General features: G+C 40.6%; 1 protein-coding gene across 1 annotated transcript; it reads right to left on the bottom strand.

The window, feature by feature from the left end:
• Nucleotides 1-111,735: 111,735 nt before the first annotated feature.
• GUCY1A2 (guanylate cyclase 1 soluble subunit alpha 2) lies at nt 111,736-279,790 on the bottom strand. Its single transcript, XM_075723722.1, is given in 9 exon segments — nt 111,736-111,943; nt 123,834-123,988; nt 163,484-163,627; nt 185,109-185,594; nt 246,462-247,180; nt 260,492-260,613; nt 263,487-263,555; nt 279,539-279,600; nt 279,602-279,790. Coding segments are annotated over 9 exon segments (2,154 nt in total).
• Between the last annotated feature and the right edge of the window lie 8,568 nt (nt 279,791-288,358).

Genomic DNA, 288,358 nt, shown 5'->3' with positions numbered 1-288,358 from the left:
TGAAGATTTTAGCAACCAACTCTAAGTAGCATCAACCGAGCAGATAAATATTGCAGGTTTTGAAAGCTGCAAAGTGTGGCCAAATGAGGGTAGACATTGGCAACACAAAGAGCATCACTTAGCTGAATAAGGCACCCCTATTTCAAAGCACAAGGTTGAGAGATAATTTCAAAGTGAACTTTGTCAGCATTGTTTTAGCATAAGCTGAAACCATGTTTCCCCCCTCAACTCCTCCTCAAAAAAAACATATTTTTTTGGGATTTCAGACAAACTTCAATGCCAGGTAGAATCTTCTTTCAAAATCTCAGTTCCAGTAACTGTTGAGCTGCAGAACTCAATGCACTGGAAAAAGTAGTGAGAATGCGATGCAAAGAGTTACAGGCATTGAAGTAGCACCCCTGAACAGCAACTGCTATTCCAGGCTGCTTAATCTTACAGGACAGGAAAAAGTGAATGCCCCTTTTGCCCTGTTGATATTTGTAGGTTTTTACACTAAGTTGTGTAACATCACACAAACCATCATGCAAGCTACTTCCACTCCAACCAGTTCAGTGAATCTGTTTAGTGTGTTTGTTCCTAAAATCTGGGCTGTGACACTGTGAGGCCAGGGGCTGGTCCATGGAACTGTAGAGTCTCTATTACGTTAAAAAAAAGCAACAAAAATGCCGTGATGATAAATAGAACTTTATAAGAGATCAGGAAGGTTGATATTTCTTCATGATCTGAAAAATGTTTACTGGTCTGCTGGTTTACTGCCCAGCTTCCGTTCTTGCATTTTGGTAAATGCATTTTGTTTTGCAGTGTGTTTTTCTGATATTTTTCTGTATTTAACCTGTCACTTGCACTTGCCGCTAATTATAAACACTAGGTGCAATTTCATGTTGAATGTAGTTTTGATTGATCCCAGATGATCAATCATTTGTGGGCTGGTTAGTATTCTTTCTCTTTTATTTTATTTAGGGATGAGTTTATCATTCTAACACAGACAAAACAGTTCAGGACAGGTAGGTAAAGAGTAAGTTTAAAATCTGAACTGCTTTAAAGGTCACCATTCCCCATACTCCTTTTCTCCCAGGGAGGGTGGGCAGAAAGCAGCTCGAGGAATCAGCACATGCCCATGGAGGCAGCTGAAGAGGGTGAAGCTCCTTTGGCACTAGGCATCTTCTCAAAGCTCACCCCTCAGCCACCTAGGCTCAGTAGGGCCCCATCTTCTGTTTCCAGATCAGTGATTTTGCCTGATCTCACTCCTCCTCTGCTTCCCCAGTCACACATGAACTTGCCAGCTCCCTGCAGCTACAGTAGTCAATTATCATTTTCAATGGGTATTACACCAAAACCCATGTCCTAAGATTTAATAACCATTATTTTTTAAAACTGTGGATCAGATCTTTCAGCCCATCTGCTAACCTTCCAAACTATGAGATAAATTTGAAGCATTTCTTCAGCTTTGAAGGACTCCACTGCAACCATCCACTGCCAGAGCTGAACACTGTTGGCCCCTGAGTACTTGGTCTCCCTGTGCAGAGGATGGGAAGGATCAGGAATCAAAGAACGGTGCTCTCAGAAGCTGCCAAGCAGGAAGGCTCTGTAAGGTATTGCGCACAAATGCCAAAGGCAGCAGATCTGCAGTTATTATCTTAATGACAGGCTCTGTTATCCAATTATTCTTCAGCTCAAAAGGGAATTAATTCATCAAATTTCTAAGGTTTCTCTCACAGGCAGAACAAGACATGAATTATATTTGTCTGGACTCCCACACAATAAGCCACATTGCCCCAGACTCATGACAAAACACCATTAAGTTGCCAATTAGATGAAACAAATGAAAATATTTTTTGTGGTTACTCTGACACTCCTCAGACAGGACATCAGATGCAGCTGGCTAACTTCACAATAACCATGAATGCCAAAGAGCAAATTCAAGGCAGACGTCCCACATCAGCCTGACCCTGCCTCAGTAGGGGTTTAACAAGACCCAAGCCCTGGCCAGCTGCTGTCCCCAGCCTGGCTTTGCTCACAGGTTCAGACACAGAGTTCTGCTTGCACTCCTGACTGCCTCTGCTAACCTGGATCCCCCTTTTGGCTTTTTTGTCAACCTGATGCTTAATGCAGGGTCCAACAAGGCAAAGCTGAGTGAATCCAACTCTTTCTAACTCTCTTCCAGCCGTATTATGTGTGAATTACCAGACTCTTCTGCTGTTGTCTTTACATGTCAACACTGAGAAGACATTTCAACTAGGTACTCTGCATCCCCTACTGTACTTCAGCAAATTGAGTCCCAGAAAAAGGGCAGTGAGGGTGGGAAAAGGGAAATGTGTGGGTTTCGCTCATGGAATGAAGCTTCTGCAGAAGGACTAGACTGAGCATGTTGAGGAAAAAAAGAGGAAATGTCCCTAAAGCCCACTTCACAGCCAAACCTTCCTTTTCTAAAAACAAGTTTGGTCTCTCCTGAGGGATGCTTTTTCTACATTAGATATTCAGCCAAGCTTTTGTGCTAGCAATGGCTTCCAAACACACGTTTTGAGGCATCAAAATAAACTCTTTTCATGGCTGTAACAGAATGGTTGTTTAATCGAGTTTCTGTAGAGACTCAGCAGAGCAGGCAGCTGCTGCACGCTAAAAGCAGCTTATGGATGTTGGGGATGAACAGAGAAGTACAAGTCCCAGAGAAGAGACTCAAAGAGAAACCTGTCACAGACTCAGGGGTATTGTTGTCACTGTGTCTTACCATTTTCAGGTGGAAAATATTTCCTCCCTTGACAATGGAAGGCCCAGAAACAGAAGTGGTCATACTGGTGATGCTCTGCTACATCTGGTGATGTATCTAGATACTATTTACAGTTTCTATGTCAAATGAATCTGCAGTGGCAAGTAAGAATTCCAGATTCTGGCAGGCAAACTCTGTAAATGTCTTGTCTAATAATTCACAGCAGAAATGCTGCTCTCCAGAGGGGCATCCATGGCCACATTAAGGGATCTTGCTTCATGCAAACCTTTGAAGACACCTTTTTCTTTCTGGAAATTTTTCTCATTACGAACTCAATTCTGAGTCAAAGGAAAGTTTTCTTGATTCTCCTCAGAGGATCAGGAAATGTTTGCTGTCTCTCACCAGCATGGTATAAGTAGTTTTATCCCTATTCATTCCCTGCTATTCTCTGTTGCATGGGGGAGGTAGAGAAGTGCACTGATTTCTTTGGAGTTCTTTAAACACTTCACAAAACTCCACAAAAACTACTGAACAGGAATGTCAGCCTATTATTGCTCTGTATATTGAAACATCACACAGTTTAATGATGTATGAAGACATATATATATGTATGTGTGTATATATATATACATTTCAATTTCTGCTCCAAAATCCATCATTTTTACTCTCCCTACTTAATGATAATGAGTTTCTATTTGGGATAGCTGGAGCAGGAAGCTTGGAAAATTCTAGTTGCATTGTGCATTCAATGCTGTGTGGAAACAAAACCAAAACAAAACCCCCCAAAAACTTAAGATTAAGCATGTTTTATAGTTTTTCATCCCTTTTTTCCTCAAAAAAACATTCTGTAACTATAAAACTGAGCTGATGTCTCCAGCTGCCTTTCTAGTTATCTGCCCAGCCATGAAGTTACTCTACCATTGCTCTGCCCGGATGAAAATATTCTCTGCAGCTAGAACTCAATCTGGCCACTGTTGTAAAAGATAATAAAAAATGTTTTTATAAGTACATCAACAATAAAAGCAGAGCCAAGGGGAATCTCCATCCTTTGCTGGATGTGGGGGGGAACATTGTCACCAAGGATGAGGAAAAGGCTGAGGTACTTAATGCCGCCTTTGCCTCTGTCTTTAATAGCCACACCAGTCATCTCCAGGGTACTCAGCCCCCTGAGCTGGAAGACAGGGATGGGTAGCAGAATGGAACCCTCATAGTACAGGAGGAAGCAATTAATGACCTGCTACACCACCTGGACGCTCACAAATCTATGGGCCTGAATGGGATCCACCCGAGAGTATTGAGGGAGCTGGTGGAGGAGCTCACCAAGCCACTTTCCATCATGTATCAGCAGTCCTGGTTAACAGGGGAGGTCCCTGATGACTGGAGGCTTGCCAATGTGATGCACATCTACAAGAAGGGCCGGAAGGAGCATCTGGGTAACTACAGGCCTGTCAGCCTGACCTCGGTGCCAGGGAAGGTTATGGAGCGGTTCATATTGAGTGATCTCAACAGGCATGTGCAGATAAACTAGGGGATCAGGCCCAGTCAGCATGGGTTTATGAAAGGCAGGTCCTGCTTGACCAACCTGATCTCCTTCTATGACCTGGTGACCCACCTGGTGGATGAAGGAAAGGCTGTGGATGTCATCTACCTGGACTTCAGCAAAACCTTTCACACAGTGTCCCATAGAATTCTCCTGGACAAACTGTCTGCTCATGGCTTGGATGGGCGTAGTCTTTGCTGGGTAAAAAACTGGTTGGGTGGTTGAGCCCAGAGAATTGTCGTAAATGGAGTCATGTCCAGTTGGTGGCCAGTCACAAGCAGTGTTCCCCAGGGCTCTGTTTTGGATGAGGGGATTGAGTTGTGCCCTCAGTAACTTTGCAGATGGCACCAAGCTGGGTGGGAGTGCTGATCTGCTCGTGGGTAGGAAGGCCCTGCAGAGGCATCTGGACAGGCTGAGGCCAATTGTATGAGGTTCAACAAGGCCAAGTGCCGGGTCCTGCACTTGGGTCACAACAATCCCATGCCATGCTACAGGCTTGGGGAAGCGTGGCTGGAAAGCGCCCGGCGGAAAAGGACCTGTGGGTGTTGGTCAACAGCCGGCTGAACATGAGCCAGCAGTGTGCCCAGGTGGCCAAGAAGGCCAACAGCATCCTGGCTTGTATCAGAAATCATGTGCCCAGCAGGAGCAGGGAAGTGATCATCCCCCTGTACTCGGCACTGGTGAGGCTCCACCTGGAATACTGTGTCCAGTTTTGGGCCCCTCAATACAAGAAGGACATTGAGGTGCTGGAGCGTGTCCAGAGAAGGGCAACGAAGCTGGTGAAGGGTCTGGAGCACAGGTCTTATGAGGAGCGGCTGAGGGAACTGGGGTTGTTTAGTCTGGAGAAGAGGAGGCTGAGGGGAGACCTTACTGCTCTCTACAACTACCTGAAAGGAGGTTGTAGGGAGGTGGGTGTTGGTCTCTTCTCTCATGTAGTTAGCAATAGGACAAGAGGAAATGGGCTCAAGCTGCGCCAGGGGAGGTTTAGATTGGATATTAGGAAAAATTTCTTCACAGAAAGGGTAGTCAAGCCTTGGAACAGGCTGCCCAGAGAGGTGGTGGAGTCACCATCGCTGGAAGTGTTCAAGAAACGGGTAGACGTGGCACTTTGGGACATGGTTTAGTGGGCATGGTGTTGTTGGGCTGATGATTGGAGTGATGATCTTAGAGGTCCTTTCCAATCTTAATGATTCCTAGTTTTTACTTTCATTATAAATGATCCAGCCACCAAGCCAGGAAGCGTGGCGTTGCTACTCTACTCTTAATTGGTTTAGTGGTGGACTTGGTAATGTTAGGTTAATGGTTGGACTGGATGATCTTAAAGGTCTTCTCCAACCTAAAAGATTCTATGATTCTATTCTATGATTCTAATATCAACTTTCTTCCTGTCACGTATATTTTCATAAGCTGCTTATGATGAATTTAGACAAAATTTCTTCCTGTCAAAAATCTTGCTTTGTCTAAATCAGCAGCTGAAACATCATGATAATAGAGTAACTTCTACAACTTCACCCCTAGACTGTCATGTTATCCAGTTCCCACAAGGCTAAATAAGAAGACGTCTGTACAGACTTAGGGGCATTGGCATGAATAAATGGACGTAGGCGTTCATATATTGCTTTTCCTGGCTGGTCACTAAACATGGACATATTTGATTCCATCTCTGACTTGCAAAGTCTTCTTTTACTGAGCAAAACCCAGAGTCTTCCCTTAGATCTCAGTCATATTTTCATAATAAATTCTTGAACTGGGATAATCAATGCCCAAGGGATTGCTGCAGGAAACAATTTTTCTTCCAAGATGCTTTGGGAAAGAGGGGAGCATGTCTTTTGCTACTCCTCTTTGCACAATATGGCACACAGTAATCTCTTGGTGACACTCCAGCTCTTCAGGCTGGTGTAGGGGAGAACTGAAGTTAAGTCTTTTTCTCCAGCAAAGCGTGGGAAGAGCTTGAGTCTGTGAGCTCCTTAATCATCAGACTGGTCCCCATAAATTACATATATGTCTATGTATATGATCTTCTTTCCTTTTGTACATGTTTTCTGTCTTTTCCACCTTTTGACCATCCACACCATACGTGTCAACATAATGCTAGATTTCAGCTACATTATAATGTGTAATGCTGAGCCCATGGAAGACTTCATTAATGGAAAACAAAATCCAGTCTAGGGCAACAGCTGCAGCATATTTTCTCTTCCCTGTTTCCTACAGCTGGGAGCAAACTAACATGATGATCTTAGGATAAGAGGAGAAAATGCATAGCAGAGTTGCCCTAAAGTGCTTGGCTAATTTTGCTCTGTCCTCCTCTCCAGTAGCAAGTGTTGGTTACTACCTCTTCCCTGCCCTTACACACAGAAGCCCACAGCAGGCAGAGTTGGGAGCCAGAGCTGTGCCTACCTCCTGGGTAGCCTTGATTCAGCATCCCAAGCAAGCATAAACATGGGAGAATTAACCAAAGTTTCATGATGGGACAGAAAAGCTAGTAAATTTGGAGCTCATGGAGGCTTTACAGATAAGGTCTGACAGGACACCAAAAATGACATGATTTGTCAAAGCTGGAAACACTCAAGGACTCCCTGAATACATGGACTGTATTTATGTCAGGCCTTATAAACACTGTCCAAGAAGATGACAATGCCTTTGGCCCTGCATTCTTATCTGAAAGCCAGCTATAAAATGACCTGTCAAGTTTTTTGCGTTTATTTTGGTTTCAAAACTGATTGCGTTTTCATGCAAGTACTAGCTGCTGGTATCCTCATGCTATGTGACAGTTTCAGCTTTCTCTTCCCTGGTAAAAAACAAGCCTTAGCCTTTCAAGGTAACAGACAAAAGTTTAAAATGAATGTAGCCAGAAGGTGAATAAAATGTTGGATTATTTATTTATGCTTTGGGCTTGTCAAACTGGAATTTTGCATTGTTGAGCTTCAGCTTTTCCCCAAGATTTTCATTCAGTCTCTGAACATTTCTCTGCCAGCTTCTCTGTGCTGAAGGTGTGAATACTGTATCAAAATTGACACTACCTTTGAAAATAATTTTATGGGAATATTTCATCCTTGTACAGGCTCTGTTCCAGGGTTTAGTAGAAATGCTGGCTTTGAAACAGAAAGAAGAAATAGGTACCTTTCTAGAAAAAGCTTTGTTTTACTCGAGAGGATAGTGCTAGGAGAAATGAGAAAATCGTAGGGACATTTAAGCTACCAAAGAGTCTTCTTATCCTTTCAAACTCTGCAGGCACAAGAGGGTTTTTTTTGTTGTTGTTATTCCTTTGGAGCAAAAAGGGCACACAGAAAATGAAGAGTAAACATCCAGCTTCTCTATACTGGAGATAAAAATGAACTCTTCAATCCTTTCATCAAAGGGCTCTGACTCCACATTTCAAGGAAATCAGCCTTGCTCCCTAGCAATTACCCTGAAAGCAACACAGTGACATTTTTCTTCTAGCATTTACAATCATCCGTTACCATGTAATACATATAATATGGGACTAGATTTGCACATTATCAAGCAGTATGACTGGAAGTGTGGCATCTGCCATACTGACACATTTGTCTGTGCTTTCAGACATTCCAATACTATCTTTTCTTATGAGGTCCTGATCATGAACTAAATATGGGAGTGTTCTTCCATGATTGCCGTCCAAATGTTGAAAGTCAAGCATGAATGTAAACAGCTTCTGGACCAAACATCAGTTCTTACACATCTTGTGCCCTACAAAAACCCATAGGAGCCATTCATGGGCTCTGCAGTGTAAGGTTAAAAAAGCTAAGATTAAGCTTAAAATAAACAACTAAAATGCATTCCACATTAAATTCTTTCTATGGGATATTAAAGTTCTGAGAAGTACTGCCAAACTCTGCAACCATTTAAAAACAGGAATGCAGCAAGCATTGCACCAGAAAATTACCTAAGATTTGTTGAAAAACCCAAATGACATCTAATTTTGAATGAAAGGATTCAGATGGTTTCCACCTCTGATTCTTTCAAGTAAAATTGTACCTAAAAATCTCATGAGATTTAACAATAATGGAAGCTGTGACAGTAACTGTTCTCACAGTTTGGTTTTGTAAGAACTGCTCACTAAATTGTGTTGCTGTCGACAAGCCCAAACTTCAGCAGTATTGTTCCAGAAGTTCCCTCATCTCTTCATGAAACAGTAATATCTGTAAGATGTCCAATCATTATCCAGTTCGTATATTGGTTTCTTTCCCTTCCCAGTCCCATTGTCTTTTTCTGTAGGAGGTCAGGGTGTGTTTTGTTGCTCAACCCTATAGGCTTTTCTTCAGCATTTCCTGGCAAGAAGGACCTCAATGGTTTTGTGTTTCCATATTAGCACCTTGGGATGCAGCGAGTGCTGCCCCTTGGCAGCCTCTGCTCACTGTGTGGAAGCCCTCAGTGACCTACATTTTCACGGCATTGTGTTGCAGGATGGTGCTGTGTGATCATCTCAGTGCAAGCTGTGCACTACAGCCCTCCATGCCCTACTGCATGCTGTCATCAATATTCAGGGCAGAATCTTGCCACTTCTAAGCCTCTGAAAAAATGTGTTAAACCACAGAAATTACTTTTTTTTTTTTTTAGCATGAACTAACTGTAGCAACAAATAATGCATATTTCATGCTCTTCTTTCTAAAACAGGCACTATGTCACCTATTTTTAAAGACACCTCTAACAAGTTGGGGAGATAACTACACTTGGTGTCATTGACCATGGCTGCCTACAACACTGCCTTCATGCCAGATGTTCCCAGGTGTTTCTGGTTATCATTATGCATGCCAGATCAGCTCTTTTCCCATACAGGTAGTGGGATCCCAGTTCTTCCTTTCAGCAGTCTTAGAAGTTGGGGGAAAAAAAAAAGAAGAATACATGAGAAAGAAAACAACTATTTGCAACAGTTCTCCTAGCCTGTTTTTCCTCTGAGACCTCAACAGGCAGAAGGGCAGCTCACCTCCTGGGAGTGAGTGGCCAGCTCAGTGTTAATAGTTTATTTAGGACTTTTCTTTATAGGGCATATTATAGAATCATAGAATTGTTTAGGTTGGAAAAGACATTTAAGATCATCCAGTCCAACCATTAACCTAACATTACCAAGTCCACCACTAAACCAATTAAGGGTAGAATAATAAATAAATTCATGTTTTCTGGCTTGGTGGCTGGATTATTTTTTTGACAAGTAAAACTAGGAATCATTAAGATTGGAAAGGGCCTCTAAGATCATCACTCCAATCATCAGCCCAACACCACCATGCCCACTAAACCATGTCCCAGAGTGCCACATCTACCCGTTTTTTGAACACTTCCAGCGATGGTGACTCCACCACCTCTCTGGGCAGCCTGTTCCAAGGCTTGACTACTCTTTCCGTGAAGAAATTTTTCCTAATATCCAATCTAAACCTCCCCTGGCACAGCTTGAGCCCATTTCCTCTCGTCCTATCGCTAACTATGTGGGAGAAGAGACCAACACCCACCTCACTACAACCTCCTTTCAGGTACTTGTAGAGAGCAATAAGGTCTCCCCTCAGCCTCCTCTTCTCCAGGCTAAACAACCCCAGTTCCCTCAGCCGCTCCTCATAAGGCCTGTGCTCCAGACCCTTCACCAGCTTCGTTGCCCTTCTCTGGACACACTCCAGCACCTCAATGTCCTTCTTGTATTGAGGGGCCCAAAACTGGACACAGTATTCCAGGTGGAGCCTCACCAGTGCCGAGTACAGGGGGATGATCACTTCCCTGCTCCTGCTGGGCACATGATTTCTGATACAAGCCAGGATGCTGTTGGCCTTCTTGGCCACCTGGGCACACTGCTGGCTCATGTTCAGCCGGCTGTTGACCAACACCCACAGGTCCTTTTCCGCCGGGCGCTTTCCAGCCACGCTTCCCCAAGCCTGTAGCATTGCATGGGATTGTTGTGACCCAAGTGCAGGACCCGGCACTTGGCCTTGTTGAACCTCATACAATTGGCCTCAGCCTGTCCAGATGCCTCTGCAGGGCCTTCCTACCCACGAGCAGATCAGCACTCCCACCCAGCTTGGTGCCATCTGCAAACTTACTGAGGGCGCACTCAATCCCCTCATCCAGATTGTTGATAAAGACATTAAACAAGACTGGCCCCAAAACAGAGCCCTTGGGAACACCACTTGTGACCTTCAGGATCTAGCATAATCTCATATTCTTCAAGATCTAGCATAATCTCAAAGGCTTGGACTCAACTCATCTAACTTCAGTCACCTAAAACATAGCTATCTGGCCCAACATGTTTTTTAGTGATTCACAAAATCACAGAGTGGCAGAAGTGGGAAGGGACCTCTGGAGATCATCTAGCCCCACCCTCTGAGCAAGCACAGTCACCTACTGAAGGTTGTTCAGTCCCATGCTCTGTCAGGTTTCAAGTATCTCCAGGGAGTGAGTCTATGGTTCCCTCCATAATTCATAGTAAGTGACAGGAATCTCTGCAGGGAGATTCGCCTAAGTGGGAAATGAATCCCACTATAAGAGGGGGTTCTGCATCTTGACAAGACATGTTCAGAAAGCTGAGGAACAAAAGTTTGGGCTCTTTCCCTTCTGACATAGGCTTTCACTTTTTGAAAGTTTTTCACTGTACTTGCTATGTAATAGGACAAAGTAAAACTAATTACACCCATAGTGACTGACTGTTTCTTGGCTGGTGAAAGGGTCTACTGGTTCTTGTGCCCATGAAGAGCTTGAGTTAGGCTATTGAACAAGAATGATGGATTTTGTTTGCTTCTGAAGGTGAAAAGCATATAGCTTCATATAGGGTAGAAAGGCAGGAAAAAAGAAGAAAATGAAAGAATAGTTATTGATGTTGTTTTGAGAGTAAGTAACAACAGCACTCTCAGAGTTAATCTCCAGTCATCCAGTGGGGGAGAAGCATCTTTCCAATTCTTTATCTCAACTTGCAAGAGCTGCTCATTCCTGCACCCCACTCTGCTATGCACTCTCTTTGAGATGACCTCTATCATATCTCCTCCCTCCCACTCTTCCAATCTCATTTAAAAGCTATTTAGCCATGCTTCTGCCTAGTCACTCCAGTCTGTTTCCATTATCTGTAACTACACACCTTTTGCTGCACTCTGAGCTGCTTGCCTGAAAGGCAGACTAAAGAAATGGGTAGCTTTGTTAGGGTCACCAAACACTTCTCAACATAATTAGCCAATTTATTAAATGAATGTTGATGAATCCATCTATATACTGAACAGACCATGGAAGGCTTTGTAGGGAAAGTACCTTCTCTCAATACAATGATAGTAAATGGCATTTATATCAGGCATGGTTTAGAATCACATCTGCCCAGGCTACAAGTGTCATAGTCAGTGAAAGTGGTATGTGTTCTTGGACTTTTCCATTGTTGTTTCTGTTTTCAAATGATTGTAAATAAATCCCCATCACATTCCCTATTTTTTTAATTGGTTGTATATTGATTGCTATTCTGCTTTTGACATTATTTACTATGCACTTATTGGCACTATGTGTCTGCTAGCATGGGCTGAAAGCAGCTTCCCCTTTTATGTTTCTTTGTGGGGTTGACAGACATCCCCACACTTATCTAAAATTTTACTCTTAATCTGGAGCAATGAAAATTCTTAAACCAAGGTACACTTTGCTCCTGAATTAGATCGCTGGTAGCCTTAGAATCATAGAATCATAGAATCATTTAGGTTGGAAAAGACCTTTGGAAAAGGTCTTTAAGATCAAGTCCAATTGTTAGCCTAGCACTGCCAAGTCCACCACTAAACCATGTCCCTAAGCACCACATCTACACATCTTTTATATACCCCAGGGGTGGTGACTCAACCACTTCCCTGGGCAGCCTGTTCCAATACTTGAAAGTTATTCAGCAATTTTTGCAGTCTGCTGTTTTTAGTGGTTTTTATCTTGACTTGGTGTACGAGTTAGGAGGTGAAATAATTTTGCCATGAAGACAGTTTCCTGATCTTAGCGTCTGTCCTAGTTGGTGTGCAGGGATAGCATATGTAAGACAAGCCCTGTTGGAAGTTTCTAACATAAAATGCATTCACCTATTTTTCCAGCCAGAAGGCTCCCACTCATCACAATGTCTTCCAGTCTGGAGAATGAATGAACTAAAGACCATGCAGAAATGAAAAAGACAATGTCCAGTAAAGAATGTCCTGAGGGCTGACTGCAGGTGTACTACTGACAGGCTTTAATTACAAGTGATGTGCTGCAGCATGCTTAGAAACAAAATTAACATATCCTGTGATAACTGGAAGAACTGAAGCTCACTGAAAATTATTTTCAAGAATGCCTTTTATATATTACATCCCTAATTTAAAACTATTTGTAATTAATTATCTATGGTATACCTCCCACTGCGTTTACTTGCCTAGTACCACTGGCAATTGTACTCAAATTGGGCAGCTGCGAAGTGAGACTGCTTTTCACCTGCTCCAACTTCAACATCTAAGTTAACCATTGTAGTCAAAAAAGGCTAGTCTAGGAAAAAGATAGGTAACTACAAGACAATGGTTAAGCAATATGAATATGATGAATTGCTCTCTTGGATTGCTTGTTTCTCTCCATGAACTGTGATGGTAGTGTTGGAGCTGCGTCAACACCAATAAACTGAATAGGGCTAGAACATGGGCTTGAGCGTGGACCTGCTACCATCCACATGGCATAATCATTGTTCCACTACCTGAAATGTCCTTTTTATGTTCATGGAAAGGAGAGAGAGTAATGACTGGTAGGAAGTGGAAAGGGATAGGGAGAGAAAACATGAGATATGACAATAAGGTAACAGATAATTTTATTAAATGTGTAAGGAGATAGCCACAAGGTTTTGTCTTCTCTAAAGGCCTCAAGCACTTCTATAGAATAAATAAAAATATAATAACATAATTAAAAAAGAGGCTTTAGAAACATTACCAATCTCCCAGTGTCTGCAGATATTTACACTGAATAGTCTGGAGATTTTATTTGCAGGTTTATTGATAGCTTTTCCTGCTTGATCGAAAAAATAATCTATGATTTCAGTGAATGTGGCTCAAAGATTAGGTGACATCTATAAGTTTGTTACATTTGAACACCCTTCCTAGCTCTTATTGCCCTGAAATGGTCATTAGCACTGTTCTAAAAGTCTTATCTTGATTAGACTGGAAGAAACTAAGACTTCTTCAGATACAACAAAAATGCATTGGAGTTTTGTTCTTAGAAGGTAATCTGAAAATAAAATCTGTATTTTTCATCCTTTGCCTTTTAAATAGCAGAAATCACTCTTGGCTTCCTGAGTTCTCCTTTGCAGTTTAGTGCCCTGCCTGCCACATCTCTGCCATTTTGCAAAAATAATTTCAAATGAAAGTTGGACCCAAGATCTCATTAGAGTTGCCTCCTTTAGAGGACATACCTCACTCTTTTCTCATAGGGCTGCCAATACATGTTACCCAGTTGCCAGTGTCACCTGCCAGAGAACCAGTGAGCATGGTCAGGGAAAGATAGAGCCTGATTTATCTCTTCTTTAAGGAGATATCTGAAAAGGTGCAAGAGATAGCCTATGTCCTAGAAGTGCAAGTTCCTCTCTATGAACTGTGCAAAAAGCTTACAGTGTTGTCACACATGCCAGCATCTCCATTGCAGGGACTGAAAGTTAAATGAGCTGAATCCCAGCAAGGGTGATTTGTATTTCTGCTATTGCTAGATGTGAACAGACCTCCAGATACTTTTCCTTGAAATGCTCTTATGCCAAGGTCAGGATATTTACTACATTCTGCTGATACTCTAAATTAATTTTACTTCTGGTAAAGTTATGCATACAAAGATAACACAGCAGCTCAGTATTTGTTGCCAGCTGTCTCCAAGCTATACTGATTTGGGTTTTTGGCTTTGTTTGGATGTGCCTGTGAAGTCTGGAGGTGCCTAGGTTTGACTCTAATTCTAGCACCTGAGACATTCCTGCCTGTGAAGCCAAATTAGGTGGTGTTTATAATTTGTTACTGTCTTCCTGAAGATGGAGTCACATAAACGTTTGCTGGTAGTCTTGGAAATCATCAGGTATATAAAGCTAGAATAAAAGGAGAAGAGAAACCAGGCTTGCATCACCTAGCATTACTATCTTAATCTAAAATAAAAGCAAACTGTAAAGAAGGGATGGACCAGATACCAAGTACTTCTGAGCAAGAACTGTGCTCTTTTACCATTACTATGAGATTGAATCATCATCATAAAAGATACAGCCCTTTTGTTGTGGTAGGCAGTGTGGTGGTGCATCCCCCTGCCCCCCGTTCCTCTTTCTCTTCAACAGCTTTACAACTCAGGAATTCCAGGCTGCCGCTTTTGTGTAGCGAGTTAGTCAGTTAAGCGCCCCTTAATTGTACTAGAAACTCCTACATGGCTGAAGCAGAGAGCGGCCCTGTCCTTATCAAAATCTTCATATTATGGCTAACGAGGGGAGCAAGAACAAACAGCTACCCCTGACAGCCTTGAAACAGAGTGGTATCATTGTTACTGGAATTCCAGCAACTACCGACCCAAATTGTGGCTTGGATGGAAATTCACTGGTGATTAAAGTAAATCATCTCACAATCCTATAAACAGCAGTCCTAAATGAGGCCCTTTGAGCTCTCCTGGACTGCCACGGGCTGCACCAGCATCTCCCTCTGAGCGAGACGCCCCTCAGAGCCAGCAAACTCTGAAAGTTTGCTGCAACCAGAAATCCATTGCCGAAGACTGACAGTGGAGCTTGGGCTGAAACCCTTCACTCCTCGAGGCTCAGCCCTCACCCGTTGAGAAATGCCAAGACATTAGACGTGAATATTTCACTGAACTCAAGGGGAATTTTTAACAGGTATACCATTTTCATATATGCATTCATATTTGTGAGTGTGCATGCGTGAATCAATTTAAGTAATCTGTAGATGTATGATTTAATTTCAAAGGGAGTCTTATACTGCTGTATTATTCTTATAGCATTACTCTCATAAACCGTTGACCAAGTCTGAGACTAAGAGTGGGCCCAGCCGCACCTAGACTGCTCTCTGAGAAGGAGTTTAGAAAGCAAGGGGGTCTATTCTGAACCTCGTGACTCAACGGGAGGGTTTCCATATCCCCATCATATGATTTCTCCCTCTCTCTCTCTCTCTCGTGTAACCCAATTTCCTTTATATACTTCTTCTGTGTACTAGATATACATATATACATATATATATTATCCTTATTCATATAAATCGTTGACCAAGTCTGAGACTAAGATTAGACCTAGCCGCACCTAGGCTCCTCTCTGAGAAGGAGTTTAGAAAGCAAGGGGGTCTATTCTAAACCTCGTGACTCAATGGGTGGGTCCGCCTTATCCCCTATATACGCAATCCCCTTACGAATCATTCCAACTCAGTGTGATTTAATTTTCCTTTATGCTCTTCCATGTAGTAATAGAGTGAACCTTGCCATCTTCAAATCTGTAACTGTCACTGTTTTGATCAATTTTGTCTAATCACTTTATTAATCATTGATGATTGAGTGCTATTAAAAATATAATCAAATTCTGCGATTTGCTACAAGTAAATTCTAACTGTTGCTAAATCAAACTGTGTAAAGTCACTTATTCATAGTAAATTGACATAATCAGCAGGATTCACAAACCTGCATTCGTGACAGGCAGACAGGATCAAATGGGGAATCAAGGACTGTCTGTGCTTGACACTGTACAAGTATGTACAAAAAATGACCCACAAAGACTAGGCTGTCTGTCACTTAATATACTTTAGACATGATTGTGTTGAAATATAAGAGAGCATCATAGCATTTTAAATATTATTAATTTAATAGGTTGCCTCATGACATTTGTAAGGTATGTTTGGGAAGGTATTATCCCCATTTGGTTAGCTGGCCAGCCAGTCTTGCTGCATCTGAATGCTACTTCCTACTGTGACCTTTAAAAAACTGCAATCAGTGCTGTAATTGGAGATGATCAGCTGGCCAAGAACAAGAGAAGCGCTGATGAAGTGCTAGAGCGTTAAGGTCAAAGAGGGTAACCAGTTTCTTCAAAAAGTGAAAAGATATGAACCACAAGAATATATAGGCCAATTAATGAAGAAATTAATTGATATATACAGAGAGAAAAGAGCCTGAATACTTGCCATTAGCCATTAAGCAGTAACATACAAAACTGCTATCATTTTTGTTCAGCTAACAACTCTACTTGGTGATGGGAACACAGTGGCAACTTCCATTACATGTGAAAGGTCAATAATAGGTACCAAGGGCCAAATTCCGCAGTGTTTTGTAACTATATTTGCCATTACCCTTTTTGTTCCTGCAGTACAGGTAAATTTCGTATAAATTTCTTTCATTATTCATTAGGGTGAAACACAGTTTTGGCAAGCATAGTAAAGTGGAACATTTAGAATTAGTTGTGACTTCTTAGAATTACTGCTTTGACAAACTGCAAGGTGTCCATTTGAAGCTGACAGAGAGTAAAGGCCATTTGGCTACTCAGTCCTGCAAGGCGGCTTATAAAGAAAGCCTTTGTATTGGGATTGGTAGACTGAGTTTCAGAGAAGCCTTGCAGGAGACAACTTTGCATTCATTTATATCTGCCTGAAACCACCAGCAAAAAAAAAAAAAAAAAAAAAAAAAAAGAGAAAAAAAAGAGTTCATTGATCATGATACTGAAAGAAATGGAAAATATTTTAAGAGAGGTTAAATTAGGGGATCAAATATGTTAGAAAACTGGGATCTGGTCTTACTTTCTCCAGGAATCTAACAGGCCAAGGGCAATACTGAAGATAAATGTACTGAAATTGTCTCTTTCCCAGTTGTCAAGTTGCTGTCATAAGACTGCAGCCAAAAGATCCAATTTAATGAGCTCATGGGAGAAAACTAGCCTTTATCTTAATTTTTGATTTAAACACTCTCCACCTCCCCCCATTCATTTCTGGATGGAATTCAAGTTTCTGTCTCACTTTGTTATCTGTGGCACAGTAACAATCATGAGAATGTCTGTTTGGGGCTTGATATCATCAGGAACATTGATGTGACATTTGTTTTTTTCCAGACCATCCTATCTAGTGTGATGAACAGCCTTGGAACCGCCTTTTATTTATTTAATTTTTTTTTTCAGCTTGCTTGTTGTTTCTTTTAAATAGGAAGTATTTCTCCAACTGATATAATAATAGCTTCAGACAAATCAGTGTGCCAGCCTGCCCTGGTGCCTGGGGTTATTCCTCCCCAGGTGTAGTTCTTGGCATTTCCCTTTGTTGAACTTCATGAGGACCCACGTCTTCAGGAACATGGCTGTCTAGATAACGGATGCAGCAGCTTGTACAGAACAGGGTGTAGAAGTGTCCCAAAAACTGCTTAGGAGAGCAAGTGGCTGCTGAACAACAGTGGACATGTCAGAGGGCGTGGTCCACATCACAAAGTGGAGAAGCTATTCCTGGAGCATCAGGGATATCAGCTGAGTGGGAGCTCCAGAGGGAGGATATGGCCACTCAAGACTCAGGCTACAGGGAGTGCCTGGTGCTCCTGGGGCTGGGAGTAATGGTGTCCTACCTACTGGAAGTGTGCTCTGGTTGAGGAGCTGACTTGCCGGCTGAAGAAGCTGACAGAAGAGGTGAGTGGGCTAATCCACATCCAGGAGGATTAATGGGATCTGCACAGAGACCCTTCAGAGGCAAGAGACTGAACCTGCATCCAAAGGAGGGAGAGCCAGAGGCTGTACTGGATTGAGGGATGGATGACAGAGATGGAGGAGACTAGAGACGTGAGACTTGGCAAGAGAAGAAGGCTCCTACTCCATCTACAGACTGGCAGATACAGGTTCAGTGCCCTGGGAGGTGATAGGGGGAACAAGCTCTACCATGAGAGGCTTCAGATTTGATCAAACTTGAACCAAGCATCTGCACTAAGAATAAGCAACAGGTGAGAGTGGTTGGAGATTCCTCTTTGTGGAGGACAGAAATGTTCACCTACAATCCTGAATTGCTATCACAGAATGCTTGTTTCTTGTTGGGTGTCTGCATCTGGGATGTTGTGAAGAGGTTGACAACTTATCCAACCCTCAGCCTATTACTCCTTGATAATCATCCATGTGGGCATCAATGGTGCTTCCAGGGGAGACCCTGAGCATATCAAGAGTGACTAGAGGTTGCTGCACCAAGGGTGCAGGTGAAAGACACAGGCGCCCAGGTGGTGTCCCCTTGATCCTGCTGGTGAAAGTGTAGGCTGGGTTAGGAGCCTGCACATCCAGCAAGATATGAACTGGTTCTTTGGCTGGTGTCATAGGAATCACTCCGGCTTTTACGACCACAAGACCTTCTCTGAAAAACACAAACTGCTGAGGAGAGGTGGGATCCACCTGAAGGAGTGAAGCAAAAACATCCTTGCTAACAGTCTGGCCAAACTGGTGAGGAGGGCTTTCAACTGTGTCTGCTGGTGGATGATGATAACAGCCTGCAGTTAAGTGCAGGGAGGTCAGAATTGGTGAATACATGGGGAAGGGTGACGGGAGCAGGAGAGTCCTGAGGAGTGTAAAGCACATCAAAAAGGGGCCTCCTCACATGCTCAGACATAATTGCACGTAGCCAGGGAAACAGAGAGAAGTAACTAGAGTCTGAGGAGTGGACGCAAAACTACCACAACACTGGAATAACTGAGCTGTGGTAGGGTAGGGTGCCATGCTGAGATAGTTAGATACTTCTAGCTATCTAGAAAGACACAGCATTGAAAATAGATATAATCACAGCACCGCTCCCTCCCAGTGGCATGGCATTACTACTTCATCAGTGAAGCCATGAGTTCCCTACTAGTTCTGCAGGCTCTGTAATTCTTAAATTTGTGGGTGAGTAAGGTCAGTGTTGTTGGTTAATCCGTGTGTTAAGTATGAAATCAGTGTGGTAAGTATGACTTGAGTGTAAAAGAACAGGATCCTCAGAAGACATGGGTGAGGGCTGCTTAGTTTGTGAATTCCAGACTAGCTAAGGAGAAAAATAAGGACCTATTTTTTCAGATCAACCCAATACAGCAAAGTCTCTGAGCAGGCAGGGGAACAGGAATTTGGGTGGAAGAATTTTAGAGAAAACAGGCAGCAGTGATGTCTTAGGCATCTAAGCAGGCTAGGGGCTGTGTTTATAGACTGCCATATTTCATTAAGGTGAGTTTTATGCACCTAATATCTATTTTAAGACCCAGTAGCACTGGTCACAGCTTGCTATCATTCAGATGTCTCTTTCCGATGTGTGGCCAAAGAAAGCTGGTCATGCTGGTCATGTTGGTTGTGCAAGACGTGCTTCCTGAAAGGAGCTGTGTATTTCTCAAACATACAAATAAAAAGATGTTCTCATAAGCAGAAGGCTATATGCTAAAGGTCGTGTCATGTCCTCTTCCTCAGCTCTCCAATGCAAGGCCAGATAAATCTCATGAAACAACACAATGTATTTATTGGGTTTTTAGAGTTGAGGAATGTGACTTTGCTATCAGTGCAGCCACAAGCAGAATGTACACAAGCCCTGGGAACATCTTGGAGAACAGAATTTATCAAGGGAACATAGGAGTCATAACAACTCCCACAGGGGCACCAGTCAATGTTAAAGTGTTCATGCTGAGACTGGCTAGTGCTAATGATAGAGTTTAAGCTTTTGCTTTTCTGTCCAAAGTGCATAGCCCTTTTAAACAAAATCAGTCTCCGTATAAGCCACAGGAAGATTATTTCTGTGGTAATACAGATGTGTGTTTCAGAGAACCTTGAATTACCACAAAATTAGATACGGTCTGAGATTCTTTGGTGCAGAAAACAATTTTCTTTCCTTTAATTTGCTTTTTTAACTTACCATTCTTTCCTGGAATGCCATCCACTGTAAACTCTGTAACCATGTAAGCTCTGTTTACTTGAAATTGATATGGAAAATGACTCAGATGATTTATCCCTTCCTGGCATATACCTTTCACAGAATGACGCTAAGTAGGAAAAAAGTGAGAGAGTACTCTTCTGTCTTATCTAGATCCTGTCCAACTTTCTGTAAAGTGACTGGAAAGCTTCCCATCACCTTTCAGGGTACCTGGACTGTTACTGTGAAGGAGGTGGTCTGCTCTCAGACTTGTTCTGCTGTTTACTTAGCAAATGCAAAGCCATATTTCTGTGAATGCTGCACATACTGTGCAGAGTCTGTGAGCCTCTTCTGAGTCCATTGCTGTTTATAATAGCTGATGATTATACTTCATTTTTCACTCTGATGGTCCCAAAGGACATTGCAAACATCTGGTTGAACAGCACTCCCTAGCTCAGTGACTGATGTAATCCAGCTGCTACCAAAGACATGACAACTGCTTAGTACTTGGAGGGCAGGGAAAACTATGGCATCTTTAATCCTCAGACCACTATTACTGCTGCTGTCTCCAGCACATTCTTCAGGATTTCCAGTACAATTGACCAGGATTTCAGGCATCAGACAGTTCAGCTGGAGGAGTAGTTCTGAAAATAAAAATATCCAGAAATCATAGAAAAATGGCTGCTGTGCATCAAGAAACTGAAAAATGGCATCTACCCATGGGCAGACATTTCATCATTGGTCATCTGTTCACCTGGGACATTCTAGAGAGAAAGAAGAGGTCCTGAAGTATGCACCCAGGTAGTCCAGCCCCTCCTTGTTGGGGTGGCCTTGTGTCCACCGTTGAATTCTCTGATCTTTTATGTGACCCAGAATTTTATCCAGTAATTCCTGAATTCAGCCCACAGTCCTTGGTTGAGATAATGCTTGCTTTTAGACAGCTGTCCTGTATCGCTCTGAAGTCTTCCAGTAACTAAAAACACCCCACAGTGGCTGATGAGTTGTCCCAATAGTTTATTATACTGCCTTTTGAAAGGCACAGCTCATTCTTGCATGAAGTTTGGTTAACGTCTTCTTTCAGCCATGAGCACACTGAATACACAGTTTTCAGACACCAAGTTTACGTGCATAAATCCGCTCCAGTAATAAACTTTTGGTATCATATTTGCTTTATCTAGGGAAGAGATTATAAATCTGGTAATCTTTTCTGTTCTTGGAGTCCTGGTGTTAAATGTATTTAACACTTTGAAAAAGAGGATTTTTCCTAGCTAATGATGATGTGATTTCCTGGATTAACTTGTGTTCATCCCTTTCTTGACATATCTGAACAGATTTATGGCATCTTTGGCCGTGTCTATATAAGTAAACTGAAGAGCGTCTGGCCTTGGGCTCAAGCACATTATATGACTGGTGTGCTGTTAAATCTTTAGCACTCTCCCTTGCATGGGTTTGGCCTGAGCAAACTGATTTCCCCCCACAACAGACTGGAGGATATTGATATTTCATAAACCCAAAGTGGGGGAGGGGGGATGTCCACAGTGCATATTTATTTTGAAAGTCACTGAGATGCACTCGGTGAGGCCACCCTAGCTGGATATACAGTGTTAGCTGCGTGGGTGCAAGCCATGCTTAAGGCAGAGGGCAGGCAATGCCTTGTTATTTTATTCACATAGTATAAACACAGCTTTTATGCAAGGCTGTAGTAGTTGTTATGGCACACTGCTACAGGCGTGTAGTAATAAAACACTATTAGACTTGTTCAGAAGGAAGTGAAGGCCCTTGACACCTTCCCCAGGGTGCACAAGTACCTGCAAGCCCATCCAGAACCACTGGAGAACACCTGGCTGGAGCTGTTGGTTGTCTGGTAGGTAGCTGTAGATGCATAGATTATTTTTCTGCTGAATGAGCAGTTGTTGTATGCCTCCAAGACAGATCAGGCTCCTTGCCTGTGCACTCAGAGTGCTTCACACTTCTATCTAGCTGGGAAATCCCAGCCGCGTATGTAGTAGCCATAGGGATGCATGCAATTGTTACTGTCTATAATGTGTGTTGACAGGATCAGTCAAAACATCCATTACATTTCAGTGCTATGTTTTATATATAACACCCTACTCAGCTGTGTGCAGGAGACATATCCACAGAGGTATGTAGGTGCTTCACCATTTTTAGAAGCCAAACTCCCCCAGTTTCACAGGGAATAGGTACATAAATGCCTTTGTAGTGTGAGTAAAGAGTCCTAGAGGAAGAGTGGCCATTTTTTAAAAAAAATTCTTCCTGCTGTCTCTTTGTTCTTTCTTTCCTTATTCCTATTGAATTCTTCTTACATACAGCAACATTTTTTTTTTCTTAATTTGAATGAGTATATATATTGTTACTGTTGTATAATATTATTGCTACAGAGACTAATTTGGCAAGTAAAATTGCCCCCTACATACCGTAATGAAAATATAGCACATTTTAGAATTCATCTGAGTCAGATTTAATTTCTTGACAAGTTGTACATTTCAAAAAAAGTTATTTCATAAAAACTAAACATAGTGCTTATTCAATCATCTGTTGCAACCATCTGCTGCTGATATATTATTTTGATTTATCATCCTTAGCCTGACAGGGCCTGATCCTGTCCCCAAGGAAGCCAAATGCAATTTTATTATTCCCTTACTCAAAGCAGGATAGAAACTTCATTCAACTTACTACTCAAGGTGAATTATTATGTAATCTTCCTCCACTACTTTGCAGTTAAGAGTTTGAAGTTTCTACACCAACAGTATTGTGATATTGTAGTTTTTTCCAACTTCTATTTAAGCATAACATCCCTGTTACAAACATTTTTGCAGTCTCCTGTAGGTTAATGATATTTTAAAATTCACAAAAATGATATTTTAAAATTCACAAAAATGATATTTTAAAATTCACCAGAAAAAGTAGCACTTAAGTACAGAAGTATTTTGAAGGGTACTGAGTTACAGGCAATAATCTCTTTCAGGTGTCACTTATTTGGTACATTAGCCTCCAGGTTTATTAATTTTTTCTTCTCAGTTGAATATTTTTCTCAAAGAGGTATAGTTGGTTTGCATTCATGCAGTTTCCCTCATGTATATTACCTTTTGTATTTTTATATTATATAAAGCAGCTACATATTACACAGTAATTGGAGTTTACAGTTCCTACCTTAAAAATGTATCTGTAATGTCTGTTTAAGCTGCAATAATTTCCTTAAATCTTGTTATTGCTGGCTGCACTCTATAATTAGAAATGAAAACCTTGTGTTTGCAAGTGCACCTGTCCAGATATTTCAGATGAGATGCTTCAAGATTAGCTGCTGATTTTTCCAATAAAACAGCAGCAGCATATTTTCCATTCAAATATTTAAAAAATACTTATTCATATGTACATACCTTCTTTCTATATAAAGAAGGATTCTTTTTAAAAAGAATGCAGTACTGCTTCAACTATCCATTTATATGTATGAAATTCAGATATATTACAGACATACACACACACCTGCCTGAGCAGATGTTATCATTAAATGCCTATATAAATATTTTTATTCTGACAGCAATACATCATATTTTTCCATGAAGTAGAAATATTAGATGCCTCATGCCTTCAGAGACAGCTTTTTGGGGATCTAACTTGAAACAGGGCATGTTTAATCACAAATAAAGTCTCAGCCATGAATACCAAACAGCTACAGGAGCTTGACCATTCCCAGAAATGGTTATGGAAGTGGCCAGGGTCAACAGTGAAGCAGCAATACTATTAACTCCCATGCAAATTTCAAAGCACTGGGTCTAGATGAAATCAAAGCTAAGTATAAAAAATGAACACATTCAAGCACTCATCCACCCTTATGATATTAAAAATGACTCAGTCTTCAGTATGTCACACCTTCCTATGGTGGCAAAAATGAAGTTGACAGCTGTGTATAAATTAATGATTACTCAAGTAGTTATTGTAATGTACACAGAGAAATTGGCTGTGGTGTATGCTCTGAAGCACAGTCTAAGGGTATGTGACTAAAGCTGCTGATGTCTCAAGTGAAATTCTGAATGTTAGCCCCAGTCCAGATTATACTAATAACTGTATATTAAGTGGTTATGACCAAATTATGGATCTCATATTGAATGGCAGGAGTTGAACACAACAGTTTGCATTTAGCATTTGTAAAATCCTTGGAAAGGAGGTCTCCTACAACAAATAAGATGCATCTGAGTTATCATAAGAAGAGACATTATCTAACAGTGTGATTCGGGGATCTCATGGAACCTGCTCAGTAATTGCATTTATTGTGCTTAGCCAGACACAGTCTGCACTTCCAACTCCCTGACCTCTCCCTGGGCAAACTGTATGTATAAGTGAAACAATTATAATGAAGTGTTTCTACTCTGAAGAAAAACTAAATGGAAATAGAAATGATTACGATTCCTGAGTACATTGATAAATCCAGACAAGGGTCACTGGGTGGGGGAAAGAGCTGCTTTTTCATTACAATCGTAGAATCATAGAATGCTTTGGGTTGGAAGGGACCTTGAGAGATCATCGAGGCCAACCCCCCCTGCAGTGAGCAGGGATTGAACCTGTGACCTTGGCATTATTAGCACCATGCTCTAACCAACTGAGCTAACCCCGCTGGTATTCTACAAGTCTTTGATCCCATGCTCTCTCCATCTCAAAAATTGAGATTTTTATTTACTTTTCCAAGCAAGAAGTTTAAAATAAATGTGTCTGTTGGAAAAAAAAAACCACCCTGCATGTTCCTTCTACTTAGGAACCTACTTCATTGAATATAAAGAGAAAACTGATGATCAGGAGAAGTCTGTCAACCTTAAAGACGAGGCATCCACATCTTCACAGAGTGTGAAATTAAAGTGTGACACTCATTGTCATAGGTTGTTGGAGATGCTACCTGTTCAATTAGGTTGGAAGAAGTTACTAGAGGCGTTACTGGGAGAAAATGAACATTAAAGTTCATTAATACAAAGATACAAATTTTGATTCAGGAAGTGTCTAACCTGAAGTGTGCTGGAAACTGGCAATGCATACAAGGGTAGGTATGACTTCTTGCATTCCCAGCTCTGCATTTTTCCCTGCACAAATTTCTGTCCTGTTGGAGCACATTTCTGAGAACAGAGGGGAGAGGAAGGTCACTGGGAACAGTCAGCATGGGTTTGCCAAGATAAACCATGTCTAACCAACCTGATTGTCTTCTACAATAACATGGCTGGATTTGTGAACAAGGAGAGAGCAGGGCATGCCATTTGCCTCAACTTTGGCAGGATTTTCAGTACTGTCTCCCACAATGTTCTAGCATCCATGTTTGAACACCACAGTCAGGCTGAGTGGGTAACCAGATGGGCAAGAAACTGGATAGGCAAGCTGACCAAAAGAAAAATGCACACTGCAACAAAAGCTAGAGAAAAAAAATAGTATTTCTTTCTTCAGGTCTTTCTTATTTTTATTTTCCTACTAGGACACCAAGATGATGGAGGCTGGAGCAGTTGCCCTGTGAGGAGAGGCTGGGGGAGCTGGACTTGCGTAGCTTGGAGCAGAGATGGATTTGGGAGGAACCTAACAGCAGCCACCAGCGCCTCTGTGGAGGTCATCAAGGATATGTAGCTGGGCTCATCACAGATGTGCAGGGTAGGAGGACAAGGGACAATATGCATTAACTGAAACAGGAGAGGTTCACCCTTGATATAAGAAGAAACTTTTTCCCCAAAAGGACAGTCAGGCAGAGGCACAGGTTTTGCGCTCTTTGTCCCTGGAGGTTTTCAAGCCCTGACTGGATGAAGCCCTGTGCATCCCGGTATGACCTCAGGGCTGACCCTGCTGTGAGCAGGAGATTGGACCGGAGGCCTCCTGAGGTCCATTCTAGCCTGAATTATCCTGTGATCCTGTGGTCCTGTCATTCTATGACTGTCCACTGTTTGAGATAAAGAGCAAGACCAAAAGGACCTTTTGTCTGACCCAACACCATCATCCCACTATTCGTCACTAATAGATGGTGAAGTAATGAACAGTTAAGCATGAAGATAGGTTTTTGAAAATAATTTCTACTCCTTGATGGTTCTCCAATCCATGTATTTTATTCCACAACATTATACCAAAATGCAGAAAAATATAATGAGGAAATGTATTTTGTGTCAATCACTTAGCTAGGAAGTCTCAAAACAAAAGTGAATTCTCATGGTGTGGTTTTATTACACATCCTGCGAGGTGCTTGCTATTTACCCCAAGAAACACTGTTAATAAGAATACTTACAGAAAATTAAGAATATTTCTAAATTCTCTCAAGAAACTAATTATATGCACCTCTTCCAAACTTTTTGAGTAGCAACAGGTACATAGAAAAGGTCTACCTGAATAAAATATATGATCATTATGGTATCAATAACAGGCTGAGATGTATATTTAAGCAACACACTGTTCTTCTGATATCTTTAATCAGAAGTTTTAAGCTTTTTTAAGATCTCTTTACTCCCACCTCAGAAAAACAAAAGGAAAAATCCTTCAGGCTTAATAGAGTCACTGGCCTGCTACTTGAGTAAAAAATGTAATTAGAATTTAGTGATTGTGAATGAAGAAGGACAGAAAGAATTGACACCTTAAATTGCTATTTCAAATGTCAGGAAAGGCTGAGTGAATCTGAACTTGGACACATGAGGTATGTGAGACCTGGGGATGTTTAATCTAGACAGTGGTAGCTATAATCAGTTCTAATGAAAGCGGATGCAACTTCATTTCCATAAGTAAAACCAGAGCTGTACTTAGCTCTGTATCCCATTCACCCTCTATATTATAGGCTATGTTAGATTAATGTGTTGCTTTTTATTTCCTGTTTTCTCTATGATCTCTGATGAGTACTTCACCTTTATAGGTGGCGTTCATTTCACCTCATTTTGGCTTTCAAAAGTTAGACATCTATCATAAACTGCACTTGTACAGACAACAGAGATTATAACCTGAGCAATTGCTTTTTTCCTCCTGCAGTAGCATGTAACTCACCCACTAGGATTGTTAACCCTTGGGGAGCAGCAAGGACTCAAGCAAGCAACCATGGACCCTCTCGTCTGACGTCCTGGCACCAAACACTCACACTAGAGGTTCCTGGGTGACCTGGCTTCACTGCCAGCCATTCTCTACACTGATGTTCTATTTGTCAGTTAAATTAAATCAGTTTCCAGCATCTTCCATCTCTCAGCCCACAGGAGATCTTTTAATACCTTTCCCAATGGATTGCCAGATGGATTCTCCTGCCCTTATTGCCCAGGCTCCAGCTTTTGCTTTCCAAAAGTGTTATGATACTCCAGACACTTTTAGGAATAGTTAGGTCAGACTGCTAAATACCATTACAGTCAGAACCTTTCTTTACTTTATCATAGAATCACAGAATCACAGAATCATGGAATCATAGAATAGTTTGGGTTGGAAGGGACATTTAAAGGTCATCTAGTCCAAACCCCCTGCAATGAGCAGGGACATCTTCAACTCGATCATGTTGCTCAGAGCCCTGTCCAACCTGACCTTGAATGTTTCCAGGGATGGGGCATCTATCACCTCTCTGGGCAACGTATTCTACTGTTTCAGCACCCTCAATGTATAAAATTTCTTCCTAATATCTAGTCTAAATCTACCCTCTTTTAGTTTAAAACCATTACCCCTTGTCCTATCACAACAGGCCCTACTAAAAAGTCTGTCTCCATCTTTCCTATAAGCCCCCTTTATATATATACTGTTCCTAATTTAATAGGAAAACACCTCTCAAACATATCAAAACTCTCACAGAATAAACATCTATCAGGCCAGACCACTGGTCTTTCAGGTTTATCTCCCTTTCTCTGTATCAGCTATCAACAAAGGAGACACAAATTCATGTCCTCCTTTCCCAGCTGACAGTCCGAGGGTCAAGAACGGAAGGCAAAGAAACACTGAGGACAATGTGTTGGGGGTCTGCTACAGAGTGCCTGATGTAAAGGATGAAGTGGATGAAGCTTTTCCACAAACCACTTGGAGAAGTTTCCCAATTGCAGGCTCTGGTCCTCAGCATGGATTTCAAGAATCCAGGCACCTACTGGGAGGGCAACACAGCATTGTGCAAGCAGCCCAGGATGTTACTATGCTTTTCATGATGCAAATGCTTGAGGGGGCAGTCAGGAGTAATGCCGTACTTGACCACTGCTCATAAGCAAGGGATAACTGTTGAGCAGAGTGGTCACAGACAGCAATTTGGGCTGCAGTGACCATGGTGTGACTGAATTCAGGATGTGGAGGAAAGCTGTGAAGATCAGCAGCAGAGGTAGGACTCTGACTTCCTTAAAACAGACCTTGGCTTGTTTAAGTCTTTGCTTGGGAAGCTGCCATCAGAGCAATGGTGCTCAGAAGAGCTGGCTGTTTTTAAACAAACAAATAAATAATACCTTACTGAGAGAGCTGGGGCAACCCAGAAAATTTGGCAGAAGACCTTCTTTGTGAAATAAAATAAAAATAAAATTAAAATAGTATGAGAATTAGAAAAAAGGACAGGCTACAAAAATGACTCAGTAAAGGATGATATGGAGATGGCTGAGCATTCTGACAGCTTTTTTGTGTAAGTCTTCACAGCTAAAACCTGTTCCCAGACCCCATGTGTGTCAGCATTTTTGGAGAACGAGGGGGACAGCCAACAGTAGGGCAGCAACAGGTTAGGGTTACTGCTAAGATATTAGTCCTCTCAATTTTGTGACTGTGAGACCACATCTGGGGTAATGTGCAGAAGAAAGACACAGACATACTGGAGTGAGTCCAGCAGAGGCCATCAAGGTGATCAAAGCACTGAAGATCATGATACATGAAGAGAGGCTGAAAGAAGTGGATTTGTTCAGTCTTAAGAAGAGAAGGCCCTAGAGAGATTTTATTGCTGTCTTCAACCACCTGATGGGAAGGTGCAGAGAAGGCTCCTCAGCGTGAAGGAGGAGAGACAACAGAAACAGGTTGTGACAAGAGAAATTCCAGTTAGGTACAAGGGAAAAAAATCTTTGCAATGGGGATGGTCAAACACTGTCTCAGGTTTTCCAGGGAGGCTGTGGAGTTTCTATCCTTGGAGATGTTAAGAAGTTGATATAATAAAATATGATACATAATAAAATACTTGGAGTATAATCTAGAAGCTAAATAAGTGTGCAGTGGACAAACAGACTCTTGGGTGGGTTGAAAACCATCTGGACTACTGAGTTGAATAGTAATAACATTGGTTGTAGTTAATGGCACAATATCCAGATGATAACTAATATCCTACAGAAATGTAGTAACACTGTTGAAATCTGGGTTGGAAGGGACACAGAGTTGGTTCTTATCAACCCCTTCAAAGTAGAAGTTACTTCACTAGGATTTGTCAGTGAGTGAGATACTCCAAGGCAGTTATTTCACTGAAGCTCACTGCATTTTTGCGTTAGCAAGGCATTTAACCAGGTTAAGAGGCATTGGCCTTTCTCTGAGGTAGTGTAGCATTTTTATCCTTGCAGTGTGATGCAGTCACACAGAGATGCAGTTATTAATGTCACAAACCTTTCTCTGAGTCAGACACTGCCTTTTTCTGCATGTTTGTGCAATAACTAGCAATGTCAGGTACTAGGTTGTTTGCATCTATGGGACATCATAGATGTGTGCTACATATAGGTACCATACCATGATTACAATGACAAACAGTTCTTCCTCCAAAGCTTTTTTTTATCTATGGTGCAAGCACTTTTTTTCTTTCATGTTGTTTTAGTGATCTATGGATTTAGAAGTATGAAAAATCAGATATATACAATGACTTTTTTTAATAAACATTTTCCAGTAAAATATATTTTAAAATACAAAAAATGCAGTGTACCATTAGGCTATTACCCTTTGTGCATTACAATTTGCTCTTTTTAAGTGTACTTTCACACTGATTGAAGTTAATGATTGAATCTTCTGCTTTAATTTCATGTGTCAGAAGTAATTTATCAACCGAGAAGTAATTAATCCATGCTTTAATAAGCAATAACTCATATGATCTGTAAAAGAATTTTTAATCTGCTTTTCTGGCCCTTGGAAATCCCAAGGATATTTTAAATGAGATTAAGTGAGAACCATATTTTCTTAAGTTATTCATTATGAGTTGTTTTTAGCTGTAGCTTATTAAAAGAAATGTGGTAGGAAATCAAGAAATTTTGATAAAACATAGATATGGATTTCATTCCTCAAAACACCAAAAAAAGTGTTTTAAACCTCTGAATACACAGCTATTCACAGAGTTTTCAGCAGAGCAATTTTACATGCAAAACCACAAACAGCACTGGTGCTATAGTCATCTTTGTTCATAGAATTGAAATAAGAAAGACATCTCTTAAAATTTGAGAAGACTATTCCAAGCTATAGGTTGGTCTGATTTGTTAATAAGGTTAATGATAACATTACATTGAATGTGTCACTCAGAAGGCATTCAATGAAAGCCAGTAAGATGACAAAGTTTAGCATGATTACAGCTTTGTTAACCAACAACAAATAGGGCTTTTATATTGTAAAAGACCAATAAATTAAGGGTTGCTATAACACACATATGCCTTTAAAATAGAATGGCATCCTGCTAGGAAATTCAATAGAGCTGGCTAATAACTAACTGCAATGAAAAAATCAGGGATAATGAGTAATACTCATTCTGCTGCAGAGCTCTGCAAACCAGAAAATGCATTTCTTAAAACAGAGACCTTGCTTAAATATTTCAGTGTTACCTTAAAATAAAACCTTAGATTTGACTGAAGCAGTATTTTGACAAAGCATTTCTAACACTGCGCAAAACTATAGAACATTGTTTTATACTATTTGCTTGCAAAAAGCACTTGCAAAACATGCTTTCCTTGCATTTTCTTGTCAAAATGTGACATTGAAGTTTAAAGGGCACCCATTGACTGGACATCTATGAAAATCATGACTCCATCATGATGATGGAAAACATAAGTTTGGAAATGCAGATTTCCATTTTCTGGTTTTGGAGCTAATGAGACAATGCAAACATGGTTGTTCTAATATTCTTTTAATTGAGCATACTGAGTTCTGTGCATAGTTTTTCATGGTGTGATAATTTTTTTTTTTTTCTAAGAGGTCAGATGACCACCAATTTACTTGTAAGTGCTTACATGACTACTAAACATTTCATGAATCTTAGCATGGACAATTATTTGCACTGAGAGAGGGCTGGAAGTAATTCACTACTTTCATGCACTAGTCTCATCTTTAAAAAATGTCAGTCACCAATCATAAGCAGAAATTCCACACAATTCAAAAAACAAATCACAATCAGCAGGTAGCAAGTAGTCACAATGAAACATTTAAAAAAATAAAAGAAAAAAGCCTTCTATAGGCTGGATTTTGTGAACAATATGCCATCACAAACCAACCAACCAACCAAACAAACAAAAAAGCAGCTTGAGTTGATTTGGGTTTTTTTAGTGAATTATTCTATCAGCAGTATCTAAAATACAATGAGTACTCTGCCCCTGACATTAAAATAAATCTAATCTCTATGACCCTTCCAGATTTCAAAAGGGTAATTCTACCTAAGCTGAACAAACTTGTCAGATACTTGTATAAATGGATGGATATGGATATTCTCCTTATCAGGAGTGTTGAAGATGGCCACAAAAATTCACTTAATGGCAAATACTTGGGAAGAAAGATAGCAAATCCTTAACAGTAGTTGGAAGGAAAAAGTTAACATTGCTGGTTTGCCAGACATAATTATATAGTAGTTGTTTTATTTAATCTTTTTCTAGCCATCCTGAATTCTTCGTACAGAGACTGCAGTTTCACTGGCATAGCACCACCCGGTTATAGCTTTCCTTTATGACCATGAAAGAGGGGGTCCCTCAGTTCTACACAAGCACGGAGCTCTCTCTCCCTGTTGTCTTTGCTCACATCCTCTGAAAAATCTCAATAGGAGAATTAATCCTTGAACAGTTCTCACACTCTATTTTACCTGCTCTGGTTTATGCATATTAAGTTTTCAGGCACCTGCTATATTATATTTGATTATTTACTGCCCTATACATGTCCAGTTCTCCCAATGCTATTTATATTTTCCCTTTAAATTTGTGTCTGTTATACATCAACGAATTCCTCTGGCATCATTCAGCACTATTACTATTATATCATTTAATTACATTGTTTAGTGCAGTTAGCTTTGTAACTGCTACCAATTTGTACTTCCTGTCCTCAGTACCAAAAACTACTACAACAAAATAAATCCCAAACCATCCTAGGAAACGTCTAACTTTTTTTTTTTCTTCTTGCTGTTAGCGCATTTTGAGCTGATGAGATATCACTAAGGTGAATAAATGTGGTACAGAAAATACCCAAGTATTTTCTAATTGCTGTACTTAATGTGTTTTAAGTTAATTTATGGAGGTTTTTTTTGTTTGCTAGAACTAACTTGTTTGGAAGCATAGTGCCTTGTTTTTAATGGTAGATGAGTGGGTGAACGTACAATCCCTGTAAGATCTGAAGTGTAGCCAGAAAGGATCAGCTTGAAGAAATAACCCTTTTACTATGGGCATAATTGAGTTTAATTAGATCCAAATTATCTGAAGACAGGAATTATAGAAGAGGAAAAAGCAAGAAATGAAAGGAAACAGGTATGTGAATAAAATAAAATGTAAAAGAATGACCTTCCTGAGAGAAAATGATGCCGGGTGAGAAGGGGGTAAAATCAGATGCCAGTGCATAAAGCGCTGGTGTGCAAACCCAGCCAGCCACAGCAGGGTAGTGAGCTCTGGTGGGAGATCAGGGCTGACTGCTGTAGGAATTGTCCCACACATTCTAGCATATCCCCATGTCATGGTACGTCATACCACATCAGATGGTGGCTAGGTCAGTTATATTTCTTTGCGTCTCTATGAAAATAACATCTGAGGTTTATAGCAGATGCTGCTGTGACAAGCTCTTGTCCGTAGTGTGTTGCCTAAACATCCTTTTGATTTCACATAGCCCTGCCATGTTTTGTGCATGCATGGACCAGGCTGTCTCCTCACCACAGAAACACGGGCTCTCTGGAGCCGTGGAAAGCTCATTCACAGCACATGGTGTTTTTCATGGGGATTCAGAGATCCACAGGATGCTCAGCACTGGTTTCTAGAGCAAGATGCTTCTTGGGCAAGGACAGAGGACGAACTGTCTCCCTCTGAGGAGTATGATACTGGGGCTCTTCCTCTCCTCTGCTTTTTGCAGGCAGACTGTGCCATGTGCAGGTTGCCAAACTTTGGATTAAACAAGTTGGTTCTCATTTACTATGTATCCCATGGTAAAGAAGTGAAACTGAGTTCTGTACAGACACAGCGATCATTCCTGTTCCCTAAACACTGAGTCTGAGCACCTTCAAGACAATGATATGGATGTCCAGAGTAAGCACAGTCTGTTAGGTACTTCAGTTGTTTGCTTCATCACCTAACAGAGTGTTTTGGTCCCCAGACTCATTTTCTAGCCTGTCCTAACTCTACGTCTGCACATGCCCTCACGCAGATAAGAAGGCAGCCTTTGACTCTGGATTTCTCCCGGTGTGTAGATGCTGAGGCTGTATCTCTCAGTTCCTACGCCTGCCCTCATTTACTCTAGGATGTTCCTTTACTTGCCACACAGCACCACTGAAATCAATGACAGTAACAGCTGTCCTTCTCTACTTGAAGCATTCAACAAATATCAACCCTGTCAAAACCCTGCTGAAAGCTCCAAGAGTTTCAATGTCCTTATGAAGTTGCCCTGAACAACCTTATCTAACTCTGAAGACAGTCCTGACCAGAGGGCTGGACCAGACAACAGCTAGAGGTCCCTTCCAAGCTAGATTTTCCAAGATTCTATCACAAACAATTTTTCTAGCAGCCCTCAACACCATTTTCATGCTTATTGCTCTGTTATTTCACTCTCTTTCCTCCAAGACCTTCCACTAGACTTCTCAAAAGCATACATAATATATTGGCCTTCATTACCTTTTATTGTGCTTTGATGAGGTAGAAGGGCAAAGTTCAGAAGTCACCTATCATTTAAAAACTCAAACCCAGAGATATGGCAGAAGAACATGGAAGGCACTGAAACTGAGAATGGTTTTTGTGCAAGTTTGCACTTTATAATATATAATGCTATTCTTCTTTAGTTTAGCTGGAAATATGTGCTTTCTGCCTGGAATGGGGAATTATTTAGATGCATGAAAAGTGCTGGTGTTCAGCATGGTGCCAGATGGCAAAAGTGCTGATCACATCCAAAACAAAAGTCATCGTTCTGGTTTTATATGTTCTCATGTAAGAGTAGCATTGCTTGGTGGCTCATCTCCCTATTGCATAGACAAAAAGGGTTTCTTCTCAAGGTGCTCGAGACCTGTATGCACAATAAATCAAGCAATGGAGCAGCTTGCTCAAGGAGGTTGTGCAATCTCCATGCTTGGAGGTTTTCAAGCTCTGGATGGATGAAGTTCTGAGCAGCCTGGTTCAACCTGAAGCTGACCCTGCTGTGAGCAGGAGGTTGGAAAAAATGCCTTCTGAGGTCCTTTCCTAATTATTCTGTGATCCTAACCCCACTCATTTGCTAATAAATCCTCTATGCAGAGCCACACATGCTTCTGCTTTTGATAGCTGCCCCTCACTGTTCAGAAAAATATCTTTTGTTCTGATAATGGAGATTCTGTGAGTCTGACAGAGATCTCCTATGGCCCAACCCTGCGGCATGTGTGAGTACCAGGTGATATGGAAAGAGAATTCAATGAAATTTGCTCCTCACTTTTTCAGCTTATCACTTCATCAAAATGTTGCCCCAGGACCAGATTCAAACCCCTTTGTAGTCAGTGAAGAAGTCAAGAAATTTGGGTTGGTATCTTGTTTCTTGTGCTCTGGAGTGTATCAGGAGACAGGCTACAGTCCTGGCAATGCTTCAGCACTGTGAGGAGGAATGGCTGAGTAGGGCTTGTCTGATTTGTGATCTGAAAGAGTGGTGTACACACATTTGGCACCCAAATAAAGTGCGGAGTTTTTAGAGGAAAGGGTGCTTTCTTAAGGCACCCAGGAGACCTTGGTGCACTATTTCTTCTTCGGCCTTCTACTTCTGCTCCACTGAAGCAGCACTGGCTGCTGGAGCTTCCTGCTGTTGCCACCACACTACCACTCTATGCTGCTCCAGCATTGTGCCATGAATTTGCTTCAGTTTTTCACACTTATGCTCTGAAAAGAAAATAACATGTACCATGAAGAACAATATATATCTTCATATATATTTAAGAAAAAGCAAACAGTCCTTAGGTAAACTCTCTTCTCCCATTTACTGCCTATAACTTTTGTACCACAAAACTGCAAATTGTTGCTTTAGGCGAAGATGACCATTCATCCTAGCCAGACTTAGACATGGTTAATTGGTGTCAGACTTTTCCACGTCCTGAAGTTATAAACTTTGCTCCATTTTATGACACATATCACCTTTCAACAGAAATATAATTCAAAATTGATTAAAAAATATATGTAAACTGAACATCTTTTCAACATGCTTGTTGGTTTGTTTCCTTTATCTCTTCTTCTCTCCACCAGATTTTAATGGACTACACACCTTCAGATTCCCCTTCTTACTGAAATTCTCTGGGAAGATTTCAAGGATGTCTCCTTTTTTAGGCCAGAGGCTAGCAGAAGGAACAAAATCTAGGCTGGGAGTAAGAAAGAGAGTAGACTGTCACATGGAGACTAGAAAGAACAAAAAGAGAAAAGAAGCAGAGGACAAGGGGGGCTGAGATCACGAACAGAAAGACAGATTAGGAGGAAATAGAGGTAAAAAATCACTTGGAAGATGGATTTTAATTATCAGCTTAGACCCAAAGATGCTGTGGGGCAAGGGCAGCTCAGGTGAATGAATGAGGTGGGAAAGGGTAAAAGTGAATTTTTCAGCTGTGGGAAGAAGGGAAGAAAAAGGACTAGGAGGAAAATTTAACATGTTGGAGTGGGGAGGCATTGAATGCCGGCTCAGCAATGGGATGGGACAAGAAGCCAGGACTTCAATAAAAACCCTAAGATGGTGGAGGGACAAGGAAACACCTGGGGCAGGGGGAAAGGGCAGGGGTTCATTGGTGGAGGAGCTGTGCAGCAAAAGTGATGAGCTGGGAAGAGGCACGGGGCTGAAAATAGCAGTATTCACATAGTGTGAGCCAGGAGAGGGGTGATCAAGACTAGTTGACAAGACAACAATAGATGCATATTTAATTAATGGAAATTGCAGTCCTCCCCTTCCACAGAGTGTATGTTTGGATATTCTGGATGCTGCATCTGGTTATGCCAACAGTCTCACTTATCTTCTTTTTTATGCTGGTTAAAATAAATTTAAAATTATACATAATTAATCAGAGAAAATAGCTCCACATTTTAGAAGATTAGTTGTTTTATAAAAATAGAAAGAATATAAATAAAGACTCTCTGTCTTACCTAGACAATGTTCTGCAATTCAGAGCTGGTTGCTCTGGTAACTTTAGAAGATAGGTTTTCTTCCTGAACTGAGAAACAAGCCAACTTGTAAAGCCACACAACCAAGTAGTTCAAACAGATGGTGAGTGACCTCAGCAAACAGGAAAAGAAAAGTGAATGGATTACTGAAATTGTCTCAATATTAGGGCTACAGTATCTGTCTTCCAAGGGGCACTTCTGAAGTACTTGTTTTATACCTTTCACTTAACACTTTTCCTCCTAAGTACGTTATTTATGTCAGAGAAAAAGCATCCTTTGACATTGTCATGGTTTTGGCTGGGGTAGAGTTAATTTTCTTCCTAGTAGCTGACCTAGTGCTGTGTTTCGGGTTTGGTTGGAGAAGAACATTGATAACACACTGATGTTTTAGCTGTTGTTAAGTACTGCTTACACTACTTTTTCAGCTTCCCATGCTCTGCCAGGTGCACAAGAAGCTGGGAGGGGGCACAGCCAAGGTAGTTGATCCAAACTGGCCAAAGGGCTATTCCATACCATATGGCGTCATGCTCAGTATATAAACTGGGGGGTGTTGGCCGGGGGGCAGTGATTGCTGCTTGGGAGCTGTCTGGGTATCGGTTGGCAGGTGGTGAGCAATTGCATTGTGCATCACTTATTTTGTATATTATTATTGTTATTATTATTATTTTCCCTTCCTTTTTTGTCCTATTAAACTGTCTTTATCTCAACCCATGTATTTTACTTTTTTTTTTTTTCCCCAATTCTCTCTCCCATCCCACTGGGGAGGGAGGAGTGAGGGAACAGCTGTGTGATGTTTAGCTGCCTACCGGGTTAAACCACAACAGACATCTTCTTGATATGGTCTTATCTCAATTATCTGACACAATCACATTGAGATTTCTCTGAACAGTACAAACTGTGGTTGTTTCCACATTTGTGAATACAATAGTTGTTTTGCACTGAGATTCATAGAATAGAATAGAATAGAATAGAATAGAATAGAATAGAATAGAATAGAATAGAATAGAAAGAATAGAATAGAAGCGTTGACATGTACTTCTAAGAAGATAGAAGAGTACAACATGATTCTTCATGTAGCTCCAGCATGCTCATGAGAGGTATGTCAAGGAAGACATATAATATCCAGTCTATTTTGTTTTCATGTTAACGGACATTAAAATCCTAAGAAGGACAAAGCCAAATTCAACAAAAGTTTTGTATTTACAGTTAATGGAAATTGAGAACTGTCAAAAAAATATTACACACTATTTCTATAATACTTATTTAATAAACCTGCAGAAAAGATAGACAAATACGTATGTTCAGCTTTGGATGACTTATTCCCTCATGCCTTGGCATTCAGTGTAGAAGTAATAATAGTTGGGTCTGAGACTTCTCCCTGCTAGAAGGATGAAGAACTTTATAGGAATGAGAAACAGAAACAAGACAATAACACCATTCAGAATTAAGACTGGCCTTCGGATAGGACAACAGCATCATGAAAACCACAGAGTACTGTGATGGATAGGAAGTTAAAACATAGAACTGTGTGTATGCATGTATATTTATATAACTATATACATATTTATAGCTACAACTAATCAGTTCATCCAGAACCTTGTGATGCGCATGAACTTTTCAGTTTACACAGTCCAATGATGTGTCCTTTGCCAAAGCTGAATTTTGTCTGCTGTCATGCTGTCAGTCACCAATCTTGGCAATTAGCCACCTATTTCTATTTTTGTCTGTCTCTGTAGACAGAGTCCAATTTGTGACTGCACTCTACTACCCCATGACTATTCAGTTTCCTTAACAGTCTCTTTCAGGGCATTTGATCTTTCTCTTTTCTGTGTTCAAATAAAGTGTGAGCTTTAACAAATTTTGGTGGTCTACTCCAGACTTCTGGCAGAATAAATTGGCAGAGTAGTCTCTTGGACTAGCTTATATTTCTGACTTGTCTCCATCCCAAAAAGATCTAAGAGTTTTCCACCCTTGTCTTTAATGTAATTTAAGACTTCCTATCAAAAAGGCTAAAGAATCTTTATTTAGACGTGAAAAAAGGTCTATGTGTGGGATATGATTTTGTATTCTTATTGTATTCTTAAAGAGAAAAACACAGACATTTTACTTTCTCTGTGGAAGGAGCCTATAGAGTATTTGGTGATGATATTGATATAAATTTATTATTTAGATACTAGATATGGCTCCCAGCACTTACAATGAGTAGGAACATTCCCTGCACTCACCCTGTGGAGGATGTTAATAGTAAAATGCAACACAGTGTAAGTAATGATGGTAGAATCAGGGCAGGAATGGTACATTTTTTCCATCTGGCAATTGATTTGATACATTATTGGAGGAAGTCAGAGACCTCACACCTTGTCAGGTCCCAGCCATCCAATGGACTGTTCCAGTCCTTCAAAAAAACATGCTTAAGACTCATCTTTCTGCTTCATAAAAGCATCTGTTCTGCTTTCTATTCGGTGACCTGGTGAAACGGCAATTTTGTATTAAAAAAAAGTCACCTGTCCCTGTCCAGTGAGATACAGAAAAATACATCTCTCAAACTGAAAGCCATGTGCTCTTCAGAAACATATGAAGACATCTCCATCCTTTTAGTGACTCTTAGATTGTCACGGACAAATTCCGATTTTCAACAGGAAGATTGTGATCCAAGTACAGAAGTTTTTCTATATTTTCTTACATCTTAGCAGTGAAGAAATTAATTTCCAAAGTGTGCCAGACATAATAAAATTTAATCATCAAGAGGCAAATCATATCTCAACCAGATAAATCTTTTTTTGACATCACTGTTCTCTGCTGTGCAATACTTGGTAAACTGATTTAAAAATAATTTAAAAATAATCAGGAATGTAATTTAAGCTTCTGAAGCAGTGTGCACCAAATTATGCTCCTTTACAGCAAAATTAAGAAATGGCTTGCCAGAACTAACAAGAGCATAATGTTATATCTGGAGCTAGCTTAATCACTGAAAAATTTATTTAAGAACTTTCAAAATAATTCTTAATAAGACAAAAGTTACTTCAGACCCTTTAAAAAGAATTCTTAGCAGTTTTACAGTTCTGCCAAATCTACAGATTCTTTTGTTCATTTCCCCACAAACAGAGCTGCAGGTAGTTTTTTGGTCTCTTGGAGAGAAGCTGCTCCTTCTGAGGATATCCTTTTTTTGTGTGTACTGGCATGTAATAGTTTCTTCAAGCATCAAAATGAGATGTAGGTTAAAATTTAAGTTACTAATTTTAGAAGAATTCAGGAAAATTATCCATAACCTATGTTGCCAGCGTATTCACGAATCTACAAAAGGTTGTAAAAGCCTTTGGCCTTTCTGTACCAGATTAATCCTGTATGAATGCTGTATAATGGGAGAGAGACCAGTATCTAAGATTGGGTATCAGAAATTGGGCAGTGGAAACACTCACCTGCTAATGAACAACTGCAAGGATCAATTCAAGAGCTACAGTCTATTTTTATGCTGTGCACAATTAGTGAAAAGAGTCACCTTGCTGGTGGTGTACCGATCACAAATATCCTGCCCTGATCTAGCAGATCGGTGAGATTTACTCAGCTCACCCCCATGCTCACAAAGTCTACTAGCTTAGCCCTCTCTGGTAAGACTGCTAATGTGGAGAGATCTCTCCTATCAGGAGAGTAGGGCTACTTCCTCTGCACCACAAGGGCTTGAATTCAGATCTTGGATGCACACAGCTATATCTTCTTGGCTGAGACTACATCAGCCTTGTATAATACACTGAATCAAGATTAACAGTTTCAGTATTCAGATGCAATGTGTGCATCTATAGCTTTATACCACTGATTTAACAATGGTTTAAAGTGTTCTTTATGATTAAGAAGTTGGTATTGTTCCATCTGAATTCATGTGTAATCAGGCTTATATAGACAACATGAAAGTATTAATATTGCCACTTGTGTTTACAAATATCAATGTAGGTACATATGTTTTCTCATAAGTGTTGTAACAGAGTTGTTACGAACCTCAGTGTAATTCAAAAACCATTAAAAAAATGAACAACTCTCCTCTTACTTCCCAAGGACTCCCCTGCGCTCCCATATCCTGGTGCAACGTGCAATCAACAGAGGAGTTCTTACACCACCTTCTCCATTCCTCAGCACACAGGTCATGACTGGAAAATGGAAAGGCAAGGAATGACTGTATCCCTTTACCGTCTCACACATCATCATGTGGCACTGAAGTTCCCCAAACTGTGTTTAGCCTGTCTCAACATCCAGGTATCCATTTGGCTTAAAAGGGGGGGGACCCCATTAAAAAGCTTTTAACCTTTGTTTTAAAGGTAAACTAGGAATGAGCTGATAGACTTCAGCTGAGTGACCTCCAGAAAACCCATCAAAAAGGCACAGCTACAACTTACCAGGAAAGCAGTATTTCTGTCCCCTCTGCCTGACCCAGAAAGGCTGTGAGTCTGTTAGAGACCTTAGCAGGGAGGGTGGTTCTTCAGTTTCTTTAATCTCTGGCATCATCCAAGAGTTTGCATGGAAATTGCAGGTAGGAGGAGAGACTATTGCATGTAAACATCATTTTACTGCTCTGGTAACATAACATAAACTTGGCAGGTTTGGCCTCTGGAGAACACTATGGAGTCAGACCTTGGGAAATTATGGAGTATCTCTACAGCATCTCTTTTTGCAAAACACTGCATCAGCAGGCAAGGCCAGATCTTGCTGTCTCTCAGCCTGTTCCTGACTGTGAAACACCTCCTTGGGTTAGTGGGGAGGAGGAAAGATGACAGAATTTGGCTGGGCTCCCTTATACTGACAGCTCGCCAGACAACAACGTCCAGACACTGAAGCCATCTGTGTGTTGTAAACCTATATATGACTAGTGTCCACGTACCGCTCTTGTTTTGGGGACATCTGGCATATCTTCTTTATCTAGGGTCCTTTGACGGAGCACAGAATAGCAAAGACCTGTAGTCACATACAGCTCATCACAGAGACATTATTAACATGCCCATCCTTCTGGGCATGAGTTACCCTCACACGCATTCTGGGTAGCCTTCTACAATATCCTTTAAAATATGAACACCCTAACTAGACACAGTATTTCCACTGCTACGTATACTATGCTGTGTAGAGACATATGCCATATGCAAACATAGCTGTGCATAGCCAATGTTGTCTATAAACATAGTCACACAGAATCACAGTATAGCTGAGTTTAGAAGGGAAATCTGAAGGTCATCTAGTCACAGTGACAGTATCCATCTGAGTCTTCTCTCCTTCAGGCTGAACAGTTGCAGCTCTCTCAGCTTTTCCTCATATGAGAGATGGTCCAAATCCCAAATCATCTCAGTAGCACATTACAGTAGCTCCACTATGTCCATGTCTCTCTTGTACTGGGGGGAGCCCAGCATTGGTTCCAACACTCCAGTTGTGTCTCACCAGAGCTGAGCAGAAGGGAAGGATCACCTCTCTCGACCTGCTGGCAATGCTCGGCCTAATGCGGCTCAGGAGACCGTTGGCCGCCTTTGTCACAAAGGCGCATTTCTAGCTCATGGTCAACTTGTCCACCAGGACCCCCAGGTCCTTCTCTACAAAGCTCCTTTCCAGCCAGTCACTCCCAGGTCATCCTGGTGCCTGGCATTATTCTTCCACAGAGGCAGAACTTGGCATTTTCCTTTGTTGAAATTCATGAGGTTTCTATTAGACCATTTCTCCAGCCTGTCCAAGTCCCTCTGAATGTGGCATAACCATCTGGTGTATGAGCCACCCCTCCCAGTTTTGTATGATCGGTGCTGAAGGTGTGCTCTGCCCCACCATCAGGTTATTAATAAAGATGTTGTATAGTATTGTCCACCATTTTGACCCCTGGGCATGCCCCTACTGATTGGCCTCCTGCTGGACTTTGTGATGCTGATCGCAACCCTTTGAGCCTGGCAGTTCATAGTTTTTCAGTCCACCTCACTGTTCACTAACCTAGCGTGTTTCCTATGAAGATGTTACATGAGTGTCAAAAGCCTCGCTAAAGTCAACATAAACAATATCTACTGCTCTCCCTTCATCAGTGAGCCAGCCATCTCATCACAGAAGGCTATCAGGTTGGTCAGGCATGATTTTACTTTTGTAAATCCATGCTGACTATTCCAAATAAAATTCTTATCCATATGTTTGGAAACAGCTTCCAGTTGCCATCAATTCATGCCAGAAACCTCCTGGATTGCTTGTGCACCGCTGTGTTTTCCTTCCAGCAGATCCACATACTAACAGAAAGTTCTCTCTCTAACTAGTTCTGCACACAGGGCTTCCCTCCACCCTTGCCATACTGTTGTACTAGGGACTTACTTCCAAATGATTTTCCATTATGATGTGTTGTGTTAGCCCTTTCAGATCCATTGCTTTCCATATTCCACTCCTGACTGGGCTTTTCTCATCACTTTTTGCCATCTGAGATTTTATGCATCATGCATATTTACTTCCTAAACACTGGTAAAAATGGTGAGTATCATGAACTTTATCTTCAGCCTTGCACACCCTCACTGGAAAAAAACCTCCATTCAATTAAAAAAACATTTCATTTTTCATAAACTTCTATCTTTTGGCACCTTCTCATTAACATTTCTGAACATTTAATACCTGGTTCTTGATACTAAGCTTTTCTTAAAAACTTGCATTATGTCAACTCAAACTCCAGTAAGTTTACCATATTTGCTCATTTCTTACTGACTAAATCTGAAACTGCACCAAAAATAGGTAAACAGTTTGCTCAATAAGACTTATTCTCTGTAACTCCATGCTTCCTGACATGCCTCGTATTCCCCATACATAAGATGTAGTTTACTGAAAACTTTATCAGATTTTTTCATTACTTCTATTACTTTGGCAGTAGCTCCAGCTAGCAGAAGAATCAGAGTGTATTTCAGTTGTGTGACTGTAGATGTGAAAGAAATAGCATTGCCTATGTCAGATGACTGCAATGGATTAAATATGATAGATTTAATTTTTCCCACAGCGGATGGCTCAGCTTCAAAAGCAGCAGTATCAGGAGCCCTTGTATGAAAACGGAATACACAGCAAGGATTGTGTCAAGTCAACCAAATCTACTAAATTCTTAGGTATAAATAAGACTGTAGGGAACAAGAGTCCATCTGAAATGGTAATTTTACATGAACAACAGGCAAAACCTGAGTGTGGATGAAAGGATGGGAAACAAAACCAAGGTATATCATAGATCTTAATCTCATAAAAGCTAGACACTGATCAGTCTTGCTGTACCAATATACAACAAAAAGATCAATAAAGTAGAATGGGGGAAATTCTTCTTCCTATGTTTTCCCTGCCTGTTCCTGGTTCCCTTTCTTCTTCGTCACCGAACCACCACCTCTTCTAGCCCAGGCATTCAAAAGCACAACAGATATATCCCCAGAAGGAACAGTAGTTACAGCACCTCAGCAACCATACGAATAAAAGGGACATTCCTCTTAAGGACTTCTGATGGTCCTTGGATGAGGAGCAGCCTACCAAACAGCTGAAATCTGCAATACTTTCTTTTACCTAGCAAATACTTCCCTGGAGGGACTGACCATTTTATTAATTCTTCCTTGCTACAGGCAGCTGCAGTTTTTTTCTTGTGTTTACTTTATGCTCAGGCAGCTTATTAACATTCAGCTTTCTTGCATCTGACACAGTTTTTGAGTTTGTTCTCAAGAATCCTTTATGTCTCAAGTTTGCATCAGCTTATAAAATTGAAAATACACTCTCTGTTGTCTCGAAGAGTATTACTGTGACTAGAAAGCTGCATGGATTGTTGCTGGTGAGCAATATTTCCCTGGAAAAGAAGACCAAAAGAGGAATAACTGTTTCTCACCTATATCTACATTTCTCTTAGCTTGCAGTCCTGGCTGTCATATGTGACTGATGATTTTAGATACAATCCACATTTAATTGTCTCTCCAGAAATGCTTTGAAGTGGTCTGACAGTTTCAGGATATTAGTTAATTCACCTGCTGAAAATTAATCTCCTCTAGGTTATCCCAAGTAGGAGACTTCAAGAGAGCTGCTCTGAAAATAGCATCTAACTTTGAATACACCTACAGTAGCATTGCAGTTTGGACAGGAGTGTGGTCTGGAGGCAAATAGCCTTTTGTTCCCATTTCGGTTCGTACCATGGAGTGATCTCACAGCACACAAATGGGTTCTTCCAGCTGAAGCTAAATAAGAAGAGGAGCCCACCTTGGTGCTCTGGCCTCTGATGGGCCCTGGACTCACAGGGTCAGACCAGAGCTAGTTAGTCCAGGTGAAACTCCCTTGGAAACACAGACAGTGCAGACTTTGGGTCCTCAAATCTGTTTGTTTCTCCAGATGGTTCCCATTATGCCACACTACTTTCTAGCCTTGGCTTGGCTTTTGACAGCTTCCAGAATCTTTAAGAGCTTGAAGGAGTACTCTTTTTGGAGGGGAGGGGAAGAAAAGTTTAAAACCAAGGGGGCAAGCTTGGTCCTGAAGACTTATCCTAGTTTTGCTTATTAGGTGCCTTCAGGCATGGTTCTCCAATGGCTAACTCTAATCTGAGAGGACCTGGAGCATGTCCCAGCTATGACTGCATGCTTTGATGACATCCAGGTGTTCATGTCACTGTGAGACTTAGATATGCCCTACCAGGCAGAAGAGTACCTTTGGTGCACTCAAACATGCCACCCTGTTTGCTTGACTGGGGGCAGTAACACTGCAGGACACACACAGCCTTTAGACACACTATCTAAAAAGACAGCCTTTGAGGATATGTGTATATTTCCCACTGACACCAGCATATTAACATTTCACCACAGTTAGCTTGATGGGGTATCCAAGTGTGAATGTGCTGTCGGTAGCGATTAACCATGTTTTGCGCGTAAGTGTTTGGCATATTGTTAAACACCAGCAGCAGCTCCACATCAATCTACTGAAGGGATTCAAACACTGCTAATGTTAGTGGTGCTGCTCTGAGGTCACTGAGAACAGGGAACTCCCCCTTAAATAAATAATACCTCCAAGTATTCCTTGAGGTTCTTCATAGCGCGACGCAATTTCTTAGCCCAATGCAATCTAACCAACACTGTGGGATGCGTGACTCTTCCACAGACAGGACTGACCTACTGCAGACCTAGCCTGAGGAATTACCCTTTCCTCTGCAGAGGTTTGTGCTCTTCTCTGGACATTCCTGTTTCAGTCTTTGATGGGAACAAAAATAATGGCTGTTAAATTGTCAACTGTAAGGTCAGCATTCAGAAGTGGTGTAAATTATACTGCTATAAATCAGTCCAAGTGAGTGTCAGATATGTTTTGATAGAAATTGCATGTTAAAGAAACAAAATGGCAGGACTAAAGAAAAGGAATCAAGCAAAGTAAGATAAGAGGGGTGTTATCCCAGAGAAGACCAGGGTATAAATCCTTGAATAAAGATTACAATATGTAGCCAGAGAATTATATGTCTTCTGTGCAATCACTTGATTAATAATAAAGAAATAAGTGGTCAATATCAAGTTGGGCCTTTTTCCCATCCAATTTTTCTTCATATTCTCTTTCAAGGGCAAACTTTTAACTACCTAGTAAAGTCCTTATTAATAATTTTCTTCTGTACCTCCACTGCCGACCCCTCTGTATTCAATAATAACTTTCTAATATTCTTAAAAAACTATCTGCTGACTTATATCTGCATTCTAATACAGTATTTTCCTATATAAAAGAGAATAATAAAATTAAGTTTTCTCCAAAACTTATCAAAACAGAAGTAGCTGGTATAGGTAGTTTTCCTCTGAAGAGTTTGTAACAGAGCTAATTTTTGTCCCACTTCCTTGGTAGCCTCAGGCTAACCAAGACTGTGACAGCTATTTGTACATATCTTTCTCACTGTGTAGAATAATCAAAATGTGTAGGTAAGTAAAACAGAGGGAGCTCTGGATGTCACATTAAACTGAATAGTCAAATTAAAACCTGCACTACAGCTTTGCCTTTTGTTCTCTGGGTCTTCCAAGTGAGAGTGTTCTCTGGAGCAGATTAATTAAAATTTCAGAGCCACATGTGTGCACATGTTTGGATATGTCACTTAGATACCCAGCTGTTGGCATACGGCACCCAGGGTTTCCAGTGATGGTTTTCTGTGCTTCAAAAGGGAAAAAAATAATCCTATCTTTAGTGCCTCACAACACATGTTTAGCTTAGCTCAGTACCCCAGCCCTGGCAGAACCGGATGTTTGTTTTCTCCAATGCAATTCTGTCAAACTCTGATTAACAGACAGAGTGAAATCCTGAGGAAAAGCACCAAAAATCTGAATGAATATTTTACAGAATTTGTAATATTTTACAGAATTTGTAATACCTTTTCAGCAGTGAGAGCTTGTTACAAGGTTACTTTATGCACAGGGCAGAGCTTTATCTATGGGCTTCATTTCTCATGCTAAATCATATGAACTATTTCTCTCTTGAATGTAAATAGGAGAGCTTGACACTACACAGGTTTACACTTTTTAATCAAGTAAAAATGGAAGGAATAAATCTTGTTTGAATATTATTATATTTGTTGCATAAATTATATTATACATACTTAATTCTTGTTAATTAAAAATTTTAACTAAAATGGATGTCCATGGTCATGTTTAGCTGTACACTTTCAAGAAGGAAAGTTGTTAGTGCTTTACAAGTGTCTTTCCTAAGAATTTCCTGGCTTCAGAAGTCATTTTATCAATATGAAATGCAATATTTTGCAGGAAATTTCAATAGGAATATTTCCTTGTTGATCTCATTTATATTGACAAGCATACCTCATGCTTTTTACGCATACAGCATTTATTGACCTTATCAAGTATAATGACAAGCATAATTTTCTGCTGTTGTACTAATTCATGTCTGAGAAGGCAGGTTTGCTAATATGCTTGCAGATACGTGAATATAAAACTCATGTAGTGGCTATGCTTCCAATTTTTTCCTACAAATAAACAAAAAAAGGCATAGTATATTTTATATCCAGGCTGTAGGAGCAATTTTGGAATCTCAGGCTTCATTAAAAGCTCCTTGAAGTCCAAATGATTCTTTCATTTCACCTGTAAACGTTGCAGATAAAGGTTTGATTGTCTCACTTGACCTCACATCTTTACTGAAATGCTGCTAGATAAGCTTACTTTAACGTTTTAGCCATCATATATGGGCAGAAGGTGATGAAGCTTTTGCTGCCTTTAAATTCCTTTTGACTTCAGGAAGTAGATGACCAAACACAATAGTCTGGTCAGAAATGTCTTCCACTGCAGACACGACCAAAGACATGACAAAAAGGTTTGTCATCCCTTCAGTCTGGAAACTGCTTCACTGGAGAACATCAGAGAACTGGAGATTAGGGGAGCTTCGAGGTTATGTCTGGGGTACCTCCATGCATGAGCCTGTTGACTGAAGAAGTCAGTTTGGGTCACCTTTATTTTCTCTTCTGATCATGCCCAGTCAGTTCAAGTGCCCACAAATAGAGAGTTTTCCAGCCAGCAGGTGCTGAACGTTATACTGAAATGTACCAGAGTGGGGAGAAATTGCTCTAAAATTTGCTTTGAAGTTGCTAAGGAAACCATCTGCCTGCTGTCATATAGGTTCAGTGTACCTTTATAATTCAGCTTTAGCTGCCAAATGTCTGTACAAGAGACTTTTCAGTGTCAAGGGAAGAACTGAAGAGAAAGAAGAAATGGTTTATCTACCACCAGCATATAAATGATAATTGTTTCTGGGTGAGTTCAAAGTCTGATTTGTGGTGTGAATCATGGGGCTCTACCCTGGGATTAGACACCTGTCATTTGACCCAGGCTTTGAGCTCCAGCTTACCAAAAAATAATTGTAAGCAGGAAGCCTGGAAGATCTTTTTTTCTTTTTCTTCTCTCTTGGCTGGCAAGGAGCTTTCTGTTTCAAAATACAGTAAGTGTTCATTGCTTTGGAATTCCACTTCTTGAAACTTCTGACTGAATTTTGGCAACTGGAGATGATTGATTAGCTTCCAGAGTCCCTTCAGTTTCTCTCCAAAACCAGTGAAAGGAAAAGGAAAAGGAGAATTTAAGAGTCATCTCAAGCTCTTTTAATAAGCTACAAGCTTATTCTGGCTGAAGAACTAGATCCTTTTGGAAGCACCTACATCAGGCAGAAGAAAGGAGGCTTTTAGGAATTCACCAGAAAAGCGGGAGACTGGAAAAGTCAGATTTGTTCTCAGATGGGACTAAAAGAACATGCAAAGCCAAGAGCTTGCAGGTTATTACAAAAAGACTTCTGGAAGTCTGACCTTGATACCAATGAATGTGTGAAATAGTATCATGATCCACAAATAGGAGGAAATTTGACCTGGAATGAGACATGCACAGTTTAGAGGCATGTCTCTGAGCAGAGCCCTAGGGCTGCACCCTCACAGAAACACACGTCCTGCAATACTCACTTCCTAGATATCACATACCATCTCCTCAGTATCACACACTGATCCCTCAGCTGTGGTCGTACTGATCAGCATAAGGAAATAGTAATTTATTTCTTACAGCAGACCTGCCTGGCACACTCATTACAGTGTGATCCAGGAGGGAAGAATGATTCATATAATGAATTTGTCCTGTGAAAAGCGTAACTCTATCTCTTAACTGGTGTTCAACAGCAGTGGAAAAAAAAAATGGCCTTAGAGTTTTTTGTTTATATACTGGTCTAACAGATGTTCACAGCCTCTGTACCTTTTTTTCTCCCACTTGAATCTCTGTACCACCACATTGTAACTTGTCAGGGCATAAAGTGTTTAGTTCAATGGCTGGCCAAAATCAAATCCTACTACTATTCAAGATTCCTAACTCCTGTTATAAATAATATGTAACTGTTTCTATTTTTAGTGGTAGCCAGGAATTTTAAACAAGGACTACTGTGCTAGACAAACAGGAGCTACTGTATTAGACACCTGGGGAAAGAACCACACTGACAGTCCTGCCATCTAGAGTGCTGGCAGGTGATAATGTCAGGCAGATGAATAAATAGATAAATGTTGGACAGAAGGTAGGAAGATTTGCATAAATCAATCACAACAGAGAGTACAGATGTTACGTTCTACAGTAGTTCATTCCCTCTAGGAAATCACGATTCTTCACATTGCTGAGTCCCATCTTTCAGTAGCACAGATTATGTCTGCAGACTTAAAGAAATGCTAGATGCAGCCTCTGTATTATTTCACAGGGGGTTTAGTTCTGATGGATCTTCATTCATTAGAAATATGTTGGCTTCATTCCTCCTTCTACCCCACTCTCACACACAAAATGGTTTTCATTTCTGCAACTTAAAAGTACAAAGTTGATTTCATCCAAGCGAAGATGCAAGCGTTTTCCCAAGGTCATTTTTGCTGCACAACTGACATAAGCAACAAAGAAATGGAAATGAGCAAGTGTATACACAAGTGTCCCCCAAGACTTCTGACCTTCTTTCCTGAAATCAAAGCAAAGAAGTTTTGCTGAAGGTGAAGGCTATTCCTGACAACCCACAGCAGATATCATGGCCTGAGCTGTTAGTGTCCGGCTACAGGAAAAATCAGTGAGTCAGGCACATGTATACTCTCAGTCACAGCCTACACCAAAGTCCAGAGAAGCTGTTCAGCTGTTCTGAGAACAGAAACTTTGCCCACGGAACCAAGATGTTTTCTGAGAAACACTACCCACTAATGCAGGCAGAAGCAAGCACTCTCCTGGAGTTTGTCTGGGACTACTGTGCTCAGTCCATCCACTGGATATCCTACCTACCTCCATCACATTATCACATGGCTGTCAGGCAAACAAAACAAGCCAGGGTCCTTGCTCACGTAGCCCTAAAGTTGCACGAATAAGGGTTACTTAGGATTTGTAGACAGCTTGACTTTAAGATGCCTTTACTCACTGTGGTAAGGGAGTGACTGGTGGTGGAGGTGCCAGGAAGGATTCATGGGTCTGTATTGAGCATGCTAAGATTTGGACTAAGTTCTGTCTGGACTGTGTTCCCAAAGGCAGGGCAGTGGTAGCACTGAAGTTAGTTCCTAATTCAAACTAGTTTATTTAGTTGTACACTTTTCCTGGAACTGTAATGGTTAAAACCAACATTAAAGCAATAATTAAACATTTGCAACTCAAACTGAGATATTAAGGCTGAGGGAGGCCACCTTTTCCATTTCCTGAAGTTTGCCTCAGAGCCCACAGTACCACCATACTGAGATTTTGTCAAATGAGTTTGACTAAAGCTCACTTTCTACACAAAAGACTTTGAGTGATATGAATCATCATCACCTAGAAGCTCCTTTCATAACATATTAAATTAAACAAAGGAGAACAACGAACAAGATTACACATTGGGGACCACTGAATCTAGTCTCCTGTTTTTGCAGATGAGTTTAGATGAGCTGTTCTGTCTTAATATAAACTAGTGAAGGATAGGTTGCAAGTTCCAACAACAACAAAAAAAATTAGAAATTAAAAAAGAAAAAGAAATATTATTATGCAAGAAAAAATCTCAGTAACAATAATAATGCAGCTGCAACTCTTATCCATATATTTCCATATGTGTATATAGCACCCCTGTTCCTGATGCTATGGTCATGCTACCACTGCCCCTCTGATTCATACGTTGATGTCTTCAGTCTGGTAGGGGTGGAGGCGGTTCAGCAAGTTGTCAGCATCCTGAGTCCTTCACCAGGAGGAGTGGTGATCATTTTTCTTTCTTCACTCTAGGATCCACTTGGGGCATTTTCTTATGATTGTTAGCTCACCTATACACTTTCTTTTTCTTCATTGGTCTACAATGACATGTTACATGTGAATTTACTGTATATGGTGCATTTTACATATGTTAGGTACTTGTTCTTTGTTAGCCCTAAACCCAGTTTTGTTCAGCTCTACATCTACATTTCTTTAAATAACCATTGGTGAGAGGCCCCATTGCACTAAAGCCATGGGGTCTCTAGTGCAAAGCCTGTACCCCATCTTTTATCATCTCATGCTTGCAATCCTCTCCACTGCATCCTGCAAACCCATTTTTTCCAGTTCTCTGCTATCTTACAGACAAGAATTTCTCCACACCACATTATAAGTCACAATCATAAATATTTCATTCTACGCAGAATGCCCACTTGCTACTAGCAACTATATATAAATTGTAGTTGTACCATATATAATAAGCAACAGTAAAACAAGTTACACATGACCAGTTGATCATTAGAAAAATTGCTGTTGTGATTAAATGAAAACAAAGCTCTAGTCAGGTCAAGAAAAGTTCAGACAAAGCCTTGCCAACTCAGTACAAACCCTGTGCCCTGTTACTAGTAATGTCAGTACTGTATTACTAGGCTACAGGGCTACAGATGAGACAACCATGATGTAACTTCATAGCGGCTCTCTGAGCTTCTATTTGTTTGGCATTTCAGATAATTGCACTGTTCTTTACATCAACTGTTAATTCTTTGGCTGTTTTTTTCCATAGATCTAATTTTCTTCTTTTTTAATTTTCACGGCATTTTAGATACGCATGTGTAGAGAAAAAGTTTTTTAAATTGGACCACATGAATCCATTGCCAATGAAAGAGTTACACTGGAAAAGAATTTTGCTTCAGAGGTTTTAATTTCAGAAGAATTCCTTTCGTATTAAGTCCCACTAGGAATAATATTAAAATGAAAATTGAGTAATGGATCTTGTAGAAAGATCTAGGGGGAAAATCAAATTGAATTAAGGACAAATTAGTCAGTCCAGTTTTGATGAACTCATGGACTTAATGTGATGAGCAAAGATCAGAGGCTTAATTCAGTGCTCGCTTTTGAGAATGAGAGAAAGGCTTCAAGCTACATTACATGCAAGTCAATCCAATCTGCTTATAGAAAAAAAAAAATGTTATCCCATTCTGTCTATTTCCCTGAAGGAATGGATCTTGAGTGTTTAGTGTATATGTGTATCTCAACCACAAGACTTAAATGGAGAATGGAAAATGCAGATAAGAAATTTATCTGTGTTTAGGTCATTAGGTATGCTTATTTATATGAGGAGGAAGAAGCAAAAGGATGAGCAGAGGAGTTTTGTCTCTGCTTCCAACCCTTTGACCTGGAGGGGTGAGAACCCACTCTTTGTGGGCATGTCAGGACAAGATAGGAAGTGAAGCAGATCTGCTGGGTTTAGATTATGGCAATTTGCTCCTCATCTGTTGTTCCTAGCACTGACTGATAATCACTTCAGGGTTCAGTGCTTTCTATTGCCTGCAATAAAAATGCTGGTATTCAAGCTGTATCAGCATACTTAGACTTAAGCACAAAAGAACTCAAACAGTTCCTATTCTCAAAAAACAAACAAACAAAAAACCCCAAAACCAAAACAACCCCCCAAAACCCCATAGTATATCTTTCACAGACTGCCTCAGGTCATAGTTATGTGAAGATATAGATTCCATAGTGAAATATGGATGTGCTCCAGAAAGTGTCTCCTAATAGATAACAAGCTGTTCAGCAGCCTCATTCTTATCTGAGTTGACATTTGTCCAAATAAATAATCAGAACCTCAATTTTATTACTGCTGGCAGAGCAGGCTGTAGTCTTGTGTTTTCATAGCAATCCAGTGATCATAGAATCATTTTATGGTAGAAGGCAATCAGATTGGTTAGGCATGATTTATCCTTGATAAATCCATGCTGACTGTTCTCAGTTATCTTCTTGTCCTCCATGTGCCTAGCAATGTCCTCCAGGAGGGCTCACTCTATGATTTTCCCACAGACTGAAATGAGGCAGACCAACCTCTAGTTCCTGAGGTTGCTCTGTTGGCCTATTCTGAATGAGTGCAATATCTGCCTTCCTCTGGTCATTGGGGAGCCTTCTCCAGTCTCCATGATCTTTCAGATACGATAGAGAGAAGCCTTGCAAGGACTTTATCAGTTCTCTTAGCTCCCTTGGGTGCAGACTATTGAGTCCAATGAACCCATGCATGTCAAGTTCTTGCAAGCATTCCCTGAACCAGTCTTCATCTGCTTCCGGTCATTCTCCTCCCTGAACCTCTTGACTGGAGGCCTTGGAGAACCTAAGGCAAAGAAAACATTGAGTACTTCAGCTTTAAAAAATTATTTAAAAGTCTACTGCAAAGTTGTTGTGTGCTCCACTATACATCCCTGTTAGTTGTGAGAACACGTAAAAAATCATCAGTAAACATCAACTTTTCAAGACAATCAACTTTGTATAATGTTAGTTCATGCATACAAATTGTATAGATTTTTCACTGCCTGAGCACTGAGTCTGGCAGGAGAATAGATAATGAGTTTGAACGAAGCATTGCAAGGTGCAAGTACATCAGTCAGTATCATCCATTTTCTTAGACAACACATTTTGTAGCAAAAGAAATCAGAATCATAGAATCACAGAATGGTTGAAATTGAAAGGCCCCTCTGGAGATGATCCAGTTCAACCACCCTGCTCAAAGTAGGGTCAGTTAGAGCAAGTTGCTCAGGGCTATGTCCAGTCACATTTCAAATGTGTCCAAGGATGGAGACTCCACAACCTCTCTGGAAAGCCTGTTCTGCTGTTTGATCACCCTTAGAGTAAAAAAGCTTTTTCTTATATTTAAATGAAAAAAACAGGTTGAACTATCTTTAGTCTTACTTGATGGGATTCTTGTTAGCTATTTCACTCTGTGAGAGTTGAACATCAACGTAGATTCATTTGACCTACCACAGAATAAAATGAATCTTCTTTCAAATATCTTTCTTTCCACTGATTATGGAGGGGCATAGACAGATGAGTTTAAACATCTAATTCAGATGACATGAATCTTACCAATGGTCATTTTTCTTCCATTGACACAAAGTCAAAAATGAAAAAAGAATAAAGACCTAAACAAAAAAAAATACTACTTTTTCTGTAGCCCTATGTGTTGAAAAGAACAATTTCCAGTGGCTAGTATTCAAAATATGAAGCTATTCTCCCTTTTTGTCTTTGTTATGCTTTGCTTATCTTCTCTACTCATGGAATCCATCTTTATGGGATCCCTTGTGCTACCGGAATACAACTTCTTATCCCACTCCACTTGTAACCTCTAAACCTGTTGGCTAATTTCAGCTAGAGCTGAACTGGGAGAAGCATCACATGAGAACCCAGCACCAACAAGTTTTGTGAAAATCAACAGATGGTTAGTAATGAGGAAAAGAAGAGCAGAATTCAGTGTTTATCCATTTTGAGAGGTTATAGACAACCAATCAACCTGCCATGACTACCAGATGGCCAGTCAGTGCCCTTGTAGTTCCAATCTAGCTACAGGACATGATTGTTTCTTGCCTTGAAAACGGAAAACAGTCAGGGAACACAGCAGTAAGGGAATTACAGGGGGCTAAGGAGACCAGGAGAGGTATTGGGCACGTGATAAAACAGATGGTATCATGGGAATTCAGGGAATGCAGAGAACCTGGGGACACCATAGAGGGAGCAGGTGGGGATGGATATAAGACATAATCTATGAGAAGTAAGTTTCTAGCTCCACATACTGATCCACGCAGTACCTCACACAGTCAGGAACTGAAATGTAATTGGCCAGGCTTCAGCTTGACAGCACATGCCCTAATAGTCAGCTTCTTCTCTCAGTTATAGTGCTATAAAAGTAGAACAACTCCCCCATTTGTTATTTTATTCCTAGTTATCACAAGGTGACCCATCTGTTTATATTTTCTCATGCAATGCATGGTTATGGCAAATTGTAATTCCTACCAAATCACAATACTTTGCATATACTTAGCAGCATCTAAGAAACCAAGAGTTTCACAATGTCATATTCCTACTTGTCAAATAGAAGACTACCATTTGATTAACATTTTAAGTGTCAGAGTTGTTTGGATGACACATTTAGCAAGACACAGAATAACTTCAGCCATATGCTTTAAAATACTATAAGAGAGAATGAAGAATTAAGCACGAGTAGAAGCCTAATCTGTGGCCAAGACTTTAAAAAGATGGGTGCCTACATTTAGGCTCTGAAATCTGTAACTAATCATTTTTTCAAACAAATCAGTTTTCAAAAGAGCTGGCAAATCCAGCCTAGTCCAGACCCTCACATCTGCAAATTTAATGCAAGGAAAGCAATCTGATTTGGGATCAGAATGCTTTCTTGAGTTAATTTGGCAGGTGCTGACACATGGAACCCTGGTGTAATCTCTTTGCTTTTCATCAGACGAGAGAGAGAAAAGTGTTACATCTTTTCCCAGCCTGAGAATCATTAAGCGGGAACACATCCAGTAAGAAGCACATAAACCAGACCCCCTTCACTAAAGGTCAAATCTGCCTATTCCATACATATCACAGAATCAGTTGGTCTGTGAAGATGTTATAGGAAATGTCTTGCTAGTGTCAAGACAAACAACATCCACTGCTTTCCCCTCATCCACCGAGCTAGTCATTTCACCGTAGGAGGTGACTGTGTTGCTAAGGCCTGATTTCTCTGTCTCCATGCTGACTACTCCAAATCACCTTCCTGTCTTTCATATGTTTGGAAACAGTTTCCAGGATTATTCCAGGATTGAGGTGAGGCTGGCGAGTCTGTAGTTCCCTGGATTCTCCTTTTTGCCTTTCTTGAATGTAGGAGTGACATTAGCTTTCTGCCTGTCCCCAAAAACCTCCCCTGATCACCATAACCTTTCAAAGATAATTGAAAGCAGCCTCATAGTGACATCAGCCAGCTCCGCAGCGCTTTTTGGTGTATTCCATCAGGTCCCAGTGACTTGCATATGTCCAGTTTTGTTTAAATGTTCCCCAATTTGAAGTCTTGCTTCAGACTTCCCCACTGGTTTCAGGGGTCTGGGATTCCTGAAGGCACATCTTACCAGTAAAACCAAAGCAAGCAAGGCATTGAGTGGCTTGACATTTTCCATGTCATTTGGCATCAGGTCTTCTGCCCTATTCAGCAGCAGGCCCATGTTTTCCCTCATTTTCCTTTTGCTCCTGAGGTACCTGTAGAAACTTTTCTTGGTGACCTTCATGTACTTTACAGTTTCAACTCCAGGTGGGCTTGGGCTTTCCTAACCTTGTCCGTGCACTCTTGGACAGTGTCTCTATATCCCTTCTGGGTCACCTCTTCCTGCTCCCACATCTTGTATTCTTTCTTTTTTGTGTTTGGGTTTTGTCAAGAGATCGCTGTTCATGCATGCAGACCTGCTGCTGACTTTGCTTGACCTTGTACACATTGGGATGGACCAAACTTGTGCCTGGAGAAAACAGTCTTTGCAAATCAACCAGCTGTTCACTACTGCCTTCTCCCCAGGGTCATATCCCATAGGATTCTTCCAAACAGATCCCCAAACAGGCCAAAGTCTGCTCTCCTGAAGTCCAGGGATGGGATCCTGCTATTTGCTTTGTTTCTTCCTCTCAGAATCCTGAACTCCACCACTTACGGTCACTGCAGCCAAGGCTGCCTCCAGCCTTCACATTCCCGACCAGTCCTGCCTTGTTTGTAAGCATGAGACCCATCTCCTCTTGTTGGGTCCTTGACCACCTGTGTCAGGAAGTTGTCATCAACACTGTCCAGCGACTTCCTGGATTGCTTGTGCCCTACTGTGTTCTCCCTCCAGCAGATCTTGGGGTGTTTAAAGTCCCCCATGAGGACCAGGCCCTGCAAATATGAGGCCCATCTACTTCTTGTTCAGGCAGTCTGTAGTGGATTTCCACCACACCATCACCCATGTTACTCTGCCCTCTAAAACTGTCCCATAAGTTAGTGCATCATCTGTCCCAGTCCATATCCATTCTTCTAGTGCTGATGCATGGGAAGTACCTATAACATAAATGTGTTATTCCAGCTAAAATTCAAGTTTGTTTTCTGCCACAGAATCAGACATAGATATTATGTGGATGAAAGAGGGAAAGAAAAGCCATATAGAAGGGCAACCTCCACCTCACAGCATGACTGATGTGCACATATTTAAATTGTTGTAAAAAGGGAGTTAAGTGGCAGGTTAGGGTGCTGCTTTAGCTTCATATTCACTTTGGAGGGGACAAACCTGACAGCTCCTTTATATCAAGTTCTTACTGTTATCTCAACTGATATCGAGGTACCATGTCCAAGGAGCTATATGGCCTCCCATATAGCTTGACCTCTAAAATATTAACTCACAGGTAACATCTTGCAGAATGAAACAAGCACCCTTCAGCCTCCTACACTTAGAGCAAGCAGACTACAAGTGCACTCCAGACTTGCAAATAGTTTAACAAAAGCTTCAAAAGACACCTTATAAAACATCGTCTATTGGTCACTTGTCTCATTTCCCTATGAAAAGGGCTATCAATTTTTCTATCATTTTTTCTGAAAGAGGTGTTTGTGATATAATCAGGAAAGGTTGGATCTGAAATATTTTGTGAGAAAGAACTTAGCTGAGTTAAAGCTGAACTGGTCACCAGGATAACTAAGGCTACATTAACTAAGGATGTGTTAGCTAAGGATGCGATAACATCCTTGCCCATAAGGACATAGTGAGGCATAAAACTTGTCTCAGCTGTGTGTGTGTAAATATTAAGTTCATCACACTCTGAAGACCACTGCCAGACTGAGACCACAATGAAGTTCCACCTTCCCTTTTCTTGACTGCCAGCTCTGCTTGCAGCTGTCAAATCTAAAACAAGCTTTGCTCACTGATGATAAAAGCTGCAATGATTCCAGTGGGAATACTCAAATGAAGAAGGTTGCCTGTATGAACAAAGGTTCAGAAAAACAGATTTTCCCTTTGAAACAGGGAGTATACTTCTGCTTTTAGAAAAGTATTCTGCACATTTATGATGTTTGACAAATTAGACAATTTTGCTACCTGAACTATGCTTCCCTCTTTGTTTCTTTTAATTTCTAATGTTTGTTTCATTTGGATCTACAGCTTGCTTTCACCTTGGAGACATTGCATCCAAGCTAGCTACAGAGGAGCTAGACTTGTCTAGCCTGATGGTCAGCATAATATCATTCCCCTCAGTCCCTGTTCCTCCTGCCAGAGAAAGACACAGGGCTGCAGCCATTCTTCCCAGTGCTTAGATGCAGCTAAGCAAAAAACTGAACTCAGGGAGTCATAATTTCCTAGTGACTTAGCAATCCAGTCATGTCTGATCAGGTTTACTGAGCTCTTTGGAAAATAAATACATAAATCTGATCATGTACTCATGTAATACCTAGGAAAATGTTCCAGTGTTTCAGTGTAACTCCAATAGCGTATTTGATAACGTTATTTCTGCAGATGTGTAATACAATGTGCTTTTTCAGGCATTTGAGCAAAATATCCATTACAGTGTTCTTCAGAGTTTTACAAGGTTGCATTTATTCTTTTTCTTTTTGTTGTCATGTATTTAAGTGTCCTTAACTCTAATAGATATGTTGCATCATATTACCAACATTTCACACTATTATTTAATAAACAGCCAGAAAAGAAATGTCAGCAGGATGATTATACATTCACATGTCATTGTATCAGTGAGGACCAATTACACTACAATCCAATAAAAAAGAACTGCTACAATAGGGAGTTGAAAACACAAGGTGACAGCCTAGAAAAGAATTGTATTGCTTTTCTGCAGGTAGTGCATACATTGTTTCTAAAAATAGTGGAAATTCCTTGTTTCCTTAAAAAAAAAAAAAAAGAAAAAAAAAAGAAAAAAAAAAAGATGCATCACAGATCTGGGAGAGGAACTCAAATCTGTAAGCAAAGTTCACCTTTAGGGAATAGCTGTTGGCATTGAAACTGATATGTTTCTGCTTTTGGGAGAAGCAAAGTGAGCTGAGCCTATGAGTAGCCCAGTGGTTAGATGGGGAAAAAAGAGACAAAGGAACACACCAGTAAGAATCAGGCTAAAAAGAAATGGGCAAGTAAGGACATCATCTATTCACCTGTGGAAGGAGAGCCCCAGGGGAAGAACAGAAACAGAGCAGGACAGTTCTAAAACCAGACATCTTAACGCCTTTCAAAAGTCACAAGACAGCAGGCTGCTTAGATAAATACAAGTGACATGAAGCAATAAAATTTGGCAAGTCTGAAAGAAACATTTAAGGTTTGTTCCTTTTTTTTTTTTTTTGACTCTTCGGTTTTGCATACATACAGATCTACTTACAGCGCTGGTTTATATAGGTGATAGCTGTCTGAAACTGGGACTCTTTTGTAATGTCTACAAACATTGCTGAGCTCAACAGCTTCCATTCTCTGCCTGGGACTCTCTGATGTTAGCAAAAAACCTCTTTACTTATGCTTACAAAAAAATGGTGTATACCACAGGGAAAACTGATTTTTAGACTATTTTATGTCAGCATGTCTACTGCATAAACAAATGTTGGACATGTTGCTGGTTACCAAATTCAGGGACTGGGAAGACAATTTATTTGCAGGTTTAGGCACTTAAATTAAGGTATCTGCACAGAAGCCAGAAATTTAACCTTTGATGATAACCAGTGGAGGTCTGGCCAGTACAGATATGGACTCTGGAGAGTTATTTGTCTCCTCTAAAAGCAAACACCTACATTTGGTCAGGTAAATAGCTCTCTATACTCCGTTAGCTGACTTGATTGGATCTCCCTTGATTATAATGGGAGCTTAGATGCCTGGCTCAGAGGTTAAAGTTGTTAATAGCAGTCTTTGCATTATAATTAAAGAGAAAGCAGCCCTCGTACATATTTAGAGTATTCCAAAGTTGCTTTAATGGCTTTTCTAAAATGGTCTCCAGCTGGACTGGCATTGTGTCATGTATCTGTAGAAGTCTGAACCTTTATCTGAATCCTACCCTTAAATCCAGAAGTGAATTAAAACTTTGTTTAATTCCTCATTAAAAAAAAAAAAAGAATTTTTATTATCTAAGAATTTCAAAATCAAATCAAAAAACACACCTCTAATTCATTACAGCTATGATTAACAGCAAGGACTTGTGGCAAAACGAGAAGCGGAAAGAGAAAACAGACTATGAAGAAGAAAGACCTTTCTAGATCCAAGGCTATTATCAGACTTGGTAAGGCAAAATCATCTTTCTGTGTGGGTTGTTTTTTTTAATTTAATTCTCCAGTTTTATCCATTTTTTATGTGTCTCCTAACCAGGACTTGATATGAAGCTGTTAATACCACAAAGTGCTAGCAACTGGCATAATTTTGCTGATTAGCCACAGGTTTGACTGACAGCATAGTTTGATTAGATCTCAGCAAAAGCATACATGTGAACCAGACACAAAAACCACACACAATGCCAGTCCAGGTGCAGCCCACTTCAAAAAAGCTACTAAAGCAATTCAGGACAGTTCATTTTTGCCATGCTGTAGAGTGTCTCCTTCCTTAATTGTAGTGCAAAGACTGCTGTGAATTTCTTTCAAGTTACTCTGAGTCAACTGGAAAACTTTTTTAAAGCAATCTCTACTTTAAAGCAACCTTCAATAAATTGCTATAATTATTTTTCTATGCTGAAACAATTATTAAATAATTTAAAATTCTTTTTTGATGCCTTTCATCATTTCAATTATAAATTCATAAGTGCATTGTTAGTTCTGGTAGCTCATGGTTTTTCTTTCTCCCTAAAAGGATTAGTGCTCCAGGAAGCACTGCATGTTAATCAGGTGTGAGCAATCAAGAGAATTAATTTGCAAAAAGTAGAATGTATGACTGTGGTGGGCTCAAAGTGTTTATGACTGGTGTGAAAACACAAGGCTCTAAGTGTCAGTCTTTTCCCTGGCCCATCACAAGCTGGCTGCTATTTGAGTCAGGCCCAGCTTCATCAAAAGACATGCTGGTCATCATTTTGTCACTGAGAGATACCTAACCAGGTATGTGAATAAAATCAGATGATGGGATACCCCATGGTAGTAAACACGGTACATCACTGCCGTGACATAACTGTAATCATGTCAAACTGAACACTAAAAGAGGAAGTGTTATTTGAGGGAAAGGACCTCCTGGCATATCATGCTGAATTTTGTCAAGTTGTTTTCACTACCCAGGATACTGTTTTATTTCTTGTTCAAACAGATAGCTTAAGAAGTTTCAGAAAATTATTTCTAGCATTTTTTTGAAATAGAGAAGAGGGAGGGAGGAAGGGAGGGACAGAGGGAGGAAGGTAGATGAGGCAGCCACTCATCTGGGAAGCAAGATTTCATTGACAGTAAAAAAAAAATGGTATGATACTTTGATACTTTGAATAAGCTTTTTAAACTCAGCCTTGCAACAACTCGTGAGTGAAGCAGTAAATGATTTACTTAGGGGTTTTGTTTTTGATAAGAGGACAGTGAGATCAAGGTCTAGCTTGCATACCAAAGGTTTGAAAGTCAGCATGATGGCAGAAGTCTGCTCAGAAATAAATCAGGCTATTGGAGTCTATGGCTTGCAACATGAGAGTCAAGAAATTACTCCCTGAAAACATATTCTTTCCTGGGTTCATGCACCAAATCAGAATCAAAAAGAATTGCAGAAATATTTGGACCTCCTGACTGATACTTCTGCATCTAAAGATACCATATTTCATAATTCAGAGGAAATATTTTCAGAAAAAGTCCCCATCAAGCACAACTACACTGAAAGCATAAATCATGAAAACTCAATGCAAAAGGTATTTTGCTGTGTCTTACTTTATATGTCTCTCTTCTCTGTTCCTCCCAATAATGGAAGAACTCATATACTTCAGGAAACTGTTTTCACACAATTTTCAAACAAGACAGAACCGGAAAATCCTATAAGTCAAAGGAAAAAAGTCCTCCCAGCTCAGCAGATCCATAAATTTCAAAACACCAGGATAAGCACTCAGAAAACATCAACATCCAAACCCCAGTGGATAAGGTGCCTGAGCTTCATATGAGCAAGCTATTGGCACACTTTCTTTATCTTATCTTCAGGAAGACAAACCTTTTTTGTTGTCATTTCCATTTTTTTTAATGAGTCCATAGCCTCCTTGTCCTAAAAACTGCATGCAGCCATAAAAAAATTTACTCTATTACCATACACATTTTAATATTTATTTCCCAACAGTTTTCCAGTCTAGGTAAGGTCAATGTCATCACCCAACTTAAGGTGAAGTAACCCTTTCAGAGCAAAAATTAAGTAAAGAAATCAATAATGCTTAATTACTAAAGAAAAGATGGTTGCTCAGCTAATGTAGCTGGACCTCTGTCTTCCAATGTCCTTTCCACAACATGGAGCTTGCCATTTTCCAAAAAAAAATCCATGTACTTTATTCTGGAGTAACCTACGGGTCCAGTCAGCTGGCTTTTCCCTCCCAGTAAACCCTCAGCCTGGCAGCCTCCCAAGTGTGCAAATCATGTCTCCTGTGTGTGAGGTACACAGGAGGCAGCTCTGTCACTGGTAGCCAACTCAAAAGATTCTTAAAGCATGACTCATTAGTTCTTCTTTCCAAGTTTTAGGGAATCAAGTTGCCTTTCCATATGTACAAAACAGTACCTTCTTATGCATGCTGCAAGCATATCCATAGGTTGCTTGTTTGGTAGGGAGTCTTAGGAGGAACTCAGAAGTAGCTCAAGAGCAAAGATTTACAACAAAGTGGGTTGCAACTTTCTTACTTCCAGCCAAACGTTTTCACTGATTTCCCTGCTGTTTACAAGGTATCCGAGAAAATAGGGTGTAGCGGAGCACCAGAGAGAAACTAGTTCAGAAGGCATCATCAGAAGGCATTGGAGGGAGGTGCCCAGTAGTGCTCCCAGTAACTTCTGTCAGCCTCTACCTCTGACCCATGGAAAAGAGTCTTGATTGATCAGAGAAGTACCGTCTTGCAGATGTGTATAGTGCTAATTGACACAGCTTGTTGTATGTGCTGTCTTCTGATGTGAAGGCTATCCTTGTCAGCTCTACTCTGGCTGGTGCCTGTTCCTTCTTGAAACTTGTATTACATGTCTGAGAATGGGCACAGTGCCATCCAACAGATGGTCATAAGTGTAGGCATGCTGGAAACCTAGTATGTACAGATCTAAAGCCAGATTTCTCCTCCAAATAGGAAAATTGTGTAGAGCTTCTACATTCTTCGTTAGCTAAAGTCATCTCTACTTTAAATATCCCCAAATACTTTCCAGCACAGTCAAAGCAACTTTTGGGCTCTAGTATAGAAAGATAAATTATTCCTGAGGGTGAGGAAACAGATTATGAGGGATGTCTCTATGCAACAAAATTGATCTCTATAAAATATGTGGTGTTAAGTGGAAAATGAACTTTTCTATGGTTTTAAAGTTCCTCCAGAGGATAAGTAGACACAGAGTGGATGAAGAGGCAAATTCAGTCACATGTGGAAAACTTCTCAGTTATCTCAAGATTTCATCCCTATTGTAATTAAATTATACATTCCACTAGTCTCCTGCTTGCTATACAATATGGCAGGAGACTTGTTCCTCTCAGAGCAAGTATAATATTAAACAGGTTTTTGCTTTCCATGGCTCAGAAGCTGGAATCTAATTTATGCAATGCATGCAAAAGAAAAAAAATGGTATTTTCCAGTGACAACCCAATAAAGTCTACACACCAGTTTTTTCAATACAAACAGACATTGCAGGGCAGTTCATATATATTCTACACTGTTAACATTTCACTTAGAAAGAAATATTTTCTAGGAAACTAATCTAAACTCTTTCTTTCTTTCTTTCCCTGGCCTTGTTTTCAGTTTTTCTGCAGCAGCTTATAGCACAGAAAGTGATTTTCCTGTTCACTGCTTACTGCCATCAGCCTTGGTTGTTTTATTGCTTTTTTTTATCTCCTTATTTCAATACCAGTATAACATAGCTGCTTTAGCAGCAATCACAGGTTCTACATGCCTTACATGTTTTGTTTTCAGTCTGAATGCCCTTTTTGTCCTGCTAGCTGTCTGCACTTCACACCACACCTTGCCTCTTTCTGAGATGGATGTCTGTGATTTGATTTCCTCTGTTTTACCACTCTTCTTTGTAGCTGGTCAAATCTAATGTCAGGTTCTCTTGGTGGAAAATATTTTCTGCCAGGCTGCTTTGTGGCTTTCAAGGGGCTTTGAAGAAATGAATATGAGCAAAAAGGGCAGTGGAGGAAGTCAGGGCTTCCAAACATTTGGATCCCAAATTGCTGGTTCATAACATTTTAAGGCAGAAGAGACGGAGCTTCTGCTCCCTATAGGAGGGTGAACTCTCCATGCTCAGTTTTTGAAAGTATGCTTTCAACTTTGTCAGCTTGTCTACATAAATGAGGGCAAAGCAAAGACATTGTCTTCCTCAATTAGCATTCCCAGCTTTCTGACCTCTTCAGAGTCTGGAGCTTCTAAATAGTCTGATCATGGCTTAAAAAAAAAAAAAAAAAAAAATTGTTTCTTAAAGGTACTTCTAAAAGGTGTTAAAAATCCTAAACTGAATGTCATCAGCTCAGTCTACTAGCAGCCAATTTCAGCAGGCATTCATCTGCCTGAACAACTAAAGAAAAGTCTTTCTATAATTTTTGCATTAAGAGAGTCACATCCAGGAGCCTTAAAAGTTAAGTTTGTTTCAGACTGACTAATGGGCCCAGTTATCCAGTCCCACTGCTTCTGCAATTCTGTGGGTTGGTGACTTCTGGGACAGACACAATTCTGAAACAGAAATTGTTGCACAGCTGCACATGATAGTCCACACATATCAAAAGATAAAGCCCTCTTAGCTCCTGCAGTATATCCACGACTAGAAAGTTTTTATAATGTCTCTACAGAAAGGCCTGTGATTCATAACACCAGGCATTGAGTACTCAGATGTAAAGTACAATATATGGAAGATTACGCCTTTATTTGTGGAAGAGGTCGTGCACGGTAATTTTGCATTTGAATATAATCACTAAGTGCACTGGAAACCATGTATATTGTGAAAAATATATTTTTGTTGGCACGTATGTGTTTGGTAGATGTCAGGTTTGCCAAGGTTACAGAGAGGGGCTCTGTGGTGTGTTTGACCTTGGCTGCCTGCCAGACCACCCCCCCACCCCCAGCTGCTCTATCATTTCCTCTCCTCAACAGGATAGGAGGAGAACAGAGATGAAAAAAGCTTGGGGGTTGACATAAAGACAGAGAGATCCCTTACTGCCATGGGCAAAACAGACTCAACTTGGGGAAAATAATTTAATTTATTGCCAGTTAATAAGAGAATAGGACAGTGAGAAGCAAAACCATAAATAAAACCACCTTCCCTCCAGCCCCATCCTCTTCCCAGGCTCAGTTTCACTCCTGACTCTTCTACCTCCTCCCTCCGAGTGGCACAGGGGGATAGGGAGTGGGAGTTGAGATCAGTTCACAACACTGTCTCTGCTGCTCCTTCCTCCTCATGCTGTTCCCCTGCTCCACTGTGGGGTCCCTTCCATGGGGTACAGTCCTTCATGAACTTCTCTAATGTGAGTCATTCCCACGTGCTCAGTTCTTCAAGAACTGCTCCAGCATGGGTCTTCTCCAAGGGGTACAGTCCTTCAGGAGCAGACTGCTCCATCATGGGGTCTCCAAGGGCTGCAGCTCCTGCCAGGAGCCCACCCCAGTGTGGGCTCTCCGTGGGCTGCAGCTTCCTTCAGGGCACATCCACCTGATCCAGCATGGGGTCCTCCACAGGCTGCAGGGTGGATATCTGCTCCACCATGGTCCTTCATGAGCTATAGGACAACAAACTGCTTCACCACGGTCGTCTTCTCAGGCTGCTGGGGAATCTCTGCTCCAGTGCCTGGAGCACCTCCTCCCCCTCCTTCTTCACTGACCTTGGTGTTTGCACAGCTGTTTCTCTCACACGTTTCTCACTCATCTCTCTCACAGCTCCTGAGCAGCATTTTTTATCCTTTCTTAAATATATTATCACATAGGTGTCACCAGTGTGGCTGATGGGCTCAGCTTTGGCTAGCGATGAGTCTGTCTTGGAGCTATCTGGAACTAGCTCTGTCCACCATGGGGGGCAGCTCTTGGTGTCTTCTCACAGAGACCAACCCTGAGCTCTCCCACTACCAAAACCTTGCTACAGAAACCCAATACAGGTTCTTAAAGGAGTAATAGAAAGGTGGGTGGGGATGGCAAGTGTCAGACAACCTCTTTCCAGGAAATGTCAGACAGGTTTAGTGAGCACCTAGAAATGCTGGTAGCTTCTTAGGGCTGTGACTTCTGGCTGTTTTACAATATATCTTTACCCTGGAATGAACTTATGATCTGTATTTGAATTAATTCTTTTGAATTAGTACAGTCCTATCATAGTCCTTGCCCAAGAGCAACACTGAGATTTCATGGGCAATCTCATGCTTCTTGGAGGAACAGTGTGCTTAAGCACTGCAAATATTTTTGCCTAACAAATCCTGGTAAAACATGGCTACTCATTAAGGGCAAATGTGGGAGGACAATGAAGGTCAAGGGCACTTTGTTTGTGTAAACCCATGCCCATCCTGCAAGTTCTTCTAGTAGCAACAGGTAGTGTCATCCATACAATTTGCCAGCACAGGTCATTCAGGCAGCCAGTTTGAAACCAAAGCAACATCACAGTCCTCTAAGGGTTTCTGTGTGAGCTCTTCACTTGAGTTATAGCTTGGGCTTGCTTTTCACTGTTTAAATCAGTGGGTTGAGGATCTGAGGTGGGACAGTCATAGGGTAGCTTTGTACTGGCAGAGTCTCCTTTGGTTCCAGAATCAGAATAAGCAATACCAGCATAACTGGTACCCATTTCAGGAAGGAATTGCAATAAGCAAGAGGTAGAAAGGAGGAAAAATGATGAGTTTAGTTAGTTAGTATAGCTAAAAAATGAGTGGTTTGCCAATTATATAAGCCCAATGCCATAACAATGCAAGACAAACACACTGAAAACCTCTGACTTCTTTCAGGAATACACCATATTACTTTGTTTTTTAAAAAATATGTTAATCAGTCTTCACAAATTGAATACTGACTACTAGATAACTTCTGGAGTTCTTGGACTCAAGTTTTGCAGTGATGTGCAGTGATGTCTGCATAGTGCCACACAATATCTTTCAGGAGTTATCCCTATACACGCAAACTTAGGAAATGGAAGTGTGACATTTTGTTATTGGGTCCTGCTTCCCAGTCTGAGAGGAAGGCTTCATTAATGCCATTGTCCTGCTTTCAGCAATGAGCTAGTTCCATTATCAAAACAATACACTGCCATATTGCCATACATTTCTGCTCCCATGGGTATTTTGATCTATGAGCATGGGAGAAGAAAGAAAAGGAAGTTTCTCAGTAAATCTTCTCCCATATTATTAGGTGTATGGAGCAGGAACCCTCCACAACTATCAAGTGAGTTCTTGTTTCTTTTTCTAGTGAACTACAGCTATCAATTAAAAAAAAAGAGTTCTCACTTTGTAAGGTGTACTTTGAAATTATTAATGTCACAGTGTGCTAGCAATGCCTTTGAATGGGGCTGCTCAGTATCTGAATGTTTTTCAGAATTTTTATATGCACTGCAGGTAAAATTCCAAACTTTGAAAAGCTTTACAAACTTAAATTTGGTCTTTGCTGGGTTTTTTGTGTGGTGGGATGGAGAAGGGACGGAGAACAGATGCTTTTATAGACAACTCTTGAATTAGTATCTACTAGATGGCAATCTGAAAATGCAGGGGACTGAACTGGAAATCCATTTAGCTCCTTTCCTTTGTTCCTTTCTCCATCTGTGAGTTGTATTATTTGTGGGTGAACCTGTGGAAAATAGGAACTGAGGAATTTGGTGGGTTTGCTTGCTTTAGAAGGAATATAACATTCCCAGCATTAGAAAACCAAAATTGAAATCTCACTATGCATAAGAAAAAAGCATTATCACAGAACAAGAACGATACAAAAGAACTGGCAGAATTCTACCTAGAGAGTCTGTCCACAAAATCTGAAATCTGATGAAGTTATTTAGGCTATTCAGAACATGAAAACAGGAGAACTTTAGAATGCAGAACAGACAGTATATGGACAAGTGAAATGTAAAGTTGGTAGGTACAAAAAAACCCCACAAAACTACTTTTCCTTCAACAGTTGAATTAGAAGTTTGCTGGCTTTATCACCTAAGGAAACGAAGCTGCATATCATTACAGATAGATCACTGGAACCTGTACTTAATGCATTGCAGTGATGGAAAAAAGCAAATGATATGTCAGACTGCATAAAAAAAAAGACTGGGGAAGAATACTGCAAAAGTAATGCAATTATGTTGCTCATTCTACAATACCAGCCATCATTTTTTGAGAAAAATTGCACAGAATTATAGAGGGCTCAAGGGAAGGGCATAATTATTAAGAACACAAAAAACATTTGAAGGGAGATTGAAAAGAGTCGAATTGTTTCCCTTAGAAAGGAGATTAATAAAAGGAAATGAGAAATAACTATACTAAATAAAGGAATGTGATAGAAAAGGTATATGGAGAACTTCTGTTTCCTCTCTGTTGTAATGCAAGAACAAGGAGATATGCTAACAAAACCAAAAGCTGGCAGAATGAAAACTGATTATATCCGTTCCCTACAGCAGATAAATAGACAGTGGAGCAAATACATTGATAGAGGTGCAACTGAGGTCAAGGATTCTGCAAGGTTGAATGAAATTTGTATGGTTACATGAATTAATGTCACTAAGAATGTCAGAAAGAGGATAAAGCCTCAGTTTTCAGGGCTAAACCCTGCCTCAAACTTCTAGGAATGGGTAGAAGACTCTCAGTACCAAGCTGCTTTGTTTTTTCATACAAGGTGCATTTCTCACTGCTATTAGTAAGATTCCCACAGTATGGCCAATGGAATTTCTCACATAAGTCTATTTTACAGTGTTGTTCTGACTGCATTTTGGGTCTGTTCACAGTAACATGACAGCATTTGCAGATGGTGTAAAAGCCTATCTCCAAAAAACAATCCAGTCATCACTTCCATTTTCAAAATCCAGAGATGAGTCATTCCCCTCCCACAGGTAAATGTATTTGTATGAACATCAAGCTCTACAAACCTCTATGTATATCCTCACAGTGAAAAAAAAAAAAAAAAATACAGCAGAGTCCTTCTCTGTATTGATAAAACTCCGTTTTCAGCCCACTCTTAACCACTCTCCAATTTAGCAAGTGCTCTGTCAAGCAGATGTAACTCAGAGTACCCAAATGGGTACAACAGTGCAGCACTGGATTATGGTAAAGGGAATATAAGAAGAAAAGGTTGGTAAGTGAAGGAATGAGAAAAGGGTTCCTTGGAGACAGAGAGCAGCCATGCAGAGGTTAACCACAGTTCTTAAAGGACCACAGGATCACAAGATGATTCAAGCTGGGAGGAACCTCAGGGGTCTCTGGTCCAACCTCCTGCTCATAGAATGGTCAGCTCTGAGGTCAGACCAGACTGCTCAGGGCTTCATCCAGCTGGGCCTTAAAAACCTCTGAGGATGGACACTGCACGACCTCTCTGGGCAGCCCATGCCACTGCCTGACTGTCCTCATGGGGAAGAAGTATCTCCTTAGATACAGTCTGACCTTTTACCCATTTTCTGTCAACCTCCCACCCTGCACCACTGTGAAGAGCCTGGCTCCAACTCCTCAATGACCTCCCCATACACACGGGGCTGGCTGCTGTTAGGTCTCCCCAAAGCCATCTCTACGTCAGACTGAACAAACCCAGCTCACCCTGACTTTCCTTACAAGGCAAGAGCTCCAGCCCCACCATCTCGGTGGCCTCTCCTGAACTCCCTCCAGTTTTTCAGTCTGTTTTTTATTGGGGGACCCATCACTGGATTCAGTAATCCAGATGTCATCTAACAGGTACTGAATAGAGGGGGATAACCACTCGACTCAACCTCTTGTTCTGCCCCTGTTCACACAGCCCAGGCTGTCGTTGGCCATCTTTGCTGCCAGGACTCAGCACGGCTTCACCAAGGGGAATTCATGCTTGCGCAACTTGATAAACTTTCACAATGAAATGACTGGCTGGTAGAGTGAAGGGAGAGCAGTGGACATTGTCTACCTGGACTTCAGTAAGGCCTTTGACACTGTCTCCGATAAGATCCTTACAGTGAAGCAGTTGATGGGCTGTGTAAGCAGACAGTGAGGTGGACTGAAAACTGGCTGAATGGCTGGGTCCAGAGGGTGGTGATCAGTGGCAGGAAGTCTAGTTGGAGGCCAGTAACTAGCAGTGTACCCCAGGGGTCAATACTGGCTCCAGTCATGTTTAACATCTTCACTAATGATCTGGATGGTAGGGCAGAGTGTACCCTCAGCAAGTTTTCTGGTGACACAAAGCAGGGAGGAATGGCTGATACACCAGAGAGTTGTGTTGCCATTGAGAGGGATCTCAACATGTTGGAGAAATGGGCTGACAGGAACCTCGTGAAGTTCAACAAGAAGTGCAAAGTCCTGCACCTGGAGAGGAACAACCCCATGGCACCTGTATACACTGGGGCCACCTACCTGGAAAGCAGCTTTGCAGAAAAGGTACTGTGGGTTGTGGTGGACACCAGGTTGAACATGAGCCAGAAATGGGCCCTTGCTACAAAGAAAGCAAATTTTATCCTCAGCTACATTAGACAAAATTTTGCCAGGAGAGAGGTGTTCCTTCCCCTTTTATTCAGTGCTGGTGAGGCCATACCTGGAGTAAAGTGTCCAGTTCCAGGCTTCTCAGTACAAGAGAGACATAGACATACTGGAGAGAGTCCAGTGAAGGGCCACTAAGACGATTAAGGGACTGGAGTATCTGACATATGAGGAAAGGCTGAGAGAGACAGGACTGTTTAGCCTAGAGAAGAGAAGGCTCAGGGGGATCTTATCAATGTGTATCAAGGTCACCCATCTTGGAGATAGTCAAAAGCCATCTGGACATGGTCATGGGCAACAGGCCCTAGGTGGCTCTGCTTGTGCAGGGCGGTTGGACCAGATGACCTTGAGAGGTCCTTTCCAACCTCAACCATTCCGTGATTCTGTGGCTTGCTGCTGTGCTTGTCCTGCTTGCTGCCCATTGGCACCCCCGGAGGCTTTCCTGCAGAGCTGCTTCCCAAGCAGTCGGTCCCAGCCTGTATTACTGCAGGGGACTCATCCTTCTCTGGAGAAGTGGTATTTGTCCCTGATGAATCTCATGAATCTCATTGGCCCATTTCTCCATCCTGTCCATGTCCCTCTGGACAGAAGCCCTGACCTCGTGAGTATTAACTGGTCCCCCCAGTCTGGTGACATTGACAAACTTGATGAGAGTTCATTCTGTAATCCTCCAGGTTATTGATAAAGATGTTAAATCAGACAAGTCCTAGGACAGACCCTATGACACTCCACTTGTTAGCAGTCTCCAGGCAGAGACGTCCCATTAAACGCTATCGTCATCTAAGCCTGACCATCCAGCCAGATATTTACCCATCTGCTTGTCCACCCATCCAAACCATAACATCAAAACAGGGATACCAGAATATTGTAAAAAACAGTTTTGAAAGTCTTGGTATGGTCAAGGTAAGCGACTGCTTTCACATTAGAATCATAGAATGCTTTGGGTTGGAAGGGACCTTTAGAGGTCATCTAGTCCAAGCCCCCTGCAGTGAGCAGGGACAGCTTTAACCAGATCAGGTTGCTCAGAGCTCCATCCAACCTCACCTTGAATGTTTCTAGGAATGGGGCCTCCACTACCTCTCTGGGCAACCTGTTCCAGTGCTTCACCACCCTCACTGTAAAAAATTTCTTCCTTATATCCAGTATAAATCTACTCTCCTTTAGTTTAAAACCATTACTCCTTGTCCTGTCACAACAGGCCTTGCTAAAAAGATTCTCCCCATCTTTCCTGTAGGCCCCCTTTAAGTATTGGAAGGTTGCAATAAGGTCTCCTCGCAGCCTTCTCTTCTCCAGGCTGAACAACCCCAACTCTCTCAGCCTGGCCTCGCAGGAGAGGTGCCCTCGGATCATTTTTGTGGCCCTCCTCCAGACCCACACCAACAGGTCCATGTCCTTCTTGTGCTGAGGGCTCCAGAGCTGGACGCAGTACTGCAGGTGGGGTCTCACCAGAGCAGAGTAGAGGGGCAGAATCACCTCCCTCGACCTGCTGACCATGCTTCCTTTGATGCAGTCCACGATACGGTTGGCTTTCTGGGCTGCAAGCACACATTGCTGGCTCATGTCCAGCTTTTCATCCATCAGTACCCCCAAGTCCTTCTCCGCAGGGCTGCTCTCAATCCCTTCATCCCCCAGCCTGTATTGATATTGGGGGTTGCCCCATCCCAGGTGCAGGACCTTGCACTTGGCCTTGTTGATCCTCATGAGGTTCACACAGGCCCACCACTCCAGCTTGTCCAGGCCCCTTTGGATGACATCTTGTCCTTCTGGTGTGTCAACCGCACCACTCAGCTTGGTGTCATCTGCAAACTTGCTGAGGGTGCACTCGATCCCACTGTCTGTGTCATTGATGAAGATGTTAAATAGCACCGGTCCCAGTACGGACCCCTGAGGGACTCCACTTGTTACCGGTCTCCATGTGGACATCGAGCCATTAACCACTACCTTCTGGATGTGACCATCTAACCAATTCCATATCCACCAAACAGTCCACCCATGAAATCCATATCTCTCCAATTTAGAGAGAAGGATGTTGTGGGGGACTGTGTCAAACGCTTTACAGAAATCCAAGTAGATGACATCCGTTGCTTTTGCCTTGTCCACTGATGCAGTCACTCCTTCATAGAAAGCCACTAGGTTGGTCAGGCAGGACTTGCCCTTGGTGAAGCTGTGCTGGCTGTCTCAAATCACCTCCCTGTCTTCCATGTGTTTTAGTATAGCTTCTAGAAGGATCTGTTCCATGATCTTCCCAGGCACAGAGGTGAGGCTGACAGGTCAGTTGTTCCCAGGGTCCTCCTTTCTACCCTTTTTAAAAATGGGCAAAATGTTTCCCTTCTTCTAGTCAACAGGGACTTCACCTGACTGCCATGACTTTTCAAATATCACGGAGAGCGGCTTGGCAACTACATCAGCCCATTCCCTTAGGACTCTGGGGTGCATCTCATCAGGTCCCATAGACTTGTGTACATTGTCCCATTTCAGGCTGCTGTAATGGCCCCTGAGATTATTTTATCTAACAGCACAGGGTATCTCTGTCAAGCTGAGGACTACGTTAGGTGGGAAACATCCACGATATTTTAAAAAAAACCATAGATTTTAAAGCAGCAAGGATGACTGCCAAGCCACAAACCAGGGAGAGAAAGACTCATATAACCCTGCCAGAACACAGCACTTCCAGCTGTGATTCTGCTTGTTAATCTGGTCAGTGACTTCCCTTAAGTATGTCCTTTTTGGGTGGCTTTTCCAAGTCTGTGTTCCTGTGCATATATTGCTCAAATGAGGAAAACCTCACAGACTGCCTTCCCACATCAGACTGTACCACTAAGCTGTATGTAGTACCATCAGCTGCAGGTTGCATAGGCTGAAAGAGCTGTATCTGCTATTTGTAGGTGGAATTTATTTTTAATAAATGCATTGTATGGAAGTACAGGGCATGGCATGAGGGCATGGGCAAGGCAAGCTACATCATGCTGCTTTGTGGAAAAATAGGGTGGTGGATTTGGTACATCTCCCAAACAGTGAGAGGGGGTAGGTGAAGGGCACTGTGGGTGCTCCTGGCATCCCTCTCACGCACTTCGCTGCTACTGCACCTGGGACACACGCAGGATCTCCCTGGCTGGTACCTCAAGCACTGGAGGATTTGACCTCAAGTGTGACACCAGGAGTGAACTACCAAAACAGCTGGGCAGGTCAGGCCTAGCAATGACCAGAAAGCCTGTGTGCACGCCGAAGAAGGGCAAGCCACCTTGGAAATTCAGGCCCCAAATCCTGACAATGCAGATTTTCTCTCATCTCCTGAAAAATCACTATAATTCTCTGAAATATGGCAGAAGTAAAATCAGTGCCCACTACTAAAAGCTTTTAGATCATTATGATGCCAAAGACCAACACCAGTGATTCAGACTTGCTCATAGGTTTGCCTTGGGGTATTTGAGAACAATCACGTATTTAGGGCCCAGCCATGCCAGGAAGGCTCTGCATTTCTAGAACGCTCTCCATCAGGCTCCAGATATGACCCATGTGGGTAAAAATTACAGGACACTCTGATCACCCACAGTGTTTGAGATCATCAGATTAAGTCAGGAAGGGAGCAGGGAGGGAATTAGTGTGTGTTGGTTGGATAAATAGTAACATTTTGTCTTAACATGATATTGCAGGAACTGACTTTTTGGTTGAGAAGGCCTCTGATGCAGCTGAAATGCATTGGTGACGCTGTAAATATAAGGCTGAGTTAGTAACTGACCTTCTCTTTCTCACCAAGCCACAAGAAGCTGTGGGAGAAATGGCAGAAAGCTGAGAGCAAACTCATCACTTTAGAGAAAAACTTAAAAAAGCTTTGAATGTCTTCTTTCCTGAAGACATCAAAGTTCATTGAAATTCCTCACAGACTCTCCACAGCAGCTGTGGGTAACCTGGACTAACACAGGGATGTGTATCCAGTTCTGCTCGGGAGAGAAATGGCAGCACAGCACTATGGGCTTTTGTGAGCCCTTTTTCTCCAGAAAAGCCTGTAAAGCCTCTTCACATCTGTTAAGACTGGCATTATATTAAAATCGTGTGAAAGTATCATATAGGAAAATTTTCACAGTTGATTCCATGCCAGTTCTCTCTCTTTTGTTTCCTTCTTCTTCTAAATTAAAACCTATATGATTGTGTATTTTTAAATTCAAAATACCTCTTCTTTTAGCATTGTCCCAGCTGGTGACAATCTAAGACATTAGTGCAATATGACAATGTTTATTGCTACTAATACAGAAATAATACAAACCAATGTATATCTGTGTCACAACTGCTAATATCTACTGTATACAAACTAATTTTATCCATTATAGTCAGGCCTCTAGCCTTTCTTCAGCTAGAGGGGTGATAAGCTTTAAAGTAGTAGCAGTTTCCCGAAAGCTGAAAGAATGCTAGCATATGAATTTCATCCCAACTTTATGGGAAGATACTGTGAAGTTTAATGTGAGAAAAATTCATAGAGAATGTATAATTTATAGTTAGACTTACTAGGGAACTATATCTGTGCTGTAAAACTCTACGGGATTGCTTAACAATCTGTGAGGAAGGAAAGTGTCCACTATTGTTTACTAAAGCTTTTAAAATGAATTATTTTAAGATTATTACTGCACCTCTGAAAGATACCAGTTATTTTTAGGGCTCCAACATAAAGACTTTATTAGTTTTCTACATGGGAAGATAAGGCTTCTGTCATAGTCATGCACTCACAGATAATGTTTGTTAGATAAACTGACTTACTGAGATCTCTATATAGGATAATACTCACAAGGGAAATTGAATGTCTCAGACAGGATGATCAACTGCTGTCTGGTTGGTCATGGGGGTCTGCAAGGGTCATTGCAGCAGCATCTTCAGCTGGATCAGGTGAGACACCCCGAACTGTAGTCATGGGGGTGTTTTATATCCAGCTGGGCCATGGTCCTACATGATCACTCCTACACAAGCAAGATCCACTGCTACTGATTTTCTTCAACTATGTAAAAGCTTTTGCTATCTTAAGTATGTACAAAGGACTTTTCTATGTGACCGTTCCTACATCTGCAGAAACGGTTTCTACTGACCATACAGGTGTCCTATTTATGTACAGTTTGGTCAATTCTGCTGTGGGATCAGCCTCAGGGCATCTCTGCCATGTCTATCAGACGGTCAATGCACAGCAGCAGGTGCCCAGGCAGAATCAGCAGAGCTGTTCAAAATCCCCCCCTGGAGAGCAGCTGTCGAAACTGGTCAAATGCTTCATAGTGAAGCCAGTAGGAGATCAGCTGAGCATTTCGTCACACATCAGTCCACTGAATCAAACCAGTCCCATGCCTCACTGATGCACAGACTGGCTGGGGAATTCCTGGACCCCCCCAGGGAATGAGTGACTAAGGACACTGGGAGTGCACACAGGCAAATCCCTGCTATCACAGTTATAACTACAGGGCAAACTCCAATTTCATTTTTATATCAGACTTACAAGTTAAGTCCTGTAAATCCTGCCACAGTAGATATGTTTGGTAACCAGAACTTCAAAGGAAGGACTGAGATCAAGATCTGAGTCTTTCGTCAGACACACTCTACTAAATTACTGTAATTAGAGCAGAAATTTCACATTTCAGTTTACAATGGTGTTCGGTCCTCCTCAGGATGCTTTGAGGTCTCAGGTTCTCTTCAGGTTTATTTTTAAATTTTCCTGTCATGACGAAATGCAGAAAAGATGTGACCCCACCATAAGCCCATTGCTACTGGTCAGAGAATATGTATTTGCTTATGCTGATGCAAAGGAAAATAAAGTAACTAACTCACAGTTTTCATGACAATTTCAAATATCATTTATTTCCTTGCATAGTAAAACATTACTTCTTCCCCCTCCACTTTTATTTGCCTTGTTTCTTTTGTTCTATAGTTCATGCATAATTTCACACCTGCATAATTTCTGAAGAACTAGGATTTTGCTTATCAATTTAAACAACAAAGACAGACCACTCAAACAAACGCACAGACAGCCATTTCACAGGCTGAATGGAAGGGGCCTGGGCTGTTTATGCCAACAGAGTTTTCCTTTTTGCAGCCTGCTGAGAAGCCTTGTACTCTTAATAATAATGTTAAAAGACTCACAAAGCAAAAATCAGGTGTCTAAAACCCCACAAGAGATAAGAGGAAGAGTACAAAGAATTAATTCACTAGAGAAGCACAAACTGTGAGCATGTCCTGTGATGAATACCAGGCAGTTTGAAGCAAAGGGCTCTTAGAAGTCCTTCAAGGGTAAACGTGATGTCTGTTTTCTCTACTCATGTCTGTGTACTGCACAGAGTTGGTTCCCAGTGAGGCACAACATGGGTTACATGCAAACCTTCCTGGATCGGATCCTACCAAGACGCCTGGTAGCAGTTCTTCAGGAAGGCAGTCAACATCCAGATATGGAAGACAACCTTTCCCCATGTCTCATGCCACTGGCAAGTAATTCCTGGTGCACACGCAGTGATGCTGATAAGAAATAGAAGGTTGTCAGACTGGAGATTGAAAGAAGGATCACTCACTCACAGAGAATGAATAAGGCAGCCCTGCAGCCTCTCCAAAGATTTAATATTACATAGATATAAAGAGTCAGACAGGTGCTGCTACCTTCCCTTTATCAGAAATAAGGATTATGTTGCTAGAAACAGGCTTCACCCCAGACTGAATATAGGGGTGCATCTGTCCATCTCAGCTCCGGAAAACAATATTGCTGGTGGTACTAGGGGAGGAGGGGTCTGAAGCAGGGAAGTAATACTAGGAAACAGGGAAGAAAGTATGCTCTGAAAAGCAGCCCTGCTCCTAGAGATCAGCTAACCTGACATTTGCCTAACAGCTTGCTGATATTATGCATTGCGTGCAAGACCATGCTCTTCAGCTTCCAGCTGAGTATGTTTGATGCAGTGCTGTTTCTCCAAGGACTCTTGCCATCTCAAAGAACTTAGCTTACTCCCCCAGATTCAGGGCTATTGCCAAAGGGTGTTAAACATCTGAGCAGCGTTGGACAGAAAAGTGCAGCCTTTGAGATACTCTCCTGTCTATCAATCCTGTAAAGCTGTCTAGACTGCCCCAGGAGAGGGGGTGGAAGTGTAAATCAGATATATGTGTAAATCTAGAAGTGTAAATCAGATTCTGTAAGCATGCCTATGCAATGTGGCATAAGGAAAAAATTACACAACGTTACCACGACAAAACCTCAAGGACCCTCTTGAAGCTATAGTAAGAAATGAATCTTTCCTTCTTTGGAATTCAATAAATGGCTGAAATCTTCTAGGAGCTGCTTTCAACAGTTCCATGGCTTTGATACAGTGCAGCTAATACCAGGCTGAAATAGGATCATGACATACAAGAGCAGCACAGCACACCACATGAGGATAGGTCACTCTATTGCAAAATAATTTATGCGAGGAGAAGCACTGTCTGGTACCGTGGAGGTAATTATGTTTATTATCTGCGAGCCCATGGTGACAGCAAATGTGCTCTGCATTAGCTATATCTCACCAACACAGTAGTGACCCTCACTGCTGATCTGGTCATGGTCATTTTATGAATTACCACAAAGTAATACCTGAGGAAAGTTATTAAACCTGCTAATGTAATAGTGCCTGGTACATGGTTTTAATATTGGTTGTGTTTTTTCTTTGGTTTGGTTTTATTTTTTCAGTAAAAAGTCTGAAATATCATTTCCCTACCAGGGCTTCAGGCTGTACCTGGGTTTACTCTGGTCCTGCAGTGAAGGACAATTAAATGTTCCCGTTTAACACCTGACAGATCTGAGTATTGTTCCCCATGTTGAGAGCACAGACTGGCTGTATTTTATCTTTTTTTTTTTTTTTCCCCCAAAGATCCAGTGTCATCTTGCAGTCAAGCTAATACAGAAGTTATCCAGCTGGAATACAGGTTTTGCATTAGTGTGTTTATGAAGGTGCTTTCTAGAAAAATGAAATTGCACCTGCAGAGCTCCATGCCAATAGCTTTAAACCAAGCCTGGCTTTCTTTCTGTGAGGTGTTTTCTACTGAGAAGAGAAATATGGTCTTGATGAAAAATTTTTAGATAAGGACTTTTGTACAAAGTTATGAAGATCAGACTAAGTGATATGGATTCTCCTGGTGCAAGAATCAATGAGGGCTGTATTCACACCACCTGCTGCTGGCACCCAGCTGGCCAGTGCTACTCCTCTGCCTCCTGGAAATGCGCAGGCAGCAAACAGGCAGGGTAAGGAATTACAAAGGGCTGTCGTGGTTTAGCCCCAGCCAGCAACTAAGCACCACACAGCCGCTCGCTCACTCCCCCTACCCCGATGGGATGGGGGAGAGAATCGGAGGAGTAAGAGTGAGAAACACTCCTGGGTTGAGATAAGAACAGTTTAATAATTGAAATAAAGTAAAATAGTAATGCTAATAGTAACAGTATAATAATGATAATAATAATAATGATACACGAAGCAAGTGATGCACAATGCAATTGCTCACCACCCGACGACCATTACCCAGACAGTTTCCAAGCAGCGATTGCTCCTCCCCAGCCAACCCCCCCCAGTTTATATACTGAGCATGACGCCATATGGTATGGAATAGCCCTTTGGGCAGTTTGGATCAACTATTCTGGCTGTGCCCCCTCCCAGTTTCTTGTGCACCTGGCAGAGCATGGGAAGCTGAAAAGTCCTTGACTAGCATGAGCAGTACTTAGCAACAACTAAAAACATTAGTGTGTTATCAACATTCTTCTCCTCCTAAATCCAAAACACAGCACTGTGCCTGCTACTGGGAAGAAAATTAACTCTATCCCAGCCGAAACCAAGACAAGGGCCCAGATACAGTTCCAGTAGCAGATAACTTCCCTGCAGGTCTACTGGCAAAGCCAGAGGGAAAAATGAGTCTGTTCCCAAGACACCAAAGCTTCTGCCACCTCTTAACTATAGATTAGCAAGTGAAATTGTATTCTGGCCCTTACTTTGCTTAAGATATTTTGCCTTTATACAAGTCAGTTCCTGGGACAAGATTTCATGAATTGCTGCATCAAACTCTCCATGTCACACACAAAGCCTTTAAACCAATTGTTTCTTTGGCATCTTCTAACCTGTAATTCCATTTTGAAAGCAGCCAGTTGTGTTAGGAATTCTGTTGTCCTTGTTTTCTCTTCACATACTGATGTGGTTTGCTCCTCATTGCTCTATTGTCCCCTGGGGCTTGTGGCATATTACTCTTATATTTTTCACTGTCTGAAGCCACATCTGTTTGGACCTCATCCTCTAGTTCTTTTTTCACTGCATCCAAGTATTTCCCCTGCATCCTTTTTTTTTTTTTTCCTCTGAGTATGTCAAGAAAAGAATCTTTATGTTTTCAACACTGTAAAAATGAATTATCTATGGTAAACTTTCTTTGTAGAAGAAATGGTCACCAAATGTGTCAAACACAGAAAATCTGCAGTCATGAGCCATTTAAAAAAAAAAAATCAAGGATTGTCTTGGTCTGATTGTTCCATAAATAATCAAGAAGTCAACCTTTAACTAACAATAAAAATAATGTATATATTTGGTGGAAGTTGCTACAGAGAAATCTGAAGAAAATTCAGCTCAACACAATCAGGACCATGCACAGGAAAAAAAAAAAAAAAAAGAGTTAAATTATGAATAGCATTTTTCTGTGTGGAATGGCAAATGAAGCTGCATTAGAAAATAATGAATCTGCACAAAAGATAAAAGCACCAGTTTCTTTTCACCAGGAGGGCAATCTCCCCTGTTTTTCTGTCATCCTCCCCATTACTTTTCCTCCATCTGATGTGACTGTGGAATAGTCTCACCATGGGACAGGCTGTTCCTCAATTACTGCCTTCTTGTCACCTGTTTACTTTCCTAACCTCTGCAGTAGAAGCTATTAAAATAGTTCTGAATAGTTCTGTATACTTTAGCCTTGGTTAATTGGATTCTTCTTTCCTCTTTTTTCACAGCTATTTTGTTTTCCTAGCCTTTACATAAATATTTACTTCTAACCGCATTTCTACAGCACATTTCTCCTTTTAAGACCATTTTCTTCTAGGTCCATTTCTCCATTTACACTACACCATTTACTGAGGTGTGTGGGAAGGGAGGAGAAATTCCCCAGCACACCTAGATTGCAACCAGTGAGTCATTTCACTCGTCTATTCATTTCTGAGTGAGATCCCACATTTTTCAAAATTGACTACATCGGAGCCTAATTAAGGAATTAAGATCCTAACTGTATGCAGTAACATTGAAAATTGCACCACATGGCTTAAAGAAGGAATGCATTTTCATGGCATTAATTATTTACATAAGGGAAGAAAATGAGTGATAGTACTGCTACAGGCAGAGGACTTCTCACTGGGCAGTGAGATGGGCAGTGAGCAGAGCTGCCTGCACCCATTACCAACAGAGGTTGTAAAGAATATCTTGCACTATTAATTTGTGAATAGTAGTGAAATCCACCTCTTTATTTTGCAGTGACCTCTGAGTAGTACCTCCTTGAATCCTCTTTAATCAAACAAATACTGAAGGGTTGAACATTTACTAGAGAGGAGGGATGGTGGAGTGAGAAGTGTCCTTCAGAAAAAAAAAGTTTGGGTTTAGATCAAGCTCAGTGTTTATTTCAAATGACTGCTTTTGTAGCCCGGAGGAGCAGCACAGCAGAACCTCTGCTCCTCCTGCATTGCACACCTGTGCTGTTGGTATGTGTTGCAATGTCTCTGGGGTCCTTCCAAAGTATAAACAGGTCTCTGGTGCCTGTGGGACTCGGGTCTTTGCTGGGCTTTCTGCGCACACATGTACGAACAGCTTTGCTGGGTCAGCCTGAAGGTTCATGTGAACTGGTACCCTGTCTGGAGACGCCCAGGAAGAGGCACCAAAATGGAAAGGTGCGATGAAGTACTAATGAGTCTCAGCACCCTTCACATACCATTTAGAAATGCATAGGAAACAACAGCATCGGTGGCAATGAAAACTCTCTTAATAGAAGTATCAAACTTATTTTTAAAGTGAATTGGGTGTTGCTACTCTTCTGGTTTAAGCATCATAAATTCTCTCTTTTGGGGCCACTCCACACCTCAAAAAATTTGTAAAGAGCCCTAAACTAGATAAATTAAAAAAAAAACCACAAACCCAGCTGTAGCTCCCCCCATGAAGAAACAAGCACTAGGAGCAGCCCACAGCTGCTGCAGGGTGACGAGAGCAGGAGCGGGGACCACCATAGCCTGCTTTCTGGGGTGACGTTATACCCACACCATTGGCTGTGACAGTCCATAGGGGATTTATCTTCCTTGACGCTGATTGCTCTTTCAACCTTCCATACTACTGACTGCCTCCCAGTTCCCTGTGCTGCACAGAGCAGCCTGCCCCTGCCACGTAAGTGTGCAGCAATGTGCAGTGAAGCCACGCAGCAGCAGGTGAACACTGTGTGTGGCCATTAATGAAGGTTCCTATTGGTGATTAGCTGGTCACTTTTAAGTTTCAACAAGCATTTTCTCTTACAGGCTTTGTTCTGCAAGGAAATTCTGTTCTGCAAGCAATGGATGTCATCTACTAAGCAATGGATGTCATCTACTTGGATTTCTGTAAAGCGTTTGACACAGTCCCCCACAACATCCTTCTCTCTAAATTGGAGAGATATGGGTTTGATGGGTGGACTGTTCAGTGGATAAGGAATTGGTTGGATAGTTGCATCCAGAGGGTCGTGGTCAATGGCTCGATGTCCACATGGAGACCGGTGACAAGTGGAGTCCCTCAGGGGTCCGTACTGGGACCGGTGCTATTTAACATCTTCATCAATGACATAGACAGTGGGATTGAGTGCACCCTCAGCAAGTTTGCAGATGACACCAAGCTGAGTGGTGCCGTTGACATACCAGGAGGACAAGATGTCATCCAGAGGGACCTGGACAAGCTGGAGTGGTGGGCCTGTGTGAACCTCAAGAGGTTCAACAAGGCCAAATGCAAGGTCCTGCACCTGGGACGGGGAAACACCCAGTATCAGTACAGGCTGGGGGATGAAGGGATTGAGAGCAGCCCTGCGGAGAAGGACTTGGGGGTACTGATGGATGAAAAGCTGGACATGAGCTGGCAATGTGCACTTGCAGCCCAGAAAGGCAACCGTATCGTGGACTGCATCAAAAGAAGCGTGGCCAGCAGGTCAAGGGAGGTGATTCTGCCCCTCTACTCTGCTCTGGTGAGACCCCACCTGCAGTGCTGTGTCCAGCTCTGGGGCCCTCAGCACAAGAAGGACATGGACCTGTTGGAGCTGGTCCAGAAGAGGGCCACAAAAATGATCCTAGGGCTGGAACACCTCTCCTGCGAGGCCAGGCTGAGAGAGTTGGGGTTGTTCAGCCTGGAGAAGAGAAGGCTGCGAGGAGACCTTATTGCGACCTTCCAATACTTAAAGGGGGCCTACAGGAAAGATGGGGAGAATCTTTTTAACAAGGCCTGTTGTGACAGGACAAGGAATAATGGATTTAAACTAAAGAAGAATAGATTTAGACTGGATATAAGGAAGAAATTTTTTACAGTGTGGGTGGTGAAGCACTGGAACAGGTTGCCCAGAGAGGTGGTAGAGGCCCCATCCCTGGCAACATTCAAGGTCAGGTTGGACGGGGCTCTGAGCAACCTGATCTGGTTAAAGCTGTCCCTGCTCACTGCAGGGGAGTTGGGCTAGATGACCTCTAAAGGTCCCTTCCAACCCAAAGCATTCTATGATTCTATGATCCTATGAAATTGCAATGTCCTCAGGGATGGGGATATTGATCAAACAGTGTTGCCACGTGCTACAAAGACAGAAGAGGCTTGGCCTTGCCTGTTTTAGAAAAGGCAACGTGACCCCATTCATGTTGTGAATATGTTGTGAAGACTCAGCTGAAGGCAGCCACTTATATTGCTTTGCAACTGTCTGCCCTCATGCCAGTCCTTGGCTTAAGCATCAATACTGAAACCTTCCTGTCATCACACTACATCTGCTTCATTTCTTCAGCCACTCTTGTTCTGAGGCCCTGGGCAGGAGGCTTAGGGGCTCACTCACCCTTTCCGTGGTGGTGCTGCCTCAGCAGCTGGCTGGCTCTGGGGACTAGTCACTGGAGCAGCACCATCTACCCTGTATCGACATGTTACTCATGGTCAGGAAAATGCTTCAGGTGGTGCAAAAAGACTTGCTTTCTCTGCTTCCAAATCACATTGTGAAACCATTGCAACTCATTCACTACTTTGATGTGAGGTGTGATGATGACCAGTGGTTGCCACAAAGATACACTCCAGCAGCCGAGAGAAGAGGAAACAGCGCTTTGCAAACCAGTGGCACTTACCCCTGCGCCCTCCACCTGGTTGTGGCTGTTGGATGCTGTACGGGGATGGCAAACCCTAATGCCATGATCTCTCTGGGTCTCTGCAATATTAACACTTAAGCATGGTGACTCATGGGTCTGGCCAAAGCCCACTGTGCAGTCTCCACCAGGAATGTCCTAGTTAGATTAGTAGTATGGGAAAAACCTCAAGTGGTTTTTTTTTTTTTAATGATTTGCAGACAATGAATCTATTAATGAACTAGTTAAGCTTTTATAAATTATGCTAAAGCTAAATATGCCATCCTTCTCTGACTACTATATATTTGCCTCAAGAAACTGTAATTAAGACCATAGTGATTTACCATACACTTCCAGTGTCACAGATCAGTTATGCTACTGACATTTACTCAGCCAAGTTTCACAGTTAATCTATATTACACTTCCTGGAGGTAGTGATCTGCTCTATACAATTAAAATTGATTAGGTCTTGATTTTCCAGAGTATCTGAGAAATTCATAGCTTTTTCTGAGGTAGAGAAGAATTTTGCTTGATTCCAATATAAAATAAATCCGAGCCTAAAGCAAAGAATAATCCTTCCTTTTTCTACCAATAATCTCCTCTTTACTGGCAGAAAAAAAATGTCTTCTTCCCTTGAATGCCAGCACAGACATCAAGAGATAATTATTTTCTCCTTATAAACTACTGTCTCCAATGCTCAAGCTAATTTTAAACCCCCACTTATCCTGGAATTAAAGATTGTTATTACTGATATTGATGGGTTTTCAGCAGCAGATTTATATAATGGGCTGGCAATATTATTCTTTCATGATTTAAACAGAAGCTCAGCACCTCCTGATAATAGATTTCTGAACAGATTTCTAAAGGTAATAGCAGCATCTCTCTTCTTCTTTTGCCCTTAGCAAGTCCTACCTAGCCTAGCTTATACTCCATCTCCTTCTTCTATCTTCCATTTTTTTTCTAGACTGCTATTCCAGATGCATTTGCGCTCATTTCAGTTTGAGCTCAGTTCCAGCTTCTAGCTTAAGCCTGATTTCATGCATCATTCTTGGAAGATGTCATTACTCAGCTGTGTACTGCTTTGTACATACACATAATCAGCAATAAAGCAAGCCTTGTATGTAAGACAACATACGCACGCACACACACACAAATTTAAATCTGACACATTTGCATGTTTGTATACATAGCCAGGATTTACTGTGTAGGCTTCTCAAAGACTTCAGCCATCCCAGTGTTTTCTGAAGTCCTTTGAAATGAAGATATTTAGTATTTGTATTGCCTATGGCTTCAGTATACTAAAGGTCTTATAAATGAATACCTAAAACTCTCCCATGGAGAACTTTCTGTGTATGTACCACTCATAAGAATATCTCATTTGGAAATAATGCTGTTGAAATAATACAGAATAAGAGCAAAATACAGCTCAGTTTGATAATACACTTACAAAAACAAAGGCTTAACATAACCTGTAAAAATACAAGTGTCCATGTCATCTAAAACACGACAGTTGCAGTTTTGAACACATAGTTAAAGATCTTAATGGGAAGTCTCTTGTTCATCATAATAGCCAGGTGCAATATGTGAAGTTCTTATGAAACATCCTTTTACGAACACTGCCAGCTGACCACAAGTTTGTAATGAAGGAGGCCACTCAGAGTATGGAAGGGGGATCAGCCTGCAATCTATAAAGGTACTAATATGAGAGGAAGATGTGGCTCTGAATCCAAACTGGGCTCTCTCACCTCAGATGCCTTTCTATATTTCTCACCTCTCACCTTTCTATTGTTGGAGAAGCAGCAGTGTGAAATTTCAGAGCATTTTCCCAATGCATTGAACATTTTTGAATGTTTCTGTGTGTTAGTGAGAGAGCTGGAGAAGCTCTTAGTCCATTTGGGGAAAGAATGTATTAGAGTCTGGGATATCTAGCACAAGATGTCTTGTTGGTATTATGATAATAGAGTGCTTAGTAATGTAAATGGCAAATCAAATCAACTGGTCTAACAGTCTGGTGTCTTCAGACCTGAAAGAACTGGACTATGGGTCAGAAACTCTAAATGCATCTAGCACTCAAGAAAGAGAGGTGAGAAATGAAGCTAAGCAACTTTGTCATAATTTAGCTTTGTCCAGCTTAGCTTTTCCTAAGGCAAATACCTGAAAGGAAAGAAAAAGAACAGAAAGAAATAAATATGTAATATTTAGTCCTAAAACTAGGAAGTATTTATAGGTGTATTGGAATAAGTAAATATTATCAGTAACAACCTGTATGACCTGCCCTGTAACGAATTACTCAGGTGTGTAAGAACAATGTGTCTTGCCTGACACATCACCACGCTGCTGTCACTGCGGAGGGACCATCTAAGGTTTCTGAAACTCAGAGCTGACCAGCCACATGTTGCCAATCACAGGATTTTGTGACAGGGAACTGCAGATTGCCAATAACATAATCAAGAGTGGTTTTGGGTGAAGAGCATTGCACTTGGCTTCCTGTACCGCTGCAGGTGTTTCTGAACACCACCATTTTCATGTACAGCATAACAAACTCTGACAGCTCCACACAGACAACTGAAATAAGAGCAGTATTTGTTCTTTCACTGCCACCATAGGACAAGCAGTCTATCTGATCAGTGCACTGTAGGATTATATCGATTTTCTGAAAGTAATTGCAATAAAGAATGTTATACAAGAAATAGCAGCCAGAGCAAAGGACTACTATTACCAGAAATAACTGAGATTGGAGGAAAAAAATGCAAATTATATAATATTAGGTCTATTTCCATGGACTTAAAGAGCCATTTCCAGGGTCAAATGAAATAAATCAAATCACAGTTCTGTTTTACTTGCTCGCACAAGCACTCAAATCATAATATTACCATGTTAGGTATATTATTCAAACTTCTTTTAATATTTGTCTGGACCATATGCAAAGCTTTATTTTATCATTTGTGAATGTAGTCTGGTAGAAGTCATCTTGTACACTGATAAAAAAGAGACCTCTGATCTTAGTCTGGTTAGCTAGTTTTCCCTTCAAACAGTGTGATGTTTTTGTCTGGGAAATCAATGATAACATCAGCATGACGTAATTAATTCAGTTGCCTGGATACAGTGTCATTTTACGGCATCTAAGAGATCGGTGTGGCATTGGTAAATATGGCCCAAGATCTACACAAGTCTTTTGGCCACTTCAGAGCTAGAGGCCAAGCAAGGTGAACTAGAGCATCTCAAATGCAGAAGAGATCTGTGTTTAGGAAGCTGAACCAAGATCCCTTGCACAAATATTGATATTTAACTTTCTCACATTTTTAAGAAGTCAGGAGTACAGGCGACGGCTGAAGGTCTTTCACCTGTTGACTCTACAACCACATAAAACAGGAGAAGGTACAGAGAATCACAACGTGGATCAGTGGAGAGATACGCTAGATGGCAACTCAGCCTTTTCTACCTCTTGGCTATATTCTTAAGCTGCATCACTTTCTGCCTCCTCAGCCTAACAGCACAGCAAGCAATGCGAGCCCTTTGAACATTTCTGATGGTGCTATATTCTCTACTCAAAGACATACTGTTGCATCAAGCACACTTAAAATGATTTATATATACGCTCTTTAAAAGATGCATGGTCCACTGGAAAAAAGACAGGTTAATTAAATAATTATATTTCCCTTAGGCTTTACCTTGCTGTCAGTCACAGGAATACACTAATTTCGTGAGTACAAATAATCAGAATTACATACAGTATTCCAGGTATGATCCCTTATGCAATGGCATTGATATTTCCCTGTATCTATCAGAAACATCCCTCTTGTGGTTACATTTGATTTTTTCATATGACATTAGTGGCTATAATCATACACTTCTCAGTCAGTACCCTTCCATCTCTTTTTCTTCTTCTGTCATTTCTGAATTATAAGCTTCCAGTTATTACAGGAATACCTGCAATTAATCTTGGCACACATTACTTATCCTTTCATCCTACTTCTATTTTATGTGGTCTGAAGGCCACTCCATTCTTCCCTTATTTCATTTGGCTTTTGCTGTGTTGACAACAACTCCCAGTTTTGTGCCATCAACAGATATAATTTCTTCTCCTTTGTACTAAGGTCTTTAATGAAAGTATTGAATCAAAGTGGTCCTCAACTTCACTTTCTGTTCCACTTAGCACATGCATCTCACACATGCCTACTTCTTCGGAGGCTAGCAAAACAGAATTAAAGTATGCGATATGCTCACTTACACAGAGTGGAGAAAATAATTTGTCTGTGTAGACCTGCAGGAATAGCTCCTTTATTCAATACTATTATCTAATTTTCTCTGCCTCTGTACTGAAATCAGGGAGGGATATTACATGTGAGAAAATGTAAACAAGCCTTTTTGTTTAAAGCTGTTATTAACAACATCTGAGACTTAATCCTGCAATGCCTGTGCCTCAGGTACTCAGGTAGAGTCAAGACATGATGGACTGTTTTCCCCATCAAGACGATGAAAGATCCCAAGTCTTTCTTGTAACACTAATCTTGGCCCATCATTGGGTCTTCATTTATTTCCTTGGTCCGCGTGTTCTTTTTTTCCTAGGAATAGGGAAAATTCTGTGAAAGATCACATGAAACTTGTTTGTGCTGAGACGTTTCAACGGAATTCTACCTTTCTGATTTGCACCCAATCAAGAATCACCAGATGGCCTTTCCTGCTCCAGCCAATATCTTTTTCAGTCTAAAATCCTTACCTTGTATTCTTGCTCCCAGAAGACAGTTCACCTTTTTTCCCCTAGAGCAACTCTGATGTCCAGTCCGCGTATTAACAATAAGTTTCCAGTGCATTACACTATCTCCTCCTGGTGCTGGTATGACTCTAATTCTCTTCCTCCCACTCTTCCCTCAGCCTGCAGATTATCCTGGACTCTCCTCTTCCAGTGTCTCCCATATGAGCATATAAACCCAGACTTTTTCTTGAAAAGTCCGTCTACCCAACAACTTGTCTGCAACAATCTCCATAGGGAATGCTACACAAGGGAGAGCATAAAAAAGTATTATGAGACCTCTGGCTGGTACACTCTCCCAGACTCCTGCAACAAAGGTTTAGTGGCTTCCTGAGCTGACAATCGCATGCAGTTCAACATGTTTAAAAACAGCTGATGAATCTACCCTCCATCAGCTTTTCAAATTGCTTCTATTTTAGTCTCTGAAATGTTCTGTTGGCACGGAGAGACACAATTTGATTACACACTCTATGAAAAAAGTACTTTCTCTTGCATTACTTGTCTCTAATCTGCTGCCTGTAACCTCATTAAATGTCCTCTAATTCTGGCATTGTAAGAAACACAGAATAATCATTTTCTATTCCCTTTCACCATAGTATTCAGAGATCTTTATCACAGTCATGTCTTTTCAAACCTGGGTAAGTCTTGCCTATTTAATTTCTGCAAGATATGCAACAGCTTTCATAATTGTTGTTGTCCTTGTCTGTACCTTTTTTTATTCCTATTGTATACTCTGTGCTGGAATTATCTAGACTGCATATGGGTGTTAGGCTGAAGGCATTCCTTACATTCATGCAGTCACAAAGATGAGCTTTATTGGACAAAGTGAGATCTCAAAATGCAGTGTTATTTTAATAGAAGAGTAACTCTTCTAGCTAAAAAGACTCTGAGAATTGTCTTTATCATAATTTCCTGGCTGACACACAGTATTCCCAAATCTACTGTAGATCAGAACTGGCTCCCTCATACTAGAGTTATTCAAATTCCTATGTAAACATTCTGGAATAAGCAAATTATCAGTCTCTTTCTTGGACAATGTTCACCAGCTGTGGCAAGGGCAAAATTCCCTGAAATTTTAGGTTAGTTTAGACCTTCCTTAGCTTTAGCCACATAAAAGCCAAGCACATTCAGTACTGAAATGTCAGAATCAAACTCCCCTGCCAACATTTTGAATTAATTGAAATTCCATTTTCTCCCATTCCACTTTCCACAGAAAAATATTGCAACCAATTCTAGTTAATGGTCTTCTGTAAAAAATAGCAGAGGAGAATGAGTCATGTTCTCAGTTGGGGATATAGAAAACATGAAGAAGGAATGAAAAAATGGGCAACGCGACCAGCATTTGTAAGGCTGACGACGTTACAGTGTGCCAGCTTCCTTTGTTCTTGTGTTGGTAGCAATGAGCTAGAAACATTCTTTCATTGTAATGTCAGCCGTTTTCTAACTCTGTTCTCCAGGACTGAAATCTGGTTCTGCTCTGTTCTACAGAACTGAGAACTGAACAATCACTGGAAGAAATAAGCTGTTATAGCATCACCCAAACCAGACATTTTCTTTCCAAAAATCTGTTAATTTTCTTAAGCAGTTATGTCTCAAAGCTCCAAAAGTTCAGTCAAGAACAAAGGCTTTAGTTAAGGTTTTTACATGGAAATGTCCATGAAAGCCAAAGCTTACACATCAAGGGATATATACATGCTAGCATATACATTAGGCATATAGCATTTTGTTATAACACATTTTAGTAGTTTATGGTTTAAAAATATATTTGGATTTGTCGTATAAGGTAAGGTTTGAGAGCTAGAAGTGAAAAGAGGTTCTTTCCCACAAATATCTTCACTGACTTTTTGCACTGTTTCTATTGAATTGGGTTTTAGTATATTTTAATTCTGCTCTCCATAGGTAAGCTGTCAACAGAAAAAGAGAAAACTGCAATGATTCATCATGATTTTTAATAGACTTTTGCATGATTTATTGATGTAAATATACTGTAAATAACTGGTTGGACATTAAAGGGCAAATGAAATGGGTTTTTTTTGTTTAACAGACAATTTAGAAATGAACAGTATAAATAGAACATAGTCATCACCACTTTATTTCATGTCATTCCAATCTACTGTCAATTTCTTTTCATATACAAATTCACCTTTTTTATAATCTTGAATACCCAGAAATCTGGCATAATGAAACATGTTATTTACACTGTGTATGACTCACAAATAATTACAAATACAAAGTATACAAAATGATTAAAATGTATCATTACATGAAAAGCAAGGAAGATATAGTAGATGTTCTGATTAACTATAAATGCTTACATATTTGTACATATATTTCTAATCTGAAATTGCTAGATGATATATCTGATGATTTTGATCAGGAATACTGGTTCTTATGCCTGCACTACTGGAGAGGAAGCAATATTTCCAGACATAATGAGCCACTTAAGAAACATTTATGAAACTGCATAGGATGAAATGTAGTAATTTTAGAAAACAAAAATAAAATATTTGACATTGTAAAATATAAGCAATTTAATTCATGCCATACAGATACATTGTATATTAAACCAATACTGTGAGATGGCGTTGTAAATAAACCGTAACAGAGCTATAATGTTTTAAAAATAAGCAATTCACATGGCATTTGTATCATAAAATAGCAGATGTACAATATTATTTACATTGCAAACAGAAGAAATAGTAACCCCATAAAACTGCAGCAAACAAATTGTTCAAAACATTGATCACAGACCTGATTCATAAAATACGTAGGAATGCATGTAGAATGTATGGAAAAATAAGTCCTTAGATATCTGAAATGCTGCATTAGATACTGGGTGTGCGACTCCCATCTATAACGACCGGATGAGGTATGGCCGCAGTCCTGCCACCCTTGCTCACAACGTTTGCAGAAGGCCTGGCCAAAGCACACTTTGCACGAGGCCCCCCATCCTTTAAGTTACTTGTTCACCTGAGCACACGCAGGACTGCAGCCTAAATGGCCCATGTAACTAAGCTTTAAATCCAAATGCAGGTCAGGGCAAAGTGCTGTCTTTTTCCTACATGGAACGCGGTACACACCAACGTGCTGGACTATGATTCTGTTTACAGACTGAGTGTTACCCAGCAAATATAACACTTGCAGAATCAGGTCACTGATGGTTTTGTACAGCAAGGAGTGTGGGATATGGTTTCAATGCTCTTTGCAGATTTTTAGAACAAACAAAGACTCCTATTAGCCATAATAGGAGTCATATGGTTTTGCTTTGCAAGGATTATCAGGAGGTAGGAAGTCTGCAATTGTTCAGAACACCATGTTTCTGGCATGGCAGTACTGACCAAGGTTTTGACTGTGCTGTAATAATCTGCTTTATTTGTGAAGGTTTAGGACCGCCACAGATCAGTCCTGATTCACAATAACAGTTCCTACCACAAAACCTTGCTGGAAAGAGAACCCTACTTGGTGAGTCCCAACAGGGTATTTGGGTATTGACCATTTCAGCAAAGAATCTTTAAACAATGGTTATTAAAAAGGACAGCCAACTCCTGCCCCATGGCAGTATTATAGCTACTCAGTGTAAAATTTACCTATGGAAACTCAGACACGACTCCTATAAGACGGATGATCAGTGTTGACTACTGTATTTGCATGGTCTTAGTTCCACATGTGGTGATGGCAAAGAAGGAGATTTAAGAGAACATGAAGTTGACAAATGAGCTCTACCTCACAATCACCCTCACGGCCCTTTTTTTTTCTTCTTTTCTTATTGTTCCAGATAGTTTTCATGAAACAACAGAGAGTAGGTGATACCAATCACATACTCCCGCCAACATCTGAAATTCCAAATGCTGCAACTTCCACGTTTTTCCTTAGTATTTGCCACACTGAAATGCATGACTATGTGTCTGCACTAGCTGAGCAATGTGTCAACATGTGTTGTGCCTATACACATCAACTCTACAGCGTGAGATGAGTCCAGTGCACTTGCAAAGCTGGTCTGCCCTTAGCAGTAAACTCCACATATTCGTACAAAACTCTTCTCACCTGAGATACAGAATTTTTCTGCACGTTTAGTGTGGCCTTTTATCCAGGATTTCCAGACATCGGGCAGCCCAATCGGAGCTACTGACTGGTTGAAGAGATGTCAAAAAATTCCAGACAAACAGACAGAAAAAGGTATCACAGAAGTGATGAAGCAGCTACTTTTTCATGTGGCAGCATGGGAAGGCAAGTTTGCAACACACTATCAGATGCAGTCTCGACATATGAGAACTCAAATAATGCAAAGATACAGACATAAACTGATTTTTTTTCCATTTTAAAGGATGAGAGAATAATATTAAATACAGTATGGATGGTATCTTGAGCACCTGGCAGTGTAACTGAATTGGTACTTTTCTTAGCATGTTATTGCAGTGCTTAGAGAACCAAGCTCTGTCCATGACTTCCAGTGAATTACCTACATTTGTGACAATATAACTTCTTTTGGTTTGAAGCTCTATTGACTTCACATGAGAGTATGTGGGGGAAGAAACATATTTTATGAGCAACTGTTATGTGTATCAGCAAACTGTAATGAGGAAAAAAAAAAAGAACTTACTAACTTCCCTATTGTACCACTTTTTTAAGTACACACATTTCTTGTGTGTAAAATTTCCGGATTTGTCTTAATATTCTGTCTTCTTCAATCCCCTCTTCAGTGACTTAGCTCTGAAATATGTAACAGAGGTATCCTGGTCACAATTAGGAACAAAATGTTCTTCAGTGGAATTTCTCTGAAGAAACATTTTTTCCTGGATATTGTGTTACTAATATGACAAAAAATAATTAATGTGAGCTACTACCAAAGGACTAGGTCAAATAAGGTGAGAACTGACTTGAAGGAAACCTGTATGATCTTTTTTTTTTTAATCCAGATAATTTCCCCATTACAGTAAACTTCCAGATAAAATGGTAAGCAGAAATTAGAACAATCTTTGATGAAGGCTGGTGCCAGTGTCCATGGCAAAGGCTTCATCAAATACGTCTGTTATAATGACTCCAGAAACTGAGAAACTGAGTGAGTAATGCAAGATTTTCAGAGCTTACTCAGCTGAACTTCAAAGGATTTTTGTTGTTTTGCTGATCACTAATAACTCATAAATGAGATTTTGGATCTATTTATCTTTATGAATCAGGTACTGCACAAAGGTCATGCACTAAAATAGCTCATTACTTTTCCCTTTCAAATACATTAATGGGGATTCAGAGTAAGATGGAGCCCACCACAAGTTAACTAGAAGCATGAGAAAAGAGTATTTGTTGAATAGAAATATTACTGTAAGTATTTAGACAACTGTTAGTATTTAGACAAGGCAAAACTTCTTTGCTTGGTCCTGTGAAGAACAATAAAACCTGTATTTTGATTATAAACATTTATATGTATACTAGCCTAAAACTAGAGGCATTGAAATAGAAGATGTAGAGTATATTGTATATTGCTTTTCTTATAGAGTGTACCTTATGTTTCTAATATGGTGACAAACAATTAAAATTTTTCAGGACAAACTAAAAGGACCTCATTGTAACAAACACCATTATAGCAGGTCACACTATGAAAGCAAGATGTGAAGTCACAACACAGTGCAGGCATGCCATTAAAAGGTAATTTGGAGTACTCTCAGAAGGCTGTTTTATCCTTCTGCTACCTGTTAACAACATGCCTGCATGAGTTTTGTAAAGTTTCTTCTTCTTGTTTGAGGTCTTCGGTGGCTTTGGAAAAAGGAAGGGTAAAAAGGGCAGACTGTTTGCCCTCAGTTACACTTTGCAAGAATTGCATCATCAAAGCCTACTCAAAAGGAGGCAGAAAGAGAAAATTCAGAAGTATCAATAGAAGCTGAACAGAACAAGGCCATTCAACAAATGATTTTTTTCTTCTAAAGAAGGCCCAGGCTATTGGCACTGTTTGCATTTGCTAGAAAAAAGAAGTGGCTTATCAGGAGGAGATTCAGGAAAGACATTCACTGATCTCGCTAGCCTGCAAGATTTACAGATAGCATTTGCTCTTCTATTTCCCAGCAACACATGGAGAAAGACCCCTTGCTGTATGGAGGCCTGTGTAAACAGTAACTCACAAAACAGTGATTTTAAAACAAGAAGAATAAACTTTAGATTACATTTTTTTTTTTTCAGAAGCTCATAGGGTCACAGCTATCAAGATATACATTCTGTTATAGGAAGAGCAGTACAAATGTTAAAGCTTTTAAGACCGTATGTAGTTCACTGCACACACAATTTTCCCATGGTCTACACATATGGCACATCAATTTATTACATAGACTCATGTTCCCACAGAGGGATTAATACTGAATTCTGCTGTGTTATACTGGTGCTGTGGCCTTGAATAACTCTTGCTCAATGACACAATACAGGCCTGGTTAGTACATATATTATGCACTTCAACTGCTCACGGTCAAAGACATAAATGACAGAACCAAACTTTACTGTTTTGTTTTCAAGTAGGTTAGTCTTTGGTTAGTAATAAATTCAGTTGGTTTGGGGAAGCAATCATAACTGAAATAGTAATTTTCAACCAGAGGTACTTACTAACTTTCAGACCACTAAGACTGCCAAATGAATCCCAATAAAAAAACTGAAATGCAGCATGCAATAGTTTGTATGGACTCTGCTTCTGTTGGCAGGTGGATTCCTTTGCTGAACAGCTAGGACAAGTAACCAGACTCAATTTTGCAATTAATGCCTTGGTTTCACTGTGGGAAGATCTTGGCTTGTATGCTTTACTGAGCTTTTCTGTCCATGCTAGCTCACAGTAAAACTCTTAACCTGCCACACCCCTTCCCAGGAGATTGCAGGCTGATATTTTAAAATAATGTTCAGATTTACATAGTACTAAAATTAATCTCTTAACCATTACATTGACAGAAATGTCTAGGGACACCACCTTACCTCCTCTGCATATTACTAAAATGGAAATACTGTCATTAATTAGATTATACTCGTATCTGTTAGAAATTTTATACAAACTGCTTCAGTTCGCAAACATCACAGTGCTCTAAACCCTGATAGAGCTCTAGTATTATTTAATGCCATCCAATATTATTTTAATTCTAAGCATCCTTTGTTGATAGTGCAAGGTTGTAATCTTGTTACTTCGTGCAGAATGGTTGTACAATTGAAGTCCAAGTCTCTTCACAGAAACTTTATAGGACACACTAAAACAGTATTACAGAATTACACAAAAAGCATTTGCGCCCAGGGGAGACTGGCCCATTTCCACAGGAGTGCAGGCTTTGAGATGCTCAATCTTCACATTTTAGGAGTACCAAATATTTTTATCCCGCTTGCAAAACAGAGAGGTTTGAAACAAGACAAGCAGCAATTCTCAGTATTCATAGAGCTGAGATTAAAACTGCACTGAACTGCTCCTTCCCTTTTTTCTGCTCTCAGTAAATGACAGACCACCAATACATGGCTCATAACGCTTACTAGAAATTCCCACTCCCAAATCTGAGCATCATGAACTTAGGTGAATACCCATCTTCCTACAATAATCCAAGTTTTTTACTCATACCTACAACTTACCTTTATATACATCTGGTCCTGCTATTAGAGCTGTTTGTGACCACCTTAGACAGGAATTAGCCCTCAGATTTTACTTTGGCAACACTGAAATCAAGGAAAAAGTTGAAAGATAAAACTCTAAGGTATCAAAGATTAATCATCCTCTAGAGTTACCTGCAGAGGAAATGGAGATGAGCCTGAATGAACTGCCAGCTAAATCACCAATTTCAGAATTGCAGCAGGCTCCTGGAATAAAGATTTAAAGTATCAGAAGTATGAGATTTTCCATTCATGGTTTCATGAATTTCATGGGTTTTCCATTAGATGGGAGAGTCAGGATCACAGTGACAGACAACTGGAAAATTGTTATCAGTTCTTCTAGGCGAGGTATTGCATGCAAAGTTCAATCTGTTCTCAAAGGCTTTGGGAAGAGACTGAACTGCCTGTGACAAGCTGTGGGATGGTACGCAATGGTTAGAGGGACGGGGTGCTACTGTGAGCCCTCAACCTGTTGCCCAGAGGCATGATGAGGATGCTGCAGCACAGTGGAAGTCTTTCAGAGATGAACAGGGGCTCCTGAGATAGATAGAGCTCACAAGGAAACCTTCGTGAAACACCCCAAGGGAAACAAGGGATGTTCCACTAAGAAGGTGACACGGCCAACAGCCCAGATGAAATGCCTCTACACGAATGCACGCAGCATGGGGAACAAACAGGAGGAGCTGGAAGCTGCTGTGTTACTAGACAGTTACAACCTGATTGCCATAACCGAAACCTGGTGGGACAAATCCCACGACTGGAATGTGGCTATTGATGGCTACAGGCTCTTCAGAAGGGACAGGCGAGGAAGGAGGGGCGGAGGCATTGCCCTCTACGTAAAGAAATCAATACAGTGTGAAGAGCTGTCCCTGAAGAATAGCCACGAGCAGGTTGAAAGCTTATGGGTAAGAGTCGGAGACAGAGGCAACAAAGGGAACCTTGTGGTTGGTGTCTACTACAGGCCGCCTGATCAAGGGGAGCCTGCTGACGAAGCCTTCTTCCTCTGGCTCCGGGAGGCTTCGCGCTTGCAGACTCTTGTCCTGCTGGGGGACTTCAACCACCACGACATTTGCTGGAAAAGCAACACGGTGAGCTGTAGGCAATCCAGGAGATTCCTGGAATGTATAGACAACAACTTCCTAAGCCAGGTAATAGACACCCCTATCCAAGGGGACGCAATACTGGATCTGATGGTCACCAATACAAGTGAGCCTATCAGTGATGTCAAGACTGGAGGCAGCTTGGGCTGCAGTGATCACACGTTGGTGGAGTTCACACTCCTGAGGGACATGGGAAAAGCGAAGAGTGCAGTCAGAACCCTAAATTTTAGGAAAGCAAACTTCCAGCTCTTCAAGGAGTTAGACAGAAAGACCCCCTGGGAGACAGTCCTCAGGGACAGGGGAACAGAACAGAGTTGGCAGACCTTTAAGGACACCTTCCATAGAGCACAAGAGCTATCAGTCCCCAAGTGTAAAAAATCAGGCAAGGAAGGGAAGAGACCAGCATGGCCGAGTCAAGACCTGCTGGTCAAACTAAAGAGTAGGAGGGAACTGCACAGGCAGTGGAAGCAGGGACAGGTATCCTGGGAAGTGTACAGGGAAACGGCCCAGTTGTGTAGGGAGGAGGTCAGGAAGGCCAAGGCGAGGATGGAGCTGAATTTGGCAAGGGATGTAAAGAATAACAAGAAGGGCTTCTACAGGTATGTCAACCAGAAAAGGAAGGTTAAAGAAAGCATACCCACTCTGATGAACAAGAAAGGCGAACTTGTATCAACGGACGAGGAGAAGGCTAAGGTACTCAACAACTTCTTGGCCTCGGTCTTCACCAGCAACTTCTCTCCTGACCCCTCCCGAATTGATGGACCAAAAGACGGGGACCAGGGGGGTAAAGCCCCTCCCACTGTAAGGGAAGATCAGGTTCAAGACCACCTGAAGAACCTCAGTGTACACAAGTCTATGGGACCTGATGAGATGCACCCCAGAGTCCTGAGGGAACTGGCTGATGTAGTTGCCAAGCCACTCTCCATGATATTTGAAAAGTCATGGCAGTCCGGTGAAGTCCCTGCTGACTGGAAAAAGGGAAATGCTGTGCCCATTTTTAAAAAGGGAAGAAAGGAGAACGCTGGGAACTACTGACCTGTCAGCCTCACCTCTGTGCCTGGGAAGATCATGGAACAGATCCTCCTAGAAGATATGCTAAGGCACATGGAGGACAGGGAGGTGATTTGAGACAGCCAGCGTGGCTTCACCAAGGGCAAGTCCTGCCTGACCAACCTAGTGGCCTTCTATGAAGGAGTGACTGCATCAGTGAACAAGGCAAAAGCAATGGATGTCATCTACTTGGATTTCTGTAAAGCCTTCGACACAGTCCCCCACAACATCCTTCTCTCTAAATTGGAGAGATATGGATTTGATGGGTGGACTGTTCAGTGGATAAGGAATTGGCTGGATTGTCGCATCCAGAGGGTCGTGGTCAATGGCTCGATGTCCACATGGAGACCGGTAACAAGTGGAGTCCCTCAGGGGTCCGTACTGGGACCGGTGCTATTTAACATCTTCATCAATGACACAGACAGTGGGATCGAGTGCACCCTCAGCAAGTTTGCAGATGACACCAAGCTGAGTGGTGCGGTTGACACACCAGGAGGACGAGATGTCATCCAGTCCTAGCAGTGGAGCCCACCATATTCAGAAAATTCCCCAGCATTACTTCTCTCTCAATACTTGGCTGAAAAATTCCTGTGTTATTAATCTCTGGGCTCTAATGTAACTGAGTTTTAACTACTAAAGGGATGATGATGACCATGCCTCTCACCAAAGCAAGGATGGATGCCAAAGATGCATGATTTGGTTCAGAGCAATCCCAAGAGTAGGTGATAATATATCTAAAATACCTCAAGATAGCTATCAGACACAGCAGTGTCCACATATTTTGTATTTTTTACTCCTAACTATTTTTCTACATATTTAGCCAGTCATATTATGCTCTATAAAGTACAAAGTATGCCATGAAATGTGTGCATAATGTGTAGGATGTGCAATGCAGACAACTGCTGGTGCTGCTTATGCTGACATTTCTATTTCACAACTAAACCTTAACACTGCAGTAATAATGGTACACAGTGAATGCCAGATAAATGGTATTGATGCTAATTAAATCCCAAAATCAAGATTACTCTTGATCTCTCTTTGAATGATGACCAAAGGCTTCTGCAAGAACAGAATTTGCAAAAAGGACTCTAGCTTATAAGAGATCTAAAAGACAATGAGCATAAATACCATACAAATATTTTTCACAGCGATTTGACTCACTGACATAAATTATTATTTATACCCTACACTTGCCAGTGCCTCAGATCTGAAATGCAGAGATTTTATAAGTGTGCAGTACAGACACATACTACAGAAAGAATTTCTAAAGAAAGTGGTGAAGATTATTCCTGAGCTATACATAGGTCTGCTTCTGAATATAAAAGTAAAAAGAATTACTTAAGTCATAGTACAAACTGCATGCAACTACTGCCAGCCCTGTCTTCAGCCGAGACCCAACCTGTACCTCGCAGAACTTTTCACCTTGACCAGACAGGCTGAGGGTCCCTATCTGCAGTGGATTGCTGCTCCTTCAAGGTCATACACAGTGTGGTGGAATTGCTTTGCTATGGAAAATAAATAACTGAAGAAGAATGAAGAATAAAGAATTTCTTTTTTTTTAAGTCCAAGGAAGTAGTAATATAAATTTGCAAAATGATGGCATAAAAGAGAATTCTTTAAAATGCAAATGTTTCATGTAACGAAAAATAATTATCTACTTTTTAGTAAAGATATGCTGAGGTTTAGAAAGTTGCTTTCACTGTAGCTCTCATTAGATTTGGGCTTTGGGAGTTTAGTTTTTATTTTTTAGTTGAATAAGTTCAGTGATAAACTATCTACCCCCCAAAGAAGATAAAAATGTTAAGCCAAAGACTCTTCTTTTTCAGTATTCAGACAATGGCTTGAACATAATGACTTTCACTGCCTAACTTGAGGTATGTGACTTTGAAAGGACTGGCCAAACTGATTCAGCTGATAAAGCAGCAACCACAAGGTGGATCTGGAAGGTGAACAAAACGGAATCAAGACTAAACCCTGCCATTCTTCCAGTCGGTGATCCAGACTATTTTTAATGTAATTTTATGGGTAACTTGCTTTAATTTGAGCATTTTTTTGTTGCTTTTTCTCCAGACGTTATGATATTTTGATATACCTTCACCTCTGTTACTGAATTCATCCTTCTCTGGCAAGCACATAATGTCTATTTTTAGCTCCATGAGCCACTAATCCAGTTTCTCTGACAACTGCAATTTGTTGGAAGAAACAACTAGTGTTACGTTGTCTCAGAGCTATGAGCCCATTTGAGAAATTAGCTTCTTAGCTGACCTTTAAAGCAAGTGAGAATAATGTGCCTGCAATTCCGCAGGGTTTGGATTTCATTATCACAGCAGTGTGTATGAGACAGGATGCCCCTGCTGCACAACTTTGCCTCTCTGTTTTGTTTTCCTGGTAATTATAGAAACTGTTTACCATACATGGAAAATCTGCACGTTTTCTCAGCTAGAGGACAATACTATTTCTAATTCCTTTTCTCTGGAGGGAGTGACAGTTCACAGTGTGGAGGACTGCATACTATTGCTTCTGCCCAAGAAGACCTTTCCCACGGCCTCCCTAACCAGGACTGTGGTGGAAATTGCCACAGATATCTAAGGATCAGAATGGCAACTGCAAACAGAAGAGAGAAGTATGGGAGCAGTATAGCAGAGTGGCAGCCCTGGTCCTTCCCACTTGCCTCTGGTTCACAGACTGACCCAAGACCCTTTTGGAGAATCTGTGGACTCCAAGTGCGTAATAACACAAGTACAATTTAGGACAGGTCAGACAGAAGCTTTAGTAGCTATGATTGTAGTGAGAAAACATTTGGTCAGCATCTCCCCCTCTGCTCCCCTGCTCTTTCCCAAGTGATTGCAGAGACCAACCTATATACTGTTTCAGAAAAAAGAAAGAGGTGAGGAAATAACGATCATTTCAACGTTAACAAAACCAGGTATCCATCCCTGGCAGGGATGGACTCCTTAAGTAGGAGTGTCCTAACTGCCACTATTCTAAGAAGGAATCAAGCAGTAAATAACGTGACAATATGGAGAGATGGCTCTTGGTGGAGCCTATAGGAGTGGCACACCAGTATTATCTTAACTCAGAAGCGGGGAGTGCGGAACAATCACCGACTGTTAGCTTCTAGTTGAAAGGAATGTTCTTTTAGTTAGGATAAACCTCTTGGCCAGACCTCTCAAATCTTAATAATTTTACCACCACAACCCTTTGACTCTCTGGTTGCAGCCTGGCCCCTGCCCCTGATGTGTTTCTCTCCATGTATATTTGCTGTTCTACGCTACTACATCCTCCCATTCAGCTAATCTGAACTAGTCCTCCACCTCCACACTGTAGTCACCCGGGAGACAGGCAGTGATTTATCTCATTCTTAACACTTTAACCAGGTACGATCATTCTTTGAGATGCCAGGATGTCTGCACTGACTGTAGAGGGAGCTGACTCGACTAGCTCAGACCAGACATAATTTTTAAATACTTATATTTAGGTTAGCTGAATTTCACTCAGTCTTACAGAAATTGCCAGAGTCCTTGGTGCTCTAGAGCATAATGGCTCCCAGTGCAACTTGGGCAAAGTGAGACTTAAGAATAAGCAGTAATATTGCAGCATCAAAGACATTAATGGCTGCAACTTAGTGAACTGCTAATTTTCTAATGAGGCAATATAAATGCCATGTATTGGGATGGGAATTTTGCCTAGACTGGGCTTTCTTTAGACTTCAGCAAAAGGCACTGTGCTGACACGTGTTAGGAAGTGCATTTAAAGCCTCGCATTGGGGTGAAATGTATCCCTTAATACACTCTAAACCATTTGAGTTAAATCTAGGCCTTACCTAACATGATCTGCTTGGCATTTTTGCAGAAGGTGCTTGGTGAAATACTGCTCTCTTTGAAATTAACTATAAACAACTGTTGGTTGAACGTGCTGTTGAAAACCTCATCTATAGGACTGTTTCTGAAGGAATGGTGTGAACTGTAGATCATATCATAAACTTTGCATTTTTTTTTGTTATGATACAACAGTCTTCCAAGCTTTCTTTCAGTTTAGGCATTTGTAAATATTACTTACAAAGCAGAAGAGCTTCCACTTCTTTAAAGCACTAACATTTAAGTACCGTATCCCTACATACTTTTTAAAAGGTGTTCTTACCATGACCTCCAAATTTCTACCAGTTGGCAAAGTACCTCACCTGTAATGTTTCACATCTAGTTTTGCATTCAGTATCGAAACTCATAAAGGAATTCTGAGTCAGACATCCAGAAAAGTCAAATGATACTGGGACATTCTTCTTTGCATTTTGCATTCAGAATTCAGACTTTCTTTTTCCCTCACAATTTTTCTCTGCAAGTAGAGATTCAACTCATTTAAAATACAAAGCAACTTTCCCTCCTGCTAAGATAGTGCACTTATCATGTAATTCCACTAAAACTCTGTGGATTATGGACTCTAAAACTCATCCTAATGCCTTGAGAGTTCATGACATTATGTACAGCACTTTCTTGCATTTTGCATCATACCCAGAATACTGTCTGGGTCATCCCACTTCCAAATACACAAAAGGCAAGAATCAGCAGCACATCTATGCACAGCAGCTCTCTCCTACAAACATAATTCACTTTCTTCAGATGCTTTCTCTCTGTTAGATTCTTACGTATACACTTTGCAGGACCTGTGAGAAATTTCCAGAGGAATGCTTATACACTTAAACACTGGCAAGCACGTGGGACTTGACTTAGAGATGTAATAAGAAAGTAAATTTTAGACTCAGCTTGACACTCCCTCAGTAGATAGGATAAATTGGATGGAGTTGGCTGGGCAGTGCTTTCTCCCTTAGGATCCTTTAGAACATTTTAAAGGTGGGTACCAAGCCTCATCCCCACTGAAGACCAGAGCATTCATATGCTCACAGCAAGACATCTGGGAGCATCACCTTGAAAAAAGGTGTAAAAAAATGCATAGATTAGAAACAATTCCACATTTCATCATCCAGCGCAGGTTAGCACTAGGAAAATGCACCTTTGCTGCTGGTTGGATATTTAGAATTTGCTTTCATACATCATTATGAACAACATTTCAAAGGAACATAGATTATATGGATTTATAACCCACATTTCCAAAACTTATTTAGGCATTCAGAACCTCAGGATCATTCAACAAAGTTAGGTTCAACCTTCAGAAAGAGGTTGTGTTTAAACAGAGAAAATGGGATTGAGAAGTATGTCCCTTATGTGACTTTGAAAATTTTACCTCCTCCTTCTTAGCAAATGCAAATAACCTGAACCAGGCAGCTGTGCTTTAAGTGTATAGTTTCAGAATTATTTTAACAAATCCAAAATGCCATAGAAACTTTTAAAATAAATATACGTGTCCACACCTCTTTTCTCTTTTCTGTATGATCTATTCTCTCAAGCAATGGCTCACTTTTAAAAAAACACTCTTCTTGATAGTTATTTATTCCTAACCATGTTCTTCTGCAATAAACTCAGAAACTCTGATATTGATTTAACAGTATGTTCCAGTCTCATTAGGGAAGGAAAAAATAATACCTTAGAGGTATACTGGTAATAAACAAATGCCAAAATGGATTAAACAGTATTCCTCCTCTCTGAGTATTAATCCATTTTAGCATGTATTTAGTGTTGTGTATAAAGCAGAAGTTACCCATTACATATACCTACCTGTTTTATTGCTCATATTTATCATTTCTGGGTATATCTTACATACATTACTGGTACTGTTGTTTCTAGGATGGGAGACCAGTCTTACTCAGTGGGCAGTCTTTAAAATACTCTGTTTACAACTGAAAGTTGTTTCTACTCCTGGTCTATAGTTCTGGTTTTGCTCTTCCTTATTTAAGCAAGTAGCAACATATATTTTTAGAAAACTATCACAAAGGCAACACCTCACAAAATCATGATTCCACTACATACTCTTCTTCCCTGAGGAAGAAGATGGAAGGACAAACAATACATAGCAGGGTGTTATTCTATCATTTAATGTTCTGCTAAAAGGAGGTTTGTTAACGTGATAGGTGTTGTACAACAATCTACACAGAATAGATTAGCATGGCTTTACTTATTGCTTCAAGAGTAGTCATTAGAGAGTATTGCTAGGGAATAATTATCTAGAAAACAAGTAGCTCAATGTGAGACCTTCTGCTAATGAAAAGTTAATTTTGCGCCTACAAATTCACAAAAGCACAGAAAATGTATGTTAATGATAACCTGGCAACTATCTGCTCTTTAGAATTTATATATTTTATTACCATCTTTACTGCAGGATAACTAACAAGGTTTATGTAGGCATTCTGGCATGTAGTTCAGGTGAAGATGACACAGAGGTTTTGCATAATTGGGCTAGGAGCCCAAAGCTCAAAAGCTTTCCTAAATCACAGTCCTAATGGCACCCAGGAGTTGTGATTGGCAGTGCTGATATCATATGTAAAGTGTTCAGACATCAGAGGGAAGAGATTTCCAGAACCGCAGTAGCCCCTGTTCTTGACAGTCACCATGGCTACTGTATCAAACTTTTATTTATCCTGGAATATGCTTATCTATCCCTCTGCCACTTAGTTTGATGCAATTTATTTTGGCCAATGCAAGATTCTGAAAAGCAACACAGACTAAAAGAGTTGAGACAGAGATCCCACTTAGGCTAGTGGGATCAATCTCACTTATCTTGGCCATTGTAAAAAAAAGATGTCTAGTCTAAGTTTACCCTCTGTGGTCACTGAGAAAGTTAGGCAAACTCAGGGATTTTGGCAGCCTCATGCTGTGTCTAGAGAAGAGGGGACAAGTGCCTGAAGCACTTACATGTCCTCCAGTCTTCAGAGGAATCTTGATTCTTGGAATGCTAAAGCCAAAGTGGGCCAGAGAGCTGAAGGCAGAAGTGAGTGCTGCTGCAGCTGAGGCAGCCAGCGTGTCCCTCTTGATGCCCTTTCACTTCACTGCCTCCCTGCTAGCCATAAAGCAGGGAAGACACTTCTCTGAAATCCTGTGTCTTCTCTTTTTGTCCAAAATAAAGCCCGTTCAGCCTCGTTCTGCCTTTGGAACCTAAAATCCCAGGAGCAAACAGCTGGTTTAACATCTGCCTCCACTGATCCTTTTGTTAAGGCTGCCGGCAAAGTTGCCACTTTGCATCACTTACTGTATTGGCCTCTCTAATGTGAACCCCAGCCCACAGGGAAGCAGACTGAGATGCCTCATGCTGTTTTTCAGAGGCCATTTTGTTGCTATAGTGACACAGTAATACTAACCTGGACCACAGATAACTGGAGGTCAACCTTTCTAAGCCACAGGAACAAGTAAGCATCTGCAGAGGTGAACGATCTGTCACCTATGACTGAATTGTTACGTTCCCTGGTTTCACCATTTTGCTTGCTTTCATGCATGATTAGCAGCCAAACCACAAAAGATCAATCATGTATATGAGGCTAAACAGTTTACAGATTTTTTTGTAAGGCTTCTCAGGCACTGCAAATTAGTAACATTGTTAAGAAGTAACTCCTAGCTCACGGATAAATTTAGTGCTTGGGAAAGTTAAAAACATGCCATGGACTGTTAACGTACTGATTTCTCCACCCGAATCCACCAGTGACAACTTGCACTGTGGTCTTCTCCCTCTCTAAGGATGTGAGTGCCTGCTGTGTCACTGTAGCAGTTTTGTCTTTGCTGCAAAGAAGAGTAAGATCAGCCCTTTAATCCCAGTTATTCTTTAGATATAAGCAGCCATGTCAACAACAGATGCTAATAAGAACAATAATAGGAATCACTTACTATCTAGGTCACATACAGGGTGCTAAGGAAGGAAAGTGGAGGCCTTTGGAAGAGCAGAAGCCTGACCGAGAGCAGGAAATAGCATGCAAGGCAATGGAATTATGAACAGTAGCAGGAGCCGACCAACTCCTGCCTGTCGAGTCTCCTGCACACTCAGCATCTTCAATTCATCCACAGCCTGTCACTGGCACCATCAATCCCAGTAAAGTGCTATGAATAATGTATTACCTTGAAGGAAGGGAACCAACTGTTTCTGAATTTGACAAGCTTTTTTATGCTTCTTGTTTTGTTGCTAATTTAAGCATGTTGCTATTTTAAATATTACACATGTATAATTTTGCAAAAGATTACCAAGAACCCAAAAATGAAGCCAGAAGCTTGGAGACTGCATTAGGACAGGGAGCTCTGAGCAGTCAGCAGAGGTGAGGTAGTGGCCCGAGACTGGAGAGGAAAACCCAGAAAATGCCATAAATTTGCAATGCTGCTGTTGGATTACAGGCTTCCTGGCAAGACAGTTTGCACGAAGCATGCAAATGTGACAGCTTGTGGCAGCTGAAGAATCTGAAAGCTGTCCAGCAGCTAAACTTGCCCCAACAACTAATGCAGGTTTCGTGCTCATTTGCAATCCAACACAGCAATATTGGGTGGTACTTTTTTTCTTTCATTTTTGAATCGTCTGGGAGAACGATCTATTCAGAGGAAGACATATACAATGTGAAATCAGTTAGCAGAGTTTAAGCCTCAGTGTAGTGCTATGATACTTTTAAATGCATGCAACATGTCATGGTTCTGCACTGCTTGCTTTATACAGCAAAAATGAGAGAAGGGTGTTAATGGAAAACAGAGACAAGGTGGTTATACACCTGATGCCTCTGCTGGGCTTGGCAGGGAACACCATAAGCCCAAAAGGAGATAGGATTGTGAAATGGCATATGCACGTACATGAAACGCAGTAGGATCTGCTAATGACTCAACTGCAAGGACTTCTTCTTCGGAATAGGCAATTCCCACAGAAGATTTCCAAAGTTTAAAAGCTTTGGTTTTCTGTTTGCAGAGGCATGTTTCCAGGCTCCAAAATACCTTTCAAAACAGACTCAGATCTGAAACTGGATGTGGGAATGAGCAGTGAAGCCAAAACCACAATCACAGTTAATGGCTATTGGCTGTTTTGAATTAAAGAAGAAATATTGTGTGGGATCCTGCAAGAAAACCACACTTTGAGAGCACTGGCTTAGCAGCAATTCTCCCATGCAGTGGCCTTTGTCTTTGAATAGTAGATATTACCAGAGTGATGTAGAGCAAAATTTATCCACCACTCTACCACCTCCATCACTATTTCCTTCTAACTCTGAGTTCCTGACCTCTGTGCACTGCATCACAGAAGAGACTGTGTGATGGGGAGCTTCAAGCACAGGGAAAAATCTGACACAAGATCTGTAAAAAGTGCTCTGGAGGAGTGACTGTTGCCTCTGTTTACTTAGGCCTCATGACTTTTGCACAAGAAGTTGGCCACTGGGTCTGCCTCTGTGGTCAGTCCATGGTCTCTGGTCCCTCTGAGCCTGGAGCTGAGGGAAGCTGCACAGAACAAGTTTGCGGCAAAGAGACCAATAAACCCAGCTAGGGTCCTCACATCATCCTTCCTTTGCCTTGTACAGGCAATATGCAGTAGATTTCCTCCTTCTACCTTCAGAGAGAGTGGATTTGTTTCATACAGAAACTCAAGACAGAAGATGTTGCTACTTGCAGCTATGTGAAGAAACACAGGCATGTAAATTCTTAATCAGAGGAACAAAAGATCATCTGTTTTATAGGAAGGAAAATATTAGAATAAAATTCCAGCTATAGTATGTGATTTCTGCATCCATTTCAGCACCTCTAACCTCTCCCCCTCATCATCCCAACGTATAAAAACTCTGAGAACCTCTTTTATTTATGAAGACAATGCCAGGCAAATGAGAAAGATTCCCTATCACTAAAAGGAAGCGTTGTTGAAGAGATGTTGAGTCTGACTACCATCTAATTGACTTCACAGCATCAACCTTGATAATAAATTTCATTTCACTCCATCAAGGTGTCCAAAAAAATAAACTTGCAACCTAATATTAAAGGCAGCAGATGCAACCACTAAGCTAAAGAGTGCTGAGAATTTGTTTTACACTTTTCTCACACTGAAATAGAAATATGTCCCTGGAGACCCCACACTTTTTTATTAACTTCCCTTGTCATAACACAGAAACAAGTAACACAATACTTAGCATCCATGCTGAAGTCCTGGACACATTACCTTTACACAAGCTTATAAAAAGCAGAGACTGTATATTCTTATACAGTAAATCTACTCTAATTTGGGGAGCTAGATGATTTATTTGCAAACACTGTCATTGTCTCCATGGTGATGCTGACACCAATTTTCAGTTTTTGCACTGATCTCTGCAATTATAAATTTCCTTATAGAACAAACAGGCACTTGAGAGGATGAGGATGGTGATACAAAATTTTTTAGATTGTTTCTCCAATTTGCTAGTAGAATTAGCATTTATCCATCATTTTTCAAGAAAATGTTTCCACAGATCTACAAAGATCAGCCACAGAATTAACCTAGACATTTCCTATTGGCAACTGTGAGAGACAGGTTATCGAGCTACAAGCTTTTGGTCTGAACCCCTACGTTTGTTCTCTTCACAGAGGACTACATGTGTTGACAAGAGAAAAAGAGTTTGGCCAGAGAGATTGGTACTCCAACATCAGCACCTACTGAACAATGAGGATGTGCCAGTGAAGTCAGAATGAAATCTCCATCTACTGATAGCTATTTGAAAAAAAATTTCACTCTAGGGAATGAGGTAATGACATCAAAACCACAGTTTTATTAGCTAGAAAGTGGCGTTCCTCTTCCAGTGGTGAAACACGAACTTTGCTCCATTTATGATTCCTGCATGTTTCATAGGGGTTCCCACGAAAAAAATGCTTGCTACATCCCATGTTATGTGCTAACTAATGGCTATAGGCTAAAACTTGTCATCCTATGCAGAAAATTCTCAGATCTGTAGATTGGATGGAAATTCTGCAACCTCAAGTTCAAACAGTTTTTGTTAAGTCATTTTTCAGATAGGCAGTAGAGCTGCAGATGCTGTTTATCAAAGTAGACAAACGATTAACTCCTCCAATCCCAAGGATGCTCTAATATCAATAGAAGAAATCCTTAACATCAGTGTTCCTTTAGGAAGCGAGAGAATTTCCATTTCAGTAAGTTTCTGGGCTAATTCCCATGCATCTGCCCTCTTCAGGCAAGAAAAAACCCACACCTGCATAATAAGTTCAGATGTCCTGTACATGCTGAAGTCTGTATATGTTCAAAATAGTCCTTTCTCATCCAGAAAGGCTTCACAGACAGGAAGCCTGAAACGTGTTCAGCACAGGCTAGCAGTGCCACGCTGACTTGCTCCCACTCTAACACAGGCCACTGTTCAAAGGGGAAAATACAGCACTGTCATTCCCTCCACAGAAAGATCTAACAGGATAATTTGGACATGTGGTGAAAGTTATTTACTCATTTTCAAAAGGGGCCTCAAGTTATGACTACTAAATCCATAAGTAAACTCTAATTTCTGGTCTGGATTATAGAAATGCAGAGCTTCTCATGCCTCCTAGTGCTGTTGAGAGTCTTTGATTTCAGTGAGCTTTGATCAGGCCCACGTAAAGCTAAGTCACTTTAGAATCACTGCCCACGTGTAAACTAATAATCTGCAAGAGCAGAACAACATTGGCCCACTTCAGTACGACCCTGAAGGAAGTAAACCTGCAGAGGAAAACTGACTGCCATTAGTTTTGAAAAGGAAAACCTGAGAAACAATGCCTGAAAATGTGCCTATTAGGGGACAGATCCACATCTTGTTCCAGCTGGATTAATTGAAGACAATAAAGCTGTATTAATTTCAACAGCAAAGAATTGGCCTTTTTTTAAAAAATTGACATGGACTCATCTAAATCTTGAACTGCCATTTGCATTAAACCTGGGAAAGTATTGCCTTCCCCTTTTCAGTGTTCTTTTGTTCTACATTAGATAAAGCAGGGGACCTTTCAGCCAATCCAGCAATAGAGGAAATTTCCAGATGAGCATCATTAATAACAGATAGGATTTTCAATAATCGAGCTGGAGTAGGAGCACAAGTCCTATTAAAAAAATGTGGAAAACCAGTATCCAGAGAGCTTCCAGTGTCTGCTGGAATTCCTCTAAGTAAGTTTTCACAAGATCAGATATTTTAAAAAAGCCCAGGACTTCTACCAAAAATCAGTTTGGCTGATAATTTAGTGGGAAACAAGCCCCACTAAACAGAACTTTTCTGTTTGTCAACACATTGATCTTTTACACTGTGTTTGCATTGTCCTGGAAGGACTGGACATACAGCACTGTAGGACAAATACTGAACATTATTTTATATAAGCAAGACAATGCTCACCTAAAGCTTTAGCATAAACATCAGGTAAAGAGATTTACCCAAGTGTTTTTTACTGTAAAATATCGATACTTTTGTTGCCAAAAAAGTCAAAAAATGACTTCTTCCCACTTGTATAACAATAAGATTTGATAGGTAGAATGTATGAAATATACAGTAGCTTCTTCTGAAAAGCTATCTAAGCTCACTCAGCCTACAGGATGTGGAATGTAATTATCCAGAAAGTGAAATATGTATAAAAATAGGTAAAATTCCTACAGTATTTGTATTGAATTATAATTCCTCCTGCCAGGAAGGTTACAACAGGTCTACAGTATATGTATGAAATGTTTGTTCATAAAGTTAAAAAACATCATTACCTTACTGAAGAACACATTAAATGTAGGAATGCATAATCAGAACTGACTCTCAATTCTGCTTAGCTGGTGCAAATCTACAGAGAACCATCATCCTTTCTGCACAAAAGAAAACCAACCTCTAATTTGAGAGTTGGGGGGGTTTTTTGTTTGTTTTTGTTTGTCATAGAGGGGCCAGACTGAAGTTTATGAAAGAAATTCCTCTGGAAGTGGAAGTACGTTGTTTAATTTTTTTTTCCCTATCTCCATGTTGTTTACTGACAGCAGTCACCCACCTTTTAAAATGATTATTGCCTGACATTACATGGAGCTTTTACTGCTTGTTCAGAACAAGGCAGTGAAACAGAAAGAACCTCCAACTCCCCTGTCATGACCCAGTTCTGGGCTTGTGCTTTTTTGACGAGTCTTTGATCTGCAGCAGGCCTCATAGGCTAGTCTCCCGGAGGAACATGGTGCCAATGTTGTAAGAAACCTTTCTCACTCTGGCAGATGTGACGGAGGGTTTTGGCGGCTTCTGACCACTTCTGACCTCGAGGAAGTAACAGATCCCAGGAATTTCCTTTGGAAAGTTTTCTGGAAGCTCTTCACGGGAACGAGGGATAAAAATAAAATTTTCTTCCTTTTTCAAAAGCCTAGGGAAAAATACAAAACAGAGGGATATAAAAAACTGTAAAATACAGTCCAGGAACATCTCTTTGGAAGACATTGATCCTATGTGGTCCCAAATAAAAAATTAGAAGTATTATATAACATCTAAGAAAATACTAAGTCAGGATCCTTAGCTGATATTTATTAACTTAGCATCATCAGCTTCAAGGAGCTCTGTTGACTGAGATTAGCTGAAGACATGGCCCAAATAAATATTCTCGGAAAATCAGTGTCAGCATTCAGAAAGCTATGTACATGAAAGGGAACCAAATTCATAATGGTCATTATCCATTGCATATCATTTAGCTCACTCAAAACACTCCAGTCTGGCCAGTTGTGTAGAAATGAACATTTCAGAACCACAACTACCACCAAATCTCCTGCTGGAAAGTAGGTATGAAGGTGACAGTGCTTGGGAGCTCTCACAGGTGGGTTAGTTTGTGCTTTTCTCATACTCAGTGGTATTGTATTTCATAAATTAGATTCAAAAGCAACAAATCCAGCTTCAACAAAAACCAGAATCAAATCTGACATTATTCATCAAAAGTACCCATGGGTTTAATCTGGGCCACCCGGTTGGGGTCAAAAAGGGATACAGGCTCATGGGAGCCATGAAGCCATCCTCCAGGCACGCCCACACAAGTGGTACAACATCACAGACCTGACTATATTGCCTTTTGCCATTTTTCTTCTTCCTCCATAGTGGAGAAATCTCTGTCTGGCTACATCTGAAAGTTTAGGCCTCTTTATCAAGTATCTTCCCTGAAACTAGTTGGGCTTTAAAAATAAGGCAAAAAACTCTACACATTTTTTTTTTGTTTCCAGTAAATTAAGTTAGGGGTACTCAGTCCCTTGCGGCATTGAAAAGAGCAGTTTTGAGGTAATGGTAAATTCTGAGCACAGTTGAATATACGAAAGCCATCTTCATCTTTTCTCCTCCCAAGATATTTATTCTTTCTCTCCATTCTCCATCAGTCTTATCTGAAGCTCAAAAACATCAGTGGGAAAAACTTTATTAGCTTCAGTGGATTTTGTAATAGGTTGTTTACTTAATGTCTCTGAAGCTGATTTCTGGGAAGTAAATGAATGAATGAATCCTGTTGCCAGGGGAATTTTCCAGGATTCTCAGCACATGTAATGGCGCTTCCTTTACTGAGTATTTTTCATGGGGTTTGGCTGAGACAATCTGTGTGAGCTCATTGAAATATAAAGGCATTTTCTTCCCAGCTTTTAAATAATCAGTTGGTTATAAATCCAACAATGTTTTTGCTTTTGAACTTCTGTGGTGGTCTTTGTTTAGCATGCGGTTTGAAAGTCATAATCTATTTTCCAGATTGTCAATTTTATGATCAAAATACTGTAACCTTTTCTAAATTGCATGAGAGTTTGCAGAGGCCTCTACACAGAAGCTTGCCTCTTTACACCTCTGTAATGCTTGAGGTAAATATTTTACATTTTAAAACTACAGGCTTAATGCACTGAAGTAACTCTGCTGCTTCCCAAACTAAATTTCTGCAAGCAACAGTTAACTCTTAAAACTTTCTGAGGTAAACTTGTAAGCTTTCGCTGCAGTCATTCTTCCCCAAAATGACTATTCACTATGGAGCATCTGGCCTTGCCAAAAATCAATGGTTTCCTTCTCAGAGCCTAACACTATCTAATTGTAATGACAGTTATACAAGTCTGAAACTGTAAAATACATACATATACTCTTTGATTCAGTTCAGGGCTGGCACTGAGTTTAGCTGCTATTTCACACTATTTTCCTCATAGAACAAAAGTGCAAGTTATTAATTAAAGGCCTTATTTCCACCTGTTTTGTGAATTGTAATTTGGTTGCAATGAAATGCTCTGAGAGTATCAAAGGTGTCAGGAGCGATGGGTGACTAATTAATTAGTCCTTTGGAAATTCCTCCACTATTGTGGCTTGTGATAGCTTGCACATCCCTATATTAGGTGAACTCTTTGAATCAGCCTCTCACCCTCAGAAATTGTCCAGCTGACCTTTATTGGGATAACATTTCAGCTCCCAAGCAAGCATGGCAGGAAACCTTCTTTACCAAATTCTAATGGAAGCTACTTAGAATCATATTCTATCCTACTTACTTGAGGTTATACTTTTAAGAAAAAAAATTATTTGCTGGCTCTTGTAATAATACTATTAGAAAGACTTTAATCAGGACAAAAATGGCCTCTTGTTAGCGTTCTCCTAAAGAACAGGTTCTTCAGATTCCTTAAATATATTGGTCCTGACACTTGGTTTCTCAGGCTGAGAACAAGATCATGGTTCAGAAATTGCCTCTGATTTCTTATAGCTTTGTGTATACGCTAACGAAATAATCTGCTAATCCTCAGTGTTTATCAGTGAGGACGTATTTCCTGTATTTAGGCCATTCGTGATGTTAAAAAGAAAACTGTAGCAGTTGACAGCCATGGCCCAGATGTACAGCCCTTTCTAAGTATTTTGTCTTCCTTTTCATGGGTACAAAGAACCCCAAAAGATACTTCTGTCAAGCAGCAAAATGAATAGTGCAGTTCCTCAGTGAGGGCAAGGTGAAGCCACACAATCAGATTTGCATTTCCCCGCTGGCTCTGGAAGGTTTCCTGGGTGGTGGCACCTGGTTTGTCTCACCTTGTGGACCATTCTCAGAGCATTTTGTTGTGACCAAGTCAGATTGCCTGTTCTGAAAGTTTGAGAGCACAATCTATCCTGAAAGCACAATCTATCCTTCATCTTCAGGAAATTATATGGCAGCTTAAACTCTACATAAAATGTCCTCAGATTGTCCCATAGTCATAGAGCTTAAGCTGAAGTTACACAACCTCTGGAGTTCAGGAATATGCATGTAACAACCACTCTTAAAATATTCCAAAGCATTTATCTCAGCTGTATTTCCTGCATCACTTCTGTGTTCTTAAGAGCACTATTGCAAAGGATATTTTTATAGTAGGTTATTCACAGGTTCAAAATTCTGGGTTCCACTCAAGTCGTTAGATATACAATTTGCAATTCAGTGCTTAAAATGTGAGGATCAGGCTACTCAAGCATTCCTATAAATTGCCTGGAACTATGTCTGCCCTCAGCTTGTCTCCTTTATTGATGTTTCAGAGGAGGAAGAATTTCTTAAACACTGATTTGTAGTTGATTAACTTTGACAGCTTCCCTTCCTAACCTGAAATCTTCTAGAACTGTTTAAATTCTTCTTCTGTCCCTTCCCCGATGGAAATGCTGCTGCCTTCAGACAAAAAAGATGGTATCTGAGAATCATCCCATTTATTTTTTCATTTTCAGTTCCTTCATTTAAAAAAAAAAAAAAAGACAGGTGTCAGTATGGAAACAGAAAATGTGGTTATTTCCTAGGGGAAACAAGAAGCATTTCAAGGTCAGGAGGTCTGTGTGCGAATGAAAATTGGGATCATACTCAGTGGGAACCTTGAAGAAGCTTTTAAAAGCTGTAGCTCTTTTTTGCATAGATGAAATGATAGGGTAATTATATTTCAAACTATTTTGGCAAGACACAGTCATATCTTCATCAGTGAGTTCCTATATTCAGAAAATGAACTAACAAAGATTTGTTACTACAGAATTATTTGTTGCAAGGCCCTGAGTGCATGCTCTCCACAATGATTCTTACTCTCTCCATGCCCATTGGAAAGCAATTTCACCTTTTTATCTCTCCATCTCAAAGAGATGTCAGACCTTTGTACTTATCACTGGATACTATGAAGATTAATTAATACTCATAGAAAAAAAGTACCTCTGCTTGACCTCAGGCTCAGCAGGAAGGATGACTGCAAATATTTTATTATTTTTTTTGTGAAAAGGGGGCTAACCTGCTCCGTTCCTTCCCAAACAAGATACAGTCACAAACTGAAGGATCTGTCCAAAGGGAGGAATAAGACGGTTAGAGGAGCCTGGAGTAGCAAGTCCTTCGGAAATAGAAAAGACAATCTTCCTTGAGAACTGTATTTCCACAGCTAAAGGAATAAATGATTACCACATGTGCTAACTGAACTCTAGCTGCTTTGAGAAACAGCAGTGCTGAGGGAGCACCCACCTAGCTTCAGCATGCTCTAATACTTTGAGTTCCACCATGAGGGCTTCAGAGGACACGTTGCCCGTACAGCGTCTGGAAACCTTTGAAACCTCCTCCCCACTGCTGTGACTAGTGCTTGCTGTACGTGGTTAGCACAAGTTGCCACATGCCAGCAAACTTTACAAATCCCAGCAAATGCCAGCAGGTTTGTTTGGCTGCAGGAGCCCAGCACAATGCATAGTTTGTAGTGCTCAGGGGCCTGTCTTTTCTCTTGCCTTTTACATCAGGCTTGTCTTAAAAGCCACCTTCAGGCCATGCAGTAAGGCCAAATCCTCCCAGAGTTCATAGACAGTAAGGAGCCAGCAAGCGATCCCGATGGTGATGCAACCTGTCCTTGGCCAGGCTCCTCCTCTTACTCGCCGTGCTTGCCACTCGCTGTCCCCTGACCGCAGGAGCAGTTCAGGAGTATCAGCCTCCCCAGAACAACATACAGCATCTCCACCTGTCTGCAGGGTTTCCTCCCCTCTGTCTTCCTCAGGCCCTCCACAAAATGTACAGTGGATATACTTTACATCACAGTTCCTGAGATAAGTGCCATAAACTGATATATATATGTTTATGTATTATATAATAATTACATAATTATATATAAAATATGTATTATATAATAACCTTCAAACACATGCTCATATCTAATTAGACATGAAACTAATTATAGTATTTCCTGCTTCAGTAAACTATGTAACAGGAATGTAATAGTCAAGTAAGGTATTGACAACAGCAAATATTTATTCAGCTTTGGTTTTGCATATATATACATTTTAACCTCTGTATAATGAATTTCCACGTACCCTAAGTAAAAGTCATGTTATGATAGAGTTTGGCAATTTGCTGAATCAGAGTTAAAAAAAGCACCCACTCAGAACTGAACTTCAACGTAAACTTCTGTTTGGAAAATTGTTTTGTATAGACCAAAATTTGAACAATATTTCTAAAAGAAATACAATGCACTATGAAAAATCAGAGTATGCACTGCCTTCCTAAATATAGTATGCACCAAGAAAAGCAAAGTGGTCAGGTCAATCTTCCATAAATGTTACCTTTCACAGGGATAGCTATCAACAAAAGAAAAGCTTCTTTCTGCCCTAACTCTTAAAGAACTGTAAAAACTGTAGTCAACCTTGTTCACATCCACAGTTAGGAAAATTTAATTAACAGCTTCACAAACAGGTTATCAGAAGACTGTCTCCGGCTGGATTGCTAAGCCCTTCCTCTGTGGCAAGAAGTGTTGGTCATTTCACCAGCTGAGTATCTGGTTTAGTAACATACACCAGCTTATTTGTTTCTATATGAATTCAGATGATAAATTATTATGGCACTCATTAGAAATATCAGTAGGGTGCTCATAAAATACACTGTATAAAGATTTGAATTTACTATTGTAATGCCAAAAATCAGTGCACTTGGTTCTAAATTTTAGTGGCTTTGAGTTTCTCCCTCATTTTTTACACATGCTAGGAAGACCAGGAGACTGAAAAACACCTGACTATGTCTGGATCTAATTCATTTCACATTGTACTTTATTCCATGGAAGTTCATGTATTGGTGTTCTTCCTTCATAGAGATCAATTGTAATAAGATCATGAAAGGACCAGCCACGACTGTTTAATGCAGGATATTGTATATCACATGCAGCTCAGCACGGTGAGTGTCTATCACTGACCTTTAACAGTTTTATTTCTCACCCACCTAAGGGATACTGGGATACTGGGTCTCTGCTCTCTGTTTGGGATATTAGAGAATTAGGCTCAGTGAATAGGATTGTACCATCACTAGTAAAAGGCTCCAGGCTTTGCATTGATCTAACAGTGCTCGCCTCAGGACTTGTCTGGATTTGTCTGGGCTTGAGCTTTTTGTAATTTTAGCAGCTGTCTAGCAATCAGATGACTACTGCCTAAATATGTTTTAGCTTTAGTTCAGTTCTGTGGAACTGTGGTGTAACATATACTGTTAACTAATTGACAGTTATCTAGCATGGAGTTATTCTATGCGAAGTGAACTACCTATGAACCTTGAATAAAAATGTAGTGTCATGACACACAAGCACAGGTGGACAGCAGGGGCCCCAGGATCACAAATCGCAGTGACTACAGGGGTGCAGCTGCATGGAGGCAGATGACACGAGGAAAAACAAGAATAAACCAGTGCATTTTGACTAGACTTTAATACTTTCATTAGACTAACCATAATTTTTTGTGTCCATGTATAAGCTGTGTTCCCTTTCTGTCCATAACTAAATTGCCTGTCCACCAATATATCTCATGAAAGTACACATGGTGAATTGACCAATATAAAAGAGAAACATTTTTTAAAAGATGCTCAGAAATAAAATTTAAAATAATCTGAAAAGAATCTTGGAAAGAAAATCTATTTGTTTGTCCATATGAGGCAGAAAAATATAGATGTAGATGTAGATGCAGATGCAGATGAAGATACAGATATAACCTGTAGGAAAAATAATATATATCGATATAACCTGTAGGAAAAAGAATTTGATGAAAATAAAAATCTATAAGGAGCTTATAGAAATGCATAGTTTTAATTTAAAATCCCAATAGAGATGTATATACATCCTTCTTAATTACCTAAAAGTAAAACTTCTTTCATGCAATATTCTGTGAGATAACTGTTAAAACCCTATTCAAATTCTGCAGGTTTTAATCAGTTTTAAAGGGTGAGGGGCAATTTAGGCAGGTGAACCAGCAGTGACCTCACCCAGCTCAATAAGGAGGTATGCTTGGTTGCTTTCTCTCCTAAATCAGATAAGGATGTGGGATGCAGGCTGTTCGTCTTTGCCTAAGCTCAGGTCCCAGATGTATTGCCCAGCATGTGATAATGGAAAAGTATCTGTACCCAACACTTGATGCCAGAAGCACCTTCTCCATAAGGGAAATACGTGCTGGAAAAGGCCAAAGGTGGAAAAAAAAGGAAAAAGAGAATTCATTTTTAAATACAGTTACTTGACAAATAACAACAATTATGTCTACCTGCTTTTGATAACTGCTTAGAGATCCCAAGGCATTACATTGTAACACTATTAGGGAAACAGAATGAATGTAGGTAGATTATATTAATATCTGATAAACATCATTACTTAAGGCTGAAACAAAGAACTGAAAAATATTTAATCTCTCTTCTGTGCTGAAGAAGAGTCTCATAAATCTCATTGTGCCTCTTTCCTGAGTATGGAAATTAGGGTGATTTTATTCAATTCAGGATAATGTAGATTAATTAAATAAACCTTGAGCTGGATTTGCCAGTTTACTAAACAAACAGAGAACATGTCATTCTTCTCCTAATCCTTCTTGGCCGCATGTTTAAACATGGGCCAGTCTGGCATCCTCTAGTCTCTCTCCAGTTTCCACATTTTTCACTAGAAGTTTTGCTAGTGCTGTTCCAGTGCTTTCATTTTTGCAATTCTCAGTGATTTAAAGCAAATTAAACGAAGCTCTGTAATCCTTCAGTCAAAAGAACTGCCTGAGTCAAGAGAACATGATCTTGCTCTGCAAGATCATGGAGCAGATCCTCCTGGAAACTATGCTAAGGTACATGGAAAATAAAGAGGTCACTGGTGACAGCCAGCATGGCTTCACTAAGGGCAAAGTGTGGCTGACAAATTTGGTGGCCTTCTACGATGGGGTTACAGTGTTGGTGGATTATGAAAGAGCAACTGACATCATCTACGTGGATTTGCGCAAAGCATTTGACACTGTCCCACATGACATCCTTGTCTCTAAATTGGAGAGACATGGATTTGTTGGATGGACCAGTTGGTGGATAAGGAATTGGCTGGATGGTTGCACTCAAACAGTTGCAGTCAATGGCTCGATGTCCAAGTGGAGACCAGTGACAAGTGGCATTCCTCAGGGGTCGGTATTGGGACTGGAGCTGTTTAACACCTGTGTTGGTGACATGGACAGTGGGATTGAGCGCACCCTCAGCAAGTTTGCCGATGACACCGACCTGTGTGGTGCAGTCAGCACGCTGGAGGGAAGAGATGCCATCCAGAGGGTCCTTGACAGGCTTGAGACGTGGGCCTGTGCAAACCTCATGAAGTTCAGCAAGGCCAAGTGCAAGGTCCTGCACCTGGGTCAGGGCAATCCCAAGCACAAATACAGGCTGGGAAGGGAATGCATTGAGAGCAGCCCTGAGGAGAAGGACTTGGGTGTGTTGGTTGATGAGAAGCTCAACATGACCCAGCAATGTGTGCTTGCAGCCCAGAAAGCCAGCCGTATCCTGGGCTGCATCAAAAGAAGCGTGGCCAGCATGTCGAGGAAGGTCATTCTGTCCCTCTACTCCGCTCTTGCGAGACCCCATCTGGAGTACTGCATTCAGCTCTGGGGCCCCCAACGTAAGAAGGACATGGACCTGTTGGAGCGAGTCCAGAGGAGGGTCACAAAGATGATCAGAGGGCTGAGCACCTCTCCTACGAGGCCAGGCTGAGAGAGTTGGGGTTGTTCAGCCTGGAGAAGAGAAGGCTGCGGGAAAAACTTATTGTGGCCTTCCAGTACCTGAAGGGGGCCTACAAGAAATCTGGAGAGGGACTTTTTACAAGGGCATGTAGTGATAGGACAAGAGGTAATGGCTTTAAACTGAAAAAAGGTAGATTTAGATTAGACATAAGGAAGAAATTCTTCACTATGATGGTGGTGAGGCACTGGAACAGGTTGGCCAGAGAAGTTGTGGATGCCCCCACCCCTGGAAGTGTTCAAGGCCAGGTCAGATGGGGCTTTGTGCAACCTGGTCTAGTGCAAGGTGTCCCTGCCCATGGCAGGAGGGTTGGAACTAGATGATGTTTAAGGTCTTTTCCAACCCAAACCATTCTATGATTTTAAGATATTTTGAACAGAAGTGAGCTCTTATGCCAAACAGATTCAAAGGCCAGCTTTGTAAAAGGTGCTGTTTCACAGTGCAGAGCTCTGCCCAGGCAGGTGTAACTGGAGCAAGGCTGCCCCACGTTCACTGCTGCTGCTAGGCAACACCACATCTTATATTTATAATTTTAGACTCTGATTCTTACATAGGCAGATTATGGGCTCACAGGGAAGCATGTGAAACCAGTAATAGGCATTCTGAAGTGTGATTATAATTTGAATGCTGATGACGCTTTCTAATGCATAATCTGTACTGTAAAATGAAAGATGATAAGTATTAGACATGTTTCCAGTATCTGCATGCTTTGTAATCACAAAACTTGTATCTGAATTTTCATCAGGGGCCATGGTAAACACAAACATGAAATGATAAATGCCACTAGTTTTAATTAATTGGAAATTCTGTTATTTTCATACTTATTGGAGAATTGTCTACTTCGGAAAATGTTGCTTCTTAGATAATAAAAATATTAACTGAGTATACAGCAGCACAGTATGATCAAATACAAGCATCTGATAGCATATAAGGTCAACTATAAATACATTTCAGTTTGTGATGAATCGCACATTTGTACACAGCAAATTACATACTCATGCAAATTGTATTTAAGAAAAGTTATATACAGATGCATCAGATCACTACTTGTTTATTTGGACAGTACCAGTATATTATGTTCAAACCGCCTAGATCACCTTCAGAAGCTCTGAATAATTCTTCCCTGCCTGTTCTCATGCTTTCAATCATGCCAGAAGGTATGATTTGAAATAGCCTTTCTAACTGGCCTCATGCACATTCATTTTATTTTCTCATATAATTTCTGAAGCATGTAAAATAAACTAGTTCCTAGCCTTTTCATCACTACTTTTTGCCATTCATCTTCGATTATAACTGCCTCTCATTCAAACATATATTTTCTTGCCATGTCTACTTCCTTCACCTGTAACCATGTGTCTAGCCTGTTATTTGCACTTGATGTTATCTGAATTGAGCACTGAATTTGTTCCGCATGTAGCAGCAGATTTTCTACATAGTATGATAATGCAGATAATAAATACCATCTAGTCCAACACCCCTGCAATGAGCAGGGACATCTTCAACTAGATCAGGTTGCTCAACAATGACCACAAATCCACTGTCTCGCAGAAAAAGGTGCCATATAACTCTAATAACCAAAACCAACAGAACTGGCACTGGCACACTGAAAGTGACTCTGGCTTCAGCATGCCAAGAAATGAGTTTTGTGCATCACTCGCCCCACAAATACTCACTACTTATATTTCCAACCGTATTTTTCTTAGAACAGTACGAAACTGTCTAGCTCCCAATTTCTGCTCTCAGGGATACAAACTTGAGCAACACCATAGCCCTGAGTTGAATCACACCCCTGAACCACATTTGTGAGGCATGAAGATCTCTCTTCTGAAAAAGTATGGACTGCACTTTCAGAATATCTCAAAGACCTTCTCAGGTTGGAGAACATCCCTTTATAAGAACTGTTCGTGTACAAGAAAAGTTCAGGTCCCTGTCACAGGGCCTTGGTTGCATTTTGCCAGAATCACTTAGAGGGTTTCTCCTATCCCACAGTGGAAGACCAAGAACAAAAGCCACTAGAACATTGTACCTGGAAGGTCCCAATGACAATTTCTTTTCAAGTGACATCAGGTTCCAAACAGCAATTCCCTATGTATTTACTGAATTTCTTTTTATTTAAATGAACAGATTTTCTATACCCGATAGTAGGCTGGGTCTGTGTTTCTCTTGCGTGTTACCAGACAACTGTATGAACCTGCTTCTGTGCACTTTATGAACAAAAGTCTATTCAGTTTTTCTGCCTCTTGCTCAATTATCTACACTTGCTCCATTCTATAAACCTGACCTCAGGTGAATGGGCTCTTCAGATGAATGTCATTTTATTCACTAGTTTTAATTTAATTACTTTTAAACTTTAACTTCTGACTGATTTATATTTTAGCATATCAGACACTTCAATTCTTGGATGAAGAAATTCTATTTAAAACTTTAATTTACACAGATAGGTATGGGGAAAAAATAAATGTTGAGATTCACACTTCTGTATAAGAAAAAAAAAGACATAAAAACAGTATTGTTTGAGCCATTGTGTACAGATTTACCACAGAGAAACAGTCCCAAAACCTGAGCAAAACTGTACTTCAGAAAATTACTTCAGACACAGAATGTCAGAAAAAGAGTAAGATTGAGATCTCTTGCCAAAAATGTGAGTACATTAGTAGTAATCCAAGCAGCAGAAATTCTAATAGTCAAGCTGTCAAATTTGAACAATAAGGAACACCTTTTTTATTTAGGAGCTGTTCCTCCTAACCAGATTTAATCAAGCTTTCTCTCTATTTGCATAATTTCTTCCAAGAGCTATGGATAATGCTTTGTCATTTTCAGTCTTTTTTCTTACATTAAGAAAATGCTTCTATCAAGTGTCTCTTCACAGTACCACATAAGAAATTTTGTCTTCAAGAAAGCATAAAAACTCTTTGAAAGCTTGGCCTTGCTGGCAAAATTAAAGACTTCTTCTAAACTTCTCTCCATGAACTGTGTATAGCAGGTGGAACCGAAATCCTTAGCCTAAAGTTGTAATAGTGCATAAAATTATAGTGCTATGGGAGACATCTCCCACTTCTGTTACACATTATTTTAGGCAGGAACGGTTGGCCCTCCTGTTCTGCTTCCTTGCCTCCACTGTCTGACTTCTTTGCACATTCTGATGGCAAACAAAAGAGTGACAGCCCCAAGCAATACCTCTTTCCTGTTGTCCTGGTGCTCTGCCAACTTTCTGTTGAAGTCCATGTGTTGAGGACAGAGCATGTTACAAGATCAAACTCAAAACAGGCTGAAATAAAACCAGTATGAATAGGCTAAGAGGACTTACTGGTATGTGGTTGGACTGACATTGATGCGGCGTGGGTGACTTCCTGACTCGAACTTGCTTGCAAGGGTGACATTGTTCCCAAAGAGACAATAACGTGGCATTCTTACACCAACGACGCCGGCCAGCACTGATCCTGAGTGAATGCCTATCCTCATCTGGAAAAAGAGGAGATCCATGTCAGTCTCTCTCTCTTGTGCTGCCCACGGTAATGTCATTAGCACTTATTTACAAGCCAGTCACAGCAACCCTTTCAAACAAATAAAAACCAAAGAAGAAAGAGTGAAGTGCACTTTTTTCTGGAGATTGTGACAGTAAAAACAGGAATCACAAACAGAACAGGATGGGATGACCAACAGTTACTGCAGTATCAGCCATCTAACTACACAAACAGATACATTACAGAGGGTTATTTTTCCACCACTTCGAACACAAGCTTTAAAGTAAGACTCAAATTTTCTTAAACTGGCAGAAAGAGTAGTAAAGTGCAGTGAATGAATATGGTACTCTTATCTTCTTCGTATTTTTTTCTTCCAAACTCCCCAGGGTCTAACATCTTTCTCTCTGTCAGATTGAGAGATATTGCAACAGTGAACATGCTGAAGATTAAGGCACCAACAATTTAAAAAATAATTGTATCCCCCCCCCCCCCCCAAAATAAGGAGGAATAAATCCCCAGCAAATTAAAAAAACCATGTGACTATTCTAGCAATCATCCCCTGTAACTGACTGAGATGTGGCGATTACATTGATCTCTAAAGCTTGGACTCACCATCCAAGTTTCTTTCAGCGTGAATAATCAGAGAAGATTTATTCTGCATACATTTTAGCAACCAATTGTGCTTGCCAAAAAAATAATTTTTACAAATAGGAAAGTCTTTTTCTCTTGTTAACTTTATAACATTAAAAAAATTAAAAGAAGATATTTATATCTTGTGATGATACTCTTACTCATAGCAACTGGACTGCTGCAAAACATGAGATAACGTGAAGAAAATAAATAGCAACTACTAAAACAGAGGGTCTGATGGGGTCTGAATGAGTGACTTAACTAATACTATACTCCGTATATCCCTTTGACTTACTCAATTCACAGTTATTGCACTGTGCTTTTGTCTGTCAGTCCCTATTTTTTAATAACACAATACATATTTACTCAAATGCAAATAAAAAAAACATTGTTAGCATTTTTTTATGTTAAGACAAATGCCAGCATTTTATGACCTTGGTGTCCATGAAGTTCTATGAACATGTGAGACCCTACATTATTTCACTGACTATAGTTCTTCCCATGTGTCCAAGACTTTTACCATGCAGCTAAGCAGCCTTTTCATTTTGTTCCCCTCTTATATGTCACAGACACTGGGTATAGAATTATATCTGCTATACACTAAGCCCATGCGTAACCTAAGAACAGGTCATTCTGCATTCAGTGTGAAACTACTTACAACATTCCCACAGGCAACGTAAAGCCTCCAATCTTCACAATAACGATGTTACTTACAGACTAGGACTTAAAAAAAAAAATCTGTGAATTTAATTGAGCTTTCAAACTTTTACTACAGTTTGGAAAGCAGCTACTGAAATCCTTCAAATACTCTATCCTATTGGGCTGGGAAGCACCCACAAACTTGCGTTGGCAGTGAACACCCACATTATTTTGGCCATATTTTGGGGCATGAAGATTTCCTGCTTTTGCCATAACATATGTTTAAACTCCGTTGTTCATTCCCAGTGAAGAAAGTGCTCCTGCACTCAAGAAGTGAACAAACAGCCCTTCTGCATATTAGTGAGGTCAGTACCTGCCCGCAGCAAAAGATTACAAGCAGAAAGTCTTGTTCACACAACAGCAAGTATGCTGTCAGCTTTCAATAAATAATAAAGAACTTATTTACAAAGTCATGTTTTTGTGAGAAGGGAGAAGGATAAGCTATTTTGTATACAATTTTAAGAACAGAGCTAATGCTACCTATTTGTTCCACTCTGCACTTTTATTTAAGAATCACAAATAAACCACTTGCTGTGACCTCTTCTAGGGAACATTCAATCACATGTGAAGGCCAAATTGAAACTATAAGAAAAAGCACTAGCTTAGTTTTGCTGTTGGAAAGTGGAGATGAGAGTATACATTATAGTGGAAGGAAAATCCAGTAGCAAAAAATGTACTAAGAAAATAAAATTTACTTTTGAATATATGCAGTGAAAGTTAAAGTTGTTGTTGGTTGTTTTTCTGCTTTCACTCTTGAAGTGCTTCCTTTTACCCATGTAGCTTTTTATCATTCTGTGCTTCAGTGATAGAGGACTTCCACAGGATTCCCAAATCCATCAGGATTTCCAAATTCTCAGTAGCAAAAATGTAGGCTGTCTTGAAGAACCCAAAACTCAACCACACAGCAAATGCTTTCAAGATCTTTTCTCATGATTGTCTTAAAAAGACACTGGGGAAATGGCCTTTGTGGTTATGACTTTTCTGCATGTGCAAGGAAACCAGTTGCATACATTACACTGTCCAACTTGCTGAAAAAAATACAAGCTGATATACCACCCTTAATATCAAATATTTTCCTTTGCAAGGTTAGGTGAATGAAGCTAAAGCCATTCCAACTTCCATGGAAAAACTGAGGCTGGGAGCAAAAATAAATGGATATTTAAAATTTCACTCAAGACATAGGTTAGATCTTCTGTGAACTGCTTGACTTTCAGAAGGGATGAGACAGAAGAAGGAAGGAAACAGCTTTTCTGTTTAATATAGTGTGTATCTAAATAGATTTTTAAAACCCTTTGTTTGATTGAGTACATAACATTTTGTGTTCAGTCTTATCTTTAATATTTTTTAAAAAACATGCTCCTACAATAAAAAAGGTAGATGTTCTCACAAACACAGGTTAAACTATAGAGCTACATAGAGATGAGAGTGTCAAAACCTGAAGTTTTCATTTGGTGCAAGAAAGTTAATGTAGGTTTTCTCATTAAACCATACAGAGAAATGCCTGATACAAGACAAAATTACACCAAGAATGGCTTGCAATAAAGCTCCACTTATGCTTCATTATATGGTTCTCTAGAAGAAAAAGCCTGCAACACTGATGCTATTGCCATGAAGTATTCCTTAGGGCCAATTCTTATATCAAGAATAACCTTTATATTGGTCATATATTACTTTTTAGTGAAATACGCTTTCATAAAAATGTCTTTTTAAGATTTTATTTCATCTGCAGATAAGTTGTTCTGTTTTTTTCGTCACTGAGTTGAAAAGTGTTGTGTCAACAGCTTAAGGCTTTTTTTATACGAAGAAAGAAAATGTGTGGTCAAATTATTAGCAACAAGACACTTATTGGGGCACATCAACCTCTCACATTAACTTTGCAGCAAAAGAAAATCTGCCTAGAGAACTTGACTTAGAACAATAAGTTATACATGTAAAGTTATAGTGCCCAAGCTATCTTGTATATGCAGCCCTTATCAATGCTTTCCCAGAACAGTTGCCATTAAAGATTATTAGTAACATGAAATGCAAATTAGGTGGCAACACTAGAATGCATTATTTGTCTGTCATAACTATATTTATTCATTTATGTTCTTTAAATGTATGTGTAATATATACAATATGTATATTAACTATATCATACTTAAATTGAGCATTTTTAATAAAATGCATGCTCTTCATGTGTGCTGACTGCTCCTTTATCTGTCCTTAATTATGTGGCTAATGATAAAAGGGCAGCATATAACTGAGACCAAAAGTTCAGAGGCATTATGTGTACAAATGGAAAGACAGCTCTTTGGAAACTATCAGAAAGAAAAGACAGCCATAAAAAAAAAAACAACCAGAAAATACCAGACCCCCATAGTTAAGGAGCAGTGAAGAGATGGACAAAGGCAAAAGAGATTTCTAGAGCAGAATCTTGGAAGGCACAATGGGGAATGAAAGACCAACAGGTGTGAAAAAGAGCAAGAGACCTGTGAGAGGCCTTTTAGATAAAGAGGAACAACTTGAACTGGCTGCCATGGAACGATTTAGAGCGGAAAATGACAAGGAGAAGAAAGATTAATTAATTTGATCTTTGCAGCAGCTGTGGTAATAGTGAGGTGGAGAAAAGCTGATATGAACATCAGAGCCGTAAAAGAAAAGCAGCCTGCATTGATCGATGGAGGACAAGAGGAAAGACATAGCTCTGTGGAAAGGAAAAGAAGCTTCCAAAAATTTTAAAGAAAATGTAGCAGTATTTGGATATTGCCTACAGGATAAGGCACAGGGAGTAGAAAAGGCTAATACCTCAGTGACAGGAAGTATAGTGGTTTTGTGTAATAGTGATAGATAAAGAAGGTTCATAGGGAAAGATAAGGAGCACTGGAGCTATCGTCACCATCTGATGGGGAAACGTGCCAGAAGTGGTTATCAATGAGAACTGACAGTCCAGGCTGGACTGAGAGAGAATAGTCAAGAACAAACTGGAACAGTGGTGATCAATGTAAAAATTTTTTTTTTTTTTTCTGAACTGAACATTCTGTTAATGTGTTTTCCTGATATATTGAATCTTAGAAGAGTTGTGTGTTACCCCTTTATACCTCCTCATTGCCAAAGCATGATTTTTTTCTTTTTTTATAGGTAAAAGTGCTGGTTTTGGTTTGGTTTGGCTTGGTTTGTTTTTGTTTTGTTTTGTTTTGTTTTGTTTTGACCCGCTACGCAGTTTCCATATAGACCCAATGCCTTCTTAAGCATCATACTGCAAACTGTACTCTTCCACCAAAATAAAGCCTATTTCAAGGGAGATGAAAGTAAATGCAACATTAAAAACCCACAACCCATCTACACTCACTTTATGGTGAAGAGCCACAAATATTTTATCAAAAATGAAGGAATGCAGTGGCATGCCTGAAGTAAATTTCATCATCGCTAATTTATTCCTTAATAGCTTTTTCTGTTAATCAGTACGTGCACAATAAGCAAATCCAGTAATCTGCTTTAGGTTCAATGCTCTTGAGCTTTTTCTCTTTTGAAACCCTGTTGAAAAATGCATTCTCCTTTCCCTGTCCTCATCTCCCTACATAATTTTCAAGTAAAAAACTCTGACATTAAAATGCAAGTGGAAAGACACCATTTTACAGTCAGAAGTAGTACTTGTCTCCTCAAGAACATTTTATAAAAGCTCCTCAAATCTAAGATGTTGACCAATATCTGTCTGCATGTTGATAACCAAAAGAACACATTAAAACCCGTATTTCCCTTCAGTCAAAACGGAGACATTGCATTACAAGACTTAAAAATACTTCCTTTATTAATTAGACCACAAAACAATGCTTCAAACTGTAATGATTCCTGAAAGGAAAATTAACTGGGTTTTTTTCATTATTCTTCAAGCTTCTTATGTACATGGTGCTGTGCAAAAGTATCTGCAATTTGGGTAAGGGCTTACAAATCTATTTTAAAAAGCGTAACCCATGCTTAATTCAGAAGAAGAGAAAGGAGACATCAGAGACATTTTTCCTGATAGGCAACAGCATGAAGAATTGCATAAGGACATGACAGTGAAGAACGATTTCTGAGTTGAAAAGGCTCTTTGTGGACAGTATTGAAAGGCAGAACAGGAAAAAGAAGAGTCTCTGGGTACCTTTCTTTTAGTCTGCCAGTAAAGACAAAATCTGGTGTTATAACATGCAAGCAGACTTTCCAATTCAAACCAAAGGTACGTGTAACCTGTCTTCGGATAAGCACAGGGCAAAAATACAGGCTTATTTGCAAAATTCTCTCGCCACAATCAGTAATTTTTAGTTCAGGGATTTCCTGAGCCAAAAGGAATCCTTCTTGTAGAGGAAAGGTGTTTGTTGTTCACAGCTCCTCCTCAAATATGAACTACGATAATATTTCATGGGAGTGGTAGCTGTACACATTGTTCCCCCCGCACACACAGAGAGGAACTTAATAAACACTTCTCACACTGTGAAAAACATACTCCCATGCTAGAAAGAGAAGCCTTAGATTGCCTCACAGGTTAACTGCATGCAGATGGACTCGATATTCATTTTCACAGAACTGCCTGCCTTACACAGACCCTGAGCTGAAGAAGTGCGTGCAGGCTGGGAAGTAGGTGACACAGTTTGGAAAGCAACCACAGGCAGAAGCAATCCCTGACTCAGCCAGCCTGGTGCATTTCAAGCCTTAATAACGTGACTGACTGGCAGCTGCTCAATACTGCGCTGAGCTGGTAGCAGAGCTCAGGGCTGATACAAGGCAGTAGCTGTACGAAAATATTTCCAGGAACATAGATGTCCCAAGCCAGCAAAGTATTTAAATACAATAGGAAGTGTTCTGCTGGATCAGGACTTTCAACATCAGTTTCAATAATATTTATAGAATCATAGAATCATAGAATCATTTAGGTTGGAAAAGACCTTTAAGATCATCCAGTCCAACCATTAACCTACACTACCAAGTCCACACTAAACCAATCAAGGCTAGACTAGACTAAACCATGTCCCTTTCTGTGAAGAAATTTTTCCTAATATCCAATCTAAACCTCCCCTGGCACAGCTTGAGCCCATTTCCTCTCATCCTATTGCTAACTACGTGGGAGAAGAGACCAACACCCACCTCACTACAACCTCCTTTCAGGGAGTTGTGGAGAGCGATAAGGTCTCCCCTCAGCCTCCTCTTCTCCAGGCTAAACAACCCCAGTTCCCTCAGCCGCTCCTCATAAGGCCTGTGCTCTAGACCCTTCACCAGCTTTGTTGCCCTTCTCTGGACATGCTCCAGCACCTCAATGTCTTTCTTGTAGTGAGGGGCCCAAAACTGGACACAGTATTCCAGGTGCGGCCTCACCAGTGCCGAGTACAGGGGCACAATCACCTCCCTGCTCCTGCTGGCCACAGCATTCCTGATACAGGCCAGGATGCTGTTGGCCTTCTTGGCCACCTGGGCACACTGCTGGCTCATGTTCAGCCGGCTGTCATCCAACACCCCCGGGTCCTTTTCTGCCAGGCAGCTTTCCAGCCACTCTTCCCCAAGCCTGTAGCGTTGCATGGGGTTGTTGTGACCCAAGTGCAGGACCCGGCACTCGGCCTTGTTGAACCTCATACAGTTGGCCTCGGTCCATCGACCCAGCCTGTCCAGGTCCCTCTGCAGGGCCATCCTACCCTCCAGCAGATCGACACTCCCACCCAACTTGGTGTCATCTGCAAACTTACTGAGGGTGCACTCAATCCCCTCATCCAGATCATTGATAAAGATATTAAACAAGGCTGGCCCCAAAACAGAGCCCTCGGGAACACTGCTTGTGACTGGCTGCCAACTGGACTTAACTCCATTCACCACAACTCTCTGGGCTCGGCCACCCAGCCAGTTTTTTACCCAGCAAAGAGTATGCCTGTCCAAACCATGAGCTACCAGCTTCCTGAGGAGGATATTATGCAAGACTGTGTCAAAGGCTTTGCTAAAGTCCAGGTAAATGACATCCACAGCCTTTCCATCATCTACCAGGAGGGTCACCAGGTCATAAAAGGAGATCCGGTTGGTCAAGCAGGACCTGCCATTCATGAACCCATGCTGGCTGGGCCTGATCCCCTGGTTGATCTGCACTGGCCTGTTGAGTTCACTCAAGATGAACCACTCCATAATATTTCCCGGCACTGAGGTCAGGCTGACAGGCCTGTAGTTCCCTGGGTCCTCCTTCTGGGCCTTCTTGTAGATGTGCATCACATTGGCAAGCCTCCAGTCATCAGAGACCTCCCCTGTTAACCAGGACTGCTGATACATGATGGAAAGTGGCTTGGTGAGCTCCTCCACCAGCTCCCTCAATACTCTCGGGTGGATCCCATTCAGCCCCATAGACTTGTGAGCGTCCAGGTGGCATAGCAGGTCATTAACTGCTTCCTCCTGGACTATGAGGGCTCCATTCTGGTCCCTGTCCCTGTCTTTAGCTCAGGGGCCTGAGTACCCTGGGGATGACTTGTCTGGCTGTTAAACACAGCGGCAAAGGCGGCGTTAAATACATCAGCCTTTTCCTTGTCCTCGGTGACAATGTTCCCCCCCACATCCAGCAAAGGATGGAGATCCTCCTTGGCTCTCCTTTTATGGCTGATGTACTTATAAAAGCATTTTTTATCTTTTACAGCATTGGCCAGATTGACTTCTTGCTGGGCTTTTGCTTTTCTAATTTCCTCCCTGCATGACCTAACAAGATCCCTGTACTCCTCCTGAGTTGCCCGCCCCTTCCTCCAAAGGTTGTAGACTCTCCTTTTTAACCTGAGTCCCCACAAAAGCTCCCAATTTAGCCAGGCCGGTCGTTTTCCCCGCCGGTTGGTCTTACGGCACACGGGGACAGCCCGCTCCTGCGCCCTTAAGACTTCCTTCTTGAAGAAGACCCAGCCTTCCTGGACCCCTTTGCCTTTCAGGACTGTCTCCCAAGGGACTTTCCCAACCAGGGTCCTGAAGAGGCCAAAGTCTGCCCTCCGGAAGTCCATCGTAACAGTTTTGCTGCCCCTCCACTTGGCAACACCCAGAATTGAGAACTTTATCATATCGTGGTCGCTAAGCCCGAGACGGCCTCCGACCTCGACATTTCCCACAAGCCCTTCTCTATTAGTAAACAGCAGGTCAAGCGAGGCACCTCCCCTGGTAGGATTTGTGGATATCTGTACACTACCATTTCTCAGACAAATAAAGCACTCCTCACTTTCTGCCCTAACCTACCGAGTGATAGTCTGTGTTTCAGTAAGGACCTTCTCCCTTTTGTCTTTGTAGTCCCCTTCAGAAAACAGAAAGTCAGCTCTCACAGAGCATCGTAGCTATTAGTCTGTGACACACTGCCAGATCCTTTCAAACAGAATGTGCCAAATTCTGTAAGACGTTATCTGCTCTAATATTTTGTAGCAGCTTCTACAACAGAGCTATCTCTGAATCTCAACATATGCCTTACACAGGGACATTTATTCGTAAAATGTATTAATGCAAAATAGACTCTACAGAGCTCTGAGCTCTAAAATCAGGGCCACACACTGGGGAGTCAATGTGCCTTTCTGCTCCTTCAAAGAACTGCAAGTTTACAGGACTGACAGCTATGCCCTGACATATGCTTTAGTGTGTGGGTTATCTGTATTCTTAGATAGATTTATAAATATCACAGTGTCTTTCTGGAAAGGGACATATGACAGTACAGCTCACCACAGAATTGTTGCCAAGGAACAGACCTGCTCAGAGGAAAATTTAGATCACTGATTTTCACAAGGTGTTCTATAGAACTAAACTACAGGATATATTTCCCCCATATTTGAACAACATTTGGAGAAACGAACACTTAGCTTTTTTCTAATGAGCATGTCCTAGATTTCTTACTCATAGACTTAGAATTATTCTACCCGTCTGATGCAAAAGACATAGAAAATTATACGAGGACAAAGAAAAATACAATAATAAACTAACAAAGATCAAATTCATTTGGATCAATAAATCCATTTTAAATAGTTATTGGGAAAAGCAATCATGTGGTTTGTGTAAAAGACATACAATTAAATTATAACCAATATGATGCACATTACATATGTACATCCCTGGACTATGGTCTTGGCATACAGTCATCTCTACTGAATGTGGAACAAGGAGCTATGAAGCATTTCTACATAAAGAAGCCTCAGACTTGAAGGATGACATTCCTTTTGTCTTTCCCCTTAAATTCTTCCACTATGATCTAAGTTAGCTCTGCTTTGAATAGTTGTGGGATTAGATGACCTCCAGAGGTTCCTTGCAACGTCCTTTATTCCATGATTCTGTATTTCATACCCTATGATGAAAATTATACCCCTATGAGTCTTCATCAGCAGTATGGAGTAGATTTAGATGAAGTAAAAATCAAAACCAAAGACTCAGACTAGTTTCAGGGTCTCATTAGTTCTAGCACCAAAGGAAAGTTTATATTGGGGTGAGGTTTTTTGGGGCAAATTCTGTCCTGAGGCATCACATGAATTCACTACGGCATTGCTCGGGGTCTAGATTAGAAGAGGATGTGGGTCATCTGTAACATCTCACCTGAAATTATTTACTGGGGGGAGGGGGAAGAGTATAAACCATGTAAATGATAATTTCTAGAGTTCCTGAACAGAAGAGTAAGTCTCATATCCTTCTCCTAAGGTTGCAAAGAAGACACATTAATGTTAATGTGCTTCTTCATAAGCTGCTTCTCCCTCACCAACAACATGTTGCTTTTTATTGCTGATATAGCATTTAATCAAAACCATTTTTTTTATTATTTTCTTTGAATAGTAATTTCCACAGCAGGAATTTAATTACTATATGAATCTGTGTGTTCAGGCACTGAAAAAAGAGCTAATCATTCAAGCAAGCCCACATAGCAGTGGAGGATTTTTCCCAGACTCCTCTCCACTGACACCCAAAAAAGAAAAAAATTCATCAGAAAGTTCTGTTTGATCCTTAGTGTAGGAGGACATCTTTGTCTCACAGTGCCATCATATGACATATACTGAATGGATTGGGTGATATTTTAACAAGGATAAATGACACATGCTCAAAATATTTAAGGGGACAAAAAAACTGTATGCTAAAAAAAACAGTTGGGCATAAGGGTTTTAACCTTAAGAAACAGTCTTCTATACTTTTGCTAATTTAGTCATTTAAGGTAGATTTCACCTAATTTCAGCCACCTACAAGTTAGGCAGCTCATTTAAGTTAGGTTTCTAGACTCCTTCTAAACCAAGGAGGTAAATAACTTCAAGGCTGCAAGTCTTCACATTCCAAAATTGATGCCTAGGAAGGGCTGGATCAATCACTCCTGAAGGTGTCTAACTCTCTTGGTGGAACAGAGTGGGACATTGAATAGTAAGTTTAGCCTGGACACCTCATGCACAGACAGCTAAAGACAGGTGAGATGAATCCAACCCTCAGACTGGCAAGGTTGACACATTTTTGCATTCTTTGCTTAAAATGAGCTACACGTCTGCGTATAAATGATCAAAGAAACAAGTGTTGATGGATAGGACCCCATCAGAAGATCAGTCTGTTTGTAGAACAACAGAAATTTCTTCAGATATTTTAACATAATGGTCTTTGAATCTAGCCTGCAATCTTTGAAACTGTAAAATGAAATGACCTTTCAATGGAAAAGTCATACTTTTTCTTTTGATCATAGTACGTGCTTTTATGCATAGATGAAATTCATGCTGATCTGCTTTGGGAAGAGCTTGGAACTACTCAACAAGGATCTGCTATGTAACAGCTTTAAATTCTACAGAAACCATTGAGGCATAAGAATCTTACAGTTTTACTATTAGAATCAACCTTCTCTAACCTATGTACAGTAAAGATGTATCTGCATCAAGATTCTTCCCAAAGGCTTCTACACTGTTAAAGAGACCTGAATTGTTGCCTATGCCATTTAAACCTTTACCACTGCAAGGTGTTTTAATACTTTTTGCACAGAGGAGACACATTTTAAGTGTGTAGTTTCTACTGGATCCCCCAGCTTCCTGCAATCAGCATCGATGCAAACATAATCAAGATAAAAAAATGATTAATCCCCTTCATCCATATGGACACAGTAGACATGACAAAAAATCAATGGGCCAGGTTCTGCAAATATGCCTGTTTGTAAGTTGGGAAGAGTGGAGTTCTTTTAGCACCTCTCAACCTAACAAACAATATATCCAATTAAATATAGACAAATACCGGAAACAAGTCAACATGCGTCCTCTTTTGAAATACAGTAAATCAAGGAATGACCACATGGAAAGATAGAAGGTTAAGAACATCCCAAGCTGTACATAAGGAATGCTTCATGTTGCAAGTTATAATACCTAAAAAACAGTTTGCTTCCCTGTGAAGAAATTTAGGGCACTCCCATCATCATAGAGATTTGAATACTGAATGTCCAACATGACCACTCTTTCTCATGGTTAACTAAAGGATAAATTAGCTTATAAAGCACAGAAAGCTTCCATATGACAGCTGGGGCATACAGATACTTTATACCATATATGTTCCAACAGCTCACAGTATTAGACCATCCTTATACATCTCACTCATCTCTAAAACAGTAACGATGCTGTGTTCCTTTGCTTGTTCATCAGTTCATTTTTAAGAACTTCAATTTCTATAGTTTTAACACAAGACAATATAAGAGCTACATGACAACAATGATTTTTCGTAGAATTTACCCTCCTCTTAAGCCTGGAGCAAGTCTTCATACCTGGCAGGTAATGATTAGCCTAACAGGCAATGGCAATTGCATACAAAGAGAAAAGAGGCTCTGTGGATCCTACGAAGTAGTGTCTAAGACTTCATCTTGGCTATAACTGGGAATGGGTTTATTAACAATCCTTATTGGCCTTTGTACTTCACCTTCATGGAGCTTCAGATTTATGCAGGGGAAGTGAACTTCCTCCTCAGTGAAATCAAAACACAGATTCACAAATAATGATTTTTTGGAAGTCTTTCAGACACGCAAATCCACCGAGTTGAGAAAAACTACTTCATACAACAAAGGGAATGAGCATGAAGTGAAAGGGTGCTGTTTTGCACTGAACTGAAGATCTTAGCAAAGCATTCACAGACTCTCATGATTCATGTATTTCCAGCACTTCAGCAAGTCAATCAAACTTTCTTGACACCACAAAACAAGTATAACAAAAGCTAGCATCAGAACTCAGAGGGTATTCTGTACAGCTCTGTTACCTTCACTGAAAATGTAGGTTAAAAAAGAAATTATAAAATAATTATAATATGTTTAATGAAATAAATGAAAAATCACTCTGTAGCTTATGTAAAATGTAACATTTTCTATTCCTAGATTTAAGCTGCAAATCTACAAGCAATGTCTGATGCTTACTGCATGTCAGATGGGCCATCAATAGAAATGAGATACTATTTTACTGTTTGTTTCAACTGCTTCAGATAAAATTGTTAAGTGTACTGCACTTTTAAGAATAATATTTAGGATAAATTTGAATGTTCCAGTGGTTTCATGACTAGAAAGATTTCAATCTTATTTTCAAAGCAATTAGCAAATGAAGACCTGATGATGTCAAGAATATGACAAAATCCAAACAGATGGAGACAAATTGCTCTCAGATGAAGGTGAATCACTTATGGGAAGGAAAGACTTCTATGTTCAGTCTAACGACTTTCCTTCACTTCGTTCAGTGATCTCTCCCTGTGTGTCTTACACTTATCGCCCCCTCAGAGACACACTGATAAAGAACAAAGCATGGGAACACATACATCTGGTTTTAGCTTGTGCATTCTGTAAAAAATCGCAATCATAATACATATAAAAATTTCTTTTATATATATTATGCATTTTGCAAATACAAAAATTCAGCTGTTAATATGCTTAGTCAAGATGACCTTTGCCCATCTTCACAGGCTTTTATCAACTAATTTATTTTTCCATAATCCACAAACATATACACACACAAATAAAAAAATATTTGTGCTTTTATTTGTGTGAGTGAGAAAGAGCAAAAAAGAAAAAGAGACTTTAAGCCTCAATTATCCTTGCATGTTCTTTTGAAAATCACTAGACAAAGTAAACGCTAATTTAGTTTTGTATGCAGTAGCGGATGATAGCATGGCACATCTATAACTTCATTGCTTGTCACTGCTGCCCAGCCAACCTTTAATGCTGCTAATTGGGTGAATTTGGCAGCTGAAGGACACAGATGCCTAGCCCTGCATTTTGCTTATCCAGCATTATCATTACTTGCTTCTTTTCTGCTGTTGCTCTTGTCTGATTGTGCTTTATTTGGAACTTTTCCAGTCAACTTCTTCACCCAAAGCCACATCTCTTAGTTCAAGCTTCGTAGCTGACAACTCCTTTACCTTTTAGTTCCATTCTTTACTCCTTTCCTCCCAAATGCATGCAAGATGTGTTTTCATGGAAAGAGTCCCTTTATTCTCTGGTGCACTGTATTTTTCACACATGTCATATATATAACTGGGACAATTGAAAAACAGGAGTAAAATATATGAATTCTCCCACAAAGAAAAAGAGCAACCAACCCAACAATCCCTCTCCCTTAAATTGCTAACAAAAAACCCCCCCATATTTGTCTTTAAAAATTAATTCAACTTTTATCAGATGACATATAATCAATTCAATGTGAGAAACACAGAAAGAAGCAGCAACCATTCGAATTAGGTGAAAAAAAGTGTTATCCCCACAGTAGGAAAACAGAGGAAAAAAGGATCAGTAGAAAGTGATCTTTAAATTAATGGGTTTGTTAAAATGAACATTAAAATTTCTGACATTAATATGAACTTTTTTGTAAGCTAGTATTTATTTAGTAGGTCATCTGTGGAGAGCATCCAGTCAAGACAAGCAAACAAACGAACCTCTACTAATAAAATAATAGTTCTTTTAAAGTCAATAAACAACAGAAATGACACTGGAAAGCTAAAAATAGCTATTTTTATCTAGAGCAGCAAAAAAAGAAAATTATTCTTGATATTATTGCTTCGAAGTGTATCTTTTAGCCTTAATAACTTAAGGGAAAACAGTTGGAGAGAAAGAAATCATCAGACATTTCAGAGACTCTGGCTGCGTTTCTGTAAAGATTAAATCATGTCAATTCAATAATTTTTATTTGTATTTAAATTGAGTGGAAATTAAGTGGATAAATGAAATAAAGTACATGAAATACACCTGAACTTTATCTCGCTTGTACTTGCACCTAGTAAATAAAAATAAATTATGCTGAATTTTATGTACTGCGTTTGTTAATGTTATGCAATAAACAACACACATTTGAAGTTAATTGATCACACAAACTGAATGCATCTAGAAATATACTCCAAACTAAAAATACACAATTCAGGAGAGAAAATTAGAAAATTCTGTGTAATGTGTCCTGAGTGAAGACCAAAATGAACTTGAGTTAACATGCAATCTGGTCACATAAAAAAAGTAATTTGGGGCTGTGAACATCATATGACACTCTAAATAGTTCCTTCCTACAGAATTCTAGTTCAGCCACACCAAGAATATTAAGTTAAACCTAGGTACTGTCAACAGGAGTGATTGCTGAAAAGATCAACAATCTGTTTAGATCCTTGAAAGGATTTAAGGGGGAAAACTAAAAAACCCGTAAATATTCACAGCTTGGCTAAGTATTACTCAATAGGGAGAACATGATAATCATCTACAAATATCTACAAGGTGTTAATGATAGAGGGGGATATGGCAGATGGGGACACAAGTAGAAATAATAAAATAGAAATGAAGACATAGATGACTATCCAGTTTCCCTAGGCCTAAACAGACTATATTAATGGCAGCCACAGACTCCTGAAGCAAGTGTCCTAAGATACATCATATAGGTCTTTTCTTTAAGGCACTAGTAAAACACTTGAAAATACATTGTAAGGATGCTGACAGGAAGATGGACAGGATGTGTTAATACATGTATTCCTTTTTTAACTCTAACACCATACTGCATTTAAGCACCCTAATTACAAAGTGGTGATACATTCAAGGGTTTCAAATGACTGCAGAAAAGTCTGTCTTCCTGCCATTTTTAATAACAGATGGGGTAGGAGAAATATTTTTTAAAATCTTGAAACCACTTAAAGAAATGGAATTTTGAACTTCCATTTTAAATTAAGTGTAACTCGGTTCATATTCTCTTTAGAATTTCACTTAAACTTCATCCAAAAACTTGGGCTGAACTAGGGTTTAGGATTTTGAAAAGACATCTAAAAGAACTTCTGAGAATTTGCTTTATCTCCTTGAACAAATCTTTGTAAATTGAAATTAGTCCTCTGCACCTAGTACAAGCAACACTCAAAAGTAATTGAAAACAGTCACTGAAGTACAGAGTTCTGTCCCACGTTGGAACATCTATTTCTGTGGTAATAGCAGGTATAAGAATAAGAAGAGGAACACATTCCTTTTGAGGAAAGAAATGTATCATTTTTAGCAGAATCCAGGTTGGAAAATATTAATTAAGAAATAATGATTGAAGTATTTTGGAAAGCAGATGAGACCAGGATCCCAAACTCAGAAGCTTCAGCAGAACCAGGCCTCACAAGATTCATACCTTCTCAGGTCCTCACTGGGCAAAAAGGGTGGCTCCTAGGGAGCATGTGAGCTGGGTCTAAGAACCTGGGAGCACAGCAGGGAGACTTGAGGCCTAAAACTTCCTCATATGAACAGAGGATTTGTAGACTCAGATCTGATAGGTGAACTGGGGATGACCAAAGCGTGTGAAATCCTAGAAACCATGTGATCTCCGCTGGTCACCAAGCAAGCTGTCATTATATGTCTTGAAACCTGCATTTCTGGAAAACATCTTTGGTGTCATGGAATCAAAAACCTGTTTTGGTAGAACACTTCTGATCAGATCAGGGTATAAGATTAATGTAGTTACTAGAGATGAAAATGGAGAGTAGAGCAACTATGTTGAATCAATTTTACTTACAATATAAACTTGGATTTTTAACTTTTTTTTTCATAGTAACATGATGATCTATGTCTAACAACATACTTCACAGTATCAAGTACACCATGCATAGCAAATCAGTGCAATCTTGACGGGGAGAAAAGTAATATGATTTTTTTAGACAGTCATCCTTCAAGAATGTGACTGTCAGTTCTGTTAATACACTGCAATCACATATTGAACTAGTCATGTTATTTTAGCATTGGTCTGTTCCTCATCACAGATGATCACAGTTAAGCTTTGTGTGGAAAACTATCAAAAGAAACCCTTTCACAGGAAATACTTTAGCAGTTGTACATTCAGTGTCCATGAGGATGAGAGAAAGGATCACCTCAATAAAGGGCAGCAACCTCCAAAGTAAAATGAGACTATATCCTACAGTGGTCTTGGTTCAAAGAAACAGTACAGTTTTGAAGTACGTGACCCAATTGTCCCTAGTTACTCTACATTGCTTCACTTTACAAAGTGGTTTTGGTCTGCATGAACAAGACCCCTGTCAGAGAAAATTAAAGCAGTAGCTGTGCTCAAGATGTACACCAAAGTCAAGACAGACTCTTATGGGCATATCAGGGTCCAAATCAACATTTGGTCTTTCAGATCACATACAGTGGAGGCATTCATTCGAGGAACAAAATCAGTCTGAGTGAAAACCTCAAAATACATTGAGTGTAGATGTAAGGGCTTCAGCACAAACTCCATCAATCCACTGATCCTTTTCTGTTGCACTGGTCTACTTGATGAGCAGGCACACCTATTGGATCATCAGTGTCAGGGGCAAGAGAGCAAGACTAATTACCTAACATTAGCCAGACAAACCTCTGATCATGCATTTAAAAATTTACTTTCTAAAATTCTAATCAGCAACTGATATTTTATAACAATAAATTCATTACTAAGTAAAAATGTTATGGCTGTATTAGAAATGCTCAGGACTGAAATGTAAAAAGAAAACAATGACATCTTTAATTAGAGTGGTAAGGCCCATAAAATTAAGAAATTCACTTATATAAAAACGCTATAGATAAACCTTGGATGAAGTTAGTCAAAACACATTTAAGATTTCTTATTGCGAGACTGTTTAATCCCAGAAGCTTCCCACATTAAGGGTTTGGCTTCATACATTTCAAAGCTGTAGCACGTTAAATTCCAATTACTTCATAAAAGGTAGGCAGTGTGCGTACAAAAGATACTTGCAACAATAGACTGCATTATGGTGTGCCTGAAAGCTCATTATAAAGCAGCTACTACAGTGGACTGTGTCTGATAACTCACAACAATTTTTCTTCATTTAGTCTTACTTAGAAATTGATCTTGGTTTGTAAGCAAATTCAGGGAATCCTAATGCACTTTTAATAATTCCCATGGGAAAGATGCATAAGGTTCTGACTACATGTTCCACAGACACCATTTGCTATTGTAGAAATGTGGGAAGAGTAATGAAAACTCCTCTCATCTTCTCTGAAGTCAATTAATTATTTTCTATAAAAATAAACAGGGGCTTTCTTCACATTAGCAACCATCCAAATTCATGTAGCTGAACTTAATATGCAAATTTGAGCAAAGGGAAGCAAATCTTCTCCTTTAAAGTGTACATTTCATTAATGTCTATCTAAATCGTAGAACAGTGTGTGTCAAAAAGCATGCAGATTTTTTTTAAATTATGCCTGTATGAAGAACCTGTTAGCAAGGCAGTACACTTTCATATTAGTAATGAGGAAATGTTGCCAAGCAAACACAAGTTCTTTGTATCTCTAATTTTTGCCAAACCAAGAAAGGCTATTTTTCTATTTGAAATATCTTTAAAGCAATTACCTGCACTGTAAGTTTGGGTGAGGCATACACACTCCAAGCTACATTAAGATGAGCTTGTTCAGATGTGACCCAGCATAGCCACAGAAGCACAGCACTGCTATTGGGTCAGCCCAAGGGGCCATGAGGACTACTGTCTTGACTCCAACCATGGCAGTTGTCAACACCTATGGAAAATTATCAGAACATGACAAGTGCAGAGTGACACCTTTCCAGCTTTCCTTGTTTCCAACCAGCTGTGACTCTGGGTTTTCTGAGGTGAAAGATGTATCACCTTCTGCCAAGCCCCATGTCCTGTGATGCCCTCACTAGACTGTTATGGCTGCTCAAACTAACTGGTGTAAACCTGGAACAGGTAGCTCTGATATTTGCCTCTCCCTTAATTGCCAGCATATTTTTGGTCTTCTTTCTTTGCTAGATTTTTCAAAGCTATGCAGTGGGTGGGTTCCTCAAACATTCATTGGATTGAAATGAAGCTTTTGTTGTAACCCTCAGGCAATAATTAATGACAGCTTACTTGACTGCAGCTCCTTTTTCCTTGGTCTGCCATCCTAGCTGTAAGAACAGGAAGATGATAAAACTGTCCTCTGACTCAGCAGCAAGAGTCACTGCTCCGTTCTACATATCCTTGTCTTTATTTAAACAAACTAATTCATTAGAAAATTGGCATACAATGGATTTTTAAATATTTTTCATAGGAACAGAACCAGTTCTGCTTAGCCTGGAGACATCTGGAAACCCTCCCCAAAAATTATTTCTAAAAGTAAGTTTTGATAATGTGCCATTTCTGTGGAGGCCACAAGTGGTACTTCTAACGTCACCTCAGTCCAGTCTGACAGAGTTTAAAACAGAAGGTACCATCAAATCACATGATTTGGCTGACTACATTTCCACCCAGTCAGCCCTGTGCTGACACCGATAGCTGACAGCACGCTGCAGCAGATCTCCTGGATTACACATGGAACAGTGTTTAAACCTTTTTAATGAACTCTTGCTAACTTAAAGGCTGCCTGAGAAAGTATTTGGGTCAAAGACAAGGTAGAACAGCAGAGGGCAATGCAAGATGGTGAGTGGGCAGTATACTGTGGGACGGTTAGGATGCCTGGCTTTAAGAACAGCTATAGGGAAGGGAAGAGAGGTTGTAGCAGTTAAGGGCATGATACAAGATAAAACACAGGCCTCTTTCAGGGCATTCATGGGAATGATGACAATACCTGTTTATCCATATAAATCTATAGGGATTTTAAATGCTCTACCTACCAAATCCTAAAGACTATAGCCAATATGCCTGGGTATAATCATGTGGAGTAAATGAGAATCTTGCTTATAGAAAATGCCTTAAAAGTAAAATTCCAATACAAAACAAAAAAAAAAAGAAAGGGGAGAGGCGGAGTGTGGAGGGGGGACCAATGAAAGTTAAGTTTTGATAGACTAAGCCCATAGTGAGATATGCCAGCAACAGACAAAGATGCATATTTGGTTTTCATGCATCAGTAAGAATTCCAGATGTGTCACAGCAAACGTGGGAAAACTATAATTCCTGTAACGGCATTGGGCTATAAAAGTATCGTTTTCCGTTAGCCCAAAGTAATGACAGAACACGAGTCACGTTCTCATTTTGGAACCTTGTCCCACTAAATCAGCAATATGCTCAGGAAGCAGTTGCATCAGGACGTGAGGGCATTATTCGTAACATTGTCATTACTGTGCAAGACACATAAGGAAATGGACTTAGAAATGTCTGCAAACAGAATGAATTAAAATGAATGCTTTATCTAGATGGCACAATAAACTATATTCATGTCTGCATAACCCCTGCATCCTGCTGACGAAAAAATTCATTCTTTGCTGGTGTTCTTGAAAAGGAAGCAGCAGAAAAACTGCCATCACAGACCTCTCTCACAGAAATTTCCACATATTTCAGTGCTTTCTACAGCCTGTAAACCTGCTGTTTGGTTCTTATGGACACGGATTTGTTGTTCAGAGGTGTGCAATCACCTCTACCAAGTTTCTCCTATTGGCTTTTTTCTCCTTTTCCTTTTTTGGGGTGGAGGAGGGGAGGGTATAGAGAAAAGTTTTTAGGAAGCTGTCAGGATTCCATATCGCTTTCCTGCCCTCAGAAGACCAAACTAAAACTAGCCATCTGTTGCACTTTGGTCATAGCTCCAAACTGAGGCATTTATAAAGTATTTTGGGGGGGTCTGGATGTCCACTAAACATAGACAAGGTTCTAAACCATGCATTTCTTTCTCACTTTTTACTTCCTTGGAAAAACCTTTTCATTCTTCTTGCAAAACATTGTTTAGAGCTTAGATTTCATTTTAAGATTAGTGTTACGTGGGCTGTGCGATGATGATGCTTGTTGTTAGTGTTAGCAAGAAATTCAATTTTGTATAAATTGCAGTTTTTAAGCATCTTTTCTGCAAAACAAAACTGTGGCCCTTCAAAATATGAAATGAGAAAACTATGACAGGCTCAAGAACAGCCATCATGCTATTTTGGGCTTAATGGTACTCACTTACCTGGAGTGTGGGACATTCACCTTTGCCTAATGTAAGCCATGGAGACTGAGCTTGGTTTTCTACACTCCACTTAACCACTAGCTGCTTTTAATGCCTTTTTATCTTTCCAGAAATGCCATCCTAAACCATAGAACTTCTTGTTCTATTATAAGATCATTAAAACTAATGCATTTCACAAGAAGTCTTGGTTTAAAAGAATCTGTGTTTTCATATGCACAAAACATTTCACCAAAAACAAAGAAAAAAAGAAATCTCAGATGGCTGTACTTACAGAACTGTCAAAACCAGAAGAAAGATGATATACCTGACTCACACTTCGAAGTCAAGGTAAGTTGAGCCCTATACTACTACCCAGGATGCCAGGGTTAGCCTCTCTGAAAACTATATTGGAAACTCTGCACTGTCTTATAGTTTACAGTTTGTAGAGTGTGGCTCCGTAAGTATGTGTAGACATAACTGAAGAGACAGTTCTACTACGAGAATAACTTTTCTCCGTTCTGCAAAAGATATGTTTGCAAACAAGCATTTTGATTCTGAATGGCTGTTCCTTTCTTTCTAGTCATGAACAATCAGACCTAAAAACTTACTCACTATGTTCACTGGGGAACAGATCTTAGCAAAATTAACCTCACCTCCTGTAAACAATAGTCTTCGTGTGTGAACAAAAGTAGGCTTTATTCTCATGCACTAAAAGTTTTTCCTCTGTCCAGGGAGTGACAATGTCACATAATTTAGGTAACCAATACACACAATGCAACAAATGGCAAAAATCAAGGAATAGCTCATGAGAAACAAAAAGGCTAAAAATTCTTGGACAAATGCTCAGAAATAATGAAAGCTCTGAGAACAGAAGAAGGATGTTATAGTCTCCTCAATATGTTTATAATTAGCAATTTCACAAGCTCCCTATGAGTCTGTTGGGGAGGAAATGGCAGGGTATAAGCCACCATAAACTGTTGTAGCATAATCAGACTGAAATCGATACCATGACCTCAGTCATAGCAGACAGTATTTTTGCACTTGCTTTTGTTGTTTTTGTTATCTAAGCTATCCTAGCTATTAAGTGTGCCATTCTTTCAGAAAAAGAAGCTGACATTTAGCTGCAGAGGTCTGTGACTAGTAACAGGCAATAAATTAGATAAGAATGTAAGAACAACCATACTGTATCAGACCAAATGACCACCTAGTTCAGTAATGTGGTCCTGAAAGCAGACACAATGCTTGAAGACAGAACCCAGTATGCAAGGGATGGTACCCTGGAGACAAATGGGGTTAAATGAAGGACTCGCTGAAGCCTATGAAAAATTTATTCGAATTACAGTAGAGAAAAGGTTTCAGACAGTGCCAAAGAGAATGTAATCATACTTTGTTCTCCCCGAAAGTTGAAGAAAAGGGAGACTGTACATTTGAATATCAAATAGCTTCCTAAGAGATGCGAGGTTTTGTGGTAAACTCATACAGGAAAAAAAAACCCCTAAGTTTGAACTCCAGATAATCTTCTTTTAATTTTCACCTAAGTTCTTATTCACAGATAGCCCAGGGAAATGGAGGCTGATATTTTGGAGTTAGAAATAATGGAACTGTCTTCATCCTGCTACAAAATTTCAGGGCTTACAATACCTGGTCCATGTTAAATTAGTATGTGTTGAAATTAAATTAATTAGTGTTTGAGAGTTTATATAGGAAAAGGGAAAGACTCAGTCTAATTTGGGAGATATTTTCATGTTGTCTTGGTGCATATAAGCTAAGAATTTAAAGTGACATCCTTAGAAAATATGCATCAATGTATTTACAGAAACTGTATGGATTTCTTAGGCTTCCACAGGCTTGAAAGCTGAAATTGTGATTATCAGAAAATCTAGGTTAAGAAATAAAATCACTACCTAAACTCGCATTCTCTTGAACACTTGTGCTATTGGTTCTTCTTTCAAAAAAGTAGCTCCACTAACATATTTTGAACTTAATTTTTTTTATAATGATCTTTTTATCATGAAACACCTGAACTATTGAAAAACAGAAAAATTACACATTCAATGATCATTCTTACCTTTAGTCATAACAGTAGTCTGTAAAGCTACAAACCACTTGTGTATGCAGATCGGTCACACATGGGTTTGCTGAATCTGGCCTTTGACAAAAATATATGTGTGTATACACACATACACACATATATCGAATATTTATATATATTTAAGGAATGATTTCAGTTTGTTCTGATGATTCAGAGTTTTTTGGTTTTATTGCTTGAACCTAAATATAATTGTGTGTGTGGGATGTGAACATGGCTATTAGCTCATTTTGTAGGGTGAATAGCTATTAGTATCCATTTCAGTAAGTCCAGACAGATATAGTTTTCTAGAGAGTCAAAAATAGACTAATTTAGGGCTCATGAGCTAAATGTATGGAAATTTGAAAGTCTGCAGTAATTTGGTAGATGCAAGTCCTTTGCTTTGTAATTCAACACAACTAAGGTAGATCCAGTTTTTATATAATACAGATTCCTTGTATGCATTAACAGTTGAAGAAACAGCTATTACTTAAATAGAATTTATTTTTTAAAACATGCTTAATACTTCAGGAAGCCAAGCGTGCTATAAACAAAAGCTCTCACAGATTGGATTAGACCTTCAGAGCCCTCCATTCTTTAGAAAATTCATTCCATTAAAGTAAAATACATAAAAAGAGAACTCCAGAGAGCTGCTGAGCAATTACGGCTCATATTGATTTCAATGCCTCAGAGATATTCCACACGCTTTTGGTTTTACCAGATGGTACAGTTGTACCACTTTGAGCAAATTCTTGAAGACAGATAGACTTGTAATATAACGAAGAAACTGTTCAGTCTTTCTATATATATCCCTTCCAGTCTCTGTAAACTGATAGTCAGAAATGACAGTTTCACCTCAGAAAATCAAAGGCTAAACAAAGGTAGCAAAATGCAAAAGATTTTCTACTCAAGTCAAAGGACTTGGGCTCAGCTCCCAAACGACTTTAGATGCACAAATGTATAGTTAGCTAACCAAATTTGAAATGTTTCCATTATCTATAAACCCTGGACTTTTTTTGATTAAATGAATAGGAATTTTGGTCAAAAAGTGTTGTGGTTTAGCCCCAGCCAGCAACTAAGCACCACGCAGCCGCTCACTCACTTCCCCTACCCCGATGGGATGGGGGAGAGAATCGGAGGAGTAAGAGTGAAAAAAAACCACTCCTGGGTTGAGATAAGAACTGTTTAATAATTGAAATAAGGTAAAATGATAATAATAATAATATAATGATGATAATAATAATAACAATATACAAAGCAAGTGATGCACAATGCAATCGCTCACCACCCGCCGACCGATACCCAGACAGTTCCCAAGCAGCGATTGCTGCTCCCCGGCCAACCCCCCCAGTTTATATACTGAGCATGACGCCATATGGTATGGAATAGCCCTTTGGGCAGTTTGGATCAACTATCCTGGCTGTGTCCCCTCCCAGTTTCTTGTGCATCTGCCAGAGCATGGAAGCTGAAAAGTCCTTGAGTAGCATAAGCAGTACTTAGCAACAACTAAAAACATCAGCGTGTTATCAACATTCTTCTCATCCTAAATCCAAAACACAGCACTATGCCTGCTACTAGGAAGAAAATTAACTCTATCCCAGCCGAAACCAGGACAAAAAGACATCTGAATAATGAAGCTGTTTTCTAAGTTCAAGCAACCAGTGTGTTGTGAGATGATGACCTTTTCATAATATTGGAAAGAAAGTGCAACAGCCAGTTACTGAAGATGGCCTATGCAACCAGCTCTGTAAACTGGAAAAGATAAAAAGACAAACATAAGATGCAAACAAAAATCACAAATAAATAAAAGATCAAACTATAACCAGAGACCATAAAACCAACTTTTTGAATAGACTACCTACTTTAAAGTTTGGTGTGTGTAGTGATTTTAATTGTCCTACTTGAGATGCCCCACAGATGCCTGATTTTCAGACCACAAAGCTCAATTATTTTCTGAAAATCAGGCCACCTTCAGATCATGGATTTTGGGTTTTTTTTTTCCCCTCAGAAAAACACACACTGGAATAACAGGGAAATATTTGTGTCATTTCATATTATGTATTTGTCATTGTCATAGATCAGTCAAAAACCAGAAAAGACTTCTCCAAGGTAAAGTTTAGTAACAGTCTGCTTCTTTTTAAGTAAATCACATTGGTGCTCCCAACAGAAATGATAACTCTAATTCTGCAAAGTGTTGTTTGCAGCTACAGAGTGATTCCTAAAGGACCACCCTGCAGAAATAACAATAGTAAAGCAGTAACAACAGGAGTTAGTTCCTTTCCCAAAGAACTTTAGAACTGAATGGTAGTTAAAAATCTCCCTATTTTTAGGATTCTTTTTCTTTTGGTAAAGGTTTTTATTACTTTTTTTCATCCATTTTCAAAATGTAGCATAAATGGACTTACTACAAAGTAAGCTGTCACGGAAAGAAAGACAGGTATTCTACAGAAAGATGACAGAAAAGATACACTTTTAAAAAGGCACATAGGGATTTAATTACTCACTTTCCATCAAAATTAATGTAAGAGGTGTCACTACTTCCACAGACAACTGAAAATTTACTCTTTTGTAAAGAACATGTTATGTCTCCCAGATGAACACCAAATTTTAACTATATAAATATATCATCACATTACCTGGGACAGAATAACCAAAGAGCCCGGTACAGGCTAGGATCTGTGTGGCTGGGGAGCGGCCTTGCTGGCTGGGGGTCAGCGAGCTGCGCAGGGGTCAGCAGTGCGCTGCTGCAGCAAGAAAGGCAAATCTGCAGGGGCATCACTAGCGGAGATGGAGACAAGATCATCCCACTCTACTCAGCGCTTGTCAGGCCACACCGGGAGTAGTGTGTCCAGTGCTGGCCCCCACAATTCAAGAAAGATGCGGGCAAACTGGAGAGTGTCCAAAGGAAGGCCACGAAGATGATCAAAGGGCCGGAGAACTTGCCCTATGAGGAAAGGCTGAAGGAGTTAGGTCTTTTCTCTCTGAAGAAGAGAAGGCTCGGGGGGACCTCATCACAGTATTCCAGTACTTAAAGGATGCCTACAAAGAGGACAGAGGCTCTCTCTTCACAAGGAGCCACATGGAGAGGACAAAGGGCAACAGGTACAATTAGCACTGGGAGAGGTTTCATCTTGACAGAAGAAAGAAATTTTTTAGAGTGAGAGCAAATAATCACTGGAACAACTTCCGCAGGGATGCTGGAGTTCCCATTGCTGGAGGTTTTCAAGATGCGATTGGACAGGGCGCTAGATAATCTTATCTAGGTTCCCTCTCCTACAAAAAGTTGGACCAGCTGATCTTTCAAGGCCCCTTCCAACCTGGACTGTTCTACAATTCTATAACTTTTGATAAGCTTTGTTTTAAGCAGGTTTTGTCATTTTAGATTTTAAGATAATGGTGAAGGCTTTAACCAGTATTAGAATATTTAGCTAAATATCAAGAATTATCTTGCTCACTGTAGGAAAACTATATCTCAGTAAGAAATTATCCAGGTCCTTGTGCTTCCTGGTGTGGAGATTTTGCAGAAAGGAAAAATAGGATCTCAGAAATACATCACTTCCCATCTTCCTCCTCAGGGTTGATTCTTTTTCCTGTAACAAAGTTTCAAACCCAGACAAAAATCAGGTCTTCCTTCAGGATAATTATCACTTGGGCCCATCCAAGTTCTGCCAGGTGACAGAAATCCCAGTACATCCTAATCCACTGTTGTTTATACCACTTTCCCCTTTCTTTTTATTGACCTAATCAAATAGGTCACATGCTAGGAAGAACCCGAGCCCTTTAATTAACTAAACATTCTTAGATTATTTGTGTCTTGTTTTCTCCTCTTCTCCATTCAAAACTAATGTCTTTGACTCTCCTGTTCCCTCTTTTTAAAATATTAAAGCAAAACCAAAACCCAAATATGAGATATACCAAAATATGGAGATTGTTTTATTTAAAAAAAAAAAGTTCAGGTTATTCAATATGAAGTCTCTGAAGATGATTGTTCACATTGAATGACTTTTACCCTAGTTTAAATTTAAGGAAGATATTTGAACAGAAGAGGCTGTCAAAAGTTCCTCTGAAGTACTGGCATTTTTTTTCAAAAATAATCTATGTCTCATATGAAAGGAAGCTGAAATACCATTAAACATTTAGTTTATGGATTTATGACAGGAAATACATTCTTCCTTAGGGAACTAAACTATTCTGAAACAGTTGAACAATGTTGCTGAACTTGTCAGCTTCAAACAGAAGGCCAAGTATAATCCTCCAGCATCCACCCCCCATCTGAACTGTTTACTCAAATATAGCACAGCGTTATGATTCACTGTTTAGCACAGAATAATGACAACAGTTATGTGATAGAGTTCTTTAACTGGTGCATAAAACTGCAGACTTTGACTCTTCTTCTCAGAAGTGTGCATGTTGGAGGGAATGGGGGAAGAAGAGAATTGCCGTTAACAAATATACTTTCTTTTTAACCTTGCAGAGGAGATTATGGCAGCTGCTTCTAAAAATCCCATAACTGTTGTACTGGGTTTGTGTGGCAAGGTTTTGGGGCGGGTGGGGGAGCTACAGGGGTGGCTTCTGTGAGAAGCTGCTAGAAGCTTCCCCTGTGTCCAAGAGAGCCAATGCCAGCCGGCTCCAAGACAGACCCACTGTTGGCCAAGGCCAAGCCCATCAGTGATGGTGGTAGTGCCTCTGGGATAACATATTTAAGAAGGGGGGGGTGGGGGGGGAAATGATCTGCACAATGGCAGCCAAAGAGAGGAATGAGAATATGTGAGAGCAAGAGCCCTGCAGACACCTAGGTCAGTGAAGAAAGAGGGGAGGAGGTGCTCCAGGTGCCAGCGCAGAGATTCCCCTGCAGCCCGTGGTGAAGACCATGGTGAGGCAGCTGTGCCCCTGCAGCCCATGCGTCCACAGTGGAGCAGATATCCACCTGCAGCCCGTGGAGGTCCCCAAGCTGGAGTAGGTGGATGTGCCCGGAGGAGGCTGTGACCCTGTGGGAAGCCTGCAACTCTGTGGGAAGCCTGCACTGCAGCAGGCTTCTGGCAGGACTTGTGACCCCATGGAGGGAGAAGCCCACGCTGGAGCAGGTTTGCTGGCAGGACTTGTGACCCCCCCAGTGGACCAACGCTGGAGCAGTTCGTGAAGAACTGCAACCCATGCGAAGGACCCACATTGGAGAAGTTTGTGGAGGACTGTCTCCTATGGGAGGGACCCCACGCTGGAGCAGGGGAAGAGTGTGAGGAGTCCTCCCCTGAGGAGGAAGGAGCGGCAGAGACAACGTGTGATGAACTGACCGTAACCCCCATTCCCTGTCCCCCTGTGCCACTCGGGGGGAGAAGGTAGAGAAATCAGGAGTGAAGTTGAGCCTGGGAAGAAGGGAGGGGTGGGGGGAAGGTCTTTAAGATTTGGTTTTATTTCTCATTACCCTACTCAGTTTTGATTGGCAATAAATTAAGCTGATTTCTCCAAGTCAAGTCTGTATTGCCCACAACACTAATTGGTGAATCATCTCCCCCATCCCTATCTTGACCGATGAGCCTTTCATTATATTTTCTTTCCCCTGTCCAGCTGAGGAGGGGTGTGACAGAGAGGCTTTGGTGGGCATCTGGTGTCCAGGTGCCAACCCACCACAACGGTGGATGCCAGCGTATGGAGCCACATCTGCATAAAGATTAACATATCTACAAGATTACCCAGTGGGGTTGAGAAAGACAGTGTTCTCCATGAGACAACCCACAGGCAGCTCTTCTGGGACCCTGTGCAAGGCTCTGCTTGTAATCCAGGGTCAGAAAAGACAAGGACTACTGAGGTGTTCTTCCTCGCAACACAGAAAAGCTTTGTGTTGGGGGGCTCTTTCCTGCAGTGAGCATAATCCTCCCAGTAAAATTATATTAAAGGGGCAAGATAACTAATAGGTTGTGGAGAGGACAGCTGTACCTTTAAATGTGTAACAGAAGGTAGGCAGTATAAAAAAGTGCATGCAACTCATGCAGTCATTTTTTTTGCACCTCATCCAAAACTATTCATGCAGTAGGAGACAAAGGAGAGGGGAGAAGGAGATGTGGAAAGGCTCTTTCTTCAAACTTTTTCTCCAGCCTGCATCAGGGTGAGAGGGAGCTATGCTAGCACTGTCACCTAGCACATGAATGCCTGAGTTGCATTATCCAGGAGGATATATTACTTCTCCATACTGGTGAGCTCCTGGAGGCATAGCACCATCTCTTGCTTCTAGGGGAGATCAGATCAAAGGAGGAGGTAGATTTGCCCTATTCACTGCTAAAAACTGCAATTTATGGCACATTATTGCCCCAGATAAAGGGAAGCATTTGGATTAAGGGACTTCACTGTTTGGACCCTTGGAAGAGAGACAGAAAATGAAGGGACATCAGTGATGTAATGGTGGTTCTGAAACAAAAATATTGCCCCGTGTAGAAAAGACAATGTACGTAACTGAGACGACAATAATAAATATCACTAGCACTGGCCAGAAGAGGCTTCCTTCATTTTAAAGCAGGCAGACCAAAAAGCAGGTGCAGACAGCTCGGTCACTGAAAGGAGAGGCAGATGCTGTAGCAATGCAGCACAGAGCAGCAGCTGCCTGACAGCATCTCAGCAGCTGGAAACACAGATGCTCAGGTAGCAACCACCTCTACAGCTGCAAAGGGCAAGGCATTTTCCCCTCTATGTGCCACTCAGAGACCCCTGGGATCACCTGTGTATATTAACTCAGTGAGGTGGCAATTCAAGCCTAGCAGCATGTTCTGTTAATGCTTATGTGGTCAGACTGCATGAAAGCCAATGAAGCACTATTTTTATGCAAAATCTGTGCTTGTTTCTCAGTGTATTACTGCTTATCTTCTGTGAGTCCTTGTAGGTTTGTGTATTATCTCATACCACTACTTTTATTTAGGTTTTGTGTAATGTTTTCCATCACTTCTCCATCTCAGGAGACAAGAAAAATAGTCTTGTAGTTGATAGTGGAAACCTGACTTTTAATTTTTATAACTCAGCAAGACACACAGATAGAAGATAGAAGATAGAAGAAAACAGATATTTAGGACTTAGGAGAAATAAAAGTTCAGCACTTAGCTACCCTGGGTTCCCTAGCCCAATTCTTTAATTATTCATGCATAATTTTAAATTATATGTTTTTGTCTTTTTTATGTAAATATATAGCATCACTATACACATGGCAATTCTGACTTTCTAAGGATTTTTGTCCATTGTTCCCTTTGTAAAGATGAAACAATGTCAACCTCCTGAAATTCCTGTGTACACCACAGATTTAATTATTTATTCACCTGGTGGGTTGTGTTGCTGTTGTTATTACTGCTTTCTTTTTGTCTGAATAAAGACTCAATGACAGTAATAACAATAGAAAATTTCAGCTTCAGGATGGAAATTCTCCACTGACTGGAACAGTCAAAGCCAGAATGTGAAGTTTTGGCAGCTGCACAAAGTGCCCCAACCCAAGCCCAGGGGCGCAACTGTATCATAGGAGATCTTGCATACTAGATAACCAAGAATGCAGGTTTTTTTTCATAAAAGACACAACTTCAATGCTTTACTCTGTTTAAAGTCTTTTCTTTCCAGGTGATTGTCCTAGTAACTAACCTATTTACTATTCTGGAGCAAGTTTTTCTCTGATCAGAAATTCACCAAAATCTGGTAAATTTGCCTGATGAAAATGTGGCAAGACATTTCTATGGTAGTTTTGGGGTTTGATCATTCAGTGTTCTCATCCAAAAAAAGTTTTCCATGGAAAATTCCCAACCAGCTCTACTACTAGCCAGACATCTGGAGTATTACTTGGAGGCGCTTGTGGCTGGAATGACTGCTGAACCGTGAGAATCAGACCAGTGAGAGATGTCACACTGTGACCTTAAGCCTAACCCCACAATCCAGCTGCACATCCTGTGGCCACAAATCCCATGCGGGAATCTAAATCTTGAAACTCTCACTGGTTGTCCCCATGCATGTACTTATATCACCTGGAGAAGGAAATGAAAGTATCTGCTCACTGTGAGGCACTAGGACAAAGTTACGAGCTAGGTGCAGCCATCATAGTAAGGTTTTGTCTGCCTTAAGGAACAGGATGCATGACTGAATTACAGATTTCTGAATTTCTCTACTCAGCTAAATCTAAAAACTATGAGTCACAAAGAGTTGTGAACATGCAGAAGTCACTGTGAACTAATAAACAATGGAAAAGTCCACAAGGTGCCCTGGGTACCTACCCTAGTTTATACAAGTATGCTTTATATTTGCCATGGAGTTAAGTAGAGACAGGAAGGTGCTTGTGCTTCTTACTCACAGACAGTAATGTCAGAGAAAGCATGGCATGAGAGGAGAATAGCCAGGTCCAAAGACAAAACCTTTTCTCAGTGATCCTCACGTTACTAATTAGCTCTCTGCTTGCCTTTCAGGTCTCTTCCTCTCAGCAGTCAGAAACAGAGTATCTTCACAGCCTTCTAATTAATTAACTCAAGTTGGGCTTACACCGGGTTGCCAATCCTGATATCATGCCTCTGTGCCCTGCAATTGCATGCACAGCAGGCTGACCCTTATCCCATGCAGGATCGAGCCCTGGTAGCTTTGAAAGTCTACATTTATGATCTACTCCAGACTTTACCTAAGTACCTGATTAAAACAAGAAATGCATGTCACCTGAAAGAATAACCAACTCTTTGGGAAAATTCCTTCTTCAGTAGAATAAATATCAATCTAATTTTCAGACCAGCCTCTTCCACAAAGCTGCTGTCGTGCACCCACTAGTCATATGAAACCCCACTTACCCTTGTTATTGCAACACATATGCACTAACACTGTCATACAGTGGGTGTAACATGTAACTGGATATGACAAAGTCCCTTCAAAAGAATAGAAGTTGCAAATAATGACTGTGGTTTTATTTTTTTAAAGCAATTGATAAAGATTATTATTAAAATCAGACAAAAGGAAGCACTCGAGTGAAAATGACTGGAGGGCTGAGGAAAGTGAATTTTCCCTTAGGGTATCCTAAAAAAACTTGTGATTTCCCAGATGCCTGGGAAGATGTGTTTTGATACAGATCAGCTCCTCTCATTTTGCACTTCCAAAGGCACTGGGCCAAAAAGAGGTATGGTATCATGAACTCCCCTCAAGTCCAGGGAACCGTCACCAGGGCTGACTTTGGCTCACCATCTCCCAAGCCTGCTCTCAAGAAAAAGTACCAAGCTTCCCTCTGAGACATGTGGCTCTGAATGCTGCCCAAAGGACTTGCACTGCCCTAATGTTGGTAAGCCTGTGAAACTAAGAACTCTTGTACTGGCTCGTTGGTTGTTTTTAGTAAAAAAAGTCTCTTCATGCAAGTGTTTCTTTTGTGGAACACAAAGAAATTTCTAATTTGAAGCTATCCAGCCTGAAATAGGGTATTATATACCTTCCAGAGTCTGATGTAGACATTAGGTACAAGGCAAAGTTGCTAGGAGACCACAGATGGAGCAAGGAGCATTGCAGTAACACAGCAGCTTTTCACACAGGGCTGATGAGAATGCCTGCATCAGCAGTCAGCCTTTCACAATTTAAAACAAAGCAGACAACCTTTTACTGCTTACGTAAAGATGCACATTTGGTGAGGACCATTAAATTGTTATGGAACTAGCACTCCACAATCTAAATTAAAAGCAAGGCAAGAAATACTGAAAAGGATTATGCAGACAACACTCGCTAAACTGATCTCCCTCATTGTATGTTTGGGAAACATTTAAAAACTAAAAAAAAGCATATGTTCAAGCAAATATTGGCACTCTCACTTTATTTGTGTTGTGGACCCAAGTGCCGTATTACCGTAATGCAAAGGGGAATACTTAGTGAGCTGGCAGAATATGCTATGCACGCTAAAATTCATTGCCCATTTCCATGTTATTTAGAAAAGTGTGTCACTCTCACTGTGGACATGAGCCATTACACTCCACAGAGCCCTTTTGTCTCTTCTATACCATTACTCACGAGTCAGAGTTCATGCTTATTAAAATTTACCACTTGGCAAGCAGAGATTAGAGCTTTATCAAACTCAGGCTTTCATTGTTCCAGCCATCATGACCACAGGTATTTAAATAGACAACACAAACCAAAACTAATGCAGCTGCATGACTGTAAAGTCACACAGCTTAGACATGCTACAGAAATGGTTCTACTTGTAAAACATTATTTGTCATCTACATTGTGTATATGGGAAGCTGAAGTATAGCAAGTCTGGATAACATTGAAAATTCAAATGGAAAGGCTGTGACTGACCAAAGATTCGAACCTGTGTTCCAGTCCAGCTCCTTCCAGTGGGATCGTCCATCCTTCTCAGAGCTCATTAGCCTGTTCACCCTTGGGGTAGGACTTACCTGACAAATACCCTTTCAAATATTTCATTGTCAAGTAGGCACTGAAAGCATGTCAGGTGAGTACAGACTAAAATAGCTTTACTCTCTCCACTGTTCACACTGTCAGTGTTTGAAATTAGATGAGCTTAAACCCTACCATTCACATGAAATTGTCCCTCTTCCGTGCTGTTCTTCTTTCTCTAGCTGATAGACGAAGACAGGCTCTTGTGTTGGTAGTGCTAATACCAGACTACACTGCTTGAGTGCAGCTTATAAATCAAGTAATAAAATAGGTTTGGCAACGCACATCTGAAAGTTAGAAGCTGCAAGTGCATCAAATGCTCCATCTTGATAATAAGAAACAACTGAGCCGAGGACCAGACTACGTGCCTTGCAAATACAAGGTCCCATCTACCCCACCTGAGAAGACATTAATTGAATTGAAGCGAATACCAGCTAGAAATTTTCTGCACTACTCTATTTAGATTATTTCATGAACTAGTCATTAGCAGGTGAACAAAAAGAAAGTTGAGGGTATGTATTTGCTTTAGTTTGCGATTAGACTATTTACAGGCCTAATTCTCACGTTATTGTAATGTAATAATTTCAAAGATACATGACATTTTTCTGCTGTAGAGGAACATATTTTAAAGCATGTTTTGAACTACTGTGGTAGGACCCAATCTTTATGTTTTAGACAGGAACACCTGTACACAAGAGAACTACATAATTTTAGTTAATGTCAGCAGCTTCATGTAAATCATTTACTTTTCCTCTGTGTGTTCCCAGTTGTGCATCTCCTCACAACCCTATTAGGACCTCCTTCATACACTATAAAAATAAGCAGATAATCTTAGAATAACCTCTTGGGAAATCTCATTAGTCAAAACTAGGTATGTTCTGCCAGAGCAGCCCTTTTAACAATAAACTGAAAAGGAAGTCTTTCTGTTTCTTTGGGATATACACTGCACATTAATTAATTAGGCAAGATTTGAAGCATGATAGAAAGTGATGCCACTGATAATATCCTATGTGTTTTAACACATCAAATGAGATCTGCATTGCAACCTTTATCTCTAAAGGTCAGTGCTCTGGCGAATTCTTCTTACAGCACTATCTCTAGCTATTAAAATTAATGTACTTCCACTTTATCTAAAAAAAAATGTAGTAAAAGATGAAGCATATCCTAAATTCAAGTAACACTCACTTAAATGTAGGAGGCAATTTTAAATCAATATTTTCAAACTACAGTCATAGGGCACTATGTATAATTAGTCATACAGAACCTAAATCAAACAACTGCTTCTGGACTAAGAAGTGTTTTGCTGAAAGGATATAAATGTATATCCAATCCTACATGCAGTGTCTGAGCCAAAAATCCCTGTTTTGTACTAAGGCCTTAGCTCGTGCTAAAGTAATGGGATTTTGCCTCAAATAGAACTGAGTTAAAAAAAAATCATAGAGGGACCTGAAGCCTTCTCCATCACTCACAAGAGAACGATCAGCCCATTTTCTGTTAGAAATATTTCTTTCGAAAAGAGCAGACCGTGTTACAACACTGATGATAGGATTTGTGGAGGCTGCTATAATATAACTCATGCTCTCTTTCTGCAAAACAACGTTTTTTCATTACCCTGCAAATCACAGGCTATTCACGCAGGTATAAGGAGTGCAGGCTCAGGGTCTCCATTCTGCTTATCCATTGCTGCTGCCTTTGGCTCTGCTGGAAGTGTCAAATGCCTGCGTACGTGTCAGCTGCACATCATGGTGCTCTCATCAGCATGCTACGAGTGCTGACACAGCAGGCGGGAGCATCATCTGGATATAAACCAGACCTGCTTCATACACCTTGCCACCATCCTGAGGTCCATCACTGTTTACTGGCCACACGAGCATTGCTCTAAGGGGTGGATTTTTCATAAAGTGTACATGGCTGTACAAACAAGGTATTTTTGTTATCGCTACAATGAATAGTTTCAAATGATAACTGTGTAGCCAGATAACAAACTTCATTTGATTGTCTGCTAATGCACGTTATAGGTGAAAATCTTATCCTAAATTCCCACTTATGTGAGATGGTATTTTTTCATTCGTTCATTTACTTTTTCTTCCTAACTTCCTGAATCTCTGAGCCTCTGTCATTGAATAAGATATCTGCTGCTATCACAGGGATGAACATTTCAAGCACTACAAAATGAAAATATTTGCGTTCTAGTGAATTCAGTCCTGAGATGACAAGAAAATATATCCATCAAAGTAATTCGGAAAATACATATATTCCATAAACCATAATCATAAAGTCAGACATTTCTAACTGAGTATTCATCAAGTAAAAAGCACTACATTTCATAATGGCAGTTAGGTTTCCCTAGAGCTGAAATCTCTGCAACTAGAACAACCCAAACAGATTCTTAATGACTCTGCCTGAAAAAACATCACCCCCTAAGTAGTTAACCTCTTAAATGTGCATTGTATCAGTCACACCCCACAAAGCAGGGGAATAACTTGCAGTTTCCAGTTGTGGCTGACCTCAGAGAGCTTAAACAAGAGATATGCCTCTGGAAAAGAAATCCACTGCAAACACCAAGGAGACTTTAGTGTTTGCTTCTTACTAGACAACATGATCAGAACAGAATAACTGTGCTGTAATTGTCAGCCTACTAACAGAAATCGAACTTCAAATAACTGTGCTGTCATGTATTATATAAAGTGGCTGAGAATAATTTCTTAATTATTTAATTATTATAAATTATATATTATAATTATTATAATATAATTATAATATTATAATTATTTAATCAAGGCTTATCAGCCAGTTTGGGGGAGCAGGGAGGAATAAAACTGTTGTTTACTCCTGAGATCAGAAGTTCCCTTATTTTTAGGAATTATGTTTTGAAAAATTGTCTTGGATTTAGTGAAATAATTGCCTTACTTTTTCAAAATAGCTACTAGACTACCCTGAAGAATGAAGTCGGAGTTTAGTCACAGCAACTCATGAAAGCTGTTAAAGATATCAAAAGTTGGGCATGAGGAAAACTGCCCTCTGATTTCAAGTTTTTTTTCAAATATCCAAATACTGATGTAGGGTTTTCGATACAAGAAAACAAAAGCTGCATCAGCATTCTATATTCAACACACTTGGCAAGACTCAGGAAATGTGACTTGCGCTTGGTAATGTGCATCACAGGTAAGAATTAAGGTCAAAATATAGTTAAAATACTGCACTTGTTTTGCCATCCGTATCAACAGGACCAGCTCAAAGTAACCACATTATAGTACAATTTAATTCACTGTTTAGAAGTCAGGCCACTTATAAATCTTATAGCCTGCATTTTGTACTTTGTATCTAATGTTAATGAATATTTAAATATTTTAATGGAAAATCTTAATTGTAAAATGTGTCATGCAGTAAGTCTCCTATTAATGGTTCTGAGTTGAGTCCACAGTTACTGTTACACATACCTAGGGGTTGCTTAAAATTCAGGTAGATTATAGAACCATAGAATCCTGAGCTGGAAGGGACCCACAAGGATCATCAAGTCCAACTCCTGACTCCACGCAGGGCAACCTAAAAGTTAAACCATATATCTAAGAGCACTGTCCAAACACTTGAACACGGACAGGCTTGGGGCCATGACCACTTCCCTGGGGAGCTTGTTCCAGTGCTTGATCACTTTTTCCTAATATCCAATCTGAACTACACCTGACACAGCTTTAAGACATTATTATGCACATGGAGCATTTGTTAACAGGAATCTGTGGCACGATGGCCACATTCATGGTTTTTTAAGTGAAAAACTGGCAGCTAACAAAAATAAGGACCACTCTAGCCAATTCAACATTGGCTGGAAGGTAAAGTCATGCCAACGCAATTTAGAAATAATGCATATGTTTTTAACTGTGATGATCATTGGCATAACCACTAAGAAAAACTATGCGTTCTTTGCCATTTGTAGGAGGACTCATCTGACAGAGTGTAGAAGCTTACAGTGTAGACATCCACATTTAGGCTAAGTCCATAGACTTCCCTTACAGACAACTGAGAAAATACACGTTTTTAGGGCGTGATTCATCTCATCCTAGAGTAGACACCTAAACTAGGACAAATTAAAGTAGACTTCTCCAAAAGTCATTATTTCAATTGTTTTACAGGGTAGACATCCCTGTGAGAGCCTAACTTTAATATATTTAAAATCAAATCAAGATGCCTCTATGAAAGAAGCTTTTTTAAACGTATTTTACCAGGTTAGATACAAAGGTAACAACAAGATTCTACAGCTTTTGTCACCCAGCAGGTGAGATTAGTTGATACCACCACCCCTTCTGCCCTGAAATCTATTACGCCTAGAACTGAAGGCAGAACAACTAACACCCAATGAGGAGCTTCTCAGTACTTCTACGTTCAGTTTAAATACAATGAACTGCCTTTTTTTCTTCTCAATTCTAAAGTTTTATTAGCATTTTTTGAAAGTTTGGTTGTTCCTAGCAAGCATTTTTCCTCTGCACTGTCTTTAGAGTCTTTCTTTTATAGGTTTTCTTATGCAGCCACTGAAATCATGAGGAATTTTCTGAAAAATAATGACAGTGGTAATGAAAACAGTCACAAACTGTGACTCTCAGAGTAAAACATACACCTTCAAAATTTCCCTTCAATTGCAGCAATCACTCAAAAGAAAGTGAAAAGATGGAGAGGATCTGGAAGACAGCCCTCCCAGCATGTGACAGTGTAGCTAGAATGTATTAATCAGCTATAGTCATTGGAAAAATAGAGAAATCATCAAACAATCTAGAAAATCTATTTTCATAGGATTAAATTAATACCTGTTTGCAACAGTCTTATATCAAAACTGAAAATGCTATGTCTTCTGAAATCTTCAGACAACATTTGTCTTTTAATGCTTATTCTGTGTTCAATGAATGTCCCCATGAAGCTTTAAAAATATTTTCTTCAAATCCATAGTCCAAGATATTTTTTGAGAAAGTTATTCTTTTGAATATGTGGACATTTTTCAATAATCCAATAAATATTTTATTTTGACATTTAAAAAAATTCATCTGCAGTATTGATATCTAAAAATAAAAATATTTCATCCAGAACATAATATATTTTCATTTGAATATTGTGTTGCCATATTTCATGGAATTTCTAGCTTGGTTGGCTTGCACCCACACTCTCCCTTCTGGGCAGAACAATTCATTTGGATTAAATCTCTCTTGCTTCACCATACACAAAGAGTTCAAGGAAAGTAGTTCAAGAAATGACCTAACTAATAGATAGAGTTTGAACTTAGAAGTATGAATTTTATTGCTCAAGAAGCATCACAGCATCATCCTTGAACATATTTTTTAAAATTTTACTTCCTTTCTGTCAAGTTTTAAACCTTCAAAACAGGTCTTTTGATTTCTAACAAAAAAGGAAAGAAGCATTTCGGATGCAACCCTCATTTTTTTCCCAGACATGAGGGATTGCAGTTTACAAAGTGCCTTTCAACCATGATGTAAATCATCCCATGGGAAGTCTGTCCAGCCTTCTCATCCAGCTACATATGGCTTTTGTTATGGGCTTTAGACAGTGTTGAATAATTGTTCTACATAATCCTCCCATTTTCTTTGAAAACAAAAGGTTTGTATTATGGGAAGAACAATTTAACCAGAAACAGGAGTGAGTACACATAATGAAAACAATGTGTAATCTGACCCTTGAAAAAGAAAGGCACATATATATCTCCATGGCTTTTCTTCCCTGCTGAACCTCCATCTTCTACCTAAACATTAATAATTCTAAATGCCAGCAGCTACAAGGTTGGTATAAGATCAAGAGAAGCAGAACAGCAGTGGAACTTTAAAATGGAACAAAAGGACATGTGGTTTTCCATTTCCTGCTACCTCTTGTACCAATCTAGGAGAAGGAACTGGAATTGTGTGGGAAGAACGCACGTTAACACTGAGAAAGAGCAGGCAGTCTACACATTCTTCTTTTATACAGGTCAACAACTATTTAGAAAAGAGACACATGGCCCCTCAGAGCTGCAGAACTCTCTGAGTGCCTTTACACTAGTGCTGAAGTTCAGATCAGGAGCTTACTTCTGAAGCAAATTTCCCAATTTCCATCGCTTACTGTGCTTTGGCTTGTAGCATGGGACAGTGCTGGATCATGCGAACTGTCTTCTTCTCACACTAAACTGAATTGGAAGAAGGGCTCCGGGAGTGCATCTAATGCCCTCCAGCCACAAACAGGCATTCAATGCATACAACGGCAACAGCTAGTTTGCATGGTCTACTGTGCTTACTAAAGTAAGGCATAGCTTACATGATTGTTGGTGGGCACCAGTGAAATATATGTCCATAAAAAAGACTGTGACATATTGATGCAATTTTAAATTCTCCTAGCAATAAACAGATTTCTACTGACAGAACACGATGGAATTAATCAGGTCCATGTACCACTGACTAGCTGAGAATAAAGAGCAAAGGGGTTACCTTAATAGGGCTCCCATCTGGAGTGAGAACCTCTTCTGAAAGCTCCATCATCTTCAGTGACATTAGGGCAATGGCTTTAGCATGACTAAGACTTTTCTTATGGAGCCCTGCTGCAACGCAGTACGCATCACCTATTGTTTCCACCTGCAGCAATCAGACAAATCAAATGTTAAAGCACGGTAATGAGAAGAGATCTCTACCATTAGTTATCTGCAATCAAATAGCATTGCTTAAAAACATGTGAGCAAAACATCCATAAAATAAGCAATTAGACAACGGAGCATAATTATGTGAGTTCGCAAACAGGTGCAGTCAAAACCTGACACGCAATCACATAGTGGTTCATCACCATTATAACCAAAGATCATTATATCTAGAACAGTGTATGCCATCAGCTGAGATATGACAACATTTTCCCATAGCAGTAATACAGCAAACTCTATTTTCCTAAATGAGAAATTGCTTGCAGCTTTGTCTGACACTATCCTGGCTGAGTTCGCTGTTGGGTAAGAATAGTGCTACATGATAATAATTCATAATTATTATTTGCTCTGCTAGCAAAGTGTATCAGGAAGAGAATTAGAACAAGCAAAACATCACCATAAAAAACAGTGAAGAGTCTTCTCATTAGCGGGTAGCTCTTCCTGGTATAGGGATAATTTACAAATAGATGCTACTGCTACAGACTTTTGACTGCACCTGTCTCTGTGATTTTCAAATAAGAACTGTTGCCTCTCTCTACTATGCAGGCTACCTGACTGTGAATTCCCTACCTTCAGGCATCAGGTTCAGCAGACTGATCCCTCTGGTCTCTTCAGACAGGCCTTACTCTCTCTTATCCTCTATTTTCTTTAAAGAAAACTGCCCCTCAGGAGGAAGTGGGAGCAAAAGAAATTACAGAAGCCGTCTGGCTTTGGATAAAGGCAGCCTGAGAAACATTGAAGCCCTCAAGTTCTGCAGCTTTATTGACAGCATTGTGTTTTGCAGTCTGCTTGCCCACACGTCTGCAATGTGCTCTGCACACAGTCCGTTAACACATGCCCAAGCAGACTCAGCCCTCAAGGATTAGATTGGGTTTTGCTACATAAGTAATGTGGCTTCCACCCTGCACACAACTCTACAGGAATGCCAGAAAAGGCTTTAGCGAAGACTAGGGTGAGAAGAAAGCATGCACTGAGCAAGGAGTTATTCAGGGAATAAATACAGCTAATTCTTCTCTCTGCAGGGATTCTACTAATACTAGTAGACCTGGACCTTCTCAGATTAATTTCCAGTCCTGATAAGCAGAAATGGAAATAGTATCTCAAAAAGTAAGCATTACATGTAAATGTACCCAAAGCATGAATCTAGAACAGCAGTATCAGGAAATACTTCCCACCATCAAACTTACAGGAACTGCTCAAGCGCATTGCCGAGCTTGGCTCCTTAGCCTTTCCTGCTGATTGTGCAGGAGGATATATATAAAAAGCTGAGAGTTTCTCACAAGCTGAGAGCTGAGGCAGCTGCTAGAGCTCCCTTGTCACTTTTGGAAGCTCCTAATAGTACTTGCATACAGAAAAAAAACATGTAGGATCAATCAATACTGCTGTCTGTCTGCCTGTTTTACCCAAGCCATATCTCAGGATCTCTGTCCACAAGAAGCAGACACTGCCAACTCCCTGCAGTTTAGGAGGTTGTCTTTCCAAAGACAAATGGATGGGCAAGTATATTGCAATGGCTGGTGAAAAACATAGAAACTAGGGAAGAAAATACACGAGCATAATGAGAAAATGTATCAGAATTTAAAAAGACACTCTGGATGGCTAAGAAATAGATTGCAAAAATTCTCTAAATCAGAAGGAAGAATTAGCAGAAATCCAAATAACTTCACATTGTCATCTTTAAAAATGGTGATTGAACATGACCATGATTGAACAGAAATAAAGGGGTTGCTACAAAAAGAGCTGAGTCTACAATGCCAAATACAAAAATTAAATACAAATTATGCTCTTTGTTAAATGATTTAGTTTCAGAATGGCTTTTCCACTAAAGTTAGTGGCATTACACCACTGTAAGCAAATATAGATCTGGGGCCATACACTATTCCTGCAATGTTCATGCAAACCTACTTACTTGGTTAGGATCTTCCCCTTTTGAAATTTCCATAGCTGTGTAAACTAATTTAACAGCTAAATTGCACTCACTGAATCAGTAGCATCATCAGAGTTGCGTTGTACCTATCTGTGTACTACCAGAAAAATGGGACTAAAGCTGCCTCATGTTAATATTACTCTGAAAATAAAAATTATAATACCACCATTGTAGGATACTCTTTAAAGTGCTTATCCCTATGAAGTTCCTCTGACAGTAATACTGGAGAACCAGGGGAATGCTTAGGACCGTTGAGACTGACCTGGTAGTTGAAACTGGATGTGATGAGTACTGATAAGGTTGTCTAATGATTTACCATTCTGTGACCCTGTTTTCAGTCACTACTAAGATTTTCCCCAACTAAGCATTTAAGATGAAATTTCCAAGCTGAGTATCTCCATCAAACTTTAACCTTGGCTCAGTCCTCCTTCAAAATCAGATTTGACAAATTTTCTAATTATCTGTGGGTTTTTTCCCCAACTCCTTTTTTTAAAAAGCTCCAGGAGTTCTTGTAATTCAGGCTGATCATGGCACTTTGATTTGGTCCTCTCATATGGAGTCACAGAAACACGGAATGGTTTGGGTTGGAAGGGACCTTCAAAGATCATCTAGTCCAACCCCCTGCCATGGGTAGGGACAACTTTCACTAGGTCAGGTTGCTCAAAGCCCCTTCCAGCCTGACCTTGAACACTTCCAATGATGGGGCATCCACAGCTTCTCTAGGCGACTTGTTCCAGCATCTCATCACCTTCATTGTAAAATAATTCTTCCTTATATCCAGTCTAAATCTACCTTTTTCCAGTTTATAACCATTGCCCCTTGTCCTGTAACTACAGACCTTGGTAAAATGTCTCTCTTCATCTTTCTTATAAGCTCCCTTTATATATTGAAAGGCCATAATAAGATCTTTCTGGAGCCTTCCCTTCCCCAGGCTTAAAAATCTCAACTCCCAGCCTTTCTTCATAGGAGAGGTGTTCCATCCCTCTGATCAATTTTGTGGCCCTCCTCTGGACCCACTCCAACACATCCATGTCGTTCTTATACTTGGGACTCCAGAGCTGGATGCAGTATTCCAGGTGGGGTCTCACAAGAGCAGAGGGGAAGGATCACCTCCCTCAAACTGTTGGCCACGTTTCTTTTTATGCAGCCCGTGATACAATTGGCTTTCTGAGCTGCGAACACACATTGCTGGCTCATATCTAATTTTTCATCTACCAATATCCTCAAGTCCTTCTCTGCAGTATTGCTCTCAATCCATTCATTCCCCAGTCTGTATTCATATTGGGGATTACTCTGACCCAGGTGCAGGACCCTGCACTTGGCCCTGTTGAACTTCATGAGGTTATATGAGGACATTAAAATAGAAACTGCAATGAGAGTGATACATCACACTTCAGAATTTCAGGCTGGGTCCATCAGTGAGTCAGACATCCACGGGGAAGAAGGGGATTTCTCTTGTCTCAGCTGAGGAACAAGAATTAGACCACTGCTCATAGCTCACTTCAAACTACCTGCTGGGTAGATCCCGAAATCATTGTGCACACCAGAGACCAACTGACTCCATAAATATTCAAGTAAATGTCAATAGGATTAAGAGAAAAGGAAGGTACCACTCAAGGTGGATAAAAATAGCAACACAGATCTGTTTGATGCTCTTCAAGATGATGATATACAGTAATGAAACTTCAGAGGAAATCTCTACCATGTGATAAACTAACTTATGAGTTTTTGACTTTGTAATGCGACTACTCTAGTGCATTATTAGTAGTATACTTTATTTTTATATCCTTCCTAGATACATATGCAGGAAAAGGTATTTTGCTATCACTATAAGACTGGAATAAATTATCCTGCTTCTTTCAAAAAGCAAAATATATTCTGTTTTGAATATTTCAGCCATTTTTTGCATATGATTGACAGTTTTACCTTTATTAAGATTTAGTACATTTTTGTTCTAGTTAAATAATTGTTTCTTACTGCTCTTCATATTTCTAGCCACTCACTGATAGCCTGGCCTACTCTTACCTATTTTTCATACCTTTTCATTGATTTACACTCCCTGTGGCCAGCCTCACTGGAGCTTTCATTAACTGGGAATTAATATATAGCACCATAGAATAGAAGTGAGGTTGAACTCAGATTTCAAAATTAGACCAATCTATAAAAAATGTAGGGTATCATTTTTGTTCTTAATTAACAAGCAAAGCAGCCAGGAATCATTGCAGCTACTTACACTGCTATACAAAGGCCTTCTCTAAAGCCTTCTGTAACTCCATGTCAAGTCATTGGAAATGTCCAAAAGATTTTCAGTCAGGCCCTCAACAAATCAAAGATTAAGATTCATAATTAATTGAAGTAGTTGTGTATACTCTACAATTCAGAAAAAGCTTCTTGCTAGGTAACCTGAGACTGCTGAATATTGTAGAGTGACAAAGCGTAAGACTTGCAGCAGGAAACAAACAAAAACAGCAGGAAACTTGCAGCAGGAAACAAACAAAAATATCTTCTACTTTTGGGGAGTCATTCTCTATGTACCCAGCTTCTCCTCGGTAGATACAGTTTGTCTGGTTTAGACATGAACAGTATTTTTTATAGAAGTTGAGCTCTACAGTAATTGTCTTGTAGTCATTAATTTTTAATTCATACCAATTTAGATGGAATGTGACTTGCAGATGAACTTGGTAGCCCAGCAGACAGAATATAATTTCTCCAATTCTAATGTGTCCAGAGAACAGAGGCTAATAGACTGTCCCCTGGGAAGCTCCCAGCAGGTCTCTGCTAAATACCAGTAGCTAAACCTTGTGTTGTGTTATGTTACTTAACTGAGAAAATGGAAATTGTAGCTGAATTGTTGTAGTTCACTGGGTATAAAGTCGGGATGTTGATTCAGTGAGAGTTTAGAAGGGAAAATGTGGTGTACTGAAGTAACATCCCTGATTCTGTACTCTTCCTCGTGAATGCATGAATATGTACCAATCAATACGTATATGAATTTCCAGAAGTAATGAAGGAACTGAAGTGTCACACTTCATTTCACAGGGTTACACACAAGGGGGGAAATACCATTTTGTAAGTGAAACCTGCAATGGCAAGTTTAAAGAATTTCATCTAAAGCATTCAGGAATCCCAACAGTCTAAGGAATCTTACTAGCACCTTTTTCAAAGTACAGCTTGGAAACAAATGTAAAATAGAATTGTGGGGGTCACTTTTGTGGCAATTCTAATCTGAAATTCCTACAGCAATCAGAAGTATTAAATCCACTGAAAGAAGTAGCTGGAGGGAGAACTGGCTCTAGTTTTAGTCCTGTCTCTCTCAGCAGGTTTCCTATAAAAGCCTAATAGATAATTTGTATTATAACTGTTACAGTGGAGTACTGATTACTATTTATTTTCATGGAAGAGTCATAAATAAGTCTGTGTGCTGTTTGTTCCTTTTTTAACAGGTTAAATCATATCATATAAAGAAGGCTGCTTTGCTTAAAGTTAAAACTAAATATGTACAAAAAAATGGGTCTGAAAATTCCAAAATTGCTGTCTTCTTTCAGGTAGAAAATCTACCCTTAAGAGCATGTCCCTTGTAGATCTTTCACCTTCCTCTAAAGGGTACTTCTGTACTATTGTTCCCATCTCCAAAATACAGGGCTGCATAGGTATTTATTATCTCACTCCTAAGGGCTATAATATTTAGTACACATTCACCCTAATCTATGCCACTGTCTCTATGGACTGTTCAATGCTCTTCTGCAAAATAAATAAATAAATTGTAAATAAAAAGTTGGATTGCCTCCACTATAGAGATAAACACAGTTAAAGTATTGTCTCTAACTCAAAGTGTCACCCATAAATAAAAGCCCTTAATACAGATTGCACTAGTGATTTTAGTTTGAGTTGGCTGTCCTGCTGAGATAAAAGTAACTGCTAATGGAGCCCTTCTGAAGCCAAATCCATTCAAGGGACATTCATCCTTCAGCACCTTCCTGATATATACACAGAAAGAACAGATCTTTTTTTTTTTTTTTTTTCTCACAAGGCACTGGAAAAAAATTTACAGTGCAATTCAGCATGAAGAACTACAGGACATTCCTGGATACTTTGATGTTATACACAGGTGACCAACTTTGGAAAGTAAATACTTAAGTATTGCATAACCATCCTTTGCTCAAGGATGCTCTTCCTTGACAAAAGAAAACCTTTCAGTGGTACATGTCTGAGGAAAAATATATTATGCTGTTCAAAGTTTATTTGGTTTATTCTATTAACATATATAGATTATCAATATAACTGTTTCACACATATAGACTTTAGATAGAGTAACTAAACATAGATATTCTTCAGCCCTTTCCATGTCTTGATTTCTTATCCTCCTTTTATAGAGTAACAGATATTTCTTCAAATTCAGTTGAGTTTCCAAATGCATCAAGTCCTGCTCATGGTCTCACGTTTCTGTTATTTTAATCACCAGAACTATTTATTTCTGCTTAAGTACATATGTGTTCATAATCATTGTAATTTTAAGTTGGCAGGAAAACTTGGAATATTAAACAGTTTCTCTACGCTCCACACCCTGTTTACAGCCACAGTATATAAAGTGTATATGCTATATTTAGCTGAAGAGAAGCTTATTACTAAACTGTTTCTTATCACTTATGAGCAATCTGCCAATAGCCTGAAACTCTCCCACTGCTGGGAGATATTCTATAAAATTTCATTTTATAATATGGAAATTATAACAAACAGCAATTGCAATCGTATCAATTTCCTCTTAAAGAGCTTGAGAGTGAAAAAAATAGAAATAAGTGGCAGGGAAAGGGGTAATGGCTTAGCTAATCACAGTTTAATGCTCTTTGCCTTCTGCACTGAACTTTTCTCATTGAGAAAACTAACTTTTCTGGTTTGTGTGTGGTTTTTTTCCCTGCACAGAAGAGCATTATACTCCATCTTAAAATAACTGCCACTCCTTTTACCTGTTGCCTATGCATGTTTCCCCTCTCCTACCCAAATACAGACACATTGTACTAGGTGCATGCAATGTGTACTGATTAGTTAACACCTTTCAAAATACAGTATGTAAAAAAAAATCTAGAATTTTACTGAGTAAATATATCTGCCTTTTCTGACAAAACCTGTGCTTCTTTTCCTGATAATAACATTATCTGCATTCTCACCAAGCCTGCTGTTGACACCTAACTGGGGGGACCAGTCAATTTGCTCTAGGGCAGGGCTGCCATCCTGGGGGACATGGACAGGCAGGATGAATCGGCCCGCAGGAAACTCATGAAATTCAACAAGGACATGTGTAAAGTCATGTCCTTGGGAAGGAATTTCCCTGGAACTGATACAGACTGGGGCCAAATTCCTGAGGAGCAGCTCTGCAGGAAAGACCCTGGGGGTCCTGGTGGGCAGCAAGCAGCACATAGGCAGCAGCGAGTCCTGGGAGTAAAGATGGCCAATGATCATACAGCCTGGGCTGTACGAACGAAGATTGGGGGAAGTGGTTATCACCCGCTGCTCAGCACTCATTAGACCACACCTAGATACTGCGTCCAGTTTTGGGCCCCTCAGTACAAGACAGAAATTGATAAACTGGATTCAGCTCAGTTGGGGGCCACCAAGATGGTGGGTGGAGGCTGGAGCACCTGCCCTGTGAGGAGAAGCTGGGGGAGCTGGGCTTGTTCAGCCTGGAGCAGACATGGCTTCGGGGGGACCTAAGAGCAGTCCCCAGAGCCTGTGGGAGGTCCTCGAGGAGACAAGAGCTGGGCTCTTCAGAACAGTGCAAGGTGGGAGGGCAAGAGACAACAATGACATCAGCATCCTTATGGATTAGGAAAGACGGAAGGCTGTGAAACTCACTGACCACAAGATCTTACTCAGATAAAAACAATTTTGCAAGTTTTTTAAAGAACAATCAAACAGTTCTGCAGACAGTGAGGATTTTAATAGATGTTTCAGCAAATACAGTGATAAAGAACATAATCCTTGTATTTTAGGGCATAAATCTCAAAATGAAAATGCTAGAAAGAAGTCTGCCGTATGTATCTGACATTTCATAAGTAGCTCATGGGACTTTTTGCGCTTCTTCAAGTACCCACATTCAATACTGTCAAACATGGACCATTATAATGCACTAGTTATGGCAATTTCTACTGTAATCTTTAATGATACAGTATGCCTAGTCCCCTAATATATCTATTAGCTCTATTGATAATTATCTGAAATTTCAATTGTCCAAATGTTTTCTGTCTCCCCTGACATTTATACTGTAGCCACTTATCTTTCCCTCTAATACTCTATCTTTTAAGTCTAAGAAGAAAAATCTGCTACACAAATTACACTGGAAAAATTAAAGCTGAAAATTATCCACACTTTCTGAACTTTTCATGAGGTAATATTTAAACTGCCCAAGGAAACATTAATGTAATGGCAAATTTTTCTATTATTGTTTTTCCTCCATTGGCAATAATGAAATGTTTTCTTTTTTCCTGATTTGTGACCCATATTCCTATGGAGGGGAGGGGAGGGGAGGGGAGGGAGGGAGGGGAGGGGAGGGGAGGGGAGGGAGAGAGAGGAGAAGAGAGGAGAGGAGAGGAGAGGAGAGGAGAGGAGAGGAGAGGAGAGGAGAGGAGAGGAGAGGAGAGGAGAGGAGAGGAGAGGAGAGGAGAGGAGAGGAGAGGAGAGGAGAGGAGAGGAGAGGAGAGGAGAGGAGAGGAGAGGAGAGGAGAGGAGAGGAGAGGAGGAGAGGAGAGGGAGAAGTAGAGAAGGAAGGAAGGCAGGAAGTAAGGAAATAAATTTTGAAAAAAAGCCCTTTTTTCTTTAGATTTTATTATACATAACTTTACTGCTCATTTGAGCCACAGCGTTGCATTGTTTGGAGCTGCAGACTACAGTTTCCCTGGTGATCGCCCAGCAGATTATCGTCTGCCAGAATGTCAGTCTTTCTTTATCTTTCTCTAATGATCGTCAGTAAAATTACCATCTCAGTTTCCTTGTTTGATGAAATGCTGTTAATATTTACCTTCTTAGCTAAAATTGAACAGGATCAGCACCAATGTGAAGGACCCTTGAATATTCCATTGCCTCTTACAGTCAATCCCACACGTGATTGATTGTTTCAATGCGAGTAGCAATACATAGTTCTCTGGATGAAGATCATCATATCCATTTGCAAAAGTCATGGAAAGTCAAGCTTTGAATAATCTTTAAAGTATTGTAAGGGACCCTATTGAGAGACAGGACAATTCTCATGCTCGGTGGTGATGGGAGTTATTCCGTTATTACAGTGCCAATATGACAAAGAGCAATGAAATTAGGAAAGAAATAACTTGGGTTGATGCTGATTGTATGAGAGAAATTAAAATACTCATTCAAAATTCACTCTACGCATTAAACAACATAACATAGCATTAAACTATACAACATGATTAAATAACCGTAGAAATAAAGCACATGAAATGTAGATGGCACAAGCAGGGAAGCAGCAGCATTTCAAGCACATAGGCTGCAACTTGATACGGCGTAGACTACAGGGGTGAGATTCAGCTCCCCTAACCAGAGATATCTCTAAGATAGTAATCGGAATATGAGTCATTCATTCTCAATTCTCTTTATAATCAATGGACTGAAATGGGAACTCTAGCAGTCATCTGACCTGTGCTAAGCATCTCCTTCAGGAAAAGATGAATCTCACACTAAAAAAGATTCACACTCACCCTATAAAATCCTACTTTCCTCTGTTGACTGTGAGGATATTCTAGATGACTAGCTCTACATTATAAATACTATAGTTTCACCTCTGTCTCAGAACTACAGAAAAGAAAGAATTAACAAGACCATGTGAAGAGGCAGAAGGGCAGACTGCACACGGAAGGTCACAGAGGCAGGTGAATTTTGGAAGTAGGGCAGGGGAAGTTTTAGGAAATCAAACAGTTCTTCAGGAAAGCTGATCTCTAGAAGGACAGATGAACCAGTGGAAAACCTTTCTACCCTCCATATGTCTGTTTCCTTTCCACTCTTAGAGATTAATCCAGGTTCAGAACAGCATTTTTTGGAGAATATGAAGTTTAAGTGATTCTTACGATTACATTAACAACAAAATCAATGAATTCTAGCTTATTAATTTTGTTTTGAAGACCTGGAAATAGTTTCTTAAGGAGCAAAGTCAGGGTATGACCCTGGCTGTCTCTTAGAGTAAGTTCCATATGTACTCCTCAGCCTGGACTTACTGAAGCACTTACTAGAGCACATCTTAGCTTCCTGCACACCGAGGCTGCATTTCCATGGGAGCATATAAATATATAAGGAGGTGGTTTCTTTCTGAAGCCAGGATTCAGGATGGGAATGCACCTGGAACTGGAAGCTGGGAAATACTCTCAGGTACTGCAGTAAAGACCTATGCCTTCCCAAAATTTTCATTATCCTGTTTATCCGTATTTCATTCTATCTGCAACACTGAACTACATAGTACCTCAACACTATGTATTTCTTTTGTGAAAGCTGAAATGTCTTCCCTCTAAAGGAATACAGCAAAATTCAGCCTTAAGATGAAATTCTTGTAAGTATAACTCTGTAAGAAACCTTTGAAGTTATTAGTATCTCTCAATAGGCTTTTCTTTCATCTGTTTTCTGCCCTAAGTTGTACAGCAGGAAAATTAAGAAAAAGCCATGTGTCCTGGTTTTGGCTGGGATAGAGTTAATTGTCTTCCTGGCAGTAGCTGGCATAGTGCCGTGTTTTGGATTTAGGATGAGAATAATGTTGATAACACACTGATGGTTTAGTTGTTGCTAAGTAGTGTTTATACTAGTCGAGGGCTTTTCAGCTTCCCATGCACAAGAAGCTGGGAGGGGGCACAGCCAGGACAACTGATCCAAGCTGACCAAAGGGCTATTCCATACCATATGGCATCATGCTCAGTATATAAAATGGGGGGTGTTGGCTGGGGGGCAGCAATTGCTGCTCAGGGGCTGGCTGGGCATCTGTCAGTGGGTGGTGAGCAGCTGCATCACTTTTTTTTTATGGGTTTTGTTTCTCTCTCTCTTGTTGTTCTCCTTTTCATTACAATTTATTTATTATTATTATTATTATCATCATCATCACCATCATCATAATATTTCAATTATTAAACCATTCTTATCTCAACCCACAAGCTTTCTTACTTTTGCCCTTCTGATTCTCTCCCCCATCCCACTGGGGCAGAATGGTGAGTGAGCAGCTGTGTGGTACTTGGTTGTTGACATGGCCTAAACCACAACACCATGCTATATGGCAAAGTGCTGCTTCAGACTTATTTGGGCTTCATTATTCTTGTCCGTGACTTCTACTTCAGAAGCAAACAGGATACCTTTTTAACTGCTATAGGACAAAGACTGAAGAAAAGGGAGATTTTCTCCATTCTAGTTTTATTTTAAGTCAGCAATCTCAGCACTCATCACAGGAAGCAATTTATTTGATATCCATATTCTACCTCAAGACATCATTGACATCTCCCATATTTCTTTCTACCCAAATCCTTCTCCAAATATATCTCTGCAAATCAGTAATAACCTGATAACATTGTTGTTCAGGATGGAACTCACGCTACCCAGCATCAGTCACACAAAAATTAAGCCTCTAATTTATGCTACTCATCTATACTCTTTCTGTGGTCACTGAAGAGAAAATGACCTTCCAGGGCACGATGGATTCCATCCTGAATTCTGGAAACCTCATTGTTTTACCCATTTACTTCAGCAGGACCCAAATGTCTATATCGTTGCTTAATTGCCTGCTTCCACGCCCAGGCTGTCATTTGATATACAAGACCCCTCCCATGTTGGCATCAGCATGTTTTTTTCTGAGAAATGGCTGAAAACCAGGTTTATGTGGGCCACAATGGCCACGGACTGGGAAGGCTTAGTTTGTGAAACTCTCAGAAGACTCTAGGTGAGCTGTCATCTCCTCATGCACAACTCACCACGTGCCTTTGAAACTGCACTACAGAGTGCATGTTCCTGCTCCCATAAAGTACCCCAAAACAGGAAAAAAGATTGCATGAGTGTGCCAACTGCTAGTGCTAAGATACTGTTTGTCAGCACAACAGCAAAAACCTGTTTAGCTCAAAAAATCCTGCATCTTGGCATGCATATTTTGGCATGCAGGTCAGGGATGTTATTAATCACTAAGCAGGGGGCAGACATAAAGTATTTTGGGCAGCTTATGGTAGAAAGACTTGAACAAGTCACTTAATCTAAAATACAGATTCTAAGGAAAGAAATGTCAAAGAAACATGCTGGAGAGAAACTTGATAGGTTATTCCACTGAGAGGTGAAGTGTGTGTACTCTTTCTCTGGAGGTGGTGTAAGCGCAGTTCAGAAAAGCCTCCACTGAGCATGGCCTAAGTATACTTGATCCTGAGGGAGCTTCTAGATCTACATTTCTGTCTACCCAACAAAGAGTGAACACTGACCTTTTTCAAATTAATTGAAATCCGTTCGTTTTCTTGATGTTGTGTGAATACAAATTAAAGCCCACTTCTGTTTACATTTTGAAGCATTCTGTATGTTTTTCCACTGCACAGATTTTGCAGAAAAGCTTTGAAACACAGTTGAATTGTGCAACACTGTGAAGCTTAACAACATCTGTCAGCTTAAAATACTTAGGTCTGGAGTTTTTGCTAGAAATTAATTCTATGTATTGGGTACAATATTATTTATAGATTCCCAAAATCTCTGGGATACTATAAAAAACCCTCCTGCTTTTTAAAGGTTTTAAAAGTTTTCAAGATAGAATTTGAGAATAAAACTGTCTTCAAACAGACCCAAGAATCTCCCTCAGTTTCTACCTTACTTTACTGTTTGGTTCTCTTAGCTTCTGTCTCGCAACTTTTGAAAATTAACTCCTAAGCAGTGAAACCTTGTGCCTAAGTTTCAAGGTAGCTCTGCAATGCTTTTATGACACTGCATTCTGCTTTTGGAAAAAGTTCAGTGTATGGAAAACCCCTCCCATGTGAGAAGAAATGGATTCCAAGTGTCCACCAATGAAGTTCAGAAATCTGCTCGTCTGGTAAAGATAATTTTTTAAAAGAAATGTCATACTTCAACTCCCAGCTCCTTTCCCAAGAGCTTAATTATGAAGCAATTGCTCTTACCAGGCCTGAGGGCATTTTATTTTTAGTAAGTTTAATGATGCTACATGCTGGAAAGTTCAGGAGCATTTTGCAGGAAGAGCTGTTTTCAAACTCTTTCTGTAGCACCTACTTAGCAATCTCAAGCATAAATCTTTCACTATCCAATATATGGAGGAACACTTTCATCTATACATTAATTCAGAGTGCTGTTTTCTTTACGAAAGGAAAAGAGACAAATAGTACTTGCTATGTAGACTTATTATCTAGTTTTTTAAAAGGTTTTTTTTTTCACTAGTTAAAATAGAGACTTTTTAGAAGACTTGCAGTTTACATGATGTCAACGTCACATTTGCACACAACAGTCATGGAATACAAAAGTCGAAGTACATAAATGATTTGTCTCTTCTGTAGGCAAATATGACATTGCAAAAATCACACCAAATATGTCTGATGAATAGAAAATGTCCTGGCTGGCATTCTGCCTTTATATGAGGTAGTTGCAATGTCAAAGTAAAGAACTGTTTAACAAAATAAGCAAATACTAAAATAATCACACATAACTTAAGACACACATTTCAGTTTAATGTGACTGCCCTTCTCCAGATGTAAGAGTGGTCTTAATTTGCTATAGGTAACCCTGATATTAAAATTACTACTGAACAACAACATCTTCCTCAAGGTTACCTGAGCTTTAATTTATCCATCTTGAAATTCATACATTTGTTAGTTTCTCTTAACTTACCTAAGTATCTTCCATATTCATTTAAATCATTTAAGAAATTAAGGTACAGTTATGAATACTATTTGTATGAATAAAAATGCTGCATCTTGGTATGTTCATGTATATGAAGGGCCAGCCATATGTTGTCATGGTTGTGCTATGTATCCTCTAGATCTGACACAGTACTGGACTGTTTGAATGGAAACAGCCTAGGCTGGTGGCAAGTGAAATAAATTTTCTCCGTTCTCTCAGAGGGACTAAAATTTAGAAGGTGGAAAAACTTGCCACAAGAAAACAAAGGTTTAAGTATTAATGGTGGGTTTTACAAAACATAGCATAAGGGAGACCTGTATGCTGCAACAGGGCATGCTCTTAGCCATAGTTCCTGTCCAGCCACTATGTCTGGGTTTACTCCTTAATATGGAGCAGGGAGCCCCAAAGGAGGATACCCTTCTGCATCCTGTCCAGATAAAAAGTCAGGATATGGCCAGGGTTTACACACAAACTGGGGACTTGGGAAGCACTCCCAGGACCTGCAAGTTGGACATAGGCTCTAAGGCTGCCAAGCAGCTCAAGAGAAATGGAGTGGGACACTTATAAACAAGTGTGTACTTTTCGAATAAGAGAAAAGTGGACGGAGAGAGACAAGAGAAAAAGAGAAGGAAATATATACAAGGATTGTATTCCTGAAGAAGAAATTATATACAGAAGCAGAAGTCCTAGACTTTTTAGAGGATCCTTGCATGATGAATTGCCTAAAGCAGGAGAACATGCAGAGATGTTTTAGTGGTTTGTGCAGGTTTGTATGTCTATAAAGTAAAGAATAACTCTTCTGGAGCCTGCATGTCTGCTTCATCTGCACATCTTCCTAGAGACCAAAAGTGTAAATCCTCCACAAGGCTGCAGAAAAATACATGCTTAAAGTAATGGGAAGTCTTAAAATATCCTGGAGCTCTCGGGTGGTGATACACCAGATCTGCAGGGAAAATCCAAGGCATCTTTTGTGTTTCTTTTTTTTTTTTTTTTTTTAACTTAACCCAAGAACACTTCTGAGTTCCCAAAAAAGATAGGTGCCCCAGCTTTGCCCTGACTTCATAATGGAGTGAGACACAGCTGTGCGCCAGCAGGTAAGTCCTCACACAGCCAGAGAGTTCAAGGAGAAAGTCAGTGCTCTAGCCTGCTCAGAGCAGGAAAACGAAGACGGTTCCGGAGCCCTCTGTGGTGGTACCTGAAGAGAGCAGTGTGCCGAAGGGCAGCTCTACCAGGCTGGGTGGCATCACAGAGAGAGAGAGCTTCTGGGCAATGGCAATTATCTTCTATTACCCATTTTCTTCTATTACACATTCAAAACCCACTGACTTTAAACTAACAGGAAGAAGCAACACCTTGTACACTGGTAATCCCCAAAACTGCACCTATTCATCTTAAAAAAGGTATATTACGGTATTTCATGCATATCATATTGCTCATATAAGAGTATCGGTATCGTTTACATATTCTAATTGCATTTCATAATAATCTTCATTCTGCAGATGCCTAAGATGAAGCTAAAATAATTTGAAACCTTCTCAAAATGGTCATGTAGTTGCACTGAACTTAAAAGGTTAAAACTGCAGAAGTGATGGAAAGAAGACAAAAATAGTGGCCATAGATTTTACATGAAACCTTGGAGACTATGGGTTTTAACTTATGAAACATAAAGCCTGGAAAACCTCAGAATAGTCTGAAGCTCATGACTCCTGTCCCTGCAGTATTCTTTAGTCATTACAGCACTGATAGTAAGCTTAAGAACATATATATGAGTATGTATAAATATCGGTTCTCAAGGAGGGACAGTCACAGCACTGAGAAAGTACTGGTATTTTCTGTAAAATGAATAGTGATTTCTACAATTTAAACTACCAGTATAAAAATGTAAAGGATATTTTTAGAAAATGTGAGTTTAGCATTAGGTTCCTAAAAGCATTATATCACAACCTCAGTATAAACAACAATTTCAGAACTGGTGACTATCAGTCTTGAATGATTGCAGAGTGGTCCAGACTTCTGACCCTTTTTTAGTCTCAGGTCTTTACAATGACCAAAAATTAAGGCTGTAGCCAGAGTAAGGGGTATAAAATCAGAAAATGAAGATCTGACATACTAGCTGTATCATTCAGAAAAAATAAAATAGTATCATTCAGTGTAAAGTAAGTGAAATAATTTTGCCAAGAATAACAGCCAAAGAGAACCCCAAGGAAGCTGGTAAAGGACTTTGAGGCATGTGTGCAGCACCACTCAGAGAGTGTCAGTTTAGCCAAATAATGGAACCAAAGAGAAAGCAGAAATTCACATAATGAAGTTGTGAATTCTAACTATAAAATTAACCTGTGGAATTATATTGTCTTATTCAATAAATATTCAATAAACTTTCAATTAAAATTTTGTCAACAAATATGTATAGCAAAGAAATTTTAGCAGCTGAGAATAGTTCATTGTCAAAAACATTTAGGAGACCCTGCTCAGACATGGGAAGTGGGGCTCAGCACTTCACAGGAAGCAAAGTTTAGTGTTGGGGAAAATCTGCAAATGTCTTCAAGGACAAATGCTGCACTGTCCAGAGAAAGGACAAAGAAACTAAAACCTACAAGGGCAGGCCTGGTTCTGCTCTATTTGGCTTGGCATTACACAGCCAGCATATATAGCCACCCAGCCAGAGCATGCATGGCCAAAAAACCAGCCACAATCCATGCTGCCTTTACTCTATGCAGTAGTAAAGGGCGAGGGAAGGAAATGGGGTTGTTTCAGAAATGAAACCGAGGGGAAAAGACCTGAGAAAGCAAACCTACACTGGCAAAAGAAAAACTATTTAAAATAATCCTATGTCAAAGACATATTACTTGGAGGAAGAAACAGAAGCTGCAGGAATCTTAAGCAGGGAAGATTTCAGTCTGCAGGGTTAAGTTTTGAATGCCAGCAGGCATGGCTACAGCATATCTAAATAGCTTATTTGATAAAGAGGTGGTTTAGCTGAAGCATCGTTTCCCAGCACTTGGCTCATAAACAACAGGAACATACAGAGAAAAATAGGTCAAAAAAAAGACACAAACAGTCAGGCCAACCAGTATATATTTCACCCAAAGCAATTGTTTTCAAAATTTACTGAGATCTTCTCTCTCCCATTACTTCTTCTCCTGGAGTCCATGATTCTACTTGCATGTCCACAGACAGCAACCTACCAAGCATCCGCTTCTACATTGGTTTGATTTGCACTCCCTGCTCGACAGCACCTTTTTCTCCCATTCCTCAATTCCAAGCCAAATAATATTAGCTCAGACAGTCAGCAGCACCAGTTTCCAAATGCATTGCCAGGTCTCAGTTCTCTCACATCTTCTCCCTTCTGTGATTACCTCGGGTGTCCCTCTTGATCTTTTCATCAAGGTTATATGTAAGCAGATTCCTTCTAAAGTTTCACTCTCTAAAACACAGATTCTTCCAGATTGCTAAAACTGTCACCCAGGCTCATATCACTGTTTATCTCAATTACTGCAACGTTTTCCCTCAGCCTGGCCAAATGTAGTCTGTCATCGTTGGTATCCATTCAAAATGCTCCTGTGAAGTTAATTTTCTGAGCCCATCATCTGCCTGTGTCACTCTGACCTATCCATCCATCCATTGGATACCCTTTCCCTACCTCACCAGTTACAGTACTAGTAAGTACTAGTAGTTACAGTAACTACTTTCATTTCCAAGAAATTTCAAAGTCTAATTCATTCCCCTTCAGCCCTCTCTAAGCATTTCTTATTCCATCCAAAAGCTCATTATGCTTGTCCTCTATGTCTGCCTTGTTAAATGCGAGGATCTTTGTTCTTCTTTCTGTGCCATACTTCCCTGTAAACATCCCTGAATGAATAGTATGAGACAATTGAAAATATTACATTCATTGTCAGAATCCAAGATTAGAAGCACCAAGGTTCTGAATTCAAAATGCTGTAACAGTAAGGCTGGGTGAATAATTTACAGCATGGAATTTACTTAATGAATTTTGCTTAATTTTCTGTTTACAAAATGGTGAATTTGGTATTGAGAAGTACTCACCAAATAATCTTTGCAAATTATTCTTGCCATGTTGCTTAAAAACAAGCAAATTTGAAAATTGGTCTGTTTTGATGTATATACAGGTCACATGATAAATTTCTGTAGCCTAGTTACAGGGGTGTATCTTAGAGGCAGGCTGTGGGTACCAATACCAGTGATTACATATCTAAAATTCACTGCCTGACAATAACTTCTAAAATTATAGTTGTTGTGGTGGTGATCATTCGTAGCAATAAACTTAGCTTCCAGAATATCATCTGATACAGATGAAAAAGATACAAACACATGAGCTATTTTTATTTTAAAATTCTTTTTCAGAAGAATTGTCATTTTATTTTAAGCCTGATTTTCTAAGGAAAAGAAAAAAGGTTCATTGCCCGAGTTTTGTCTTTCTGTAATGCTCAACTGAGTCATTTTCACCTAACCCCACAGTAACTTTTTTAGACTTCTGGTAAAAAAAAAATTTAAAAAAAAATTGGAGGGAGAAAAAAGGTACATAGAGCTCCAAAATAGCCACAGTGCACACTGCCTTGCTCATGGATAGGCTGTGGAGGGAAGCAGGGGATGTGTAGGGAGGCTCAGGGGACATGGGGGAGTAGGGAGATGGAGGAAAACCCAGGATGAAAGGATCTGAGAAAGAACTGGCTATATTAAGGCAGTAACAGTGGAGAAAGGGTATTAGAGGTGTAAGACATTCTTCCATAGAAAAATAGGTCTTGTTTATTCCTCTGCTCATAGCATTACATGGGGGTCTTAATTTTTGGAGTGTTTATTCATTTTCTGAATGCATAAATCTTATCTTGCCTATCTCAGCAGCCATCATCTTATTTCACTGGTCAGGACAGTATTTCCCTACAGTAACACCTTTCTATCTAAAGTGGCATGAAGCTAGGTGAAAGGCAGAAAGCCATGGTCTAAACAATATAATATTCATGACCTATGTATAAATATTCCTTCTTAGTGTTCTCACAGGACTCAGCCAACCTTCCTTCCAAACAGGTCACAGAGTTTTACATACTTTATTTCCTATTCCCATGCAACCATAGTTTTCATCAAAGAATGTCCTGAATGCCTCAAAACAGCTAACTAAAATTAATCATCTGGGAAAATGCTAACTACACCCATGTACTAGATACAGCATGTGAAACAGGGTCACTAGATATCACTCTTGACTGTGGGTCAGAAGGTCCTCAATTCCTGTTCTGAGCGCCAGATTGAGATCCAGTGTTGTAACATCAGATAAATACAAACGGAGATCAAACTTCCAGTCTTTTCTGACTATATCACCATAACAATTTTCAAATGTGGGTTGGTACCTTCCATTGTAGTCCTGTCCCAACACGGCCTTTGGCTTCTGAGCATTAGGAATACAAACCCCTAGCCTGGGAGCACAAAAGTTACTTACAGTGTGATCTTTTCCTTCGGTATATTGTCCTACCAGCCTATATCTATACTGTGTTCAGTTCTATCCAAGGTATGTATTGTAACTTCTCAGCCACAATTATTATTTAGGTGGGTAATTAATATTTTTGATGCCTTTTAAAGTGTATTAGACACTAAAAATTAAAGGGACAGCACTCTTATGAAGACCTTTTCTCTATAGCTTATCAACAAATATTATTTGAAACAGTTTGAAAACTGGTGATTTAGTTTGCAAGCCTCAGACAGAAAATGAAGTCAATATAAAATATTTTTATATTTTTTTTTCTTTGGTGCATTGTTATAAAAAGAAATTTGCTCTGCTTTTCCTGTCACAAAATTAAAGGTATTCCATATACAAAATATATTCTCTGTAGATTTCACAGGATAATTACACAGATAATATCTTAACTGCATTTACCAGATTCTACCTCCCCTCCTTCTTCTCTCAAATACATACTGGACAATAAATCCACTGAAGAGAAGTGAAAGTGATGAAGTCTGTAACAGGACCAACACATGCAACATCTCCTTTTCTGCAGAGCAGCAGAGCAGCATGGCACCCCAGTGCCGTGTCCCACTGATTCAATTTGCTATGAATGGACATCTGCTGTCCTCTTCCTGGTTTTCAGTGGAAGTTTAAATCTCTTATACCACTTTTTTTAGCGAATGCTCTTTATGGAAAATTTGAATTCTTTCAGGGGAAAGATAAGTGCCTAAACCCTAAATCATTCAAATTTCAGCTGAAAGAGAAAGTATTTGCAGAAGCTGCAGCTTGGGCTAGGATCATCACTGTGCACTTCATCACCTTTAGGACACGGTGGCTGATGGTCACCTGAAGGAATCCAGGCTATAATACAAAACTTGTACATTCCTATAGGAAAATGGGAATATCAGGCATATATTCCCATGAGGGAACCATGATGACAGCCCAGCATCGAAGTATGTGATTTTCAATGGGCATATTTCAGATTTTCTTTTTTCATGCTGTATTGGGTTTGCGTGGCAAAGTTTTGGTAGCAGGGGGTCTACAGGGGTAGCTTCTGTGAGAAGCTGCTAGAAGCTTCCCCTGTGTCCAGTAGAGCCAATGCCAGCCGGCTCCATGACGGACCCGCCATCTGCCAAGGCCAAGCCCATCAACAATGGTGGTAGTGCCTCTGGGATATCATATTTAAGAAGCAGGGAAAAAAAAACATCTGCACAATGGCAGCTGAAGAGAGGGGTGAGAATATGTGAGAGCAACAGCCCTGCAGACACCAAGGTCAGTGAAGACATTCCCCTGCAGCCTGTGGTGAAGACTGTGGTGAGGCAGGCTGTCCCCCTGCAGCCACAGTGGAGCGGATATCCACCTGCAGCCCATGGAGGATCCCACGCTGGAGCAGGGGAATGTGCCTAAAGGAGGCTGTGACCCTGTGGGAAACCTGCAACCCTGTGGGAAGCCTGTGCTGCAGCAGGCTCCTGGCAGGACTTGTGACCCCGTGGGGGACCCACACTGGAGCAGTCTGCTCCTGAAGGACTGCACCCCATGGAAGGGACCAACGCTGGAGCAGTTCATGAAGAACTGTAGCCCGTGGGAAGGTCCCACGCTGCAGAAGTTCATGGAGGACTGTCTCCTATGGGAGGGACCCCACGCTGGAGCAGGGGAAGAGTGTGAGGAGTCCTCCCCTGAGGAGGAAGGAGAGGCAGAGACAACGTGTGATGAACTGACCGTAACCCCCATTCCCTGTCCCCCTGCACCGCTCAGGGGAGAAGAGGTAGAGAAAATTGGGAGTGAAGTTGAGCCTGGGAAGAAGGGAGGGGTGGGGGGAAGGTGTTTTAAGATTTGGTTTTATTTCTCATTATCCTACTCAGTTTTGATTGGTGATAAATTAAACTGATTTTCCCGTGCTGAGTCTGTTTTGCACGTGATGGTAACTGCTGAGTGATCCCCCTGTCCTTATGCTGACCCACGAGCCTTTCGCTATATTTTCTCTCCCCTGTCCAGCTGAGGAGGGGAGTGATAGGCCAGCTTTGGTGGGAACCTGGTGTCCAGCCAGGGTCAACCCAGTAGAAATGCAAAACAAAAATATTGCCTTTCTGTTTTTACAGGGAAGGTCTGTAATTTAGGAAGATGGCTACTGGGATTTTTTTCTATCTTAGTGTCATTTAGATTTTGCTAACTTAGGACTAGAGCTACTACCTTGTAGATGTCGAGGAATCCACACTGATGGTCGAACCGCGTGTAGAGTTCATTCAGCATGCTGATGACCTGCATGGGTGTGCACTGCGCACAGATGGCAGTGAAGCCAACAATGTCTGAGAAGAGCATGGTGACATCATCAAACTTCCTGGCCTGAACCTGCTGCCCCTGCCACAACTGCTGAGCCACTTCTTCAGGGAAAATAGAAATAAGGAGATCTACTGTTTTCTTTTTCTCCTCTTCCAGGGCTTGGTGTGTGCATTCTAGCGTTGCCTTCAGTTTATCCATTCGTTTTTTCAAGCCATCCTGGGCCTTTGCTTGCTCCCCAACCAATATGACATCGCGAGTAGCATCATGGATAGGTATGTCTGACAGATGGAGGCCTCGGCCCATCAGTTCATCCAGCTTGTCCACACAGGGGGAACCCAGAAACAAAATTGAATTTGATTCTGGCACATGAATCATTTGTCCTTTAATTTCCATCACCTGCAAAAGAAAAATAGAGTTTAGAAAAGGAAAAACTAGCTGACAGATGTGGATCCCCATTGTACTTTCCCCATCTTTCCTCTTCAGCTAAAATGATAAACATCAACTGTAGCCTTTTATACAGAAGCCTCTTAGACTCACCTATTCATTCAAGCAATGAGACTCACACAGTCTACACACCAAGCTGAGTCAGAAAATAGCCTATACTGACACAAAAGTATTCCCAAATCAGATGTTGGATTTTATTTCAACCCAATTAAATAAGAAAGCAACCACAATAACATGTGTTTCTCAGAATGGAGTGTAAATAACGCTTCTAAATTTTGCTCCTGGAATGTACTGGGCCTTAAAAGCAAATTCCAGAGTAGTTCCTTCTCTGTTACTTAGCTATAAATTACAAAAAGCACAAAATTAAAGGGTAATGACAACTATCCGAAGGCAGGTTAGTGAAATGGTGAAGTAGTTTCCATTCTTTTTCAGCAAAACAGCTACTAAGTCAAATGTGGCCATGTTATAGAGGAATCAAGTAAGACGTAAGAAAGAACTCCATAAAATAATGAATGGCATGGAAAAAGTGTACCAGTGCTCCTATTTCCTATTTGCCTTCTCATACACGCGGCAGAGTTGAAGGCTGACATTCTGTTAGAGTCTGCAGATTTCTTGGTGATATAGATTCATGTAATTTGTATTTGCAGAATAGAAAAAGGAACAATAGGAAAGGAGCAGCAGGTGGTTCGTCACACTGGTTTATAGATTTTGCATTTGCCTGTTAAATGGCTAGATGATTTGAGTGCTGTCCACTGGTTGATACCAATGAGGCCCTGGTCTGTTACTTCTTGCTCTGTGATAGCAGTTGAGCACAAAACTACCAGACTGAAACGGACATTGAAAACCAACTGTAATGATATGTTTGACATTTGGGGCTACATACATTCTGATTTTTATTAACATACTTGGGTCACACAAAGTAACTGTCAAATACTGCAAAAGGACATTTCTCACCTGGATATAATATTTAAAAAACAAAACCAAATAAATAGAAAACTAAGATGAACGTGTTTTGTTTAAGCAGAAAATAGTTAAATCGGATAAACTGAATCTTTTTGTAAATACAGTCTGCCATAGCCTCTGCCATGAAAAACAATCATTGTTAATGTTTTCATTCCAGGACTGAACAAAGACCAGCACAATACTGTGCTAGGTGATCTAAAAATCCCACAGTCCTTGCCCCAAGCACGTCATAGTCAAAACAGGCACAACACACAAACCTTGTGCATCTAAGTACAGTGTTAGGCACCATAATGCCTTAAATTTGTATTCTATTCCACACAGTCTACTGAAATAAAGAGGTCTCCTCCAGCCACCCTTTCTTTCATCGTGTAGGCAATCCCTCACTCTCACACGATTCACTTTATCATTAAATCTTCCTTCTATCCATAATCCTTCCAAGCAAAATAGGAAAACCTCAATCAGAGAATCCAGAGGTGTCTGTAATAATGATGTCATTTAAATGTCCAGATGCCTGGAAGCTCCTGCTATCTGACAGCTGCCCCCACATAGTACTTTCCATGTTTGGGGGAGATGTTGGGAAGCTCCTGTTTCTATTAGGGTTTTCTTACATCAGATAAGTAGGACAGGGACCTACTCAGGGACAGGGGAACGGAACAGAGTTGGCAGATCTTTAAGGACACCTTCCATAGAGCACAAGAGCTCTCAGTCCCCAGGTGTAAGAAATCAGGCAAGGAAGGGAAGAGACCAGCATGGCTGAGTTGAGACATGCTGGTCAAACTAAAGGGCAAGAGGGAAGTGCACAGGCAGTGGAAGCAGGGACAGGTGTCCTGGGAAGTGTATAGGGACGCTGCCCGGCTGTGTAGGGAGGGGGGCAGGAAGGCCAAGGCACAGCTGGAGCTGAATTTGGCAAGGGATGTAAAGAATAACAAGGGCTTCTGCAGGTATGTCAGCCAGAAAAGGAAGGTTAAAGAAAGCGTACCCACCCTGATGAACAAGAATGGTGACCTAGTACCAACAGGTGAGGAGAAGGTTGAGGTACTCAACAACTTCTTGGCCTCAGTCTTCAACGGCAACCTTTCTCCTCACTCCTCCCAAGTTGTTGGACTGCAAGATGGGGACCAGGGGGGTAAAGCCCCTCCCACTGTAAGGGAAGATCAGGTTTGAGACCATCTGAGGAACCTCAATATACACAGGTCTATGGGACCTGATGAGATGCATCCCAGAGTCCTGAGGGAATTGGCTGATGTAGCTGCCAAGCCACTCTCCATGATATTTGAAACGTCATGGCAGTCCGGTGAAGTCCCTGCTGACTGGAAGAAGGGAAACATTGTGCCCATTTTTAAAAAGGGAAGAAAGGAGGACCCTGGGAACTACTGACCTGTAAGCCTCACATCTGTGCCTGGGAAGATCATGGAGCAGATCCTTCTAGAAGATATGCTAAAGCACATGGAAGACAGGGAGGTGATATGAGAAAGCCAGCACGGCTTCACCAAGGGCAAGTCCTGCCTGACCAACCTCGTGGCTTTCTATGAAGGAGTGACTGCATCAGTGGACAAGGGAAAAGCAATGGATGTCATCTATTTGGACTTCTGTAAAGCCTTCGACACAGTCCCCCACAACATCCTTCTCTCTAAATTGGAGAGATATGGATTTCATGGGTGGACTGTTCGGTGGATAAGGAATTAGTTAGATGGTCGCATCCAGACGGTCGTGGTCAATGGCTCGATGTCCACATGGAGACCGGTGACAAATGGTGTCCCTCAGGGGTCCATTCTGGGACCAGTACTGTTTAATGTCTTCATCAATGACATAGACAGTGGGATTGAGTGCACCCTCAGCAAGTTTGCAGACAACACCAAGCTGAGTGGTGTGGTTGACACTCCAGAAGGACAAGATATCGTCCAAAGGGGCCTGGACAAGCTGGAGAGGTGGGCCTGTGTGAACCTCATGAGGATCAACAAGGCCAAGTGCAAGGTCCTGCACCTGGGATGGGGCAACCCCCAATATCAATACAGGCTGGGGGATGAAGGGATTGAGAGCAGCTCTGTGGAGAAGGACTTGGGGGTACTGGTGGATGAAAAGCTGGACCTGAGCCTGCAATGTGCACTTGCAGCCCAGAAGGCCAACCACATCCTGGGCTGCATCGAAAGACGTGTGGCCAGCAGGTCGAGGGAGGTGATTCTGCCCCTCTGCTCTGCTCTGGTGAGACCTCACCTGCAGTACTGCGTCCAGCTCTGGGGCCCTCAGCACAAGAAGAACATGGACCTGTTGGAGCGGGTCCAGAAGAGGGCCACCAAAATGATCCGAGGGCTGGAGCACCCCTCCTACGAGGCCAGGCTGAGAGAGTTGGGGCTGTTCAGCCTGGAGAAGGGGAAGGCTGCGAGGAGACCTTATTGCGGCCTTCCAGTACTTAAAGGGGGCCTACAGGAAGGATGGGGGCAATCTTTTTAGCAAGGCCTGTTGTGACAGTACATGGATTAATGGTTTTAAACTAAAGGAGGGTAAATTTAGACTGGATATAAGGAAGAAATTTTTTACAGTGAGGGTAGTGAAGCACTGGAACAGGTTGCCCAGAGAGGTAGTGGAGGCCCCATCCCTAGGGGCTCTGAGCAACCTGATCTGGTTAAAGCTGTCCCTGCTCACTGCAGGGGGGTTGGGCTAGATGACCTCTAAAGGTCCCTTCCAACCCAAAGCATTCTATGATTCTATGACTCTATAATATGCTGTCATTGCAGATCCTACTGTCAACATTGGGACTGAGCCTACCCTGTTCCCATGCCCCTCTGCCTCCATACCCTACCCTGCTAGCAACCTGACAGATACAATTTCTGATGTCAGCCTGGGAACTCAGCAAATGAAAGTACATGAAAGTAATTAAAATTGTAAATTTTTCTAATTTATGCTCCTGCACACCTACTAATTATTTACATTTCTAAGCCTTGTTTCCTCAGATTCATTATGGGACAGCCATCTCTGTGAGAAAGCTAGTCAGCTACCTAGATGGGCAGATTTAATGCTCCCAGACTAATTGTTCTTTTCAATTTTTAAAACATATGGCTCCCTGCTCAAGACATAAGGGAAATAGGTGCTTTCTTCATGCATGCAGCCTCATGCTTTCAAAGGGCACATACACGCTTGTTTTAACTCTGAAGTACAAATTGCCAAATGTGAAATACATGGTATGGCATTTATAAATTCTCTTCTTATTTTGTTCCCTTTTGCCAGAGAGATTTTCTGTTTTCTGTTTCTAGAATTTCACTGGTGTGCAAAATAAACATATCTCATATTATCACTTGTCTCTTTTATATCCAGATGAAAATAGGGTGTCAGCTCAGGAGCAGAGTGTGACCTCAGACCCTAGCTGAGCCAGCCTGGCCTGCAGGTGGGCTGCTTGTCAGCAAGGCAAGGCACCTGGCTTGGAGCCATGTTTCTTCTGTTAACCTGCTGTGAGACTAGATGAAAATTCATGCATCCCTCTGTGCTCCTGCTTCACCTTTGTCGATTTGAGGTGTTAAACTCTTTGATGTGATCTCTGTCCGTGTGAATATATTGTGCCAACCTTCCCTGGGTGGATTCTTCTCAGGAAACACTGATCGAGTGAATAACATACTAAACAGGCATTCTGAAGTCCTCTGCTCTGCTTCTCGGTAACCCCAGGCAAATTATCAATGCTGAGTGCTTATTCGGCCTTTCAGCACAGCAGGAACAACGATGTTGACCACTGTATAACACACTTCAAGACTTATGCGTGACAAGCAATAGAAGACACAGACAATCCTGTAAAATGCTGAAACTAGTATTAACCTGTTCTGTGCAAGTGATCTGAGGCCCCGCTTCAACAAAGTTGAGGGTTTCTAGAGAAATTTTATAAACTTTTGCAAAGATATTGTCCCTACACAACTGCTCAGTTTCCTGAAAGTGTCAAAGGGTCAGTGCTGTTTTGACTTTATCCTCTGAATATTATTATCATTTGCTCTGCTTAACAGGAACTGTTGATGTTTACTCTCACTCCTTTCATGTCATATTAATAAGTCTCATGTCCTGCTCTCCTTGATGACTCTTGAAGGGGTTTTTTTTAGAAAATAGCCTGCTAGTCTCTTCAAGTTGCCAAATCAGGGAACTGGACAGCAGAAGCAAAGCTGCCACAGCTTGCCTGGGGAGAAACACTCAGATCTTGCAAACCACAACAGTAGAGAAGTGCTAAGACTGCATCACTCTTCTCTGTTTTTGCAAAGCCCTTTCCTTTCCAAGGAAGTTTCTGAGATGATTCGGACTCCTTCTAGAGGACTTTGGTCTGCAGCTATGATCCAGCATAACCTCCATCTCTTTTCTTTGGACTCTCTTGCCTCTTACATCCTTCTCTGTATCTTAAAGTATAACTTAATGAAATGGGACATCAGATTTGCCTGAAGCTTGCTATAGCAAGTCACACTTCTGAGCATCTCCCCAGAGCTGGACTGCTTTACACCTGGATTGTAAACCTACAGGCAATCAGGATTACATCATCCATCTTTCTTGTAAGCAGGCAAAGATTGAAACATTTCTGTCATCAGTTGTATTTCACTACTGCTACACTTCATTGCTTTCCTGCCTCTTTAATTATATTCTTACCGAATAAAATTAGAATAATTCCACTGTTTTCAGAGGATATTCTCCTGTTCTACAGTGGTATAAGAGAACATTTTGAAATGAGCAATTACACATTGTATTTTACAGGATTATGTTGCTGTAAAACGATGGTGCAGCCTAAGTAGCTCTAGGATGAAAACCAAAAAACCTTTCGCTGAATTTTACTTTCACTGCAAACCCACTATAAAGAAAGGGGAGCAAGCAGAAAAGGCCTTGCTTCTCAGGAACTCTTTCAGCCTCTCTCTCCAAAGACCCACCCAGGGAACACTGACAGACTCTTAAGCTGCTGTTTCAGAACATGAGAGAATCTCCTCCTGTGCTGTACACCACCAGCTGCTTCATGAGGTACACAATATCCAACGCTCTGCATGCTCTGGATGCATGCCACCCTAGGATTAAGTATGGATCAAAAGCTTATGAATCAAATGCCAACGCCACTGCCTAGTCTTTAAGGAAAAGCATGGGGAAAAGTCTCATTTGTTGCACATGCTTCTCTGTACAAAGATGGGTGTTTTGGACTAGTGACTGAGAGAAGGTGTACACACCTTCTGGAAAATATTAAGGGAAATAGGAGACAGTATTTTTGAGAAAGAATTGTGGGTTTGAAAAATAATTTTCTTAATCATTAGGCTAGGCCATGTGTTCTGCAGCCTCTGCAATCCACAAATTTTAATGGAGCTGCCGCTTTGACTTTGATCAGTACATAATCCCTCCTGAACTGTGATTATAGCCTTCTAGTTTTTTAGGATTTTTTATTGGAAGTAGGCTAGGAAACTTACAGTGCTAGGCCACACTGTTGTAAACAGTTACACATGCATGCTTGACTTCATACAATGAACAAATTCAATGAGAATAAACAAAGCTGCTTCTTTAACAGGCCCATATTTATTTAGAGGACTGGGAAGATTGGGGGAAAATCAGCTTATGACAAATCAACACGGACACCATCATCACTTCAAGGTACAAAGAAAGTAACATAAGCTCAGGAAAAAAAAAAAAAGCATCACTGCACACTGAGGATGAGAGTATAGTGTGACTTTTAGAAAGGTGAGCCAGCTGCTAGCCTAAATTTTAAAACAGTTGGATTTGCTTCTCTGAATGTCCTGTAGGATATGTGGCAGTGTCTCAGGGACATTTAAAGCAAGATATTCAAAAGTATTTGAGCAGTTAGGGGCTTAGGGGATTTTCTGAGCACTGGATAAGGCAACAGGTCACTTCCAGAAAGAAATGTTATTTCACATGACTCTGCTCGTCATGTTTCCAGATGACACATCCAGATGACAGATGAGCTGCAAGTGTGATGGAAGACACTGGAATTAAAAAAAAAATCTCTTAAATTGGAGAAATGGGCTAAAACCAGGATTCAAAACAAGGGCAATGAATATGTTTAGGCAGAAATAACCAAATACAAAAAATACAGGAAGGTAACAGTTCCTAAGAAGTTTCATGTGGGATATCCTTCTATTCATAGAGACAGTGGGAATGGAAACATTAAATGGTGAGGAGCTGGATTCTCCATTACTGGAGATTTGTGAGACCTGCCAAAGGTGATCAATCTTGCTGGATAGCAGAGGGATGAATGAGTGACTTAACAGAGATCTAGGTGGAAACAGGAAGGAGAGGTAGGAGGCTATGATTTTGTCTTCAAACAAAAACTACACAACTTATTTCTGGGATAATTAATGTAGTGCAAGTGTGGATAGCATGGAATTCTTTACTTCGCTCAGTTTACAACTAAACTAGCCACTCCTTTTTTTACAGGCAACAACAGAAACAGCTGCTTCTAAAACAAAATTCATGTGATCTATGTGAGACATCTAAGCCAGGTCGAATTAATTGTGTACCATGTGTAGAAATACCTACATTTCTCTGTTGTAGAGGGAGCACAAGGCTTGGACACAGATGTCTACACTGGTCAGATGAGTCTACCCCCTATCAGAATAAATGTACTTCATAGCAGTAAAGATACTCCTGTGCATTTAAAGACATCTTAATACCATTATATAAGTATAGTGAGGGAAGTACAAGTCCTCTATTGGTCTAACAGGTTTCTATTATAAATGCTCCAAATCTCAATTCACTTAGGTAAACAAAAACTTGATATGCCTGTAAAGTTAACTGCTCTGTGGTTGGCTGACCACCAACATAGGCAGAACACGACTCTAATCTTAAACAGAGAAAAAGGAACAGCCATTACAACCTCTCCAATGCTCCAGCTCTGCTTGTAGAGTGGGGTAAGTCAGAGCCAGAGCTAACTGTGGAGAAAGATTCATGCAAATAAGAAAAATTCATATTCAAATGAAGCCCTGATTCGCTATCTTATCTGTAGACAAAAAAAAAAGCATCTAAATTCAATATAAGAATAATAACAAAACAACAGATTCCATTACACCTATGTTTTATTGAAAAAGCTAAGAGAAATATATATCATCTCCACAGAAATGAAAAAATATTTTTTCAACCGATGGCTAATGCAATTGAATAAAGTAGTCAGCGTTTGCTCAGCACAACTCAGGACGTGCTCGGGTTCTTGCAAAAGTATAACTCTCAGCATTTGCTTACAAGTTTGGATTTCCAGCTCAATGCATTGTCAAAAGAACATTATTCCACACAGCAGCAAAGTAACTGTTACAAATATCTGGTTATTTATAGAAATCCCTGGGGTGTTACATAATGTGCAACAGCCTGCAGACCAAAGTGAGCAAATTTAACATTTTCTGTATGTCATAGATACCTCGCAAACATAGAATGGCAGCATGAATATTGCAAGGCACCTTTAGGAAATCCAAAACTTTGGTGGGAATAAATTCATGTTCTATAACGTAAAAGTGAGAGAGTGATAAGGACAGAACCATTAAAATCCTTCAGTTTTAAACTTGGACCTCCAAAGCGATTTCTTGATATCAGAGGAATAAGAGTGTGGCAGATTAAAAGCCAACAAATTAGGGTTATCCAGGACTTTTTCCACATGAAGCATAGGCATGCATGGCAAATCAAAGCAAATCTTTGGCTCAACCACATACGCTTACATAAATGTGAAAGGGGAAGAGGTAAAGGAGATGGCTCTATCCTTTGCACATTAGTCTTCCAAAGCAACTAGATAAAAAAAAGGAAACCTGAAAAGATCATGACGATTTACAGTTTCTCCTTTCTTGCTTCAAGACACAGAAATTGCTTTTAAGATGGTACTCCAGACTGCTTCTTGGATAAGTCCAAGATAAATCTAGCCCCAAGGCATTAAAAAAATGGGAAAATTATTCCTTCGAAAGAACCCCCTTCTTCACAAGGTACCAAAGAGCCATAACTCAACCCTATGTGTGCCTGAGACAGTTCCCCTCATGGATGCTCCCAAGCAGAGGAGTGGGTGAACTCAACATGGCAGACAGGCAGAGCAGCCTGACAAGGTGCTGGTGCCAGGCTGTGTGGCACGGAGGAACGAAAGACAGTTGCTAAAACAAGAGGAAGAAACTCACCAGTGATTCCAAGATCATTTCAAAATGCCTTTTAAAGTCAAGACACTGAGATTAGATTAGATCTTTTTTTCATGAGTAAATACCTTCTTACACTTAAAAATGATCTGTCGGGGTCTGGAAGGCACCATTGGCCCGACTGCCCCTCCCCAGTCCCCTGAGGCTCCCCCCACCCTGCCCACAGCCCAGGACCCCATGTCAGCCCCGGGGGCTGTCAGTCCCTTCCTCAGCGATGCTGCAGCGGGGACGGATCTCCAGCTCTGACAGCCCTGCCCAGGCTGGCCATAGGCCCCGCTGAGCCAGGCCCACCCACAGGCCCAAGGCCCAGCCCTGTCTTGGCCTGTCCCCATCCCCGTCCCTATCCCCATCCCCATCCCCATCCCCGTCCCCGTCCCCATCCCCATCCCCATCCCCATCCCCGTCCTCATCCCCATCCCCATCCCCATCCCCATCCTCATCCCCAGGGAGGTGCCAGTGCCCGGTGCTGGGGCGGCCCCCAGGCTGCCCTGCTCCTGGCTCGGGCAGTTGGGATGAGCCCTGCCTGCCAGGCCCTGCCCACCCGCCCTGGGGACCCCCAGGGCTCCTGGCACCTAGGGAGCCCTGGCCCCACTGTACCCTGACAGCATCCCAGAAAAGATTTTACCTACAACGCCTGTCGAGTTCCAGGAGTGTTTGGACAACGCTCTTAGTCATATGGTTTAGTTTTAGGTAGCCCTGCAAGGAGCAGGGAGTTGGACTTAATGATCCTTATGGCTCCCTTTCAACTCAAAATATTCTATTATTCTGTGACTCCATGCTTTTCCTTTCACTGCAGAATCTATTTAATCCCTTAAGACTGCTTTTAGGTCGCACTCACTTCGATTAGCATGGTAGATTTTTAGGTATCAACAATACATCTCTCTGCCGCTTCATTAAAACAAGGGCAACGAAGCTGGTGAAGGGTGTGGAGCACAGGCCTTATGAGGAGCGGCTGAGGGAACTGGGGTTGTTTAGCCTGGAGAAGAGGAGGCTGAGGGGAGACCTTATCGCTCTCCACAACTACCTGAAAGGAGGCTGTAGTGAGGTGGGTGTTGGTCTCTTCTCCCAAGTAGCTAGCGATAGGACGAGAGGAAATGGGCTCAAGCTGTGCCAGGGGAGGTTTAGACTGGAAATTAGGAAAAATTTCTTTACGGAAAGGGTGGTCAAGCATTGGAACAGGCTGCCCAGAGAGGTGGTGGAGTCCCCATCCCTGGAAGTGTTCAAAAAACGGGTAGATGTGGCACTTCGGGGCATGGTTTAGTCTAGTCTAGCCTTGACTGGTTTAGAGTGGACTTGGTAGTGTAGGTTAATGGTTGGACTGGATGATCTTAAAGGTCTTTTCCAACCTAAACAATTCTATGATTCTATAAAAGCCAGGATACCCTATGCAGATATACAGATATCCACCTTACTCTACCAACACTGAGTTACAAATTTACAGCATCAGGGTTAAAAAAATCTGTTTGTACTGGTCAGGAGCAGAGCAGTGAAAACAATTTTCTTAGACATGCCCATTTGTGTAGTCTAAGATTTTTCTCTCCAATGCTCTGATTAGATTGCTTCTGGCAATTGGGTGGAGCTGGCCTGGCTTCTTCATGGATGGTGGGGTTTAGAAACTGTAGGATTTCTGCTCCCAGACCAGTACACAGCACCTGATGTTACAGACTGTAGGAGCCCCATGCGACTTCTCAGGGAGATTTATATTCTTGACATAAGGTTTAAAACGGACAGGAGGATTAACTGCTCCGAGAAGCTGCAGATTCTGGGGACATTCCAGCTTATGGGATATTTCACCATTTTTTCATATAACTTTGAGACAGCCAAGAGCCTTTTTAAAAAACTCCTGAAAACCAGAAGCCCTGCTGCTTGACAGGAACCGTGAGAATGGTGCTAGCAATAGACATGCTCCAAACACGGGGTCCCCAAGCCATATATTTGTATTAATTTTGCATTTCAATCAAAGCAAAATGCATTTTTTGTACTTACAACCTCACCACAGTTTGATTACAACAAATCGATCAAAGTTTAAGGGAAATTTACCATATTTAATATTCTGTGTTTATATAAGACAAATGGAAGAGAATTACACTACATTTCCAATGAATGCATGTTAAATACTACTTCTTATTTTAAGTCATTCCAGGGAAAAATAAATGGATTATTTTTGTTGCATTTTTCTTTCCATTTTAAAAAAGGGATGGAGAATGAGAAAACAAGAATGTAGCATTTGAGAGAGTCATTAAAGCTCTCTGAAAAGTTGATTCTTGAGTTCCCATGAATCTCCATTAGCCTGATAAGGCAGTGAGGTGGAGGGTGACACAAGCACGCATTCAGTTTGCTAGCTTCACAGAGGTAAAAATTATGCTTGTTACAATTAAGTTACCTGACATCATTATGCCAAATTAATAGGTATAGACCCTAATACAATACTTTTCAAATCTTCTTCTGCACCCACTTATATTTTAAGAACATTCACATGCATTATCTTTTATAATATCATTTATAATAGTCATTCCTTGCCTTCCAAACATTTCTTCTGTGCGTAACTCTTACAATGTACTTAGTCAAAAGAAAATCTTGTAAAACTTGTAGCAAAGTTGTGAACCTCCTATTTTGCTTTTGGTGGGGTGGGGGCAGAGGGAAGAAAGAATCTGTGAAAAAATGAAACTGTGGTTTCAGTTCTTGACTCCTGGAGTATGGGATGAGACCACAGCTCCTGCCCCAAAAGCAGATGCAAGGGTCTGTGTGACAGCCCAGCCCCCAGCTGGATGGGTGTCCGGGGGGGTAAGCTCAACACACGTAACGGCGAGTCTCTGGCTCGCCACTGGCTTTAATGGCGCCTAGGCTGGTCCTTACCACGTTACCCTTTACACAGACAGCTCTGAACATGCTGAATTACAAGGAGAAAATTCCACTTCTGAATTGAAGATAATGTACCATCATTAAGTATCTTTGTCTGCTGGACTGCATCGTTGAAACCTCGTCTCCCTTTTTCTTTTTTGGAAATTATCTTACAAAACAGCATAATGACCAGCACCCAGAGCAAGGTAATGCTCAGTACATTCCACTAGATCCAATTTTACAAAAAGTCAAAGCATCTGCATGGACATCTTTTTATGATATGAGTCTAACATAAATTAGTAAGAATAATTTAAGATTGCCTTTAAGTTAGAACAGTCCGTTGTTTTAAAACAAACATGTCATTTTATTTTTACCTTTTGTTTTCATCAAAAACCCAGCATAGAAATCTTTCAATTTGTTTTGAACTATTTAACACGAATTTTAAGAACAGTTGAGTTATGCAGTAACAGTAGCAGCTGATTGAAAGACACTAAAGGATCGGCTCAATCCTTCCTATAGCTTAAAATTCATCCTGTTCCATACATCTAGACCTTCCTCTTTTTTTTGGAGGTGCAGCAGTGTTCAGCCATGCCAGTGGAAAAAAATTACCAGGGACTGAAACTCCTCTGGACACCCTACTCTGAACTGGGCCCTTTTTTGCTGTATGTTGTGCAAACACACGAAATCACATCTTTTCTTTTCTACTGAGCTTACACTGCAACATTCTGATTGGACTGGATGATCTTAAAGGTCTTTTCCTACCTAAACGATTCTATGATTCTTGACTTAACACTCAGGATAATGACACAAGTAAGATCACCAAGACTATCTATCTGTTTAAAAATAAATGCTACATATATTCACATGATCAAACCTCTAATTATCTCACGCCTGTAAAGACCTTTATAACTGAAAAATATTATTTGTTAGTTTGTTAAAGACAGATATTTTTATTTATTTCTATCAATGTTAACCAAGCAAGATTACAGAGGAATGTGCCAGCAAACTGAAGGCAGTGGAAAAGCTCCCATTTTCCACAGTACTGTTACTTTTGGGATTAGTTCCTGCGGTATTCACTGCAAGATTTGTGCAGGTGCACAAATCAGTCCTGCACCTAATCCCTCCACCAGCAGTATTCAGCTCCTAGCAAAAGCTTCTCGTTTGAACATGATTCGTCCCAGCTGCCTGAGATGACCTGCTAGCAGAAAGTAGTCTTAGTCATTCTGTGATACTTCTTGCTAAATATTTTTCTTGCCCAGATCCAGATTAGTTTGTTTCTTTGTGGAAGTTGTTTTTATCAAAATGCAGTGAAATGGTTAAATGAGAATACATGTTTATTCATGAGAACAGCAGGCAATGAGCAGTAGAAACAGCTTTCCCCTTTGATCTGTGCAGAACAGATATATATATAGCAACCATTAGGAAATGTGACATTTCATCACCAACCTAGGTATCTTAGAATTCCTGTGATTAAAAGATCTCTTAGCCCATGCACTAACTACCTTCCAGACATTTTTCTCCTTTAGGACTTATATGCTCCAACTCTTTCTCTATTTCATCTTAAGTATATAAATCTGCTGCAAATTCCTGCCAGCACCACACCAAGGAAACTGATTAGATGTGGAGTCCTCTGTTGGTATTTATACTTTGTTTTTCTCTTTATTACCCTATATATCATGTACTTTTGCAGCTTTGATAAAAGACTCTATCATTAGAATTTGATATCAAGATTAATCAATTCTGATCTCTTGGTGGAGTATAAATTTTCAGAACAACAGGAGAAGAAATTTCTTCTTTTCCCAGTCCAATCATTCTTAAGTTAGATATAATTAGAAAGAGCCATTCTACCTCTCACCGAAGTAATTGTAAATATATCCAGCTGGTTTTAGTGGGAACTGTACCAGGCCTTTAAAATTAAATATTCTGTGTTTTTCTTAAAAAGGTTGAATTTCTTTCAGTATGTTCAACACAATACAATGCAGCATTAGGAGACCTTTCATCCATAACTTTCTTTTAGCTACCATATTTGACATGTACCAGTAAAAGACAATCTTCATGTGGAGTCTCTTACAGGCCATGTTAAAGATCTGAATTTGGGAAGAATGCATTGACCTGGTTTAGTAGTCCCAGGTTAAGGGTGTCATTTTTAACAAATTCCTCAATGTATTTATTTTACAACCCATCAAGAAATGGAAAGCAAACAAAAACATTAAAATGCCTCTAACTTAATTTTAAATAGAACATATATAAAGCATGAGAGGGAACAGCCAGATGTAGTGAATAGTCACATTGCTGTATGCATTAAAATATCTGTTTAGCTTCCATTTTCTTCATTGTAATTAATTCATTTTTCCTTGAAATGATAACAAAGGAAATTAAAAGAATTAGGTGGAAGGTGGTATCTTAAAACCAAAATATGGTCTCTGTGGCCTTGATTATTCTAGCACAAATGAAGAAAGCAGTTAAAGCAAGTTGCTTCAATGACCCCAGCTGACAACAAGAGAGAAATACGAAGTTGTCCCCAAGGTCTTAGCTGATCAGCATTGCTGCCTAGGGACCACCAAAGCTTGGATGGAGGCTGGTAGGATGGAGCAAGTGGGAGCATGGATGCAAATGGAAGGCCCAGCTGTTACAGCGAAGAAGGACAAGGGAAGTGATCAGTCTAAAAATGTTGAGAACTGCTGCCTTAGGAAGCTCCCCACTCAGCCTGCAGATTTCTGTCCTCAGATACCTCAGGGGAGGTTTGCACAACTGCTCAGTACTTGCTGTGGGTAGGCAGAGCACGAGCCAGCCCAACCCCAGAAATCACAGGACTGCCCTAGCACAGTGCTCTGCCTCGGCTGAAGCACCCTGCTGAGAAGTAGAAAATATTTGCTCAGGCACAGCATGATGCTAACACAGCTACCTTGCTTTTGGATCAGGGCCAGCTTACCCATGACAGCCTGAGAGACTGAGCAGAGCTAATAAAAAGCTGTCTGTACACACATCGACAGGACCAACTTCATCCAATTTATGCAAGTACTGACCTGCAGCTAATTTGAGCTGTGAATTCCCTGAAGGGCAGAGCACTTGATGAGCTGCCCAGTTTTCAGCATTTTGACTCCTAGGATTCTTTGAGTATTAAAACCTTTAAGCCTAAAATCCTGATTTCAAAAGTCAGTTTTGAGAATAAGATCTCGATGCCTTTCAAAATTTCACGCTTTGTATATCTGTTCCCTTTGGAAGAGTCAGAAGCACTTTCATTCTCATTCATGACTGCTGAGTCCCCCACACTATTGACTGGGAAGATTTTATACAGTCCCTGGAGTATTTTGTTGTAAATATACAAAAACAACAACAAAAGCCAAAAAAAATCACAAACCAAAAACATAAGAAGATCCTTCTGAGTCTAAGCACAGAAAGGAATCAGAAAATCAGAAAGGAATTCCTCCAGGAGCTAAAGTGATCCTCCCACTGCTGAAGGCAGGGCACTGATTACACTACTGCTCCACATTCAGCAGCCTCATTTCATATCACTTCTCAACAAAGGCGATTAAACTCAACTAACAGTTCTCCGTGCTGTCTAATAGAAATATGGAGCTGTATGCTATATTTGCAAAGGCAGTGGATAGATACATGGCATGGACTAGCCAGGAAGGGGCTTTGACAAAAAGTTTTCCAGACATACCCAGCCTAGATGCAATGCTGTTGCTGTAAATGGAAGGGGCTGACAAGCCTCCCGCTCATCTCGTTGTTTGAAACCGGCGCCACATCCAAGGGTGTTGTTATAGAAATACAGACCCCTAACGCTGTCCTTAGCTGTAATCCAGCAGTGTGTGTTTTGTGGTGTCAATGGCAAGCTTCCCCCAGGGGCTGACCCCTCCTCTTCTCAGTCCCTGCTGGGGTTATTAAGAACCCTGCCTGACCCTTGGTTATAGAGGCAGGGGCTCCTTGATACTCTTCCTTCAATACCTACTGAAAGAAAAAGGATCCTTCCTAGAATCTCTTATGAAAAAGAACCCATGAGAAGAGCCTAAAAGAAAATGGACTCTCTTCATGGAAATTAATTTACCTTTGTTTTTCCAGTTTTTACCTGGAAATCTGCAGCCTTCTGTCGTGATGTTTCACCGTAAGGCTAAGTTTTATTAGGCATCTGCAGTACCTACTTCCTCTGGCACATGTGTTTTCATTAGCTGCACTGCATTTTCATTATTTATTTGGGTTTTGCTTCACATGGCCCATCATTGACTCATATGAAATTACATGGTATAGACATTTCATTTACATGCACATACGCACTCATAAATACTCACCTCTTTCAGCACAAGTCATGATCTACTCGGATTCAACAAGCAATGAGGCCGGTGTTGGGCCTAGCAATACATAGTTTTGTCTTAAATTATTTTGCTCTGAAACCAGATATTGCTAGAGTGCTGTAGTACACTGAAATATGTCGATTTTTCCTATACATTTACACTGGAAATCTGATCCTCTGTTCTGAGCATTTTCCATTTATGTTTCATGGTACTTGAACTAACACAAACACAAAAAAATAGAAATCTTTTCCTAGTTTTCAAATATAACATACAATATTTGGCTACACACAGTGTCCTCCAGAATGTATCATTTTTGTTATTTTATTATTTTTCATAATCTCTTACTAAAATATTAAGAGTATATAGAACACTTTAAGGAATATTAAATGTTATTGCATTATCAAGGTGATGATTCTATGAAATAAAATTTTAACCCTCAAAATGACACTGGTTGATGTGCTGGGAATACTGAATATAGGACCTCAGCTTGTCATGTGTGATCATATGATTTATACAGTTAAAATAAGTCAAAATAAGCCAATTGTCCCAAATAATCTATTCTTGCACAGTATTCCATCAGAAGAATAATCACCCAAAACAAAGGGACAGTAAAATTTAGCAGTTCTTAATCACACTGCAACAGTCTTTTGATTTAAATCAATGGGATTATTCACAGATCCGTTGATTTCTTTAAAAGAAGAAACTATTTTTGTATTCACTGAGGAAATGAGAGAAAATGAAGATGATTACCCAGCTTCAGGTAAGAGGAAATGGCACAGAAAAGCAGACCGATGACTGCCTATTTCTGTGTTAACACAGAATTTCTCTCACAAGACAGTATGTTACCTTTTGTTTAGAGAATTTTCCAACTGCTTTAAAAATGCATGGCTCTCCAGGAGGGATGCTCCAGAGCTGTAGCAATGAAAAGGCCTATGTGAAGTCATATGAAGTTAATGGGAAGGCTGTTTCTGACAGCAGCATGCTCTAAGACAGAGGGTCGCAAATGAGTGGAAAATCCCTCCTTTCTCAAATGATCAAAATACATTCATCTTTTATTGGAGGAAACAAAAGTTTCTAGGTTATACCTAAGAACATACACTACAAGTATACATTGTGTAGTTTATTATAACAAATGGAAACAGTCTGGCATACAACTCTGATGACATTTGTGATTTGTCAGTCACAGCTAAACAGCATAACTAGCCATTTTCCCCAATTTCTTCCCAGACATGTTTGTGAAAGGAAATAACACCCTTTGCTCAACAGGCAAGAAAATAAGGCATTGTTTACCAAAACTCATTTTGATGTATTAGCAACTTGTGAAAAGATGGAAGAATTAAATCTCTTTCTTTCCTTTCTGCTTTGGTTGATGGCCCCTCAGTCAATCTAAACCACCTCTGTATTTCACACATAATAACCCAACTGAAATATGTTAAATGAACACAGATTATCAAGGCACTTCAATTACATTTAAGTCTCCAGAGTAAAAATCCCAACGTGGTGAAACAAATGGCTAAACAGCCAACTTTTCTATGAGAATTCTATGAGAACTATGGAGTAGAGAACTCCCTAGAGAACTGCAGCTTCTTTTCTATGCTATGAAATTATATGCTATTTGAACATTGACAACCATATATAAAATACGCTGTCTGTGCTTATTGCAAAGGTTCACAACTTCTTAATCCTCATACTTCACAAAAGCAGTTAACAACTGAAGTCAACAGAGAAATTAAATCAAATCCTGTGAAAGCTCTCCAGAGATCAGCTTCTATATGCCCAGAGCAGTCTTGCTTACTTCAGATCACGAAAAGCCTAAATTCTGCAGAGCTCGGTCAAATCTCAGAGTTTCATGTGTGTATATCACCGAAGTCAGGAGACTTGTCTTGGATTCACACAAGAAGACATGACAACAGCATCACTGTCTCACAGTGCCTAAACTTTTAATCTGTTATATCAGGACATTCTTGTTACACAAGTTAAATTTCCTGATTCTGTATTAAAATCAGATCACACAAGAAATGAAAAATTTTAGAGATGCAAGATTGTTCCAAATATTTTAGTTTGTAACAGAATAAATCTTCAAAAAATAACTCTAAAGTTGATGTTAATTAGTGAAACAACCTGCAAATTAATTCTTCTGGAGTGAGAATTGAAATTTGGCAACATATCTCAGAAATATATTTTAAACTTCACTTTTTTTCATATTTGGTGACAGTTTCATATTCAAAGCTGTTGTAGCCACACAGTTCCAACAGTCCCAACTTTAGCAAGCTCTTCAGTCACCCTCAAATACAGTCCCCCCAAAGATAAGACTTATGGATGTATCTTCAACACTTAGAAAAAACAGTGACAGTAGCTGGTCAAAAATATCCTGGCAAAATATCTTTTTGTGTTAGGAAATAATGATTCAAGGAAAGCAAAATATTTCATGGGTATACATTAACTAAACCAAAGGATATAACAAATTTGTGTCCACATGGACTCAAATTCAAAACTCTTTAATTCCATCATGAGTATAAATAAAGTGATAAAATATAAAATGAATGGCTTTATCTTTATGGAAACAAACGCTTTCAAGCTTATTGAAAGAAAAAGACTATATTCTAAAACCTATGTTTGTCTCAAAGTTTTGAAAAAAGTTATAGTTTTAATTTTTGAAGAAAAAACGCTGTGAAATGTCAGAATTCTCTTAGGTTAAGGAAGTTGAAGCTTTGATTATTTCTACTAAAGACAGGTACTTAAAAGATCACATTGTCTCTATGGGTCCCTATACTCTGAGCTGTAATTAACAGAAACAGTTTCCTCTTCAGCAGCTATAGTCAAAAAAAGGTGGCAAGGTTGTATTACTTGAAGGCATATCTCTTACTGCACACAGGCTAAGAAAATTGTATTTTCAAATGTGTCAGTACTATCAGATTGAAATTAGGTCCAGGTTGTGAATACTTTAACTAAATCTGGCTCTGTGATACTTGGCCCAACAAGAACAGAAATATGTCTCTCCTGATGCAGCACAGCAGACTTCTAAAAATTCATCTCGGATGAATTCCGGGCATACTTTTCCACTGGATATTCTTTATCAAACCTAACTGGCATACTGCTAACAGAAACTGATTTGTTTGCTTTGGCTATATGATGCAATACCCACGTGATTTCCCCCTCTTCATCTTCATTTTGACCACTGCACACCTACACAGGTAACATCAGAATACTTTTCTTAGACCAGCAGATGTTACATGCTGCACTTTCTCACGCTGATGCTGCTGGGCTATTAAGCTCATTAAACAGCCAATTCCAGGAACAGCCTGTCTTTGGCAAGCTGTATCAGCTTTACACACCTTCTGACAAGCCAGGCTTAGTTCTTGACACAGATTAATGATTTTCCTATGCTTATTCATGCCTCAACCTTGGAATACAATGTATTCTTTTTAAAAAAAGGTTGATAATGTACTTCCATACTGGCACTGTGATAATACTACAGTACTAAATTTGCTGTATTAGACTAATCCGTGGTCCTTCTACTCCCCTGCCCTCTATCTGCTATTGCTCAACACCAGACACCTCAGACTAAGTAGCTAGGGCTGCTGCTCTATTTTCTGGGTGAGGAGAGGTGCTTGGTTTTATGGGGTTTTTTTGGAGGTGGTTTTTGGTATTTGGTTTTGTTGTTGGGTTTTGTTTTGTTTTTTTTTTTCTGAGCGCTATCCTGAGGAATTCTGAAAACCTGCTGCTTGAGGTGAGGAGGAAGAGATCAGGACTTCAAAACGACCTAGCTAGAAAGCCAAATACCCCACTATGGGATGCTAGTGACAAAGTCATGCTGGGAGCTCTGAGACAGCAAAACCAGAACTTCTCTCCCAATTAAGCAGCTTTGCTCTGAGAGATTCTCAGCTTTGCTTCAATGCAGCTAATTTTTGGTGTTCTGTACTCTGGTTCTGATTTAACCACTAATTGCTTTCCCTTTCTTATAAAACCAAATGGAGAACTCTTCAATGGGATTGCTGTGGTTAGTCTTTGTGCAACACTGGGAATAAAGAGTTTTTACTCTGGCCCGTAGCATTAGGGGTTTCCTAATGCCTTCAGAGAATCTAGTTTCATCTCTTCGGTTACTGAATTCTCCAAGTGATCTGAGGCCAATTTACAAATATCTTTTCTCCCATTATACTGGTAATCAACAACACTCTGCCATCTGTATCATCTGGCAAAAACATCTTTAATCTGGAAATGGAGCTTGCTTGACTGTTCAGTCATCACACATGTCTCCAGCCTGCTTTGATTCTTTTTTTCCTTCTTTCATATCATTCACAATAAATGGCAGGATGTGAACCTAACAAAATAAGACTAAGGACTAAGTAAGAGTAGTAATCCTAGTCTATTTACTGTAATCTCTTGACATTTGATTTAAACATGATTTTTTTCTCTTCCTTTTTTTCTTCTTATTACTAAACGGTGGCTTTCCTCTTGAACTTTGACCAGTGATTTCAGGAAACATCATGTTCTCATTTTTAGTAGTACAAATTTAAAATACTGCCCACTGCAGTAATCCAACTTATTCCAAATGTGCAGCAGTGTAATAAAGCAGCACTTGATTCATAGCTGCTTCCACAAATTGACTCTGTTAACTGCCATCAAACTTGAAGTTTTTTCCTTTCTTCACACAAAAGCCAAAAGTGAAAAACTTTTTTTGCCAAGTTTCAGTTTGATTTTCCTTGATCTTTCTTAATTTTAAGTGCTCCAATAAATACACATGTATTTCAGAACTCTGACATTTTACAGGATTCTCCTAGTTCTTTCTACTTCCAATCACAGAACATGAAAGTCCTTTAATTTGATGGATCAGAAACTAAAATACACAAGATCTATTGCTTCTCTAGCCAGAGATTGTTTTCATTTACTCTAAAAAAAGTCTTATCTGCCTCCAAAAGAACACAAGCTTCTAAAAGAAAGGTGGTCATGAGCACTAGAATGCAAAAAAAAAAAAATCTGAAGTGAGAAAATTACTGAAATTCTCAAAAACAACTGCTTCTGGCCACCAAGATTGGAACTTTTTAAGAGAAATAAGATTTCATGGGATGAAAATTAGGGCCTTTCAAATACTTCATGTTCAGCACCCACCATCACACCTGCATATCTTGGTTCTCATACCTACTTTTTTTTAACCTTACAAAAAACAATAGAGACACAACACTATCCACAATGTGACCCATTAGCGGATTCAGGCTGCCTCAAAGCTATAATTTTTTTAATGATGGATCAAATTGCGATGTAGTCTTACATTATTATGGTAAACTATTCTGGATGTGTGTTTCACATTTATATTCTTCATAGAATCTCATTTCATTAGTGAAGTGTTCATAATAAGGTATATGAAAATAAAGACTAGAAACTCACTTCATCCTTCCTCTTGGGGTGGAAAGACTGCCTTATTCATTTACAAAGAGAAGACAAAATGAATAAAATGGATTACTATTTAGAAAGAGTATATTTTTATGTGTTCTAAAGTATATAATCCGTAACGTAATTCAGAGTCAGTAACATTTATTTTCAGCAGGTACAACTGTTTTATTCTATTTTCCATGGAAAAGGAGCAGGTTCTACAAAGAGAAGAGCATATATTGTCTTTAAAAGAATTTGGAGTAAAAAAGGATTAAATACAATAGAAGCTTCATCCTCATGTGGTTAGGAGTCCTTTCCTTTCAATCTTGGATGATTCAAGACTATATTTAATTTGTTTCCCTAATCTTCCAGCATCATTCCTCCTTTTCTGGAACCTACGCAATATCAAGTATAAACAGATACACTGCTAAAATGTAGTTTCTGACGCACATGTACAACCACATAACAAATCTAAACTTGGCTTGATCATCTTTTCTTGCCATATCTTCATGTATCTTCCTAAAGCAGCCTCAGTAATTACTGACATCATGTGGCACAATTATGGACTTTGAATCAAAACAAAAGGCAGCAGATTGCAATAATTTTAGATCATAATGAATCTAGCATTAGATTATCAGAACTCTAATGAGCACCAAGGTGGTTTGAAATGGCATGCTCAAATCAGAATTAAATTTTGCATTCCTTTTGTAAAGATGAATAATTTAAACTTCCTGAAACTTTTATAATCTCTAAATGACAAGGTGTAATGACTCTTGCCTCACAAATAACACATCAGACAGGACGTACATGCTTAATTTATGTTGCATGAATTCTTGGAACATGTATACAGGTGAAAAACAGACAGCTAAAATACATATATATACAGAGATCTGCCAAAACATAAAAGAGGAGCCAAGCACATAAATCAGTGTCACCTTCAGCAATTTTGCATATCAAAACTTATCAGAACAAAATCATCTTTTTCCCTCCTTCATTGCTTGAATATATTCCTGATTTCTAAGCACAGTGTAAGCATGGTCCCTTCTTGTTTGGAAAAACTCCAGCAAAAATAAATATGTCAAGGGTCAGATGAAAAATCCATGCCAAGTAAGTTCTTGGCTCTAAAATGTTATAACTCAGATCGCCTGAGAGCTCCCAGATTATCACAGCACCCACTCAAAACTGCTTTTCCACAAAGTTAAACAATATAAAGGCTCCTTCCAAGATTTTGTATTAAGACTCACCCCTCTGTCTAGAAAAGACCCTCTCCCTTCCTGTTTTCTTATAACTATAGAGAACGTTTGTTCTCTCAACTACAACTTTTTCAAGCTAAAATCCCACCCTCAATGCAACTATGAGCATGTGAATTTTGTGAGATTTTGCCTTTCTTCAATCTGTTATCTTCATATTCTTCACTTTCATTAACCATGATTTGTCTTAGATTCAAATTATGGGTTTCTAGATCTTCTATCTATAGCACCTTGTGGGTGCTATAAATAATAAATAGCACCTTGTGTGCTTCTTACTTTAGGAACCAACCCTTCAAACAGTCACAATTCTGTCAGCAGTCACAACATCTAGGACAGTTAGGCAATAAGAAATGAGCAATGGATAGCAATACATGTCACTTTGTTGCTATTTTTAAATTTCAGGGTAAAAGGTGAAAAGCCCCAGCCAAATAGAAACTTCTTTTTTTCCGGGATACTGTACCATTCATATCTATTAGAGACTATGATATATTCCATCTGTTTCCATACATAGACTGAAAAAGAAGTTAATACTGGGAAAGTCTTATTGATAGAGCCAATTATATAGTACATTGCCTCACTAACAAGAAGCATGAATCCAACTGGGATAAATCCTTCTCTCGTTTATACCAATCTTAAAGGTCTTTTCCAACCTAAACGATTCTATGATTCTATGATCTCTATAAAAATAAGCCCATTGAGTCAATGCAGTTACACCAGATTTACAGCACCATGACTGAAAGCAGAACTCTTCGCTGTCTTGGATGAGTGAAAGAGAATTTGGCAGGAGAAAAGAAACAATCATGAAGCAAATTCCAACTCTCTTCTTACTGAAGAAGTCTCTCTGACTTCAATGGAAACAGGATCAAGCCAGCATTCAAGCTCAATCAAACAGCTCTTTTTTTAATCTAGCAATTACTGTCACGTTGTCTGGAAAAAAACAGCTATTAAAAGATTATAAATGTTCAAAGGAAAATTATAAAATATAACCCCTGCAGCCATAGAAAATGAACTATTAATTTTCTTTAAACTAAGTATCTTTAAAAAATTACTAATGAATTAAAAAGAACGGCTAAAAGAACAAATATATTTTCTGTCGGATGCCAATATTGTCGATATTTGTCCTCTTGGCAGAACTCTGAAGGTAAATTTGTACTTAGCAGACATAAAAAAGCAAAAATGAGAAATTATATCATTACTGTTAGCCAACCATGTCCAATTTCATACCAGTTTTCATCCAGCAGCAAGTGTGTGCCCCTTAAATTAAAGAAATGAAGTTAATTTGGTACAGCCTGTAGCATGTCTTTTTCTCCTAGGACGATGCTGAAGCCATCTATTCCATTAGCCAATAGGTTTAGAAATCCAGAGACTGTTGTACTTGTAGTTCAAATTGAATAGCCAGATTAGGGAGTTAAAATGCATGACAACAAGGAGAACACGTTTTAGTAGCCTGCCATTTATAGTACAGACTGCATGAAGGGAACTATATTAAAAAGTACATTCTGATTTTATTGTAACATCCCTTAGTTGTTCTGTTGTTACTGATTTACAGAACTGAACCAGGAAGTTGGTTTTCATCAGCATATGTTTTCCCTCTCTTCTACAAAAAGTGTAGCTTGAGAAAGTTATCTACACAAAGTCATTATCTCTGTTATCTCAGTTGTTATTGCTGATGAGCCAGCAAGAACCAAGAGCCACATCCAAAGAAAGGATTTAGACATCTAAAACAGGACTTCAGCAGCTTCTGGCACACGTCCTAAACTGCAACCTGAAAGGCCTCACACACCGGTCATGGACACATAAGCTCCCTTAGCATCTCCCTGCTGGCCCAAAACACGCTGTAGGTGCCAGCACACATGCCCCAGAGGTGCTCCAGAATCGCCCGTAGCAGCCAGCCTCCCACCTGAGATACAATGGAAGGCAACAAAGCAGAAAAGCCCGGCCGCCCTCCCTACAGAGGCTCATAGGGTGAGTGCTCTTCGGTTACCCTGCTGTCATGGACAACACTGTTTTCTCACTCACAGACACCCCTATTTAAAAGGTAGCAGAGGAGGTTGTTATGGCAGTGGTTTGCATAGTAGTCTAGCTGTAAATACACTTGCCAGAAGAATAGATCATAGAATCATAGAATGCTTTGGGCTGGAAGGGACCTTTAGAGGTCACCTAGCCCAACCCCCTGCAGTGAGCAGGGACAGCTTTAACCAGATCAGGTTGCTCAGAGCCCCGTCCAACCTCACCTTGAATGTTGCCAGGGATGGGGCCTCTACCACCTCTCTGGGCAACCTCTTCCAGTGCTTCACCACCCTCATTGTAAAAAACTTCTTTCTAATGTCTAGTCTAAATCTATTCTTCTTTAGTTTAAATCCATTATTCCTTGTCCTGTGGGCCCAAGCTCTTATTGGCCCATAGGTATTACATTGACATCTGCCTTTGGGAGAGGATTCTGTTTTCTAGATCCTGTTTGGGCTCCGGGTCTTCTCTTCTTGCCCCGATTTATGCCCTTGGTTCCAGAAAGATGAGGCATTTCCAACGATTCCCTTGCAGTCTGCATTTTCTTATTGCTTCACAGCAATGAAGGGCTCATTTTGGACTCCTCTCTGTCACCTCTTCCTGGGAGCCCAGGCACATCTCCCAGGTCTGTTCTCAGCCCCCTTTGAGAAGAGAGGGATGTATTGCCTAAAAGTTAGATGCTTTACTGCCTGTTTCTCTTTTCAGACCAGGCTGGGTTTTCAGTCCTCTCCAGCAGCTCAGCACAGGTCAGGGCTGGCAGACCCCCCCTTTCCTATCTCCCTGTGCGTGCAAGCAGCCCACTCCCACGACTCCCACTCTTGCACTGCAGGGTGCAAGGGAACTCGCCCCGGGTGCTGGCTCTGCTCTCACGTGAGGGTACAGCTAAGGAAACACACCACAAGGATGGGACACGCAACACAACAGGGGGAGAACTGGGTCACTATGTATTTTTGGCAAAGATATGCTCTCTTTAATCTCACTAATGAGCCAGTTATCATGATCCTGGGTGTGAGGTAAATAAAATAAAATAATTAAATGATACGTGTTCCTAGCTGATAGATCTGCTATTTCCTCATATGAATTGAGGACTCCCGAGCATGTCACTATTTTTTTCCATTTGAGTCCCACCTAATTTTATTATTAATTTCTCCAGAGTTAATGAGGACAATGCATCAAACTGGGCTGTTAAGAAGGAGAATTAAAAACCCTGGGTGATAGTGCTTTTATGGTACATTTAACAAATGGATTTCAGTTTATCTCCTCTAAAAGAAATCTGATATTCCCATAGACAACAATAAGGATTCATTATGACCTCTGCTACTCCTATCAAGCCTAGATGGTTGTGTAATGGTATTACTGCAAAAAAATTTTTTTTAAATGTCACCATTATTAGGATTTTCTGTGGAAGTGAAGTATGCTGCAAATAAGTGTCTCAATCTATTTGCTTTTTACAGAAAATGAAATATGCCAGGCTGACACTTTCCAATCATGCTGCACTATTTGATTCTGTCATTAATAACAAAGATTGACTAGTGATTTGAGCCTATCATTTGCTACTCATAAGAAAAATTGCATTATCTTTTTGGTAGAAAATAATTTAAACCTGTTCTGACCTGTCCAGTTGATGAAAGAGTCAACACACCTCCTTTCTGCACGTAATATATCTTTGGAGAGGAAATAATATTATCAGTGGTCAAATCCTTGATTGTTGGTGCATTCATGACTATTCATCCCTTTTCAGAGAACTATTTAAGCATATTCCAAGCTTCAAGAATGCACTTAAATCTAACTGGTCTACTGAGGGATAGCAGTACTTGACTAAAATCAATACTGGACTGAGGAAAAGCCAACTGAAGCAAATGAATGGATGTTCTACTCTCAGAAAACACATTTTAAAGATCCAGCAGTATGTTAAAAAACTTTGCACAGCCACCTTCTATCACTAATATATATCCAAAGAGCATCAATGAAGTCTTCAATTTTCATAATGTTCATACTTGACTTTTAGATAATTACAAACATTGAAAAGCCATTACTTGGTATCTTGGTGGTTGAATTATGGAACAAATGTCATAGCATGGGAACAAATGTATTTTAATTTTAACAGAATACTAATGCTATTATGTTAAAAAATAGACTTATAATGGAATAAACCATTTTCTTAAAACATTAAATTGCCACCAACCTGAAAAAAAGATGTAGATGAGACTCAGAATCTTGCACTAAAACTATGCTACTGTGAAGAAGTAAGACTTTTTAAACTTATAACTTAGCAAAGAGAAAACAAACTGAGGGAGATTTCCTTTTTTTTTTAAAAAAAAAAACCAAAAAACCTAATGGCCACCAACAGAGGATGAAAAAGAACTAAGTAAAACAGACACTTCAACAGTCATGAATATGACAAATCCCTGCTAACAACTCATTCGAACACATGGTGAACCATCATCATCCCAAGGTGTCTTTTATGTTACTGTAGTGTACCATCATTATTTCACAGTGCAGCACCACTGTTTTCAGCATTGCTAATTGTATGAATTTGGGGGTTACATACAAATAAGGATTTATACATCTAATAAGCATGGTGCCACAAAGCATAAAATGTAGGTATTAAATTCACTGGCTGACACATTGGCATTTATTAATGGCATTTGAGGTGCTCTGTGGAATCACTCTTGGCTTCCTACTGCAGCTCCAAAAGAGCACAGGTCTCCCACACTTCCTGCCAGTCCTACGAGGGCTTCTCTTGCACTTTAGGGCATCTCAGTCATACCAGATGGCACAGGGTGGACAACTGAATTGAGCCCTGGGTGCCCGTTTTACAGGTGCATATGCCTCAAGAAGGTAACTGAAAAGCCTGTATGTTCAGCATATAGCCAGACTGCTAGAACAGTGATATATCTGAGATTTAAAATTTCTCGTATTTGCAGATACTCCAGAGAGGTGTTGCCAGGATTCAAAACTAACTACTCACAGATTTTCTTTAAAGATCAGGGCTCATTTGAACTAAACTTCCTGCAACTTTCACATTGACATTGGAGCCTGCACAGAGAAGAATGAAAAGTTCATACAGCTCACAGCACAATAATTAAGAGCAAAATGATTGAATCATTTAATTGTTTAAGTATGACAACAGATGAGACATGACTATTACAGTGCTTTAGTCCGGACTGGGATTGCACTTCAGAAGCAAAGCCTGACCGAGCAGCCTTAGAGAGCAGACTGCTCTCCAGGAGTTTCCCTGCTGAACTTCATCTTCCAAAGGGCAGCCAGCCCACAGGACCAGACTAGAGTCTGTCCACAGTAAAACTCACAGAAATACAAATAATGTAGGTGCAGAGTACTCAACAGCTGCTGTTTTGCCCCCCAGGTCTGTTCCTAGTGCTCCACAATGCTTGCTAGTGTAGGTACAGTCATTTCTCATGCCTGGGTCTGTTTCTAATCCAGTGTGTACATAAAGTAAAATTCATGCATAATCTTGGGAGCTATTTTCATGTATGCCAATCTGTCTGACATGCCCTTTTTGGCATGCAATTTAGGGGCCCTGAGTTATGCCAGCCTAAATTTATGCCAACCTGCCAGCATATGTACCTAAAACTAAACTTGGAAACCAGCTATGAAATTGTCATGACCCCAATTCTTCCTTGCCTAGAAACTCCAGCAGTTATCTCATTCAATTGCTAAATGAATGCAGCACACTGCTGACAGACTGAATGTCAGTTTACCCAGCTTTGAATGGCCATGAGTGATCTGCAGCAGTGGAGAAGCAGGCCCTGCATCATTTCTGTTTGTCAAATAATCAGGTTGTCAGTTGCCATTAGCAAGTGCTACTTATCTATCACAATATGTAACTAACTGCTTCAGAAAACAATCCACTTCTGCGATCATGGATTTCTATTTGTTTTACAACATAGACTACAGGTAGGATTTTCAAAACCATCTGAATTTTTTAGGAGTACAAGTCCTATTACACATCAGTTTGGTCTTTGTTCTTAACAGCTTCTGAAAATGCTGTTGTATTGCCATACAGCATGTAGGCTTTGGTCCTTTCCTCAAGTATCAATTTGTCACACCATGTTCTTATGGTTGTAAAAAATAAAAGGAGTTGGTATTATCTCCTCAAAGTCAGCTAGCTCTGCAATTCCTGAATTATAATGAAGTCCATTATAAAACTGGTATTCAGTATTTAATATTTCAGCCCTTTGGCAAGGCATTAAGTTGAGACATAGCAGAGTATTTTTCCACATCACATACAGGTTTATTTTTTAGTAATAGTAATCTATCTACATTTTTTTAAATTCATTTATAGAACAGAAGTTATAATTCATCATCAGTGTCATATGCTTTTTTGAATGGTTATGAAGACTCTGACTTAAACCAAGACAGTCTAATTCTCACTGTGCATTTCACTAAGGCAAAGTGGATATTAAAATGCTCATGGCATTTTCTGTGCACTTTTCAGTCCCTTTCATTAGTTTGCTTCACGGGTCATTAAGGATCTGCCACTTAATTTTGCCCAGTTCCTTGCTGCTGGAGGACAATCGCATCATACAGTTCATTTTCTTAAACATAAGAATTGCCATTTTTGAAGCAGTTAGATTTTTGAACACGTGCCACAGCTCCACCTGCTGCAGCCCCACAGGAGACCCAGGCAAGCTCAGAGATGATAAGGGTTCTTGCTGCCATCATACCAACAGCCACGTATGCCCACACCAGATAGCAGTAGCTTTGCAAATCACACAGGTGAGTTTCTTCATCCTCTCACACTTCTATTTGTGGAAGGAGCAATGAATTCATAGGTCTGCCACACCAGCATGTGGTGTAAAACATAAAACTATTCACCAAGGAGAGTAAGGACACTTTCAGGGAGGTGAGATGATGTCTTTGTAGTAATTTTCTTCACACACAGAGTGCTAAGAAGCTCTGATCAAAGAGGCAGAGACTGAGAAAGATATGTCAGAAAAGCTGGTACTGGAAAAAAATGGGTGATTAAATAGCCACAGCCAGCAGCCTGGGAAGGTCCCCTGTCAGTGGGTCTGTAAGCTTTTAAGATACCAACTTTGAGCTGAGTTCAAGAAGACATTGCGGGTTTTTTTCTCCTTTATTGTTAGGAGTTCAGTCAGCTAAAAAGCTTCATGTTTGACTGTATGAACTGTAGGTGAGTAGAACTTTTTCTTACTCCTAACCAGTTCATTCATAATGGAGTGACTGAAATAGAACTACTGCACACCTTGAGAGGCATAACAGGAAGTAAATAGGACAACTTTTCCAACAGAAAACAGAATCCTTTTGAAAGGAACACTCAGCAAAAGGCGAGAGCATGTATAACATTTAGAAAGCCCTTGGCAAAGTTTTTCATAAGAAGATAATAAGGAAATATAACTGTTGGACAGGATAATATTCTGTCAGTTCAGAAGTAGTGTAAGGAAAAGAATGGAGAACAGTGATCAGTTTTTCAAAGGTGGGTTGTTAAGATGAGGACATTTAAAGGAATTGCATTTGGTTCTTCCTTAATGATCTAAAAAAACCCACCAAAAAGCCCACAGTGAAATTGAGACAGCAAAACTTATAGTTAACAGCTATAAACTAAGAAGCCAGAAAGGCTGGAGGGCGTCTGTACTCTAGACATTAAAGGTATTGAGCTTGTAAGTTTAATGATCCTCTCTCATAATGAAGGAGGAAGGCAATATTCAATGCAAGAAGAAAATTAAAACCAGGAGAGGGAATATTCTTTTTATTTAACACTGAAAAATAACCCTGTTCAACTATTGAAAAGAATCACCCGGGAAAAGGATTTAGTAAGAGAAAATATTTAGTCCTTTATACAGATAATGAAAACATCCAAAGTTAATCCATAAAAGACAGCCTTCACAACTCACACTAGATAGAAAGTCAGAAAAAATTTCCCCACCGAATATCTTAGTGTGTACTCCACCTTTTAACTGCCTCTAGTTATATTCTGCCAGTCATGGAGAGAGACAAGATCCCAGATTAAATCAGTCACTCATACTGGTACAGACAAATGATTCAGAAATACACCTTTTGCTGTTCTTCAACTGGTGTATCCCCCTGAAAAATGGGTAATGCAACCTGAAAATACAAATACCTGGTAATCTTCATGTTTCAGTAACTCCAACATCTTCAGACATCTTCTAGGTAGTCAGAAGACAGATTTAAGACAACTTTGGCATTATCCTCATTGGGAGGGGAGGAATCCCAGGAACCCCGGACTGGAAAAGACTGTCAGGAATCTAGACCTCATAACCACAGAGACCTCTGATAGCTGCATAATTCAGAGAGGCCCAGAGAACGTGAACCCCACCTCACACTAGGCACCCCATAACATTGCTTAGCATTAGACAACAGACTTACTGCCTCTGGCTCTTGGATCTTTCCTAAAAACAGCAATGCCACAGGAAGAGAGCAATAAGGATGGATTCATCGCCTTTGGCCTCAAGTTTTTGCTTTCTTTTCTCCTCAGTATCACCTTCTAAGCCACCTTTCCTGTCCCAGACAGACATTTTAAGCTAAGGTCAGAAGCACTGACAAAGCCACCACAGGCTCACGTGTGCGGCTTAATGAATATCTTCAGAGAATTAAGGCATTCCAGTGAATATACTATATATACATGCATAAGCTGTTTTGCTGGTGCCTTTTTTTTTTAAGTGAGGAATTTTAAGTATGAATGCTCAAATATAATTGAGCTATCAACACATAATTTTCTATGGCCCTAAACCATGGGGAAAGCATTTTTCTTATAAATGTAACTTAAGCAGATGGCAAGGGCCATAATCTACTTTATTAATTATACCTGTAAAGAACTCTTCACTGTCATAAGCCAATACCATCTAAGCATTTCAGTTGCATTACCCTTCACATCCTGAGAAAGTTAAAAAACAGTGACTAAAAGCTGTTCTGTCTGCATCATAAGCAGTATTACAAGGCTCTTTTACTACTAAAGGTGACAAACATTTCCCATTAACAGATCTCATTTTCCATTGCTCATAACTTTGTCATATTTGAACCGTTCAGGCTGAAATTTTCCATTTCCAATATCTCCCTCAGGCTGTCATGGTATTAGAGAATTTGCACCAAAACGGTTTGTGGACATTTAAAAAAAAAAAATAAAACAAATAAAAAGTGTCCATGGCTTTCCATGGACTTTTCCATGGACATCCATGGCTAAAGCAAATCAGTTCTAATAAAGTAGGAAATAACAACCCTTACATTGGTGATTTCTAGTACTTAGAATAGTTTAGGTTGGAAAAGACCTTTAAGATCATCCAGTCCAACCATTAACCTACACTACCACACTAAACCAGTCAAGGGTAGACTAGACTAAACCATGTCCCCAGGTGCCACATCTACACGTTTTTTTAACACTTCCAGGGATGGTGACTCCACCACCTCTCTGGGCAGCCTGTTCCAATTCTTGACCACCCTTTCTGTAAAGAAATTTTTCCTAATATCCAATCTAAACCTCCCCTGGTGCAGCTTGAGCTCATTTCCTCTTGTCCTATCGCTAACTACTTGGGAGAAGAGACCAACACCCACCTCACTACAACCTCCTTTCAGGGAGTTGTAGAGAGCGAGAAGGTCTCCCCTCAGCCTCCTCTTTTCCAGGCTAAACAATCCCAGTTCCCTCAGCTGCTCCTCATAAGGCCTGTGCTCCACACCCTTCACCAGCTTCGTTGCCCTTCTCTGGACATGTTCCAGCACCTCAATGTCTTTCTTGTATTGAGGGGCCCAAAACTGGACACAGTATTCCAGGTGCGGCCTCACCAGCACTGAGTACAGGGGGACAATCACCTCCCTGCTCCTGCTGGCCACACTATTCCTGATACAAGCCAGGATGCTGCTGGCCTTCTTGGCCACCTGGGCACCCTGCTGGCTCATGTTCAGCTGGCTGTCGACCAACACCCCCAGGTCCTTTTCGGCCAGGCAGCTTTCCAGCCACTCCTCCCCAAGCCTGTAGCGTTGCATGGGGTTGTTGTGACCCAAGTGCAGGACCCGGCACTTGGCCTTGTTAAATCTCATACAGTTTGCCTCGGCCCATCGATCCAGTCTGTCCAGGTCCCTCTGCAGGGCCATCCTACCCTCCAGCAGATCAACACTCCCACCCAACTTGGTGTCGTCTGCAAACTTACTGAGGGTGCACTCAATCCCCTCATCCAGATCATTGATAAAGATATTAAACAAGGCTGGCCCCAAAACAGAGCCCTGGGGAACACCACTCGTGACCGGCTGCCAACTGGACTTAACTCCATTTACCACTACTCTCTGGGCTCGGCCACCCAACCAGTTTTTTACCCAGAAAAGACTCCGCCCATCCAAGCCATGAGCTGCCAGCTTTCCAAGGAGAATATTATGGGAGACTGTGTCAAAGGCTTTGCTAAAGTCCAGGTAAATGACACCCACAGCCTTTCCATCATCTACCAGGTGGGTCACCAGGTCATAGAAGGAGATCAGGTTGGTCAAGCAATACTTTTGTGCATAAGAGCACAAATTTGAAATTTAGCATCTGTATCAGGCATGTGGTTATGCCATTCCATCAACTCACCCAAATTAACAAATGCAGAGACCCTTTAAAAATGTGTTTATCAGACCGCTGATAGCCGATTTCTGCAGATACATGCTCTGTGTGTGCTACAGTCCAGGGCTGAATAGACATTTTCCTGCAATTCCAGATCCAGGGTACTACATGCACCACTGGGCAAAAACACAGGAACTGAGTGTGAGGAGATCACTTACCTTGTACCACCATTTCCCACCTTTCTGGACTAAAAAAACAGGCAAGACAAAAACAGAGTCTGTTTTATCAGTATACAGATAAAATCTACCTCTTCCCAAGGAAATATTTTTAGGCATATTTCTAACTTTTAGGGAGCATATTTATCTTGAATTTGCTCAACAGCAAGCTACTGTTTTTACAATATACAAATATTATTTATATATTTGGTACTTAACAATGCAAAGCTCTAGCTTTCAAATTTCTATCATAGCACGGACAAAAGCACTCCAGACCAGAGTCATTTATTGGTAACGTTTATAGGCAAAAATACGCAAGACTTACTAGCAGTACAAAGTTAAAAATTAAGAACTGTTAAGAATATTACTGAAGATGCAATAAGGACCTATGTTACTCCCAAGCTTTTGACTCCAATTTTCAAAGAAGTTAGGTTAATAGACTATAGATCCAGCTGAAAACACCAAATCAATGACAACCTTTGAGAATGTTGACAACCTCCCTGTATTTTTGGAGATTTTCTCTATGTTACAGACAGACAATGTGCCTCTTTGTACTAAATTCTCACTCCTGAACCACAGAAATAATAGAAATATCAGCCTTACATTGATTGCAAAAGTGGCAATTATGTAGTGAGACAGGAAGTAACCTTTTCCAACTGTTCTACAAAAGCCACTAGCAGTTCAAAACTCCCAAAGTAGTATTCATGCAGACCCTCTTCTTCCAACTAGACCACAATTTAATCACTCATTTCTATAATGCATGATCTGCACATTACTTTTAAGATTCTTCTCCATATTTCATCTACTGTATTGAGTTTCAACAAACACACACACACACAAACCTACACAAATTCCTCTCAATAGCAAATCAAGACAGAATTTTCACTGAAAAGTTAACTGTGCTGCACTTAAACTACTCCAGAGCTGTCATGCAGGAGTCAGTAGGAATCATGATTTACACAGGCAATGCTATAGCACCACAATACATCTTCAACAGAAATCAAGTACAAAAGTTCTCTAAATAAAGAAGACATTGCCAGAATATTTTGCTTTGAAAAGAATGAATGAAAAGAAAATGGAAAATCTCAAATTGGTATAAATACAGCAAAGATTAACTTTTCCATGTGAGAAACCGAAGTAGCCTGTAATATTTCACACGGCTATGGCACGCTTGTAGTTAACTATCTATAGGCAGACAAAACGGACATGTTATTTGCCTGCTGGAGGAATATTCATTCTCTCTTTTAAAATGCCCATGAAGTCACAGAAACATTAGATTTGGAGGGAAGTCAGGTATAGGAATGGCTATAGTAAAAAATTACCATGAAGAAAGCAGCTGACATGCCATAACCTACGCTGCAGGACATGTTTTACCTTGCAATGATTCTACAGTATCACACTCAGTAAAAGCTGTCCAAGCTACTTTACATTTCCGAAAGAGTAAGAGTATGCAGGTGAACTGTTAGGTTGGCACAGTGCGTGCCCTATAAATAATACTGGCTGTCTTATGGAAACTTCTTCATGTAGCCAATCCTTGTACCTTTTTACTGTGGTCTCTAAAGTAACGTAAATATGCATGACTGCAACACTCACAAACATGAAGCCATTTACTCAACTTGTAATAAAGCCTTCAAAGCACTTTAAAAGTGAAGAGCTTGGCCATCTTCTAGAGGGTGCCTTTTGCATTAGAGATGTCAGGCATTGCAGGCAGAGAGCAGTTACGAAAGGAAGTTCTACAGAGGTGAAGAAATATGGGCAGAGCAACAGAAACTGAACAAGAATTGAAAATTAATGCATACTGCTATTTAATTAAGACCCTCTATAAGTCAAAAATGTACTGAAAATGCTCTGTAAAACAAATATATACCAAAAAAAGTTATTTTAGCCTTATTATAAAAGCAGTGTGGATGGGATGTCATGATACCACCTTTTCTTCTGAAGGCAAAGATGACAGAGGGCAATCCAAGGCACACAGAGAGATATATAGCAGTGTCACCATAGGAACCATTTTGCAGAAGCATGTAGGAGCAAAAGAGCCTGAGTGATGGAAGCATTTACTGGGAAAAAAAAAACCAGTAACAAAAACCTGAAATGTAAAATCAGCTACAGTGTACTATGACTGGAAGACAGCTGAATCTGCGTGGTGCCTGATACATGGGTAAATCAAGACTAGAATGAAAGCGTGGTTCAATTCAATGCGAAGACGCTGCAGATGCAGAGTGAAATATGCAGTCATCACAGAAGGAAATTTTAAAGCAATCTAGAGGACTACACAATGAGAAAAAATACGTATCTTCCACACATGGTGAAACCAACTGGCAGTGGAAGCAAGCTGTGTTTCCTTGGAAACATCAAAACAAAAGTTATGTGACTTTCAGTCAGCAATATTTTCTGAGACAGCATTAGGACCTATATTAAAGGCTTGATCTTAGTATTATGTACATTTTATGTAAACCAGAGTAATTGCTCTGAAATGAGCAGAGCCATTCCGGTATAAAATGACTATAAAATCAAAAAATTGTTCTTTGGATTGTAAATATGGAATTAGTTTTATTCACAAAGATTTATTTTCATTATTATTTGGTTTTGAAAATGGGTCTATTCCAATCCTCAAATTTCATGGATAATTATATCACAAATCCCAAACTGGGATTTTCAGCATGTATATACAGCAAGCCAAATCAAATCTTTTTGGTTCTGAGCTACCCTGAATCTCATAGACTTAAAATGTCAGGGCAAAATGTTTAAGCTAATTCCTATTAATAAAAAACCTATGCATGGAATATGGCTTTTAAAGAATGCAGTAGTAGCAGCCAAAGAAACAACATAATCAGTCACACACTTAAAGCAAAGCATCTAGAAAGGCAAACTCATGCACTGAACCTCAGCTTCCATATATGTCATCTCAAAGCTTTGTGCTTTGAACAGGCTTAATGGTTTGTGAAGTATAGGCTAAGCAATGATTAAACTGAAAAGGAGGAAAAAAAACGGCCATTCCCATTGGTCTCATGTGTCATCTGACAGTCTTCTACATTAATGAAATCTTACTCTACCTACAGCGTGGCCTCTTAAGACAGTTCCCTAACCATCAGGACCTAGATTACTGTGGCTTAGGAGTACCTTCAGCACTTTCTGCACAACAATAAATGCACTCAAGCTAACAACAAATACATTTAAACAGGAAATTAAAGAATGTCTCCAACCATCAGGGGAGTAAAATATTGGGTAAGTCTTGCAAATAGGAGAACTGATGGCAAAATAAAATCTAACCAATTTAAAATGGCACTTGATCATTTTATGAAAAAGTTGTCTGCAATCACAGGAAATTGCACCCTTTAGGGACCTAAAATATGCACTGTTACTGAAATTATGATGAAAAACAGTCAACACAAAATGAAAAATTCATTTTAGAAAACTCAGAAGTACTGAAGAAACAGAAAGAATTGTTACAGAGGATGAAATGGAAAACAAAAATACCTAGAACGTTGGAGAAGGAGTAAATTACATATTGGTGTAATAGGTAGACTTCATAAAGGTACTCAAAATAGTTGAATATAGCCAAAAGGATGAAGAAATGAACTGAACATAGTGCTGCAATCTTTTAGATATGTTACTTACTCACCTCATAGCTGTGAGCAACTAATTTACTCTTTCCAAATTACTTCTTTGTTAAGTACAAATGGGACTAATGCCTATTTTACCAGACAGAGCTGATCTGAAAAGTAGCTAATGTCTCTAATGTGTCCCATCAGTCTCTAATTTGCTGCAGAGAGACTCTAAACCAAAACTCCAGATTTGAAAAGGAAATATTATTAGTTCTGAGTTATTAAAAAAGCTAGGTTTTCCCCTTTAAAAGAGAAATACAGTGACATTACTAAAACATTAAATACAATTTAAATCATAAAGATTTCCATGGAAAAGGTTCCAAGTGTTTTACATCCTGGAAAGAAGAGAGGGAAAACACTGACTACATCAGCTGACATTACTAAGAGCAAGGTAGTACCCTGAAAATGTGAAGGGATGAGAAGGAAAAATGAGACATTTTTTAAATGTTGCCAGGCTGTAGAGCTCCTGAGATAAGGGCATGAGGGAGTCATGCAAACAGATTCAAATGTAGGTGCACGTGTGGAAAAATGAAATCAGAATGGGTGCCTTCAGCAGAGTAGCGCTACTCCCATGGACGTCCCCAATGAGAGCTGCTTCACTCAACACCCCAGAACAACGCTTCCTGATACTAGCAGTCAAGAAAAAGCTTGCGTTGCTAGTATTTACAAATTTTGGTATGAGGATGGAAATTCTGAGAAACAAAGTCCATGGATGATACCTTTCTTGATTCTGGTAGAGATGTGGTTTCATCCATCGAGTTTATTATTTTTAAGGCTTTAGTATGCCTAGGAAACTAATTAGACTGGTACTTTGTTGTGCTATATAACAGAGAAGAAAGATTATCCTGCCTCAAACAATATAAAGTCCATATTAAGTTTCTTTTTTTCCCTGTCAAATATGAAGGTCAGACTTTTATGTTAAATTCCATTTGTTCCTTTGTCTGAAATGGATCATGCTCCATGCAGTCATTAATTATCATTCACAAATATTCTTTATGTCATTAAAGCAATTCAACTTGAACAAAGAATTAAAGGAGAGACTTCAGTTCCAGCACTTCAGACTTACCCTGGTAATAACTATAAGCAGAATTTGGTTTTGTGCCCCTAAGACTCAACTTCACTGTGACAACAGTACAGACTCACCTGAGGAGGCACTGATAGGGGCTATATCTCAGCAGGTCCCTTCCCATAAAGCCTGGAAGGGGCTCGAATTAGCCCACACCCTTTGCATCCTCAGCTCAAACTGAAAGCTGAGCTACCTTAACCCATGAGCAAAAAGTTATTTCTCTTTCCTCACCTTCTTAATCCCCATCAAAATATATGATAGTAAGAAAATTGCAAATACAGACAAGCTAAGCATGGGTTAAGATAACAGTCTTATACTGTAGAAATGGTAAATCTAGACTGGGTAAATCTAGACAGTGGATTACGAGCTAAATTGTGAAAGGGGACAAAAAAAGATACACATATGTGTCTGCCACTCCACATATTCAGTGCCTCACCCTAGAGCAAGAACACAGCACAGCACACTGCTACGCTGACCATGATTTCAGATGCCGTTTCTGGTTTTAAAGGCTTGCTCTTGCAGACAAACCTGCAAATGCAAAATACAGAGATTGTCTCTGCTTTGGATTTCAAAAACATTAGATACAATTTTATGACACATTTTTATTTAGTTTTCTATTGCCTTTTCTTTTGACAGATTCAATGCTTAAAGAATGACTGACTCTGGGCAGCTGCCACCGCTACAGTTACAGTTCAAAATGTATTCTGCTATTGCCATGCCTGTCCTTGGCTGATGCGCTTCCTTATGTGTTACTGCTTTACACTTGTGCTTCCTAGTTTTAGCATTGTCTTACAATGAGGGGCAGGGTTCTGATACTTATTTGTCATTAAGTCTTCCAGATCTTTTTAAAAAAAGATATAAATCTTACTGCATTTAATATGATAATATTTTCTTAGATATTCTTAAGGGTTTTTTATTGGAAGGCCTTTCTATTGTCCCAGTGGATGGATTCAGTTCAAGGTCTTTGTTGACTGGATCTGAGAACAAACTATAAATGGTTTTGACTGTGAAAATGGTATCAGGACTGCTGGCTTGGCCTTATGTCAACACATAGCATGGCTTATCATGTGATGTTGTATTTAGCCAACAATTTCATACCAAAAGAAAGAAAACATTTTGTTCTTATTGGATATCTGAAATGGCCAAACACATAAACTTGCTTGAACCCCAGTAACATATTTATTACTATAGCTTATCTTCCCTGTGAAAGAGTCCATTAAAAAACAAATAATATCTAGATAGTCACATCATAACTGAAAAAACAGATAAAATGTCAAATGTTATAACTTCAGTCATCAAGTTATATGAGAAAAACTTTGTCCTTTTAAAATAATCTTTCTCTGTTTCTTTTTCCCTTCCTACTTACAGCATCAATTAACTTTTTACTTAAAGAGTCAGTGAAACTTCTAAGATACATAGCACAATGAGGCAGCTTGTGGGAGACCTGTAATATGGATGTAAGGAAGCGAAAAGAAAAACATTTCACATTCAAAAGCCTGAGCTTTCTAATTTGTAGTGCACTAGCAGGTGCCTGTAGCCATGCAGAGTGAAGTATCACTAAAATCTCAACAACTCATCACACCTGCAGCCTTACAGAACAGGGATCCCCGAGAGGAGCCCGGGTGCCGAGCTTCACAAGCGAGCCCAAAGGGCTAGAGCTCTTCTGTCACCAGTCCTCGTTCAGAAGACGGCAGGATTGCCACTCAGATGTATAAAAAGGATTCAGGACTTGCTTTTCCTACAAACAACATTTGTTTCTATCTTGGTTTAGATTTGAAGATAGAATCAGAATAGCTCTACTTTGCTTAGTACTGTGCAGTGTCTAATATATACAGCCTCTTACTGATTTACGCATAATTCTATGAAGATTTTGAACACTTCATTTTACAAGAAAATCATGCACTAAATGGAAAATCTACGACTCAAGAGACTTCTATTTTCAAAAAATAACAGAAAAAAAAAACCCATTTTAAATCTCTAATTAAAACTACCTAGTAAAAGCACTAGGGAAATTTGCCAGCCAATAATAATAGCATTACAAAACAGTCTTATTTGCCAGGTAATGATGAAACTTCAAGTGCAATTCTACACTTCAAGGGTGCTTCCTCCAAGGCCTACTGTCCTGAACAAAAATCTAAATTACTGGGAGTTAATACCTGCTTTCATCTAAAGAACACTTTTAATGCGGTGTACCTCAAATTGCTTTTCATGTTCTAAATGTATAGGAAATAAATAAGGTTTTATTTAGAAAGATGGATTCAGAGAAAGGAACTGTTTCATTTGACTGACAGGGAAACACTTCAAAAGTAAAATTTTGCAAATGTCTACAGGACACACATTACACTACATTACACACCCTTGCAATGTGAACTCCTAAAATCTATGTTTATTTTTCATTTATCAGTGCTTTTCCTAATACAAGCATATGTAAATAATTATGGTCTCACAGTCCAGTGTGCAATTTGTCCATGTGTTAGCAGAATATATACAGAAGGTGCACTATGTTGTCACATACACATTATGATTACCTAAAGAGCACAATATAAACAATAATTACAGGTATTATGCTTTTCTAAAAGTAAACATGGCCAAATGCCATATTGTAGATCAATTAAGAGATAATTTTAAAATATTATAATATTAATATTATTAATAAATTCAAAAGTAAGAAAATTCTGAATTTCCAGATATAAAGTGGTATAATCAAAGTATGTACTGATGGCTCTACTCATATGTTCTTATTTACTTAGCAGAAAACCCTTCAATGAGAAACAAAAAAGAAAATCAAGCAACCTAGTACTCTTAAAAGTAAATAAATTGGTAGATTATCAACAGCATTACATTGCATAAGTAAAATGATATTTCTTCACCTCTTCTTTTCAGACTCCTGTGCAAAGCAGTTAAGAAAGGTTACCATGTAACTGTTCTTTTTCTCTTAAAATGCAAGATAACAGAAAATCAGACTTTCTGAATTACAATTCGATTTTAGTTTTATAATACAGTGTTTCTGTCATTCCAACAATAGGCACTTGGAGTTATACGTTTTTGTCTGTTTTCACCTTAGCTAAAATCCTGCCTCTTTTATAGTAATTTGCAGAAACCCTGTTGAATTTAGTGGAGACAGGACTTCTCTTGAACTAAGATCAGTGTTAGTTAAACATTTATGCACCAAGCTCTTGTGTCAAGCACAAGATTCTGCCTGGCTATCTCAGCCTCTTCTTTGTTTATATAAGAAAGAATTTGTTTCTTGTAGCTTTTTAGCTCTTCCCAAATCCCAACGTTTTACAAAGACATCTGTAACAAATGTATTCACAGTAAATGGGTCCCAGTAAGTAGGGCACTCAGGTAAACTTTTCAGGATGTTTCTGATCCCAGTTTAACACAATCCTTCCCCTCCCACTCCTCTGGGAGAGTTTATTTTAAATCTAGATCATTTTCATGAACAAGAACAGAGAGTTATATTATTAGGTTCTTCTCACAGATCTGCAGAAGCAGATTGACAAATATCCTTTACTGATACATTTCTTCAAAAGGAATAAACCTACAAATTAAACTCATTTCTCGGTCTTACTTCTGCTAAAGGGAAGACAGGTTTACTCAAGTCCTTTATAATCTGCTGTGGGATATAAATCCTGCTCAGCAGGATGCCTTATTTCTGTTCATTTTCTCTAACTCAAGTGGGAAAGCACCGGGCAGCCTTCAGATAGGCTACTACCTACAAATACAAATGCTTGAAGAATTACACAGGGGAAGATCTGTTAAGCTTAAAGTCCCAAGGCATTTTTTTATGATTCATACAGCACTTCTTTCAAAGAACTAAGCCGCATGCTTTTTAATCTACGCAGGGATCAGAAACTCTCTTTTTTTTTTTTAATTCCGTAACATGTTATCAAGTACTGATCATCTGTACAATTTTCACTTCAGCAGACACAATTCACAAACACATGCAGACACCCTAAAAATGTTAATAACTCTTCAGCTTCTTAGAAAATGGAATCTGTTTTTCCTCCGCATGTAATCCTTCTGCTTCCCCAGTCATGTGCGAAAGCTCTGTTTGAACAGCAACCGCTAATGCTTGCTGCATAATACACCGTAGAAAGCAATTAACAGAGGAAGCATAAGGCCATCTCTAATCTGGCAGATAGCTATTTCTGACATAAGTTTGAATATTGCATAGCCAGGAAAAGTACAATAAAGTCTCCTTTCAGAAAAGGACCCTGAGTAGAAAAGTACCCATGCATCTGCTTAAAGAAGCCTCCTGAGTACCCGCTACTGTGAAGATTATTCACAGGGGTAAAAATTTGCAGTGGTGTGTCCATTAATTTGGATGACTCACTGCCACAATTGTTTTCCAATACCAGGGCTAACAGAGCTAAAGGGTTGAGGCTTCTCAGTGGGTTCACCGGGCAAGGACCTGGAGACCCTGAAGAACCACAGCTGTGCTTTGTTCAAGGAGAACCACATTGCACAAGAAAGCCTTGCCCACAGAGAGGGGAGGAGGACTCCCCTTGCTCCAAACTGCTCATGAAATACAGGTAAGCTGAAGGTGGTTATAGGTAAAGGCATTAGAAGGTGGCCAAAGAGAGAGGAACACGTCCCACAATGTTTTGTTCAAAAACATCCAGTAGTCATTAAGTGGTATCAGAAATAAAGTCCTTGTCTTGAGAAATTTTTTGTACTTATGCTCCTTGCATTTCTGCCACATCCTTTCTAAAGGCATTGAACTACAAGCTCAGAGGACCTACACCTTACAGGCCTCTTCAGTATAGAGGTAAGCACCAGGAGGGAGCAAGGTGGCTCAGGCGTAAGTTCTGGGGGTTTCTCTCACAGACAAAATCAGGTAGAAATTACTAGGAAAATAAGGACAGTGGCATTTATTAAAACAAAATAACAGAGTAACAAAGCATATGTCATAAATTTAATCATAAATGGCTATGTCACATACAGGATCGTAGCAAACTGAGCTTAACTGCAAACTGAACATATATCTGTGTTCAACCATGATATATTAGCACGTTCCTGTATTTTTTCCTACATAGTACCTATCTGCTTAGAATCTGAGCAATCCGATGCAGAGACTATGTCATCCTACATATCTACATACAGGCACAAACTATAGACCCTTTTGGTTAATGCTTAAATACAAATAATAAAGGCAAATAGAAAGGATACATAGGGACCTTAGCTGGAGGACTGTTTGGGCCTCTCCCACATAACATCATGTCCACCTGCATTCACATTAAGGATCTCATCTTCAGACCACAGTTTCAAACTGAAAACCTTACCTTACATAATGTTTCCAGCACACAGATTGTCACAAACTAATTGATCAAATCAAATCCTGGAGAATGTCACAAATAATTGAACAGTGTTTCACTGCTGACTTAGAGAAAAGTAATCAGGTATTGGATCCAAAACAGGACACAAGCCCACAAACAAATAACATTTTATACGCTTTTAAAACTTTCTTTGTTAGGAAGAAACATAGTACTCTAATGGGAAAATAGTGCTACAGAGTGCAACGTGCATCTGTAACTCCAGATGAGAACCAGCACTGCCTTAGCTGCAGCACAGGCAGCAAGGTGGGATGGTGTCATGGTTTAACCCCAGCCAGCAACTAAGCCCCACACAGCCGCTTGCTCACACCCTCACAGTGGGATGGGGGAGAGAATCGTAACAGTAAAAGTGAGAAAACTCATGGGTTGAGATAAAGACAGTTTAATAGGTAAAGCAAAAGCTGCACACGCAAGCAAAGCAAAACAAGGAATTCATTCACTATTTCCCATCAGCAGGGAGGTGTTCAGCCATCTCCAGGAAAGCAGGGCTCCATCACGTGTAACAGTTACTTCAGAAGCCAAACGCCATCACTCCAAACGTTCCCCTGCTTCCTTCTTCTCCCAGGTTTATATGCTGAGCATGATGTCATATGGCATAGGATATCCCTTTGGTCAGTTGGGGTCAGCTGCCCGGCTGTGTCCCCCCCCTTCTTGTGCACCCCCAGCCTACTCGCTGGTGGGGTGGTGTGAGAAGCAGAACAGGCCTTGACTGTGTGTAAGCACTGCTCAGCAATAATGAAAACATCCCTGTATTACCAACACTGTTTCCAGCACAAATCCAAAACATAGCTCCATACTAGCTACTGTGAAGAAAATTCATTCTACCACAGCCAAAACCAGCACAGATGGTTTGGGAAGAAAGGGTTGAAATGCAGCAAGAATAAGAGTTACCCGGTGTGGTAGCTAAAAGTGATGTCTAGGAGGGACAGTAAGTCACTGTATCAGTTGTGCCCAGCACGTACAGTGCCAGGGACACAGAGCAGCATGCCTGCAGGGAAGCACGCATATGGAAAAGGCATCCCTGCCTGAACAAGGGCGGGTTGCCTATTGCATATGCAGGAGCACAGTGGGGGCTGCAGATCATGGTCTTCTGGGGTGACCATCTCCTGCTTCTGCAGGAACTCCTGCATTCTGAACTCTGTAAATAAAGTAAAAACGTCCAGGACTGTCCTCTGGCATGGTGACCAACAGGCAAGGAATGGTGTGTGTCCACACAACTGACCTCCTTGACCCTCCCAAACAGAGCGGTCACATCCAGATTTCCTCCTGGGAAACTCTTGACCCTGGGCCGGGAAATGTTTGGGAGGTTAACTAACTGGTACTATCCAAAATCATGCCAAGAAGCATCTCACCATTTAAGAGTACAAACAATTGCTTCACAGAGCGTCCAAATGTTTCCTGGCACTGCTCAGGTCACTAGTGCACACATGGTCAGTCATAATGTGGTGTGACCTCTACACTCCAGCTGTGGACCTGGGAATGGGGTTGCAGTGGACCAGATGTGGAGAGCAGACAGCAAGTGAAGAGTCAGGGTCCTGGTTTAGAGACGTGGCCATGCAGGAAAGGAGAGCATGAAAATGGGTGAGAGGGCACAGCGTCCCTTCAGGGGACAAGACAGACGTGCTGTTTCCTTTGCATATAGTCAGCTCATTTACTGATTGATACAGTTCATTTGTAACATTATTTAAAAACACATATTTATTCTCCATTACAGCCCTTTCTTTTGAGAGAAAGTAGTGTTAGCTGTTTGCTAATACAGGATATGACTGATTTGCCTCAGTGATGCTCAGCTGCAAGGCTGGGACTGGCTGAATTGAACAAAAGCATTTATGTAACAATTTCAAAAAACAACAGCACTGCTGCAAGACTTAGGCATGCAGCAGTGGTCCTCACTCAGCTGAGATATCAAAGAAGCCTGAGCTCTGAAATAGTGCTGTCAGCTGAGAAACAAGAGCTCACCCAGATCTACAATACCGCTTCCCCAGCATAATCAGTCTGGAGGCAGCAACACTTCTGTAAGGTCATCAGCTCTTAACCAGCCGTTCATGCTCTGCGGGAATTTTGGATAATCTCCATGCCCCAGGGACCCTTGTGAGGTTGCTTTCCTGCTGATACTGCATAGGCTGTTGACCCACTGTTGGGGAAAGCTGCAGCACTACTTGGCCCTGGCACCAGCATGGCTTGGGCATCATGGCGCACTAGCAGCAGTGACTTTGCTCCTCGTTCACAGCTAGCCAGGTCAGACCAGTTGAGAGGTGGAGCTCATCCACATTTTCCAGCAGAATACCCCACCGGGTATTTTAGAGTTATCTGTGCACCCACTATGTTTTTGGCCAGTCCTGCCAATGCAGAGTTCAATACAGAGGCGCAATGGGCTAACATGTCCTTCAAAGTTTCACCCAGCAAGACTATTCCCCTATAGACACCTTCTTTCAATACCAGGAGCTTTTGGTAATAGAGTATTTTGTCGAGGATGTTTTTATCTGTGCCACAAAAAAAACAACAGATCAAATTTTCTGCAAGTTATTGTCATTTCATCTCAGCCACCTCACTCAGGTGTTGCTTCCCTTGGCAGATTGCAGGTTAATTCCCTGTATATTGTGATTTTGTAAAATGAGACCTGCATTAAGATAATATTAACAATAATTTTAATATATCTATATTAATTAAAACATCTTAAGACAAAAACTTGGATCTGTCCTGTCATGTTAGTTAAGGCATTTCTTGATCAAATTCTGCTTGACTTCACACAGAATTTATATTCTTACCCAGCAGTTACATAGACCAGCATCTGACGACTTCACTGTAAGATCTGCCAGTGAAAGGAGCCTAGGGTTTGACCCAGAAATAGCCACTTGTAGCTGAAAACAAATCCAGAAATAAACATTTTGGGGGGCAGTCAATCAGTTCTTTCACCTCGTAATTTTGTAGAGCTGTACTTTGGCATAGGTAGAAAACAATGTGTTAGTCACTTCTTGTTATAAATTCATTGGTAATTTTGTGGACATTTCCCATAATGAATACTACAATCTCTACTTCTACAGTGACTGTAGAAATGAGTCTTAAAATGTCAATCAAATTAACACATACAAAAAGATAAAGCTTATACAACTTTTTAAGTCACAGTGTGTTGAATGGTAAATTAATTTTCAGAGAAAAAGGATTTTTTCTAAAATAAAAGAAGGTAATTATTTATGATTGCCTCTCTTTTAAACTAAAAAAATACAGCAATACAGTATTGATGAAGTTAACGCCTCCTATTTAGAAATAAAACTCTAATTCCCTGAACACGCCATATGGACAGCTTCTGTTACCAAAAGAGTTTCATGCTCAAGACATTTGTAGGAGCAGTCACCAAATTTATTTTTTGCATTTAATGTCAAATTAGACTTTATTTTGCTCTCCTTACTCAAAATAAGTACCCTTCTCCCAAAGTAATCCTGTTGAAACTGGGCTGATAGTAACTAGTAAGACAAATCAAGAAGTAACACCTTATTTATCCTGAGCAGTGATACCAGGTTTTGGTCCCACAGTATCAGGATGATTTACCTAATTTAGAATTGTAACTTGATTGATCAGGAGATGCTGACCACATCCGCTGGCGCTTCTTTTTGCTTTTATACTTTCAGGCACACCTCACTACACCAAAACTCACAGAGTGAATGGTTTTTTTTATTGTTACAGTTGTTTCACAGAATATTCTACTAAAAAAAAAAAAATGGAATTTCTGAACAGTGCAAGCAGTGGGCTGCTAGGATGGTCCTTCAGGTCCTGCTAGTCTGGTATGGTACCCTGGTGTGTTCAACACATTCAGTGAGCCCATATATGATTATGTGACACTATGGGAAAAACAGAATCAGAGCAAATAAGTCAGTTATTTTTAAATACTGTTTATGGATTTATCAGCGTTATTCCCATGTCCCCAGAACTCTCTGTGGAGTTCCCCATCACCCAAAATGGCTCCAAACGCCTTTCAGGACCCTCTGATGCTGCTGAACATAGCTAGGAAACCTCTCAGATGTTTCTGCATTTTTGGCTGACAGAAAATATTCTCAGCTATTTTATCCCCATATTCCCAGGAACAAATGCCAGAAACTGAATGTTCAAGACACAGAACAGAAGTTATCCAATAACTGAATTTGAAGCCTTCCTGACCAAAGAAAAAATAGAGTGAATCAGCAGTCCACTGAGATGAGTGAGAAAATTTGATGCCCTTTTAATGATATGTTCCGTGCTTCTTTCACATGAGAATTAAACAACACTGCCTGTCTGCATAGCACTGACATCGCTGCCGTAGTCAGTATTTTTACACATTTTTCCTTTAAAATTAAAAACTAGATACAATTCAGTGAAGCTGAAAAATCAAAGTTCTTTCAGTAAGAAGTATCTCCTTTAATATTTGCCAAGCACTGTGTCCTGGTTTTAGCTGGGATAGAGGTTTGGGTTTTTTTCTAGTAGCAAGCATAGTGCTGTGTTTTGGATTTAGTATGAGAATAATGTTGATAACACACTGATGGTTTAGTTGTTGCTAAGTACTGGTTATGTTACTGAAGGACTTTTCAGCTTCCCATGCTCTGCCAGGTGCACAAGAAACTGGGAGGGGGCACAGCCAGGACAGCTGACCCCAACTGGCCAAAGGGCTATTCCATACCATATGGCGTCATGCTCAGTATATAAAATGGGGGGAGTTGGCCAGGGGGCAGCGATCGCTGCTTGGGGACTGGCTGGGCATTCGTCAGCGGGTAGTGAGCAATTGCATTGTGCATCACTTATTTTGTATATTATTATTGTTATTATTATTATTATTCCTTCCTTTTCTGTCCTATTAAACTGTCTTTATCTCAACCCATGAATTTTACTTGGTTTTTTCCGATTCTCTCCCCCATCCCACTGGGAAGCGGGAGAGTGAGCGAACGGCTGTGTGGTGTTTAGCTGCCTGCCGAGTTAAACCACAACACACTGGTATTTTTCCCCTTGGGTTTCACTGGAGCCAAAATAAATATAGCCTCTTCTGTTCTCTTCTTGGTAGCTCTCCTTTATTGGCATAACAGAACTCTGGGAATACGGGATCTCTTCATTCCTTTTGTCTGACTTTTGCCAGGTGCAATGTCCATGGAGGCAGAAAGCACTTTCACAGGGGAGTCATCCAAAAGCCTGCACTGCAAAGAACTCTGAGCCACAGCAAGCACAGCCAAGAATTATCCCCAGGCTCTGTTAATCCCTGTGCTGGATGCCTTTGCAGTAACAAAGCAGAAAGCACCAAGGGTTTTACAAAACATTGCAGCAGGTTTTTTTATATTTAAGTAAAACATTCAATTTAGAATTCACTGGGCATTCCCCATTAAAGTTTTACACTAATACAAGAAATCAGTCCATGCTCTATCATATAAGATCAGTTTTAATATCATCCCTTTTTAAGTGAAGTCATGCAGATAAGGAGAAGCTACTTGACAACTGAAATCATCCAACATTCTTTATGGAGGGGAAGGATTAAAAGGTTAATTTAAGCAGCAAAGATCCTTGGTATCAGTGGAAGCGGGGGGACATAACTGAGTCCCCTGATTCACACCTCATGCCTGTTCTGGAGCCTGTGTCTCAGTGTCACTGATCTACCCTTCTCAAACAGAACCACAACAGCAGAACATGCCAAGGTGTTGCAGAGGAGCCTACCCCCATCACACAGCACGAAAAAGAAGTTAGTCTGCCCAGTCTTTTCTTTCTTCCTCAAGCCATTGCCTTTGCTTTTGTTTTGTGACAGGCTTATTGGCCCTTCAACAGCCACGACTGAATGCCTCCGAAGTTATCCCCATTTGAGTGTCTTTGCCCATTAAAATACCTGCTTAAGAAATTGATTTATTAATAGATTGCTTGCAAATATAGGGTTATTCTTCATATTCTCCCAAACACAGCACAGGCCAAACATTTTTATGCTCTAAGCTTTTATTTTATGAATTTTCAGAAGCAGTTACCTTCAAAACCTGTCAATGTAAGCTATCTTTCTTAAACACTTCAATAATATTATCCATCCTGTCTTAAGGAGGATCCTCTAGACCTATATTTTCATCAGAACAGACATTTTTAAAGCTACCAGTTCAACGTTTGAGGAGGGAAGTACTGGACTGAAGTACTGAGATGTGACATAATCAGTCCCTACCAACTCCAGTCACAACAGCAATCCTCTAAAGCACTGGAATATTCCTAGGAAAATACTGTTGGAAAGACTTAGCAATTAATAGCTAAAATCCTTATTTATGCAGCTCAAACTATATGTTCATGTACAACATCTTTGGACCTATAGGTATGGCAAAAAGGATTCAAACTCTAAATTTTCAAGAAAAATAAAGGTGATGAGAAAGTGAAAATGAAATATGCTTATATTCCTGATAGGTTGCACAGACCCTGCTCTGCTAGTGGTCCCACAGTAGAGTGGGAATCATTACAGAAAAAGCTGCTGTCCAATGTGAACAAGAAGATCAATTCCAGTTCTTAGAAAGAAAGAAAGAGAGTAACAAGTATCATAAAATACATAAAACTCACAAGGCAGATAGAAACTGCACTGGTCAAAATGTTCAAAATAATATTTAAATGTGTCTTCACCTAGGACTGAATTAAAATGTTTACCTCATTCTGAGGTGTCAAAGTACCAAACATTTATTCTTTGTTTCCAATCTGCAAAGAGGAACAAGTTTATTCTGTTTGGAACCAATACAGGAAGAAAATTATGTCTGAGAAATATCTTACATGCCTGTCCTGAGTCTGTGGAAAAAGAACATTTAATTCTCTTTTCAGATACTCATTCTAAGTCCTCACTTACAAACGTCAAAAGTTACTGACAAGAACAAATAATATAAATACTATTTTATGGGTTAACTCATTTCACTTTCTTTAATCATGACGATATGAGGGGGGTGTTACATACTTTTTAAAAGGAAATGTATCATAGTTTTAGCTGGAGAGAATGTGAATATATACGGTTATAAAAGGTATGTTCAAAAAAACTACGAACAAGACAAACTACAAAATTTGAGGAATCCTCAAGACAGCACGTTCTGGATTATTTTTTTCCCCTGTGATGGCTTAGCACAGGTAGAAGAACCTTGGCACATCCCCGCTTTCCCTTTAAGCAGTACTTTTGTGGTTTATGTAACTCCTATGTCTAACATGTTGATTATGGAGATAACTTCTGTTTTAGCACATCCTAAAAACCCACATGTGATGAAGGAATATTCCAGAGTAGCACATCCACAGTTATCCAACCACTGATCTGCCTGGCTGGGCTGTATGCTTGAATGACGACTCCACCCTCAGCAGTGTAAAGAACTGCAAACAAAAGGCTCATTCTTCCTGAGCGAGTACTCCTGGCTCTTCAACACACCGTTTCATCATTGCAAAATGAGCTAAAACGATGATTAGAACTGCTGGCATGGACCGCCTGCCTCGCAATAGGTGATCTGCTGTTATTGAGAATGTCAGTCACTGGCCTTTGAAGACTCTGGAGAAAAGAGCAGGGTAAATACCGCACATCCTTCGCAAGACTAAAAGGCAGCAAAACATGACCTAGTCAAACTTATTCATGTCACACCATTTTCCACTCTGCATCCATTAAGGTTGCCATTGCTGCTCAAAGATAATAGAAACGCTGCACCTAAGTATTAGCAAATCAGCACCTGGATTTGCAGGTCACTTTTGTAAGTTTTGCAAATCACTATTACCTTACACTTTCACATTACTGCTAATTATTCCTAGTGGGGCAACATAAAAACAAGCTAGGTGTTACTTCTTAGTAGTATTCCTTTTGATTTGAGCCTTATGACCACCAAAATGTACGATTTCTGATTCCCAGAATATAAAAGGGGTCAAAACCAGGTGCAAATCACAGGCAAAGTAATTTTCTGTCAGTGGTCTATCCTGCCTAGGTCCATGGCTCAGAAAAACATCAGGAAAGTGCCTATTTCATGGAGAGTTTCAGAACATCAGAGTTTGGCCTCCATGGAAATAAAGCATGCAGAATCCAGGACAAGATGCATGTACAGTGAGGTTGAGTAAGTTAACGAACTGAGAGTCAATCCATGCTGTCAACTACAATATAAACTCAAAGGACTAGATATTTATGAGATAGGATTGGAGGACCCAAGCCAAGTAGTCAAAAACTGGTCCAAAATTACTAAGCTGCAATCAAAACCAAAGAGTAAGGGAATTCCATGGTCCTAATTTGAGGTTTCAAGACAAAATTTAAGGTGGAGGGAAAAAGTGGAAAGCTTCCTTTCCACTCCCTGGGCTCTTTGGCTACGCAGGGCCACTCTGCAAGTAACCTGTAGTAAGTCAGGCTTGCTCTCAGGCAAGGAGCATGCTCCAGGAGCAGGGTTAGCAGGAGGTTTTGGCATTTGCTGGGTAAAAGTGACCTTACAACTGGAAGCTGCCAACACAGGTAGTGCCAGGCCTTGCATTTGCTGCCCCTCAGAGCAGTAAGTTTGGTGTTTATGCTCAGAGGCACCCCCAGGTGTTCCCACAGCCTCTGACTTCCCACCCATGCACTTGTGGGAGCTCATGCACAAATCCCACTCAGCCCACAGGGAGACACTCAAGGTTTTCCTCTTCTTTCTAAGGCTACTTCAGCCTCTGCAAAGAGACACAGAAAAGAAGCCTTAGCTTGACTACATGCATTTCTGAGTTGCAAGCGCCAGGACAGGAGGGAGGAAGGTAGAGGGTGACTGATGTTTCTACTTTAATTCAACCACCCCAAGGAAAATGGCTTTTTTTTTGACATACACCTATTCAGATTAGAGGACTGTGATGCCATGAAAGCACAGCCACTCAAGAACTCACATGAGCAAAGGAGGAAAAGGATAAAAATGTATTGTGAATAACCAATACTTAATTTTGGTCACTAGAAGACAGAGGTAGGAAAAAATGTATTCCTGATAATTAAACTGAGTTGTGCCTGAGTATTCTCATTATGTAATGTAAAAATTAATGGCATGCACTTTTTTGTTCTGGTTTTGACATAGTGTAATTTACAAACCCATTCAAAAGATTTCAAGCAAATAGAGAAAGACGGACAATTTCCTGTGCAAGCAACTTCCTTATCACAAAAAATTACACAAATCATAAGGGGGGAGAGTTCACCATGGATTCAAATTGTTTTAATAGCTACTTGACTCAACAAAGTAATTTCCAAACAGCTTCTTTGGTTTTCAGCTAATGGAAAAGAGAAGGGAGTATTTTATCTTTTGATTGTTACACCACTTCTTCTGTCGTACCACTGAAAACATTTTAAAAATGACATTTTCATTGGCCTGTCTTAAAGAAGAAATATTAAAAATTCTGGGCCACTTTCACAGTGTTATTAAAGTTCTCTGATGCACAACCGCTAGTGAGATAAGAAAGTTGTGTCATCTGTTGTTCCTTATAACCCATCACAGTCTCTAGAAGCAGTCAAGCCAGCCAATCCAATTCATCTTGAAAACCATCAATGTCCAAATACGTTTTGACAAGCAAACGGGTGGGATATTAACATTACCAGAAACAGAAGACACAATTTGATTCTGAGAGCTCCAGGAGCCTGCAAAGCAATGGGAGGTTAGTGTCAAAGGCTGACTGACTGTGAGTAAATCAGCTCTGGGAAAAATTAGAATCTCTGGATCATAAGTGACAGATGTCCCTCATGCTAGAATTACTTTCAGGCCACTTCATCTGAATTTTATTAGGAGAGGAGGAAAAACACAGGGTTTTGGGGTTTTTTTTGCAAAAGCAAAACACTTCACGATTGTGTGGTGGGTTTTAAATTAGTCTGCCAGTGTCAGGACTGCTTGTTTCATTCACCTGGTCCAGAATAAAAATAAAAAGTAGCAGATAAAGAATAGACTCTCGATATAATAAAGGGGACAATGTACTTCCTAGATTTGAAAAAGCGTTATTTTTATAGTTTCCAGGGGTCAACAAACACAATGGGAAGTGCTCTGCTAAAGCAATAGGTAAGCAGGCTTCCTTGCCAGCTGTTCCACTCTGCACATGATGTCCCCACAGACCTGCTGAAAGTGGCTGAAAGTGGCCACCAACCAGAGCGGTCTCATCTTCACAGTCTCTAGTACAGTGGACCTGATGTCCACAGGGTGCCACAGAAGCCGACAGTATGAACTTCCCCTGGTTCAAAAGGTGCTAGAGAAAATTATGGAGGAGTGGTCCTGCAGGGGCTGTCAGGTGCCACATCCTGGATGCCCCTGCAGAGGATGCGCTTTCATCCTGGGAGACACAAAAGCTGGGAGGGTATATTACAGAAAATAGCACTGCAGGCTTCAACTTTTTCTTATATTTTTCATTAAGCATTGTCTGTTGGTCACCGAAAAAGCCAGTGTGCTGGACAGGACGGACTTTTGATCTGATCATACATGGCAAATACACTGCTGAGTGACTGAAAGGAAATATTTGACCTAGAGATGGTACTTCCTCATAACATGGAAGAAGGACTAGATGAGTAACCCCGTAGTTAACAAAACAATGGAAATGAACAGGGGAAATTCCCACCAACTTCCACTGAATCAGCCTCCATTTTAAAATGAACAGTTATTTGTTATTCAGCATTTTTAAAAATCTGGCCATTGACTACATGCCTGTCTGCACACTTTAGAATCTAACTTTCCAGATACAATTTTTAATCTTGGCTCTGGACTGGTTTGGTTTTATTTATTTATGTATTTATCTAAATCAGTGCACTGGGACAAATTTCTGCAGGTGTAGTCTAGCTCACAGAATCATAGAATTGTTCAGGTTGGAAAAGACCTTTAAGATCATCCAGTCCAACCATTAACCTACACTACCAAGTCCACACTAAACCAATCAAGGCTAGACTAGACTAAACCATGTCCCAAAGTGCCACATCTACACGTTTTTTGAACACTTCCAGGGATGGGGACTCCACCACCTCTCTGGGCAGCCTGTTCCAATTCTTGACCACCCTTTCTGTAAAGAAATTTTTCCTAATTTCCAACCTAAACCTCCCCTGGTGCAGCTTAAGCCCATTTCCTCTCATCCTATCACTAACTACATGCTCATCTATCACAAACCTCCCTCCCCACAGCTCAGGCGCTGTCTCAGACAGCCTGCACAATCAGTAGGGCTATAAAAAGCTGACACTACCATTTTGCTGGATATTTTATCATTACAGAGTTGGTGTTTCTTGAAAGTCTGACTTGTGGTATTGTGGCAAGTCTGAATGTGGTATTTGGAACTTCTTGCAATATAAAATTTTCAGAGGATTCTTTTTGTCAAACCCAATGTCTCATATTTCTAAATGTTGTTTTATTAGAATGTAAATGTAAAACTTTTTCCCAATAAAAAGTATTTTAAATCTAAAATTACTGAACCAAACATTTTAACACAATAAATTTTGCTGAATCCCTGGGAAGTTGTGATTTTAATAAAATGGAATATTCAAAGAGAACACATTCCACCAGAAAGATTCTGGCCAGCTTCAGTAATGCAGTTTTAGGTGCTAGCTGTAAAGCTTAGACAGGTTCTCTGAATTAAAGTGTTCACAGGTCTAACAGTATGTCAAAGGCCCGTGAGTATCCTTATAAAAACTGATCTATTTCAAAGGTGGAAAAGGGATGTTAGTCTGAACAGGAGAGCAGTAGTACAAGGAAACTACAGCTGCACAGTATCTGGCAGGGAACCAAATAATTTCTTTCTTGATTCGCTTTCAACTTTCTTGCCAACTGCGTGCCAAGTCACAGTTTCAGAAAGGCACCCACAAACCAGTGCTGACAGGGCTCGTCCTGCCAATCTGTGCACCGAGAGGACTGGGTCTGGATCGAGGCCCCGGGGACACGGTGGGTCCCTGCGAGGGCAGCTCCATCTCCTCTCGACCTGCCCAGCACTGATGGCACAGGAGTGGCACATGAGGAGGACATTAGCCAGGAGAGGAAAACCAAGAGTCAGTCCTTGCCTTCCCATACAGCCAAAACACGAAGCAGCTCCAGCCGTCTCACTATACTGTCAAGGAAGCAAGTATCTTCATCATGTCACAGATGGCCTTGTTCATTAGTACAGTCAGAAAATTACTGTACTCAGTACCTATCAGGAGCTTCCAGCCCTTGTCTGGTCAAGAAATGGTGGAAGGGCTGCCCATCTGCACTTATGCTACATGCACACCTTACTGCTGGGTTATCAGCTGCGTTTTGTCTTGTTCTCCACAAAAAAAAGACAAAGTGGAAAATTCCTATGATGCACTTTCAATGAAAACTTGAAATGCAGCCTTGGTGGCAACTAAAAGAAACATTTGTGCAAGGTCTCACCATTAAGGTGAGGGGGAAGTTACCAGGCTGCTTGAGAAAGGCAAAGTCATTGAGGCAGCAGAATCAGGTAATATCCATTGGGGAGCTCGGTGAAAACAAGTGGCATATACAAAGAGATATGGTAAAAGATGATCTGCCTTAAAAACAACGGTGACTCAGAGATGAGGAATTGACTTCTGTAGGGAAAGTAAGAAAGTGTAAGTCCTGCAGAAGCTCAGATGAGAGACAGTAATGTTGATACCACACGTCTAAGTAGTTCTCACAAGCAAAACACTGAAACAGTCATGTCAACACACTCTCTGCACAGGTGAGTGAGTCAGGGAGAGACTTGGGTGCAAACACCCCATCTGCTCTGCACAAACACCTGGAGGTGCTGCCAGGGAGGGAACGGTGGTGCTTCCCGGACAGTCAGTTGGCCAGGAGGACCCACCACCGAGCACTGTGGGGTGCCTAGAGGAAGGCAGCTCCTGTCCCCCTACGTGACAGTGCTCAACCATCAGCTCCCTCACATGCCAGCGCCTTCACGGAAAGGAAACCTCAGTGGATGGGCTTGATGGGGGCTTCAGAACACCCCAGCAGACAAGTTTAGACCCAGTCCTCTCAATTTAAATTATATCTTATTCCATGTGACTCCACTAACTTTCATTAAACTCTTGTGGAGTACAGTTGTATTAACCATGTGTGAAGCTACAAGCAATCAATCCCAAATGGTTAATTGCCACAATAAATGTATTTTTGATTGTTGCAATAATTGCTCCCAGAGAGAGAGGTGTAGAATGAGTTTCCTTAGAGAGGTGAAACAGCAGTATTTGTGATCTTCTTATTTAGGGATAATACCCAAAATTTGGAAAATCTGACTGCATGCACGTGAAGCTCTCCAATTAAACACAAAAAAACCCTGAATAAGAATTAGTGTGAAATGTGAAAAACAACAGAATGTTTGTACAAGAAGTAGAGCAACAGGGTCCTAATGCTCTCTTCAGCATCGGGGTAGTACTAGTACCATACTATAAACAACAAACAATAACAAGAATTTAGCTGCATGGGAAAACTGGAAACCTCAGAGGCCGATCACATTCAGCTTTTACACATCTAAAGAGCTGCGTGCATACCAGGAAACCTAATCTAAAGGCAGTCATAATTGTTCATATAGACAATTTCAAATGTGCCAAATAACCAAGAAGAAACCTAAAGCATCAGTGTAGATACCTTGATCACTGCAGAAAAAAAAAAAAAAAATGGAAGGACAGAAGGAGGGAGGGAAGAAAGAATGGAAGCAAACCATCACATCCTGTGTTGTTCTGGATTAGTTTGTACAATTTAGTTGTTAACAGACTGTTAGTCTGTAACAGACTTACAAGTGTGTTTAGTTGCAAACTTATGATAACTTCAGGTAAAATCAGTGAGACTGCTGACCTTATAAATTTATACAATTGCTGTTTTGCGGAATAAATGCTTGCATTGTCCACATGTATCCATTGTATAATGGAGACTGAAATATCCCCCAAGCAAACATCAAAACATTAGAATTATGACCCAGAAGTATGGATGGTGTTGAAAATTGGGATTAAAGCTATAGAGTCAACGTTCTTTGGGTGGGGCTTCTTTTTCCTGTTTGGTCCCTACAACAATGGGATCCTGTAAATGTTCAAAGCTCCAAGGAACAGCTGGTGACATAACAAATTAACAGAACTTTGCTGAGATATCGATGCATTGATGCATGAAGCTGTTCATCTCCACAGAAAGTGCTACCTATGACCCAGACCTCACAGGCCTTACATCAGATATTTAGGATAGCATTATAAAGCCAAGTCATTTATTCCAGTGATTCAAATCCCAGTAAATCAAAGCACACAAATGAGCCTTTGCATACATGGGTCAAGCACTAAGCACCCTGAAAGTCAGGATAGGTGGTTATTTTAATTTGCTTCTGGGTGCTGAGTTAGGGAAACACTATGATTTGTGACTTACTTTCATCTGAACGCAGAACTGGTGCCAGGACTAAATGAAAACTGTTTTATTTTGTCTTTCTCACTGCAAGCCTGAAAGAAGATCTAATTTATGTATTGAAATGAAGATAAAAGTGCTCCGAAGAGAGGCTGAAAGGTCTTCTGTTCATCGCAAAGCCTTTTAAAACATTTTTTATTTCTTGCGGAACCACTGAGACATCTGAACAGCTTCAAAACTGCAGCAGAGTTGTCTGGGTCACATCCCTTCAACTGTCATTTAAAGTAACCAAGTCTGAAAAGCACTAAGGTTATTGCAGAGTCAGAATTTTCTAAAAAAAAAAATAAATAGCTATAAGTGGGATGCAATTCTGGTATGAACTGAATAGAAGTGTGTAACAGAGAAATAGGGAAATACCTAAGTCAGTTACTGCCAACTTTTAAGTGGGGTCATGCTTACAGCCACTGATCTACCTGCCTAATATCCAACTTCCAAACAAGTGTTGGCAAATTGAAATGAATTCCAAACTGCGCTACATGAGTGACATGAGCTCTGGGAAAATAATACAGCATGCAGTTCCCAAGGCTCAGTCTGTTTCATCCAGGAGATATTAAGGACGTGAGCATGACATAACAGTTACTGCCATGTCGCTCCTCTCAAAAGCTATGTAAGCAAGACCATCACAATCTCTGAATCTGTGCAACCTTCCGTTTTGGAAAAAGGGAGTATCTAGCAAAACACATCACATGCTGAGCTTTGTTTAACTACTCACAAAGCTTCGTTTAGCTACTCAGAAACAGAAACCTTTGGAAAGTGCTTATAAAATGGGTGAGTCAGAAGAAAATACCTCTTCAGCCAAACTGACGTTCTCAAATTAATTCCCATGCCTGCAGCACAGCATTTGCCTCAGGACCCCTGCACTTCACCACCACCATTTTCTCTCCCATTTACACCTTGCTGTTCAAGACACAATTTTTCTCCTAACTGCTGGCAGACAAAGGATTGCCTTTATTGCCACTCCCTTCCACCCGCTTCTCAAGAAAATTTGAGTTGCTACTGTGGTGCTAGTGCTGACACTTGTTCAGGGTCTGACTCTACACATGACTTCAAGACAGAGAGGGTCACTCTCTCGAGTGGTGGTAGCTGGGCCCACCACTGATTTGATCCATTACCCACCTGTAATGACACATGGTACAAACAGCAATGACACAAAGATGCACTCAGAGCTGCACGGCTTGACGGTACAGAACAAGCTTTTCAAATGAGAGTTCCTTCACAAACTGGCTGCTCAAACCTGCCTCCAGCAAGCTCCACTCCCTGCCACATCTGCTATGAGCAAGCCACAAGTGCATGAAACCTGCCCAGCTAAGAGAATGTTTTGTCTAACTTGTAATTAGATAGGGAAGAAAGTTTTAAAAGTCGTGTCCGTCTATCCCCCCGACCCCGTCCCTGAAACCTTCTTCCTCTTCAGAGTGATTTACAGCAGATTCGTGAAGAGCAGAAGATGGTCAAAGGGCTGTGACTCTGTCCCAGGGCAGGGAAAGGTGCCTGAGAGGGATGGGCAGGCTCCGAGGGAGGAAGGAGCACGGCACAAGTCTCTTTCAAAGGAGAAACAATTGTGCCGAAAGGTAGCTCAGAGCCAACACCTCCAAACTTTTCACACAACATTTCCTTTTCGTAATTAAAGGCTAGGGTGACTTTGAGGAGAGGTTCTGAAAAATAAACTCCCTTTTGGTTTTAAATAGGTTGAATTACATCAATTCACACAAAATGAGAAGCACTAGTTTGCTTCTCTCGGGGGAAACATTTTGTTTCTGGGGAAGATGCAGCAGAAACATGTTTAATGGTGCCAAAGACCAGAGCCAAAGAGGAGCTGGAAACATTGCTGCTGTCAGAAGTGGCTATATTTTGAAAAGAACCCAGAAGTCAATATGCAGCTACCACAGGGGTCTTTCTGAAACTCTGGCCCAGTGTAGGTAACAAAACAGAGGCGGAGTTTCTCAAGCTATATCCAGACCACCTAAATTGTAAATGTGGCACCTAAGCAGAACTTAGGTGTCTAAGAATCCAGTGTGATTGAAATTGACTGTTCTTGGGTGCTATCTCTTAAAAACCCTGAAATCAATAATTCCTTCACTTAGGGCAGCAGTATTTCCAAGGCACCCACGCATAGGCTTTCAATGTAAGCATTAAGTATAAGCACTTCGGTGCATAAAGCTGGAACCCAATTTCACACCAAAAATCCTTCCCATAATTCAAGGATATTCAATGAGACAAACTCCATCCAACCCTTGGAGAGGTCCACTCTGGAAGACGTGTTCTCACCTAAGTCACCTGGGATGCGCTGAACTTGACAAAGGGCTCACTAGTTAAAGTAGCTCGTAGCTCTCTTCTAAAACAGAGGGAAGAGGCAATGTAGGAGGGCAAGTGCCTATTTAAATGACTGGAAAGCATTAAAACTGGTGTGATACTTGGTACCACTTACAGCTGTGGTTCCCTTGACTGCAGGGTGGAAGATAAGAAGAAACACAGAGGAAAGCAGCATTTCGAAATAGGGAAATAGGGTATAATAAAGTGGCAGTGTGAACCCTGCAGTGAGAGTCTTTCATAAAACATACTGAAAGCTATTCCCTACTAAATGGCTTAACAACTATTATTGTTATAATATATCTGGAGTGAAATTAAGGATTAGATATGGGCATTTTGCGAAATTCCTCACCCTTTTGATTTAAACTGCACTATTCAACTCCACAGCACAGAATTTTCTGAATGGCAATGTCACGATTTGCTAAAACATCACAGGCAAAGCTTATAAATAATTTAGGAAAACATTCACTTGGCTGGGGAATACCACTTAGCCCCTGTTTGCAAGGCATAAGTGAGCTTTCCAGAGTACACAGGACTTGAGCTGCTTCTCTCTGAATAAATAATTCTCTCCCATTGCACACATATACACACATCCCCTTCCAAATTAATGTTCTTACCTTATCTTTCTTTTCAGAGCCAGAATCCTCAAGTTTGGTCCGGATGACAAAGGGAGTAGACAATCTCAGGAGAACTCGTTCAAATGTGGCACTGATTTTAGGAGAAACTATGTCGAAGCAGTCTTGGAATTTCAGAGTTTTATGAGTGTCACATCTGAGCTGCTTCCTAAGACCTTCTCCAAGCTGGAGAACCAGCATGTTTGGATCAAACATCAGGTGAAAGGGGAAAGCTCTGCAGAAGGTGCTGATGCTAATCCTCAGGTCTAAGGGGGACTGGGAAGTTCCCGGTGGAAGTGCTTTTGTGATATTTGCATTTTCATGTTCTTTGATAAGGAAAGTCAGACAGCTGCAGTTACCTGGGTTCGTCCCCTCTGAACACAACTTATCATTAGTGACCTGTTCTACTTCCACTTCCAAGTGGTAAATCTTCTTTGCTGCTGCTTTTATCATTCCCATCATTGCTAATCCCACAATCTGATGTGGGTGAAAGTAATGAAGCATGAGATTGCCTTCAGGGAGCTCTTTGCATAGGAAAGAAGGGGATTCCAGGGTGGCCTGTCTTCCAAATGAAGTTCTAATGTGCTCCAGCAAAGCATCAAAGCCATTGAAGAAGTCCTGAAGGGTCCCACCGACAGCTCGAAGAACTCTCTCATTCTCATCAAAGCAGATATTGAAGAATTCCTCCCCAAACTTTTCTTGCATTTCCTCAAACTTCAAACCTACAGGACAATGAGACACTGATATCAGCAACATAACATTGCCACTGTGCCACATTTTCCCTTTGTTCTCTATTGCCCAGTATTTTTCCAAGTCATTGAGAGTGGCTTTATCACTGGATACCTACCCGTGGGACTTCTGTTTGCTCTGGTGGTTGGGAATAACCCTAGAAGCCATTTTTTGCCTGTCATTTTAAGTCCTCATGCTTTCAGCGCGCTGCCGCAACCAGCTACTTGTGGGATTTACACTTGCCTGTCTCCTCTTCCCAGCCAGAATACATTATCATTTCCCTGACTTTTGCACGTCACGTGCAGTCCGCTGCACGAATGCACCCAGCCACGGGTGCATCCCTTCTGTTGTTGACCTAGCCCCAAACAAGGCTTCTGCTTTTGTAGCCCCTCTGTTCACTGCCTCTGCGAGGGATCCAGCTCTTACCAGCTTGAAGAATAAGCTCAAAGTCAGGCCTTTGGCTTTCAATACGGAAAGTCAAGCCCTGCAGCCAGGTGACACTTCAGTAGCTGAGGGAGGGGGGCTGTGGGTTTGGGGATTTTTTTCAGACAAAATACTTTTCTCATTACAGCTATTGGGCACTGCCAGAAGATACAAAGGAATAATTACTTCTTTTTTGTTGCCTGCAAAGGAGAGCAAAGCCTTTCTATTTTAGGCTTCTGCACTCACCCATCTTAAAAAAAAACCCTGCCTCTTAGAGCAATCTAAACTGCTAGTAGATGGGACAGCTCTGTGATATCTCACAATGTCACATCAAGTCTCCATCACAGAAATTCAAAAGGTTTTGATTTACAGAGGTGGTAAGGCCGGTGTTGCTGAAGAGATGAAAACGTATCAGTGATAGAAGCCCCTGGATACAAATGTGTATCAAATCCTACTCCTGTTTGTTATTTACCACTTTAAGGATAACCTAGAAAAATAATTTTGAGACAGTTATTAAACATTTTCCTCTGTCTTATTTTAGGGAAGACATGCTCTGTTAACTCTCATCTGTATACAATCACATAGCAGAGTTACAAAATTTGTCAGATATGTTTGTATTGTTCTAAGCTGTAATAGAAGAAAAAGAAGTATGAATCGGCTGTATGTGAATCACAAATATCCATCGAGAGTTTTCAAAGGAAATTAATATAGGAATTAACAATATATTTCCTCCACTGTATTGAAATATATCAAATTTCAGTGACACAGTCAAACACCTTAAAATTTATGTTGACTTCTAACAGAAATGAAGGGCAGTTACTTATTTCCTAAGGGCACTACAGGATCTTTATTTTAATACGTATTCAGCATGCTTTATAACATTGATAAGATCCCAGTGGATCACCAAACTTCCCACTGTTTGTTTAGATTGCTTGTAGGCTTTTAAATTTGGAAGAACAGTGTGATTAGTGACTTTCATGCCCAAGAGGTGTAACAGGGGACAGAGGAAGTCATTCATCTGTTGTTTGCAGACAATAACCTTTAATCATCTCAAGGCAGTCTCTGAACTGCCTATGCACACAGGCATAATTACAACAATCAATATTCACAAGCGATCTGAGCGTTCCACAGCTTTGCAAACCATCTGCAACAATAGTTTTCTCTGGGCCTTCGATATGATTAATAGCAGATTAAAATGCATATAACTACATATATAAACAGGACAACATGACAACATGACCAAGCATATTTTATGAAAGAAGTAATAGTAATAATTTGGGAAAGTTCATTCAAATGCTATTACTCATAATCAAATCTGGTCACTAAACTAGGTTATTACAAAAATATTCCCAGGATCTTTTATGACCACAGATGGTCAGGTCTGCGGCTAAGCCAGAAGAAAGTACCTCTGGTACACAATGCCCCCTAATATCCTGACTCAGAGGACAGTGTGCCAATTCCTGACTCATTACCACTATGTCTGCATAACACAGTATTGCAATATCATCCATAAAAATACTCACTATAACCCAAAAAGAATTAAATTCTAACCCATACCAATAACATTGGCATAAATGCATATTAATAGCAAGGCGTTAAGAAATTATATTTTATGTATACGCAACTACATATGCATACTTTCAAATCTCATTGTTCTGTAGAGTGAACTGCGAGTTGCTTTAGAAGTCTGTGCGTAACAGAGAGCAGTTTAGCAGGGGCACCCACAGCTGTAAGATTGCAGAAGCCCTGAAAGTATGGGAACAGGAAGGTATCAGAAACCCCTGGGCTATTTGTGCAAATGACCAAACACTGTTATAGAACTATGTAACACCCCACAAAGCTGCCCAAACTGATAGCATAGGTGGGCTGTCTTTAAAGTATAAAATTACAGTAAAAATGAGTTGCCCTGGCGCCACTAACTGAGAACAGGATATGCACAACTGATCACTCGTGTACTTTACTGCTACATATGTAAGCCTTGTCTCATTATCGTTAACAGGAGTTGTATCTTAGTATTCAGCCTAAGGTTTTGCTGATTTTCTTAGACTGGTCTTCTTGTCCGCCCTGGAGGACTGGCTGCTCAATCTGAACACAACGTACTGACTCCAAGCAACATGAATTATACTGTGAAATTCAGGTCAATGACCTGGCTCGAGGACGTGCCACTACTTTTAAAAACATTTTAGCTTTGAATTGAGTTACACACAGTACCAGCAGAAAATTAGATTAGCTCAGAATTGAAAAATGGATATGCCCAAACTCAACCCAACTGCTGGTCTGTCTTAGTCGGGAATTTTCTCTCTAATAATAGACACTATGAGATACTGAGAAAATCAAAGTAAGTCAAACAGCCTTCTAAAACAAACAAGTATGACGTAGGTATCAGGGAAGTTTCTTCCTAAGCCTCACCAGTAAGAGGTCAATTTTGGCTTGAAGCATGATGGCTTTTCTTTAAATCAAAAATATTTATTTAAATTCCTATTATACAAACACACACACGCACACACACGCACACACGCGCACACACGCACACACACGCGCACACACACTATTTTTTTTTCTGTATTCCAACGAAGCTCTTGGCTTCAGTGATGTACTTGCATGAAATTGCACAGAATACTTAATCTGTATTTTTACTGACTTATTCCTGCCTCTCCTATTGAAACAAATGATTAACAGAAGCACACACTTCCCTAACATTAACTCTCTATATATTTCATCATAACCTTTTCATTTACTACCATATAAATGATCCCAATCTTTGAATATCTTCTGCAGTTTCTCCCTACCCCTTCCTCTATACTTATTGGGTATGTTTTGCTTTCAAGAGACAATAGAAATGACCATCATCATCACAAGGAGAGAAAATGCCAGACTGCATCAGATCGCTCGTCAGCTGCTCTGAGATCTTCTCTCAGCAGTGACTGGTATCAGATGCTGTAGAAAAACTGTAAAATCTGACGGCAAATCATGAAGAAACATGGTTTTGAGGAAGCTCCCCCATAACTGCTACAGTAGATGTTTGGCTTATTCACTGAAATGGATGGAACTACCAGATCTAGAGATAGTTTTATTACACACAGAAACACCTGCTTGTTAAAAAAATTCCCAGAACTCATTGTCTCTATAGTGCATACTTTACTACATTTGGAGACTTCCACAGGCTAATCTTTAAAAATTACATTCGGTATGATTTACAATTCCAGCGTATTCAGTATTTCCTTTGTTTTTTCTTTTATTTTGAGAAAAGACAAATAAATTCATCAAAATAATCGTCTTTATAACCTTCAGGTTATACATCTGCATAAATAATCTAATCTTTTCAAATTTGTCTCACATTAAATTCTTTCTCAGCATCTTCATTTTGTTTTCATTTTGATTTTGCAGTGGAATAATTCAAATTGAAGGTGGTGCTGAGAATGTGAGTCAACTTCTGCTCATCAAAACCGATGATTTGCTATTCCTTTCTGAAAAGCTGGTATTTCCATTTTTTCTTTTTCACTACGGACGTCTAATCAAAATTTTCATTCAGCTGCCCAGAAAAAAATAGTATTAGAAACCTGTATGCATGCCTAGCACTTCCATGTGCAGAGGCCACAGTGCACCCATATTGCCTCATGAGTGACCCCGACAACCATAGATAGGGCTTCATAATGGGCACTAGCTTGCAATCAGTAAGTAGGAAAAAGTCTCCTGTAGTTTCACCAAGAAACTTCACTGAACAGTAGTGATACAAAACAAACCAAAATTCATCCCAACACTCTCTGCTGTTACCCAAGTGAAGCCATTTGTTATTTTGAGCTTCTGCTATTTACCAACCTTCTACTACTACTATACTGAATGAAATTCTAAAAATTCATCAGTCTCAATTTACTTTCCTCTTGGAAAGTGATCTACTGTGTTACTACTGCTTAATCCACTTCTTCAAGAGGACAAATCACGTCTTAACTTTACTAAGTTTTTTTCCTTAGTAGTTTTTATTCTAGCCCATACTGGAGAGAAATTAAATACGCACATTGTAGAAGGCAATTGAGGCAAAGCAACCGTAGAATGAAGATATTGCTCTGGGCCTCCATTACAAAGCACTGTGGGATCTATGACAAAAGTACTATATAAATTCTATTATTATCCTTTGAAAATGTGTCTCAAAGACATTTAGAGAAGAGATCCTATACTTGTGAGCCAGATCCAAAATTACCAAAGTCTTTAAGCATAGGCTCAAAGTACAAATTAAGTATTTCACTGAACTGGAGCAGAAAGAGATGACTTCATCCTGTAATAACATCCTAGTAAAAGGTCCTTCATTTTCTTTTCAGCAGTTCCTGTAAACTGTGAACCCACTACAAAACGTCAAGGAAATAATACAGTATTTCTAAGTATTTTGTACATGACTAAGTGGAGAAATGAGATAGGAATCTGTTCCCATAAAGAAAATCACAAATCATAGGCTCTTCAGAAACAAATAGAAGATGAACTATGTGATAAAAGTATCAAAGTAGTCCATTAACTTGCACAGCATGCAGAAGCAGTTACAAGCCATCCAGTGCGTCCTTAAAGTAAATCATGGAGACAATGGCTGCAGAGTGGCCAGCATCTGATGCCCTTGGCATAGAATTTTCTAGGATACTGATTAAGAATCTATAAATGTCAAATATTAAGGGGATGGGACAATTCAATATGCAATTCCAGAACTCATACTGTGGACAGAAGCAGAATTTGCCACCTTCAATTATAGCAAATACCTCTTAAATGTTTTTTGGATTAGTAGATTTTTCACGTGAATAAGATCTTTTCCTTAAACAGGCTTTTGGACAGAAAGCCAGGTGGCAGTTCAGAATTCCAAAGCATAGTTTATGATGGTAAGGAAAGCAATGTTTATTCTCTTAATAAAAAAGGTTTTGATGTGTACAGGCTAATGCTGAAGGTACATTAGATGAAACATTTGGCTTGTAAGTGAGCCTAGTACAGGATCTAAATACTGTATAAAAGACTTTGATCTTACTTCATTATGATGGTGAATTTCTATCATCCTGGGAATCCACATATTTTTATATAACCTTTTTTAGCGGGTTTCGTATAAATACAATAACATCATTTTATGCCTTTACATATGGTTTTGACACAATTGTAAAATTTTTACCACACTTCTCTTACAGTGCCATACAGGGCCTGCATATCTTTCAAGATTTCAGAAAATAAATTAGAATTATTGTTAAAAAGAATTCCTTACACTTGTTCACCTATAATACTTGTTTTATCCAATTTTATAGGTGTTTTCTTTCCTTCTTAAAGGGAGGGTCTCCTCTGACAAATTATGCTTAGAAATATCATTATAATTACCGCCTCTTGGTGAGGACCTGATCGCTTGTGCTCAGCATACATGTAAAAGATTCTGCTCCAAACTACTGACACAGCTGAGCTGTTAAGAACAGTCAACATTCTTTTTTTTCACCATATAGTGCTTACAGTAGCAGCCAGTTCTGTAGGCAAAGACAAGCCATCTGAAGCAAGACTATCATCATTTTGTGTCTCCCAACACATCTTGGAAACATCACTTCTTAGATTTGCACAGGGTTTATTAAATGAAAACTGCAATTGCTAGGTTGGTGATTCCTAAAAATAAGACAGATCCAGTTTGTTTCATGTCACTCTAGAGATCAAACAGCAATAAGAACTGAGTTTTTTAATTTGCTGTTGCATTAAAATAAGCATATATGTCTTTGAATTGACACAGGGAGCAGAACTTCACTTCTTGGAAAGAATAAAATTGTAATGAAATCTAAAAACTTTTCCCATTAAATGCAAAATCATCTCTCATAATTCCTCACATATATAAAGGGCTCAATTCAGCTGACTAAATATAGAAATCTAATGCTATTTGAGTCTTCATAAAGCATCCAAGACATCTACAAAAGAACTTACAGGTAGTTACATCTGCCACGATATGGGACTTAAGGGAGACCTGCACATTTCTGAAGGTTTGACAGAGGCCACACAAGATACCCCACAGCACCTAAAATAATGGCAAACACCTACATTTAGTCAATGAATCATGCCCAGAATGTCTTCTATTTTATAAATAGGCTTCTACAAGATGTTATTGTACTTCATAACTTCAAACTGCTCACTATCTACTGATAGTTCATCTGCCTTCTAACAATAAATAGCTCTGATTTGAGAAGAGTGGGATGTCTAAGGCCATTTGGTATAAACATTTGTCTTTTCCTAATTTAGATGTATTCATCTCAGTTTTGAAATCACATGAATTATGTGATTTTTGTTTAGATTACTTCTGTATTGCCAGTGTGCTGTAACATCTGCTGAATAATAGGAGTCCTGTGTGTATAGCTTAGACCCCCCCAGGACAGAATTCTAAGTATTGTTAAAATCCATTACTATCGCCTCTGGGCCATGTACCATTTCCTTTTACGCCATTTGTGAACCAACAACTTTAATTATAAATCAGGCTGTGTATCCTAAATTAGTTGCCTTCTAATGACTATCTTCAGTTCTTAGCTCAAAGGAAGAGGAAAGTGATAGTAATTTATGTACTTTAAGTATATAGGCATTTACAGCTTTCAAATACCTGCCGAGCAGTCAGTGTGCCAAACCTTTGTCCATCTTTTCCAATTACATCACCTAGTCTAATCTCACTGTAGGCTAAGATCTGTCCTGGCATCTCCTTTTCAATGTATTTCCTGCCTCTTCAAATGTAGTATTTCTCAGCTGTTATTATTAAATAGTTAACCAGAATGATCCAAAATTTATTCCTCTTTAACTACAGAATATGGGTAAGAGCTGAGATTTTCTTAGTTTCATAAAGGAAACACCAATTCTCACCTTTGACAAATGTACAGAGAACAAATGGGTTTTACAGAATTATGCCCTTTGCACTAAATGAAGGAACAGCCCTGCAAGATATATTTAAGCATGAAGTGATTTGCTCTATATAAAGCAGCCTACAGCACACATCTTCTTTCATAATGACAAGCAAATGTCACCCAGAGCAAGAGCTCTCTAAACCTCTGCACCAACGATGGATTCTACCTCCTCCTCAGTGTCTCAGGGAGGCTGAACCCAGAAACATGATTTATCTCCCTGATGGGACAGGGCTCTGGGCTGGGATTCCACCTAACTTATCACCAGGGGACTTGAGAATCCTCGCCACTGTGCCATATCATCCTCCAAATGGAAGATGCCCCAAAAGATATTCACTTAGAAACGACAGAGGAACAAAGTCCTCACACCACTCTCAGAAGCAAAATCAAGAGGACAAGCGTTATTATTAACCTGTGGGTTAAGAATGCCTAACAGGAAAAATTCTTGCAATACATTTAAGTCCACATGCAGAGCTGACTTAGCAGCCATTGATGTATGCTGTGCATTTTTTAAGGAAAATTGTAGTAAGATTTTAGGAGCCAATTTTTTATAACAGATGAAAAAGAATTGTGTTGCATAAATTAATTTCTTGAATAAAAAAATGGAAGAGAATGTTTTTCTCTATCCTAAGCAATGGAAAGGCAGATAGGTGCAATTATTTCTCCAGGCCTCCTTGTTGAAACAACTATATGCTACATGTGCATTTCTAACTTCAGGCTGCGCACCCGAGGTGTTGCAGGTGTTATTGATGCAGTGTGTATAGCATGGTGCTGCAGTACATACAATTTAGGTATTGTAGTCTAATACACAAATAGGCTTTCAAAGACAACATTTCTTTCATGTCATTAAAGATTGAGTATGTACATCTACTTCTGCTTTGCAAATTTTGCACAAGATTTTTTTATAGATATTTATGAATTTAAGTTACCTTTCATTAGTTTTACTATCAAAGTTATGGCAGATTACAGAGCTCCGCAGCAAGCTGCAAAAAGGCTCCAAAGGAAATACTGGTGACATTTAAAGGAAAGCAGGTAACTCCATGAAACGCCCGTTCTTTTTTTGTGAGGGATTGAAATAAGAGTGAAGAACAGTTCATGTCCACAAAGACCACATTAATTGTGTGCAGTGTTTAAGAAGAGTGTTTGAAGGACATGAGGTGAAGGCTGTACAATTTTTATCTAGTTTGTGCATTTGGGATGTGCGAAACATCATGTGATATATCAGTAGTACACAGTGGGGTTGAAAAAAGAACACTGGGAATTTCTGTGTTGCTTCGTAAAGCTCAGTAGCACAGACTTTCTTGGAATATCTGCAAAACAGATGAGCAGGACAGGTCATGAAGGCTTTATGTCCCAAAATATATTCCTCACAGTAGGAATTACAGACTAACAATTAAAAAAAGTTTTCATCCTTATTTTCCTGTTGCCAAAGTTTTAACTTGCAACTGCATGGAAATCTTCTGCTTTACACTGACTAGCTGCAGTAAGTCAAAACGCACACTCTAATCTTACTTGAAATCAAATTATTTTAAATTACGGGGACAAAGGCAGTCCCAAACAAGATTTGGCTGTCATTGCTCAAAATGCTGAATGTACAAATGGTATGAAAACGTCTTTGCGTTGAGAAGGTTAAAATCTGAACAGCACTGACATACAGTTTAAAGGATTAAAAAAAACCCCAACTGTTATCTCCATTGTACAGATGGGAAATTGAGGCACAGAAAGAATAAAAACATTCCCAAGGTCAAATAAGAAATCTCTTCAGATACAATCTTTCTCTCTAACATACCTCAGCATAAATTTATAGTCACCTAATAAAGAAATGTGGTAGTCATCCGCATAATATACTTCATCATAGGAATCTTTTTCTTATCGTTTTTTCTAAAATAAGTTCAAACTAACAACACCAATCTGCTCTGAACACAGCTTAGCTAGCCAGCTAAAAGCATTATGTGTGTCAACAGGATAAAACATACCAGTGCTTATTCTTTGAAATACTTTATTTCAAACTAGGAACTTTATAAAGGCTCCCTTTAGAATCTAGGATTTCTCTTCTCTTTTTCCTAACTTCCAATGTATCATCCCTTGTTTTTTCTTCAGATGATATGCTTATGAAGGACACTGTAAAAGTGTGCACACACCAATTAAAGAAAGCAGAGTCCATCATAAAGCTTTCTGGACTATTCTGAAAAGAATACAAAGTTAAATTAAATATTCCAGCCACAGAAGCTGCCACCACCAAGGAAAGCTGTGCCATTGATCTGGTATCAAACATGGTTCATAGTGTGTGAGCATGATGGACATGGCTCCCTTAATTATAGCAGATTAAAGCAGGAAGAGCTCTATTGATGTCCAGACTTGCAGCCGGAGCAACTTAGCAAGGAGACGAGGAGAATCAGGTCCTTCCACTGCAGGAAGATGGTGTCACACTTTTTAGTGAAGACTTGACAGGAGGAAAATTCCAGTATTCATACATGATAAATCACACGCATCAAGCTGAGCGTACAGCTTGCAGTCAGCACTTTGCTGTGAGCAGTGTAAGCACCAGGACCACGGCGTGAAGCACCTGCTCACAGTCCTCCAAGCTTACTAATGATCTCAGCTTTTGCTGTCTTCTGATGAATAAGGAATACCAAATGACTATTTTAGAGGCAGTTAGAGGGTCAGGAGAGGCGAATCATGTTGGCATTATCATAGAATCATAGAATGCTTTGGGTTGGAAGGGACCTTGAGAGATCATCGAGCCCAACCCCCTGCAGTAAGCAGGGATTGAACCTGTGAACTTGGCTAAGGTAAGAGGGCAGAAGGTTGCTTCCAAGCATCACTTGTTACCACTCACATAAATAAACTGAGAGCCAGATTTGGTTCAACAGTTTCTCTAGCCTCCCTCACAGTCAGATTCATTCTTGTCTCCTGTCTCAGCAATGCCAATTGCTCTAGGTACACACCCCAGTGGTTATGTCCTTCTTGCATAGAAGCAGCTCTCACTAATCCTTATTCAACCAGAAAAATAACTGTGTTATGTGAGAATTAAGTACACAGCCTCCATTAATTATTTACCTGTTGTGATAGGCACTACAATTAAAAAGAAGCAGCTGGTTTTACTGCCCGTTCTCTTATGTTCCTCTCCCAGGGTAAGAGAAGGAAAGAAGTACTGCTTTTAAATTATCTTAGTGTTTTGCTCACATTTAATTTTTTTTTTTTTTTGCTATGAACTCAAATTCATTCTTTAAAAGGTAAGCTTTTCCCAGAGTAAGTGTCTGCAAGCTTATTTTCAACAAAGTCCATTTTAATCATTCCCCAAGACATTAATGTCTAGACATAACCCCTACACTGTGATCCCAACAGTCTGATCTGCCCCTGACACATAGCCACTGTGAGAATACCACTGAAAAAAATGGGCTGCACATTACTCAGACATGCTAAGGGACCAAGACTAACATATTGATTTAAAAGCACTCTGAAGATGAAAAGGTATTCATAACTATTTCTTAGAACACATAATTTGTGTCATGTTGAAATAAGTACTGAATGTCTAAAGTTTTTTTTTATAATATTAATATGCATATGATAACATGAAAAGTCATTACTTTGCATGAGTCCTGCCTTATCACTCATAGCATTTGTTTCTGAGAGCTAGTATTCAATTATTTTAAAATGCATATTAAAAAAAATGGTAACTAATACTGGACACATTTACAATTTAATTTGTTCTAAATTCTCTCCATGACCCAGACGTGCAAAGTGCCAAGTACCACCTCTTCCCAGGGATTTCAGCAGCAGTTAAAGGCACTCAGAACCTCCCTGACAGCACCTAGCATCTTGCAGAGTAAGGCACTTGACACCAAAAAAACCCCATTTTGATTGCCAGGGAAACAGAGTCATCTCTCAACTAGAACATGTTAGCCATTTCACAGAACATAACAAGTCTGTTTAACAGTTTGAGATAGAAAAGACAGACAGGCAATCCATATACCTCCGAAGGATTTTAAGTCAGCAGGATACAATGGCCCAGACCCCAACGTGGGCAGAATATCACCTTGCTACACTGCCCTGGCATGGAAGGTAAATCATATCGTTCATTATCATACAAGGTCAGATTTCAGTGTTGTGCCTCATGTTGAAGAAAGTCTCTCTAACTGCATAATCCCATAAAAATGTCACAAGTTTATACTGTATATTACCAGCCCAAAGGAAACTTCTTATAGAATCATAGAATCATAGAATCGTCTAGGTTGGAAAAGACCTTTAAGATCATCCAGTCCAACCATTAACCTACACTACCAAGTCCACTCTAAACCAACCAAGGGTAGACTAGACTAAACCATGTCCCCAAGTGCCACATCTACACGTTTTTTGAACACTTCCAGGGATGGTGACTCCACCACCTCTCTGGGCAGCCTGTTCCAATGCTTGACCACCCTTTCCGTGAAGAAATTTTTCCTAATTTCCAGCCTAAACCTCCCCTGGTGCAGCTTGAGCCCATTTCCTCTCATCCTATCGCTAGCTACTTGGGAGAAGAGACCAACACCCACCTCACTACACCCTCCTTTCAGGGAGTTGTAGAGAGCGATAAGGTCTCCCCTCAGCCTCCTCTTCTCCAGGCTAAACAACCCCAGTTCCCTTATGAACCAGAATGCCATCTTTGTGCCTTCCACCCCAACCTCAGCAGCCTACTGAGACCTCTAATGGAACAGCAAAGAGGGTTTCGATATGGTTAGAGCACGGTGCTAATAATGCCAAGTTCACAGGTTCAATCCCTGCTCACTGCAGAGGGGTTGGGCTAGATGATCTCTCAAGGTCCCTTCCAACCCAAAGCATTCTATGATTCTATGATTACAAGAAATACAGCCCCAAGTGGTGTGAGTGCTATAGAAGAGTTCAGAAAAAAAAAGCTCAGTACTCAACTAGCAAAAATGTCATCGTGGTATCAACAGCTCCTTCTTGTTAGCTGGGCCAGAATCAGAGAGGCTTTCAAGCTGGGAGAGACCCCATGAGTTGCCTGGTCATTCAGGCCAGGTTGCTCATGGCTTTACCCAGTCGGGGTTAAAAACCTTCAAGGGCAGAGACTGCACACAGGTTGCCTCTCTGAGCTACCTGTGCCTCTGCCTGACTGTCCTCACAGGGAAAAATACCCAGTCTGTTCCAACTTATGCCTGCTATCTCTGTCCCTCCCACTCTGCACCAGTGTAAAGAGCCCAGCTCCCTGTCCTTGAGGATGTCCCCATAGGCACTGGGGGCTGCTGCTAGGTCCTCTTGAAGCCATCTCTGCTCCAGGCTGAACAAGCCCAGCCCCCACACAGGGTAGCTGCTCCAGCCCCCACCATCTTGGTGGCCTCAACTGAACTCCCTCCAGTTTATGAACTTCTCTAAGGTTTTGGGCTCCCAACATTGGATTCAGTAATCCAGATGTGGTTTAACAAGTACGGAGTAGAGGGGGATAATGAGACCCTTCGATCTGTGTGTCTGCCCCTGTTCATACAGCCCAGGTTGCCATTGGCCACCTTTGCTGCCAGGACTTGCCACTAGCCCATGTCCCACTTGCTGGCCACCAGGACCCCCAGGGCCTTTTCCACAGAGAACCAACTGCAACAGCTCTCCATTTACAAACTCCATGAAAGCAGCAGATGGCAAATGACAGCATTTGTCCTAGCACTTGTTTCTGAAAGTTAGCATTCAATTATTTAAAAATGCAAATAAAAAAAATATGGTAACTATTTGGACTCAAAGCCTTTGAGACTTCTCTAATCACTGACATCAACCTGGGTATTGCACAATACACCTCCACTGACTCCACTGAAAAATCATTCTGGATTGTCTAAAAGGCGCAAAATATATGTAGAAAAGGAGACAAATGTAATAACAGTGCACTGATATGTAGCTGCCTACATCCTAAATTTCCTTTGTTGGAGCAAAAATTACTTGGTTCATTGTTGGTATTAAGATGGTCGGTAAACTTTCTTTCTAACTAAAGGAAACTAATTCCCTTGAAAAAATACATACCAAGAACATTAGCTGTACACTGGAGAATTCCTGAGACATCTTCAGTTTCTTCATTGCCAGAGCAGTCTGTATAGGAGCATCTGTTTGATATATTGTGAAAGTTCTTCTCCGCATCCCTGTAACTACAACAAAAAAAGTCAAAAAGTTACAGCATCTCCTTCTACAAATGCAAGGTCAACAAATGTCTTTCAGAAGTGGTGGTAAAGGATGCCTTTAGCCTCCCTTGTCTCTTCTCTCTTCTTCCCTCTATCACCCCCTTTCCATCCGTGCATTATCACACACAGATGACACTGTGTTAGTAGCCTGGGTATCTCAACTATTATACTAGAATCCAGTATATTATCTGTAATGAGAATGAAGGTGTAAGAAAAAAATAGTACCAAAGGGATGAGGGAAGGCTATCAGACATATCTGTCTTATACGTCATTCCCACTGGGGTGTTGTCAAAAACAAAGTTGTACAGTAAACTCCAAGCAAGATGTTTATGAGGCAATGGTAATTACCTAATAAGAATAATAAATCTTCCTCATCACATTACATTGCACTGCAAGTGTAAAACGTAGCTTTCTCTGTGGATTATCTTCTGAAAAGATCTCAGCAGAAAGATGTCAAGCTGCACCTCACTCTCCTATCAAGAATAAAGTTTGTGCTATAGCCTGTTAAAGAAGAATTAAAAAGAATCCCACCACTGATGAAAGGCACAGAGCTATGCTCTGACCAGCAAGCAGCTACCATCTAAATTATTCTATTTGATTTAGCTTTGCTGGATTTTTTCCTTAATTCAACAGAAGCAGAACAGAAGCTCAAACTATCTTTAAAACAAAGCTTTATGCAGGTGACAATGACAACAGAAGAAGGAATATAAGTGAAGAAAATATTGCAGCAGAGCGATAATGCACTTGGCAAAATATAAAATTGATTTAGCTCAATGCACAGAGAAAAGCCTTTCTAATGAGTATTTTAGTAACAGTTTTGTTATGCTTTCATACTTTGCTTATAGTTCATAAATCATGAATAGCAGTTTTAAGGATTGAACTTTTCATCTGGTTAATGCCTGCAAAATCTCAGCACCTGGGTTGCCAGCATCTGTGGTAAAGGACTAGAAAGGATTCAGAGCTGCCCATCATGTTACTCCCCCAACAGGGAAACTGGTTCTCCACGTGGAGTAAAGCGTATTAGGTAGAGTGGGCTCATCTTAGACAAGAAAGGGCAAAACACTTTGTGGTGGTGTGAGGGGTGAGGAAAAGAGGTGAGAGGAACAGCCCTGTAGTCACCAAGGTCAATGAAGAAGGAGGCGAGGAGGTGCTCCATGTGCTGGCACAGAGATTCCCCTGCAGCCCCTGGAGAAGACCATGGGGAAGCTGATTGTCCATGGAGGTTAACAGTGGAGCAGATATCCATGCTGCAGCCTGTGGAGGACCCCAGGCCAGAGCAGGGGGATGTGCCCTGAAGGAACCTGCATCCCACGGACAACCCACAAAGACCAGAGCAAAAGCATGAGGAGGAAGGAGCAGCAGAGAGGAGCTGTTATGGACTGACCACAACCTCCATCCCCCTGTGCCGCTCGGGGTGGGAGGAGGTAGAGGAGTTGGGAGTGTCTTTATCTTGACCCACAAGCTTTGTTCATCTTATTTTTCCCCCTGTCCTGTTGAGGAGGGGAGGCGAGAGAGCAGAATGGCTGGGTGGGCGTCTGGCAGCTGGCCCAGGTGAACCCACCACATTGTGTACCAAAAGTAAAGATCACGGGGCAGGACAAATATAGGACATCTGCTAGAAACAGAAGCTACTTTAACAAACTCATACTGATGTTCAAAAAACTGAGTCAGTGTATTGTAAGTCACAATTAGAGGTTTTCAGAGCGTCACAGTTTTAAACTTTGTCCATTAAAAAAACTACACCTAAGCCACATGTGGCCATAAATAAAAAGCTGCATTGTTATCACACACATGCTTTCCTCAAGGCACTGTCTCATCCTCTGAAGTCTCCTAACATGAGACTTCAAGCCATTTTTTCAGCAACTGAAAGAATTAGCAGCCAGAAGGCTTCTCCCCCCTGCCTGCCCTGCGGTGGACGTCACAGCTACCTGCCGAGACTGGCCCCCTCGCTGCCCTCAGGTGCCAGCCAGACTGCTAGTATTGCAGGTATCACCCACCAAGCTACGGCTCCCTGTGCTTTTTAACCAAACATTGAGAAATAGGCAAGGACAATTCCCTCCAGTGCACCAAGCTTTGAAACTATGTCATAAATTCTAAAAAGGCTCTCAACACAGCTTGAGAAAAATTTCGTTACGTCTGTGTAATTAAATTCAGAGGACAGCATTCTTCATTTGTCATATGGCACGGCCAATTAATGGCTATTGGCATGCAGCCTGACTCTGTTAGGAAAAGTTATCTGTGACAATAAAATACCTGTGGAGGTAAGGAAAATACTTGTGCAGGTAAGGAAAAGGTTGAAAGGAGATTATTTTAATCAACGGGAGAATGCCTTAGGTTTTCATGATGATAGTTGCTATTACTTTCTTTTTACTCCTCAGTCATCTATCAATGTTCTCAATGAACTCTTGGAGGTGGCTTTCAGCCCTGCTTCTGCAAAAAACCTGCAAGTATGTAACAGTGCGTGTACGTAACAAGCACTGATGCAGGATTTTGCAGGATTTGGACCTCAGGTCATAGCATAAATAACTTTTCCAGCATTCTCAGCTGGCTCTGTGAAAAGCAAATTGGAATAGATTTTATACTTTTACAAAAAGATTCCCTGTTCTCCTTATATAGGACACATGTATATAGTTACGTATGTTAGTGGAGCAGTTCATGTTCTGATGGGGTTGCATGGAAGCAGGACTGGACAGGAGTTTATCATTAACATTCATAGTACTCCAGAGCACCTCTAAGAATTTGTGAGAAAAATTAAAAAGCTTGTCAAACAAGGCTGTGACTTGGGAAGCACAGAGGAAAACATTACCATGCACCTTTCACTACCTCACGTTAACGCTTACCCAATAACTTGATGCTCAAAATACTGCAGTGTCCTTTGAAGAGTTTGCCGAATGGTCTGAGGCTGTGGAAGAATAATAAAAAAAATCATAAGATGAGGCAAGTGCAGTACAGTTTAATTAACATGATCTTTTAATGCACTATTTTTCTCCAGATGTACTCCTCCTCATCTCCTACCTTCTAGGTGCCCACCATAGTAATGGATGTGAAATACACATTCCTTATATCTTACTTCACCATTTAAATAGGAAGGAATTTCACAATGTGACATAATTCATACTGCTTACAAGACTAGTTGTGCATAACAAAGGAGCCACTTAACTATTAGCTCTCAAAAACTATCACCCGCCAATTATCTCACTATTTTAAAGTAATTAATTTAAAATAGTTCCAGGAAAACGCTATTATTTTGTGATTAAAGTATCACCAGGAAAAGGCATTGGGTTTTTAAACTTTGTATGCTCCCTAGAGCATTTTCTACTAAAGAATATTATAAAGACACAGTTTATTTTGGCTTACTTTCCTGACAAGCTATGACTCTCCAATCATCTTTTAATTTATCAGGAAACTCAAGTTCATCAAAAGAAAATCATGACATGCTTCAAGCATTTCTATGCTATTTCATTTTAATAGGTGTTCACCAAACTACATATGTGCATATATGTGTTTATCTTCCTTACTACTACTACTGCTATTCCTATTATTTTGAATTAATTCATGAGAGATCTTCGGGTAAATAAAGCAAATATGAAATCCATGTCATTCTCTTTGGAATTTTCCAAGTCACTTATTGCAAAACATCATTCTTCCAAAATGACTGGTTTGTACCAAATCTGAGGTTTTTCACTTGTCTATTTTGTCCTGCTGCCAGCGGTCAAAGGTATCCAATTTGGATTTATAACTCTTCCCTCTGTATCAGAGGCACACAGGGATATTTTGATCAGACTCGCAGCAGTGGACACTCAAATGTTAGAGATATTTGGTATTTCCCTACGTTTTGGAAAAGACATCTAATTGTTTTGGAAAGTAATAGTTGAAATGCCCCTTAATTAGAGGAATTTCATTCTAAAACCACAGTCATCTTTGAAAGTCTCAGATTTTGCTTACTACTGTACAGATTCAGCAGTTCAAGAGCTGAGCTTTCCTCCTACTATGGCCCATGAGTTTGCAGAAGGAGGTATCTGTTTTGATGATGCCAGGAATGAAAAAGTGTACACCAGGCTGCACTAGGTTTATGCAATTGTAAAAATTTCTTTTTTAATACCAAGCTATAAGAATGTATCTACCCTTTTGAATTCAAATGCATAGAAATGCATGCACGTAACAAAAATAAGCTCAAAATAGATGTAAACCTTGAAAGAGGGGTTTTTTTGTTAATTCTGTATCAGATAATTACTTCTCTTCTCTGTGGGAGCTAAGTTTCCTGTGCTAAAAGACATTAAAAGTTATAGGTTCTCTTGCAAATGGAAGCACCATATGAATGAAACCATCACATATCAAAAAACCATCCCCTTCCCAGTGGTACAGCAGGTATTGAAGTCCTTAGGCCTGATGGGCTACAAATATGTTTCATGGCCTGTTCTCATAGAGATTCAGAAGCTTTCCTGTGCTCAGCAGACAGAAAAATCCATTCTTCACATATAGAAAAGATGTCTTTTCCCACTCTAGCAATGAGGCAAAGCAAAATGGCTTTAAGCAAAGAGGTCCAGACAGCTGCCATCTCCCATCCCCATAGAGCATTTCCCTCAGCCCCACTCCCTACAGACAGAACATTAGCACTCCACCAGCAACTCCTCTGATATGAAAAAGGGAATGGTAGAAATGTTTGACTGTTCAATTAAATCTCCTGTCTGGTTCTCCCAAAGTGCTTTTACAGCAAGTGTATGGAAGGCAGCAATGCCTGGTACCACAGCAAAGAGGAAGGAAAATAGCTTTTTGTCTTCTCAGGAAGTTTTGCAGCTCATGACACCTGAGCAATCCTCCACGGACTGTCTGTCCCTTTCTCATGCCTGACACACAGATGTTGCACTCCTTACCCAGGAAAAAAATCCTTCTGAATACCTCAAGATTTGACCATACAAGCAACCTCCAAGTCCTGAGCTTATTTCATAGACCTCCCTTCTCCTGCAGTGCTGAATGAAAAATAAAAATAGCCCACGTACTATTAACTCTATCTTCTGAAAGTTAAATCATGTGCCTAGCTGTTGTCAGGCAATTTTATACAAACCCATAAACTCATACGCCTTTTCATTGGCATCTCCTATCAAATCTTAGAAATTAAGTACAGACAAAAAATAGGATTTACGATTAAAACACTGGTCATAAACAGAGCTCTATTTAATGTGCTGATAGCCAGTATGAAAACTGACCTGAGGAGTCACAAAGTCTTTCCTAATTTCTGACAAGAATTACTATGGCATGTCACTGTGCGTGGCTAAAAAGCCACTGCGCTCACCTTCTCGGTTTGCTGTATTTCATCACTGGTGAACGTCATTTTGCTATAGATGTAATTCTGTAACTAAGGCCATGACTAAACAAATGGACAGAAGAGGTATGACACCTGCTTATAGCCTCCTACAAGGGTAGTTTGGTGTACCACTTATTCCACTACCGAATAAGCATTGCCTATGAGAGAGAGAGTGGGCAGGAAACATTTCCACCTCTTTTCTGCATCCAGTGGCAAGACTGAATGGAGGCAAAAGAGCTAAACCTTCTTCTAGTAGCCTCTCCAAGAAACATAGCTTCTGCCATTTGGGGAGATAAAAGATAGCCTACAACAACGCACCTTCTCTACCGCAATCTACATCTATGCCATGCAGGTACCCAGGGGTGCTTATTTACTGGAGAGGTTTTAAAGCTTCACTTAAAATGAAAGATTTCATATAAATGTAAAATAGTGACTATTACCTAAAATAGTAAATTTTAACAAATAATTTTTATTATAATGATTTACTAATATTTGGTATGCATTACAAAAGGAATAGTCACATCAGTTCACATTTCTAAGGGCAACTCTAATTAAGACATGCTAGTATTGCTATTGTTAACTGTAAATTAATCCAAGAATTGCCATACGAGATCATAGAATCATAGAATCATTTAGGTTGGAAAAGACCTTTAAGATCATCCAGTCCAACCATTATCCAAGTCCATCATATCCAAGCTCCATCTGGAATGATGAAATACAAGGTGGAAGGTACCACTGAAGTTATTTAGACTGATCTCTTGCACGGCAGAGGCCACAGGACTTCCCTGAATTAATTCTGAATCCAGACATCAGGCCATGGCTATCCCTAATGTGTCAAAATAAATTGTAAAAAATCAGAATCACAGAATCATGTTGTACTTTGAGTTACAACTGTTTGCTCAGGTCTTTCTCCAGTTGATTTTCAAGTGTCTCCAAGGACAGCAATCCCACAACCTCTCTGGGAGATGTGCGCCAGTGTTTGAACACCCTCATGACAATTTTTTTTTTTAATACTGACTTGAAACTTCCCATCTTCCAGCTTTCTTGCCTCTCATCCTTCTGCTGTGCACGCCTACGAAGAGTCTGTCTCCATCTTCTCTACACACCCTCATCAGGTAGCTGTAGACTGCAGCAAGATACCCCCAAAACTGTCTTTTCTTAAAAGCTGAACAGACGCAGCTTCCCCAGTGCCTCCTCAGATGTCACGTTCTCCATCCCTTTACCATCCTGGTAGTCCTCTGCTGGCCCCCATATCAACCCCTGAGGGATATGCAGAGGTAGCTGGTTGCTAATTTGACTTTGTGACTCTGATGGCCACCTTTTGAGCCCTAAGGTCCAGCCAATATTCCAGCCACCTTATCATCCACTTAAGCAGTCCGTATCTCACCATTTGGCTCTAATGACACTATGGGAGACCATGCCAAAGACTTTCCTGAAGTCAAGGTAGACAACATCCCTTCATCCACTGAGCCAGTCTCCTCATTACAGAAGTCAATCATGTTGGTCAGGCACAATTCATCCTCAGTAAAGGGCATAAAAGTGTGTAAACTCTGTTAAAGGAAATAAAGGGGTAAAATTTGGCCTGATGTTGTGGTTTACCCCAGTCAGCAACCAAACACCACACAGCCACTCATTCACACTCCCCCACCAGTGGGATGGCGGAGAGAATTGGAAGGGCAAAAGAAAGCTCGTAGGTTGAGATAAGAATGGTTTAATAATTGAAATAAAATAATAATTATTATTATACTAATAGTAATAAAAATTGTAATGGAAAAGAGAACAAGAGAGAGAAACAAAACCCAGGAAAAAACAATTGATGCAACCGCTCACCACCCGCAGACCAATGCCCAGCCAGCCCCCGAGCAGCAATCACTGCCCCCTGGCCAACTCCCCCCAGTTTATATCCTGAGCATGACTTCATATGGTATGGAATAGACCTGTGGCCAGTTGGGGTCAGCTGTCCTGGCTGTGCCCCCTCCCAGCTTCTTGTGCACCTGGCAGAGCATGGGAAGCTGCAAAATCCTTGACTAGTGTCAGCACTACTTAGCAACAACTAAACCATCAGTGTGTTATCAGCATTATTCTCATACTAAATCCAAAACACAGCACTATGCCAGCTACTAGGAAGAAAATTAACTCTACCCCAGCTGAAACCAGGACACCTGGCTGTTCCCAGTCACCATCTTGTCCTTTTTTGTGCTACGAAAAGGCTTCCAAAACGATTTGCTCCATAACCTTCCCAAGGACTGCGGTCAGGCTGATTGGTCTGTAGTTCCCTGGATCCTCCTTGTCCTTCTTGATGCTGGGTGTGACGTTCGCCTTTTTCTAGTCATCAGGTACCTCCCCTGATTGCCATGACTGGAAGGCTTTCCTATCTCTATCGTTGCATCCTCAGGTAATGCCTCAATGTCCCTTCAGGGCACCCCATCCCTGCTTCCAACTTCTGTAGACATCTTTTTTTTTGCATTTGAGCTCTGTGCTGACGTGCCTGTTCATCCATACTATCCTTCTTCCATGCTTGTTTGACTTTCTGCACATTATAATGAACTGTTCTTGTGCTTTGAGGAGGTGTCAAAGGGTCCATGAAGATCAACCAGTTTCTTGTGCCCCTTTGCCTTACAGGCTAGTTGCCCATTGGATCCTGCCAAGATCTATGAAGAAGACAAAATCTGCTCTCCTGAAGTGTAAGGTTGTGATTCCACTTACTTGTCTTTCCCACTTCTCTGTGTTTTGATCTCCAGCATCTCATAATCACTGTAGCTAGGGCTGCCCTCAACCTTTATACCTTCAACCAGTTCCTCCTTGTTTATGAGCAATAGCTCCAGCAGAGTATCCCCACCTTTGTCAGCTCATTGATTCCCTGCATTAAGAAATTGTCTTCAGCACACTTCAAAAATATCTGCATTGCTTGCCCTCAGACCTATTGCCCTTCTAGTGGATTTTGGATTGGCTGAAGTCCCCCACGAGTACCGGGACATACCATTTTTAGGCTTCCTCCAGCTGTCTAACGCACTTCTTGACCAGCCAGTGTGTAGCAGACACACCACCATACCACCCCTGCTCATCTCTCCTCTGCTCCTGACCCCCATGCCCTGGGCCAGCTTGCTCTGTCCAAAGAGACCTGCCCATACACTGCTGCCACCTCTTTGCACAGAGCACAGCTCCTGCTCCTCACCTTCCCAGCCTGTCCTTCATGAAGATTCTGTGTCCATCTTCTTCAGCACTCCCATCCTGAGAGCCATTCCACACAAGGATGTGTGCAATCCTACATGAGGTCCAAGCTCAGTGGCAGCATGAGGATGTCTAATGCCACCTGTTTGTTCCCCATGCTGCTTGCATTTGGGTACAGGCACTTGAGATAGGCTGCCAGTCATGCTGCTTTCATGAGGTGAGCATAAGAACCTCTTCCATCTTGTTGTTCCCCTGATACATCTTCACTGCTCCCCCTTCTCTTCAGAGAATGAAACCCCTTCTCCAACAAACATAAAGCCCTCCTCACAAGGTTGCGAAGCCTATTAGCAAAGACAGACTCGCCTCACTTTGTCAGATGAATCCCATCAGAGCTCAGCTGGCTCTGATGCCTCATCCCAAGGGAGGTCATCTCTGCCACCACTTCCCAGGGCACTGTACCTGCTCTGTAACTGCTGAACCACAGGTGGAAAAGAGGCCTTAGTTGCGTTGTCAGAAATAACAAATCTCCAGCCTCCTCCATCTCAGGAGTTTCCACCCTTGACCCTCAAGGGTTATCTCTATTTTTCCCTCCTTCCTTGCAACACGGGGCTCAGGTTCTTGGCTCTGCAGGGCCTCTGGGAAGACCTGTCCATCCTCCCTGATGTGTACAGCCTGCTCACTATCTCCTACAACTCTTCCACCTGGCAACTCAGTGCTGCAACCAAAGCCCACCACCGTTGCACAGCAGCCAGCAGCAATCCTGAACACGGCACCCCTGCCATGACAGCCACCGTGTCTCCTCCAGCCGCTGCTGTTTGCAGGATGCACTCATAGAGAAATCTTCCCTTCTCACTAGATCTCACCCAGCTCTCCAATAGCGTGCAACTGGCTCACCACCTGAAGCTAGAGGAGTAATAGCTCCTCAAAGATGCTTTTAAGACTAACTGGAGAAAATCTTTATGAAGATATTTGTCTAAAAGGTCTTGAAACTTTTTAGGTTTTTTTTTAACTCAGACAACATCGTTTGAAAATGAATTCCAGTTTAAGCAGACATTGTATAATTTTTTTTTTGTCTTTTTGTAGTTTAATTTTCCTTTATTTTAACTTCATTGCCTCCAGTTTTGGAGACAAAGGGGGGAGGACTTCTACTTTAATTGCATCGCATGTTATAAATGTCTTTCCTAAGGCAATAAAATGTAAGCTTTCCGATCTCTTCTCAGAGGACAGAAACTTCAGCCTATTCCCTAGCCATCTTCTGTTGTCTCTGAAATGTCTTTCATTGGATTGCAACACCTTTGGAAATAAATGGTAGGGCTCATCTGCCCAACAGTATGCACCCAAAGTGATTCATCTTATGGTTGGCATCTAATACATGCCTGAGGAGTCAGTCTTTAGAAATACCCATTTCTTTCTTTTGTCTAGAAAAGATGTTGAGTGATTGCTTTAGACTTAGACATCTTTTAAATGTTTAAGTAACAACAGACAAACCCCCACCCTGAGGTAACAGAACTGCACACACTATCCCAGATGACTCAGTCTAAATTTACATAAATGCAGTTTCAAATTCACCATCCCATTCCTTTTGCATCCTAAGATAACCAGGTAGAATTAGAGAAGAAAGGGACTGTATGGAACAGGGAGGTCTGAGCCAAGAGAGCAGCCAGGTACACAGACAGTTTCTCCTTAACCCTAACAAGGCTTCAAAGATTTTTCCTGGTAAAAGCTAAGTGGCTTCTAGCTGAGCCTCAGAAGTACTTCAGCAGTCATGTTCTTAAAAACTTGAGTGCTTAAAGTTTTAAACATGAAAGTTGAAGCACTGAAGAGCATAATAGGCTCAGCTAGAAACCACTTTGCTTCTATCAGAATTTCTTTGAGGAAGGTCATCAGGCCAGGGGGCTCCTCCAAACTACTGTGCCCTGGGGCACTGCAAGTCCTTCCTAGAGGAATCCACACTTCTGCATACGGGAGAGGCAAGCTACCACAGACCTCAGCCAAATCAGCACTTCGATGTTGGAAGTTTTACATGCTTCAAATTTGTAGTGTTCAATCACTAACTCAGCAGATGTGTAAGACTTCAATTGCCAGCCTCACTGCTAGTAATAGTTCATTAATGAAAAACATTTCTTTTTTTCATATTTCAGTACCAATTTTAGTCAAGTCTTTGTGCATAGGTGATTACAGATCTCTAAGCACACGAGTAGGTGTGCACCTGGCCCAATCTGAAAGGAAACAAATGGCAAAACAGTCATTTTCACATCCAGTCTGTTTTTTTTTTTAATATTTGCCCCATGATCATGAAAGCAGTGGAAAACTGTTCTTTCCCTGTCCTTCTGGTCATCAAAATATTGATGTTACAGAGGCTGTAAACAAAGAATCAAGGCTCCAGCTGAAGACAAACATTTACCAACATTCCCAAATGCCAGGCCTGGGGAGATAAGCATTGAAATCACTGTAACTAGGGAAAAGCAGAACTGAAAAAGAAAAGGAAAGCTCCTTTGGCATCCTACAGTTTTCTGATGATGCAGAAAAAATGAAGGCTCACTAGCAGGTCCTTGTGGGTCCTGCACAGCCAGGATCCCTCCCTGTCCCCTTCCCAGTAGCTGAAGAATGGAATGAAAGAGCACAGACAGAAATCAGAAATGGAGAAGCAGAGCCCCAATATAAGCAACCAATTGAAAATTAAAAAAAAAAAAAAAAAAATCATCTTTGGGGGTTTAATAGTGCTTTTGATAGTATAATCAGAAAAAAAAATATTTTTACTCTCTAGCTTCTGAACCTTTAGGGTGCACTCAATTTTTTCTCTGTAACTGTACAAGTTAAAAATGTATTTTTTCTTCATGAAAACCAGCTTCCCGATTCCAGAAGTTTGTGCTTTAGATAAAAGCACTAACTGCTTGCAGACCTCCATGACTAGCACCAGATTTGGTATTGAGAGGAGAATCACAGAATCATAGAATCATTTAGGTTGGAAAAGACCTTAAGAACATCAAGTCCAACCGTTAACCTAGCACTGCCAAGTCCACCACTAAACCATGTCCCTAACCACCACATCTACATGATGCAGAATCCCCAGGAGGGGACTGCCTGGGGATCCAGAGGGGGATGACTGACAGCTGGAGGTGAAATGAGCTGCCCTACTACAGCCCACGATGATCCAGACGGGAGCAGAGTTCAGTACCACCTGGCACCTCAGCCTGAGACCATTCTGCTCCTCAGTTCATGCAAACTGGGGTACTCTTCACAAAGAAATACTTATGCACAGCAGAGAAAATGCCTTAATTTAATAAATAACATTGAGACTAAGAATTTTACCCCATACTATTTCATGACAATAACAATGCAAACATTCTGAAGAAATAAAACAGAGCTAAATAATAATTAGAAATTATAACTCCTGCATCCCCAGCTGCCTTTCAACTAGAAGAATCACAGACATTACCGATGGAAATTGCCTATTAGATCATCTAGTCTAACTCCTTGACAGTGAAGGATAAATATCTCAGGGTGCTATTCATTATAATACCAGCTAGAATCACTTTGTTCATCTTTGAATTTTAGCCATGTCTGGAATGGATAGAAGATCTGTTCTGTGCTGCAGAAAGAATGTATTCAGTAGGTGAGAATATAACAGATGATCTACCGCTAATGCTACCTGCTCATCTTTTAATGCAACTCACATCTACTACATAAAATCATCGGTGCTACTGTAGCAGACAGATAGGAAATGAAAGGCCTTACATGTCAGTCCTTCCCAAGGAATTTCTTCTGCTAGGACAGAACAAACCCAATTCCCTCAGTGTAACTGGACCTAATTTCATATGCAGAGCTGCAAAGATGCTTATCCCTTTGAGACCTATAGACAAACCACAGATTTTTTTGTCTTCGTTTTGAAACTGAGTTTGAGAGCTAGCAAGCAGTCACATCTAGAAAGAATTTGGATATGATACGGAACAATTTCTTTTACTCGAACCAGTTTATAACAGCCTTCACCATTAGCACAGGAGGTAGAAGAAAAGAGAGGGTTTTCTCTGTGTTAACATTGTAAGTTTTACCAGGAGTACACTGGACCACTGTGAAGTGGTAACTGCCTCTGCTCGAGCAGTTGCAAATGAAGAACATTCACCCTCATTTTGATGCAGCCGTGACTGCACACTGCTACTTAGGGGCATATATTGATGATCATAACATTCCCTTCTACTTTACAACATCTTTCTCTATTACTTGCACCTGGACGCTTTGGCCAGGGGAGAGGCAGAGAAGTGCAAAACAACTGAGATCAGTTTTGTGGGATTAAGGCTGGTGCTGCCACGCTCTGGTTTGTCGGCCAGCAGTTGAGATCTGCCTGACCCCAATGGGGATACGCTCTCTGCTTCCAGTCAGCAAAGATGCCTGCAATGGATGAATGCTTCCGAGACACCTTTTATTATTAAGCACTATAAAGAAGTCAAGATTTCAGCCTGGAACTATACAAACATTAAGAAAGCAACTATGACCGGTCCAAACACTAGATGTCAAATATTGAAACTCACCCTAAATAGTATTTCATCAAGGTCAAAACAACGCTGCAGGCCCTCCAGTGCAGCTAAACTGATGGGTTTTAATATTTTATTTGCGGAGGCTGAAGTTCCTTTGCATGAGATGTTAAACTACCAAACAAGACAAACAAACAAAACGCACCGTGATGCTCCTACTGATAACGTTTTCCAGAATGTTCCTGTTTAAGACACCACTGCTCTGTTCCACACTACGAAATAGCAGATTGACTGGCTACAGACCACTCATGTGACCTTGTGTATAAATGGCTTTATTCTCTGTTAAGTTGAAAGACACTGGGCAAAAGTCTGATTTTATCATACTTCAAAAAAATTAACACTGTTTTCCTGTTGGAGTTAGAAATTAGGAGTTCCTCATGGGATGTGCCTTTTTTCACCATTTTCATGCTTTTTTTTCCTTCACACCCTCATTCCTGAGAAGGATATTACTCACGTAAACTCATCCAGTCTGGGCTATTAAGTGAATAAGCTCATCACACCGCTGACATGGTTATCATTTGACACTACCTTACTTCATTCAGAAAGACAGGCAGAAGTTATTCCTACAACAGTAGAGCTTAGATATACCTGATGGGTTAATGTGAGTCATAAGGAGCTCAGAATACTTATGCAAAATTTTCTCAAAATCTCATGTAAAAATCAATTTTTTGCCTACTCTCACAAATGCCTACTCTCCTGCTAGGGGCAACAACTTGTTATTGCTACTAAAAGGAGTAGTTATTCCTTGAGAGTAAGCAGTTGAGGTTTATGATGGAGCCAGGTTCGATTTGAGCTGCTATGCTGCAACTTCTCTGCCAAAACCCTACCTCTGCTCACTGGAGGATTCACTTGCAATTAAGCAATTTGAAGTTACAGCAGTTCTGTGACATAACTAATAGCCTATATGCTAACCTAAATGACTGTCTTTAGGTTCATTTTTCTCCCACTGTCAGGAAAAAGGCTGTACGCAAAAAAACAATTCTTAAATTCAAACTATTTGGCAGCAGCTAGTAGCAACTTCTAACTTAAATAGGAAAAAAACGTTCTTACTTTAATGTGTCTTCAACTGGGCCTGTAATGAATAGCAGGAATAATTCTGAATGAACAGAAAAGTATATCAGAAATGATTTTCACTTAATAATTTTTATAGTTCAAGAGATGCGTCACATAGGCCATTCAAAAAATAAAATCGAAGGGAAATGTAAGACAGTTTAATGCTGGGTCATGCTGTAATTCTCTTTCCAGAAAGATCAGTACAGCGCTTCGGGGTACACAGTCTCCTCTGAATCCATGCCCACTCACTCAGCTCCTTTAGGGTAGTCCACACCCCTTAGATGGGAGCAGAGTATCTGACTTTCCAAATCAGTGACAAATGACTTTTTTCTGGTTTTGATTCTATTTTCAGCCTGGTATTGGATACAAGTCAAGATAGAACTGGAGCAAATGTGAAAATTGCTGCAAGGAACTGGAATTCAGTAAGATACTAAATGGCATTTCTAAAGAATAAAACTGTGTCCACTGGTGCCAGGATATCATTCCCACATAGCAGAGCTCTTAAAGGCAGAAAAATTTATGTTGATAATGAATACCACATAGTATCATCATCTCTAGCTACAATTAATCAAAATCTGTGTCACTGTGGGTGTAAAATTCATCCTTTAAAATAGACCACAACAAAGCTGAAATTACAAGAAAAATATATTGCTAAATTTGCTTGTGATGTACATACAATTATTGCAGTTGATTTCTTAAAAACAAGGTCATAAATCAATGTCCCTACTAGGTTCCCACCATTTTATTATTTATCTCCAAAAACCTGAACTCAGCCCAGTGAGAAGGGCACATATTAGTTTTGACAGCAGCTGCATCCAAAGAGTAGGTAACCAAAGATCCTTTGATGGTGGTTCAGATGAAGGAGGACAGAAGGAACATCTTTGTCCAGTCAGGAACATAATTTAGGAACATGTTAGAGTGGATAGGAGCTGCCTACACAATTATGGTCTCAGCTTTGTGGGGACATCCCAGGGATGAAGGCTGTGAGAGGGCAGAGCCAGACATGGGGCAATAATCATGGAGCACTGTTGGCCGTAATCTCGTGAGATGAAGGAGTCACACGTGTTGAACGCGTGCAAGGTCCAGGTTTTGTTGCACTGAGTAGCTAAGTTTGGTCCCACAAAACATCATCCTCACACCCGGGCACCGAGCACAGCCCCGGCTGGGCACAGTCGTCCCAACGCTTTGGGCTGCGGCGCGTGGCTGTGCCGGGCTGCTGGGAGAGCCTCACCCCTCCTGCCGTCAACGCTCCTGCTAACTCAGCAAAATGGTGCTTCGGGGGGCAACAGGACAGCAACTCAAAGTGGTGTTTAGTATATGCACAGTTAGTTTGTTGAGTGCAGCTGTGACAAAAGGCTGCCTCTCTTCTTGCGCGGCCGCTGCTCTGCCTCCCTGGTGCACCCTGCTTCCCTGACCTTCCCCAGCACACCCTACTCACAGATGCCAACGGTAGGGTACGTATGGAGGTCCGCTCATCTTCCTCATCACCACATACTTTTCTCCAAAATATGCAGCTGTTTTGGTGGGAGGTGAGCCCTATCATCCTCCTATTTCTGGCTGTTCAAAAATAGCGTATTTGGGGTAAGCAAGTTCCAGATGAACAGTGTCCATCCTTCAGCCATCCAGGCACGTCAGCAAACATTTAGGAACACACAGGAACATAAAATGACCCTGTGCTGATTGAGGATCAGACCCCTACATCCTCTACTATAACCACCGCAGGAAAATCTCTAAAACTGTATTTAAGAGAAAAGCTGGAAAATCATGTGTGCTGGAAAGTGCTAGAAGCAGTTCTCCAGGAGCAAGCAGAATCGGTTGGATTAAACGCTGCAACACAGGAAGGTTCACTTTTTAATTTTTTCCCACAGTTCCACAAAAAGTAGTATTTATGCAAGGTCACACTCAGCTAAACTTGAGACCAAGATTCCAAGTGATACAAAATGCAGTAACATCTTTTCACTGTATTTTAGAATAAAATATCTCACATACTTCATTACTGCATTTCACTCTACAGAATCTCTTGCCATTGACAGTACAGTTGTACTAACTCATGAATACATTGCACAAGAGATACTAATATTTTCACACACATGTCTGCGCTACCACTCGTATGACCTAGCGTGCTCGCACAGCCTTCTCGCCGCTCTGCCCCACGGACAGAGCTCTTGCTCAGCTCCTTCGCCCCTTGGATGCTCCTTCCTGCTGAGTTCGAGGCTCTCCACATCCCCAGAGCAGCTCTCGGTAGCCCCTGCTACTCCCACATTGAAACAACATCACCCCCGAGATCACTCTGCACGCCACAGCGGTATTAAACACACACGCAGAATTCTTCCTCAGTGAAAACACAAAAAAAAAAATTTTACTCAGTATTTCAATCCTAGCCATCGCTGAAGGAAAGCACAAAATTAAGGCTAAGTGTAAACATCAGGAACCTATAGCATCCTGCAACTTTGAAAGTGTTCAGCACTGGGATCGGGACAAATTGCTGCTGCATTCATGTTGGAACGGAAAACATTAAGCCATTGCAGGCAATATATATATAGTACATACACTCACACATACTCGTATGTACATAAATATTTGTTTATGTACTTAACAGAGACCCATATCTATAGTATCATGCAATGAAGATGCATCTACATCTACAATAAAAGTATTAAAGCTTCTTGTTCAGAAAGAACATATGTCAGTGCACCCTTCAGACTTCAGACTTGCCTTTCAATTTCACAAATAATGGAAATTAGTCCCATTTGACACTAATTTTATAGGCAAAGTATTTTTTTTTTTACTTCTAATTAAAGTTATGCCTGATTTATATTAGCAGATGTGTGAAAATAATCAGATTCAAAGTGTTAGACATATGGTAACTTGACTTGTTGCAAGACGGCATATATTCACTATCACAGAACAGATTCTCAATAAGAAAAGAATGCACCAAAATAATAATGCACCTGAACAGTGATTTCTCGGAGCGAAAAATTAAAAGACAGAGGACCTGATTCTTTTCTTATACCATGATTGTGATAACATGATTTTTTAGACTTAATCACATTAATTTATGCCAGAATGTGTAAGATGGGAGTGAAGCACCAGTTACAATGCCAAGATAAAAAGGGAAATTTTAAGCAATATGGATCACATATTAAAATTTTTTAAAAAACACAGTTTTTCAGCAATAAGGATTGCTATAATTATCTCCCAAGGAAGCCACAGAAGCTGTGGTTTGGGACATCAAAACCAGGTTGGATGAAATTTTTGCATTCTTAAATGAAATTCCTCTGAGAGCAGGAAGGAAAGAGATCTATCAAAGCTTTCCTCGTCTCTTAATTCAAAGAATGTGCTTATTTTAAAAACAAATTCAACAATTCATCAAAGCTGTAAAACTGTAATTGCCTTTTACAGCAAGTCAATACAGGAGGTAACAGTCAAAGCTGGGAAAATACAAATACTAAGGTTATCTAAAAATACTGCACTGAGCTACTTCAGAATACTTCAAATATTTTGGGTAACACATGCTCTAATTATACCGTTGTATTATTATCAAATTAAATAGCTTTTTTTTTTTTTTTTGTACTAAAACAAGACAGGTCACCTGAGATATCATCTATTAATATCAGCATTACAAGACCAGATTCCCAGTAGAGAGGGAAAAAATCAATGGGAAAGAAAAGTCTTAACTGAAACTGGATGACTCTTAGCTATGTAAGGCACTGCTAACTTCTCCCATTAAATAGCTTGACTACTGCTATCTAGGCAGTTCAAGAACCATCGAACAGAAAAGAGTATATTAAAGCCAAAGGAAACTGATAGCTGATGGTGATGAGACTCGTGAGTAATTTCCAAAGCTGGATAACCATATGCAAAAAGATGATCCAATGTCACAATAGTAGATATAGTTGTCTTATAGATTAAGACTACTTGTTGGAATTGATGTTTTATACTTTAACATGTTAAAATATAGTAGGACGAAACAAGCATTCCGTTGCAGCTGAAACTTTATGAGGAAAATTTAGTGACGGGCACAGAGGTATTTATAGGAGCATAGCACAATCGTAACAGAAAGGTTGGAGAAGAACCTTCTATTTTACATGAACCTACCAGAACTCCTGATTTCAGTCTTACAAAGCGATACCAGCGCAGGTTATGGGTTCTACAGAAATTCACTCCTTATTTTAGCATACGCAATGCTTGACTGATTCTCAGCTACAGGTGTAGCTATCCAGATAATCTTAAGTCATGGATTTCAAAGTGCACGTCAAAGAAACTGATCTCTCAGGAATGTCAGCGCATCTGGGAGGCACGGGGAAATCTGTTGCCGAAATATTTCTGAACACGAAGTCGAAACTTTTTTCCGCACCCTGTTCAGCACGGAAAAGCCCTACAAATGTAAGAAGTTCACATCTCCTCTATGCCGCAGGAAGAATGAGCATGCCACGCATCACGCAGATGTAACTTTTTATAACGCAAATGTTGCTAGCACCAGCTAGTGATAAGCACTTGGTGATTTTACGATTTTCTCTTAGTTCAGAAAGGGGCTCGGCGGAGATGACAGAGCCAGCTCAACCGGCAGCTGCGCGCATCTGTGCCTCCCGACCCGATTTCCAGCACCGGGCTGCCGGGATCCTTACCCCCGCAGCCTCGCGGGGCTGCCAACCCGCAGCGGGGCGGGCGCGGCGGGGCAGGGGGCTCCGGCGGGGACGCCCGGGGGGAGGGCGCGGGGGCACCGCCGCCCCCTTCCCCGCACAGACCCGAGCCCGCGGAGCAGCCGCCGCGGGGTCTGCGCGGCGCGGGGGGCCGGGCGGGGCCGGGCCCGGGGCACTCACCGCGGGGGGCCGTCAGCCGGCGGATGCTCTCGCCCAGCGAGTCCAGGTTGACCCGCCGGCGGCGCGGGGGGGCGGCGAGCGCCGGCGCTGGCCGCGGCGGCGGCGGCGGCGAAGGGGGTGTCGGCGGAGCCGGGGGGGCTGCGGCTGCCGTTCCAGCAGAGGCGGGACAGGGGACACTCGCCCTCCTCCTCGGGGCTGGTCTCCGGGCAGTCCGAGCCCAGCGAGCTGAAGGACTCCGAGGAGATCTTGCGCCGGGACATGGTGCCGCGGGGCGGCGGCGGGCGGGCTCAGCGCGGGGCGGCGGGCAGCCGCGGCGGGCAGCGCCGAGCCGTGCGGCCGCGGGGGCGGCCGCCTCGCATGGCCGCGGCTGCCCCTGGAAGGGCGGCGAGGAGGCGGCGGCGGCGGAGGCGCCGCGCCGGGGCCGGCGCAACCCCGCGCCCCTGGGCGCCGCTGCCCGGCTCCGCGCTTCGCCGCGCCCGGCCGGGGGAGCGCGGGTGCTGCGCGGCGCCGCGCCGGCGGGCTTTAAAGCGGCGGCGGTGGCGGCGGCGGCGGCGGCGGCTGCCCTCCTCTGCCTCGGCCGCCCGCCCTCGCTCTCCCCCTCCCCCGGCTCCCTCGCTGCTCCGCGGGAATCACGTGTTGTTTGGAGCCCGTTCCCCCTCCTCCTCCTCCTCCCGCCTCCCCCCCGCCCCGCTCGCCGCCTGCCGCGGTAGCCCCGCACGCCGCGGCCCGCAGCCGCCGCCTGGCCCCGCTACCCCGCCCCGGGGGTGGGGTGGGGTGGGGGGGCTGTCACCGCCCCCCGCGGCCCCCGGCGGCCGGCTGCACCGGCGGGGCCGGCCGACGGCCGGAGCCGCTCCGCAGCCCGTGCTCCCGCCGCCGCCGGCTGCTGGGAGGGCGGGCAGGGCGCTCCGCTCGCCTCCCGGCGCGGTGGAGCCGGGCGAGGCGGGAGCGGGCACAGGGGCCGGTATCCCCGCACGGCTCCGCGGGGAGCGGCGGTGCCCGCGCAGGGGCCGGGGGCGGCCCGGGGCCCTCCCGCCGCCGCCGCCCGGTCCGCGGCGGTGCTGGACAGCTCCCTGCAGCCCGGGGAGGCTGCGGCCGCCGCGGGCGGGGAGAGCGGCGGGGGGAAGCCGGTCCCCGTTGCCCTGGCAGTCGCTGACCGCCCCCGAACTCTTCCGAACGGCGTGCGGGAGGCTGAAGCGCAGGGAAGGAATCGTTTGGAAAAGGTGGGAAGGCTGGATGCTGCCAGCGGTTTTGGGAGGCAAAAGTTCTCATCTGTGCGAGAGCGCTGCTCCCGCTAACATTGCAGGTCATGTCCAAAATAGAAAAGGCAAAATTAAATTCATTTCCCCGTAGCAGCCCTGTGCTACAGCCTTGCAAAAGGAGCAAGGTGTGGGGGGGGGGGGGGGGGGGTGGAGGACACAAAGCAGAGGAGCTTGGACACAGAATGACACCCTTGAAGGCAATGCAAGGTGTCTCCTTCTCAGCTTTCCCTACCCGTGCAGTCATTTTAAAGACACCTTGAGAGTTTCATGGCAATAGTGATAACCCCCCGCAGTCCTTCTTGGCCCAAAGGCTCCAAGGAAATGTGGTCTCAGCTCTAGTGGTTCATCCTACCGCCAAGGAAGACAGCTTGTCGTTACTTTATCTTCATTCAAACAAAACTTATTTTAAAAGGCAACGATTTTTTTTTTTTTTTACTCTAAATTTCTTCTGTATTATGACACACGTTTTACAACCTTGTCCTGTTAAATGTCTGAGTGCAGCCTAAAAAAGAACCCACTGGAGAGACTGGGAAGATTTCCACAGGTATGAAGGAGCTTTTGAGCATGGCCCTTCGCAGCACAAACCATGTGTCTGCTTTCAAAAGGGGCACAGGTCTGTGTGCATGCTGCTTTTAACTAGGGCACGACAGCCCTCGCCAGGGCATTGCTTTCAGTGTCGTCATCCCTGTTTCTCTTGGCTACTCAGTTTCTATTTTCCTTTCCTTTCCTTTCCTTTCCTTTCCTTTCCTTTCCTTTCCTTTCCTTTCCTTTCCTTTCCTTTCCTTTCCTTTCCTTTCCTTTCCTTTCCTTTCCTTTCCTTTCCTTTCCTTTCCTTTCCTTTCCTTTCCTTTCCTTTCCTTTTCCTTTCCTTTCCTTTCCTTTCCTTTCCTTTCCTTTCCTTTCCTTTCCTTTCCTTTCCTTTCCTTTCCTTTCCTTATACATATATGAAGTAAGAGAAGCAGCAGATCTCCTTTTGTCATGCCATACTTTTTAAATTTCTGGGGCTTGAAGCCTGTGGCTTGAAAGGATGTGTAATAAAGCTAGGGTGGTCCATACTACCTTCTGTTGTCTTACTAAATATTACATTTGGGATACAGAGACTTTCTTTTTGCAGTCCTCGTGATGCCCTCAGCAGCCCTAGGGCAGGAATGAGACATGACTTCACCTGAAAGTTAATTCACACATGAACCTCCATATCCGTTGTCCTTCTCTGTCTTTCCTCCTCTAGTGAATAACAATATTCGTCAGTATCTTAGTGCAGAGAGACAAGACAGTTATTCTGCCTTTTTCTTCTTCCCTCTAAAGAAATCCTAATTTTAACAGATTCTTTGAGACCTGCTGCACAAGCCCCTGCCTGCCCTCCAAGCTCCTGCCATTGAGGACATTCAGGAATTAAGGGGTCTGGAAGGTGTCCTTTCATGCCAGACACTATCCCTAACACAGGGCACTCTATGTTAAGATGTTAACTTTCTTCACATGCTTCGGTTTCTATTAAACTTATTTCCTTCTCATAGACCATATCGTACAGTCCTCAGTGAAGCAAACTTCCACTGGTTTCCTGGCTGATGCAGTGACAGTGACAACTGGGAAAGAGCCACATAGTTTAGCATTGAAAATGCAAATACATATTTATAAGTCTAAACTGCTAAAATACCGAAGTGTCAACTGGTTCCATGTGCGGTACTTCAGCTGTAGGGTAAGCAACTTGCTTGTGGGCATATTTGCATTTTATTCAGCACTAGGGAAAAATGGTTTCAAGATGACAAAACTAACACTTTTTAAGTCTTCGGTTTCCTCTTTATCTTAAAGTTTAAAGTAACACTTCCCAATGCAACTTATCATTAGTGTTTGACAGCACTCTGGAGTTGCACCATTAAAAATTACTTTCTTCATGCCGCTCATGGCTGTATTCCTTTTATGTCTGTAATGTGGTGACCCTGAAATGGGAAGGGAAATGCTTTGCCACAGTGACTATTCCTGAGGTCAGGATTATTATAACTGAATGCACTCATATACCAAACCAACGCCCTCAAGAATGTAAAAGACATTTTCCTTCAGCATCTAGATAGTGAAGTTCACCACTCAGAGTGAAAAATGCAGTTAGGGCTTCAAATCTTCCATTGCTCCAGCTGAAGCAGCACTCTGAGTAAACCCAGACTCAGTGTCACTATTCACTGGCTATTCTGCTCTGCTACAACCTTTAAAACTTGTCGAAGCAAACCTGATACCTGCCTGGTCCAGTTACAAAGATGTCTCTAATCTGCATGCTGCAACTCTGTTTGGGATTCATGATGTAAAACACATGGAATTGGATAGAGGCACCAGCTGGAAAAGTACCAAACACCATCACAAGATGTCTTGAGCTAAATAGAAATGGACAGCAGAAGATCCAAGATGATGCAGGTCCTGGAGGTGAGTCTGGTGAGGCCAAGAAGTCATTCAGTCCCTGGTTAATTATTCTCATTTTATTCCTCCTGATCCAAATACAACCTTGGCAAAAGCTAAATACCACAGAGGGTTGCTTCATCTGACAGTCAAATGCCTTTGACAGCACACAGACATAGACAGTTACAACATGTAAGAGAACAAATGTTCTTCTTTTATACACGTCTCATCAGCCCAAATTTGCAGTTGGCACATTATTGGATGAATAGCAGAAGCATCTGTAAAATGGATAAGGTTCACCAAAATAGTGCCTATGTAACTCTTCTATCATACTACAACAGAGTGCAATTTATGTCCCACATGTATTGCAGACAGCTCAGAGAAAAATATGAATATTTTTAATTCTTTTACAATCTCTAATGTATAATTGCTCTTCCAAGAAAATTATTTTGGAATGCCCAATTTTTTTATAATTTTTTATCTGTTTTCAAATCTTTGTCTTGGTTCTAGTCAGCAATACTGAGTTCAGCACTGACAGAAAATGCATGGTCTTTAATTTCCATTAATTGCAACATATTACTTTATTGTTGTTTATTTGTGATTTTTACTTATTTTATTAACTAAGCATTTCTTGTCAGGCATTATATGCTGGATTTTTGATGTTGTTATTTTTATTTACAAATGCTGTTTTTCTGCAGTTCACAGAGCCTTGGAAAATTAAAATAACAAAAACAACTTCATCATAGTGCATTGCATTGTCCTATCTGCATTTGTTGAGAAAATGTTAGTCGCAGAGCTGCCAGAAGAAACTATTTGAATTAATTCCACTTAGGGATTAGTCGCATATATCACATACATGACATATATATTTCATATCATTTCACCTATTACATTATACGGCTTTTTATAATGATCTTTTTATAGTACTGCTGAACCTATAAGTACTTAATTTTCCTTTAATAGTAAAGATTGTTGTCCCGGGATCAATGTCTCCCACAGAGAAAGTAAACATCTGTTTTGCAAAGCATTTCTAAAGCAGCAGGAGACCATTATCCTGTGACAACATTCTATTACAATTACTTTATTGCAGTCAGGCAAAATGAGTGATGTGTAGCAAATTTATCCTTTTTTCACACTCTGCCAAACCCTCCTGTTCTTTATCCAATGACTTCCATCTGGAGTATTGCCTGGAAGGATGGCTGGGGCATTCTGCCATTTGTCATTAATGATCTGTTGAATTATGATTGGCCTAAAGAACAGATCCATTTTATGTTTCAGCTACTCAGAAATGAAGTTTATGCCCAAGATACAGGAGATTCAAATTGGCCAAAGTTGATGTTCTAGTAATCAGGTTATGTTTGAGTCCATCATGTTGCACGGTGTATTAGAAGGAGTAATGAATCTATTTTGCACTGCAAGATAAGATACTACATAAAGAAGGCAGCAGAATCTGGGACTTAATGGTCATAAAATGTCTTTAATCTGTGACCCTCAGCACACTTCTGAGTTTTTTTCTTGTGGAAGAGAAAAGCAAAGCACCGGTGACTGATATCATGATCTCATACTACATAGCAGATCAACAGCAGAATCAGGAATTCCTTGTTGCCTCATCTAAATTCAAGACAATTTTACTCAGAATCAATTGGTTTGAAACATGAATGGCCCACATCAGATCCATTTGTAATTTCAGGGATTTACCTATACCAGCTTATAGAATCATAGAATGCATTGGGTTTGAAGGGACCTTTAGAGGTCATCTAGCCCAACCCCCCTGCAGTGAGCAGGGACAGCTTTAACCAGATCAGGTTGCTCAGAGCCCCGTCCAACCTCACCTTGAATGTTTCCAGGGATGGGACATCTACCACCTTTCTGGAAAACCTGTTCCAGTGTTTCACCACCCTCACTGTAAAAAATTTCTTCCTTATACCTATACCTTCCTTATTCCCTCTTTTGGTTTAAAACCATTACTCCTTGGCCTATCTCAACAGACCCTGCTAAAAAGTCTGTGCCCATCATTCCTGTAGGCCCCCTTTAAGTACTGAAATGCTGCACTAAGGTCTCCCTGCAGCCTTGTCTTCTCCAGGCTGAACAACCCCAACTCTCAACCTGGCCTCATAGGTGAGGTGCTCCAGCCCTCGGATCATTTTTGTGACCCTCCTCTGGACCTGCCCCAACAGTTCCATGTCCTTCTTGTGCTGAGGGCCCCAAAGCTGGACGCAGTACTGCAGGTGAGGTCTCACCAGAGCAGAGTAGAGGGGCAGAATCACCTCCCTCGACCTGCTGGCCACACGTCTTTCGATGCAGCCCAGGATGTGGTTGGCCTTCTGGGCTGCAAGTGCACCTTGTTGGCTCATGTCCAGCTTTTCGTCCACCAGTACCCCCAAGTCCTTCTCCGCAGGGCTGCTCTCAATCCCTTCATCCCCCAGCCTGTATTGATATTGGGGGTTGCCCCGTCCCAGGTGCAGAACCTTGCACTTGGCCTTCTTGAACCTCATGAGGTTCACACAGGCCCACCTCTCCAGCTTGTCCAGGTCCCTTTGGGTGACATCTCGTCCTTCTGGCGTGTCAACCACACCACTCAGCTTGGTGTTGTCTGCAAACTTGCTGAGGGTGCACTCAGTCCCACTGTCTATGTCATTGATGAAGACATTAAACAGCACCGGTCCCAGTACGGACCCCTGAGGGACTCCACTTGTCACTGATCTCCATCTGGACATTGAGTGGTTGACCACTACCCTCTGGATGTGACCATCTAACTAATTTGTCATCCACCAAACAGTCCACCCATCAAATCCATATCTCCCCAATTTAGAGAGAAGGATGTTGTGGGGGACTGTGTCAAAGGCCTTACAGAAGTCCAGATAGAAAACATCCATAGCTTTTCTCTTGTCCACTGATGCAGTCACCCCATCATAGAAAGCCACTAGGTTGGTCAGGCAGGACTTGCCCTTGGTGAAGTCGTGCTGGCTTTCTCGTATCACCTCCCTGTCTTCCATGTGCTTTAGCATAGCTTCTAGAAGGATCTGCTCCATGATCTTCCCAGGCACAGAGGTGAGGCTGACAGGTCAGTAGTGCCAGGGTCCTTGTCATGGTTTAACCCCAGCCAGCAGCTAAGCACCACGCAGCCGCTCGCTCACTCCCCCTGCCCTGGTGGGATGGGGGAAAGAATCGGAAAAGTAAGAGTGAGAAAACTCCTGGGTTGAGATAAGAATAGTTTAATAATTGAAATAAGATAAAGTAAAATAGTAGTAGTAATCATAATAATAATGGTAATAATAATATACAAAGCAAGTGATGCACAATGCAATTGCTCACCACCGGCTAACTGATTCCCAGCCACTTCCCAAGCAGCGATCACTGCCCCCGGCCAACTCCCCGCAGCTTATATGCTGACATCATATGGTATGGAATAGTCCTTTGGGCAGTTTGGATCAACTATTCTGGCTGTGCCCCATCCCAGTTTCTTGTGCACCTGGCAGAGCATGGGAAGCTGAAAAGTCCTTGACTAGCATAAGCAGTACTTAGCAACAACTACACAGTCAGTGTGTTATCAGCATTATTCTCATACTAAATCCAAAACACAACACTATGCCAGCTACTAGGAAGAAAAATAACTCTATCCCAGCCAAAACCAGGACAGTCCTCCTTTCTACCCTTTTTAAAAATGGGTGAAAAGTTTCCCTTTTTCCAGTCACCAGGGACCTCACCTGACTGCCATGGCTTTTTAAATATCATGGAGAGTGGCTTGGCAGCTACATCAGCCAATTTCCTCAGGACTCTGGGATGCATCTCATCAGGTGCCATAGGCTTATGTACATTCAGGTTCCTCAGGTGGTCACGAACCTGATCTTCTCTTACAGTGGGAGGGACTTTGCTCCCCCAGTCCCTGCCTTGCAGCCCATCTACTCGAGAGGTTTGGGAAGAGAGGTTGCCAGTGAAGACTGAGGCAAAGAATTTGTTGAGTACCTCAGCCTTTTCCTCGTCTATTGTTACCTGTTTGCCAGTCTTGCTCATCCGGGGGGGCACGCTTTCTCTGATCTTCCTTTTCTGGCTGACATACCTGGAGAAGACCTTATTGTTATTTTTTGCATCCCTTGCCAAGTTCAGCTCCAGCTGCGCCTTGTTCTTCCTGACCCCATCCCTACACAACTGGGCAGCGTCCCTATCCTCTTCCCAGCATACCTGTCCCTGCTTCCACTGCCTGTGCATTTCCTTCTTGCTCTTTAGTTTGGCCAGCATATCTCAACTCAGCCATGCCAGTCTCTTGCCTTCCTTTCCTGATTTCTTACATGCAGGGATCAAGAGCTCTTGAGTTCTATGGAAAACATCCTTAAAGATCTGCCAGCTCTGTTCTGCTCCCTTGTCCCTGAAGGCAGTTTCTCAGGGGGTCTTATTGACCAACTCCTTCGAGAGCTGGAAGTTTGCTTTCCTAAAATTCAGGGTCCTGACTTTACTCTTCTGCTTTGCCAAAGAAGGGTCAAAACAAGGTGTCAAGGCTGTGGAAGGAGATATGCCACATTGACATCATCACTATTTCACAAAAAACATGGTGCAAGAAGCTACTGAGGGAGTAAAAAAAAAAAAAGTGCCCAAATAACAGTGCTTTGACTCAGATGATTAGGTCAAACTGAGACTGCAAATCTCAGGGAGAACTTCTGATGGCATATAGCTTCAACTAATTGTCTAGAAGGAACACACAACTGGCTAAACATTCAGACTTAAAAATTTATAAATTGTAAAAGAAAAAATATAGCACAGCACTCAAAACCTCCTATTTCCATTTGGGGTGCACAGAGAGCCAGATTTATTGAATTCAACACTGGGTGAGGTAAATTGAATATGTTGTTGATCAGCACTTCTTCTGTGTCCTGAGTATTTAACAAGCAACAGAGGCGTCATGAGTTCTGCCTCAGAGTTACCTATAAAACCCATCTGAATCTATTTAAAACACCAAAACAAGAAGATGCTGATGGGCATCTGGATGCAGGTCTAGAGCTACCTCACTCCAGCCCTCTCTTCAGCTGAGTCAAGCCACTGTTTATAGAACAGCTCTCTACAGAAGCCACTTTGTTTTCACTCTTGCAACCATATTTATCCCAGATAGACTTCCCGCTGTAAGCAGTTTTTGGAAGGATATCGATGTCATCAATCAGGCTAATCCAAAGAAAATATAATGATAGCTAC

The sequence above is a fragment of the Pelecanus crispus genome, chromosome 1, assembly GCF_030463565.1.
Source record: "Pelecanus crispus isolate bPelCri1 chromosome 1, bPelCri1.pri, whole genome shotgun sequence".
In the NCBI taxonomy this organism is placed as follows: domain Eukaryota; kingdom Metazoa; phylum Chordata; class Aves; order Pelecaniformes; family Pelecanidae; genus Pelecanus; species Pelecanus crispus.
Note: the sequence above shows the minus strand (reverse complement) of the source record. Positions and strands in the feature narration are given on the sequence as shown.